Source organism: Canis lupus, chromosome 4 (assembly GCF_003254725.2).
Source record: "Canis lupus dingo isolate Sandy chromosome 4, ASM325472v2, whole genome shotgun sequence".
NCBI classification, from domain to species: Eukaryota; Metazoa; Chordata; class Mammalia; order Carnivora; family Canidae; genus Canis; species Canis lupus.
In genome coordinates, this window is record NC_064246.1 from 59,537,296 (window position 1) to 59,792,105 (window position 254,810).

The following is a 254,810-nucleotide window of genomic DNA, read 5'->3' on the forward strand; positions in this document are numbered from 1 at the left end:
GGAAGTAACCATTCTCAGGCTCAAGAAGAGATCCCCTCCCTCTTTGGACCTTTGAGGGAAATTGTGCTGAACTGTCCCAGACAAGGAAAGAATGGAGAGCCAAGTCATTGGGGGAAAGGAGATTTTTGAAAGCCTCCCTAAGGTTGATGTGGGCTTGGCCTTGTAGGACACTTGAGTGGCAAGGATCTAGACCTTTCTCTACCCTGGGCAGGCAGGAAATCCTCCCACATGGGTTGCCCTGGAAGGCTGGAGGACCTTTGAGCCCCTGGGAAGAGGAGAATTGTGGGCCTTTCAGGGGCCATACCAAACTGAAAGAGGGGCACATTTATGGTATCAGGGTGAACGGAAGGCCAGAGGGCTGTTCCCTGGCTGCCCTGAGTTAGACTGACAGACTTTCACATGAACCTGGGGTGGGCAGCAATCATAATAATTATCCAGATTAATATCTTGCCAGCACTGTGGGATGGGGGCTTGGAACAGAGAACATTTAATCTGGAGAAAGAAAAGACATGTGACTCTTAACCAGGGTAAAAAAGCATAATTCACTTTTCCTACAAATATTTAGGTACAGAAAGTAATCTGTTATTTGACTTGTCCCAGCAATCACAAGCCCCAGAGTTCCAGATTTGTTCCTTCACAGGTATGTGCCAGGTGCTATGGGAGACGGTCATTCAAAATAGAACATGATCTTTGCATTAAAATATTGACTTTCCCACTACTTCTTTACTTAAACTTTTACTTAAACTTTCGTATTTTGGGATAGCCAAGGAAAATCTTCAAAGATTAGTAATGAAGTTGTTCTGTCTTTCAGGTCAAGTTTTTTAATAACAAGGTAAGAAGATAACCAGGCAAGTATGCAAAGGTTTCACCACAAAAGTATTCATTGAGAATACCAAAAAATTCGAAAGAGCCTAAATAACCAACAGCTAGAAATACATTAGACAAGTTATGATTCAGCCACCCAACAGAAGTCTATGAGGCCATTAAAGAAGAATATTTAATGGCACAGAAAGATGTTTGCATATGTTATTAAACAAATAAAATACAAGATTACATAGTCACAGTTACATTATGAACATATTTATATGATTAGAAAAGAAGGATGTACATCAAAATGTTTCTCTGGGTGGTAACCATTCTGTTCTTTTTATTTGCCTGTATTTCCTCAATTTTCTACAACAAGATGTATAACTTTATAAAGAGAAAAATAACAAGAATTTTTGCTTAGAAAAGAATAGGAAAATAGATATATTTGCATTACTTCTGTTTTCTACAAATACCACTGCCTCATATTCCACTATATTATCATTATTAAAGGTTACATTTATTGAGAACTGGCCATCAACCAAGTTCAATAGATACACTGTCTCCAATCCTCACAACAGCGCTATAAGTATTGTTATCCACAATCTGCACATGAGAAAACTGGGACTAGAGATTAAGTAATCTGCCAAATGTCAAAGTTTGTGAATGATATAGGAAGAGGATTCAAACTCAAACCACTCTGGATCCAAAGCCCAGGTATACTCTCCTATTTGTTGCCTTTCTACTGCTATGGTCACAGGGCAGGTATTTAGGACCTAATTTTACTTGTCTTTTCAGGATTCCCTAGAGTTCCTAACTATTTTTGAGTTACAGATTCCTTTCAGAATCTGACCTTTGAGAAAATGAACAGAAGGTTAAAATGCACTTAGGACAAACTTCTACTAGACGCATCCACTGACCCATATAAGACCCTGAAAGTCAAACAAGGAGAACATCATGGACTAGCCGAGTAGCAAGGATCGACCAACAGGTAACCCAAGGAGTTGAATAAAGTTACTAAGTCAACAGATGACTGGACAATTAGGAAATGATAACAACTGTAGGTCAAGGGTATGAACACGTGAAACATGGAAGTGAGCCAAGCTAAGTATAAACGAGGGTGGAGACCAACCAAACTATTTCTTTCAGCAGTTCTAAGGATGTAGCCAGAGAATGGCCTTCTCTTTTGTGGCCTCACAAGGACATGGGGTTTGGCAAGCCTGGAGAGGAAAGGCCTTCAACCAAGAAATGGAGACCAAGTCAACATTGGACACCAGTGAAATGTTCTGAAGGGGGCCACACAGTGCCAAGTTTCCTATAGGGATCCAATAACACACAAATTACCCAGGCCTACCCCATTCTTTCTTATGTTTCTCTTTCCCAGTCAGCCAGGATGTCTTCAACAGCCTTCCTCTTGCTTCTATGCCCACTCACTTCTCTTCACTCTCTCAACCTTCATCCTAGACCTGTTCTTTTCCTCTGGGAAGATTGAGACAGCTTCCTTACTGACTTCCTAGCCCCAGACTCATCTTTCTAATGCTGGTGTTTGAAACCTCTTTGCCAAGTCCTCAGCTTGTATACCTTCAAAGACAGGGAGCACACTATCTTCAAGTTAATCCAGCTCGTCTTTGAAAGTTGTGATAACTAATGACAATAGGATAACTACTTTTAAATTGAACCATATATAAATTGTTGTTTGTGTAGGACAAAAATAGTCAAATGGGATGATTTCATAGAGTTCACCTTAATATGCACTGGGTAATACATCGCTGGGCATTATACTATAAATTATCTCAATCTCCACTACAGTCATGGAAAAGCATTCTAATTTTAGAGAAAAGCAAAATGAGGTCCAGGAGAAACTCAATAATTTACAGAAATAGTAAGTGACAGGCCCAGGGTCAGTCTCAGATCTGACTCCTGAGCTCTACCTCTTACACACTCTGGGTATTGCCTTCTTATAATAACCTATTCCTCTGTCCTCCTCCCTGGATCCTCTCTGAACAAACTGGCACACTCTCCATCCCCAACATCCTTTCAGAGCTTCCTCCCAACTGAATATCTCTGGTTCCTTCACTATTGCTATTTATAAGAGGGATAAATGGTGGGGAGCCCATGGAGACCTTTCACCCAGCACTAGAATTTGTGGAACTAATATGCTGATCATTCCCATTCAAAATGATCCCAAATTTCAGAGTCCTATTCTTTCCAAAAAAAAGTGTCTCACAAAACACCTTTCCACAATGCATCTTCTTGACCCAGTTGGTTCCTTGCTATGTCCTATTTCTTTCCTTATACCCTCCTTTTACCTTCAAATTCAGAGTCATAAAATAACCCATGGACCCAGCAATTACACAGCCTGGGTATATACCCAATAAAACTGAAGGCTTATCTCCATATAAAGACTTGTGCGTGGATGTTCATAACAGCCACAAAGTGAAATAACCAAATGTCCATCAACAAATAAATGGATAAACAAAATGTGGTATATCTATACAGTGGAACATTATTCAGTCATAAAGAGGAATGGAGTTCTGATACATGTAACATGGTTGAACCTTGAAAACATTACGCTATATGAAAGTAGTCAGACACAAAGGGCCACATATTGAATAATTCCATTTCTATAAAATGTCCAGAAGAGGCAAACCATTAGAGAGAGAAAATAGATTAGTGGTAACCAGGGGATGAAAAAGTAGATCATTGGTGGCATATCATAACAAATATACTAAACAAAAAAACAAAAATGCTGAATTGTACAATTTAAAATGGTGGATTTTATGTTATGTGAATCAGTTCTCAATTTAAAAAATTTTTAAGTCACCTATGATTTGAGTCATCTAACTTTTCAAAACTTTTCACTTTTTTCACCCATGAAACATGGATCCTGGAATAGAGATCATTCTAAATAAATGGTTCTAGGTAGTCTTTCAAAAGAATCCTTTAGCAAGGCTTATGGTCAGGGATGGACAAGTCAGCTGTTTCAGGTCAGTCATCCTGAGCCCATCTGGAGTCATGGATCCAGATGTGTTTGAGACACATTATTAGATGTTTCTGTGAACTGGGAAATCAACAAAACCTTGAAGGAAGACAAGACTTTTTCAAAGTCACAGAATGAATCAGTGGCATTGCTGGGCCTACAGTCTTGTTTTCTTCTTTCTAGTAGCATTGTTTCTTTTTCAAGACTAGACTACAGAAAAAAATCTTTCCTAACCCTACTGCTAGTCCCTGCTCCCAATAAAAGAAGTTTCAGATTTCCTTCTGCTGATACCTGAAATCAGAACCATTTGGCAAGCAAGGTAGGAGGTCACCTGCTGCAAACATCTGCTTATATGTACCTACCCAACGATTAGAACTGAAGTTTTTCAACAGGCTCGATTTCCTCATTCTGGCATATTGAAAAATGAGGCGAAAGTAGATTTCTTACAAAACTCTTGCTTCCTTGATGGGCACTAAGGAGGGGACTTGATGGGATGAACACTGTGTATTACACTATATGTTGGCAAATTGAATTTAAATAAAATATTTTTAAAAAAACAGTTGCTTCCTAAGCCAGTTGCAACTAACCCAATATAACCCGTTGGTATATTATGATAAAATACTTGGGCTGGGCTTTTTTGGAGATTTTAAGAAAAAGTAAAGTTTTACTCCTATCTTCAAAGAGCTTGAGTTTGGTGAGAGGACAGATGAGCAGAAGTAATACAACCTAGAATGAAGAAACTCCTATTGGAATGGAAGGAAACCAATAGCTTAGGGGTTCCAAATAGAAAAAGAGTCTAATTGAGGCATCAAAGAATCCATGGAGGGAATGGCATTTGAACTGGACAAACAGCGGGCATGGCAGGTATGAAGGTGCAAAAACCAGAATGAAAAACAGTAGGGTGGAGCTTATAGTGTTTACAGAGAAATTGTGAAAAACAAAGCAGAAAGAGTTTTGGAGCCACATTCTGGATTTCTGTTAATGCTGAGATTAAGAAAAATTGCTGGGACACCTGGGTGGCTCAGTGGTTGGGTGCCTGCCTTTGGCTCAGGTCGTGATCCCAGGATCCGGGATTGAGTCCCACATTGGGCTCCCTGTGAGGAGACTGCTTCTCCCTCTGCCTATGTCTCTGCCACTCTCTCTCTCTCTCTCTCTCTCTCTCTCTCTGTCTCTCATGAATAAATAAATATATCTTAAAAAAAAAAAAGAAAAATCGCTTACTTTCTGATGGGAGGGGTGGGGGTAAGAACAGTCTCATATACTCTGGTATAGCCTTGGAGAGCAAAAGTAGCATTCTTTATCTAAATGCTTAGAGAGCTATAAGCTGGATCTCCCTTCTAGGTTTTTCTTGTTTGTTTGCTTTTTGTTTTTTGTTTTTTACTAAAAAATATAATGATGTTCGTTACAGCATTGTTTATAATACATGAAAATTATGAACAACCTAAATGTCTAACTGTAAAGTAGTGGTTCTCAACAGAGGTGATTATGACTCTAGAGAACATTCAGAAATGTCTGGATTTATTTTTGGTTGCTGTCACAATTTGAAGAATTCTAGTCTAGTAGATGGAGGTCAGGTGACTAGTAGGTGTCTAGTAGGTGGAGGCCAGGGATGCTGCTAAACATCCTACAATATGTAAGACAGTCTCTAGAGCAAAGAGTTACTAGGCCCAAAATGTTGAAAGTGTCAAGATTGATACTATGTATATATTTTTTACTTTTATGCCTAAATCTTTAAAATACATATTTTAATATCTTCCAAAAGAATATATATATTCCATATATTTAAAAATATCCAAAAAATATTGCAATGGTAATATCTGGAATTATGTTTAATTTCAGTATTTTTCCTTTGTGTCTTCTTGTCTTTTCCAAATCATACTCAAGAATATATAGGAATTTTTATTTTGTATGAGTCAGGTTTCTCTAGAGAATTGGCTCACGTGGTTATGGAGAAGTCCCACAATCTGCTATCTGCAAACTGGAGAACCAGGAAAGCCATTGGTATAATTCAGTCTGTGTCCAAAGGCCTGAGAACCAAGGATCAAAGGTGGAAGTCCTAGTCTGAATCTGAGAACCAGGGGTGCCAATATCCATGGGCAGTAGAAGATAGATGTCCCAGTTCAGGCAGAGGGCACATTCTCCCTTCCTCCACCTTCTGTTCTAGTCAGGCCTTCTACTGATTGGGTGATGCCCACCTGTACTGGTGAGAGAGATCTACTTAGCTTACTGATTCAAGTGCCAATCTCTTGTAAAAGCATCCTCCTAGACACACTGAGAATTATGTTTTACCAGCTATCTGGATAGCCCTTACCCCGTCAAGTTGGCATCTAAAATTAACCATTCCAGACTTACAATTAAAACAATTTTGGGGGACAGCCCTGGTGGCTCAGCGGTTTAGCACTGCCCTGGGCCTACAGAGTGATCCTGGAGACCTGGGATCGAGTCCCACGTTGGGCTCCCTGCATGGAGCCTGCTTCTCCCTCTGCCTGTGTCTCTGCCTCTCTCTCTCACTCTCTCTCTCTCTGTCTCTCAAGAATAAATAAATAAAATCTTTAAAAAAAAAAACAATTTTGGGGGCAGCCCGGGTGACTCAGCAGCTTAGCACTGCCTGCAGCCCCAGGCATGATCCTAGAGACCTGGGGAGTCCCAAGTCAGGCTCCCTGCATGGAGCCTGCTTCTCTCTCTGCCTGTGTCTCTGCCTCTCTCTCTCTTTTTGTGTCTCTCATGAATAAAAAATTAAATCTTTTTAAAAAATAAAATAAAAATAAAACAGTTTTTTACTGAGCATCAAGAATGTGCCAGGCAGCATTGCAAGGCCTAGGGAATCAGCCCTGGCAGGTCCCCACCTCATAGAACTCACAGTATAGATGTGAAGACAATCAATTGACAAAGAAATGAAACACAAACAAGATAATTTCTAACAGTAATAAATTAAATAGAAGAGATAAATAGTATGATGTAACAGAAAGAACCTGAGGAGGGCTGTACTTGGAATAAGATCACTAGAAATGACTAACTTGAGCAGAGACCTGGAGGTTGAGAAGGAGCTTGTATGCAGAGCTGTGGAAGAGCATTGCAGGCAGAGGGCTCAGGTTATTTATGGTGGGAATGTTTGCAGAAATTCAGGTTGCTGAGTGGCCTGCCAGACTGAGCGGTCACCTGTGTACACAGGGCTAAATGGGCACAATACTCTAAGAATTTACTACACACTACAATAAAGGAAGTAATCTACTCTCCATTAAAGTTCATTTGCAAAGTTCAGAGTGCCAGCAAGAGTCCATTGGTCTTGCGATGCCTGAGGTGAGTGGCTCAGCAGTTGAGTGTCTCTGCCTTTGGCCCAGGGTGTGATCTGGGACCGAGTCCCACATCGGGCTCCCTGCATGGAGCCTGCTTCTCCCTCTGCCTGTGTCTCTGCCTCTCTCTCTCTCTCTCTCTCTCTCTCGCTGTCATAAATAAATAAATAAATAAATAAATAAATACATAAATAAATAAATAAATATCTTTTTTTAAAAAAGTCTATTAGCCTGCATTCCACAGTGTTTACAAGACAGAGACACCAGGCTCTCACATGTATATTCACGGAAACAAAAGTACAGAAAGAAAATGTTCTCCTCCTCCCCTATTGTCCTGGAGGGTACTTCAATGAAGATTCTGGTGTTTTCAAGATTCAAAAAGAGCCGATAGCATTTAGACTCTCGTGTGCATTTCTGACTGACAATCCCAAAAGGTACAGATCGTATCCAGAAAAACCACATTAAAGTATCAAGAGAAAGATAGGGGGTGGGGGTGGGGGTGGGGGGGAGATGCAGTCAAGGGAAATAGATTTTAAAGGTAAGTCTCTACAGAAAGGACAGAAACAAAAATGCTCACTAGAGGTTACCTCTGAGTAGCAAGATTATGGGGGACTTTAATGATCTTCTTTGCGTATTTTCTGCAGTGAACATGTGTTTTGTAATGAAAGAAAAAGTATGAATGGCGTTATTTTTATGAGGGCACCTCGAATTCTACAGTTAAAGGGTCGTTGAAATCTAAAGCTGGGAAAGGCTTTGATGCAGATTCTGAAATCGGGGCCCATTAAGTGCCAGAGCCGCACCGAACACAGGGAAGCAGGCGGATTGGCGAGCCGGCGCAGTGAAGCTGGACTGCGGGGGCCCTGGGAAAGGGGGCACAGAAGGGTAGGGGTGACAGCCAGGGGGGCTGGGGGCTGGGTGGGCAGTTGCTCTCGGCTCTGGCCATTCCAGTAGAAAGCAGGCCCAGGGTCGTTAGGTCTTCCAATTCTCCAGGAGAAGCTGAACGAATCTCAACAGCATAGGTAGGCTTCTGTGTCAAACACTGAAGAAAAACACCCTGCAGGGCAGAGAAAACACACCTCCGTTAGTAGCAGTTGGTCCTGTGCTGCCCTCTGCCTTGGGGTGGTTTTTGTTTTTTTTGGTTTTTGTTTTAAGATTTTATTTACTTATTCATGAGAGACACACAAAGAGAGAGAGAGAGAAGCAGAGACACAAGCAGAGGGAGAAGCAGGCCCCATGCAGGGAGCCTAATGGGGGACTCGATCCCAGGTCCCCAGGATCAGGCCCTGGGCTGAAGGCGGCACTAAACCACTGAGCCACCCGGGCTGCCCCTGGTTTTTGTTTTGCCCACCTCCTGCTCTGTCTAGAAATCCCTTCTCAGCTGTTAGGCCAAGGTGAAAAGGAAATGCTCACCTTCTCCCGTCTGGGGCCTGGCAGCATCTGGAACCCTCTTGATCCTCATAATCCTTGTTCTCAGGAAATATTAATAATTTAATCTCCTGAGCCCGAGCTCTGTGCCTCACCTCTACAGCCGTAGTGGCCACATCCCACAGAAGCCCAGGTGGGAACAAAACACCTCCTGACTCTGTCTTGCCCCCAGCTATAGACCTTCCCTGGGCAGGCCAGCTTTAGGCTCTCCTGGGAAGTAGCCAGCGGGATTCCAGTCATGGGTGAGGTGACAGCAGAGCAGGTGGAGAAGTTCCTGGACTCGAATATTATCTTTGCCAAACAGTACTACAACCTCCGCTACCGGGCCAAGGTCATCTCAGACATGCTGGGGGCCAAGGAGGCAGCGGTGGACTTCAGCAACTACCACTCGCTGAGCAGTGTGGAGGAGAGTGAAATCATCTTTGACCTCCTGCGAGACTTCCAGGAGAATTTGCAGGCCGAGAGATGCATCTTCAATGTCATGAAGAAGCTGTGCTTCCTCCTTCAGGCAGATCGCATGAGCCTGTTCATGTACAGGGTCCGAAATGGCATCGCAGAGCTAGCCACCCGGCTCTTCAATGTCCACAAGGATGCTGTCCTTGAGGAATGCCTGGTGGCGCCCGACTCAGAGATTGTGTTCCCCCTGGACATGGGTGTGGTGGGTCACGTTGCCCACTCTAAAAAGATCGCCAACGTCGTCAACACAGAAGAGGTACCCTCTTCCCCAATGAGAAGGGGCGCAGGGAGGCATTATTTCCTGGGGTCCTGGGCGGGTTCAAGTGAGGAGAGAGAGCTGCTGGCCATCAATGCTGGGATGGTGAAAGTTTGGTGCTTCTCTTAATTTATTTATTTATACAATTTTATTTGGAAAAAAATCCAAACCTAACAGAAGAGCTTAAAAATAGTACAGACAACTATATGTCTTTCATCCAAGTTCATTCCTTGCCACATTTGCTTTATTGCTCCATTTTTCTGACCCATTTGGGAGTCCATAGCAGACAACATGCTGCGTATTTCCAAAACAAGGACATTTTTTTTACCGTCTCTGCAGTGCAGTGATCAAATTCAGGAAATGTAGCATTGATGCGCTACTATTTTCAAATAAATAGTCCCGATTCAGTTTTTGCCAGTTGCCTCAATTACCCCCAGATAGCACTATCTCTTTGGTCCTCTCAAATCTGAAACAGTTCCTTGGTCTGTCTTGTTTTCCACAATGCTGATGTTTTTGAAGGGTACAGGCCAAATACTTTGTGGAAATGTCCTTCCATTTGGGCTTTGTGTCTTCATGATTAGATTCAGGTTGCATGTTTCTCTCAGGAGTATTGTAGAGGTGATATTGTGGTTATCTTTGTGCATTTCGTTAGGAGACGTATGATGGATGTCTGTCTCATCACTGGAAATGTTAACAGTGCCACTTGGTTAAGCACTTGACTTTTGTTTCTGAGTCTAGTGTTCTGTGGGATTCTGCTGGCAGCTCTGATAAAGACCTCTTTGATCACCAGGACAAAGCACTTCATACAGCTCTCCACATGGCTCTCTACCCCTGGCCCAACTCCTACTTATCCTCTGGATCTCAACTTAAAGGTCACTTCTTCCAGGAGGCCCTCCCAGACCCCTCTGTTACAGTTTCCTTCCTAAAATCATATATCATAATAAGCCTGGGGGCCAGGGACCATGCCTGTCTTATTCTCCACTTTATCCCAGCAAATGTCTGGCACAAAGCAGAGGCTCGGTAAACACTTGGCATTAAAAAATGTACCATCAAGTAATTATACTTAATTCCTTTAACTCCTGTTGTGCCCAAAATGTTTGCTCTATGAAAGCAGGGCCCAAACCTGGTGAGCAGCACTGACCAAACCAGGAGCCTGTGTTCAGGAATTTCCAAGATGCAGCCTGGACATTTTGTGACTTTGCTCACCTTACCTCTGGCCTTATTTCATATTAGCGGTCATAAGGTTAAGAGGGGAGAGAGGAAGCTTCAGAGATTATCTCATCCAACTGCCTTATTTAATGGTTGAGGAGTCTAGAGTCAGGAGAGCTTGAGAAGGGACTTGTCCAAAGTGACCAACGAGTTAGGGCAGAGCCAGGACTTCACATCCACAAATCCAGGAATTCAAACAAGTTATTTTTTGGACTTGGGTTCCTTGGCAAGATAAAAAGCACAGACTTCAACCTCCATGGGAGATAGTTTTCTTTGAAATACACTGGGCTGGATCTTCCATGGGGTTCATCTGTCCCTTGTTTCCCCTTGGACATCCAAGAGCGGGGGGAGGAGGGAGGATGGTTCTGCCTCCAGGAGGCTTTCAATGGGACTGGAATCTGTTGTCCCTTCAACTCTCTCTGGACTTGAATTGTAGCCAACATGGACCACCAGTCTTATGACATAACTGATTATCCCTGTTTCACAGATGGTGAAGCAAAAACCCAGAAAGGTTAATAACTTGCCCAGAGCCTCTCTGACAGAAAGTGGTGGAGCAGGTATTTGAACCCAGGCACTCTGGCCTTGTGCCCACATTTTCCACTGCTCTGCTATTCTATCCTTCTTCCTTATCTGTAAAATGAGGGCATTGAACTAGGTGCTGTTTACCAGTGGTCATTTCAATTCATATGGCAGAGAATTAAGAGGTTAAGCCTTGAGGTCACATCTGGGTGTGAATCATGACTCTGTAACTTTCTTAGACCAGTGCCTTGGCATATTGTTGAGCCGTCTAGGCTCACTTCCTAATTTATAAAATGGGGTGAGAATACCTACTGTACAGTGTTGTTGTAGGATCAAAGGAGAGAAAGATTTCTCATCTAGCAAAGTTCTTGGCACATTGTAGTGGCTCCTATTGGCAGCTCCTGCTCCTTGTTGTTATTATTATTATTATTTTGTTGTTGCTAAGGATCTATTCTAAGGGATGGACTGTACTGGGTCTGTGGTGGGATTTGGAGAAGAATCCAGTCCCGCCCTTCTGGAGCTTTCAGTGGGAAAAACAGAAGAGAGGTGCTGACAGTTTCTGTAGATTCTGGTGTTGAAGGACTGAGCATTTAGGCTGGTGCTCTGATGCTAACGTACTCTAGTGCAAGAGTTTGCTGAGCCCCTGTGCTAAGGGATCACCCAATATTTCCTGCTCAAGACCAAAGTTCACTCTGGAAGTAATGTCTGCACTTACCTGGAAGCTTTCAAGCCTGGGTCAGTCTCCCTGGTTGGTGACTCAGGCCTGAGGGTGAAGTTCATCCAGGATAGTAAGCCTTGGTACCTACTATTTGCCTGTGTTTGTTCCCTTCTAGAGAAATCTTGCTCTGTTCGGGACTCTGGAGAGTGACTGGAGGCTGGGTGGAGGAGAAGGAAGATGGTATAGACTCAGGTCTGGGTTGATCCTGCAACATAAAAAAGTGATAGCCTTCAGCACCCTCAAAAAACTTGGGGCATGGTTACAATCACTGGATTTTTGAAATGTGAAACGATGAATGAAGAATCTCCCCAGGGTTGTAATATAACTCCCCATGTCCTAGCAAATTCCTGCTTAAACTTGGGATCTCTTCAGGAAGACTTGCCATTAGGGTTGCCAGATGAAATATGGGATTCTCAGTAAAATTTGAATTTTAGATAAACAAAGAACAATATTTCAGTATAAATATGTCCCATGCAATATTTAGGATATACTTGCAGTTTAAAAAGTATTTACTTGAAATTCAAATTTAACTAGACATCTTGTGTTTATTTGTTAAATCTGGCAACCCCGCTAGCCCTTCAATATTTGTGTGTTTTATTCTTCAACATTTCTCCTTAGGAAAGCCCACAAGGCCTGCCTATTCCTGTCTGGTTTATTCACCACTGGTCCCCAGATTCTAGTCCAGGGCCTGGAACAGAGTGGGTACTCATTACAGATTATTGTGTAAATTAATAAATGATGGTCCTTACCCAGTTGGCTATGATATTGAGATTTATAAAAAGAAGTATTTATTTGGTCTTTGTCCTGGTTCCTGACACAGAGCTCCTGAGACTCTTATCATTTCCTGAGTAATAGGAGCATCTGACACAGAGCTTCTAAATTCCTTAGAATTTCCAATATATTAGATGGTTTTTTTGTTCTAATGAGGTGACTTTTGGGCTCCTGGATGAAGCCAGTCACCAGAAAGATCAAGTCATGATTAGAAACTTGGAACCCTCAGCCCACCTCCCCATTCTCTGACAACAAGGGGATGGGCTGGAAATGGAGCTAATAATCAATCATGCAGGTGTGATAAAGCCTCCATAAAAATCTGAAACATCAGAGAGTTTCTGGGTTGGTGAACACATGCATGTGCCAGGAGGGTGGCACACCTCAACTCTAGGGGACAGAAGTGCCTGCTCTCAAGGGCCTTCTGGATCTCACCTTATATATCTCTTCATATGAAAGCTTGTCTATATCTTTTATTCTGTCCTTTATCATACAATAAACCTGTAAACATAAGTATTTCCCTGCATTCCATGAGCTGTTCTGGCAAATTATCAAACCCAAGGAGGGGGTCTTGGGACACTGCTATACCCAGCCAGTCAGAAGCATAGGTGACAAACTGGGACTTATAATTGGGATGTGAAATGCCAATGGGGGCAGTCTTGTGGGATTGAACTCAACCTGTGGGGTGAGATGCTGACTCCAGATAGATGGGGTCAAAACTGAACTGAATTGTTGGACAGTCAGCTGGGGTCAGATAACTGGTCGGTGTGGGAGAGACACCTACATATCTGGTGTTAGAGTGGCATGAGTGTGTTACTCGTGTGAGACGAAAGGAGAATAGGGAGTTTTTCCAACACACGACCATTCCCATTTCTCAAGACTGAACCTGAGAGCACATTTCCAGAGACTCTCACAGCTATTGTCCTTCCTTGCATGGGGGACCCAGAACCCAGCATTCTAGACTAGGAGAAAACCTCAAGGAGGACCCACTCCAACACTCTGATTTTACCAAAGGGCAAACCAAGGCTCAGAGAATCTTCAAACTACTGATAATGTACAAATTGACCCCCCGAAGCCCAAGAGAACAAGTCCCTCTCTCCCCGTCACCCATCCTGTGGGGACATCCTTCATGTTATGGTTTGAACTGTGGGTTCAAGTTTTGCATGATGTTCCCAGTATCCTGGAAGAACCCAGTGAGGACAACCCCTTCTTTCTTATTGGTCTTGGCATATCCAATACTTCTCACAGAGCCTATGCTCAGCAAATATGAATGAATGAATGAATGAATGAATGAATGAATGAGTCAGTGTATCAGTATATAAACCAGTGAATGAATGGCTGTCCCGCTTACCAGCAAGGGAGCTGTCTATGTGATGGTTCTATGTGACAGCGCTGATGTGTGAGTTAATGAGATAATAGATTAAGTCGTCAGGCTTGGGGCTGCATACATCACTATTGCTCCATAAAAAGATCTCACATGGGACACAATGGAGCTTGGCCCCATGAAGGTTTGAAAAGAGGAATTGGGGTTTTCAGGAATGAGAAGCCATCTTCTCATTGGAAGATGCTGCATTGGAATAGAATTTAAACTCTTTACAGTGGCCTCCAAGGCTCAGCCGCATGGGGCCCCTGACCACCTGTCAGACTTCCTAGCCCTCCACTCTGCCTCTCCCTCGCTGTGCTTCAGCTATGCTGGTCTTTCTGTTTCTCAGATGGGTCAACTCACTGCCCTCTCCTGGCCTTTGCATTCTCTGTGCTCCCTGCTTGGAATGCGTTTCATCCACCTGGCTCCCCTGAAACATCAGCCCTCAGCGTGGTTCACTCCCTTGTTTGCTGCTGTAACCTCAGAGTCTAGATCAGTGTCCAGCATAAACGTACTCCACGAATGCTAACTAACTGAATGAGTGAATGACTCTGGGTTTTCCCTAAGCTGGGCATCTGATTCCCAGACCTTAAAATAAACAGTTTGAGCTAAATGGCTGCTAAGGCCCCCTCTGCTTCTGATAATCTGAGGTTCTGTGACATGATCGTGTAGAGCACTTTCTATGCTGAAAATACAAGGATGGCAATGATTGTGCAAACACCAGTCAGTCGGCAGCTGTGTTATTTGTGAGAGAGTTCTGGAATTCTCAGTGGGAAAGAGGGTTCTGGTGGCTTAGTAACATCTGTTTCAGATGTAGGTAAGGCTCAAGTGTTGCTTTCCTTGATAGAAGTGAATATTGCAGACTGAGCTGACTTCGTGAAATGAATCTGCGCATGCCCCACCCAGGCCTGTGTTTAGGGATTTATCAGTGTCCTTAGAGAAAGACATGGAAAACCCTTCATGGCTAATGCCTCTTTAGAGATTTTGCTTAATCTTCTGATGCTAATTCAAGCAGAGCCCTACAGGTGTCTCTTAATTACTGTACTCTTAACCTGGTTTGAGACATCTTCACTGACAACACGGCTGTTGCCTGTCTAATCCCACTCCAACTGGAAGAAAGCCAAAGATGCAGAGCATTACGCTCTGAATTTCTCAATTGTGGGAAAGGTTCTGCACACCCAATCCTAGAAAAGCTATGTGAATCAGCTCTGTGAAATACACGTCCTTTCTCAGAACAGCATGAACTGTGCATATCTGGGCTGGCTTGTGTACCAAGCAAGGCCTATGGTCGGGAAAATTCATAGTGCTACCAAGAAACTGAAAGGTGGATTCTTTTGGATTTAAGACAATTCATGCTCTGTCTCTTCTTTCTGACCACTGCCCTGTGCTGGCCTCCCAGGCTGCTTTAGGGGTGGGGGGAGTCGGGATGTGTACTTCTCTGTACTCTCACAGCTTTGAGCCAAGCCCTGTGTCCTGTATTACTATTATTGATTTGACTGTGAGCTGGCCTGAACCTTAGTATCCCCAGCACTCAGCACAAGGCCTGCCATACAATGGGGCTTCCATGAAGATCTGCAGAATAGGGATACCCATTGGACAGACCATGCTGTGCTAGAATTGCTCAACAAGCTGGAAGTGCCAAATTCTTTTTTTTTAAAGATTTTATTTATTTATTTGACAGAGAGAGAGAGAAAGAGGGAGAAAGAGCACAAGCAGGGGAAGGAGCAGAGTAAGCTGCAGAGGGAGAGGGAGAAGCAGGCTCCTGGCTGAGCAGGAAGCCTGATGCAGGGCTGATCCCAGGACCCTGGGATTATGACTTGAGCCGAAGCAGAACTTAAGTGACTGGGCCACCCAGATGCCCCAGTACCAAATTCTTTTGTTCGATGACCAAAATGCAGGTCTAACCTCACAGAGGCTTCCCTTAAAGACAGCAGAGCTGAGGGCAGGTTCTGGAGTCACACACACACACACACACACACACACACACACACAGAGTATGTCATGTTAACCTGCTTGAGTCTCAGTTTCCCTTTGTAGAGAATGGGCTACTAGCAGCCCCCATCTCATAGGATTAAAGTGAGTTGATGCACATAAAGCACCACACGTGATACCTGCTAGCAGTGGTGATTATTATACTCACTAAAGTCTTTTTCTCACTCAAGTTTCTATTTTGGCTAACTGCCATACACTCAAGAGAACCTCCTCTAGCCCTCACTCCCCAGGCAAAATCAGTCTCCCCATCCTCAGGTTTCCACAGGGCTTTGATCGTATCCCCTTCACAGTCCTTAGTAAGTTGTATCTCAGACTTTCTCCTACTGGAAATTGGAGGCTTCCAGGGCAGAAATCACCCCTGATGGCTTTACTCTTGCTGAAAGAAGTATATGGAAATATCTTAACTCTCTTGTCAACAAGATAATAGTGATACCCTTCCTCCCACCTCCTACCATGGGCACATGGGGCTCTGGGCTGGTTTACTATCTTTGCTCTTCCTCCAGCCACCCATGCCTGTCTCTGTCTTCCTTCAGGATGAGCATTTCTGTGACTTTGTGGACACCCTCACTGAGTACCAGACCAAGAACATCTTGGCTTCCCCCATAATGAATGGGAAGGACGTAGTGGCAGTAATCATGGCTGTGAATAAAGTGGACGAGCCCCACTTCACCAAGAGAGATGAAGAGGTAAGAATGCTTCAGAAACTGCTGGGGTGGCCACGCTAGCACATTCTCCCAACTTGTGAAGTTCTCCGAGCCTTGTTACTTGACCTGGCCTTGGTTTCCCCATCTGTAAGATAAGGGGGTTAATCTGATGCTTTCTGAGGGAGGCAGGACAGGGTAATGGTTAGGATGTTGGGGTCCGGAGCTAGGAGTAGAGATAATTGTCCTGGCTCTGCAAATACCTAGCTGTTTGATTTGGGCAAGTTACTTAATTTCTTTAAACCTCAGGGGGTTTTTGTTTGTTTTTGTTTTTGTTTTTCCTTTAAGTAGGTTCCACTCCCAACATGGGGCTTGAACTCAGGATCCTGAGCTCAAGAGTCAGGTGCTCTACCAACTGAGCCAGCCAGGCACCCCTAAACCTCAGTTTTCTTATCTGTAAAATGGCCCTAGTTTTACATCCATCTCTTGGGGTACTTGTGATGATCAGATAAGATAACATACCTAAGTGACTTATCACAGGAACTGCAAACTCAATAAATAATACTGATTTTTTATTAATACATCCTGTGAACATTGACATTCTACATTCTATGAGTTTTACATTCTAACAATGCAACATTTTATGAGTCAGCATTCCACGATCCATCTGTGAAAATTGCCTCTGATGCTTTTAAAGTATTCAAATATTTGCTGAAGGTAGAAGTGGCCAGAGGAGGAATTTCTTCTTCTCACCTATTACCCCTCGTGCTGTTTGATTTCCAGATTCTTCTCAAGTACCTCAATTTTGCAAACCTAATCATGAAGGTATACCACCTGAGTTACCTACACAATTGCGAGACTCGGCGTGGCCAGGTAAGGGGCTTGGTTCAAGGGAATGGACTGACCATGTCTTTTTACTGAAGCATTGATGTGGTCAGGCTGGAAAGGCTGTGGTGATAAAAGTGCCTGGGAACCATCCTAGAGTGTCTGCCCAACATCCCTAGTGTTAGTAAGGTGGACACTAAAGCTGTATCCCAGAATTATTATATGCACAGTTTTCAAGTCAGGCAACTTAGATTAAGTTATTAAACCATTTACAAGCCCTAAGACCCTACCACTTCCCCTGTCTAAGCTTCAGTCTCTCCCATTTGAAAAATGAGGCTTATTATTATTATTATTATTATCAATAGTAAATGAGATAATGCATGTAGAACACTTATGTTCAATCAATATTTGTTATTATTATTCTTATCAAACAATCTGTGAAACAAAAGAAATGGAAAGAGTTGGATCCAATATTTCAGCTCTCTGGACTTCAGTTTCTCCATCTGTAAAATGGGGATAATTATCCTGTCTCTGTCTTGGAGTTATTGTGAACCACTGCTTTGTGTCTCAAAAACTTTGACTATGTTTTTGTACTTTGTTAAGATACTGCTGTGGTCTGGGAGCAAAGTCTTTGAAGAGCTTACGGACATCGAGAGGCAGTTCCACAAGGCCCTGTACACAGTCCGGGCCTTCCTCAACTGTGACAGATATTCTGTGGGACTCTTAGACATGACCAAGCAGAAGGTGAGAGGGCTTTAGAAACAGACATCTCCAAGAACAGGTTAAATATACAGTGGAGCCTAGACTTGTGTTGCACATTCAGTTCATAGGGAAGAGGCAGGGAGGATGTGGCTAGTTGCAAAAAGGTCTTCACATTGAAGTCTTTTATACTGAAGAGTGATGCACCAAACTTTAAAGAGGAAAAGTTGACCAGGGCATGAGTGAGTGAAAACAACCTGGTCTTCCCTGGTCCGTGGCAAAAGAAAGCTTGAGGAGATGGTGACGGGGAGTGATAAAGAGGTTCTACATAGGGTGAAAACCAGAAAGAAGAAAGTTGCCAACTTCACGAATTAGAATTGTACCCAAACCTTCTCCATGGTTTGTCAAGCCTCCAGCTCACCCGGGCAGTTGAAGTGGAGGCAAATGATTGGAACTGGCCCTCTGGACACTCAGGGGGCAGATCTGTAGAAGCTAAGGATTCAGAGACTTATACAGCCCCTGCAATATTTTTCAGCCAGGTTTTCAACCCAATCAGTTTCCCCATTTTCCTTTCTCTACCTGTCTCTGCTTCCTGCAGCTAATCATTTTCTGCCTTGAAATAGAGTTCCAGAGTTATCTAGATTTGTGATCTCTAGTTATCCTAAAGAGCCATGATCCACGATTCCTGTCAGTTTCATTTTTGTAGGGCTGTGTGCTGAGTGTGGTGCACAGACCAATGCAGACCCTCCAAATATTTAGTTTGATGATTCAATGAATTGCAGAATCTGGAGTTGGAAAAGACTTTGGGTCTAGTCCAGAGGTTCCCAGACTTGATTCAGATTCTTCTGAGGAAATGTTTGATAAATGCTGGATCACATTTCCTGATAGTTTGCTTTTTTTTTCTTAAACTTAATGCTTGTGAACATCTTACCACATTAGTACATGTGGATTCTTTTTAATAAGCCTTTATGTTGAAATATAACATATATACTGAGACGAGCACTAATTATAGGTGAATAGGTCAATGAATTGTACAGAGAGTCTCCTCATGTAACAACAAGATTAAGAGATAGAACATTACTAATACCTCAGAAGCCCCTTGCCTACCCGTTTCCATTAACTTCCATACCCTCCTCCCTAAAAGTGACCACTATGGCCTTTAATGACTTCATTAAAGAAGTCTCAGGTAGGCCGTGAGCTCAACAAACCATGGGGAAGGTTTATACCCACCTTCGAGGGCATTTTCTGAGAATTCCTGAAGTTGGCAACTTCTTTCTGGCTTTCACCCTGCATAGAACTTCCTTATCACTCACCTTTAATGCCATGTTAGTTTTGCCTGTTTTTCAACCTCCTGTATACAGAATCATACAAATACATATTCTTTTGTATCTAGCTCCTTTTGCTCAACATTTTGGTTGTAAGATCCATCTTTATTGTTCCACATAGAATTATTTCATTCATTTTCATTCTTATGGGATGTTGCATTATAGGAATAATCCTCAAAGTATTTATTCATTCTACTCTTGATGGGCATTTGAGTTTTCAGGTTTGGGCTATTATGAATATTGCTATATTTTTTTAATTTTATAAATTTATTTTTTATTGGTGTTCAATTTGCCAACATATAGAATAACACCCAGTGCTCATCCCACCAAGTGCTATTATGAACATTGTAGTACATATCTTTTGCTACACAGTTGTACCCATTTCTGTTAGATGTTTACCTAGGAGTAGAATTTCTGGGTATTAGTTTTAACAGATACTGCCCATCTGATTTTCAAAATTATTTTACACTCTCCCTAGCAATGTATGAGGGTTTCCTCCCAACATGTCGTTATCTCCAGTCTTATTAATCTTAGCCATATTGGTGGGCATGTGGGTATTATCTCATTGGGTATTAACATGAACCCCCCTAATGACTGATGAGGTTGAACACTTTTTCTTGTTTATTGACCACATGGATATCTTCAAAAGAAGTACCTATTCCAGTCTCTCTCCATTTTGAAAATTCTTTTGTCCTTTTTAATCTTAGGCTTTGTAGGCATTCTTTATACATTCTAGAAATGGGTTTTCTGTGGAATACACACATTCTAAATATCTTCTCCCACTCTGTGTTTTCATTCTCTTAATAGTATGTTTTGATGAATGTAAATTCTGAATTATAATGTAGTTCAATTTATCAATCTTTTTTTTTTTAATGGTTATTGACTTTTGTGGCCTATTTAAGAAATCTTTTCTGGCCCCAAGGGAATAAAGATACTCATCTATGTTAACTCTAAAATTTCATTGTTTTAACTTTCACATGTAGCTCTATGATCTACCTGGAATTTTTTAAATGTACAGTGTGCAGTAGGGTCAATATTAACTTTTTTCCAAATGGAGATCCAATTGACCCAGCACCACTTACTGAAAAGACCATTCTTTCTCCACTGTCCTCTTGAAAATATCATCTTTCTCTAATGTACCTCTGTCATCAATCAAGTAACCATATATATGGGACACTTGAGTTTTGGATTCTGTTAAGAAGGACTTCCCCAACATTAATATTATAAAGATAATCTGAAATAATCTGGTATGCTTTGATTAATATATTTTAATCTTTCATTCATCTTGAAATTATGAATGTGTATGGTTTGAGGTAGGGGTAAACGTTGTCCCTCACTCATTTTTCTCCAGTTAGAGAATAGTCTACCCTTTCTCCACTGTTTTAAAATGCTACCATTTTGATATGCCATGTTATCATATACCACATTTCCATATACTCATGGGTCTATTATTCTGATTTTTAAAATAGTTCTGTATGTGATTTTTGGTGCAGGTGGGCTATCTACTGATTTTAGGGAACCTCTGATTCTAGTGTAGATATCCATTTGACTTCTGCATACTTATGAACCAAATACTTTGCTAAATATTGCCTAGTCCAGCAATAAGTCCTTTGACACACCTTCAGGAAGTAGCAAATGAATAAATTAATACAAATGAATTGTTCTTTCTTAATCAAAAGAATTTCTGAATAGTTGAACTCAAAAGGTGCTCACACCCTAAAGGATCTGGCTCCAGGTGTGGGCTACTGTGTGTGGTTGTATTCTGTTTCTCCTGAACTCTCTCTCAAAAAGGAAAGTCACATTTAAACAAGAATATTCTGACTTAGTCATCCCCCAAATATGGAACAATCTAGCAATTAGAAGTGGGCTGGCCTGCACATAATCATTCTAACGACTTGCCCCCTCAGGTAGCTAAGCTCTTATCTGAGCTATTGACATTATGAAAGAAGTCAATAAAACCACTGACTTGTATATTTCAACTGGGTGAATTATATGGCATGTGAATTACATGTCAATAAAGCTGTTTAGAAATAAAAGAAAGGAGAGAGATTGAGAATGAGGAAGACAAGCCTGAATACGCCCCACTCTCTGCCCAACCCCTCTGCTTCTCTCTGGGGCAATCTTCAAACCCACTCAGTGTTTGACACAAAGGCTGTCAGCCTGATGTATTTGCCTTTCTTCTGGGCTCCTCTAACATTTTTGTTCTTTTTCCATTCCTGTTTTGGTTTTTACCCTGTCTACCTGATATATTTACTTGAGTACTTGATTGTCTCCTCCAAGAGATAGCAGGTTCCCCCAGGGCATGAACTCTGCCTTATTTGTCTCTGTGCATCTAGCAGCAAACATGTTGTGGGGCTTACGTAGACTCCCTCCTCACATTTTCACCCAGAATTTAATTTCTTCCTGTTGTGTAGTCAAGACAAAGAGTCCAACTGGGCAGAAGGTTGAGGACAAGGAGTTTGAATTTCATGATGACTTTCTTCTGCTTGTGCTCTGGATGATATTAGAATAGTAACCCACTGTGTTCAAATGAGAAAGAGGCCAAAAGCAGAAGGGCTTAGCATCCTATCTATGATGACCCAACACTAACAGATCACTGTACCTAAGCAGGAACAGATGAATGAACAGAGAGGGCAGTGAAGCATGGAGGTCTCCTGTGCCAGGCCCAGGAAAACCAGCAGACAAGTGGCAAGGAAGAGCTTGTGCAGTGTCCCAGTTTTTTCTGAGGCTGTGTGTCCATGCGGTGCCTTAGCTGGACCTTTCTCTCTTCCCTATCTGTTCCTTTGCCAGTTGTTTTATGGGTGTCATTTTTCTTGTTGGAGCACAGCTACAGGTCTGTCCATTTTTGGCACCATTGTTTTTTCTTATTTATTTATTTATTTATTTATTTATTTATTTATTTATTTTAATTTTTATTTATTTATGATAGGCACACAGTGAGAGAGAGAGAGAGGCAGAGACATAGGCAGAGGGAGAAGCAGGCTCCATGCACCGGGAGCCTGACGTGGGATTCGATCCCGGATCTCCAGGATCACGCCTTGGGCCAAAGGCAGGCGCTAAACCGCTGCGCCACCCAGGGATTCTTTCTTATTTAGGCAAGATATTTTTTTTCCTGATTTCAAAAGCAATTAATTTTATTACAGAAAAATTGCTAAATAGAGTCTCACTGCGACTACCCAGAGAAAACTAGTTATGATGCTTTGTTGTGAATTCTTTGAGAGGATTTTCTATGTGTAATTAAGCATTGAAGTTACATGATCTATATTTTTTGTTACCTCACATTATTCACTCATCAATGCAGCAAGGACACCTTTTTAATCAACATATAGACATCTGTAGCATTAGTTAATAGAGGTGCCATAATTGTTTCATAAGTCCCCTCTTACTGGACACTTAGGTTGTTCTTAACTTTCCACAACTATAAATGATCCTGCAGAGGACATCATTTTAACTAAACCTTTGGTCACATGCTTAGCATGCTTAGCAACTTTTTAGACATAGAGAGCCCAATTTCTTTCTCATGTTGACTTCCACAGCATGGAGAGCATTAAGGTGCTCCAACTCAGCTCTTACTTATTGCTTAATGATTAGACATGCTTAGTTCAACAATATCTTGAAGCACAAACATGACCAACATCCTCTGACACTAATGAACTTTGCATCCCTTCCAAGCTTAGTTTTCAATGAACTTTTCCCACCTTCCAAATTTCAGTGATAGGTGACTCATATAGGTGGGTCTTCTTTTCTTAATCTTTTTTCCCTGACCTATTTTCAAGACTGTAATTATTGTCTTTCTCATTCCTAGGAATTTTTTGATGTGTGGCCAGTCCTGATGGGGGAGGCTCCACCCTATTCTGGTCCCAGGACTCCGGATGGAAGGGTAGGTCTCTCTCTGGCCTGCTCAGTATGATCTAATGTTTATTGAAATACAAATGTAAGGCACTGTAGACCTTGCTGACATTTCCTTTTTCACTTATTTATCTTCTCTGGGTTGGGTCATTTCCCTTGAAGTTTTAATAATTGTTCATAATTGCCACGCCTTATAATTTGCAAGGTATTTTTAATATCTTGCTAGAGTTTCATAATAACTTGGTGGGATAGACTAAGGAATAATTAATATCCTCATTCCACAGATAAGAAAATAGCCCCAGAGAGGTCAAGCTATCTGCTCAAAAATTCACCCAGCAAATGTTTAGAATTGCAGACAATTAGAGCTGGAAATAACCTTAATATCTAATTGAGACTGTATAAATTGATAGCTAGAACATCAATTCCAGCCAATAGATAAACCTATTTGGCTGCATACATTTAAAATGCTTTCTTTGGGATGCCTGGGTGGCTCAGCAGTTGAGCATCTGCTTTTGGCTCAGAATGTGATCCTGGAGTTCCGGAATCGAGTCCCACATTGGGCTCTTTGCATGGAGTCTGCTTCTCCCTCTGCCTATGTCTCTGCCTCTCTCTTTCTGTGTCTCTCTGAATAAGTAAATAAAATCTTTTTTAAAAATTTTAAAAATACTTTCTTTTTACTTTAATTTTTTTGAATTTGTAGCTTAACATTAAAAAAAAAAAAAAAAAAACACCAAGATTTATTTCCTCGGACCCACAGTCCCACAGGGTAAATTTTTTTTTAATTTTATTTTTAAGTACTCTCTACACCCAACATGAGGCTTAAACTTACAACCCCAAGATTAAGAGTCACATGGTTTGCTGACTGAGCTAGCCAGGTTCTCCCACAGGGTAAATTTGATGGGAGCCGAGTGACAGCTACCTCCTTGGAACCTGGCCTGAGCTCTCTAGCTTGTCAAAGCCCCCACCACTCCCCTTGTGTACCCCTGCCCCCCAGGCCCCACTCTCATTTATGTTCCTATCAGACCTCTCCAGGCACTGGAGTTTGTGACCTCTGCTTTTATAGCATTGCTATTTTATTTTATTTTATTTTATTTTATTTTATTTTATTTAAGGTTTATTCATTTATTTGAGAGAGAGAGAGGCACTTAATCAACTGAGCCACCCAGGTGCACCCCAGTGCTTTATTTTAAAAGATGAGGCATAAACAAACACCTTAGAGAAGCTGAAATGGTATCTGTGGAGAGGAGATGAGGCAAGGTAACCGGATGTGTCACTCAAATAGCCTAGGGCACCTGTGGAATAACTGGTTGACCTTAGTTGAGACCATATAGTACAAGTAAGCAGCAGAGTCACCCCCAGAATTGAGTTTGAGTCTGGTGCTTGTCCCAAAAGATCTTTTAGCCTATCTGAAATTGTGTAGCGATTTTCTGGTAGGAGGCCTGATTCCCCCAGCCAACGGTAACCCTGCCCCAAATTAAAATGTGCATGGGTGTGCAAGTATGTGTGTGTATAATGGACTTTATCTTAATTCAAACTCAAAGGCATTGAAATTAACACCCTTGCCTGTGAGCTTCATGTACTCACCAGGAAAGATTTCACTCTGGAAATCCATATCATCTGCTGTGCTTCATCCAAAGTATCTTTTTTAACCTGCTCTTGTTCTGCTTCAAACCACTGTTCCACCCACACAATTCCATGATTTCATAACTGGGAAGACTGAGTCTTCAAGTACTGCATCATGTGCTGCTGCTGGAAAGCAACTTGGGGACACTTTTCTTTTTAAGCACAGCCTTTTCTGTCAGTATAGTTGACATGTTACCACTGAGCTTTCTAATTCATATAAGAGCTGGGTTTGTATCTTCTGGAAATTTAGATGTTGAGGACTGGAATAGAGTTCACCATTGCTTTCAGACACCACCAACTTCAGTTAACTTCAATTTCCTAGGCTGTTTTTAATATTCAGCTCTCTGAGCTGAGTCCTGAGGTCAGAGGTCATCTCCAACTCCATGATGGCCAGAGCCATGCTGGGCTCTGAATTATCTGGCTCTTCATCCTCCAGCACCCCAATCTTCAAGATGGAGCCGAACAGAACATATTCTCACAGCACTAGTCCAAGAAATGCTGCCAATCGTTTGATCAGTTCAAGAAGTTTGGCATTCCCCAAGGTGACTAGCACATTTATGGTTAAGACTTTCCTTTCCAGAAACTCTTCCACACCTCAGGTAGCAAGGGCTCAGTCCTTGCAAGCGTATGATGCATTAGGTTGTGATGGAAAAGGCCAGGAGGCAAAGGACTGTGGTTTTGGTTGGTTGCTGACCTGTAGGGTGAACTTGGTCAAATAATCCTTTTGGTCCTCGATGTACCCAACTATGAGGTACTGTCACCAAACTTGTCTCCAAAGTCAGTTGTAGGTCCAAGACACAGCTAGGGAGGACACACACATAGGCCTGAGCTGGGGCCCAAATCCAGTAGAAAAGGACTGACCCAAAGTAGATCTTTTAGAAAGACTGGGCTTGGAAAGAACCAGCCTCAGTTCCAGAGATCCCTGCTCCATCAGCCAGTTGTGTGGCCTTGGGCAACCTCTCTAAACCTCACCTTCCTCATCTGTAACGCCTGGGTAGTCGAGATGGCCTGGCAGGACCATGGTAGCTAAAGCACACCACACACAGACACATAATAGGCAAACAATCATCATGGCTACTGGGGTTGAATCTCATTATCTGCTGGCACTTTACCCGGATTATATTATTTACTCTCCTCAACAAGTTCATAAAGGAAGTATCCTCATGATCTCCATTTCACAGTTGAAGAGATTGAGGTTATGAGGGGTCAGTTTATTTGCACAAATTCAAAGGCAAGCTGCTTTTCTTTCTGCTAAATCATTACAGTTGTGCTTTTTAGCACTCCCTCTGGCCTTCTAATGGCCTCATGCTTTACCTGCCACATTCATGTGAGAAATATAGCTTTTGTCTGGACTATGACCAATTAACCTCCCCAAATCTTGAGTCTAAAGATCTCCAACGGCAGCTACACCTCACTTCATCTCCTTTTAAAAATAAAACATTATACATGTGTGTGTTTTATTATTAAAAAGTTATACAAGCTAATGATGCTTTGTGGAAAACAAACAAACAAACAAAACACCAAAACAGCACTCGTTTAAAAACTGGTATATTTTCATGCAGGATAATTTCGCTCTGGCTATATTTTAAGCTCTTTCAAAGCCTCTTGTGTTATAGCCTTAGCTGCTCAGGTGGAAGGTAACAAAGGTGCCCATTGATGGCTCAGTTTTGACTTTCCAAAGGCTGGTGAATTCTTAACACGAATATGGCTTTAAAGGCAACTTGGCTGAGCTGCAGTGTGTGGAAAAAGCCCTATTTACCTCAAGCACACTGATCTTTTTGTTGCTTTCTGTGAAAGCAAATTTATTCTCCTGTGGGCTTCAGAAAAAAAAAATCAATTTCTAACCTTTCTAAAGGAGTCTCGTACAGACCCCTGGAGAGGGCAGCCTGGGGGAGGGGGGCCAGGGAGCCAGCAGCCCACTTCAAGGAGCACCCCAAGTTCAAGGACAGATGGCCTGAAACAACGACCTGAAGGTCGAGAAGGTTCTAGAAATCAGCCTCCTTTTCCCCACAGGGGGCACTTAGCTATACCCAAGTCTCAGCAGATAACGTTGCCATTTTTGTTTTCAGGAACTGCCTATAGGGTAGAACCTCACTTTAAAAACTGTCCTTAGTGCAATCCGTTTACATCTATTGAAAAAGTGATTCATGAGCAAGTGAAAAGCTCATACTATACAAAATGACGCACCACAGAAATCCAGCCTCCCCGAAGGCAGCCAGTGTGAGCAGTCTATCCTTCCAGAAATGTCCACAGATGCCCAGATAATCCTAGAATTCTACCCCCAGCCCAACCCTCAATAAATGGGATGCTTCTGTTTTGTGCCTCATTTCCTAGCCTGACGATATTTTGGCATCTTCCCTTATCAGCCCAGATACAGCTACCTTGTTCTGGAGACATGCACGGCACGCAGCCAGTTGGCCACTCTCCTAATGGCAACATTACATTGTCTCCAGACTTCGGAAAGCAGTCTGGCTGAGACGCTGGATGGGGCAAACGATGCTTTGACCCACATTTAGAAGGGTGTCTCTAGGGTTCATTACCAATTATGGAATGGCTGGGTCAAAGGAGATACGCATTTTAATCTACGAGGGATTTGACTAACCATCCAACCACAATCTTAGAAGCATAGCTGGGAAGAACTTTGGGGATTATCTAGTTTAAGTTTTAAAATGTTCTGACTGGGGACCCCTGGGTGGCTCAGTGGTTGAGCACCTGTCTTCGGCTCAGGGCTTGACCCTGGAGTCTCAGGATCCAGTCCCATGTCGGGCTCCCTGCATGGAGCCTGCTTCTCCCTCTGCTTGTCTCTCTCTCTCTCTCTCTCTCATGAATAAATAAATAAAATCTTTAAAAAATAATAAAATAAAATGTTCTGAGTGTCTTTAGACCCTTCCACTTCTACAGCGGTTGCCTTGGCCAGCAGCGACTAATGAGGAAGGTAGGACAGGAAAGGCAGTGAGAGGAAGCAAAGAGAAATGCTGGATCGACTTGTGCCCAGCTCTGCCTCCACTGTGGCAGCTGGAACAAACACACACCGCTGGTTTTCCGACTGGGGAAACTGAGCCCCCAAGAGTGCACATAGTAGAACCAAGACTAGAGCATGGGTCTTTTCAGTGGCTGCTAGTCAGGAGAAGCAGAGCTTCTCCCTCTGAAGCCTGAAGAAGGTCATGATCACCTGTCTACCAAATGGGCTTTCAGACACCTTTGGCTGGATCAGGAATTTCTTTTTGTTGAGGTCTCTGAGGAGACCAGGATGGAGCTCAAGTATCTACATTTAAATCTCTAGAGCAGGGCACCTGGGTGGCTCAGTGGCTCAGGTCATGATCTCGGGGTCCTGGGATCAAGTCCCATATTGGGCTCCCTGAAAGGCATCTGCTTCTCCCTCTGCCTATGTCTCTGCCTCACTGAGTGTGTCTCTCATGAATAAATAAAAAATAAATAAATAAATCTCTAGAGCAATACTTCTCAAAATACTGCCCTCAAGGAACAGTTTTGTTTTAATTTCCAATCCATTTTGGACTGATACTTTTTAAAATGTGGTAATATATAACTAGAAAAATAAAAAATTTCAAAGACATACAAAATGTAAATCCCTTACCCCTTTTTTTTATTAGTTTCAGCAGGCCTAAGCTAACTCAGTCAGACTGCTATACAAGTTTCTAAACACCGACTCTCAGTTTCTGTTTTTATGTCAGCATGGAATGACACCTGATAGTTTGCCGGCAGTCTCAGTCTGGGGCCCATCTTTCAAATAACTTTCTTCTGGGTGAGAGTGGATGCAGAGAGTAAAACACTATCTTTGATTAACATAAGATTAACCTTCAGTAGCGTCACAGAAAGAACCCTGAGTATAGGACTCAGGGGCTTTGCTTTTGGCTCACTGTCTACTATAAATGAGTCTCTTCCTCTCTCTGGGTTTCATTTTTCCCATTTGTAAGATGGTTTCTAACCTGCCCATCATAGCTGGGTGTTCAGAGGATCTAATAAGGCAATAGACTTTTCCCTGGAGGGTTAGGGGAAAGGAGCCACCTGCCAATATCGTACTACATGTTAGGAAGTCATGTAACTGAACAGATCTACTTTAAAGGATGGGAGTTTTCATGGTGCAAGGAGGTAGGAGAGATGGAAAGTGGGTTGGGAGGCATGAAGTAAGATGGGGAAGACAGGTCTGGAAGAACTGACAGAGCAGAGAGTAGCTGAGTGATGGGAGACAAGGAGAAAAGGGGGTGGTGACCATGAAGCTGAGCCCTGCTGGGATGGCTGAGTTGACCACAACTCTGAATGGGACAGGAGTCTCCTTTCCACCTCCCTCTCTCCCTCAACTCCAGAAAGCAGTCTTTCTCTCTGTCTCCTTGTACTCACCCCCCAGCTCCCCTTGGAACACTTCCTACCCCTCTTTCCCAGATCCTAGCTCCTGCCTGGCCCCCGTGAGCTGCTTTGAAGGTTAAGCACGCTGAATTGTGAGTCAGCTGAGGACAGTGAGCTCCAGAGGCAGCCGGGATACGCCCTGAGAGGGCCAGGCTGGTGTTTCTGGAAAACCACAGGGTACACGGTAGAGAACAAGCCTTGTCTCATGAACACACTCATGCTGAAGTTCTGGGATCTGGGAAAGAGGGATCTGGCTCTCGAGTTATGTATTTTTTATCTCTTTTGCCAGGAAATCAACTTTTACAAGGTCATTGACTATATCCTACACGGCAAAGAAGACATCAAAGTAATCCCGTAAGTTTCTTCTCAAAACCTGTAGAATTGTAAGCATGTTATCAATGTCCACAAATACTCATTCCAAGATCAACACCCAAGAAGGCCACACATTTAGTTAGAGGCAGGGAGAGCAGTAAGGAGACAGTGTGGAAGAAAGACCATACAGGTTGGGAAAAGAGGCTGGATTTTGAGTCAGCTGCTGGGAGTTCTGGCCCCAGGCCTCAATTCTCCATCTACAGAAAGAGACCGTGGGATCTGATCAGGGTTTTCCAATGGTTTTCTGTGGAGGCAGATCTGGAGCCTGGTCAGGGAGGTGAGGCAAAGGCAAGAAGCTGGCACAGGGAAAGCTCATTCTCTGTTGTCCTCTTCCTACTGACCATGGAGGATAATGAAAGGAAAGAACTTCCTAGAGAGTGAGGCTTCTACCTCCCTGTACATGGTAAGAACTCAAGGCCATTTTAAGAATCTAACAGTTAAGAACCTTCTTTAGTATAAGCTTATCCATTTTTGGTCAGTAGATCACTGGCAGAAACCTAGCTGCCTTATTATTTATTTGAATCCTCTCTGCGTGCTAAGAGGCACACCCACAGTTCTGTCTTGAAATTGGCTCACTTTCTTAACTGAATCGTAGACACCTCCAGGCCAAAGTCAGACTCTGGGATTTACTGTTGGTCACCTTGCTCCTCAAACAGTGAGTATGAGAGGCCACAATGGGAGTTAATCTTGGTCATCACCAGACTGAATGATAATAATCCATCGCACAGACAACGCAGTTCACAAATTTATCTGTAACTGGTTGGGGTTGAGAAGTTGCTTCAAGGGCCTGAGTTTCTGGGTTCTCTCTGTTCATTCCTGTTTGTATGAAAACTGATTTTCTAAGCTTACCCCTTCCTTCCTTCCTCTTTCTTCCTCTTTCTTTCTTTCTTTCTTTCTTTCTTTCTTTCTTTCTTTCTTTCTTTCTTCCTTCCTTTCTTTCTTTTTTTCTTCTTTCTTTCTTTCTTTTCTTCTTTCTTCCTCTTTCTTTCTTTCTTTCTTTCTTTCTTTCTTTCTTTCTTTCTTTCTTTTTCTTTTCTTTCTTTTCTTTCTTTCTCTTTCTTTTCTTTACTTTTTGCATAGGCTCCAGAGCCAGCGTGGAACCCAATGCAGCACTTTAACTCACAATCCTGAGATCAAGACCTGAGCTGAGATCAAGAGTCAGATGCTTAACTGAGCCACTGAAGCACCCCATGTTTTTTTTTTTTTAACCTTTAACCTTGTCAAAGGCATACCCTTTAACCATTCTAACTTCTTTTCTAGGGATAAAAGTTTATTAAACTCATTATCTGTTACCACAGATCACAGTTTCCCCCAGTGTTTTACCACCTGTGCTCAAACATTGTGTCCTCCTAACTTCTGCTAACACTCACTTTGCTACCTTCCACACAGACCATCCTAAGTGGTGTCACCTATTTTAGATTCTTTGTTATGGTGGCACCCTGTCACTGATAGTAATTTTTGTGTCAGCCAAAGCAGGCCAGGCTGTATTATGGCAACAAACCCTTAAGACCTTAGTGGTATGGGCAGCCCGGGTGGCTCAGCAGTTTAGCGCTGCCTTCAGCCCCAGGGCGTGATCCTGGAGACCTGGGATTGAGTCCCACATCAGGCTCCCTGCATAGAGCCTGCTTCTCCCTCTGCCTGTGTCTCTGCCCCTCTCTCTCTCTCTCTCTGTGTGTGTGTGTGTGTGTCTCATGAATAAATAAATAAAATCTTTAAAAAAAGAAAAAAGACCTTAGTGGTATGAACAGTAGAAATTTATCTATCCTCCCTCTCCATGTTAATTGCGGGTTGGGGTGTGGCTGGAGTATCTTGTATGGACTGTAGGCAGGTAGGGATCACAGCTGATAGAGCAACCACCTTTCGAGGTTAACTAACCTTTCGAGGTTAACTAACTTGCCAAAGGGAAGCAAGAACACAACAAAACACACACTGGCTCTTAAACATCCCTCTGGAGGTGGTGCTCTTCACTTCCTCTCATGTTTCATTGACCAGAGTTAGTATAGGGCTGCACCTAACCTCAAGTAGATAGAGAATGCAACCATCCCACAGGCCAAGAGTGAGAGCCAGAATATTCACAACTATCCTAAATGACTGCTAAAGTATATGCCATCTGAACTCAGAGAGGGGAAAACAGAACAGTAAATAAATGGTTAACCAAACCAAGAGAAGACAAAATAGGTTTAGAGAGAACATAGAACAGATGAAAAAAATAAAAAGTACACATTAAGGTGGTATTTAAACCAAAATATATCAATAATTACTTTAAATGTCAATCAACTAAATGTTCTAGTTAAATGATAAAGATTGCCAGACTGGAAAAGAAAGAAGTCTTTCACATTTCATTGATTTTAAGATGCATACTCTTCTACTTTTTGACATTTCTGGAATAGAATCAATGACACTATATAATTTCTGTCAGCCAGATGGCAGTCATGATGTAGGTGTTGCTGCCTGTCTATGCGTGAACTTGGCAATGACAGTTCATATTGCTAGGACTTCAGTTGAGTTATGTGCACTGTTGTTTGTACCCATGTTTAATTTAGTTACCATATAAAGTAATTTAAAGAGGGGTGCCTGGGTGGCACAGTCAGTTAAGTGTTCAACTCTTGGTTTTAGCTCAGGTCGTGATCTCAGGATCATGAGATTGACCCCCACATGGGGCTTTGTGCTCAGCTCAGAGTCTACTTAAAACTCTCTCTCTCTTTCTGCCCCTCCCCTCTGTGCTTTCTCTCTCTCTCTAAAGTAAATAAATAACTCTTTTTCTAAAAAATAAATAACTTGAAATTATATTCTATAATGTAGCACTGAAACAAAAAGTTGCTTTGAAAAGCACAAAAAGATAGGAAAAGGTGTGAAATATAAAAATCTATTTCTAAACTCTAAAAGAGTTCTATTGATATTAATAAAGTAATAATACAAGTTCAAAAAAAACATTGTGTTACTGATTAACTGCAGCATTCTATCTTTCTAGTTGCATGTATGAAATGGTCTGTCAAGGAACAGTTGGCTTTCTAGGTATAAAAAAATATTGTACATCCTGTTTATTAGAAACCCATCTAAAAGAAAAGAATACAGAAAGGTTAACAGTAAAAGAATGAAACAAATATATACTATACAAATGCTAATAGAAAAAATTAATATAACTATATTAATATCAGATAAAATAGACAATATGACAAAGAGAACAAGTAGAGATGTAGTCACTTCTTAATGATAAAGGGGTTAATTCACCTGGCTATTACAGGAAGATATTATAATTCTAAATTTGTATACACTTATTAACATGGCCTCAAAAAGAGAAAAAGCAAAAGCTGATAGTAATATAAGAAGATAAAAGCAAATCCATATTTGCTAATTGATAGGAGGGACAGACTAAAACAGAATATAGGATATTTTAATAACACAAACTTAATCTAATCGGTATGGAGAGAACATCACACCACATTCTCCAAGCTAGAGGACACTCGGTCTTTTCAAGCATATATGTGACACTTAACAAGAACTGGTGATAAAATGGGCCATATATTTATATATTTCAAAAGATTGAAATAATACATGGAATGTCTCTTGGTCACAATGAAAATATTCTGGAAACCAATAACAAAAAAACTGATTAGAGTAATCTTCATATGCAACCATGAAGCTAGAAAATACCTTTAAAAAAGATTTATTATTTATTCATGAGAGACACAGAGAAAGAGGCAGAGACATAGGCAGAGAAAGAAGCAGGCTCCATGCAAAGAGCCCGATGTGGGACTCCATCTCAGAACTCCAGGATCACGCCCTGAGCTGAAGGCAGACGATCAACCGCTGAGCCACTCAGTGGTCCCAAAAATATGCTTCTGAAAGAACAAAAAAGGAGTCACTTCCCAAAAAACTCATGCGTAAAAGAATAAATCAGTGGAAATTAGTAATATTCTGAACTGAAAAATAACAAAAAGATACTATATATCAAAACCTATGTGATGCAGTGAAATCATGCTTAAGGTGAGACTTACAGCCTCAAATATACATATCAGAGGTTGTCAAGGTGCCAACAGATGGTAGGTGTTCAAACTAGGATAATTTGAGGAGGGTTTATATACAAAGGGAAAATTACAGAGGTGTGGGTGGATGAAGGAAGAAAACCACAAGAGAAGGTACTAGTAGTGATGCTGTTATAACCACTCCTGGACCCGAAGAGAGATTTCTAAAACTTGAAGAAAGAAGGGGTCATGCAGAACAGGCCACCTTGAGAGAAGCATTGCCTTTTAGTCAGGGAACAGAGTGAGCCCAAAGTGACCTTGCCAGGGGGGACCCAGGGAAATAAATAACCTCAGCTCGCTGTTCTGTCTTCCTCTAGTCTTTGGCCAGGTCCCCCCACTGGGCCAAACCCAACTAGAACCTAGAAGGCCAAAAGCTCTGTTGATGTAGTCCCTCCTGGCACAGGAAGGAACAGGTTTGAGAGTGGATCTGGAGGGGCAGACAGATGCTATCTACAACATCATCTTAAGAAATCAACAACAAACTAGCAGAAAAATAAACCCAAAGGAAAAGATAAGCAGAAAAGAAGCAAGCCCAGAAATTAATAACATAGAAAAATACAAATGATGGACAAATGCCAAAAGTTGGTTCCTTTTTTTTTTTTTTTTTCAAAAGTTGGTTCCTTGAACAGACTAACGCAATTCACAAATTTCTGACAAGACTAAGCAAGAAAAATAGAAAATCAAATGAGTTATATCAGAAATGAAAATGGGGGTAGGGATCCCTGGGTGGCGCAGCGGTTTGGCGCCTGCCTTTGGCACAGGGCACGATCCTGGAGACCCGGGATGGAATCCCACGTCAGGCTCCCTGCATGGAGCCTGCTTCTCCCTCTACCTGTGTCTCTGCCTCTCTCTCTCTCTCTCTGTCTCTCTCTGTGTGTGACTATCATAAATAAATAAATTTTATAAAAAAGAAAATGGGGGTAGCTTCAATGGCACAAACAGTAAAAAGATAAGAGGATATTTTGTGAAAAATAATTTAAATCTAGATGAGCTAGGCAAATCCCTGGAAAAATAAAACTTACTAAACACAAATTGAGAAGAAATAGAAAACTGTAATAGTCTTACAGCAATAAAATAAATCAAAACCTTCCCACAAGGACTGTAGGCTCAGATGTCTCCAGGGGTGAGTTCTAGGAAATATTAAAGGAAGAAATAATGCAATTCTCATGCAAATTATCCAAGAGGACAGAAAAAGAAATGCTTGGTATAAACTTGGTAACAAAATCCAACAAGGGTTGTATAAAAAAGGAATATTCCGATCACTTGTGAACATAGATGCAAATATTCTAAATAAATTTTAGCAAATTAGAAATGAATAAATTGGGATCTCTGGGTGGCACTGCGGTTTGGCGCCTGCCTTTGGCCCAGGGCGCGATCCTGGAGACCCGGAATCGAATCCCACGTCGGGCTCCTGGTGCATGGAGCCTGCTTCTCCCTCTGCCTGTGTCTCTGCCTCTGTCTCTCTCTCTGTGATTATCATGAATAAATAAAAAATTAAAAATTAAGAAAAAAAGAAATGAATAAATCACAGGGATAAAAGGTACAGCATAAGAAATACAGTTAAGGGTATCGTAATAGTATTGTATGGTGACAGATGGTAGCAACTCTTGTGGTGAGCATAGGATAATGTATAGGGTTGTCAAATCACTATGCTGTACACCTGAAACTAATGTGTGTAACTGTACTTCAATTAAAAATTCATTGAATAAAAAATTCATTATTTTTTTAAATTTTAGCAAGTAATAACTAGAAAGGATTATATGTGGTGACTCAGTTGGGTTTATTCCAATAATGCAGGGCTGGTTTAACATAAGAAACATCAGTCAGAAAAAAAAAAAGAAAAAGAAAAAGAAACATCAGTCAGTACAGTTTACTACATTTAGAGAAACATGAAATACTTATCTCCATAGAGAGTTTTCTTAACTTTCTAAAAAGAATGTCTGTAAATAACCAAGTATCAGCAGAGACATGGAGCAAAAGAAAACTCAAATATACTATTGTATACTCTAGAGTAGGCTCTACTATACTAGAAACAACCACTTCTGAAAATAGTTTGGTTTTACCTAGTAAAGTTGAAAATATGTACATCTTAGAAGATGTACATCTCAATATTTCTACTCCTGAGTACGTATCACATAGAATGGAGAGCAGATATACCAGACTGTGCGTAACATCATTGGTTATATTAGCCTTAAACTGGGGGAGATGCCATCAATAATTGAATGGATATGTTGTGATATAGTTTTACAAGGAAAAAATGTAAGTCAGTAAAACAAATGAATGACAGCAGCATGAAAAAGAGACCAAATGAAATCACATACACTGTATGATTCCACCCAAATGAAATGGAAAAACATAAAATTAAACTAGAGGGTACTGGAAAGGATACTTAAGTAGTCAAACAAGACTGTAACTTATCATCATGTCAGAACACTGGTTACCTTTGGAGTTAGGGAGAGGACTGCCATTGGCAGGGACAGGTCAGGAGTCTCCAAGGTGCTGACAAGGCTGTTCTCAACCTGGGTGTAGTTTAATAGATGTTCACTTTCGAACGATTCATGAAGATCTTGATGCATTTTTCCACATTTATATCTTTTCTCACAGCAAACAAGTATAATCTTACCGTAAAAGAAAGATAATAATACCGAAAATGGTTATATTGTTGTGGGAGGTAAATAGATATGTAAAGCACCCAGCTTAGTGCTCGGTACATGGTAGGAGTTCACCACAGATGAGTTTCCTCACTCTCTCTATGGAATTAAGCTACCTTGCTCTGTGTAAGTACTATTGGAGGGAAACGATGGTGCCTGTTTTTGCCCAATAGTCAAGACAATCTGCTGAATGAATGTTGTACCTTTTCTTGGGTAATCAAACTCAGTGTGCTGCCATAAAATATTGTATTCATCGTGTCTTTTTTCCATGTCTAAATTTGAGACAGTAAGCTGCTTAAACAAGATCTGGGGCTTATTAAGGCCCCGTGGATGTAAGCAGGAGCTGAGAGCCACAAGAGAGTAGAGGGGGGCAAAGACCCAGATTCAAGATTTTAGTCCAACTGTCCCTACAGCAAAAGTGACCAGTTGTCTTTGGCCTTTACAGGAATCCACCTCCTGATCATTGGGCTTTAGTAAGTGGTCTGCCCACTTATGTTGCCCAGAATGGCCTGGTAAGTAATACAACTTTGAAGCTTGAATCCAGTAGAAGAGTGAAAGGATTTCAGATCGAGAGAATGGGAAACACGATGGGAAGCATGGGTCTCTAAAAACTTGATTCTCTCTCATTTCTCAACTTGCTTGACCCTTGGTCCAAGGACATGAACAGAGAATTGACATTTGAGGAAATCTGAAATACACAGAGATGTTAATCCTTAGATGGGAAGGTGCTTAGTCTCACTGACAACTAAAGATACCTACTCATATGTCGGGGACAAAAGCATGGCAGACTGGTCTTCCAGGCTCATCACACACCAAGTCCCAGCCTCTCATTCTAGAGACCTAGTTGCCACTCCCTAGCCCTCATCCCTGCCACATTTCCAACTATACCACCTACAGCAGAGTTTAAATGCCCTACCTCCCACTATGCCCCACTCACTCAGGGTAAAAAATGAAGTAAACAAGACCCTAGAGAGAAGGGTCTTGTCTGTTAGCTGCACATCACCCCCATATTTGAGTCTGATTACCCTTTTATCCTTTTTCAGGCACACACTACTCAATCCTGCTCACATAACAAGAAGTTTATTTATTGAACATTTTCTATGTACCAAGCACTGTAATTGGCTCTGGGGATAGAAAGATAGATGCATCAGATACGGTTTCTGTTCTGAAGTTCATGATCACATGGGGAGATGTTTTAAACAGATTCTTATACTCCAATGTGCTAAGGACATAATAGAGATATACACGGTATATTCTAGGAACACAGAGTAGGAGGCATCTAAACCAGGCTTCACTTCCTAGAGTGTTTGTTTGAGTTGAGTTTTAAAATAAATAGGCACTAGGCAGGTGGGAGCAGGAAAGGGGATCTCAGGTAGAGGCGACAATATGCACAAACACAGGCCTGGAGGTTTGAACGGCATGATATGTGCGGTCCAGTGTTGTTGGAATATTAGGTTTGAGACAGGAAGATGTCAAGAGATGAGGCTTGAGGGGGAGGGGAGTGCCAGATAGCAGTGGCCTTGGATGCCAGGTCATGGGGGTAGGACTTTATTCTATAGGCAGTGAGTTTTTAAGCAAGAGATTGGCATAGCCAATTTTCATTTTAAAAAGATAACTGAGAGATCTGAAGGGATTAAGAGGCAGAGCAAAAAGTACATCCTTACAAGCAGGAGAAGATGAGCATCTCATCAAAGGCATAGGCAGTGACTAGTACTATCCATGGTTAACAGCCATTGAGTACCTATGAGGCATGCAGTAAATACATTTGCTCATTTGACACTCACACAAGTCTGACAGAGACAAGATGGAGAGAGGGAGATTGGGGATCAGATTTAATATCAGGAGGGTAAAACTGGCAGGACTTTGTGATTTTGAGCAGAGAGGGAGGGAGAGAAGAGTCAGAGCCAGTTTCAGGCTTCTGGTTGGATAAGTAGTGCTGACATCAAATTTGGATGTGAGATGAGGAGGTCAGCTTCAGACAAGGTGACACTGAGACATTTTTTCAGCAGCAAATGTCCAGTAGGCAGCCAAAGAGATGACTCTGAAGTTGTGGAAAGAGAGGAGGGACAGAGATGGGGTTTTGGAAGACATCAGGATAGATGTTACTTGAAACTATGTGTGTGGATGAAGTCACCAGGGAAGGTGAGAGGGACCTGGGGTGGGATACTGTTGGATGTCAGCATTTAAAGATTGGATGGAGAAAATGGAGTGTGTGAGAAAGGAACAGAAGGAGGGTTCAGAGGTCTTAGGAGTCCCAGGAGGGAGTAGTGTCACGGAAACCAAGGAAATAGATAGTAAAAATGATCTAGCGAGATAAGAACTGAAAACACTATTGAGTTTGGCAATTAGATCATCGGTGGCCCCAATGAAAGCAGATTTGGTGGTAAGGTGGAGGTAGAAACCTGTGTGTGGTCTGTGAGGTATGGATGGGTAATGAGGAGGAAGAGAATCACAAAAGAAAAAAAGAGGAGAAAGCCTGGACGGTTCCTATGGGACCATGTTTGGTTCAAGGGAGGATTTCATTTTCAAGGATGGGAGACACTCTAGCAAGCTCACGGCTGAGGGGAAAGAGCCCTTGGAGAGGTCGGAGATCAGGAGGGAATAGTGGCAACTAATGGAATTGGTCTAAACAGAGGCCAGAGAGATGTACAAGGGGTAAGCAGTTTTGGAACAGGAGCAAAAACAGCTGACCCCCTGAGACCACAGTATGGTCAGGGCCAATGGGACAGGCAGGGTTACTTCAAGCCCAGATGGTGCCTTTTTGAGAGCTAGAAAAAAGTACCCCTTCTCAGCGGGCAAAAAGAGAAAGACTAGGTGCATGGCCTTGCAAGTCAAGAGCAGGCTGGATTTCAACTCCCAGTCAGCCCTTCAGTGAAACGCTTTTGTGCAGTACACATGCTATGCAACTGTATACCATAACCCCATGCAGGGCTCTGGAGGGATCAGGTTAAGTCTCATATGTATGGTAGGGTAAATTGGTTCAATGCTTAGAAGAGGAATCTGGCAATATAAAACCAAAGCTACAATTTTTTTTCTCATCCTACTTTGGTGTTTATACCCCAAGAAAAAACTCCTTCCTTACAAACAAACAATACCAAACCTAAATGTAATTGCCTTAAAGATGCTTAAAGTAGCCTTACTTGCACTAATAATACCAAAATTGGATACAACTCAAATATTCAACAAGAGAGACATCAAAAATGAGATACTATAATACAGCTATTAAAAATGACAAATTGGGGATCCCTGGGTGGCGCAGCGGTTTGGCGCCTGCCTTTGGCCCAGGGCGCGATCCTGGAGACCCGGGATCGAATCCCACATCAGGCTCCTGGTGCATGGAGCCTGCTTCTCCCTCTGCCTATGTCTCTGCCTCTCTCTCTCTGTGACTATCATAAATAAATAAAAAAAAAATTTTAAAAAAAATGACAAATTGTCGCCTTCATTTTTTCAAAGCTTGGAGCCAAGCAAATGGCAAGAAACACTGTTTATAAGGTAGCTTTTCTGTCCAGCAGCCTCAGTTAATCATTGAAAACCATCTCGAGCATGTCTACCTGATGAAAGAATGTGAACGCCTTGGGCAAGGACGTAGCATTTCTGAAGATAGCACGCAGGGCTTACTGGGTATGCTATAGAATCTAATCATGGCTCCATTATTCCTCTTCACGGCTTTCAGATTTGCAACATCATGAATGCACCTGCAGAGGACTTTTTTGCATTCCAGGTAAGTCATAATTTGTTTGTTCTCTTAGTCATCTGATGTTTTTCCCCCCAAAGAGGGTTAGAATACATTAAAATCCATCTATTTATTGGGAAACAGTTTCAACAAACTGAAAACATGGATGGAAAAAAGTCATGTGCCTATGAAAGTGGGGAGGGAGTTACTTTGGTAAATTCCAAGGTCCTATTTGGTTTTAATATTCACACACTTTGCTTTCTGGACTCAGGACCTTTAGCTATGCTGTTCCCCCACCCCCAAACCATCACATCCTGCCCAAATACTCTCTGCCCTTCCATATAACCTCAAATTGCTATGAAACTTTGATGAAGCTTTATTGTTTCCTCTGGCTAAAATAATTTCTGTCTCCTTGGGAATTTCACGGAATATTGTTTAACACTCCATTTGATTTTGTGCATCTTTTTAACAAATATTTATGGAGGGCATCTTCTGGGCCAGGAATTGACACAGTGCTACATTGGCTGCAATGGTGGACCAGACAGACATCATCTCTGTCTCTAGGGGGCTCATGATTGTATGGGGAGAAAGCCCTGGTGTGCAGGTCAGAGAAGGACAGAGGGAGAGAAGAGGAATCTCTCTGGGAACTTAACTTAATGTGGAAGAAATCAAAGAATGTATCCCTGAGAAATTATATTTGGGCAGCAAAGAAAGGAGAGAAGATTGTAGGAAAGAGAGAGTTTGTTGGTAAGACCTAGATTAGACCAATTACTCTGAGTGAGAGACATAGTGGAGAGTGTCAGGAGGGGATTCCAGAGAAGTAAACCAAGGCCAGATGACACATGGCCTAGAGGGCCTTGCCAGGGAATTAGTTCCTCCTACTATAGTCTCTTTACTTTATCTTTTATTACCCTTCCTTGCTCTCAGATTAATTCCTCTCAGCAAAATATCAGCTTCTTTTGGTCAACGGTTGGGCCTTATCTTTGTTAACATTTTCAGCTCCAGGTGCCCTATCAATATTTGTTGAGTTTAGCATGCTAAATGGAAGAAAAATAAATCATTATTAGTAATCAGGAAATAATTAAAAAGAAAATAAAAATGACTCCTAGAAAAATTAGTGAGTTACTTTTTCACCCCTTGAAGAACGTGATGAGAGAGTTAAGTGAGAATATCCTTCCAAAGTTAAAGCTGTAGGTCTTGTGTTGGGATTTTGATCCTAGCGAGGTGACAAGCCCAAATCGTTGCTGAGAGCTGCTAACCGGATTATCACCATACAGAACCTGGTCTCTAGCCAATTAATTCAGTTTACCCACATTAAGATAACAAATCGGATCTCGTTTTTAGATTCTAGACTTCTTCCTCCAACTCATCCTCTACCAAGTAGCCTGCATAATTTTTCAAAACTCAGGCTGCATCAAGTAACTTTTCTGCTTAAAAATCTTTAATGCTTTCTCGTTTCACTTTCAATAAAACCTGTTTCCTTATCATGGCCTTCAGAAGGAAGGGATTCCCTGAAGGTTAGGTAGAGAGTTGGGGGGAAGGCAGACCTGGAACTCCTGTTCCCTGACCAACAGCCCTTTGCTCTTTAGACTGTAATCTGTATCCTACTAGAGTCACTTTCCCACCAGCTGCTGACTTCCAGTTTTCCCGAAACCATCATCATCATTTCACCGCCTTAAAAATCTTAGAACTTTTGAATTGGAAGACTCTCCGAGTACAGGAAGGCTTCCTTGATTTCCTTCCCTCCTCTGGCTCCCCAAGAACCCTAACAAACTCCCCACAGGCAATGTCATTGCTCGCTTACCTTCTAGATTATGAGCAACCTGAGGACAACCTTTGTGCCTTATTTTGCCTGGGTTTTTTCAGTTTCTAGCTTAGTTCTTTGCACATTGAAAAATGTTTAATATTTTACGAGTTCATGGGAAAAGAGTCTAGAAGTGACCTAGTCGGGTCATCTCCATGTTATAAATTATAAAAGTGAGAAGCTCAAACAGACAGGAAATGACTCACCAAGGGGCACTTTACCACTGATGGAGAAATTTCACCTCCCTTGTCTCATTTGTTCCATGAGGGACACCTTCTTGCTCCCATCCCCATCTGTGGATGAGACAATTGAGGGCAACAGAAAAAAATAACATGCCAAAAGTAGCACAGGAAGTCATATCAAGAGACAAACAAACAAACAAGAACTATAATGATGGCTTGCTTAAGCACATCCATAAGTGATTGTGAGAGACACTGTGAACGATCAGAAGCAGGTGAAACAGTCCAGATTCCTTTTACCTGTTGCCAGAACAGACAGGTGAAAAACAAAGCAGGGAGCCGGTCATAAAGCCAAAGGTTTTGTTGACATAGCTACAATTGGATTTCATAGCCTTGTTTACCACCTACCCACAGAAGCCCTAGTTATTTTGCAGGTCTCATTTTGTAGATATTACCTGGAAAGCATAGGCACTTTTTAAAGAGACCTAAATAGCTGGTGTGGCAGAAAGTCTGAAAGCTTTGACGCACAGAGGCCCGTGAACTATATGCTATTTAAACTCATCGGAACCCCTCTGGACTGTGATTATCTTTACTTTCCTCTGTTGTTGCTCATGTTGTTGATAACGAGCAGATGGAATTATCCTTCCCTTGTCCTTCCCTGACTGCTATTTCTAGGGCCAGTTCTATCCAGACTTCTGAATGAAAGGTCCTCCTGAACAATATCAGATTTGTAACCTACTCTGGCTTCTCTTGTAGAAAGAGCCTCTGGATGAGTCTGGATGGATGATTAAGAATGTCCTTTCTATGCCAATTGTGAACAAGAAGGAGGAAATTGTTGGGGTGGCCACGTTTTACAATCGCAAAGATGGAAAACCCTTTGATGAAATGGATGAGACCCTCATGGAGGTATGGTTTGGGAGGAGGCCTTTGCCACTGGGTTGTGGAGTCGGCTTGTTGCAAGTGTGCTGGGGGCATTCACTTGTGGAGGGGAGGGGAGCTCACCTTGTAGACACTACCCTAACTCAGCCTCAATGGCTTTCTTTGCTTGCACTTCTGCACTCCATGTGTTGTCAGAAAAATCCACCTTCCCTTTACAACAAATTTTAATTAATAAACTTTACCTTTGCAAAAATGAGCAGAAAGTATAAAGTTCCCATATGCCTCCTGTCCACACATGGACACAACACATTCCCCTTGAGTGGAGTTACTACACATAAGAACGATGCTTTATGTGTGTTGGCACTTTATTTTAAAGTACATTCGCATCCATTGTTTTCTGTTCATCCTCACAACATCTCTTGGAAGAGGGCAGCACCTAGCTGATCAAACCTGTCTTATAGCTGAGGAAATGGAATCCTAGAGTCTTGCCCTGAGTCGCAGAGGCATGATAAAGCCTGGATGTTCTGCTTCTGATTATTCTTCTCCTTCCTTTCAGTCTTTGGCTCAATTCCTGGGCTGGTCCGTCTTAAATCCTGATACTTACGAGTCAATGAACAGACTTGAAAACAGGAAGGATATTTTCCAGGACATGGTAAAATACCACGTGAAGTGTGACAATGAAGAGATCCAGAAAATCCTGGTGGGTAAAATTGTATTGTTTCTGCTCTAGCAGGGACTGCACCCTGGAGATGTGGCCAGAGCAATACAGAAGCTCCATGAGGGCAGAGACAGGTGGACTAGACTTGCATAGGGATGCCCGGGCCCCTCACATCGAACAAATGGATGGATGGATGGGTGTACCAGAGAGTCCTACATAATGGCTGATCTGTACAAGTACCAGAGAGTCCTACATAATGGCTGATCTGTGTGGCTTGGCGACAGCCGTATCTAGCAAGCCACCTCAGTGGGGGCCAAATTTTGGCTTAATATCTCTAGAAACTCCATTTTCCACTGTGCTGAGTGAGGGCTGACTTAGGTAGTAGAGATGGAGTCATCCAACCACAGCACCTACTCTGAGAGGAAGCTCTATCTGACAGCCCAGTGGACAATGGTCGGTTTCTCAGAGTCTCCCTCCATGAGGTCAGCTTACTTAGAAACCCAATCAGATCAGAGGAGTTTGGTGAACAAAGAAGTATGACAGAAGGAATTAGATGTTAGTAGGGAGTCCTCACATAATTTCATCACTTTACAGTTTATAGAGCTTACAGTTTATTTCATACTTAGGATATTGTTTGATGCTCGCAACAGTGCACTAGGGTGGGTAGGGTGAGGATTTCTATTCCCATTGTAGATATGAATAAACTGAGGTCCAGAAAGGGGAAGTAACTTGACCCCTAATCACCCAGCTCATTAAATAGGTCTCACTTAAGCTTTATCAGGATAATGTGCAAATTCTCTACCACTTTTATGAATGGGCTGCCTCATGAGGGAGTGAGCACCCTGTCAAGAGAGGTATCCAAGTAGAGGCTGGATGATCATTTGTCAGGAATGCTATAAAGAAGAGTCCTACCTAGGGTAGGTTACTGGATGAGGTACTTTCAAAGATATGTGGCAGTTAGGGACTCATCATTCCTGGGATTTTGTTCTAAAAGAGACCATAATCTTAACAGTAAATTGAGTTAGCCAAATGGCATTGGTTAAGACGCCCAGCTGAGCTCCCCAGACCTTGCTTATAGACCTCACAAGTCGAGACAATACAGGCCAGTGTTTTCACAAGTGATTTCTTAAGCTGGGAAGCTATCACAACAATTTTTATCATTTCATCCCAATAACTGATAAATTCAAAGGACAAATCATCGAGTTTGGATGAATTGACTCACGATTTGCTTGTGCCAGTCTGTGATTTCAGCCAAATGAGGGATATGGGGACCTTATGGAAGGATAGCCCCAGTGAACCCCTGAAAAGTGAGTAGACTATACTCTGGGTCAAGAAATCAGAAACAAGTAACTGGCTCCATGTCCCCCCCTCCGCTGGCTCATGCATGGTGCCGGAGGCCCAGGGAAGGAAGAAACTTGCCCCAAGTCACACAGTAAGTAAGAGGAAGAACCAGGACCATGAGCAAGACCTTCTGACTCCTGGTCAGTAATAATAACAATATCAGCAACAACATTATTTAATTCTAGTACTTACTAGTGTTATGTGCCAAGCACCGCACTAAGGGCCTTACGTGCTTTATTTCATTTAGCTGTACACATGTGTTTTCAAAATGAATTGGCGTAAATCTAACCTGAATTCACCAGTTAAGTATTTATTATCCCCATTTTACAGATGAGGAAATGGAGGATCGAAGGCATTCAGTAGCACTGAGAATAAGTGGCAGAGCTCGAACTTGGACGCAGGTCCCCACAACCCCAAAGCCCAGGGCTTTGAATTTGCCGGTCAACAAATGGTGAAGGGCAGCCTCTCTGAGCTCGTGGCCCCGCTGCAAGTGCTTAGGAGGGAGGAAGAGAATGGAAATGGAAAAGTGGAGGTATCTCTAGACCTCAGATAGAGTAACCAATTTTTTTCTTCTCTCTGTCTGCTACCTTGGGCCCTGACAGAAAACCAGAGAGGTGTATGGGAAGGAGCCGTGGGAGTGCGAGGAAGAGGAACTCGCTGAGATCCTGGTGAGCAGGGCAGAAGGGCCCTGGCCCTGGCCCGGAATAGGGCAGGGTGGCCCCGAGCGTGTGCGGGGCGGAGGGCTGCCCCTGCAAAATCCGACCCTTGCCACCCTGCTCTGATCCTCCCAGCCGGCCTGGGATGGGGACAGGGCTGGGGGCTGCGGGGGAGAGACCCACAAACACTTCGTGCGCTCCGACCACTGGGCTCCCTTCCTTACACAGCAAGGAGAGCTGCCAGATGCAGAGAAATATGAAATCAATAAATTCCACTTCAGCGACTTGCCCCTGACCGAACTGGAGCTGGTGAAATGTGGGATACAGATGTACTATGAGCTCAAAGTGGTGGATAAATTTCACATTCCTCAGGAGGTAAGGTCGAAATAAGCCTCTTCGATTTCCCTTTTTCTTTTTCTTGCCTTTTTTTTTTTTTTTAAACTCCATCTGCAAACAGCGCGCCCTCAGCTTTGAGGATACAAAGCATTAGTCATGTTGCACAGATGAGTCATTTATCAGAAAAGAGACACACAGTTCCTCTGAATGGTGGCATTTGGGGTGCATTGGCTTCTCGAGGTGGGTTGTGAGACGCGGAGTTCTGAAGGCTGGGTATATATAGGAACCTATAGTCAAACAAGGGTGGGAAACGTGGGTGACATCAGTTTAAACAGGACGTTTCCTCTGCAGGACTCCTTCAGTGTGCCTGGAGGGACAGGAAGGTAGGGCTGGTTGGGGGGAGTGTTAAGCTCAGAATTTCCCAGACTTGTTTGATTAAAGCAGCAGTTCTCAAAGTGCTAGCTGAGAATGTATCAGAAGCACAAATTTGGGGCGCCTGGGTGGCACAGTCATAATCTCAGGGTCCTGGGATTGAGCCCCACATGGGGGCTCCCTGCTCAGCGGGGATCTGTGAACCTCTCCCTCTGACCCTCCTCCTTGCCTGTGTTCTGTTTCAAATAAAATCTTTTTTCCAGAAAAAGAAAAGAAGCACAGATTCTCCCTTGTGAACGCATTCTCCTGGCTCTAATGAATTAGAAATTGTGTGTTTTATCCAACCCGTTGGGTGCTTCTGATGGGCACTCAAGTTTGAGAACCACGGATTTCAAGACCCCCTTTGTTTTCCTCCCCTGTAGCTCTCTGGGGCAGTTAGGAAGCTCCATTAGTGGGTTGAGTGGAGTGACTCACACCCACCACGTTTCATAACAAGGCCCATTTTGCTGGTACTTAGCAGTTTGCAAAGTACACTCACAGCGTTAGGGTTACCGCAGCTGTTGCTCCCCACCCCTCGGGCCCAGTGGGGCGGCGGGAGGGCCTCCCCTGGACACAAGGCCCCAGGCCTCACTCCCCTGCCTGTGTTCGCAGGCCCTGGTGCGCTTCATGTACTCGCTGAGCAAGGGCTACCGCAGGATCACCTACCACAACTGGCGGCACGGCTTCAACGTGGGGCAGACCATGTTCTCCTTGCTGGTGGTATGGTGGGAGCGCGGGGGGCTGGGGCTCCTGCCACACCACAGGCCTCTGCACCTCCTCCGGGCAGCAGCAGCTTTGAAGAACATGATGCAAGAGGAGTACATGCTTAGCATACATGGATCCCAAGCACAGAGAATTGTATACAATAAAAAGTGATAAAAGGCCACAGGCTACCCCCCACCCCAGTGCAGTTATTTAGATAACATGGCACAACTCCTTCCAAGTTATCTTCTGGAAGCATCAAGACCTATTTTTACATACGCACACAGAGTTTATTTTGTTTATAACCTACTGAATAATAATATTCTAGAACATGCTTTCTTCGTTTGAAAAACTATATCAGTCACATTCTTCGTTTCATTTTTTATTGTGGTAAAATATACATCACAGAAGACTTACCATTTTAACCGTTCTTAGGTGTACAGTTCAGTCGATGGTATTAAGGACATTCCCAATGTTATGCAGCCATTTCTACTATCCTCCCCTGGAACGTTCTCATCTTTCCAAATAGAAACTCTGTCCCATTAAACAACGATTCCCCACTTCCCTCTCCCCAGCCCTGGGGACCACTTTTCCCTTTTTGTCTCTGTGAATTTGACTATTGTAAGGACCTGATATAAGTAGTCTCCTACGGGATTAGCCTTCTGTGTCTGATTTATTTCACTCAATGTGATGGTTTTCAAGGCTTATCCATGGTATCATTTCATGGCCACATAGTATTCGGTATTGTTCGAATACACCATAATTTCTTTGCCCAGCCCCCTATTATTATTAGACACAGGGGTTGTTGTTGATCTTTCACTGTTGGGAACACTACCATGATGTCCTTGGGTGGACATGTGTATTTGTGTCAGTCTTTTCAGCTCCGAGGGTTCAGAGATTCATATTTCTTTAAAAGTGTTTCCTATCCAGATCATGATGCAAATCTCTGGCCTTGTCCAGTGCGCCTCATCCTCATTTCTTCCCCCATGTCTGGAATGGTTGGGTGGGATAGGCACTAGGACATCAAGGCAGGAATATTGGCCAGGCCACCACAGAAGACGACAGTGACAGCACTGAGACTTGATTTCTTTGACTCACAGAATCAGCATCACCTCTTCAGAGCTCTTCCCCACCCTGTTCTCTAACACTCAGCATAAACAAGAAGTATTTGAAAGAGACTTAGGGAAAGATTCTTCTGGGCTGTGCTTAAACCAATAGACCAGTTTGGAGAGATTGCTTTGCCACTCTGGGCATATTCAAAAACCCTCCAGATCCTAAAACCTGGCAGCTACAATTTCTCAACAGTCATTTAGTCCAGTGCCTACTACCTCCAGGGTGCAGACTGGGATACTGAGGCCCAGAGGGAGACGGGACCAGTTAAGGTCACTCAGGAGTAGGGTGACCAACCATCTCCATTTGCCTGGAACTGTTCCAGTTCTAGTACGGAAAATCCCATATCCCTGAAAAACCCCAAGTCTCAGGTAAACATCTGGCCATGCTATTTATTGTGCCAGGGATAGAGCCAAGGTCAGACCTGTGTTTCCAAGTGCCAGGCCCTCCCCCTCACACCTGTTTGCTTCCAACCCTTCAAGAAAGGAGTGAGTGGCACCTCTGATTGCTCTTCCAGACCGGAAAGCTGAAGCGATACTTCACAGACCTAGAGGCCTTGGCCATGGTCACCGCTGCCTTCTGCCATGACATTGACCACAGAGGCACCAACAATCTCTACCAGATGAAGTGAGTCAGCCCTCATGGTCCCCTCTCTCTACCTCCTGCTCCCATGATTCATTACCCAGATCTAAAGACTCTCAGACAGAGAGTCACTGGCCAAGGGGAAGTCCCACTGTCCATAGCTTCCTACTTCCTCCTGCTCTGTGGCTCTTAGTAAACTCCTGTGATAGACAGAATAATGACTTCCAAATATATCCAAATATATCGATGCCCCCATTCCTGGGGCCTGGGAATATGTTGCCTTCTATTCAAAGGGACTTTGCAGATGTGATTAAAGATCTTGAAATATCCTGGATTATCCATGTAGTTAGAAAGGTCCTTATAAGAGGGAGATGGGAGGTCAGAGACAAGAGAGGATGCTATACCATTGGGTTTGAAGATGAAGGATGGGCCACAAGCCAAGGAATATAGATGGCCTCTAGAAGCTAAGAGCAAAGGGAACGGATTGTCCCTTAGTGCCTCCAGAAGGAAAGCAGCTCTGTAGACCCATTTTAGACTCTGAACTCCAGAGCTATAAGATAATAAATCTTTACTACTTTAAGCCATTAACTTTGTGGTAATTTGCTATAACAGCAATATATGGAGTAGGGTCCCTCCCACTCTCCCTTTCTACCTGCTGAATGAAATTAAGCCAAATGTTAGTAACTGATACTGGCTCATTCATTCACCTCATATTTGTAATGTTTTCTATAAGTGTTGTAGGCCCTATGCTAGGCAAAGGAGGTACCATGGTAGCAAAACAGACACAGTCCCTGTCCTCACATAGCTTATATTCCAGACAGCCTCTGAAACATGGTCCTTGAATTTAGTGGACCTTATGACCACATTGTAGGCTGGGTAGAGCAGGGACTAGTGTTACATTATGGAGGAAGAAACTGAGGCTCTGCCCAGGGCCCACAGTCTATAGGTCATAAACAAGCCCTAGTACATGCTGCTGAGGCTAGAGGTCATGCTTATCTTGTGGGAAGCTAAGTATTGAGCTCAGTGCTTGGCACATAGTAAGCATTCCACAATATTTATTGAATAAAGACATGGATAAACACATGGCTTGTGGGAATTCAGCGGCTTCTCCTGAGATTCAAATATCATATCTAGGGCTTGGTCTTTAAAGTATGACCCAGGGCCAATGTCCAATGGATGACTACGGGGAACCCATAAATCTCTAAAATTGCATGTGGCATTGTGTGCGTTTGTGCCTTTTGGGTACACATTATTCAACAGCCTCTCTAAGGAGTCCATGAGCCTAGAGAGGCTCGGAATCAGCTGTGGAGAAAACTAAAGCCTGAGAGTCAAGAGGCCTGACATCTAGTCTTATTTCCCACTCTCACCATGTGACAAACTCCTTATTTCTGGCCTTCAGCCTTTCTGCCTACAGAACTAGAAGGGGGCAGGACTGGGTGAGGATGATATTTTTAACTTCTATCTTGGTCATTCCATGCCGACTCGTGTGTGTGTGTGTGTGTGTGCGTGTGCGTGTGTGTGTGTGTGTGTGTGTGTTTCCCATTCAGGTCCCAGAACCCACTGGCCAAGCTCCATGGGTCCTCCATCTTGGAAAGACACCACTTGGAGTTCGGCAAAACGTTGCTGCGAGATGAGGTAGGATGGGTGGGGGCTTCTCACAAGAAGCTTGAGTGTGGCCCCACAGGGCTCTTCCCGCTGGCCCTGGCAGCCTCTCCCATCATGATGACCATCAGAGGTCAGAGGTCATCATCAGTAGCTGCATGGCTATCCTACCAGCATCACTTCTCACATCTCTTCTACGGTTTTCTCTTTAGAGCCTGAATATCTTTCAAAACCTCAATCGCAGGCAGCACGAGCACGCCATCCACATGATGGACATAGCAATCATTGCCACAGACCTCGCCCTGTATTTCAAGTTGGTATTTCTTTTCATTTTAAGAACAACAATAACAATAACAATAACAATAACAATGACTGTAATAATAACAAACGCCATAGATCCAATTGACTTAATATGTTCTGGCACAACACTTGTACCACAGAACAGTAACTCTCAGTAAGATCCTGGAAGTTAGACAGTCTCACCCCCATTGTATCCATGAGACGCTGGAATGCAGGGGAAGAGATTTGCTCAGTAATAGCAGGTAACACAGTGGTGACAGAGTCTGGGTTAGAACCTAGGTCTTCACTCCCAGGCCTTGGTTCTTTCCACCTTGTTTTGTTAATTATGTTGTTTTCAGAAACCTCTGTCTGAAACAGGCAAAGTTAGAAGCCCGGGTGTTGCCTTACTCTAAGATGAGCTTCTTTAATAACCTGGTATGTTTTGCAGGAAGAGGACAATGTTCCAAAAGATCGTGGATCAGTCTAAAACATATGAAACTCAGCAGGAGTGGACACAGTACATGATGCTGGAGCAGACACGGAAGGAAATTGTTATGTGAGTAAGACAGGGCTTTAACCCTGATTTTCCTAAGCCCAGGGTCCTGAGGTGAGATGCTGCACACAGGCCTTAGTGCCCTCAAGAGAGCTCTGGGACACTTGCCGTTTTGGAGTCCTCCAATATCTGAAAACAATAAAGTTATGCCCAAATGGAGTTGCAGAAATTATGGTATATGTTTAATTTTGAATTTAACACTAAAATACAAGATAATATATTACTGTTTTATTTCTCTGTAACGAAAAGGACAATACTTGAAGTGTTGCTATCATAAGATTCAGAATTTTGGTGGTAAAGTAATGTAACTTTAAACGTGTTGATAAAACACAAAGCATATGCCAATTATGATTTGAGTGATATCTGTGTATCACTCAAAATATGTAGGCTTAATTTTTTTAGCATACCTTTATATATGGCAATGTCCTACTATATAGCTCTTCTAGTCACAAATCAGGTACATGATTTATATTAAATTTATAGTCCCTTGTTGGCAGGAGGCCTGATAATGGGAGTCACAGTTAAGTGTTTTGGGGTTTTTAAAATGATTTTATTTATTTATTTGACAGAGAGAGAGAGAGCACAAGCAGGGGGAGTTGGAGAGGGAGAAGCAGGCTCCTTGCTGAGCAGGGAGCCCAACATGGGGCTGGATTCCCAGGACCCTGAGACCATGACCTGAGCCAAAGACAGACACTTTATCAACTGAGCTACCCAGGCGCCTCCCCATTTCAGTTTTTAATGACTATCTTCTTTTGGTTCCCTCATGTGCCCCATGATTCACCTCAAATGATGATGGGGTGAGAAGTGTAAATCTGAGGCCTTTTCTGACTATATGGCCCAAGCCAAATGGTCCCCTGGTTCCCCTGTGATGAGTCCTAGGTATTGATGGTAAGGGAAGATAAAGCTTGACCCAGTTCCCAAGGAAGTTATCAGGTTTTATCTCCAGATGCTTCTGTGGAGATGAGGCTTGATTAAATCACAAATGTTGCGAGTTCCTGCAACAGAGAAGGGGTGGCTGCTGGGATGGGCTCAGGGGAGAGGGACCAATGGCAGGCTTTCCTTCCCTGGGCCTTGCAGTTGTCCAGCCAGGCAGATCCCCTGATCTTGAGGAGCTGTGTGACCTGTCACCACTGAATACGGGGGCACGCTGAGGCTGTGGCTGCTCCCAGCTAGCTGCCTGATTTCAAACTGTGCAGCAGAAAAATTGATCAAGCGGGAAGCACATCTTATTCTTGGATAGAGGCACTTAATATTAAATGTTGTTTATTCTCCCTAATTAATTATTCATTTAAGGTGATTCCAAGGAAAATATTGACATTCTTTTTGGGATCATCAGGAAGCAATGCTAAAATTCTTATAAGAAATAAGTAAGCAAGAAGAGTCAGAAAATCCTGAAATACAAGAGTAATGATAGGAAAAAACAGAACTAAAGGCAGTTCAGTCCTAGACATTAGTAGGACAGGTCAGTGGGGCAGACTGGAAAGACTATGCCTGTGTTAAGAGTGGATTTTTTTTTAAGATTTTATTTATTTATTCATGATAGACATAGAGAGAGACAGAGAGGCAGAGACACAGGCAGAGGGAGAAGCAGGCTCCATGCAGGGAGCCTGACACGGGACTCGATCCCGGGACTCCAGGATCACAGCTTGGGCCAAAGGTAGGTGCTAAACCACTGAGCCACCCAGGGATCCCCCAAGAGTGGATTTTATAAGTGCCTGGCTGATTCAGTCAGAACAGCATGAGACTCTTGATCTCAGGGTTATGTGTTTGAGCCCCACATGGGGTGTAGAGATTACCTAAATAAATAAAACTTTTAAAAAGTGGATTATATAGTAGTGAAGAAGGGGATAAGTTCATAAATGATGTTGGGATGCTAAGGTAGTCTAGTGGGTTTTTTTTTTTTCTCCATTTCTTGGTGGACCCAGACTGGGTGTTCTACAGATTAACTCAATTCTGACACTGTCTAAATGGAGGTAGCATTAGAACCCACAGGTTAAGGGCTAGTCCCACAAGACTGCCCCACCGCAGACATCAATTGCAAGTCAAGGTTACCACTTCTGCTTCTGACCCCCTGGCTACAAATTGCAGGTTCCCATGACCCCATCCTTTGGTTTCTATTCATTTGCTAGAGCAACTCACAGAACTCAGAGAAACATTTATTTACTAATATTTACCAGTTGATTATAGAGGATAGTAATTATAAAGGCTGCAGAAGAATAGCCAGATGAAGAGATACATAGAGTGAGGTTCAGAAGGGGATGGCTGGCACAAGAGCTTGCATCCCTATGGTACTAGAGTGCTCCACCCTCCTTGCAAGTGGACACTTCACCAACCTGGAAGCTCATCAAATTGCCATTGTTTGAGTTTTACAGAGCTTAAGCTGCAGGCCCCCTCCTTTCACAAAGGTTGATAGGTGGAGCTGAAAGTTCCTCTATTTGCTTGGACTTTCTGGTGTCCAGTCCCACCTTGAGCCTATTTAGGGACCTCGCACTAAATCATGGCCATTAACATAAACCCATAGTGGGCTTTCCATGAAGGGCATTCCTATCACTCAGGAAACTCCAAGGGTTTGAGAAGCTTTGTTCCAGGAACCAAAAACAAAGACCAATTATATAGAGCATGAGACTGTAGGTGATCGCAAAGCTGGATCGCTATCTCACTCCTGTAGCAAAATAAGTTCCAGATGAACCAAGGATTTTAAAATGATGAGAAAACAAGCTAAAAAAAAAAAAAAAGGGAAGAGAGGCAAAGGGGCATGGTAGAATTAAAAAGAATAATTTCAGAGTGAGCATTTCTAAGTGTGACATAAAATTCAAAAGTCGTAAATAGATTGATAAATTTAACGACATAAAAATTAGGGATTTCTGCCCAACACGTGTAAAAACACATAGCTGAAGTCAGAATGCAGGGGGGAAGCTGGGGCAATATATCCAACAGAACTTTTGGCAGAAAAAGAGCCCATTTCCTTAGTAAATAAAGTGTTAATACAATTCAAGAAAAAGACTAATCCAATAGAAAAGTCGGCCAAACACTCATTTCCCCCAGACATTTCCCAGAAAAGGAATTACAGAGGAAAGTAAACATATGAAAACAGGATGGCCTTACTCAAAATCAGAGAAATGCAAAATAAAACTAGAACAAGATATGTTTTTGTCCTTCGTGTCAGCCAAGATGAAGACGTTTGCAAGCACACTGTGCTGCAGGCAATCCCGTCCATGGCCGTGGGCAGGTAAATAGATGCAGCCTCTGTGGAGGGCCACTCCTGTCCAACTGTAACCACCCACACCCTGACCCAGCAGTTCCCCGTGCAGGATTCCCCCCCGCCGGGTACTGTCCCCCTTGCGTGCCAACTGTGTGCACCTTTGAACACAGCTCTTCAATGCAGCAGTATTCGTAATCATCAAAAAGATGAAAACACATATCCATGGATTGGAGAACGGGTTAACTACATGCCAGTATTTTCATACAACGGGATGTTATACAGACTCTACAGAGAATGATAGGATTTCCAAAATACAATGTTTAATTTAAAAAAAAAAAAAAAGGCCACAGGCAGGACTTCAATCACTGCAAAAGCCAAGGTAGTTTTAATTGGAAGTCTTCAAACTGAGGTACACGTACCCTACCTCTCCTACTCCCACTCCCAGCCCAAAGCCTTCCAAGAAATACATGGGCATCGATGGCCTCAAGGGAGTCAGTGTTCTCTTTCTAAATATTATCTTTCTGAGATAGCACACGAGTGAAGCATTGTAAGTTAGTTCCCTTACTCTTCTTCCTCCTTACAAAATAAAGTCAAACTCAGGCCTTCCCTGTCTGTCTCTGTCTCTGTCTCTCTCTCAGTCTCTCTCTCTATATTTATAATGCAAAACAAGGCATTAGAGAAGGAGAATTCTGTTCTGAATTGTACAGTGGGGCAGCAGGAGCTAAGGCAGCTTTTATTTAACAATATTACTTCCTTCAGAGAATGTACCACTGTCCAGGGATGTCCTGCAGATATCAGGGCAAAGGGGGCATCAAAATAAGTTCTGATGACAGCAGCACTGATTTAATCTGTGCCACTTTCTCTTATCTATCTATTTATCATTTATCTTCTATCAATCATCTATCATTATCTCTCTATCTCTATCTATCTATCTATCTATCTATCTATCTATCTATCTATCTATCTATCATCATGTATCTGTTCTACCTACATAACTAATCGATTTACCTACCTCTATCTTTCTTAGAATTGAAAAGAAAAAGTAAGATGGATGACACTGGGATGCATTCTAACATGCTTATTTAAGTTGGCAAATAAAATCAGAATCTTTCTGACAAAAATATGTCTGATCTGCTTGCTCTAGTGGACAGTAACAGACAGGCATGTCCAATGATATTATATAGCAAACATTTCTGTAGATGAAATGAGTCAAGTCTGCAGCTTCAAAGTTTTGATGAAAACAGTTAAAACTTGTTCTAGGATAAAAGCACTTTGTAAAAAATATAACGCTGGAAAATATATTAAATTAATAATGTTTTAATTGATCTCACCCATTCTGAGTATCTTGGCTTAACCAGAATGCTGCAGAGAAAGTGTCAGGGGTGTAATTAATGGGAAAATCTTTATGGCATGCTTCCCAGAGATTGAGGAAGTGAGTGATTTCTAAGGTTTGCTTTAAACAAAATTGAAGGAGAACCTAATTGAATTGTCAGCTGATAGATCATTCAGACTAATGATCAGAGTATACTTTTTAACAGCTAATTTGGAAGAATTGAAAGAATTGAGTGACATTGCTGTAACAAAACTTCCATTCCCAAGGCTTCTAATTACTTGCATCTAAAAAAGAAGAGTCAGATTTTTAAATGGATGAATGGCTGATGGTTGGCATGAAACTGCTATGCCATTTAGATTTCTGTGTATATGAAGAATGATGTAACAATTTCATTTTAAAAATGCCAGTATCAATTGGATGCCTGGGTGGCTCAGTTGATTAAACATTGCCTTTGGCTCAGCTCATGATCCCAGGGTCCTGGGATCAAGTCCTGCATTGGGGTTCCCTGCTCAGCGGGGAGTCTGCTTCTCCCTCTACTCCTCCCCGCTGCTTGTGCGCATTCTCTCTCTCTCTCTCTCTCTCTCTCTGTCAAATAAATAAAATAAAAATAAAAAATCTTTAAATAATAAATAAAATAAAATGCCAATATTTACAATATGCTTTGCATTAGCTCCTTTGCAAATATTTAAGCTTATGATGAAATTGTCAAGATGTCAACTTAAAAACACATAAAAGAGTAAGCGTTTCTCATCTGAAAACCTGTAAAGCAGAGTTTCTCAACCTCAAGGTTAGTGTTAATGCTGTTGACATCTGGGGACAACTCTGTGTTGTCGAGAGCTGTCCTGTGCATTGTAGGATGTTTAACAGCATCTCTGGTCTCTCCCTACAAGATGCCAGTAGCAGCCTCCTCTTTAGCTGTGACAATCAAAAATATCTCTGGGGGGAAATATTGCCAAATATCCCCTAGGGGCAAAAGATAGTCCCTGCATGAACACCACTGCCATCAAGCAGTCTTGAGATCCATCGGTGACATAAAATTAGAGCTTCCCGCGTGGCTCCTCCTGTTACACAATGAAGGGCTTCCACACCAGACAGCCTGGGTTCAAGTCCCAGCTCTCTCTCACTTACTGCTTGGTGTGACCTTGAGCAGGTTATTTCCCTCTCTGTGCCTCGGTTTCCTCATCTGCTCAAAGAACATGAAGGATCCTACCTCCTAACTCTACCTGATGGATTATCGTGGGGGCTGAGCAGGCTTCTTCACAGTATGTAGTGGTGTCGGGAGCTTCCTGGACTTTCATAAGATGTATGTGTTAGGTCTTTGTACAGTTCCCAGACCCGGAGCTCTAAACTCTTTTGGAATGTTCTGAGCTGTAGGAGTGATAGGAGTGTCTTTTGTTCTAATGAGGTGACTCTGGAGGACTGCAGGATGGGGGCTGATCCCCAGGAAGACTAAGCCATGACTAGAAGCTTGGCAGTTTCAGCCCCACACCCAATCTCTGGGCAGAACAGAGTGGCTGGAAACTGAGTTGGTCACCAATGGCCAATGATTTAATCAATCATGCTTACATGATAAAAAAAAAAAAAAAAAAAAAAAAACTCTGCAGAAACCTCTAAACAACAGAATGCGAAGGGCTGCCGCGTTGGGGAACACAAGGAGGTGCTGGGAGGGTGACATGTCCAAAGAGGGTGTAGAAACTCTGTATGCACCCCACCTCCACCCCATACCTTCTCCCATACCTCTTGTCCATTGGCTATTCCTGAAGCATATCCTCTATAATAAACTGGTAAATGTTAGTAAAGAGTTCCCCTGAGTTGTGTGAGCTGTCCCTGCAAAATTTTGAATCCAAAGGTGGTGTTTGTGGGAATCCTTGACTTTGTGGCCACGTTGGGCAAAAGTGTGGGTAACCCAAGGACCTGATATTTGTGACTGCCCTCTGATGTGAGGGTTTTGCTTGTGGAGACTGAGCTCTTATACCCGTGGAGTCTGACAGGTTGTGTCAGAATTGAATCGCAGGACATGAAGTTGATGTCAGAATTGGTTGTTGTGAGGGAGAAAACACCGCCCCCCCCAACCCCTCCCCCCCGCTGCCACCCCAGTGCTTCGATTAACTTGGAGGGCTCCTGTCAGTGAACCCCCTCTAGTCTAAGGTCACACCTAAACCCCTGACACATCCTAAACCCACTGATTTTCACTGGCTGCACAGCTAGTTTCTAGGTCACCCTACATTGTATATTTATATTGGGCTGAGGTGTGAAAGTAACTCTAGATTGAGGGTGTGACTGCCCGTTCTTCCTGAAATCCCTCATGTCTCCACTTAATTTCCAGTTTCATTCCTCACAGTCTGACCAGACCATGAATTGGAAGGGCTCTGGGACCCTCTAGCTCTGGGGTGTAAGGCCTGCCACCTGTTTTTGTACCTCTCATGAGCTAAAATGCCTATTACAGTTTTAAATGTTTGTAGGGGGAGAATCAAAAGAGGAATATTTCCTGACAAATAAAAAGTTTAAGAAGTTTGAATTTCAGTACCCATAAGTAACATTTTATTTTTCTACACAGGGCCACATTATGACTTCGGTGGGTCCTAGGCACTTTGGCCTCTGTGGCTTCTTCCTCTAATAAAATAAATTTTTAAAAAATGGTATTTTATGACTGTGCTGGTATAAAGACAAATATAATGTGGGCTGAATTCACTCTTACATCTTTGTCATTATTATATGATTGTTTTCTTCTGACCTGAAAAGAAATTAAAATTCAAACATTTTCATGGGCCCCTAAAAGTATCCTGGGTGCTCTGCCTTTACTTGCCTCTGGCTGCTTTCACACCACGATGCCAGAGTTGAGTAGTTGAAATAGAACCCACGTGGTCTGTAGAACCGAAGCTATTTACCATCTGTCCCTTTATAGAGAAAGTTTTCCAGCTCCTGGTCTAGTGTTTTATAAACGAGAGACTGAGGACCAGAGAGACAATGTGACTTACCTGGTGTCACACATGCATTACGGGAGCATCAGTGACTGGAGTCACCCTCCCCCTCTCCTGCACGCCTCCAGCTTTCTCAGGCTTCTGTAGGCCCTCCCCCGCAGGCCGCACCCTCCAGGCCAGGTGCAATTCCAGAAGTGTCTGAATGCCAGGCCGGGTTGGCTGGGGTGCTTGCAGGGCCAGCCAGGGGGCAGAGAGAAGTGCCACTGAGCCGCACATCCTTTCGAGACATTTGCCTTGAGGATGGGCCAGGTGAGCAGGAGCCCTGCTTGCTGCCAGCGGCCCAGCCCTGTGCACCTGGGCAACCCTGCTTAATGTGATGAAGGTGATGATAATGAAGATGAGGACAATGTGTGCACTCACAGGGCCGTTGTATGTGACAGTCACAGTAGCCCAGGGGACGGCATGTATTACATCAAACTTGTGTGAAATTGCTGACTTTGTGTTGGTTTTGACCCACAAAGTCAGAATTTCGTGATCCAAGCTAATATGATGATCTCCTTTTACAAAGGAACAGAGGCTCAAAGACACTAAGTCACTTGTCCTGGACACAGGAAGTAAGGAGAACAGCAGACCCCTAGTTGCTCTGATTCCAAAGCCCTGCATGTCCTCCCACTCAGCTCCGTGCCCTCCTCCCCTGGATGCCCCTTGCTCACCCAGAGCAGCTAAGATTCACATGTCTCCACATCTAAAGTCTTCATGACTTGTGCTCTTGTCTGCCTGGTAACCCTATTGTCTTTTGCCCTCCCCCATCCTGACACCTCCCTCTTCCTGACTTTGCATGTCTCATCTGTCCCCACGCCCTGTTGAGTTTACTCCTTCAATGCCTTGTTTATCTGGATACTTGTCCTGGTCCTGCAATGGCTTCCTGGCTGGGCTCCCTGCTGGTGTTCCCGTCCCCTCCACACTAAAGCCACAGTGACCCTGGAAAACACAAATCTGATGGTTTCACCCTTCTGTTCCAACTCTTCTTCAGTGGCTTTTCCTGTTGTTCTTGGTATGAATACGTTCCCCCGCCATGGTCCAGGCTCTGTGGGCCTGCCTTTGTGTCTCTTGGGCCTCATCTTACCCCCTTTCCTGCTGCTTCTTGAGCTCCTCTCACCTTCTAGCTCTTTGAATGTGCCAGGCTTCCTTCCACCAGGGCCTTTGCAATAGATGTTGTCTCTGCCAGGATTGTGTCTCCCCATCCACTTCTTTACAAAATTTACAGCTACACTGCCTGCAGACATCAGCTCACAGGTCACTTGCAGGAGGGAGTTCTCCCTGACATTTCAGACCTATTCTCCTAGAATCGAATTCCTTTCCTTCAGAGCAGTTGTTTACATGCTTACACTCATCTGTGTGGTAAATATGTGACCCCCCCACCATGTATGTGTAAGCTGTCTGAGAGCAGGAACACTGATGGGTGCAGGGTAGATAGATGAAGGCTCCCCACAGTCACCTCCTGGATGACCCTCTGCCCTATGGCAATCCTGCGCAACTCCACTGCATCTCTGCTTACTGTATCCTCTCTTGGAGAACTCCTATGCAGCCCTGTCATCTCTTGCATATCCCCGAGCTACATAATTGTTTTTCTCTTACACCTTGTACTTCTTTCTGCCATCTCACTGAGCATATTGTGAAAACAGCTTTTTGCTCTCTGTTCTCTGAGTGACTGTGAGCTCTCTGCCAGCCTCTCTGAATGCCCGATACCTAGCATAGCACCTTTGCCCCACAGCACTTAAGGAGGTGGTGCTGACATGAATGCAATGCCTTGTCTTTAGGGCATGAGGCTTTGGATTTGCTTTCCTGGCACCCTGAAGTCCTCACTTCCCTGCTCCCCCATTCCCAGGCACACAATCTCTGTCTATAAAACACCTGGGTGTGTTTCCCCTACAGTGGGAATGATTTTCACATGAACTCTCCAGCCAAAGAAAGTAAACATCCAGTGTTCTCCTGAAGCCACGCCTAGTTGTGGACTGAAAATGTGGACACTGATGGGTAATAAGGAACCAGGGACTCTTGTGTGCACAGCCAGACATTCACTTGCTTAGTGTATTTGATGGTAACGTGTCTATGACACTTGATATTAAGCATAGGGCACATGTTTTGAAGCTATTACAAAGCTATAGTTGTTTCAAAGGAAATGTATGCATTTCTGAAAGCTTATTTACTTAAAGAATCCTACGAATTTTTGAGGGTTTACTTAATGAAAGATCACCAAACCTGTTAGAATTTCATGAATAACTCTTTATTGAAGTACTGTTGACACACAGTGTTACATTGGTTTCAGGTGTACAACATAGTGATTGGACAAGTCTGGAGGTTATGCATCACTCCCCACAAGTGTAGCTCCCATCTGCCACCACACGACACTGTGACAAATTACTGACTGTATTCCCTAGGCTATGCCTTTCATCCTCTTGACTTACTCATCTCATAACTGGAAACCTGTCTCTCCCACTCCTCTTCCCCCATTTTGCCCAGCCCCCCAGCCCCCTCTCCTCTGGCAACTGCCCATTTGTTCCATGAGTTATTCTGAAGGCTTCCCAGACCAGCTGATATGAATTATGCCAGATACACCTGGTTAATTGTAAAATTGTCCAAATAGCAAGACCCCCAGCCTTCTCCAACTCTCCCATTTCCCCAGCCCCTGCCCACCTGCCTCACCAAGTTTCACCAAATCCCGCAGACCCCAGCAAGGTGGCCTGACCAGCAGACACTGCGGCAGGTCAGGCCCTCCTGCCCTCCTGCCTGAATCACTGCAGCAATCCCCTCCTTCCTTCCCACCCTCTCCTTTCTGCTCGATCCTCCAGGTGCTGCCAACCTGCTGGCCTGCAGCACAGCTCTAAAGAGGTCATGACCAGGCCTTCAACCTTCAGTAGCTCTCCATGGCTTATCAGATACAGTTTCCATTTCCCAGCTTGGAATGTCATGTCCCCACCACATGCTCCTGCGTTCCCATCCTGGATGTGGATGCCACGGCACCCCCATCTCTGAAACGCCTTCTCAGATTCCACCCCCCCCCCAATTATTTGTCCACGTCCCTTCTTGTCTGTCTTATATTGTACGGATCTAGGTAATAATACCTGTCTTACCTTCTTCCTGTTGTTGCAAAACTGCTTTCAGAGTTCATGTCTTAATCCCTTCTATTCCTAATTCTTCCTTCTACTTCTTAATGCAAGGCTTCCTAAAATGACTAACGGGGTACTTCTTATATGGTGCATTTTCAATGGAGGCGATATCAGCCACCACCCCAGGCAAAAAGTAGTTCTTGGAGGAGAGGCAAAAAACTTTATGTATTACAGTGACCTGTGGCCCTCCAGACAGATATACAGCATGGCTATGGTCTTAAGGTTTCCTGGTGGAGTGATTACAGAAAAAAATGTGCATAGAGGCTGTTTGACGTGGAAGGTGGAGGATGATGAGATAAAGCCTGAGAAACATTGGTCTCCACTAGACAAGAGAGCAAAAACTCCAGAGAGGTGCTGAGACTGAAATGAAATCGATGTTTCAAAGTGCCTAGAGCAGTGCGTGTCCCCATAATAAAAACCCGATGGAAAAAAAAAAAAACCCGATGTATGTTAATGATTATCACCAGTATTTATTGGGCACATACTATGTCCAGACCCTGTGCTATGATTTTTACACACATGATCTCACTTAAACTAGCACCCGTCTGATGAGGAAAGTACCACTATTATTACAGATAAGGAAACTGAGGCTTACAGAGGTTGGTTTAATTGCCCCATGCCAAACTGCTAGTCATTGGCAGAGGCAGGATTTTAACCACTGACTTCAAAGCCTGCGCTCCAAAGGCAATGCAGCAGTGGCCTCCTCCTCGCAATGCGGTGCGGAGACAGGAGAGACGGTTGGAGTTAACCAGCACTTGCGGCCTTAATTAGCTCCAGGCTGATGGATGTCCTTGTGTGCAGGGCCATGATGATGACCGCCTGTGATCTCTCAGCCATCACCAAGCCCTGGGAGGTGCAGAGTAAGGTATGGAGCCCTCCTGACCTGAGAGGAGGGGAGTCCTGGCATCATGACAGCAGCTAATGCGGCTTGGACTCCCAGCTCCAGAGGCAGCCCACCTTCGTCTCATCTGCCAAGACATGGAAAGCACTTTAGTGCCTCTCCAGTGATGACAACAAAGGGGGTGGCGAGGCAGGGGTGGGGTTTAAGTTTTCACTGAGCTGGAAACCCAGGAAGGGTGGGAGCAGGGGTTGGAGGACCGGCGCTGGGGCTTGACTCTTTGGGGCGTGTTGGGGGGGGGTCTGCCTATTGCAGGTAGCTCTACTGGTTGCTGCCGAATTCTGGGAACAAGGTGACCTGGAGCGCACAGTGCTGCAGCAGAATCCCATTGTGAGTAGGGGGGGGATGTCAGCCTGATGTTGAGCTTGTGCGATCATGACCCCTGACATAGGTGCATGTGATCTTACCATAGAGACAACCTTTTCCTGTTGCACTGATTCTCAAAGTATCGTCCCCAGGCTACCATCAACCTCATTACTTGGGGACATATTAGAGATGCAAATTCACAGGCCCTACCCTAGACTTTCCTAAGCAGAAACTCTGGAGGTAGGCTCAGCAAATGTGTGCCCTCCTATATAATAAGCCCTCCTAAAGTTTGGGTACGTATCCTTGGCTCACTCAGCTAGGTAGAGGTTGACAAGAGGACACAAAAACAGATTTCCTCTCAGTTCCAACAGGCTAGGGGGCCACCTCTCCAGGCCCTGCTGTGACAGTAGAGTGTACAGGGGAAGACCTTGGCAAGCTGAACACCCATCAACATTGAAGAAGCTTGGCTGGGAGAGTCAGTCGGCTCCCCACCCAAGCTGGGGAGCCCAGGAAGCGAGATTCACTAAGGTCCTGAGCCAGGGCAGGGCTAGGAAGCAGAGGTGGGATAAGAGGGAGAGACATCCTGGGGACAGAGCCACTGATGGAGATAGGGACTATAGGGACGGTGAAGCCTGTGGCAGTGCCGAGGAGGCGGGGCCCCCTGTGTGGGGCTTGGGCAGGGGCTGAGAGGGACAGGCAGTGAGCGGTGTGCCAGTCTGAATGCAAGCATGCAGGGAGCATCCCAACTTGAGTAGCAGGGGGCCACGGATTGGGATCTCTTGTCTTTCTTTTCCACGTTTTAACAGTAGAGGGACGAGTGAACAAACTCTAGAGACCCATCAGCCAGGTTCAACCACAATCCCTAGTGACGGTCAGCCATTCTTGTTTTATCTATCCCTCCACCCCCAGGCATTTTCCTATCTTTTGGTTGAAGTATTTTAAAGAAAATTCCAGATGTTATCATTTTTTCCATAAATACTTCAGTTGTATGGGTCTCTAAGAGATAAGAAAAACACGAGGCATGTGTGCGTACCCCCTCCCAGTACCACTGTGATGCTCACAAAATTAGTAATTCTTTAAAATCATATAACCGTCAACCTCTGTTCATTTTCCCTCATCAAATGAGAGAAATAATTAGGGAGATATGCTCAAATCAGGATCCAGTCAAGCATCACACTCCCTCTGGTTGTTAGGTCTCTTGAGCCTCTTTTAACACATAGCAGTTTTCTGGTTGTTGTTGTTGTTGTTGTTGTTTTTAATATGCCATGTATTTTATTTGTTGAAGACTGTGGGTCTTCAACCCGCAACTGTTGTATAGTTTCCCACATTCTGGATTCAGTTGATGGCACCTACATGGTGTTATTTAATATGTTCCTTTATTTGCTGATTGTTTCCAGCAAACCACTAGTCAGATCTGGAAACTTGAGGAGTTCAGGTTTAGTTGGGTGTTTTGTTTTGTTCTGTTTTGTTTTGTTCTGTTTTGTTTTGTTTTGGTTTGTTTTATTTAACAAGAATGCTTCATAGGTAGGGTGGGTCCCTTTTAATGCATCATGCCAGGAGGAGCCCAGTACAGCTAACTCTTTCTCTGCCATGACAGCCCATGATGGACAGGAACAAGGCAGATGAACTCCCCAAGCTTCAAGTCGGCTTCATTGACTTTGTTTGCACCTTTGTCTACAAGGTAGGTCCTTTGCTTCCTCAGGCCCGATGAGATAGCTTTGAGAAACCGGAAATTCCCGAACACCATCAGGAATAATAAACCCTGACTAGTGACCAGTGGGTGATAGTTTACAAAGAGCTTCTCCTCTGCAAAGGCATTTGGTCCTCAGGACAAAACAATGGGGTCTTGAGTGACTATCTGCCTAGGCCAGAGCCTGGAGCTTCACACACTCTAGTTGCTCAACACCATAGGGACAGATGACTAAGCATGGTTCCAGACAGGAAAGGGGGAGCTCTATCAGACATACACTCTCCTAACCTCCCTAGCTGGTGGAAATGTGATAGGTCAAGGTACCCAATTGTCAAAAGATAATGTGGAATATTTTTGAGCTCTTGCTCAGAGAAAACCCACTGCTCCCAACTCCATGTGATTTGTGCTACCATCTGCCTCCCATTTGTTATTTTTATTTTGGTCATGTGTAACACGAGGAGGCAGAGGCCAGACGTGAGAAATGACAGGGCCAGCATCACAGGAGTCAGCCATGCACCAGGACTAGAGCCAGGGCACCTGATCCCTAGTCCGGGGCTCTTTCTGCTGTGCTAGGGACAAGTGCCTCTCCAATATACTGTGGCTAATGGGGGTCCTCTGAGTAACCGTGATCCCCACTATCATCAGCAAGGTTATTAAACCAGGTAGGCGAGGCTGAGTGCCCTAAGTGCGCTCTCACAGCCCTGTGAGGTAGGTGTTACCCTGTGCTGACTTTATGGCTGGGGCTGAGCTCTGTAGGTCACACGGCTTGTGGCAGAGCTGGATCCAAACCCAGGCAGCTCAGAGCACCACCGGCTCCGGCTGGAACTCGGCAGCGGGCCCTGGATTTGCCCTTCTCACCGTGAGCCAATCTATCCCAGCAGCCTGCCTGCTGGATTTTCTCCCCTGCGAAAGTAGGAGGGGTGCATCCTGTTTTCCCACCTCCCAGGAGTTTCTGGGGATCAAAGGAGATGAAGCGCTTTATCAATTATGTGCTGTGCTCAAAGGCATTATTTTTATTCCTGGAGTTAAGAGACCTCAAGAATCCCCTTCATGAATCCCAGTCTCACTCAGCAAATGCTTCCCGGTATCTTTATGCCCCAGACACTGTGCTGAGCCGGGGCCACCCCAGTGAGCAAGGCGCCCCTGTCCCTGCCCTCTCCAAGGTCACAGCCCCTGGGGGAGACCAGCAAAGGGAGTCCTTAGGATGGAGTGAGATGTGGAAGAGGCTTTGGGAGCTTCTCACTGGGGACTCTACTTACCCAGAGGGTTCAAAATGGTGCAAGGGCGAGGGGAGCGACTCAGGAGGGGTTCAGAAGCCGAGTGAAGGCCTCACTCCCTTCATCCTGAAGGCCAGGCTGCCACAGGAGGGTCAACACACAGGGACCACTGGGTGATGGGACACCCGCCGCCCCAGGCCGTTCACTGCTGTGTCTCCCTGGCCCCGGACCCTGGCGCGTGGCCCCTGCCCCAGAGGCTCGCTCTCTTCCAGGAATTCTCCCGTTTCCACGAGGAGATCACTCCCATGCTGGATGGGATCACCAACAACCGCAAGGAGTGGAAGGCGCTCGCCGATGAGTACGACACCAAGATGAAGGCCCTGGAGGAGGAGAAGCAGAAGCAGCAGACAGCCAAGCAAGGTCTGTGGGTCGTGGGCAGGGGCGACACGCAGCCCGTCCCCACACATGACACTCACAGCGTGCCTGGCCTGGTCTCAGAGCCTCATGCGTGTGGTCCCATCCGGGCTTCCCTCGTTCTGCATATGAGGGCACTGAGGTCGCCGAGATGAAGCACCATGGCCAGGTGACACAGTCCGTGGCAAGGCCTCGTTCCCAAGATTGAATCTCCCAGCCAGGACCTCCGACTGTCCCCCAACCAGTGTAGGCCGGATTCCAATTCCAAGGCTGTGCAGAGGGCCCTCCCCAGGGGCAAAGGAGAAAAGCTAGAATTGTTCTTTGAAGGAATTTGAGGGGTCGTATTTCTGGCCTTTCATTTGATGTTTGAATGCCCTCTATACCATCGTGAGCCTTTGCTTGCACACTACCAGTGATGGAGCGCTCACTACCACACGTGACATCCTCATTCAGTACCACTATTAGAAAGCTCTTCCGTGACCTGCAATCCTCCTGGTTGAAACCTCCACCTAGTGGCCGTAGTCCTGCCTCCAGGAATCAAATGGGATTTGCTTGCTCCAGCTCTTCCCAACTGACACACGCTTTCCCTCCCTCAGGTCATTTCTTTGACTGGTTGAGTGAGTCCAGTTCTCTCATAGGACATGACTTGTGGTCCAGGCCTCACTCTCAGGGCCCTCCTCTGCACACCTGCCCCTCCGCCGTGCTCTTAACACGGACGCTGTCATGACTCTAGTGACGCCCTGGCCATCATGGGGTGATTCTAAACGGGTGGCTGCAAATGTGGAGCTACCGTTTACATTTTGCAAGTTGTGCTTTTTGCACAGCTCCAGGAGGTGTCCTGTACATTACAGTCATCATAGGTTTGGGCTATCTTAGAGATTTATTTATTGTATTTTAAAGAGAGGGGGGAAAGAGAGAGCATGAGTGGGGAGGAGAGGCCAAGGGAGAGGGAGTGAAAGATTCTCAAACAGACTCAGCACTGAGCCTGCCGTGGGGCTTGAGCTCATGACTCTGAGATCACAACCTGAGCTGAAACCAAGAGTTGGAGGCTTAACCTACTGAGCCAACCAGGAACCCCCTTTATCATAGATTTGTATGGTTATTACAATTTTCCAGAAATGGCAGTAAAGTGTCCTAAGGAAGATGCATCTTTTTCTAATTTGCAAATTATCTTTTGGGCTTGTGGCAGGTCTTGTAGCCTGCAGATATCTTTTGTTTGGACTGTATTCTTTTAAGGTGAATTTGCTGTCCATGTTTTAAAATTGGGATATTTCAGGGGCACCTGGGTGGCTCAGTCAGTTAAGCATCTACCTTTGGCTCAGGTCATAAGCCCAGGGTCCTAGGATCAAACCCAGCATCAGGCTCCCTGCTTAGTGGGGGGCCTGCTTCTCCCTCTCCTTCTCCCTCTGCCCTTTTCCCCCTCCCCGGCTTGTACACACACACATTCTCTCTCTCAAATAAATTTACCTTTAAGAAATAAAGTAAAATAAAATTGGGATATTTCAGATTTTTTGAAAAATCCAGATTTGCAGTATTTCTTTTTTAAAAGATCACTATTTGGCCATACCAGTCTGCATTTCTGCAGAACAGTTAGCTGGAGCTGAGTGGCAACTGCCCCCTTTAGATAAGACAGAGGATCTCTCCAGTTTGCCACAGTCTCCACCACTCCCTGTTGCATCCCAGAAGTACCAAGTGCCAGTTGCCATTTATCGTCATGATTTTGCTGCTCTTATTCTACTTCTCATTCTTGATTTCTCTGATTCTCCTTACAGTTGGCTTGCCTTCTGCATGTGTGATTATCTGTGAGCCTCAGAAAGCCCCTTAGTTTGCAACTTGGTCTAAACCTGGGCAAAGGGGAAGCGCATGGTAGTTTCCTCTCACCTAGTGGGGTCTCTTTCCTATCTGATTGCAGGGGCGGCAGGAGATCAGCCGGGGGGCAACCCCAGCCCGGCCGGGGGCGCACCTGCATCCAAGTCCTGCTGCATCCAGTAACGCTGCCTGGCATCAGCTGCACCGAATGGTACCACCCTTCCTGGAAAGAGACCACCCAAGCCAGCAGAAAACCAAAACCCTGCTTGTGAAGTAAAATAGTAATCGGATTTGAAAGCTGGGAGAGAATTTAGCTTACTTTCATCTAGTGGTTTTTGAACATTTTTTCAGTTTTGAATACTTTTTACTGAGCTAAAACCAACATTCTAGCTTTAATAGACATCAATTAAACATTTAATTAAGGCCAAGTTCATCTGCTTGCTTAGAATCATTTTCACTCTTATACTTCCATTTTATGTTTTCTTATAACAATTGTCTAGCATCCTCAAAAGTAGAGAATTGTTCAGTGAATCCCTCCTCCTCATCACCCAGATTCCAATATCAGGGTTTTGCCCCATTTGCTTCATCCATTCTTTTACATTTCTTTCGCATTTTTTTCTTAGCTGAAGTGAAGTATTTTCTTTATTAAATTGATGGTCTTTTTTCTTTTTTTAAGTGTATTTATTGATTGAAGTAACCTCTACACACAACATGGGGCTTGAACTCATAACCCCAAGATCAAGAGTCACATGCTCTTCCCCAAAGGAACCAGCCAGGTGCCCTTTAGCTGATGTATGTACAAGCACATTCCAGACATACCATTTCACTGCTTCATGACACATCTTTAAAAACATCTGGGTGTTTTCTCATAGAACCACATCATTATCACATGCAGGCAATGAACACCAAATCCAGTTGTGGTAGATGCGGTGATGAGCTGGACAGACATTTCTTAAAGAGTAAAGGACCTGTGGTCCCTGCAGCACCCAGTGGTGTCCCACAGCCCTCAGAGATGACCTCAGCTGTGGGGAGACACTTTGCCCACGGCCATGCCCTTTCCCGGGATGTCCTACACACAATGACAGACCCATGCCAAGGGGTTAAGGCCTGGCCACCTTGGCTCCCTGCACAAGACAACTCCAAAGGGCCCTTCTCACTCAAGGATTCCTCATGGGGTCACCACGGCTGTCACCGGAGCTCCATCACAGCTCAGCTTCTTCCTCTGCCCATTTCTACTGCCTTCCCTTCCCCAGGAGTTGGTCCCATGGGCATGCCTTAATAAACAGCCTGCAGACCAAGACTCCTGCAGAGGCTGCTTTCTGGGGAGGTCAGCTGGGGATACCTGTCCTTCGTGGTCTCACCCCCTATGTCGCCAAAGTGTCCTAATTAGTTGGTTTGCTTGAATCTGACCCAAAGGTCACACTTTAATTGCTATGTCTCTTAAGCCTCTTTCAATCTACAAAAGCGCTCCCTCCTCTTTTTCCTTTGCCAGTGATTTGTTGCAGAAACAGTGTCTGTTGCCCCATATTCTGGATTTACCCATTTGGCTCCTTGTGGTGGTGTCTTTCTCCTCTGTCCCCGGTGGCCGGTAGCTCTAGAACTTTCCTTCCTCCCAGAGAGACTGTCTTAAAGCAGATGCTAATGTATTAGAGCATTTGCTTGGAGGAGGGGACCAGAGGGTTTCTCCAAACTATAAACCAGGATCTCCTCTAACCTTCCTTTTTACATAAATGAGGAAATTGAAGGCCCATAAGAGGACAAGCTGGGCCAAGTTCATGGCACAGTTCCCTGGCTGCCCCCAAGAATCAGATCCCTGAAGTCCCAGAGAACGCAGCATACTTTGCACATGTCCCTAGGACTTCCACAGCAGATCAATCCCAGCTCCTGACGCATGAGCCTGCCCAGGTTTGCAGGTCATGATGTCATTAGAGAGCTGGGTCTCGAACCCTCCTCTTTTAACTCTTAGGTTAGATTCTTCAGCCCTCCCCAAACTGACAATCTCAGAGCAGTAGTCTTTAAACAGAGACATGTCCCTAAGCACGCCACATGTAGTGGTTAAGTGGCAGGGTAAAGAGGAGAGGTATGTGTCACTCAGGAACATACAGATGCTGGTCCTGGCTCCATTCCTTGGGCAAGTTCCCCCTGCTTTCCCCAGCCCTCAGCCTTCCCCATCTGTCAAATGAGAGTCACAATCCTCACCATGCCTCGCACAGCGCTGTGGTTAGCACCCACAAGACGGTGCATGAGGATAGCAGCTTATGTCGATTGTCTCCCATGATGTCCGGGGTACTGTTCACGATCTTAAATTTCATCTTCACAGCCCTACGAGGTAGAAACTATCACTAGCCTCATTTATCACATGATGAGGAGACTCAGAGAAGGTAAGAAACCTGCCCTTGGACACCCAGCTGGTAAGTGGTGGAGTCAAGACTCAAAGCCAAACAGCCTGACACCAGGCTCCTGGCTTGTCACCATTTCCCCTGCACCATACTGCTTCTGAGAATCAGCTGTTTTAGAACGGAAGGGACCTCTGAGTTCATCTAAGCAGATCATCTGGCATACTCGGGGAAACCAGGGGCCAAAGAGGTGGCTTGTGCAAGTTTGCACAATATCCAAGTGGCAGAGTTGGGTCTCAAACACAGGTCTTGAGCCTCTAAAGCTCTCACACCATTGAATGTATTTTTGAAGGGATTATTTCTGTGACTCTGTGGCTTGGCTGCCTCCCTCGCCGTGTACAGTCATCAGGCCACGGATAGGATCCACTCACTCATCCATTCAGGAATTCCCGAGCAATAGGGCCGGGCATCCTGCCATGAATGGAGAAGCAGCCCTGCTTTCCTGGACTTTACCATCGAGTAAGAGGGCGACAGATACTGAGCAATCAGTCACCTGGATAACCTCTGAAAGAGTAACTTGTACCCTGCTGCCCAGCGGAAACATCCTCACTCATCTGAACGGAAAATATCATGGTGTGCGCCTTTCCAACTGCAAAGTCTAGACCATTTCCAGATTGAGAAAATAAATCACCTGAAAATGAGAGCTAGTTTCCGTAGGAAATCAACAACTTACAAACAGTGTGCACAGAACATAAAGTGGAACGGCTTAGTGCACTTGTTCTTGTGTATCTAGGATTTCTTCCCCAATGTTTCAACCCTTCGGGGGCACATGGCGATCCGTGGGTCTCTTGCACTCCAACTGCACTTAGAAAATAAAGCAAAAGCAGCTTTAAGGCAAAACAAAGGCTAAACCCAAGAGAGCTTGAAACCAAGGAAACAACACATACATCATCCAGGCTGGAGAGTCATGTCTTGACCGCTCTTGCTGGGAGCAAGTGAGCAAAGGAAAACACTGCGAAGTCACCCAAATGCAGCACACAATTCAAGCCTGTTCTGCACATCCCCTGGCCAGAAATGAGTTTTTTGTGTGATTTCTTTTTTCTTTTTCTTCTCTCTCTTTTTTTTCCACCCGAAAGTGTTTTGTAGTTGTCAGTTGGTGAGGGTTTTTGCTTTGAAAACATGTCAAAATATCGCTTCTGGCATGTTTATTTAGTGTGCTCGTGTGAAAAAGGAGTCATAGTCAAACAAGGAAGTCCTTGTGCAGAAAGTGGGAGAGCTTTTCTAAAAGTCATGGCCAAAAGCTGGTCATGGAATGGCTGTCGTGAGAGGCTATGGCTCACAATCACCGTGAAATGTGCTGTCACAGAAGGCAATGTGAGCTCAGAGCGTTTGGCAGGCTGCGGGGCACACCCTGACCAGGGTCTTCTCTGGGAAAGTGACCCCGAAACCAGAATCCTTTTCCCATTTAGTGGGCAGGGTGTCCCCTCCAGGAGCGCAAATAAAGACACGTCTAAACGGGGCTGTGGGTGGTATTTTCTTTTTAATCTCCATAGTGTATTTGTTAAGTTTATTTATAAGCAGATCACTTCACTATTTACAGTACATGAGCATAGAGATTCTACAGTTTTTGTGATGTAAACAATAACCCCACAGTGGGAGTCTGAGAAAAGAAGCCAGTTTTGAAGTATTTACAGACATTAAAATAGAACTTTATACTCACGGAATAATAATACATAGAGCAATTTGGTTAAATTATCTATGAAACTATAGAATCTGACAATGTACAAATACAGGAAAACGGTTTCTCATTTAGAAGGTAAGACAGATAAATCACACCAGAAATAAAATAGGGACGATGACAACCACAATAATTAAAAGCAAAGAAGGTCTCTTCCTTGCCTCTTACAGATAAAGTATTTATATAAATAAGGACACAACCCAACAAAATGGAAAAAATATATAAAAATCCTCTACCAATTAAAAAAAATAGCAAAACTAAAAACTCGATTCTCAATCATTAGCAGTGTCCTTTAAAAAATTAAAATTTAGCTTTCTATTATAAATAACAAAGCAGATGTGTCCCTCTGTGTAGGTGAAATTCTTGCACCTTTCTCAAGAAATGCATCAATGTAATTCCACACATACACACACAGGCGTGCACATGAGCGGACAAATACACACACACACAGGCACACACGCACACACACGCACGCACGCACACACATACACAGCCTTGCGCTCACGCACCCCAGGCTGTAGTTACCTTGTTGAGCTTCCCAATCAATAATGCCCCCTACAGTAGTACCCCTGGGGATGCCCAAACCTAACAAGTTTAGCCATTCCCTGGTTTGACCCTGTCACAGAGCCGGGGAAAGCCCTGGCTCCCTATTGCTCAGAATTCTCTAGGCTGCACGGTCACACCAAGAGAAAAAGATTTGAGTCCAAGATTTGGAAATGCTGGAAGGGACCATAGGGACCACCTCGCCCAGTCGATTAAGGCTAGCTACAGACACCGTCTCTTTAAAACCTGGGGTTGGGGAGAGGGATCTTGTGTCGGTTTCAACCTTAGCACCTGCCTCTGGAGGAAGCTGTGCTCAAAGCTCAAAGCCAATGCTAATACCGTGGCACAAGGGGGTGGGCGTGAATTTCCCAGCAGGCTGCACTGAGCCAGCCTTCCGGATGGTCACCTTCCCCCCAGGAACCATCTGGAAATTCAAGTGGTCCGCCTCCCCGTTCCACTGACCACACACCCCTTGAGATTTCCAACCTGTTTCCATCGGAATCAGAACACCCCTCAAGAAACGAAGTTGGGAAGAGTTTATGACTTTTTATTCCTAACACAAAAACACTTGACAACATTTTTAAAATACAAAATACAAAAAAACAAACCAAAAAACCTGTTTGGCTCTTCAGTGGACCGTATCAAAGGCCATGGCCAGGCCCCCTGCCCCCAAGCACCCCCACCCCGCCCCCAGAATCCTCACACCCAGCCTCTTTGCCTGCCCCAAGGGTACAGTGCGGGCCCCCCAGCAGAGGTTCACTTAACAAGATCAGCAGCTGAGCTGCTAGTATTGCAGTTAGAGTAACCCCCACCCCCTCCCCGGGGCCCACTCCTGTCTCCTCTGCCCACAGGATAACTAGTGTGCTTCTCAAGTCTGTGCAAGAGTCTACTTAGTGGTTGCTTCTGGAGTCTTCTGACTGGTGTTACATTGGGCTCTACACACAGAAGACGGTTCACTCAAGCCATGACATGTAATTCCCCGAATGGGTGTTGGGGCAGCAAGGTGGCCGAAAGGATGTCTTTGCCTTCCTTCTGGGTAGCTGGTGGAGACAGTCCTTGGCCACTAGAGGGCGACCAGACGTCGATAAGGCAAAGTGCTGAGGCGGAAGCTGACCAATCCCTTCCCAAGCCCCCCGGGCGCCAGGCGGCCCCGCGCAAGAGGCGGCTCCGCTAGGCTTCCTTGCAGGATCCTTTGACAAGACAGCACAGAGGGGGTTCAGCTATAGAAACAAGGCTTTGAGGTGTTGCTCTGCCCCGGGACGGACCACCTAACAAAACCGGATTTTCCAATTGGCCCAGTCCGGGGAGTCGGATGTCTATGCTGCTTCCAAATGTGCAAGGTGTTCTGAGGACACGGAATACCTGCAAACCTGTCCTCCGGGATCTCAAAGCCTCAGCCACCGCTGCTGTATTATTACAGAAACAAAAAGCAAAAAGCTGCCCTAGATATATGCGGTGTGATCAATGCCTCCCTGTTGCCCCAGAGGTGTTACAATCATTTGGAGGAAATGTATGGAAAAGTGCCTAAGTTAAGCTGTTTTGGGGGGGCGGGGGGGAGAGAGTGTATTGCTAGTATCGTCTGAGAGCAAGAGACAAACAGCCAAGCGGTCATCACAACATTCGGATTAAAAGCTGTTCGGTGGGGACGATGATGAGGCTAATGTGAGATTCGAAACCGCCACCTGGCCAAGCTGGGGTCGAACTTCTCACCATCCCCATGAGAAACTATGGCTTAGATCTGTCCTGGGGAGCTGGCCTGCACACAAGGTAGCTCGGCCAGGACCGGGTGGGCTTGAATCTGCTGCTGGTTGGTTACCTTGCGGAGAACCCTCTCACCCAGGCCTCGAGCTGGGCGCAGCCAGAGGATGGGATCGGTTTCACAGGTTAGTGACCCACGCCCGGGGCTCCAGGGTGGGAACCTGAGCCTATTGGGCTCGAAAGGGACCCTGGTGCTCATTCTGCCCAATGTTCTCCTTCATTAGTGGAGGGAACAGAGGTCCCAGATCACACAGCAAGTGAGAAACATCGGGTCTCTCACTGAGATGGCTTATATAGTTACGTGACTTGCTCTGGAAACCCGTTTCCGTCGGCTGGGCTGCTTTGACTGTTTAATCCATCCACGAACAATCGGTACCAAGATCTAAACTGGGGCCTCCGACAAGAAGGCGGGCCGAGGGCTCACTCTAGGCCTGGCTCTGCCCTCTCCCACCAGCCCCGCTCCCGACCCCCGCCCAGGGCCTAGGAGAGTCCCTCACACAGCCCAGGGAGACCCGAATCTGCCGGGTAGAAACATGGAGCCGGGCTGCAGTGTGGTTTTCTCAAAGTGCTTTTATTGCTTCAATGCAAAGTCAGCCTCTGCCTGCCTCCTGGACGTCCTGCAGCCGCCTCCCACGGGTCCTCCCCGCACCCCGCCATCTGTTTCAGGCCAAGAACATTTCTGTGGGTTTCCCAGCTCCCGAGCTCTCCCTCCATTTACCCTGTACCTCCGGACTCAGCAGACAGCCCCGGAGCCCACCTATGTGGGCATATGCCCCCCCGGGACTCGGGGGCCAGCTCCAACATATTGCACACAAGCACTAACTGCTCTCCTTCTGCCCTAGTGGGAAGGGGTGAGGGGGTCCCTCTTCTTTGGCCAACAAAACCATGAGGTTCACTTTATTTGCTACCGTACATCCAATTTCTTCCCTTCGTCCTATTGGAGGGGAATTGCTAGATCCCAAACGCTAAGAAAACACTGCGGTTTTGACGTCAGGGAGTTAGATCAACCGAGTGTCTAGGGTTGGTTCTGCTTCACAGCTGGGACAGCCCCTCCCTCAAGCTGGAGGCTCAGCTGTGATTTCAACAGAAGCCCAGGCCTGGCAGGAGATCCTCCCCAGCCCACGCAGGAGGACGACGTGTCAGTGCCCTCCCTGCCGCCCCCTCACCGCTTGCACGGGGGCCTCGGCACGCGTGCCGCATCTGCCCGGAAGAGACCACGCTCAAAACCTCTAAGAGCATAGGCTTTATGCATCTCTTCCTGCATCAGGACTTGGGTACTGAGTGTTTGCAGCTCCGAGCGCTCCTCCCTTCCTCCCCCTGCCCCCCGAAGCCCCCGAAGCCCTGCCTCTCCCCTGAGCACGGTCAACATGCCAACACTGCAAGGCCTCACAGCAGATGCAGACACCTGACTTGTGGCTCTTTGACTCAAAACAGTTTCCTGGCTTGGGAGCAAGATGTGGTGGGCTAATGGGGGGCGGGGCGGGGGGGTGGTCGGCTTTCTCTGCACTCCATCCACTCATATTCTTTACCTCTTTGATGCATTTTCCTTAGGCAACCAGAACCCCCAAGAATGAGGATTCTGATTCAGCCTGGTACCGACTGAGGAAGGAGATGAATTCCACTTAGCGGTTGGATCGGACATTTCTGGAAACACCAGCACGGCACAGAGACGGACAGTACAACCCGCCCCACACGGGCGGCTGTCAACACAGTCTACAGTAAGCTTTTATGGCAATCACATGTAAACATCATCCAGAGCAAATACTAGGACAGAGCTACAATGAGATGGTTGCCAGTGGCCGCTGCTCCCTCTGGGTTTACTCCTTAATATGGTGGGCAAGAGACCAAGGTGGACAAGTTTTCCTGGAGAGACCTTGGAGTCTCCTTGGTTAATAATACACAGCACCGAATGAGTCTTCCAGATAGAGGTTGTCTGCAGGCTTGGTCAATTTTAGAACTTGTAGCCTTTTATGGATGGGATGGCAAGCAGAAACTGCTTGGCGGTCTTGGCAGGCTTCCTCTCCCACCACAGCCAGCCCTGACCTTAGGCACGTTACCTCCCAGTGCCATGCTCAGATCTCTGCTCTGCTCAAGGGGCAGTATATAAGTGACTTCAAGTGCCCTAGTATTAATCCGAAGTGGATGGGCAGCCTCAGCTGACCCAGAAGAGGGGAGGGAGAGACTGGTCTTCCACTACAACCTGGTATTTCTTTACCCTCTGGTACCACCTGCCCAGGGTAGAAGCTCTGGCCTAGGGTGAGCAAAGAAGAAGCAAGTAGCAGGGGCTTAGAGAACCTCTAGTCCAACTCCTTCTGGTGCGGAGGGGAGGGCGAGGATTTAGCAAGGTCACAAAGTCCTTGGTGGAGCCAAGACTCAACCCAGCTCTCCAGACTCTGGAGTTCCTTCCCATTGGCTTCCACAGGATGAAACCTCAGTGTACTCCTTGGTCAAATCAGGACTTAGGGGAGGCAGCAGACAGATTTAAATTCTATTCTATTGCATTCCATAACCATTTATTATGTGCCTACTGTATGCTAGGCAGTGAAGAGCTATAAAAGGAATTTACAACGTTCAGGTCTGTGCTGTGGAAAGTCCTTTTCTTGGGTTTATCCTCATAAACCCCACCTCCCTCAAACATTTCACATCTGCTATTCCACTTGCTCCACCCGCCACCCAAGTGGGGGTTGTGTGTCACAGTATTATTGGGAGTCCTGTGCCAATGAATCGCTTTCGGGGAATTTTCTCTCTTAGATCAGGACATGAGAGACAGGGATGAGCCAGCATGAAACCCAGTCACCATTTGGTTCTGTAGAATTGGGAGCCTTTCAAAGATCAGACCAGGATGTCAAATAGGTTAAACTCTGATGTTAGTAATGGCTGCCCAGAGCACTGTGTTGAGAGTTCTAAAAGTATGACCAAGCTCAAAGAACGTGAGTACTGTGGTCGATTAGTTATGTCTGCCACTGGCCAAGGATGTGGGACTAGTGGCACATGTGCCATGTATTTGCCATCTTGAGCTAGATACCACTTTTGCAGAAGGCAGAAGGTTAGATTCAGAGAGGGCTGGGACCTTAGGGATCGACTTGCCTACGTCTCCCTCTCAGTCCTTTCAGAAAAGGAAGTTGGGGCCCAGGGAGGTCAAGTGACTTGATACACAGGAGCTCAAATTCACTATTCCTTCTAAAGCCCGTTTCCTCCAGCCTTCTCCGCAGGCTTGGAGTATGTTCACCTCTCAGGACAAGCTCATTGGCTCAGCATACCTACTAAGGCATTTGATGATCAATTAAAATAATCATTTTATCAAATGATTAATCTGATAAAAATAATGATAATCAACTACCAAGTCTCAAATTTCTAAGCCTGGCAATCGCAATAGATTAAATTAGCTTCTTTTAGTTTTAATGGGTTAATTTCAAACATTTTGAAAGCAAGCAGGACTCTTTCTCTTTTCTTTTTAATACAAACATTTCCCAAGGAACCCTGACATATGAACCAGATTAAGGTGGAGCCGCTCTGTCTGAAGCAGAAGTAACAAGCTCATACCCTGCCTGGCCATGCTTTCCCTCACGAATGGCCCCGAAGGCACCTGCAGAACATCCAAGGTGGACACGGTTTGACATCACTCAAGAACAGAAATTTTAAAGTAAAGCCCAATTAGAATGTTGTCAAAGTTGGCAAGGACCTTGGAGACTGTCTTATCCACCCCTGGCCCTCACATGCCCCTCCTGCTCCCCTCGCCCCATGCCACCAAAACGGCTTTACAAGTGAAGACAAGGGAAAGACAAGCTAGTAGGAGTAGGATGGGTTGATGGCTGGCCCCAAAGGGATGATTGCTCCCAGATCACCTGCCTGTGCCTCTCCAGGTGTGTCACTGAAGCTCTGATGGCATGTCCACAGGTGTAGATATCCACAGAACCCTCTGGATTAAGACACATGCCTGAGCCTAAACTTGCCTAATGCTGGTGAGTCAGCGGTTGACTTACCCCTCAGAGTAACCCCACAGGCTTCTTGCCTGTGGCCCAGCGTAGCTGCCCTCACCTCTACCAGTCCCTGGAGCTGTGTACCTTTACCCCAGCTACTGCACAAGCAGGGGCCCAGGAATCAGGAGACCTCAGCTGGGTCACTGCTCTGCCCTTTCACTGGCCGTGGGACTTCGAGCAAGTCATCTCACCTCTTGGGACCACTGCCCGCCTCCCCTGGAAAAACAAGAGCAATGCAGCTTGCCCCACCTTCCATACAAGGCTGGCCAGGATAGGATATGAGCACTCCAGGCCAGGCACAAGCCCTGAGCACAAGCTGGCACCAGATGGGGGCTCCAACCATAACTGGACCCGCACGTGCTCAGTGAGCAATGGGGCAGAGCTAGGCAGGAAGGTCCCAGAACCTCTCTCCACTGCTCCCAGGTGTGGCTGCAGGCCACACTTCCCTGGGGACCAACCCACCAGCTGCCCAGCACCTCGAGGGCATTCTGGCAGAGGGAGCAGAGCAGCTCAGTGGCAAACACCTCACGACAGTGCATAGTTAAAAAATCAAGGAAGCGATACAATAATCCCAGGCACAGTACATCTGAGCCATAAATACATTATTTTAAGGATATACTTTTTTTTCTTCAATTAAAAATGAGTTTATAATCCTGATTCTATTCACGAGTAACAATTTCATCATCACATACTATAGACAAGAAATGTTATGGTGAACACGGCTGCACGTCTACGAGGGGAAGTTCTCGGGAAGAAAGGGGAGATGGGTGACTGACCCAGCACTTGGAGGCGCACCCGGGGCCACCCGCCGGAAGCGAGGACACTAATGTGGCAGTGGAACATTAACACCATGGAAACTCACAGACAGAAGCAGCTTTGTTCAATGTAAACATTGATTTTTTTTTTTTAAAAGGACAGCAGTTTCAAGTCTCTCTCTCTCTCACGTGTGTTCTCTCACGCGCTCGCTCTCTCTCCTTCTCATAGACTTAATTTCTTTGAAAACGTAAACATATTGGAAGGGCCTTGTCTGAGGTATTGAGGTATTCCTCGAAGGTTAAGGCTGTTATCAATGCAGGCTCTGCTGGGCCTCCTTCAGTAAGCTGTCAAAATCCATGGCTTCGTACTTGGTTTTCACTGATGCAGGAAGGGCCTCTTCTGAATTGGAATCTGGGCAGGGGGTGGGGGAGTCAAGGAGAGGGGGAAGGCAGTGAGCAACTCAGAAAGGCTCGACCATCAGAAAATCTGCCACCAGGGCCAGGCCCACGGAGGGCATGTGGCCCACGGCCTCACAGCACTAGACAGCACGCGTGACCTCCGCCGGCCTACCGTGACACCTCAGCCCTGTCATCAACGTCTCAGGGTGGCCTTGTTTCTAGAACATGGTGGCCCCAACTAGAGCACCCCAGAGATCTCTTCTGGTTCTGATTATCCTGTAAATCTATTTCCCTAAGAGCTTCTTGCCCACTAGTAAACCACTGCAGAAGTCGCATAAGGTGGCCAACAAAGCTAGGATGCCCTCCCTATGTAGATATGGAACCAGACCTCATGCGTGGACAGAAAGTCAGGTGGAACAGTGTCTGGCCCGGAGCCGTCCTGTGTCTCCTCGCACTCAGCCCAGTACTTCGGGAGGCTGTGTCGGACTCTCCTCCACAGATAATTCTCTCCTAAATTGTCCTTCTTCACCAACTCGTCCCCAAATGGGGAGGGCATGGTGACAATATTATGTCCCATGTGGCCCATTAATGGACAAGGCTGTCTGCTAGCTGTTGGGGCCACCACAGAATGCCCCGGAGGGCAGCAGGGCAGCCACTGGCCCTGTGAGGTCAGAGGCAGTAATCATGGTTCTGCCAACTGGCTGTGAACACAAGACTGGACCTTCCAAGGGGCCCCGGGGGGCCCGAATCTCTCTCTTGGTATCAGTCTTGAGACAGGACAAGATGGGCCAGAGACCAGAAGGAAAACCAGATGGCGGCCTCCCAGCTGCAAGGTTGTACCAATGGCACATTAGAGCGTTAGAGTGGAAGCTGGGTCCAGAGGGGGTTTAGGCCTCGCTGGAATGTGCCGGGGCCTTATGTACTTACCATAGTCAGTGTGTCTGGGCCAGCAGAAGTGCTGGAGCCCTCCGTAGCTCAGCTGGAAGGAGGGCTCGTGGCGTTTCCGCAGGGCAGCGCCGTTCCTCAGAGACAGGGCAGCGTGCTCAGAACACCGGTAGGTGATGAAGCCATACTTCTCACCTCTGTGGGGAGAGGCCAGGGGGAGCGTGTTACTGAGCCAGCTTGGTCTACACTCTCAGGCCACCCATTAGTCGGCGACGAGCAGAGAACCACACTGCTCAGTGGTTAGAACCACTAACCATGTCCATGGCCCCCCAAATACAGATGATGGCAACTGCTAGGCTGACCTCTACTGTGCAGTAACAGTAAGAGCAGGTGATTCACAGAATGTTTGCCAGAGTGCCTCACTCTTCAGACCGCTGGGTGAGTGGCTTCTGGCATTTTCTCCCCCTCAGGGATAAGGAAATAGGCTCTGTGGAGTTCAGAATTTGCCCAAAGGCAAGGGGCAGGGCAAGTTTTCGAATTCAGACCTCCCCCCAAGAAAGCCTGTTTGCCATACCTATGCCCCCACCCTACCCCTCCTGCCTCCTTCAAAGCCAGCCTCAGCCACCACTTCCTTGGCTGCTAATGCGGCCTTCCCCCTTCCCTAACGCAGCTGGTATTCGCTACGCATCTCGTCCTTGATGGTAGACATCTCTGAGCTTGCCCTGCTCAGCATCCATTCCCCCTCCTCTGACAACGGTGCCAAGTGTTCACAATGACTCGTTCAAGGATGAGCCTTTGGCCCACAGCAGAACCTCAAAGAATTCATCCAGCTCGTGGCTGGAACTGTGAGGAACACTCCCCCCTTTCCCCAGTAGGAGGAAACTTAGAGCTGGGGGCAGCCTGTTTGAGAAGGATGCTGAGGCGAGAGGGTCCGAAGGTCAGCTCTTCCCTCAGCTCTTCAGCTCCACAAACAGCAAGAAAGAGACTCCTGGCTGCTCCGTCCCTCTGCTACCTATACTCCTCAGCACAGAGACAAGCTGGAGTCCCCCGACTGCTCAGGACGGGCTCACCAACACTGGGCCACACTGCTGTGAACGGATCTCCTCCCTGTCGGCCTGCTGTTTCCAGGAATTAGACTACTCCAGATACCCCATGTAAGTGGAGGCGTTCAACATTTCTCTTTCTGTGGCTACTGATTTCATGTAGCATAATCATTAGGTTATCCATGATTATCAAGGTTCATCCATGCTTGTAGCATGTGACAGGATTTCCTTCCTTTCTAAGGCTGAATAATACATTCCATTGTATGTGTATATACATTTTGCTTATCCGTTCATGAGTCGATGGAATACTTGGGTTGTTTCCACTTCTTGGGTTATCGTGAATAAAGCTCCTATACACATGGGCGTGCAAAGATCTCTTTGAGATCTTGCTTTCAATTCTTTTAAGTTTATACCCAGCAGTCGGATTGCTGGATCACCTAGTAATTCTATATTTAATTTTTGGAAGAACCTCCACACCACTTTCCATGGTGGCTGCACCAGTTTGCATTCCCATCAAAGTGCAAGAGGGTTCTAATTTCTCTATACCCTTGCCAATGCTTGTGATATTCGGTAGCCACCTTAATGGATACGAAGCATGTAATGATTCCTATATAGAAACTATTTTGTCATTGAAGCTCTTTAAAATTATTAAATTAGAATTTAAAAGCCTTAATAATTTAGTTGGCAAATATAATGGGAGATACTTCAGAATGACCTCAAAACTGACAAAGTTTTGACATCTAAGTTGTGCATTTATATGCAACCTATTCTTCTTGCAGATACCCTGACTTCTGAATGCTGCTTCCCCAAGTAAGTGAGGAAAAAAATCAAGAATCAGCACAGCAGAATCAGTGGTGTGAAACTGGCTGCTCCAGAGGAATGGAGGGATGTGAAGCAGGGGCTCTTGCAGGGCAGTGAGGTTCTAGCACAACTGTGTCCTTAAGCCCCAGGGGCTGTCTGCCGCCCTGGGCCAGTTCCAGGGTAGAAAACCTGAAGCAGACATGTAGGCTATAGATTTGGCTCTGCTACTAACTAGCTGCTTACTTAACTTGCCTCAACTTCCACGAAAGGGAGAGCAATAGAATGAGTGCATAGGTCACAGGTATGTTAGAAAGTTTAAGAGAGAGGGGCACCTGGATTGTTCAGTTGGTTAAGTGTCTGCATTCAGTTCAGGTCTCGATCCCAGTGTCCTGGGATTGAGCCCCACATTGGAATCTCTGCTTAGTGGGGAGCCTGCTTCCCCCTCTACCTGCCACTCTGTCTACTTGTGCTCTCTGTCAAATAAATAAAATCTTTAAAAAACAAAAATCAAACAAATTTAAGAGAATGCACAGGAATTTGCACTTAGCAAACCATTAGCAGCTGTTTGCTGCTTATTGCTGGGCCACACAATTGTTACTGGACCTTCTCTGGGGCCTAGCTCTTCAGGTCCAGGCTGTGGATTTCCTCAGATATGTGTTCTACAAATCTTCTCTGGCATCTTCTGTGTAGCCAGCCCTGGATCGGGACTTCTGCCCCCCCTCCCTGCCCTCCTCTGCAAATAGCTCGACTCGACTCACCTCTTGCTTCTTGTCAGCACCTGGCACTCCACGATCTCACCAAATACTTCAAAGCGCCTCTTCAGCTCTCGGGAGCTCATGTCACTGGAGAGATTTCGAACGTACACCACACGGCCTTCGCCCTGCTCCAGAAGGGAGACATGGAGAGACCCAGTCACTGCCTGGCTTCCTGGGACCTCTTTGATGGTGGGCTCCTACGGAGTCCTCATCCTCAGCCCGTGCTGCCTGGCTGAGCAGGTGACACCACCTGCGGCTGGAGTCAGAGAGAGGACGAGGACAATCCCTCTCCCAAAAGACTTGCCTTGGAGGAGGGGGCCGCCGAATGTCGGGTTGGGATGTGGCTCCCAAAGGAAGCCACTGCTCACTTAAGGAAATGAGCAGAGAAGGGACGAGACAAGAGGGTTCATCAGTATTAATATAACTGTGTACCGTATTTGTGTTCTGAGTCTGGGGCTTTTTTTTGGTAGTTGGGGGAGGCTGTGATACAAAGGCAAGTTGCCAAGATGGTAATGGGCAAGGATGGGGAACCGGGTCATTGTGAGGGTCACAGTGGGCTGGGAGGAAGGCAGTAGGACCCCGGGCAGAGGGCTCGGAATCACCATCACCTTCAGCTTTGCCAGGGCAGCGTGCGGACACGAGGACTAAGAGGTCACTTCTGGTGAGCTGGGTGCTGTGTTGTGGGCCCCCAGAATTGCCCAGCAGAGGGAGGGGTGGGGAGAAACCCAGGCTGAAATGTCCCCTCCTCTTCCTCTACCATCCGTGACTGGATCCAGTTAAAGCCACTGCTAGTGGAAGAGTTGCTTTGACCCGCTAGGTAAACTCCAGCTGCGTTCCTGGAAACCTGCACTCTTGTGGGTAATACAGACAGCTCTGGTTTGGACAGGCTTAGGGTAAGGCCAGGGACTCTGGAGCCATCCCATTCTCCTCTCACAGAGGGGCAGGGAGGAAACCAAGGCCCAGGGACCCAGCAGGGCTCCGCCCTAGGTTCTGGATTCTGCTCAGTGAAGAAACACCCTCCTCCCAGGCTCCTGGCAGCTCCTTAACCCGATAAGGTTCTTTCCTGCCTCTGTTCCACATCCTCCTGAAACTTCATGGTGGCTCCTTTCATCCATCAGCATCTAGCTCTTTGCAGATGCCCTTCCCAGACTACCCTATAAATACATCCTCGCCAACCATCAAAACACAACTATTTCTCTCAGAGACTCGAGCCTGACGTGATTAATTCCACCGCGCCTCTCCCCATCTCTGATTATAGTGTTTATTCCTTGTTTATAAGTCTGTTGTACGTCTCCCTTCTGCCCCAGCCATGAAAACAGGGGCCTGGTCCGTCTCGTCCACGCCAGGCACATCACAACCGCTGCATGGTCACATGTGGATTCCAAGAAGACGCTCCAGGCACAGCCCGTGGTTCTAAGCACCTGCTTGCAGACAGCTGTGGACCTCTGGGGTACACACACCTCATGTGTCCGTCCACGTCTCTGCCCTGAAGCACCCTCATGGTGGAAAAGCAATCAAGTGCAAGTCTGTCTTTCTGTGCCTCTGTCTGAATACTTTCCCTTCCCTTCTTTCTAGTGACATGGAGCGGCTGGCTCTGGCTCTCCTCTGCAGCCTCCTAGCACAGCCGAGGCCCAGAGACTAACTCTGGAGGAGGGTCAACAAGGTCAGTGGGAAGCAAGGAGCAGGCTCTCCTGGTCCCTTAGCCCTGATCGAGCCAGGGGACCCTTAGGAAGGACAGGCCCAACTCCCTGGTGTATGGATGAGTAAACTGAGGCTCAGGGAAGCTGGGAGACCTGCCCAAGGTCACACAGGAGGTAGTAGCAGGGCTGCTTTGTGGCCTGGTTGGCCTAGCTCTGCTCCCTGCCCCCCCACCCCCCGCCCCACGGCCTGTGCTCTCAGCTCTATCGAGCCTGTGATGCTCAGCACTAAAATCACTACCGACTACACGCCTCACAGCCAGTCCCTCAGCCGCACTTTGCACGATGCCACCTCTGATGCCCTTTGGTGACCCTTGTGCCTTTTTAAGTCAAAGAAACGTAATTATCTTCTGCAGGCCACAGCCAGCCACAAAGGGCTTCGGGCCTCTGAAGCCTTGGCATGTCCTGCTGCCCCTGTTCTTCCCCATTCACTCCGGGCTCCGGGGCCCCAGGTCACTTACAATGGCCTTTTCCCGCCGCTTCCTGGCGTGCCGGACGCTTGGCGTTCTGTCTGAACACGGCCCTCTGCTCTCACATCTGTCAGTGAACAAGCAAAGCAGAGGCACTCACTCTCAGGAGGGACCACAGCAGGGTGGGTGGGCGGGTGGAGTTGCTCTAGGAAGCAAGGGACGCTTCTTTCAAAATTGCTCATGAGGGCAGAAGTAGCAGGACTGGCGCCCACGGAAAGCCAGCGTCCCCCTTAGCAGCAACAGCCCAGGGTTGTGTGCGGCTCTGCACCATCCAACACGTGCCTTTGCCAGCTTCCTTGACTGGATCCCTGGAAACCACCATGTCCCTAATCAGCACCCTTCTGCCTCTTTATGCCATGAGGGGTGGAAAGGTCCTTTTGCTTCATTACTGCATGTGATCTGATGGGGGGGAAAGCAACCCACGAGGCCTTATGCTTCCCCATTTTCCAAAGGAAAACCCTGAAGCTCAGATTCAGTATGGGATTTGCCTAAAGCCAGAACGCGGGGGAGGCACAGCTAGCAGGAGGGGTGCTGATCCTAGACCCACCACTCTCTAGTGGCTGATGCCCAGCCAAGAGGCAATCCCGGCCATCACAGCCCCCATGTCCCGTCCGGCTATTGGGCTCATCAGCTCAGGTGCACAGTCTGAGGACACTCGTGGGTGCCCCACGCTCATGTCCTCTTGCCTGTCTGCATGCTGCCTCTTCCTCCTCCAGAGAGCCAGGCTGCTGGAGTGGAAGGAGCATGGCATGTGCGGTCTGCAGGGCATCCTGGCTCTGCACAGACTGTCTGCATCCCTGGGAAATTCAGTACAGATGACAAAACATCGGCTCTCCGGTCAGACGGCCTGCATTCGATGCCCTGCTGGGTGACCTTGGGCTAGTTACTGATATCCCCTTAGCTTCAATTCTTTGACTGGAAGACAGGGAAAACTGACTGTACCACCTCCTTGGCCATTTGTGAGGTACAGAACACAAAATGCTGAGCTCAAGACCTGCTCAGTTAATTGCTTGCTTGCTTTTCAATTGAACCTCTTACAGCCTCTGCTCCCTCATCTCTAAAATGGGGACAAAAAGCAAATATGCCCTCAGTGCACCTGGGTGGCTTAGTGGTTGAACATCTGCCTTTGGCTCAGGTCATAATCCCAGGGTCCTGGGATCAAGTCCTGCATCAGGCTCCCTGCAGGGAGCCTGCTTCTCCCTCTGCCTATGTCTCTGCCTCTCTCTCTCATGAATAAATAAATAAAATCTTAAAAAAAAAAAAAAAAGCAGATTGTCCTCTAAGTGCATCTGGGAAGCTAAATACAGTAATAGAAGGGGATGTGACTTGCAAACGTTAAAGCACTATAAATAACAGGGGGCATCTGGGTGGTTCAGTTGGTTAAGCAGCATCCAACTCTTGATTTTCGCTCAGGTTATGATCCCAGGGTCATGAAATAGAGCTCTGCATCGGCTCCACACTGGGCATGGAGCCTGCTTGGGATTTTCTTTCTCTTCCTCTTCCTCTCCTCCACCCTCTCTCCAATAATAAACAACAAACAAATAAACAAATAAGTAAAGTGCTATAAATAACAGTATCATCATCCATTTGCAAAGCATTGGCAGTTTCCCCACCTGCAGAGCTGAGGGTGACTGGTTTGTGTTGTTAAACCCCCTCAAAACACTTCTGTTGACCAATGTTTGGTACGGGAAGGACAGGTGAAAAGATGTGGGTCTGGAGAAGACTGATGACAAGTTCACCAGGTTTACCAAGCACTGAACTTTGCCAGCTGAGCAAGAACCAAGTTAACCAGTTACTTTTCTCTAGTGAGAAGAAAAAGCCAGCCCTGAACTTGGCCCAAAACCAAGAAGAGGGAAAGGAGAATCCATGGGAGTTTCTAAAGAGGCTCCTAACTTTCTGCAGGCAAGTTGGGCCTACCCTGACAGCCCTGAGCTGGTCAGGAGGGAAAGGAGGCCAGAAAACCTCAGCTCCAGCCTTAGAGGGAGGGAGGGAGGGAGGGAGGGAGGGAGGGAGGGAGGTGTTTCAAAAAGAAGAGAACCTTAGTACCTTCTGAAATACTAAACATTGTAGAGGAAACTGCCTAATATGGATGCCAAGTCACTTAGCTCAGTGACCCCCGAGGAATAGAGAATGGAGCCCTCATCCTGGCTTATTACATAGAAGGGCTTTACGAGAAATCGCTAGGGAACTCTTTTGAGTAACAGGTAGCCCAGGGCTTCTTAACATTAGTATCTGGAGAGTCTACAAACCTCCTAAAACCTAACGCCAGTTGGAGGTCTATGTACTTTTTAAAGGGAAGAGGAGTGTTTGCTTTCATTAGATTGTCAAACAGTTAAGAGTTACTTGTGTAGATAAGAGAAAGCCTAGTTTTTCTAAGATTTTTTTAATTACCTGAATTCTGCGTCTGAGAGTATGGCTCTCTGGTGATATCATCATCACCTGGGAACTAGTCAGAAATGCAGATTCTCCACCACCACCCCCAGATGTAAAGAATCAGACACTGGGTGGGTGAGGTCCAGTGGTCCACAGGTAACCAGCGGCCGCCACTCACTGCTCAGGACCCCAGAGCACCATCTAGTGGTCGCTCAGGTGCATCTCAGGTGGAGGGTTTGCGACCTGCACCAGCTGACCCGCCTCAGGCCTCCCTCAGGTGAAGACTCACTGGGGTCCTGCTATGAATCAGGGAGAGAAGCAACGGGTCTCCACCAAAACACGCCAAACCCCTACTCTTTCTGCCTAACTCCCCACTGACTTTTGAACCAGCTCCTTCTTTCAGACTAGTTCAGTGGGCCAAGATGCTATGAGCCAACAGGCTCAGATGCATCATCGCAGCGGGAAGGTAAAGCAGCTTCTCAACTGCTAGAAGTCCTGCACAGCTCGCCAGGCCCAAGAGATGGGAGTAAACCTTATCACTGCTTTAAGTCCAGGTGTTCTTTTTTTTTAGAATACAGATCAGAATTCTGCTCAATTTCCTTTCACATGCAAATGTCACAAATGTCCCAATATATTAAACTGAGTCCAATTTACAAATGTAAAAGCAGAAAACACAGATGAGAAAGGGACAAGTTCATTTAGACATAAGGCTGCGAATGGCCAGGAAGTGGGTTTTCTTCCTCTCCCGGGGCCAAGAGACTGGCGTCACTCCTGACCATTTCACTGCAGGCTTTACCTGCCTCCAACCGGCCCACAGCTCCCCCAGGGAGATCACCTCCAGGGCCTCTGACCAGGACGCAGGCCACACACAGAGACGCAGCCCCAGGGCTCCTCCCTCCCTTGGCACCCCAGGAACTGGGGTCCTCAGCTGCCCACTGTCCCTCTCGAGGCTGCCCATCTATACCTGAAGGTCCTTCGGGTGGCTGGTGACCGGGAGCGGCAGGAAGAGGAGCCAGAGCTGGAACGGCTGCGGGAACAGAGCTGCCGACTGGCCTTGCTTGGTGGGCTCTGGTAGGGGCAGTGGTCAGAGCGAGGGGGGCTGACCCCTGAGTCCTCTTCTTCATCCTCCTCTTCCTCCTCCTCCTCCAGGAGGAAGCTGCTCTCACCACTGCTGCTGCTGCTGTCCTCAAAGACCGTGTCATATTCAGGACTCTTACAGGAGGCCAGGTCTTCATCCTCCAGGGCAGTCTCCAGAAGCCCAAAGTGCTTGGTGAGGCTGGCACGGATCTCATGGTCTCTCAGGGGCACGCTGTCCTTGGCGGGACCCCCACTGTCACAGCTTCTGTCTTCCTCCCTGGCAGAGGCCTGCACCTCAGCCCGTGGGGCACCTTGTTGGTGGCAGTCCTCAAGGTGGACTCCAGACGGCTCCCAGGACCTCAGCACCTTCCTCTGCAGGGCGCCTTCTGGCTTAAGCACCTGGCAGTAATCGTGGTCTCCAAAGGAACAGGAGAAGGGGCGCTTCTGACCCGTCTGGGAGGCTGGCTGGGCTGTAGCATGCCGCAGGTGTGACAGGAGCTCGCTCCGTTCTGGGTGCTTCTTTGGCAGCTTGGGGGCAGCCGCTGTGGTGGGCCCAAGCTGGAGGCCCTCCAAGCTGGGGAGACTGAGAGCTCTGTCTTTGCCTGGGCTGTGTTTGATGTCTGGCTTGAAGGGGTCCTCCTCTGTGGGTTTGTAGGGAGGTGTGGTGGGTGGGGTGAGTCCTAGCCAAGCAAGAGGAGAACCAGAGGTGAGGGGGACAGAGACTCTAGTTTGGGATGCCACATAAGCAGCACAAGTACCTCTACTTCCCCAACCCAATGAATGGCAGGCATCACTAATCAATCACTGCACTGCCAGCCGAGCCTGAATGTGGCCTGGGACTCCTCACACAGTCTGCGGTCAATTCTTTTTTCCAATTTGAATTCAATTAATTAACATATAATGTATTATTAGTAGTTTCAGAGGTAGAGGTCAGTGATTCACCAATCTTATATAACACCAAGTGCTCACTACATCACGTGCCCTTCTTAATGGACAGTTACCCATCCTCCCACCCCCCCTCCACAGTCAATTCTTGAGCTGGCATGTGATGAAATCCACTTGCCATCCCTCTATAGCCCAGTGATGGTAGCCAAAACCTTCAGGTCATTTGAGATATCTCCTCCTGCTCTACACCCTGTCACTCAACAGCCTCTGATGTCCCCAGAGCTGAGAGGTGCCACAGGTCAACTGCCCTCGTGGACTGGGCCATCACAGTGCCATTGGTGCTTCCTGCATCCACCCTTGGCCTCCCTCCTCCCCCCCAGTGCACCAAAGGGAACTTGCTAAGTGCCTGAGGTCTCTTCCTTTCTGGGGCTCCTGAAGCCTACAGGATCAGGATCACAGCCTCAGCCTGGCATTCCTCTGGGCCCTCTGTGATTGCTCCTTCCTGCCCGCCCTGCCTTTGCTATGCAGCAACGGCAGGTGGTCAATCTCAGACGCACCTGTGCTTTCACCCCACGTGCCTCTGCTCCTGCAGATTCTGCTGCCAGGGATCTCTTTCCCGCCTCTTCGTCTCTATCTCCCCAACTTCTGCTCCTTCCTCCCGCAAGCTCAGATCATATGCGCCCTGCTCTGGATGCCTTGCAAAGCTTCCCAGGCCATGCTCCTGCACTGCCCCACCCCGCCCCTTCCAGTACCAATGCTCCCAGAGCTCTTGCGTATCCTTTGACTAGTACGAGTCATAGTGTGAGTCTGTCTCCTCCATAAGATGGCAGGCTCCTTTGGGGGAAGACAGTGTCTCTTTCTTTCCTAACCTTGCCCTCAGCTTATGTGCGGATTGTTTGCAGATGAAAGGCTGACTCTCCCCCTTATGACACCCTCACTATGTATCCTAAGACCCCATGCAACCCGTGCAGCAGTGGCAGGATCAGTGGGGTACACCCCCAACTGCCCAAGGGGCTGCTCAGGGTAGGGGACTTGCTGCCAGGAGTCACGTCTGCTCCCCCAAGGGCACCCTACCAGCTGAGCCCCTGGCTCACCTGCGGTGCCACAGAGCTCCACCGTCAACGTCTGCTCAAAGCTCTTCCTGCCAAAAGGAGTGTCACTGGTGGGGGTGGGGAGGACAGAGAAGAAAGAGGCCAATCAGCAGCAGGCTCCACTTCCCCCAGCATGCAAGGAGGGCAAGGGGACACTGCGACGGACCCTGGTTCTGCTGCCCATAGAGGTAGGTCCTGGGGAGAATTTCTGGGAAACCCTCATCCTGGCTTAGAGGAATTCAAAGCAGCATATACCTCTTGCAGGAGACACAAGAGGAATTTGCTGGAGGAGGGGGACAGGGCAAGCATCACTACCCTTCTTATTTTACAGATGGAGCACCCAAGTCTCAGGGTGGGGAGGAGACTTGCCCAAAGCCACACAGCATTTGCAGCTCTCCCCTGTGGAGAAAAGAATTCTTTCCCCTGTCCTGGAAAGTACAGTTTATGAAATGGCCTGAAACCTTAATTCCCCCATTTTCCCTGGGCCTGCAGAGACCTCCCTTCTAAAGGAGCCCACCTATGGCGGGCCCCACATGGCAGAGCGAGAGCAGGTGCAGGGGGACAGGGGCAGGCTTAGAGGCTGAGGAACCACCCATCCCCCCACCCCCGAGACACATATCCAACAGGATAAAGACTCATGGAATAATTAACCGGTGATTTCCAAAAATCTACCTTTGTGACAAGGCCAGCATGAGGCACCTAGGAGAGTCTGAAAAGAAGATGAAAAAGAAAAAAAATAAGATTCCCCAACATGGCATCATTAGCATATGTTTCCCTCAGGAGGAAACCCTGAACCCCCACTGGAACCCAAGCAGTACTCCCTTCAGGCATGTGACCCAAAAGTCTCTGTCATTTTCAGGAAAGGGCAGGAACAACTCAAAGCACCTTCATTCCCAGGGTCTCAGCAACATTGGCAGTGGGCAGACTACTGGAGGTTTCCGAAAAAGCAAGTGGCTATGAGGGTGATCCCTTCTGGCCAAAGAGTGCAGTAGAGTGGGGAGGAGCCCCAGGGAAGGCCAGGGCCTAGGGTACTCCCCCAACAGGTGGACGCAGGACTCCCTAGCTCAATGGGTCACTCGATACCTCTGTGCCTCAGTTTCTCTGTCTGACAATGGAGATTATGCTAGCATCTACTACACAGGCCCCCTGTGAAGAATCACCGGGGTCAAGTGGTGTCAAGTTTTAGACCAGCACCTGGCACAGCGAGTACACAACAGATCACCCGGTATGATCACCACCACTACTGTTACCATTTAAAATTCAACATCATTATGGAGCTGGATTTAAGACTCACTCCTTTTGTCACATCATCACCCAGGACGTCTTCTTTAGAGCACTTAGCACAATTTGTAATTATCTTCCTTTTTTATTTACTTTGTGATTGCCTGTCTGCCCCACTGACACAAAAGCCCCAAGAGGGCAGGCATCTCGCTCCGTGTTCATTAAGTGGTGCCTGGCCCACGCATGATGAAAAACTCAGAGATGTGTGGGTGATTTCTGAAGAGCCGCCCAACTAGCCCATTGCACAGAAAGGGAAGTCGGGAGCCGGAGAGGGGAAGGGACTTGCCCAGCACAGGGCTCCTGGCTCCCAGCGCAGTGGGGAATGCCACGCCCCATCCCTGCCCCCTCTCTTGCAGACCATCGACTCCGACTACCTCTGGAAGGGAGCCGTGGGCAGCTGGGGTCCTCATCCGTGTCCCCACACCCACTCTCACAGGGGCTCTCCAGAGCCGGGATCTGGGGTCCCCGTGGGAGCTGCTGGTCCTGGCCACTGTCCTCATCTGTGGGGCTGCCCAGTGCCCCCTCCACGTCGTAGGCCTCGGGAGCCAGGCGCAGTGAGGGCAGAGTTCCCTGGGGCTCCACAGGGACCAGAGACTCATCAGAGAATGCCAGCCAGGGGCCCAGCTCTGGGTTCAGTCTCCTGGAACGCCGCACGGGGCACACAGAGCTCTCCAGCTTCCTCCCCAGCTTGGTCCATGGCAGGCCTCGACCTGGTCTTTTCCGGCCCCACTCCTCCTCCTCCTCTTCCTCATCTTTTTCGTCCTCTTCCTCCTCTTCATCCTCCTCCTCCTCTTCCTCCTCCCGCTGCAGCCTGGCTGTCCGGCCAGTGTGTCCTTTCACGTCAAGCCGCAGTGGGCGCAGGCTGGGTCTGGGCCCGGTGCTCCGGGGTGAAGCTGTGATCCTCACCTCCTCCACAGGGGATGGGTGGCCAGGGGAGGCCTGGCTGTCTTTGGGGGGCCTGGGCCTGGGGCGGGGCGTGAGGGAGGCGTAGACAGGTGTGGCCAGGCGGTAAGGTTTGCTGACATCGCAGAGGACATCCTGAGCCAGAAGTTCCCTCAGGATGGAGAACTCGGCCCAGGAGCCTTTGGAAGGGTGTTGGGACCGGGGCCGGGGTTTGACCTGCTTGGAGGGGCTGCTGCAGGGCTGGGGGGCTGGCTCAGAGGCCTGGGGGGGCAGCTTCCTCTGGGGGAGGCAGTAAGTGTGCATGTAGCGAATGAGCTGCACCATCGCCTGCATGTCTTCCCGGGACACCTGGGTGCCAGGGCCTGCCCTGCCCGGTGTTGGGGAGTCCTGGGGCAAGGCTGGAGCTGGCTGGGGGCTCGGGCAGTCCTCACTAGCTTCCTCATCCTCCTTGGCTGGGAGCGGGGGACTCAGGGCCGGTGGTGGCTGCAAGCCCCTGTCTGGGGAGCGGGCTTTAGTCTGGGGGCAGGATGGCACTGACGTGAGGTGCTTATGCAGTTCTGTACAACTCCGGCCCTGAGACTGCACTGTGGGGGCCTTCTTGTCTTGGGTGCTGTCCATCTAGAGAGAGAAGGAGGACATGGTAAGGAATGAGGCCCACATTGCCCCCTTCACTCTGCCCCATGCCTACAGCCACTGGCTGGGGGCAGCGTGGCACCAGGCAGTGCTCAGGTGACAAGGAACAAAGGAGTGACCAGCCTCCTAACAGGCCTCCCAGGCACGGATTTTACCCCTTCCTGGTTCACTCCCCAAGCCCTGCTCTGACCACCCCGCTCTCCTGCACTACACACTTCAGTTGTGTCACCAGGATCTACATTAGTGGTGGTCGGCTTGGGCATGGGAACAAGGAAGAAGTGTATGTGGGAGTGCTGGGGAGATTTCTGGGATGATGGGAATGTTCTAAACTCAATTGTAGTCATGGCTTCACAACTCTGTAAATTTACTACAATCATCGAATTATACTTTTATTTTTTAAAGATTTTATTTACTTATTCATGAGAGACAGAGAGACAGAGACAGAGAGAAAGAGAGAGGCAGAGACATAGGCAGAGAGAGAAGTAGGCTCCATGCAGGGAGCCCGATGCAGAACCCGATCCTAGGACTCCGGGATCATACTCTGAGCCAAAGACAAGACACTGAACCACTGAACCACCCAGGCATCCCCGAATTATACTTTAATAAATGCCTTTATGATATTTAAGTGACACCTCCATAAAACTGTGTAAAAAAAAAAAAAAAACATCCTGATTCTGCCCTGAGGGCATGGGATTGCGTGCAACAGTCCCCTGCAGAAGTGTCTAGGGACCAAAGAAAAGGACTGAGCGTGGGCTTTGAGTAACGGGAATGCTAGGAAATCACCTGCGAAACCTCTCTGAAAGTCTTAGAAGATGGAGCCCAAGGAGGAAAAGGGATTTGCTTCATTCCCTGGTGTTCACGACAGAGCTTTGGTTGCTCCAATGGCTTCTTTCCCCAGAAGAAATCCAAACTCCTTATTGAGGTCCCCACAACCAGTGAGGAGCTTATGTTTCAGTGTGTCACCCACTAGAATAAGCCCACTGAGAGCAGGCCACATCTTTCTCATCCCTGTTCTAACCCATCCTCTAACACGGTGCCTGCAATACTGAGGTGGAAGAGAAAGCCCAGTGCTCTCCCTAGAACCCCAAACTAGCCTGGGTCTCAAGAAACACCAAGCACACCAGCTACAGGGGTAATGGAGGGAAACCAGATGCTGATTGAACTTGACACCCTCTAATAAGAGTGGAAGGTTGCACCCCCTTAGAGGCCACCTGGGAGCCCAGGTGGATTTTGGGATGTGCACACAAATACCTTGACACAAGGCCGCTGATTCCTGGACCTGAGGCCTGCCTGGCGCCAGGTGGTGCCTTCCTTCTGGGTGTCGGAGCTTGAGGCTGGGTAGGATGTGGCGAGAAGGAGTTTCTGCAGCTGTGGGAGAAGCAGAGAGGAGGGGAGCTGGGGCTGTGCTCCGCTGGGGGACATGGAGAAGTGTGTGGCGGGGAGAAGCCTAAGCCCAGAGCTAGCTTCTAGGGACCGAGCACGCCCTGACTCTGGGTCATCACAGGACCATGGGAAGAACACAGGGAGGGCATTTAATGACCTAGAATGTTTCCCATTACATTAAGCACAGAAAGCAGATTGTCTAACAATGTAAGACACACACAAGTATCCCAATAAAATATAAATCCTTTTCAGAGTTACTAACCCGAGAGGAGTATCTGTGACTTTGAGAAATTCCAAACAGATCTGGTGTCATGTCTTCCCATTAAAATATGCCACGTACACCTTACTGGGACACTCTGCATATGCTTGCGATACACATGCGCATGCATACACACAATCTGGAAAGTCAGGTACCACAAGGATTCTTTGGTATGGGATTCCAACTGACTTTCCTTTTGTTCTTTTTGCTTATTCATACTGCTTTGTGTAAAGTTAATTTCTTTAATTTAAAAAGAAATGCTTGTAAGTAGTGAAAAAAATATACACTATAGACACTAAGGGGTGGACAAGTCCCCCTCCTGCCCGAGGTCCCTTCCTCCTTCCCAGAGATAACTACTATTAACCACCTTCTGGCAACCCCATTCTGAGGTGGGATTCAATCACATAGGAATGTATGTACATATCACCCCCAACACACCTGGTTGTTTGTACACAAGTGGAAGCATACTATACTAAAGCTTGTCTGGCTTTTCTAATTTTTCCATAAAAATTGCTGAGTCTCTTACACTTCTGCACCCAGAGGACAGGTGCATAGTGTATCCCAGAAGAGAGCGGGGGAACTGAGTACACCTGCAAGTCCCACCAAGGATCCTGTGACAGCAAGACTGAGAATAAGCCAGGAAGCAGGATGGCTTTTTGCTACAGCACCAAGTATTTCCTCAAGTGATATGCCCTCCAGGTCACCCCAGCAAGGAGTGCTGGGGTGAGCCAGAGAGAAGGCCAATCCTCACTCCCCTAGGAGCTAGAGGATTCCCACCACCCCACCTAGACCCCAAACCAACACACGCAGGTCCGTGATTCTCTGACATGGATAGAACGAGATTCTTGGGCTGGCGGGAAGGGATCTGGTTCTGGCCCAGCTCAGCCCCACTCACTACGAGCCCTTGAATGAGTCCTTTCCCTCTTCAGGCCTTGGCTTTTCCATCGGCATATTGGTGGCAAGCACATTAAATGATTGGTTCTGAACCTTTTTTGATTCAGGAGTCCCTCGAAAGATATGATAGAAGCTGCTGAGCTCAGAAGGATGCACAGATATGTAGAGGCCAGCCCACCAACGGGCTCTCTGGGATCCGTGACTCCAGGTTAAGAACAGGGCATCTGGATCACTCGTCAGGGCCTTTCTGAACTCTGCCGGTGTGCTGGAAGTCTAGCTGGTGAGTCTGTTACCTGCGTGCCTAGCACACTTCCTGAAATGCTCAACAGGTGTGGGAGGAATGAAGGCAGTCGGAGGCATGGGAGGGAAACACCCTGTGGCCAGCAGGGGTCGCTCTCTGCCTCTCCAGAACCCCCACAGAGAATTCCTCATTACTACTGCCACCAGGACTATTACTTAGATAGCATTTATTGAGCAACTTCTATGTGCCAGGCACTGCTCTAAGCGCTCTCCATGCATTATCTGCTGTACTCCTCCTAACAGCCTTTGAGATAAACCCTATTATTAACCCCACCTTATGGACCAGGAAGCGGAGTCAGAGAGATTAGGGGCCTCAAGGACACACAAGCACTAACTGGTGGGGCTGGGATTCAAACCCAGTCTGAGTCCTGTCAGCAGAAGCCACCACGTACGACTGAACATATTCTCACGCCCAGCACACACTAGGTCCTTACTAAATGTTTCACACCACTCTCGGGAACTTGCAGGCCGTGGGAGAGAAGAAAAAGGATCCTGGAAAAGGAGTCAGAATACCTACTTGCTGTGTGACCACAGGAGAATCCCTCCTTGCTCTGGGCTTCAGTTTCCCCAGAGCTGCACTTGAGAGTTACCAAGGGCCTTTCCACTCAAACCTTCCATGACCTAAGACCCTCGCCAGCTCAATAAGCCCTGATTTTCCAGCTGAGTCTTATCAGCACCTAGGTTCTCCAGTGCCAAGGCAGGGAGCCCAAGATACATGAGTGAGGTGGGACTTCACACGCCCCATGACATCTCAGCTTCCAGCTTCCAGCTTCCCTCTGCCTGAGTCAGCAACTGCTTTCAGTAACTTTTTGAGGTCTGGACTCTTCTGAGAATCTGATAAACACGGAGACCTTCTCCCCAGAAAAATACAACGCCATGTGCCCATTCTTCCCCATCCCACAGATACTCAGACATTTAACTTCTGCTGGGGGGGAGGAGGGTATTAACCAGTCTGACCTCTGTGGAGGGCAACCTGGAAATATCTGTCTAAACTGAAATACCGGGTCTCGGTAGACCCAGGAATCCCACTGTTAGCAACTCATCCACTTAGATGTGCAAAGGCCTCTACCAAAGCACTGACCGCAGCAGTGTCACAGGGAGAGGTGGAAAGACCTAAATCTCCACCAAGAGGGGACTAGTCAAATAAGTTATGGTCCATCCTTACAAAAGAACACAATGCAGCTAACAAAAAGGATGGAGCCGAGCTACCTGTGCTCATCTGAGTTTTCAAGGCACACAGTTCATTGAGAAAAGGTGCAGAGCCATTTATGAGGTCAACTCCCTTTTGCAGTGTTAAAAAAAAAAAAAAAAAAAGTAGAAGAGGAAAGTCACACAACAGATTGGTAATCATGGTTACCTCCAGCCAAGGAACTCAACTGTGGGATGGGCAAAGAGGTGTTTTTTTTTGCTTCTAACTACCCACGTTTTCTGCTTGAATTTTTACTGCCATTGTGTCTGTATAACCTTTAGAAAGAGGTTTACATGTAATTTCGAGGTTTTACCACACAAGGAAGGTCAATCCATGAAATCCCAAAGGACCTACAGAGTGCAGGTGGAGCCTCCAAGGTGAGCCCCGCAGTACCACAAGGAAAGGGGAGGCCCGGAAGGGACTTCCATGCCCTGTCCAGGCTGCCCGCCATGTGTCAGTGATACGTAGACATCCCCCCCACAGGGGCTGGAGCTGGCTCCCCTACACCTGCTACCCCTACAAGCAGACACCACAGCCCCAGCCACTACCATCCCCGCAGCTAGAAATAGGTTCTTACCAGTGAGAGGTCGTCCACCTCAGGTGCCGGGGGCTGGGGTCTCTCCAGTGAGGGGCTGGGACTGGGGGGTGAGGATGAGGGGGCAGGCGAAGCTGAAGTGCAGGATGGTGCATCTCCACCATCCAGGGCCGGGAAGGCAGCCAGACCCACGTCATCTTCAGGGATGTCGTCCAGGGTCTTGGTGAGCGCTGCCAGGAGGGCCTCATTCTCGCTGTCAGTTATCTGAAACGAGGAGCGCGGGTGGAGCAGAGAGGGACATAGTTAGTCAGTACCCGGGCTCAGCCGTCTTCACGTCTTCGTGGTAGAAATCTGCTCTGCACATGCAGCTGCACCACATCACTCTCTTGCCAAATCCTCTCCCATCCTTCCCCCGCCCTCAGATCTCTCGGTATCACTGGGATGGCAGATGCCTGAGAAATATGTTATCGACTCCAGGAATCACAGAGTCTGTGAGCAGGCAGCAGGTGAAACTGGAAGTAGCCTTGCCCTAGGAGCCCCAATCCTGGCTCTGCTGCTCATCGGGGTGGGCACAGGGCTATCTACCTGAAAGACACCTGCTGTCCCCTGTAGCAAGGACAGCAGCTCCACACTATAACCTCCTGTTCTAACTCCTGGGACAAGCCCTTGGTCCCCAAAGCTGGCCTCTGCCTCTGGGAACAGCATGCCATTGCAGCCCCCCACTCCCAAGGACACTGGGTGCCAGGCAGGCAGTGTACAGGCTGGCAGCTTCGGGGTTGACCATGACAATGAGAACGATGGCAATAATAAAACCGCTACTGTTCCCCAGTGGGCTCCTTGGCCATGCTCACCACTCAGGAGGGGTCAGGAGCTTGGGCTCTGGCTGCGGTTGCATCTCAGATCCCACACTTCTCAGGTATGGGTCCTTGGTCAAGTTTTAGTCTCTTCATCTGTCTCATGCAACGACAGTACCTACTTCTTGAGCTTAATGTTGAGGACCTAACCTCATCTCAGCTAACGTACATACAATAAGCTGCTTAGCAAACCAAAGGAGCCTGCTGCATGATAAGTGCTCGGTCCTGCCACTACCATTGCCACTATGATGGCGGTGGTGGAGGCAACGGCAGGCTCTCCTCCCGCCTCCTCCCTCCCTTCCCCTGACATGCATGTACTAAATGGCTACTCTGCACCTGGCACCGTCTGGGCACTCGTCCTACCGCATTGCCAAGACAGGTGTGGCCCCTGCCCTCATGAAGCTTCCTCTCCAGCAGAGAACAGACTTATGAAAGGGAACAAACGAGATCATTTCAGAGAATGAAAATCTAGGAAGAAAGTAAAAGGAAGTTGCCATGGAGAAGAACGTGGTGAAGATTTACAAGCAAGTTAGGGTGGTCACAGACAACTGCTCTGAGCAGCTGGCATTTCAACTGAGGCCCAAAAGGCATGCGGGCACCAGGCGGAGGGTGGAGAACCAAAGACCCCAGGCAGAGAAAAAAATATAGAGCCAAAGTCTGGGATAAACACTGGGGGCCAAGGAGAGGAGCATCCAGGCCTCATGAATACCGTCTTGGGTAAACCTCACAACAACCTCTAGGAGAGGAGTTCTACTCTAATCTCTGTTTTGCAGTTGGAGAAACTGAGGCTCCTGGAGGTTGAACCAGGTGTCTGGGGTCATATAACAAATCCGGGACAGAGGCAGGACCTCCACCATGGCCCACATCAGCCAAGAGTTGAGCCTTTCCGATGTCTAAGACCTATAATGACGGGGGTCAGCACATAGATTGCCAGCCCACCCCCAGACACCAGCCCAGTGGCCCCCATGCCCAGAGGCCCTGGAGCATGGCAATCACGTAGCTTCCAGGTGAGGCGCCAAGCACCTCGTTCAGTAAGCCCTGGCTGCCAGGCCTGTTCTGGCAGGAGGCGCCTTTTGTCACATGATGCCTCCGCCAGCACTCTTTCCCAGGTCAGGCTGTTTATCCTTCCTTCAGGAAGTGCATCTGAAATACGCATCTCGTGACAGCCTTTTTGGCTGCACTGAATCTGTTCCGGGCCTTGCAACCAGTGAGGCAGCTGAGTAACTCAAAGAGGGGGAACATGGAGTGAAGAGAACAAATGTGCTTGTAGCTTTTGGATTAGAGCTAAAATAAAAGAAGGGTCAAAAGAAGGTTCTGGTCGGGCCTGACCCAGGCCCCGGGGAGTATGTGTGTGGAAGAGGTGGGGGGTGGGGTGGGAATGACACACAAGGGCAGATCCTGGCCTGTGGACTCTGGCTTAAGAATGTGATGGGCTCATTTGACTGCTTGCTCCTCTCACCCCATACCACCCCCCGCCCCCCCACCCCACCCACACACACACACAACCACCACCCTCAAGCCAGAGTCCCCTATATTCCCAGAGTGGTCTGTTTAGCCTGACAGGGAGTTAACTAAGACCTTGGAACCAGGGACCCAATGACCACTCTGGGGGCTGACAACATGGGGCTCCACCACCACAGGGTGGTTGCCAGCAAATCGGTTCCCTCTTCTAAGCCTTGCCGCTTTTTCTGTAAAATGGGAAAACATGACTCCCCCACCCCACCACCACTGTCTGCTTAGGAAGGCCAGATCTGGACTGAAGGGTGCTCCCAAGCCCAGCCCAGCCCAGTGCCTGGGGCAGGTGGCACCTGGGCAGATTTGTTAAATACAAGGAAAAATGTACCAAACAATGCATTCTGGCCACTGGAACAGATTAGCTAGCGCCTCAAGGGAGAGATTCTAGAGGGAAGTTATTCAGAAATGATGTCACCAGCACTGGATCAAATAAGAGCCCCCTTTCTCACAGGGACAAGAGCCAGTGGTCCAGTGGTAATACTATGAATTATCACACACATCAGAGCTGGATCCCTCAGGGATCACAAAGTAACCAATGATGTTAAGCATGGGGTCCTGTGTGCCACTGCCCCCCTATATCACTACCCAATTGTGGCTCTTGTTCTTTCCACACCAGTATCTATCGTTCTATATTTCTTTCTTTGTGTTTTTTTTTTAAGAGGGAGCTGCAGAGGCAGAGAGAGAATCCCAATCAGCTCCATGCCCAGCGCAGAGCCCAATGCAGGGCTTGATCTCACAACTCTTGAGATCATGACCTGAGCTGAAATCAAGAGTTGGATGCTTAACTGACTGCATCACCAAGGCGCCTCCCATACCAGCACCTGTAACAGAGCCCTCCAAGCAATAACTGCCATTCCTCATTTCCTCATGAGGAAATCTATTTGTCACTGGTGATGGTGGGAGGGGGGGTATAGGGGTGGGGTTGTGGAGGCGGAGAAATGAAAGTCCAGGAAACAAACTTGTCAAGGTCACACAGCAAGTCAGGGTGGTGGTCAAGGATGTACTGTGTACCAGGCACCATGTGAAAATGAATACAAAATGGCAAAGACCTCAGGAAGCACCCAACAGGCTGAGCCAAAACAAAATGAGTAACAAAAGGCCTCCTCCCTCTCCTCAGCCCACCCTGGGCTGCTCCAGCTCGGGAACAGCCAGACAGACAGGGTTGGAAGCGCTGACCCTGCCAGGAAGGAAGGCCCCTCTGCCCACAGCGTCCACGGCGTCCGTCAGCACCTAGGATGATACATCACGGGGGGCCGCGCCATCCTCTCCTCTTCCTGGGCCCATTGGCCAGGCTCTCCTGCTCTGCTTGGAAGCGGAGTGCAAATTAATGGAGAGTTAATCAGGGAAGGAAGAGATATTAATAGACTCAACCCCACCCCAGCCTTCCTGAGCTGCACTCAAGCCGGAGGAAAAAGGAGGAAAAAGACTTGAAGAAATCCGAGGGAGGGATCCCTGGGTGGCGCAGCGGTTTGGCGCCTGCCTTTGGCCCAGGGCACGATCCTGGAGACCCGGAATCGAATCCCACGTCGGGCTCCCGGTGCATGGAGCCTGCTTCTCCCTCTGCCTGTGTCTCTGCGCCTCTCTCTCTCTCTCTGTGACTATCATAAATAAATTAAAAAAAAAAAAAAAGAAAGAAATCCGAGGGAAAATGCTTCACTTTGAAGGCCTAGGAGGGGCCTGAAGGAATGACAGAGAACAGGATTTCTGCTTCGAGGGCCAGAAGAACACTCAGAAATCCCCACCCCCACCCTCCAGCCAGGGGGCTCAACTGGGCTCCAGAAAACCCAGGAAATCAGTTTTTTCCTCCCTTTTTTTCTGGCAGTGGGCCCACAGATTCCATCAGAAAACTGCGACGGGGACCCTCCCCTCAACAGACCAAGAACCACTGACTGAATCCACCACGTTCCTTCCCCAGGGAGCTACTTGCCCACGACCACACAGCAAGCTGACAACCAGGTGCCTGCTTCCTCCAAAAATACTTGGTGATGGTTGTGGCCCTGGCCTGAGGACTCTGGGAAGACAGAAAATCGAGGCCACCATCCCTCCCTGCCCTCGAGGACTTGTTCACCCTGTCACGCTGCCTCGAGGTCTGTTTCCATAGCAATGGTGCCATCTGCCTGGGGGAACACAGCTCGGACCCAGGCGGTGGCTCCAGGGTTCCCGCCGCTCAAATGAGAAAGCTGAGCTTGTGGCCGCGGGAGAAGCCACGACGCCAGCTTGAGGCCGGTGGAACGGGCCACGACGTCTGGTCCTTGACAGGAAAGAAAGCTTCACAATCAGCTTCTTCATTCAACGCACGAGAGCGAGAGCGAGTCCTCACCACGTACGACGCCCCCAGAGCCTAACCAGACGCAGTTTGCCCTCCCCGGGGCTCACCGTCCAAGGGGCACAGGGAGACGGGCACGCCACACAGATGGCGCCTGGGAGAGGAAGTAACTCACCGACTGCCTAAGGAGGCGACACGACAGCTTGAAGGGGATTATCCACTTGGTGGCTATTCATGAAGCCCTGGGAGAGTGCGGGGCTCTGCGCAGAGCCCGGGAATATAATAGCGCATGGTGCCATCGTGACCCCAGGTCAGGGGGTTTAGGATGTGTGTGTGGCAGGGGGACAGCCACTGACCACACCATCACACGCCCAGGGGCGCATCTGTGGGGAATGGGTGGCACTGGCCTGGGCTTAGGAGGGCAGGTGGGGTGTGCCGACCACGACCGGGGCGGGGCTGGGTGGGCAGAGGTCGGCCAAGGTCCTCTCCGTCTGTGGGGCTGGGAACCCGGGGGCCACACAGGCTCACTTGGCGTCCAAGGCCATTTCAGGCGCACAGTGGGATCTCGGCAGGGGCTGGCTTCCTTTCTGAGGAAGCAGGGAGCCCGTACAGCTCGGGTGGGGTTCTCCATGCACCATCTCAACCTCTCTTGCTCATCAGCCCTCCCTGCCTGAAGGTATTTTCTGGAAGTGAGCCACACACACCCCCGGGGGGGAGGGGGGTAAAGCAGCGTAGTGTAGGTCTCACCTCTATTGTTCAAATAAAGAATGGAGGTCCCTGGACCTAGCCCAAACCAGAGCCCAGCCCTGCTGCTCTGCATACGGTTGGCAGAGAAGCTGTACAGCAGCGAGGGGCAGGGCTTCCTCAGATCTTCACTGACCCTTGCTCGCTGTGTGACCTGGCGTAGGTTACTTAGCCTCTCTGAATTTCACTTTCCTCACCTATAAAATGGTTATTAATAGTCCTTTCTTTATAGGTTAGGATAGTCTCAGGAAAAATCTAGACCCCTTACCATGGCCCCCGAGACCCTGCATGCATGATCTGGCCCCTGCCTACCTTTCCGACTACCCTCTGGCACAATCCCTTTAGCTGCTACCTGCCAGCTCTTCTGTTCTCCAACATAGCCAGCTTTCCTGTTCCCGGACTTTGCGCTTACTGCTTCCTCTGCCTGGAAAGCTCGGTCTCTGCTCTCTGAGCTTCACAGGGCTCCTCCAACCATCCTCTAACTGAAGCAGGGCCTCCTCAGAGAGGTCTTTCCTGACCACCCAGTCTTTAGATCCCCTTCTCACACCTGGTGCGTTTCTTTTGCGCACGTGTCACCATGACCACAGTTTCGGTGTTAACTGATCTAGGGTCACTTTTCTCTCTAGATTGTAGACAGCACAGTGTCTGACACACAGAGGGAGCTTCCATTTCTAGAAGGAATGCTACAATCTGTTGAGACTATCTGAGATGATGCTCACGGCATACGAGCACGGCACAATAGTAGGTTAAATTGTTGTTTATTAGTATTATATTGCCAGACAGGCACGGGGACTAAGGGTTCTCCCCCCAGTCTTTATAGGGGAGCATATTTCAAGGAAATAATAATAAATCCGATTGTACCCATCACTCAGTTTCAACACGGCCAATCTTATTTCCCATACACCCTCCCCTACACACCCACACCCACATACGCAAATGCAAGCAGAGCTTGCTGTATGTTGAAGCAAATCCCAGACTTATTATTCCATACTTGAGGGCTTCTTAAAGGAAATGTCACCCATCACATGCCCTGAGACTGGACGCAGAGCGCATAAGGTAAGAGGCCTTATGTTCACAGTTCTTGGCACTGCCTCTTTTTAAAGAATCTCTGGGCTCCAGTTGAAAAATGGAGACAACTGTATTTGCTCTAAGAGTTGTTAAGAAAATTAAATAAGTTAATAGACACAACAGGGACAGTCCTGCCACAGAGCAGTTGTTCAATACATGTGAGTCATCTCCAATATGGCGTAGCCGTGGTTACAAAGCCCTGGCTCAGGAGGGAGGCAGACTGGGTTTGCATCTAGCTCAGCTACTGACTAGGTAAATCGCCCCAGGCACATGACTTTTAACTTCTCCAAGCCTCAGTCTCCTCATATATGAAATGGGTTTATAATCATGCCTGCCTCACAGGGTAGGGATGAGAATTCAGTGAGGTAATAGAGGGTAGGAGGGTCTTGGGGTTTTAAGCCACCCGGGCCCACGGAGGGGCTCATTTCTGACTGGGGGGCATAGCAGGAGCAGCTCTTCCCCATCCTCGCTGTCCAGGGGTGGTAACGGGCCCAGCAAGGGGTAAGAACTCCCAAGATCAAGAGCAGATCCACGATAAGAGGCAGGGTCCCAAGAGCTTTGGTGGGTGATAAGACTTTTTTGCATGAGCAAATGCAAAAGAAGGTGGTACGGGGCAGAGCCAGGCTTTTAGGAGCAGAGAGCTACCTGGAGGCTCAGAGGACATACCTGGAAGAGCTCGGAGTCATCGGGGCTGTACTGGCTGGGTTCAGTCTCAGAGTTCTCTGGGCACCACTGCAGCTCCCCAAAGCAGGTGGCTGAGTCAAAGTCACTGGCGTCCAGCTGGGAGAGGTCAAGCTCAGGAAAGTCTGCGCAGAGTTGCTCCTCCCCAGACACCCCACTCTGAAGAGACAGGAAGAAGGAAGTTGAGTCAGAGCTGGGCTTGGCTGGACCCAGGCACAGACCCTCTTAACTCATGGTGCTGCCGGCCTGGATCTCTGGCAGCTCTCGGTCAAGGCCTGATTTTGCCACGTGACCAAGGAATGGCAAGGTAGGCCTCACCCTCCTGCAACGGTTGAATCTACCAGGAGCTAAGCCAGGCCCTGGCAATACAAATCCTGCCTGCTGCTCCATCCCCTCCTCCTTTGCACTCCTACACATCCCTCAAAGCCCTTTTCCCATAGCACCTCTTTCCTCTTATCAGAACTGTTGTGTTGAAAACTTCATTAGAAGCTGTAAATAGATACTCATGTACATTACTGTCCCCACCAGAAAGGGGATTTCTGGAATTCAATGTTAATAATGAAACAAAACCCAGTAATAATAATGGCCGACATTATTGAGGGATGACGATGTTCTGGAGAAATACTCATTTATGTTCTCAGGGATTTTATCGGACTATGTGTAAAGTCTAAAATGTGGAAGACCACCTGTCCGTGGACATAGGTAAATAAAACCATAATCACTGTAGCATGGAATACCACGGTGCATCTAAAAAGAATGAGGCAGAGGTATATGCCCAAGACATGTCAAGTGGAAATAAATTGTAGAATATAGCATGTAGAATATTATCCCACGCATGTAAAGAGAAAAATCCAACTATACAACTCTCTGTGTGTGATAATACGTAGCAAACATACAGGAAAAGGTCTACAAGGCTATAAATCCACCTGTCTGCAGTGGACGGGGTTGGGGGGAGGCCCAGAGGACTATGGTGGCAGCCCTGACTGACCCAGCCTATCTCAAAGTGTGGTCCCAAGACCGGCAGGGTCAACACCACCTGGGAACGTGTTAGAGACGATGCAGATTCTCAGGCCTAACTCCAAGCCAACTCATCAGAAGGCAACGGCTTTCTGACCCTGGTCTCGCACTTTGAACAACCACCCGTAGAAGGGCTGCCCTGCAGATTGACAAACAGCCCGAGCTGGGAGGCTGACCCAGAAACGGCATACACCACAGGCCTTGGGGGCTGGTAGACTTGAATCATAATCCCCATGTGCCAGCTATGAAACCTGGGGCACAGCTCTTCTCCTCTCCGAAGCTCAACTGCCTCATCTGTAGAATGGGACAAAACCTGCCTCACAGAGTTAAGATTAAACAAGGCAATGCTACAGCCTGGCTTGGGAGACGCTCCATGAATGGTAGTAACAGTACTAATAAAAGTAAGAAATAATAATAATTTTAAAAAAAAGTGTTTCATGGCAGTCAGAGAGCGTAGACCTGTCTTCGAGAACAAGAAAAGGCCTATGTAACGCTTAAAAGAAATAGGTTTTGCACAGGCCTTTTCCTTAATTGTTCCCACTTACTAAGCCTCATAAATTATGAACAAATGTATATTATTAGCTCAACTTGACACAGGAAAAAGGCTTTTATCCGAATTTGGGTCAAATGTCTTAATTGGTGTTTTGCGAGAACTCTGTATCCATGGGCACCACCAGCGCCAGGTTCTCTCAAGTGGCTGGTCCCCTGTTCTCAGACCAGACACCAGGGTGCTCTGCGAGCCTCTGTCTCCAGGGCCATCCCTGGGATCGCTGCAGGCCCCTCCCAACACCCTACTACTACTACTGGCCACCACCACTCAGTTGCCCTGGCTGCAGGAAACACTTGGGTGGATTCTCAGCCACCTCCGGGGGCTTCCTTCCCCTCTTTGTCCCATCAGACTGTGGGGATGCAGCTAGATGGTCTATTTCCAGTTTTTGGCTATTGTGAACAAAGTCTGCAATATGTGTGTACACATCTTCGTGTGGACATGCACCTTTAGCCCCCTTGGGTAAATGGAGTGGCACTGCTGGGTCACAGAGTCAGCATATGTGACTTTTTAAAAACTACAAAACCATTCTCCAAAACTGTTGTGCCATAGTACATGCTCACCGGCTGTGCTGAGAATGCCAACTGTTCCACACCCTGCCCAGTGCTTAGTGGTGTCAGTCATTTTAATTTTAGCCGTGCTGGTGAGTGTGCTCCCGCATTTATTAAATGCTACAATGAGCCGGGCCCCGAGATATGTAAGACAGTTTATTCCTTCACGAGTTGGCATCTTAGGAGGGGAAAAACACATAAATACTTCCTTATGGGTGGTGGTGGTGCTCTGAAGGAAACAGGCCAGGTGTGCTGAGCGAGGGTAACAGAGGGAAGGGAAGTCTCGGATAGTGGGGGCTCAGGAAACGCTTCCTGGAAGAGCTGACTCTGAGTTGAGACTTGAAGGAGTCAGGCAGTGGAAGATGTGGGGAGGAATGTTCTAGGCAGAGGGCCCGGCAAGGCCAAGACCCAAGCGTGGGCCAAGGCTAGAGCATAAAGCACTGACCAGAGGTCAGTGAGGCTGCAGCTCGGGGAGCGAGGGGGAGATGGGGGAAGATGCCTCCAGAGAGGCAGGTGGAAGCCGGATCAGGGAGGGATTGCAAGGGATTTGGGTTTTACTCCAAGTGTGATGGGGGTGGGGCCAGCACAGAGGCGCAGGCAGATAGGTTAGGCAGGTCGAGCATCCAGGAGAGGGACAGGTGGCGGGCTATGAGATCCCACTCTGCTGCAGTGAGGGCCAGAGCAGACTCATGAGTACTGGGCAGCTGGGGTCCCCCCGGTCAGCAAAGCCTTTAGCAATGAGCTCTCTGGGAGCTCTTTCTATGTCCCCGATCCCTCTCATCCCAGGAACTCAGCAAAGCCACATTTGTAGGACCTGCTTCTTGAGGCTTAGAAACCACTTTAAAATCAGAGTCTCAGAATCCCAGACTGGCCAGGAATTGGCAGCCCTGAGAGGTTGTCCAGGAGAGTCACTGCAGACAATCTGGGAGTCAGAGGCCCCTTCGGGAACCAGACAAGAGCTGTGGATAGCCTTTATGTTGCCCATAAAACATGTCTGAGCAACGCATGCACATGCAAGAAATGTATATGTAACTTCCAGGCCTTCTCACAAAGCTTCAGAATTCCTGGCCTGCTTGGTCTCCCTCCTTCACTTCACAGGAAGGGAAACCGAGGCCCAGGGAGACTAATGGATTTGCTCGGGGTCATCCAGTGAGTGTCCTTCCCATCCAAACCATGCCGCCTCCTTTACCAAACACGCATTAAATGGCCGTGACTATTGCACTTATGGATTATCCACAGCAGCACAACATACTCAAAGTGTACCTAGGACATAAAAATAAAGAAACCTCAGCTTCGCGGCCTTGTCGATTAGGGCTGAGGCCACTCTCTGGCTAAAAACCATTAAGAACTGCATTAATAGTAATTTCTCTGGCCTTCTCCATATTTAGAGAGGCTTTTTGAAGGGGTGCCTTGGGTGACCCAGTTCTCTTTGAAAGGTCTGACTTGAGGCCTTGCTCCATCCCGGGCTCTTCTGCAGGCCCCCTAGCGGAGCTGGAGGGCACAACACAGGACTCACATCCATGGTCATCAACAAATGCTTGCTTACCAAAAGCCAGGGCCGCACTACATGCCTTAGAAGTGTCCTCGCATCTGATTCTTAAAGCAACCCTGCAGGGCAGGTATCATTGTCCCCATGTTATTCATCAGAGAACTTGGAGATCCAGGCCCTCAGATCAGCCTGCCAGGGCTGCCATCACAAAGCACCACAGGCCAGGAGCTTAAACAACAGGAATGTTTTATTTTCCAGGTCTGGAAGCTAGAAGCCTGAGCTCAAGCGGTTGGCAGGGGTGGCTCCTTCTGAGGCCACTCTTGTTGGCTTGTGGCCTTCTCCCTATATGCCTTCCCATCGTCTTGCCTCTGTGGGTGCCTATCTTTCCTCTTTTGATAAGGAGACCAGCCATACTGGATTAGGGTCCTTGCTAATGACCTCACTTAAACCTGCTGACCTCTGTAAAGACCCTATCTCCAAATCAGGTCATTTTCTGAGGTGCTGGGGGTTAGGTGCTGTGTGGTTAGGGCTCAAACCTATCTTCTTTCAGAAGACACAACTCAACCCACAGTACCCAGGGTCCCAGAACAGGGAAGCAGAGATTAAAAGCCAAGTCTTTTTGCTCCCTGCAAAGCTTATGCCATTGCCTGGCATCTGCTTCTGAAAGTGGACAGGAGCATTCAAGACCATTTATATTCCCATTTACAGGCGGGAAGGCGGGGGGTTTTCAGATAAGGGCTGAGAAAGATCCAAATCACATGGCAAGTTCAGGGACAGGTCTGGGGCCACAAACACTGTGCTGTATACTGGACTCATGCAGATGGCCAGCCATCTCTGGTCCCCACCAATGGTCTGCTTACACCCATGCCATGGGATGTCCCTCTGGTTGCTGAGCCTTCTGTACCCATTCCTCCAGCAGCATCATATCCCTGATCTGAAAAGGCTGCGGCTGCCCTAAGCCAGGGAGATAAATGGCCCTAGCAGTGGATTAATGGTGTTTTGTACAGATTCACATAAGTGGCTTCATTGGAAGCCTGTGTATCTTGTTGGAAATCGATTCTCTGCTTAAGAAAGAATGCATCTTCAGGAAAAACTGGTGGCTCCACTTTCCTGACTGCAATCAGCAAATTGTCAAGCTTAGTCCTTGGCCTAGAGCACACTGTCAGAGTCACTGAGTGGTAGGAAGCAGGAGGGGGAAGAAGGGAGGCTGCAGTGACAGAGCCTGGATTCTGGGGCTGTGCATACTCACTATGCATCCTTTACCACGTGTGCACTTCACAGTCACCTGTCCTCCCAGTTCTCACTGTCCCTCTCTAGAAAAGAGAACATCAAAGGGACAGACCCCTCTTGCTCAAGCATTCGATGCAATTCTGTACTAATCTAGTTTCTGAAATCCATATAGGCTTTCAGTAAATATCTAGGTAGAACCTGGCACTTAATAAATAAGTGAATGAATGAATGAATTTACCAAGGGGAAGACAAAGGTGGAGCGAGAAGGACTGTCATGAAATGGAAAGAGGCCTACACAAAGGTCTGGGCCCTGGCTTTGCTGTTTAATGCTAACCTTTTGAGGTCAGGACATAACTTTGGCCACCTGGTTGCTACTGACGAAATGGAGAAAATAAAAAGAATCCTACCTCATAGCGTTCTCACAAAGGTAAAGCAATATAGGGATGTGTGCCTAGCATGCATTGGACACCCCATGAATGGAATGATACAGAACCTACAGTTGACTTTCAAGAGACATTCACAGCTATGGTCTCATTGGTACCTTCCCAAGATGCAGGAAGAGGTCGATGGTCAGCATCTCCACTTGACTGATGGAAAAACGGGGTTCTCAGAGGGTCAACGCTTAAACATGTCTTCTGACCCATCCCCTTAGTACTAAACCTTACTGGCTCTTCCCTTCCAACCCTGTGTTCCTTCAACCTCCACCAGCCCCCAATCCCACTGTTATCATCACTCATGGTTTCTGTTGAAGACATAACCTTTCCCTGACAGCCAGACTACACTGGCTCTTTCCAGGCCTGCCTGGGATGGTGAGGAGCAGAGCCCCTACCCAGGCCTGACAGACCTCTTGACCACCATCTTGGTTACTCTATGCATAGGACGGTACTTAGGGTGGCACCCTACTGCCAGCTCAGAACCTCCTCCACTGACAAGAAGTTGCATTTGATGGTCTAAGGCACATTTCCCCTTTTAAATTGCAATCAGGAATGCCCAGACCAGCCACGCCATCTGCTAGGGTGGCAGGTACCTGGCAGTGGGGTCACCTTTCCCACCTTCCTAACCATGGTGGACACCACTAACTGAACACAACTATACTTCCTGCTGAGCCCCAAGCCTGCTCAACATGGAGCCTCAGGAGCCACTACTGATCAGATAGAACTAGCCTGGTCTAGACCTATGACTCTGTACCTGTACCTGCCTTCCAAGAAGGAAATAAGGTAAATGTTCGTAAAGTCCCTGCAAAGCATTTCATTTTACAGATGTTTTCTTCTCCTCCCACCTCTGTGATTTGGCTGGCCTCCCACCCATTCCTCCTCCTAACGGTGGCAGCCTGCTGATTTTTCTTGGGGAAGCTGCTTCTGCGTGCCAACCAGACGGTCCAGGTAAACACAGTCTGGCTAATTAGAAATGCCTCATCCAGCGACCACAAGTACTTCACCTGGTTCAGGGATGGCTCAGAGTGAACACCAAGACTTTGCTGAGGCACGTAGACAAAGGGGCTCAGCTGGTTGAATTTAATTCTGGAGAGGCTGGCAGCCATCTTTGCCACTGCCTGGGGAGAGAGCCTGCCTCAGAATGAAGTCGGCCCGCAGGATGCAGAGCCAAGAAGCAAAGAGAAAGAGAGAGAGAGAGAGACCTGATAAAATCATTTAAACACTTGGGTCCAGCTGTGCCTGAAGTCAGTCTGTTCTTTTTACTTCACAGTTACATGAGTGAATAAGTTCTCTTTCCAGATTACATGCCAGTTGGAGTTTGTCACCTATCAATGAGAAAGTTGTGACTAACTCATCTCTCTTATATCAAAAAAAAAAAAAAAAAAAAAAGAAAGAAAGAAAAGAAAAGAAAAATCTAATCTTCCCACTGTCTTCCAAATGAGTACAAAACTCCTAAAGAGGCTTCTAGGAGTACAGTGAGAAGAGTAACTGAGCTTAGTCCATACAGAAATACTTATAGCATCCCCTGAAACAGGACTTAGGAACCACAGACACAAAGTTAAATTCCAGGAAAGATAAGTAGATAATTGAGGGGTTCTGAGCCCAGCCTAAAAGAACAAACACCCAGAGCTTAGATAAACCAGGCCATTGAAAGGCTCTCCCACCAAAACACTCAAAGCTAAAGCACCTCAGCTCCTCAACATGAGGCCCTTTCCACGTGGAAGCATCAGGCCCCAGGCCTGTCGAGCAAAACTCAGTGATGCTCAGCCCTTTTCGGCAGCACCCAAGGCCCCAGCCACACAACTGCCCATTCAGGGCTTTAGTGTCAAGGCAACCCAACAGAAGGTCATCAGGTCTGGTGAGTGAGTCCCCCAGCTCAAAGAGCAAAACGGTTTCCAGTACTCCAAACTGGGCTACTCCAAGCTGGCCAGACTCCGCTAACCAGGAAGGATGACCAGTTACCAGCGACCTTGTGAAGGCAGCTCTGCACGGTAGGCAGGGCAATAGGATGGAGCTCCCCTAACCAGCTGCCCACGTTCACCAACACTGTCCATCTCCTCCTGTGACAACAGTGTTCGCTGATGCCTACAGTGCTCCGGAGCTGCAGGGAGGACTCCCTAAGGCCACTCCCACTGGCTGGATTGCTTGTTTATACTGGGGGTCAGCTGTGCTTCTTCCCAAACCCACTTGTTACTATAAATTCTTGATCTAGTGGAATGAATCCCCAATCTGGAAACGGGAGCCCTGGTGCAGTTGTGGGTGTGGCCTATGCAGGAGATGAGCTGGGATTTCGGCGCTGGCACCACAGACAGCTCTAGAGCAAAAGACTGGAAATAATGTACATGTCACATGGCTTCATTATTATGTTTCACGATTTTGCGCTTTCACTGACTTTTCTTAAGAATTGCCCTCTCCAGCCCCTACCATGCCCTGCCACCCCCAGCTACTGTTCCCCACTCCCATCAGATAAGATGCCTATTGTACATGGTCTGTGGCCTGCACAGCACAGGAAATAAATCCTTACGATGGACTACAAACACAGCACAGTATGGGGCGGGTGGTGCTGGAAGACTGTAGAGAGACTTCTAGAGACTCATCTCTTATTTTGAAGATAAGGAAACTGAGGCAGAAAGTCTCCTGAGGTGGGTGTTATCTTACACAGCCATCTCCTTTCTTCCTCCATGTTGCCTTCAAGCAGCCCCTTATCCAACAGAGATCTGCAAAGTCTTTTGGAGCTGTGCCCAGGCAGGGTTACCTGGGGTGGAGCAGCTCTCGGATGCCCTGGCAGGTGGCTATGCGGGGCCCAGGTGCCCCTCCCTTGGCAGCTAAGCCCTGGCCCCACGGTGTCCCCACTGGCATCTGTCAGAGCGGCCTTTCAGAAGGCACAGGCTGCCCCCGGCCCAGGAAGGTGGTGTGTATTGCATTTTTTACTTTAAAACAGGAAAAGGCTGGAGTATGTCCTGCCACTTGAGTGAGCGAGGCAGCGAGCGAAGGTGTTTTGGGGACAGTGTGATCCACGCATTGTGCCTGCCTGCAATTGCAGTCCATTTTATACACTTGAGTTCAAGGGCTCTTGAATTCAAAGAGTGGCAGGAAAAGTGCTTGGTAAATTGCAAAGCGTGTACACGTATCTGTTGTTAAGATTTGCAGGGGCAGAGCTGGCCCTGACTCGTCACTTGCTAGTTGCAGGGCATCACCTAGCCTCTTGGCATCTCCTGAGACCAGCCTCCCCCAGGGAACTGTCATACGGCTTGAGTTTCCAGCCTGGGGCCTCTGTGCTGACGCTCCCTCCACCCGGAGGGCCTCCTCCTCCTCCTCCTCCTCCCTCTTGCATCTCCAAGGGGCTGGTCGCTTCTTAGCATCCCTGTGGCAGATGCAGGGCTTCTCCCAGATGGGCCTTCCTGACCACTGCACCCCGCAGCAGCTGCCCATCTCCCCTCTTATTGTAAGGTCACCCTGCTGCCATGCCCTCCATTACCACTTTCTGATCCCTGACATCCCTTCCTCTCCTTTTCTTTTTCCAGAACTAAAAAAAAAAAAAAAAAAAAAAAAAATCATGGTAAAATACACATAACATAAAATTTACCATTTTAGCCATTTTTAAGTGTACAGTTCAGAGGCACTGAGTCTATTCACCCTGTTGTGAATAGACAGCCGCCACCAGCTCCCTCTAGAGCTCATCCCCAGTTTCCATGTACCCACCTCGGCGCTGTCACCTCCCCTAACTAGTAGCTCTGCACCAGCAGGACCTATGCTCCCCTAGTACTAAGCAGATACTCAGCACCTAGTAGGTGCTCAATAAGCAAAATCAGATAAATGTGGACATGCCTCATAAATTGTGCATGAAAGTAAAAAGACAGCATGGAGATTTTCCCCATATAGCCCCAAAATGAGGCTGACGTGCCTGGTAGCCTCTGTGACCAGATCACGATTTCAAGTTTAATCCATCTCTGTGGAGGCAAAACCACCAAGAGCTCCTTTGCTTTCCTGGTTCCAGGCCCCTCTGCGAGGTCAAGAATGAAGATATCCGATCACACAAACCACCTGACATGAACACTCACCATTTCAACACATCAGCTGTACCCAGAGCAACATTTTATCAGTCGCTGAAGGGCAAGCACAAAAATAGACTGCAGAGAGCCAATGCCACTCTCAGCAGTGGTTGAGAGGCTTTGGCATATGGTGACCTGAGGCCTGGGGACCTGGGAGGTGGGTCCTCTGTGACACTAGGACACCGAAATTGGAAGGGGGAATCGGAGCCAGGGTTGGGATGAAGTGAGGGAGGCACCTCCCCTTTGGGCACCCAAAAACTTCATTAATCAAGACAGATTGTTCCTAATGCAACACTCCGAAAAAAAAACATTAGTGCAAAACCCCCACATTGAGCAAAATATCAAAATTCTATATAAAGACAGGCCAGTAGTACTGATTTTTCATTTTGCTTCAGGCACCTCTGTGACTCCTCTGTATGGCACTCTTACTGCTCCTGCCTTTATTTAAAGATTTGGTTTTTGTTCTGCATGGCTATGTAGGTGCCAACTAATTATTTTTAAACATTGCATTAAAATAGGATTTCTCTTGATTACTGACTTTTTGGCATCTCCTCTAGTTTTGTGCCTGAACCATGTGTCTCCTTGGCCTCACCCTAATGCCAGTCTGGACGAGATGGTGAGTTACTGTATGTACAGAAGACTGGAGGGAGCCCAATCATGTCCAAGATCATGTCACTCTGGTCTCCATTTCCACATCTCTCCAAAGGGATCCGTAACCCTCTGGTGGCTGTGGGATTATCCCAGGCCTGTCCAGTGTGGTGTTTTAGATGGAAACGTGTTTTGGGAAAACTGAAGTGCTGTCTGCGTGCAAGGAACTGTTATGAAACTTTTATCAAAGGTAGTGAATGGTCCAACCGAGTGGGAAGCAGCATTCAGCACCATGGTGAGCTGCAAAACATTTGCCCTATTTAAAAGGAGTGAAGTTTGCTAAATGAGTACATCTTGCTTAAAGAAGAGAAAGAGATTAGGGGCACCTGGGTGGTACAGTCAGTTAAGCATTGGACTCTTGATTTCAGCTCAGGTCATGATCTCAGGGGTGTGAGATTGAGCCCCAAGTAGGGCATGGAGTCTGCTTGGGACGCTCCCTCTTCCTCTGCCCCTCTCCCTACTCATGCCCTCTTTTTCTCTGTCTCTCTCAAATAATTTTTAAAACTTTAAAAAAAACAAAGGAAAGAAAGCGATTAGAGCAGATCGAGGTTCTCCCTGCAACCAGGACATCCCCTCCTGTCTTGATCCCTTTCCTGAATGGGAAGAAAGACAGAGGGTTTCAGCGGGCCCTGGGAAATCTGCCCACTCCACGCTGCGGAAAGGGGCGACTGCCGACATTCTAATCAAGTTGTGGGAATCCTGAACTGGCTGGGCCTCTCTCTCATCATCTCTCAGTTTGTGCGGTTTCCTCAAAATCTGAATTTCCTTGGGGTGATGGAAGGTCCTAAGCATGTGCCAGCCGTCTTCATATGTGAGATGGCTTTGGGATGACAGGAAATTTCTGGAAATAGGTGACAGTGATATTTGTTTGACATTGTAAATGGGCCAAACGCCACTGAATTGGACCCTTTAAAAAATGCTCAGTTTTATGTTATGTATACTTTACTACAACAAAATAAAAATAAATATTAAAAGTGCCAGAGACCTTAAAAAAAAGAAAAAGTAGCCAGCACACTCTGTCTAGAGGTATCCTCTGGGGTCCTACAGTGTCCGTGTTCTTTGGTTCTATTTATGTGTCTCTTGCCCCAGCTGCCAGGAACCTGAGAGAGCTGCTCTCTCTCAGAGAGCTGGGCCAGGGCTCAGCCGAGAAGCCCTTTTGCCTGTTAGCACCGTTATAAATAACCCAGAAGGAGGCAGAAAGGGGGTCCTGGCAGGGGGGTGAAGGTCAGGCAGCCCCTCTGTGGCATTTGAGGAAATGTCACACTCCACAGGCCAGCAAGGTGCCAGCTCACATCTCCAGACCGGTGTTGCCCAGCGCTGACTGCAACTCTGCCCTCATGCCAGGGAGCCTCTGGGCAGCACTCCCACCAGGAAGGGCAGCGGTGCTAAGGAGCTGGGCCGGGACGCTGGGTGGGTGGAGGGGTAGTGGGTAGCTGAGGATCCTCCCCCCGCCCCCCGTCCCAGCCTCGCAGGAAGAAGCCGAACTCAGCTCCCTCAAGAACCCAGGCCAGGTCTCAGCCACCAGCACACCAGCCTCAGCTTGTCAGCCAACACACACGGCCGCGGAGGGAGAGATGACTCAGCAACGCTCACGCCACAACTGCCCCTGCTGCGCTGCTGCACAGCGTGGGAGCAGGGAGGGGCCTCGCAGCCCATCTGGCCCTGTGGTTCCCACGCTGGGCTCCCTGGGGAACCCCCAGCATCATCTCTCCCACAGCCCACCAGGGCCCCGGGCTTTGAAGTGGGAGAGATTAGGAGGGAGTTAATTAATTAGTTTTTTCCATTTTTATTAACTAAAAACCATACAGCGGCAACCCAGCATACTCCTATTGAACCTAAGTGAATTCAACATTATGAGCTTGGCAAAACACATGCACATAAGAAGCCAAATTCCTATTTCTTTCTTAGAGATTAGAAATATGGTGACATTATACTCTGCACATGAATTCTAGATTTCCCCATACCCACACACTCGTACATACTTATTATACACACACACACTATTTCACAGGCAACTGAAGGGTTTTCGGAGGTTAATTTGTACCCTTAGACTAAAAGCCGCTTCCCAGGTAGGTGGTATCCATCAGTAAGAGCACCTGAGTGGTAGGTGAGAGCCCTGCAAAGGCCGTACTTCCCCATTCTGCAGATGACAAAGTAAGGCTTGGGGAAGTAACAGGACTTTGCTAAGCAGAAATAAGAATCCAGACTCAGGTACCAAACTCTTGGCTGCTACACCCTCTTGCCCCTACTCAGGTCGACTACAGCTGTCAATAACACTATTGGGGCAGGGGAGGGGGCTCTTCTCCTTGCTCTGTGCAAGTTGATCTACTAGACCTTGAAATAATGGGGAGGGGGAAACATTCTCAAAGCCCTGCTAGTACCTTTGAGATTCTTTATGGGTTCAGGAAGTCTAGGTCCCAGGCTGCTGGTATAGACCAGCAGAGGAGGGATCCAAGGCCCCATCCGAGAGAGCAGGGGCTCTCCTACCATCAACCAGGGAGCAGGGAGCAGGGAGCAGAGCTAAGACTAGGGCTAGTCACTCACTTCCCTATTTAAAAACCTTCCCTGACTCCTCACTGCCATGGACAAAAACCCAAAGTCCTCAACAGGTTATGAGGCTCAGTATGGCCTGGCCTGCGCCCCCCACCCCCCCAACCATCTCCTGGACCTTCCCACATGCCCCACGCCACAGCCATAGTGGCCGCCTTCTCCCTGGAACAAAGCCCTCTTAGCTTGGGCTTTCCACCTGGGACACTTCCCCAGGTCACTGGCCACGTTGCCAACATTCAGTCTCAGTGAGAGAGGACTTTCCTGACACCCAACCCACTGGGCCACAGGGAATGTTATCCACAGCACAAATCCAGGGGGGCATCTGTCTCTCCTCTAGAATGGACGCTACATAAAGGCGAAGGACTGGGCTTGGCCCTCTATTGAATCCCAGTGCCTGGAACAGTGTCTGACACAGAGTAGGTACTCACTAAAACTCGGCGGGACGGGGGGAGGGGGTGGTAATAGGGACAGAACCCCCATTTCCCAGGGCAGTTTTGGTATCTAAGCTTCATATTACTGTGATCCCTGCAAAGTCTCGCTCACACTCATCCCTGCCTTTACTGGGGGTGGGGAGGGGGTGGTTTCCTTCCATATCCATTTATTCCCTTATGGAAATTCCTGCCTTTTCTTTTCCAGTGGGTCAGATGATGAGAAACCCAGACCCATGGACTCCCAGATAAAGCTGGTGGGAAACAGATTCTCTTTGGCCCCAGCAGGCCCTCCCTGGTCATGTGGTCAGTGAGGGCCAGAGGAGGAAGGAGGCCAAGAAGGCCTACTTAGCAGGCCCCCTGTCACCCATGTCCCCCATGCCTGAGGCACTGGCTCCTTCCAGTCACAGGTGGACCTGCCTTGTGTAGAAATGTGTTAACTAGGAACAGAAAATGGATTTGCATCCAGACAAATCCCACATTTCCATTCCCTTCTTCTGCATCCCATGAGAGGGTGCCACGGGCTTCCGGGCCAGGGCAGAGCTTCCTTAGTAAACACTAACAGTGGAGTTAACAGGTGCCTAAACTATGAAAGGGAAACCACCTCACAGTGTTTGATTATCACCAAAGCCTTATGGGAAATAGGCAAGAAGTGGGAAGCTTTCAAATACAGGACAGTGAGACCTCTCGGGGAACAGAGTTCCTGCCATCCCCGCATGTAAGCGCCATCTGAAGCACCTGCTTTTCTCTGCCATGTGAAGTCTCCCTCACCCAGCTGGGACCGGAGGGCTCAGGGCTCATATGAATTCTTCAGGCTGTAAACTAGACATTCTCCCATCTGATTGTCACAACAAAGCAAAGGTGAAGCCATGTTTCCCTGGGGGAAGCTAAAATTCAGAGAGAACTAATTTGCCTTCAATCACATAGAAAGCTAAAGAAAGGAGCAGGATTCACAACCCCAAGACGGCAGACTCCTAGTTGAAGCAGTAACAGACAACACTGATTGGGGGTCAGAACCCTGAATTCTCTGCACTACTGGTGTCCAATCTTGAATGAGTCCCTCTACTTCTCTGAGCCTCAGTTTCTCTATATTCCAACACAAGCCAGCACTGGAGACCATACATAGTCAACTGGGGCTTTGGGATGTGCAGGCTCACCCCATGATGTGCCAGGCATGGTGGGAAAGCCCCTGATGCCCCTTCCGTATTGCACGGAGTGGTGGCCACTGAGGGATGGAGCTCGCGGTGGCCTGGGTCTGCACGGGAGTCATGGGAGGGCATGTGGGAAGATCTGCAAGCTCCTCACTATGCTATTCAAAGTGTGGCCCACAGGCCTAGAGCATCGGCTTCATCTGGAGCCTACGAAATTCTGCAGGCTCTCATGCTGAATCCCAGACCTCCTGAATCAGAATCTGCATTTAAACAAGAACCCCAGATGATTCATATGCACTTTTAAGTTTGGGATGCAAACATTTTAAAATGAGGCCTCAGGTTGTAGCATGTGATCCTGGGTTCGGCACTTCAGGCCTTGGAGCCCCAGCATCCCCTGTCTGCAGAGGACAGATAATGACGCACACCCCTCCAGGGACGGCTGTGAGGGTTACGTAAGACGGTGCCTGCCAGAGCCTTGCCCGGTGCCCCGCAGGTAACAGCAGCCCAAACCGCTGCTTCCTCTCCTTCCTGGAAGGCCTCTCCTTCCATTCCGAGTCCTGCCTGCGCATGTGGGAGGCAAAGCAAAGACCCCCACAGGGCAGTAACAGATGGGGACAGGGTGGGAGCAGAGGGAAAGGAAGACAGAAGAGGAAATAAAGAAGCAAACAAAAAACAAGCAGCAGAGACATCTGAATCCCCAAGAGGCAGGCGACATGTGAAACCCAGAGATGCAGCCGCTTCAGCTCACGTCCTGCACCAGGCTTGTCAAAAGCACTGCCAGAAGCTACCGGGCTGGGAGGGATAGAGGAGCAAGAGCCACACATACTGTGTCCCCTCGGCCAACATGTGACAATGCCTTTCCAGGCCAGCTCTGAACGGGTCCTGTGGCCAGGGGGACCCAACGCCGAAGGTCACTGGAGCAAGCAGACGGAAGCCAGGGGGCTTGGGCCGAGCCCTGAGAAGGGTCAGGCTTGACTGCAGGACACTGACCCAGGGACCGTGCTGGACAGTGGGGGGCTGAGCTATGTGATCTTAGCAGGGTGATTTAACCCCTCTGGGCCTCAGTAAACCAGAGGATAATATTCTTAAGAGGGTTTAAGAAGAAGGGCTTTGTAGAGCGTCTGGGGGCAGAGTAAGTGCTCAAAAGACAATGGCCATTTGTGAGACTATTACACAAGTCCTGAAGCAACTGCTGGCACTGCTGCAGCCTCTCTGGGCTGCTGGAGCTTCCTCACCACCCAGTCAGAGTTAGTCCTTCACGGATCCAGTTCACACTGCCATCAGCTCACACCTGAATGGCAGCCACAGGCTCCTGCTTCCACTTTAGACGCCCCCAAGCTTCTGGACAGGAACTACCACAGCCATCTGGTCAAGATGCAGATCTCATCCCCCTGGGCCCTGTTTCATACACAGCCTGCCCGATTCCTCCCAGATAAAGACCAAAATCCTTCCTGAGGCCTGGAAGGTCCTGCCTACCTGTCCCAGTACTAACCTACCCCTACCTCCACTTTTGGTCCCCCGGGCCTTCTTTTCACTCCAGCACTTGCCAGGGTCTTTTCCTACATAGAGTCCCTACATGTGCTGTTTTCTCTGCCTGGGATGCCATCCCCACCCATAGACCAGCTGTGCCTAGTTCTCTCTTCCATCTGTCCCTCACTCTTTACTTCTCAGGGGAAGCCTTCCTTGAGCCCCGAAGACCACGTGAGGAGCCCTACTGCACCCTCTCTCGGCCTTCGGGAGGTCCTGAGCCTTCTAGGGCTTACCACAGTTAGTAATCAAACATTTTTTTTGAATGGGCATTTTAATAATGCTCACTGTTATATCCCTGGCACCTGGCACCTAGTAAGTGCTCAATGAACAGTTGGGTAGTGAATGAATAACCCCATTCTTGGGCAACCGCCTCACCCCCTCATCCCTCTTACCTCATCCCCTCAGCCTTAACTTTCCACACACATGGAACCAACCCCAACACTGCTTGATCTTCAACCTGCATCCATGACCCGCTGGCCCAGTGCCAGAGATCCAAACTTTTCTAGATCTGATTTTCTTGAAAGCAGCTTTGGGACACGGCCAGGGGAGGCGTGTGCCGCCGGCCTCAGCAGTAAACGCTGATGAAGCTGTCTGGACCAGCTGAGCTGAGATCAGGAAATGCCAAGATTTAAAAGCATCCGGAACCCATTTATTTATTGTTGTTCTTGCACTTCCAGGCTATTTTAAGCTTCGGATCGATCTGTTGGCCCTCCTCTCTCCAAATGTCGCTCAGAAACACCCAACATGCACCTAGCCCTACCTGACAGGGCTCGGCTGCCCCTGCCCCATATGATGCGTGACAGCAACAGCTACAAAAATGGGTGGCTGTTCTCGTTTGCCAGGTGCCTCTGTGAGTGGTAAGTGCTTTCACTCAAAGTCTCTAACACTCTCAGAGAGAAGCATTATTAGCTCCACTAGAAAGATGGGGAAATCGAAACTCAGAGAGGTAAAGAAACTCGCCCAGAGCCACACAGCCGGAAAGTGCCACAACTGGGATTCAACCCCAGATCTTCCAAATCCGAAGGTCAGGCTCGGTTTCTGACCACTTGGCAATACTGCTTTCCGCACACCTCTGCCAAAGCTCCTTGCACACACTGAGTTTTCTCATCTCGCTGTACCTTCCAGGCCACCCGCAAGGACCACACAACCAGCTGAAGTAAACTGCCCCCATGTGCACTGCCATGAGAAGATTGCCAAGATGGGTCGCTAAGTGAAATGGGGAAGTTAACACTATAGGATCTTGTTTGTGCTTTTAATAAAAAATGGATGGATGTAAAAAATAAAAATAAAAATAAATAAAAATTTAAAAAAATGGATGGATGGATGGATGGATGGATGGATGGAAAAATAGATACATAGTTCACATATTCATAGACTGTTGCTAGAAGGACACAAGAAAATACTAACAGTTTAGAAACAGGAACAAGGAGTTGGCTGGGGAGACAGGGAGGTCAGAGAACATTTACCTTCTGTTTTAAGTCCTTCTTCACTCTTCAAAGGTTTCATTTTTATTTGGTCATATACATGTTTCAACCCATCCTCCAAGGAAGGTCCAATGCATAATGCTTCCTCCCCTGTGAAGCCTGCCCTGATTGCCCCAGCTTGTCCCTCCTCTCAATCCCTATCATATTCTGCTTGCATCTCTCAGGCACATAGGCCACTGAGCCCACATCCTCTAGTGGATACAGATACAGGAGCACCCCACCAGGCAGGAGCCCCAGGGCCTGAGTCAGGGCCTTGGGCCTCCACAGTCTCCCCCACACTGAGCCTGGGGCCTCTGCTGAGGCAGGGGCATGGACAGCCTCTGCAAACAAGTAACTGTTTCACTTTCTATCTTGGTCCATGGCCTCCCAAAGCCAAGGAAGTTGGAAACTCTAAAATGGAGCTTGGGGGCAGGGAGGCAAAGAGGAAAGCAGAGAATCGGAGGGTAAATTCAGCTCCTGGAAACCTGCCCAGCGCTCATCCCTGGGAAATGACTCAAGCACCGCTTATGCCAGCAGACAGTCCATTTGGGCCCTGAGGTCACCGAATCTCGTCATGGTCCTGCTTATTAAATATAGAGGAGCGTGAAATAAAGCCACCACGTCTGGTGCTGAGGCTCTGAGGAAGGGACAGAGAGACAAAGATGAGAGGCAGGGTGTCTGTCCCCTGTCAACCAGTCCTGATTGCTCACCTAGGAAGCTCTGAGCTGCAGCTGAGACTGGACCCACATGTCAGACTTGGCTCCCAGCCTTGGTGGGAGCTTGGTGATGAGCCCATCTCACCTCTTAGGCAGCAAGGGAGTCCCTGCCCTCCTCAGTAGCCAGCCCCTGCCTGAGGACCTCTGCGAACACACTTTACAGACATCTCATTTGATACTGTCCAACAACCAGCCAGCCCATTTTACAGATGAGAAAACAGAGTCATAGGAATCGTAAATAAGGTGCTTGAGATCACGCAGCTAAGTCAGTGCTATTGAAACTGGACCAAGGTTGCAGCAGCAGCAAGAAAAGCAAGAACTAGGACTTCAATGGTTGGAGCTCTGGGATTATAAGCAGACCACCCAATGGCCGAGGCCTCACTTTTCTCATTTGTTCAGTGAGCTAGGCAGCAACCCACAGGGCAGCATGAGAGTCTACAGAGCTTCTCTGTCTCTGATCACACATCCATTGGGGATGCAGTGGTAGGCTGAGAAATACTCAAATGCATGGGACAGGCATGGTGCCCCTTCTCAGATCTCTACTCCCACCCCCTAAGATCTGGCACAATGGAAAGCTAACTCATTTCACCGCCAAAGAAAACTTTCTTCTATTATAAAAAAAACAAGGGTACACTAGCAACTGGAATGCAAAAGCTGCATTCATCTTTTCGGATAAAATAGGAATGGTTTTTATGCTGTGGATTCTGTTTAAATCAGTCATAGTTTTAACAGAGGGGCTACTTTGGAGGTGGCAATGGGCCTCTCAAGAACACTGACCTTGGAATCAGAAAGGTCTGCCTTCATCTAAGCTCCCTCACTCAACCAGCTGTATGACCCTGGCCAAGATCCTCACCCTCTCTGAGACTTAGCATCTTTATCTATAAAATGAGAGTGATAAGATCGTGCTTGTAAAGCAGGAGTCAGTCTCTTTTGAGTCACTGGGTCCCACTGGCAATCTCGTGAGGCCTATAAACTTCTCAGAATGTTATAAATGCATAAAATAAGTAAAATGTTTTAAAATGCATATAACAGCATTATAAAAAAGCAATAATATCAAGATACATTTATAAAATATTAAAAAGAATAAATTTGTGCTACGGTAATAGAACATACTTCCTTATTACGATGTTAAATAGTAAGACCTAGGGCAGCCCTGGTGGTGCAGTGGTTTGGCGCCGCTTGGCCTGCAGCCCAGGGTGTGATCCTGGAGACCCGGGATCGAGTCCCACATCGGGCTTCTTGCATGGAGCCTGCTTCTCCCTCTGCCTGTGTGTCTCTCATGAATAAATAAATAAAATCTTTAAAAATAAACAAATAAATAGTAAGACCTAATAGCAAGTATAATAATTACCCATAATTTCTTTTTTTTTTTTTTTTAGAGAGGGAGGGAGAGAAGGGCAGAAGGAGAGGGAGAGGGAGAGAGAGGAATCCTAAGCAGGCTCCACACCCAGCAGGAAGCCCAACACAGGGCTCAATCCCACAGCCCTGAGATCATGACAGGAGCCGAAATCAAAAGTCAGATGCTCAACCAACTGAGCCACCTAGGTGCCCCAATAACTACCCCTAGTTTCAAACTAGCAATGAGCATAAATATTTCCAGGTAACTGAAATAACTGTAATGTGATATGAAAACATCCGTGACTTCCACTGGTGACAAAGTCACAGGTACCACTAATATTTTCAGTTTGTCATCTAAGTTCCTAATGAATAGAAATTCTAAATTTCACTTACAGGTTGGCAAAAAAAAAAAAAAAAAAAAAAACCTTTCACCCGGAGGTCAGAGATAATTTTTTTTTCTATCCAAATCCACAGATCACCCACTCCCCCATATTCTAACCCCTTGGGGTTCATGGGCGTGAAGGTTAAGCAGCTCAGTTATAAACCATTTCCCACAGGGCCTGGCTGGCTCAGGCTGGCTCAGGCTCTGTCCCCACATACGACAGGGCCCAAGGTTCCACCTGCATGCCATCAGGAGTCCTCTCAGGGAGTGGCTGGAGCAGCCTTGAGCCCATGAGGGGCCCGGGGAGCGATGTGGGTCATGCAAAGCTATCGAATGAGTAAGGGAGGCCCTTAAAGCTAATCCAGAAGCTTAGGGCTGGAAGAGGGTTAAGCTCCAGTTAGATATGCACTTGGGCTGTCTCAGCTCAAAACAAGCAGTTCCTTCTCTACATTAGCTGTGTCCTCAGCTACTCTTGCAAAGGAGCCCTTTCAGATCTTGTCCCCTTGACATCTCCCCTTGGCTGGTTTACTGGCACCTCAACCTTATGTTCAAATGGAGTTCTATTTCCATCCAAGCCAGTTGCTCTTTCAAGTCTTCCCCATGTCAGTAAATGGCAAAACTCTCACCCAACTGCTCAGGAGCAACACCCTGGCACACCTCTCTCTCTCATACTCAATCCATCGGCTGGTCTTGTCCACTCTCTCTCTGTCTCCGCTGTCTCCATACTAGCCCGTGCTACCAACATCTCTAGACACTTACAAGGCTGCCTGGCATTACCTTCCACTTCCATACTTGCCCACCCCACCCCAAGCTGGTCTCTTCCACCAGTAGCCAAAATCATCTTTAGAAAATATCAGACCGTGCTGCCCCACTGCCCCCTCAAAACTCTCTGAAGACTTTCCTATTGCACTTAGGATGGAATTCAAACACTCATGGCTACCCCACCTACCTTGCCAGCATCCCCTCTGGCCACTTTCTGGCTCACTCACCATACCCCCCACAACCTGGCATTCTTCTATACATTAGAACTCAAAAGTTGGTTACTGCCCCAGGGCCTCTGCACAAGCCATTTTTGCATGGCTGGCTCCTTCCTGACACTGAGACCAAATGTCACCTCTTCGAAGAAGCCTTCTCTGACCGCTCACTCTATAAGATGGCTACTCTTCCCCCACTTCGTCATGCTGTCCATTACATGGCTCTGTCTTCTCTTCCTCGTGATCCACGTCACTGTCCGAGATGATCTTGTCCGTTCTGGTCATGTGTTTGTTATCTGTCCACCCTCACCAGAAGGGAAGCTCCTGATTCCTAGAAACGAGTCTGGCTTTGTTTCCCACTATATCTTGGCACACAGTAGGCACTCTTCAGATTTTACTGATTGGGCTTATTTTGTGCAGGAAAACGGGCTCAGCTGACATACCTTCTGTCATTTTATCCTCACAGTTGCTATTATTTCTATTTTCCAGGAGAGCTGAGAAGGCCCAGTGAGGTTCCTTAGCTGGCTGAGGGCCATCTGACTCCAAAGCCAAGTTCTTAATCACTGTATTATACTGCTCAAAATGGGAAGAAAAAAAAAAAAAGATTCCTTCCTTCTTCCGTATCCCCCTCCAAAAATCATCCCCCAAACAGAAGACAAGGGAAGGATGATTCTGCAGAAAAGTGCACAGGGATGGGGCGGAAGTGATGGTATCCCAGGCCTCACAATGCTGCGACCTCATCCTGCTCAAGAAGCCGTGGCCCTCCTGGCGCTCTCCCCCCTCCGGGGGAGCTGGCTGGCAGGGATGTGGCACCCACACCTGGACCCACATTTGCCTGCAGGGCCCGGGAAACTCCCTACAGCTCCTTTCTCCTCAATTGCTTTTCCGGGCCTCTAATCCCCCGATCAGGTTTCCAGAGCTGCGGAGTATCCTCTGCTTGGAAATTCCCCAGTCGACAATAGGAAAGTGAGGACACCTGCCAGAGGCTAGAGAGCTGGAATTAGAACCACAGAACCCCAGGTAGGAAGAGACCTTGTTGACACCATTAGTCCAATCCCCCTCCTATGCCTTCACCAAAAAATAGCTGCAGGGACCTCATGGGGGAGGCTCCCTCTTACCCCCATTTTACCGATGAGGAAAGCTGAGGCCCAGAGAGGTTTGCTGACTTCCCTTGCAGACACCCAGCTAAGTAAGTCACTGAGCCAGGATGAGAACCCAGAAACGTGGCCCCCTAAGCCATGGTATCTTACCTCTCAGCTAGAATAAGAACAAAGCCCTTTTTGTTTCGGAGCCTCTCCACTGGAGGCACAGGTGCCAGAGTCGCAGAACAACAGACTAAAAAGAATCTGTGGACAGAACTGGGGGAAACTGAGGCTCAGATGCCCAGCCTGCATCAAGCTGCCTCTGGTGAACTCCCCACGGCCCTGGACACAAGGCAGGGCACACAGGTGGCACGCAGCTGGGGGTCCCAACTCCACAAAGGACCCCCTTGAGGCCTGCAGCCCCCAGAGCCAACATTCCAATCTGGTTCCAACGGGAAGGACAGGTGCCGGCAGACAATGCTCCGTCCGCAGCAGGCAGGAGGCAGCTGTGGTGCAGAAGCTGCCCTTAAACAGAGCTCCCTGTTTCCATTTTAGCCCTGTTGCCATGGGATGGGGCTGGCTGGGACAACAACCTCCTTATATAGGGCAAGGCAGGAATCCTTGCCCCGCTTCTCCAAATGCTCAGGCAATGGACACAGAAGAGACAAAATAAGCAACTGCCCTTTAGAGGCAAACACATCTCTGCCATTTTGCTGCTTAGAGATTTTTGCTTGTGCGTATGCATGCACATGCATGTGCCATAAAACAGCAAATCAGAACAAAGTGCTCTGGCCTCCATCTGAGAGCAAGAGCGGCCACTATATGCTCACCTCCCTGGGCCTCAGTTTCTCTGTATGGATGTGAAAGAGTCAAACGAGACACCAGGCAACAGCCATCTCAGCCTTAATGGTAATTCTGTGAAATCCAGATGATCTGAATGACCAAAATGGCTCTTTCCCATTCATTAAAGCACCAACACGCGAGTGACACCACCATCAGCCAGTCTGGAAGTCCTTTTCCAAGAAACTTCACACCTCCTGGTATTGCTCTAACAGAGGCTGAATTTTAACTCTTCCCCTCATAGCTCAAATCATCAGCAAGCGCTTACTGTAAAAGGCCAGATAATAAATATTTGAGCTCAAAAGTCAACCACTCAGCTCTGTGGCTGGAGTGTAAAAGCAGCCACAGGCAACGCATAAACCAGTAGGTGTGGCTGGCTTCCAATAAAACTTTATTTGCAAAAACAGAGCTGACTGGGTTTGGCCCTCAGGGCCTTAGTTTGCTGAGCCCAGGAGCCATCATCTTCACCACTAGCCCCCTCAGAGGGGCCCTTTGCTCCAACACATCTCTGCCCTCCACCGGCAGCTCCTCTGGCCAGTAGGAGTCTGGGCTTCCCCGGCTTCCCCTGTGAGCCTGCCAGCCTTCACCAAATTCCACTCCTCTGCTTCGGCGCCATTTCTGATCTGCAGCGAACTGGTCAACCGGATCTCCAAGCTGAAGGCTGTATCTAAAAGCAGAACGAGTAGGCTCTGAAGGAGAATCATTTGGGGAGCTACAGTCCCTGGCCTCTGTCATAACGGTTTTGGCTTCCACAAGCTCTGCACGAGATTCCAGAAGGCAGAGACTGCTGGATGATGTGGGTCTGAGGCATGAGGAAACCAGGGTGTGACCTGTCCTCCCCAGAAACATATGTAGCACAGACACCAAATGAGACAGGGCAAGAGCATCCTAAACAGGGGTCCACTTACACTATTTTTAAGAGCACACTGGGATTTTGGGATGACAGAGGATGCTCTGATGAACCAGCTTCCTTCTGTCTTTCCCCTGGGAGTTGTGATATAACCACTTCTCCCTTCTGACAGGAAAACATCTCCTATGAGTCAGGGGCTCCTCCTGGCAGGCAGAAACCACTCCCCTGCCAACGAAGAGCTTGCCCATTGCCTCCACCCAGTTCTCAGGAAGGCGAAGGGGAAAGAGCAAGCAACAGCAGCAGCTCTGCCCACCAGACTAGCGACCCTGAGGGCAGGGAGGTCCAGAGGGCTGGAGGGCACACCTACCACCAAACCCAGGGACCTAACTCCTCAGTGCCCCTGACTGGGTCAAGTAGTGGAGGATGTCAGGTCCCAAGGCTGTGGCCAGCCACTGTCATTGGACATCTCTGAAGGTGTTCCAGGAAAAGATACACTGACCTCTCCTGTGGGGCCCCAAGGGCAGATCCCAGGACCAATGGGTGGAAGTCACATTTTTTCCCATACAAGGAAGAATGTCCTAATAAAGACAGCAATTTCCTCTGTGCTGGGATTTATGCAGAGGCTGTCAGTGTGCACTGCACAGGGGACTCCTGCCCCCAAGAACGGGGACAGCTTTAAGGAGTCAAGGACTATGCGACTAGGCTGTGTTCTCTTCCGCTTCATCGGCATAGTCTTCAGACTTCACAACAATCCTCAAGGTAAAAAAAAACTACTATCCTCCTGCTTTGCAGAAGGCAACTCTCATGCTCAGAAAGGTTGAAACAGAGAGGCAAAAGCCATGCAGCCAGCCAGGAAGAGAGAGCCCAGCTTCTTAATGCCAGGGTCTCCAAAAATCGCATTCCCGCAATGACACGTAGAATCCGAGTGCCATCCCCAAAGTGGAATGAATCCACTTCAGGACAGTGTCATGGCCTTTGAGGTCTCCCACCTCTGGGGAGCTGCTGTGATGAGTGAGGGCCCCACATCTGAAAGAGGCCCCAAGGAGGAAGACTTCTGCCTCCCTCTTCCCTAGGGATCAGAAGTCTCCGTCAGGAAACCTGAAAGAGCCCTGCTGGCTCCGGGACGGGCTGTCCATGCAGAGCCCACTTGCTCAGTGCCCTGTTACAGCCTCCTGCCCTGCCCCTCCCCACCCCGTTTTCCAAACACCCTGAATGGTCCCTCCTCTGTACATACTGTTCCTCCTTCCACCACCCCACCCTGCTCCCAGCCTGCCCTGCTAGGGCAATTTTGTTCCCTGCACCATGTCTTCAGGGTGCTGCCCTTCCAAGTTTTGCTTGAGAACACCCTGTGCTCAGTTCACACCCTTCTATGGCTTTAGCATCACTCCCCCTTGGGAAGGCCCCAAACCCAAGACCAGGGGATTATGGGGTGCATCCTAGGGTCCCACAGGTGCTCCTACATCCCACCTTTGTTGAATGAAACTCTTACGGATGTACCCTTTTATATTTCCACAGGAAAACAACAAGCAGTGAGACCCAGGCTCTCAGTACAGTCATCTGGAGAAGCCTGCTGACCAGGGAAGGGGGGCTGCTGGCCGCTGGTCCCATCAGAGCAACTCCACTCGTATCCTCCACTCAGCCCACTGTGGGTTAGGTTCTGTCTGCAGAGGGCAGAAAAGGACCCCTCGGGCGAAGAGCTACCTTCCGGTTCTGAGATTCTCTCCTCACCCCCCAATCCACAGAAACTGACTTCTGCTATAACAGAGGAGCCTCTCCAGGCAATGAAACCATAGACTTGGGCAGCTCCGGTGGCTCAGTGGTTTAGAGTCGCCTTTAGTCCAGGGTGTGATCCTGGAGACCCGGGATCGAGTCCCAAGTCGGGCTCCCTGCATGGAGCCTGCTTCTCCCTCTGCCTGTGTCTCTCATGAAGAAAGGAAAGGAAAGGAAAGGAAAGGAAAGGAAAGGAAAGGAAAGGAAAGGAAAGGAAAAAGGAAAGGAAAAAGGAAAGGAAAAAGGAAAGGAAAAAGGAAAGGAAAAAGGAAAGGAAAAAGGAAAGGAAAAAGGAAAGGAAAAAGGAAAGGAAAAAGGAAAGGAAAAAGGAAAGGAAAAAGGAAAGGAAAAAGGAAAGGAAAAAGGAAAGGAAAAAGGAAAGGAAAAAGGAAAGGAAAAAGGAAAGGAAAAGGAAAGGAAAAGGAAAGGAAAGGAAAGGAAAGGAAAGGAAAGGAAAGGAAAGGAAAGGAAAGGAAAGGAAAGGAAAGGAAACCACAGACTCCCACCACCAAAGGAGGTTCTGTGCTTGGTTGGCTCAGTAGCCCAGATCCAAAGCAAGCATGCTCAGGAGCTCCTTGCACACTTCCAGAGATGAGGAGCTCACATACAAGCAGAGGTTCATCTCTAGAAACTCTAAAAGTAGGAGCTCTGGGCAGCTGGCAGGGCCTTAAGCTGCCCCGAGTTGGAGGTGGGGTAGCTAGGAGGGGACAGCCTAGGAGAAGCTGAAGAGAATCAAAGGATATACTTATAAGAAGAGACAGTATTTGCAAGGTTTGGTTCAGTTAACCAGCTGCTACTGAATCTCCTGGAGAAGCCAGTAAAAATGCAATTTCCTGGGTCCTACCCCCCAAAGGTCCTGAATCCACCTCTGGGGAAGACCCAGGAATGTACATTTTAAACAAGCCCCCAAGTGATGAAGGAACCATGACTGTCCATTGTCTGGAACCCTCCTCCAGTGTAGGAATCTATACACTTCACACATCCCCCCATAGATTGCCAGGCCCCATTTCACAGTGGGGTTCCTGAGACCCACTCCCAACAGAAGGAAGTGTACCCAGACTGAATTACAGGAAAGCAAATCATCCATGAGCACTGTCAGTTATGTCTTTGCTTATTTCATCTGGTCCAAAAACAAGGGCACTTGTATACTCTCAGACGCCTCACCCTAGTATCAGAATCGCTTCAGACGGTGCTCCTTATGTTACATTGTTTAAGCCTCAAAGGTCCCCAGGAAGTGCAGGCTGCAGACTAGCTCGCTCTGGATTTGGCTGGTTTAGGGCTGCCGCAACATGGACCAAGGGTGCGACAACTATCTGCAGTGGGAGAGCCAGTGAGAGCAGAGGCTCACTCCACAGTGGTTAGCAAGCCCCATGTCTGGGGGCTGAGGGTGGAGGGTACTAGCTTCCCTCTAGGGGGGCAGTGATCTGCTCAGGGCTGTCCAGGGCAGCATCATAAATACTGCTGCAGAAAGCCCCTGGTCCTTGGCCCAGTCCTGAGAGGGGCAGCTCAGGCCCACCATTTCCGGTCCCTTCAGCCTCTGTACCCACATTCCCACCCCTACCTCCATGACCCATACTGAGTATTTAATGTTCCCAGGTACATCTCTGATGTTATCCTATTTACTCCTCACAATAGTCTCACATGACAGATCTGATTATCATCTCCTTTTACAGATGAGAAAACCAAGGCTCAGAGAGGTTAGATTACTTGCCCAAGGTCGCCCAGCTAGGGAGTGCTAGATCCAGGAGGTAAACCCAGGCAGTCTGACTGGGGATCAGGGATCCACTCCTCGGTTTACACCACTTTCCCTTCCTTACTGCCTATGAAGTCTTGGGAAAGTGTCATTGAGCCCTGAAACGTTGACACACACACCAAAGCAGACCATTTTCACCTCCGTGAGTGTTAATGAGGGAGTGGATTAGTGGGACATTTCCTGAGCAAGGAAGGAATTAGAGGTGCTGCTTCAGGTAATCCCTTGCAGGTGCAGTTCTCTCTACAGTTTTACGTGAGAAGCACCGTAATGAAGGGATTCAGCGCAGTGCCGCCAGAACCAGGCTGCCTGGGTTCGAAGCCAGCTGTGTGGATATGTGACTCAATGTCTGAGCCTAAGCGCTGTCTTCTTTAAAAGGAGGATTAACAATAGCAACTATCTCATAGGGTTGTTTTGGGGACAAAATGCGGATAAAGTAAAACTGTGCCTGGAACATAAAAAGTGTTATTTAACACTTGCTGTTATAATTGTAAGCAAGACGGAATGATTTCACATTTATCAGTTCATCTGATCCTCGTAACAATCCCTCTAGGTTCACAGGACTGGATCATTTGTCCTGTTTGCAGACGAGAAAAGTGAACATCAACAGGGAAGAAGGACTTCCACGAGGAAACACAGCCAACGGTATAGGTCTCTGAATTCTCTAGTCACTTCCCAGGCAAGTCCACGTTTACATTTGTTTCTCCTTTGAGCCTTGATGTTGACCTCATTTGTTCTGTTGGTTCGTGCCTACAATGAGAGCTTAAAAAAAAAAAAAAAAAAAACACCATACAGCAGTGGCATCACCACTTCAACGCCTTTACCCGTGGCAGACACTGCTAATCAATCACAGGCCTCCTTCCTGCTGAGCCAGAGCACAGCTTTGGACTCTCCTACACAGCACTCTTGACAGTCATTACCAATGGATCACAGATGGTAGATAATCAAACCCAACTCTTCCATTGTATGGACAGACTCTTCTAGCCAAAGTTGGGTGATTTCCAAGCCTAGTTATGACTGGGAGACAAGGGTGCCCACAGCCATCACATCACTACACATGTCAACCTCCCTGCAGGCAGATCCTTTTCATAGATTATAGTGTCCCTGTGGATAGAATGTGGTCACAGCAGCATCCATCTTTCCCCACATCCAAGAAGCTGCTCAACATGGATGGCTTGCTTAGAGTCGGGCCCACAGCCTTGCCTTTGTGATTGGCAGTCATGTCAGGTCATGGGGGAAGCAGATGCTCTTAGCCTTCCACGTCAGCAGGTCTCCTCTGTGTGGCTAAGGGCACTGGTGAAAGGTGCGGTAGATAATTCGTTATTATCACATTTAAAAATCCCAATCTGGAGGCAACCCGGGTGGCTCGGCGGTTTAGAGCCGCCTTCAGCCCAGGGCCTGATCCTGGGGACCCAGGATCAAGTACCACGTCGAGCTCCCTGCATGGAGCCTGCTTCTCTCCCTCTGCCTGTGTCTCTGCCTCTCTCTCTCTCTCCTTCTCTCTCTCTCTCTCTCTCATAAATAAAATCTTTAAAAACTTTTAAAAATTAAAAAATAAAAATCCCAATCTGGAGATGCCTGGGTGACTCAGTGGTTGAGCATCTATCTGCCTTTGGCTCAGGACATGATCCTGGAGTCCCAGGATCGAGTCCCACATTGGGCTCCCTGCTGAAACCTGCTTCTCCCTCTGCCTCTTTCTCTGTGTCTCTCATGAATAAATAAATAAAATCTTAAAAAAAAGAAAAGGTTAAATAAATAAATATCCCAATCTGGAGGATGATTTGGTTTTTAATGTAAAGAGGAGCTGTTCAGTGGGCACAAGGAGTTTTTATCACTCTACCATCTATCTGGAGAATAGTCCCTTCCCATTCTAGGTCTCACAGGTCAGTGACGCTGAACCCATATACACACTCTTGCTCCAGAAGTGCCATGCCTTAGTCCTGGGCAATCCACGACCCTTGTTTCCCAGCCATCACAATGGCTCAGAGCTGAGCATGTGCCCCCAATCCAGACAACAAGAGTCAGTCCCACAATTAGCTGATGCTTTTGGAAAAGAAATGCTCCTCTCCTATTGTGGCTGCTATGTTGATCCATGAGAAGCCTTGGAGCCATTCTTCCCGTTGACTGGGAAGAACCTGTATGAAAGCGGTACCCACCCACAAAGGAAAGTAGAGTTGAGAGATGGAGCTCTTAGGTCCGACTGAACCTGAACCCCACATTTTCACTTATGGGACCAAATAAATTCCTGTATTAGAGGGTGACTCTGAGTCAGTGCTCTGTCCCTATAACCAAAACAATCCTGATAGTTAAATACTCAGTATGGGTAAGAAAGAAATCTGGGAAGTGCATGGCCACTGTGGCTTCTAGCCATGCCAGAACTGGTACCTACCCTGGGCATGCGTGGGGAGCAAGCCTGGGCTCTCCAACATGCATGCTGGATAGGATGTAAAAGTCTGAAAAATCACTGAGCTTAACCCTGTGGCTTCCTTCTGACTTTTTCTCTCTACTCTAGACACCTAATAAAATTGATAAGGCTTGAGCCAAGCAGGTTAAGGCTATGCTTCTGAGGCCTAGCAGAAGATTCTGCTTCTAAAGGCAGGGAGATAATACTCTTATTCATTCACTTGTTCACTTGTGCATCTATTCATTTTGCCGACATTCACTGCTGTTTGGTGATCTCCATTCTGACCCTCTGAATTCTCCTTCACCTTTTCTATTACCTAAGACCTTCCTCCCCGGCTGCCTCCACATCCAGTTTCTGCAGTCTGCAGCAGACACGCAACTGTGGTTGCACATAGGCCACCCCTGTGGCAGGGTGTCTGGAAAGCACCTGCACGGATACCTGCCTCTTTCTCTGGGTCTTGGCTCTTGCCGCTGGGGCATCGTCTCATTAAGAATGGGCAGCGTGGGCAGCCCGGGTGGCTCAGAAGTTTAGCACTGCCTTCAGCCCAGGGCCTGATCCTGGAGACCCGGGATCGAGTCCCACGTCAGGCTTCCTGCATGGAGCCTGCTTCTCCCTCTGCCTGTGTCTCTGCCTCTCTCTTTGTGTCTATCATGAATAAATAAATAAAATATTTTCTTAAATAAATAAATAAAAATAAGAATGGGTGGCTCAATCGGTTAAGCATCTGCTTTTGGCTCAGGTCATGATTCCAGGGACCAGGGATTGAGCCCCAGGTTGGGCTCCCTGCTCAGCAGGGAGCCTGCTTCTCCCTCTCCCTCTGACCCTCACTCTCACTTGTGCTTTCTCTCTCTCTCTCTCTCTCTCTCAAAAATAGGTTAGAAAAAAAAAAAAAAAAAAAGAATGGGTGTCAGGCTCAGCCCTCCCTTGGCTTGCCTTCACTCTGAGCCAAGCCTGGCCCAGACCCTTGGGCAGCTAATTTGTAGATGTGGGCAGAGGGTTACCAAATGATTCTGTTCTCTGGTCCTCATTTAGTACCCGCCTGGGTTGGGGTGGCATCAGCTCCCGAGTCACAACACTAACCTCCACAGACACACCTGGACCACTCAGGTGGTACCACCCGGAGACTAAAATGTCCTTGCCCTGTGTACAGAGCAGGGGGGTGCGATCTCAGAGGTGAGACCATCTTGGTGAGTAGAGGCAGGACCAGATGCCCAGCAACCTCTCTAAAATAGCACAAGGTAAGGGGGGGGAGGAGAATTTTTCTTAATGAATCATTTGAACTGCCACGTTCCATTGTCAGATTGTAAACTAAAAAGAAAGGGGCCCCCACTTACTGCATATGTACTAAGTGTCAGGCACTGACATTTGAGACTGCAGAAATAATTATCTCCATCTCCTTCACAGATGGAGAAACCAAGGGTCAAGGAAGCCCGAGATCACCAGGCCAACATTTGATAAAAGTCAAGATTTGAACCTGGGTCTGTCTGGCTGCAACGTCCGAGACACTAGGCTCTGCCTTTTTTCCGTCCTATCATGAGAACTAAAAGGGCCCTTTGATGAGGGGTCTGGTTCAATCCTTTGTCAAGGAGACTGATGCCTCAGAGGAAGAGGCCCACATGGGACCCAGCTCCCTGTGGTCCTGGGTGGGGCTTCTCTCCAGACCTCCCGACCTGGATATCAGGCTGGAGAACTCCTTGTCGCCCCGTGAGTACATAAGCACCTTTCCTTCTTCCTAAACAGTTATTTCGATGCTAACCTGTGCCATGTATCTGGGGACACAGTGGCAATAGAAAGATGGGGTCCCCACTGTCTAGTAAGATGGAGAAGCTCCCAGAACTGGGCCCAGGTGATCCAAACACAAGGAGAGGGAACTGACAGATGTTCAGCTGGCTGGAGTGAGGGTCCGGGGAGACCAGGAGGGATGAGAGGGAAGTATCAGGGCCAGACCCTGCCAGACTTCTAACCATGTGTTAAGGCTGGTCTCTACCTGAAATCATGGGGCTCCACGGAGGGGGATTTCTGCAGGACAGCATGACATGACGGATTTGTGTTCTGGCTGACATGTGGAGATAGGTACAAAGTGGCAGGAGGAGGCCCAGTGAGTGGCTGTCCCATAGACTAATGTGACACAGTGGCGTCTGGGCAGAAGGAAATAAAATGAAGAGGAGCAAATGAATTAGACCTATTGTGATCTGTGTTCTGGTGACCAGACTTGGTGAGAGCCAGGCTCTCCTTAAGAAGGGAAAGTTAAGGAGGGCTGGGAGAGCAGGGAGTGAACCGTAAAAGGAGCTCTACTTCGGACCTGCTGAGTTTGGGACAAGCAGGGGAGCAGTACAGGCAGCCTCAGGCAGGCAAAGGCAGGGGGTCTCTCATACCCACCTTGCCCAGGTAGGCCAGTACCGCCCAGAGCAGGCCAGTGGCCATGTGCACAGGTGCGCAGGAGCGGCAGGTAGGAATACTGCTACCGTACCCCTGTCTGTGTGATGCTACAGAGCAGATCCATGCACTCTCTTATGTGGTACTTAGAGCATCCTGGTGAGTTCTCCCCATTTCGCAGATGAGGAGCCTACAACCCCAAAAGGTTGGATGAGTTCCCGTAGGTCACTCTGTCTCCCAAGCCCCATGCAGTCATTGTTGAGGTCACTAATCCTCTTTACCCTGACATGCTACTCTCTCTCTCATTTTTTTTTAAGATTTAATTTATTTATTCATGAGAGACAGAGACAGAGAGAGAGGCAGAGACACAGGCAGAGGGAGAAGCAGGCTCCATTCCACGCAGGGAGCCTGACGTGGGACTCGATCCCAGGTCTCCAGGACCACACCCTGGGCTGAAGGCGGCGCTGAACCACTGAGCCACCCGGGCTGCCCGACATGCTACTCTCTTTACAAAAAAACTCTACACGGCTTTAATGGAGTTTCCAACAGGGCACAATGGGGGCAGGTGTGCTGATCAGTCAAGACAAGTTCCCCAATCCTGGTGGTGGCTGTTTGTCTCAGGGAAAATTAACTAACTGGCCTCTGAGGTGCCGAGTATTGTAGGAGGGCAAAAGATATGTCTAAGGTTGAGGAAGGCCTGAGTAGGCCAATGGTCTCTCAGTCTCCTCTCTCTCATTCCCGTGTGACACTGACACTGGGACCCAGGCATTCTAGTACCCATTCTGGGACCTCTGCCCTTAGCACCCTGACTTTCCGTCAACCCTACAAGCTCAGAACCATTGGCCAGGACAGCCCCACCAGCTGCCTTCACACAAGCCCTTTCTTCCCTTCTGTTCTGCCCCGCTCCCACCTCTATCCCAGCCGGCACTTGGCAGCCCCCCAGAGGCCTGCTGGGAGTCAGGAGGGAATGTTGAGCATCTGGCCAGAGCCCAGGCCAGCCTTGTGGGTTCACATTAGGGCACCTGCTAATGTGCAGGACCCTGGGGCCAGCCGCCCTGTGACTGGCTGGCAAAGCCAGGCATCAGGCCATCCCAGTACCCAGGACCGCGTGACCCCAAATCCCAGCTATAAATAGATGAGAACCTGTCAGCCCCCCTGCCCATACCCAGCCTCCCCTCTCTCTTGGCCAAGAATGAAAGGGCGCCTTGAAATGATGCCGAGGCCCAGATACCCAGCTCAGCTGCTCTGGACCCAAACCTGGTGCTGACCTCAGGGAAAATACTCCAGCCGCTGGGAATCCAGGGTGATCTGTAGAGCCCAAGCCACACTCAGCCCACATCCTGCTTCTTCCCCCAGTAACTATCCTGGTGTACTTACTGTTTCCAGCCCCCAGATTTCTGAGTCATTTGGATCACACTTTAATATGCTGCCACCAACAAGGCATTCATTAGGAACCCACCGCCTGGGGAGAGGGGTGCCTCTGTGTGTGTGTGTGTGTGTGTGTGTGTGTATGCATGTGTATGCGTTTGTGTGTGTGTGTGTCAGAGATGCTGGTCTTTATAGAAATGTTTTTTAGAGCTTCTCAACAGCTTGAAGGATATTAGATGAACGTGTGCTCCTTACATTACACAAAGGGAATGGGCCTTTGCCAGTGCCACAAATTGAAAGGTGGGTTTCTGCTGACATTGCCAATGGCCTGGAATGCCCTTGCTGCTTCTCCCTTCTTCTCTTATTCTCACCGTTCTTGGACTTAGCCCACTACCACCTCCACCAAGAAGCCATCCCAGCCTAATTTAATTTAGCTCAATGCTGCCCCAGTCCCCACTCCCTGCCAGCACATACACTCCCCTTAATGCATTTACTGAGTCACTTGCTTGGCACTGACCAAAAATGGCATTAATAATTATTTTCCTTTATTTAGAAGTAGCAAATAGGGTTTATCTCACAGGCTAAATCCTAACAGTACTAGCTGTCATCATGTGTGTAAGGATTATGAGACCATAACCAAAATCAGAAGGATGAATGTGGTGATTGATTGGTGATGTCTGTCTCGGCCAGAGCCCATGTCAGCACTCACACCAGGTTTCATTATCCCTGCTTCACTGTTGACCCTTCACGCTGTCGCCCCCAAAGACTAGACTCCTAAAGGCAAAATTTCAGCTATTATAGATCAGTCAGCTTGAGCTGTGAGAAGAGGGGTTCCTCTCTCCCACGCCCCTACCCAAAGTGTCAGCACAGTGGAAGCAGATGATGCAGAGGGAAAAAAAAAAATGACAATCATCTCCTTCTCCCAACTGTGGGGGCCCCACACAAAGGACTCCACAGCCATCACTGCAAATGATCTGGACAAAAAGTCTGAGAGGCACACAGATATTCTCCCTCTTGTCAGGAAGTAAACTGAGGCACGTGGAGGTTGAATGACTATCTCCGGGTCATGCTACAGGAGTGAGCAGGCTCGGACCTGAACCTGGTTCACAGAATGGCAGCCGTCCAGAACCAGCAGGAATTATCCAGTCCGATCCTCCAAAGAACAAAGGACAGCCAGCCTGCCAGGTGACCGTCCCACCTGCTCTTTCCTATCTCCCATGGCAGGAAACACCCTACCGTCCAAGGCAGGCCAGCTCATTCCATCTGGAGGCAGTTCTAGACTTTTGGGAAGCTCCTCCTTAGCCTGAGCTGGAACCTCTCCTTATGACCTCCATTCACCAGCACCACCCTCTCCAACGTCAAATATTCACAGATAAATCTCAGGCCCTCCTTAGAATCTTGTTTCCTCTGGGTTGCACACTGCTGCAGCCCCTACCCTTTGGAAGAATACATGGTTTAAAGTCATCTTGCTTTTCGTTCCTTTCTCTGAGGGCATATCTGTTTGCCTATGGTGGTGACAGAACCATCTCCTCCCTAGTTCTAGACCCCAGACTTCTATTAATACATTCAAATTCTCAGAACTATCAATGAGCTTTTGAGATTCTTTGTGCTTCATACTATACACCCCTCTCCCCAAAACACCCTCCTCTGCCAACATCCTGCAAAACTAGAATAAACCAGAATTACAAGCTGTCAGAGCAAGACGGGGCTTAGGGACCCCTAGTTTAATAAGCCTCTCATGTACAGATGAGGGACAGGGGTCCTATCAGCTTCGGTGGCAAGATGGTAGAGAGCCAGACTGGAACCCAGATATCTTCCTCCGAGTCCTGGACTCTGCCCACCAAACACTAGGTAATGTTTGACTTGAAATCCTGCACCCAATTCAAGGTCAGGCGAATGAACCTGGGTCATACTGAGAACTGTTGACGGGTCAGGATGAGAATCTGAACCCTGCAGGCCTGGGGCCAGGCCTCTGGCCACACTTGGCTCCAGCTGCACTCCACACAGGGCTCATCCGTGTACCAGAATCTGTGCTTGGGGCTTCACCCTCCTGGGTGCCAATGTTCCAACCTCACACGGCTCTGCTCCCCACTCTGCTTACCCAATCCCAAACTCCGTAGTAGGCACGGGCTTTCCACCTGCCGGCTCAGGCACTCACTGCAGGGCCCTCCCTTTCACTCCACCCAGGATACAAGGCCCTTCACCCAGATCTCCTCTCAGCTTGGGGACAGGGAAATGGTCACTCCCTTGCTGCCAGCCAGAGGGTGTTAGTAATGCCAACGGAAACAGGAGAGCTCCAACGTGGAGGGGCTGGGCGCGGGTTCTATCTACAGTTTATCAAACATCACAGAGCACCAAACTACCAGGACACAGCAACAAAGGCGGACTCGGTGCATGCCCTGACCACCCACTTGCCCCCATTCTGTCTCCTGATTTGTTTCCTCATTTCTGTGCCTCTAGAACACTCAAGAATGCAGGAGCCTGTCTTTCCATCACCGTACCCTCAGTTTCCAGTATACAGCACGAATGACGCATGGTGCCTGAGATGATCCAGTGACACTCTGGGGAAAAGGGGTACCAATATTTGACCTTGAGGGCACAGATGGCAGCTCCTCTCCCAGACCAGATGCTTTCCGGTATCTGGGCCCTTAAGGCGCACCAGGTACTTGCATTCATCCCATGGGATCTGAGCAACCCTGACACCTTCCTAAAAGATGGGGAGAGTCAACCACTGAGGTCAGAGACGCTTGCTGATCTGTCTGTGCTGTGCACCCAAAAGGCAGCTGAGATGGGACTAAAAACTCAGGACTCTCTCACAGCTGTACTCAGAGCCTGGCAAGCCATGATCAGATCATGATGAGCCTTCAGTGTTGTGAGAAGGAAGCCGAAACTATCCAGTAGTCAACAGAAATCTAGGGAAGACCCTTCTGAGGAGGGGCCTGGCGGGGGGGCCTTCAATCTGTGACACTCAAACACATGTCCTGTTGGGAGCAGTTCTCAAAAAACTGGTCTGTGAACAGACTTGCTGTCAAACACAGATACGGGACACAGGTCATCTCCCTATGTCATGTTTCTAGAATCTTCTGGATAATTGCTTTCCATGGAATCCTAGAAAAATGGGACGAGGACATCCTGAGATCATATAGTCACGCTTCCCTTTTATTCAAACAAGGAAACGGAGGTCACAGATGCCAGGTTTTGTATGAGATGAGCCAGCCACAGCCAGACAGACTGTTACAGATCCAGGATGTCTGGCCTTGTGTGTCAGTGTGTGGGGACTGGGAGGAAGGGGATAAAGTAAAGGGCTGTGACTTGTAGTAGGAGGGATAAGCTTCACTCTCTGAGGTCCCATGAAGCTGAGCCAGCGCCCAGGGTGGGAGCAGAGGCTGCAGCTCACTGATCCTAAGAGAGCCCTGGGACAGCCAGAGCTGGATTGGTCCCAGGCAGCCTTGGAGGTGGCGAGGGCTCTGTGACTGGGCATGTGCAAATAAATACAGCCTGCTTGGTAAGATGGCAGGAGGCACGAGCGACAGACAGTGGTGGTCTCGATGAGACAGGCTTGAAAATCCCCTTGACCTAGAGAGCCCACAGCCCTGCTCTGTGCCTCCCCCCAGCTGCTGTCAGGGTTCTCTCTGGCCCCTGGAGGTCCAGGTGGAGTCAGGAAGCCTCACAAACCTCTTTGCCTCCCGCCAAGTTGTAGGCTGGGTTGAGAGAGGCGGAAATCTTCCTGCCAGGAACACAGGCCTCCTCCCTGCTCTGGGCTCAGGGGCGGCCTCCCTCATGCCATCCCCGATGGGTACAGGGCATGCGCCGAGAGCCCATGGATGCCAGTCAGTGCATGTGGACAGCTGGACACTGTGCGTGTGCTTTCAGAAGAGTCTGTAAGCCCTACTTCCAAGTGCTCCCCTCTTGGGAAGCTGGAGCTCTGGGAGGGGGTGGGGCAGTGCAGCCTCCTAGGGAGAGAGGACCAAAGAAGGCAAAAAGTTAGGATGGAGGGGGAGGGGGTGGGCCACAGGCAGTTTCCTGAGGAGACCCAGGCTGTAAAAGGAGTGAAGAGGCCTCCGTGATCCATAAGGGACGAGGCAGCCATTTAACTCTTCCCTTCCCCCGTGGGAGGGTAGCGTGGGACGGCAGTGGAATTTCCCAACACGTTCCTGGGCACAGAGCCCAGCACGCCCCCTCCCATCCCTGGGTGTCAGCACAGCTCGGGCCAGGCCTTACTCCTGAGCGTGGTGGCCTGGCAATGGCCCCGGGGGTGGGGGGCTTTGGGCAGTTGGTAGGAAGAGTATGCGTGGGTAGAGGAGACAGAGGAAGTGACCTCGGATGCTGGCTGTGCCAATCCCGGGCGGCCTTGGCATGCATTCTGGGACTTTCATATCTGTAAAGTGGCCTGAATGTATGCGTGCGTGCGTGCGTGTGTGTGTTTGAGGTGATGGGGGAAATTACTCTAAAGCCCTGGGCACACACTAAGTGCTCGATAACTAGGAGATGAAACAAACCACAAACTGCCTTGGCAATAATGACAGCAACAAAAATGAATTCAGACCGAGTCCTGGCCCTGACCTTGCTGCTTCATTAAGACAAGTCACATCACTTTTGTGAGCCTTAGGTCCCACACCTGCACATGGGATTAACAGCCTCCCTCTTGGCCAACTAAGAAGTGCAACACGCCGGAAATGGTTGTTCCTGTGGCAGAAGAGCAGGGTGGCACGTGGGTTAGGAGTCAGGGGCAGGAGCCGGGCAGGAGCATGCAGGTGTGCGCACATGCATGCATGCAGAGCACAGGCATGCATGCAGAGCACAGGCAGCCCAGGATGCCTCACCCTACCTGCTGCCAAAGGGAAAAGGTTACTGGGTTATTTCCATCCTCACCTGAGAACCAGTCTTGTTCAAACTTGTTAGGGCTTGTAAGGGGCCGAGCGCAGACATAAATGCAGGTCCAAATGCTGAGACCACCATCCCACTGTGACTCTCCAGTCTGGCCTCCGTGTGGACCATTCCCAGGGCCACTGGGTGAATTCACTGCACCTAGGCTGCAGCAGCCATCTCAACATGATCTCAAGAACCTCAGGTCTAAAGACACCAGTCATGGGTGGTACCACTGCTAGGGAGTATTTGGGAGTTTCAGGTTGGCACGATGATCTGGGGCCCGGGGAAGCTACATGTCCTGAATGCACGGGCAATCCTGTGCAGTGAAAAACTGTCCAACCTAAAAAGCTTTTGGCACCTCTTTTGGGGAACGCTGAACATAAGTAAACTTTTTTATAGTGCAGATAGGGAAACTAAGGCCCAGAAAAGGGCAGGAATTTGCCGTGGTCACAAAGTAAGCTAGAGTGGGAATGAGGCTACAGTCAGCTCCTCTTGTTCCCAGTCCAGTGCCCCTTCATAGCCTTCATCACCTCTGCTCTACTGTCTTTTCTATGATACATGGCAGAGTTAGAGAAGTGGAGAAGGGAGCCAACAACACAGATGGAGGTGAAGTGGTGGGGTCCTGGCTTGGCAGGGGAAGGAAAGGGAGCAGTGGAGATAGGGTGGTGCAGTGAGCACGCTCTCACTGCTGACCACGAGGGGGCAATGTTGGTCTCAGGCAGCTTGGTTGTGTTGAAAGACCAATAAGAGGAGGTTAAGAAGGGGAAGAAAGAAGTCTCTATTTATGGATGGATTTATTTTTAAGATTTATTTATTCATTTATTAGAGAGAGAGAGAGCATGAGCGGTGGGAAAGGGCAGAGGGAGAGGGAGAAGCAGACGCCCTTGCTGAGCAGGGAGCCCAACATGGGGCTCGATCCCAGGACCCTGAGATCACAACCTGAGCGGAAGACAGACATTTAACGGACTCAGCCATGCAGGCACCCCTATTAACTGATTTCTATCTCACTTGACTTACTTTCCTTATAGACCACCTCGTGCACCTAGCACCACAACTCCCCTCAGTGCCAACTATGGAGAGAGGTACCAGTGGGGGATATGGGGGGGGGGGGAGAAAGGGGTCCAAAGGCAGATGTAGACCAGAAAGCCACAGCAACCCAGCCCTGAGTACTTCCTGGCTCCCATCCTAGGACAGGAAGAGAAGTAGGCATCATTAGCCGAAGCCTTCAACACAAGATAGGCCCAGCTGCAGACTCAGCATCCCTTTCTAGATCTCTTAGAAAATGTTGTCTCAAGCGCCAGCTCCAATTGATTGGGAAGACTGCCTGAAGCCCTGTTTTGGCAAAGGAATCTGGCCAGCTTCAGAGGACAGACAGTGGTGATTGATTAGTTCTGTCTGCCCTGGGTGCTGCAAGGGGAGTTCCCCCTTGTGTGACATCTCAGACCGATTTTCTCCCTTCCAGGAAGCCTCTTCCGACTGCACTCTACTGTCTTCCCCCAAGCAACCCGGGCAGTGGGCAGGACAAGAATGATTAAGCCCCTTCAAAGAAAAGGAATTGAAGGCAGGGAAACCATCTGAGGTTACAGAACAAGTCAGAGAATGATAACAGAGGTGAGAAATTGAGACTCCATCTGTCCCCCATTTGCTGTTTTGCCCCTGCCCCACAGAAGTGCATTCTCAGATGCCTCTGCCCCTTCCCCCTGACCATGGTTTATGGCTTCTGCAATAAAACCTCAAGGAAGGGTGAGAGTTCACCCACGTGAGGTTGTCAAGAGGCCTCTACAGCAGGGAACTACCCCTACACACCCCTGCACACCCTTACACACCCCTCACACACCCCTCGCTGTGCATGAACACACCCCACCGAAGGAGGAAAGGGAGGCCAATCCAGGTGAAGCTGTGTAACCAGTCCCATTACTGGTGCCCACCCCATAGCTGCCACTACCCGCAGCAGCTCACCCTGCTCTCTGACTGGGGGACATATCACTCAGCTGGGCCACAGCCCTGAGCCTCACACCAGCTAAGATTGAGGAACCACCCCCAAAAGGCTATGCTGGACAGTGAGAAGCACTGGATTTGGAGTCAAGTCTTGGACTGGGGTTTCCACTCTGCCAATCGCAGACTCTAGGGCCCTGGCCAAGGCCCTACTTCCCACCTTAGGCCTCAGTTTCCTATCTGTTCAATGTGGATTCATGGCCTCCAACACCAGTCTGTGGACCAGCAGCTTTATCAGAGCAACTCACACAAGAGACTTATGAATACACATAGGCCAATCCCAGTGGCAGACCAAGCAAATAGCTGGGACAGGACCTGGAATCCACACTTGAACCTGTGTCCCAAAGGACTCTGAGACCTAGGCATAGAACCCCACCCCTGGGTGAAAAGCCCTCAGCTCTCAAACCTGCAACTTCATCCTTTGAGCAGATCCTGGAGGATTGCAGCCATTTTCTGAGCAATCCAACAGGGCCTAGCTACAGAGGAGAGTATGCAATGCGGGGCAAAGACAGAGGGGAGAGGGGGTAAGGTTCAGACCCAGCCAAGCAGTCAGGTCACACGTGGGGCAGGTGCTCAGTCATGCGTATCCCTGAACACCTGTCACCCTGAAAGGCCTGGTTTATATGGGATGCAGCCTGTGAGCCAAATGAACAAATAAATGTCAATGCTGGGAGTCAAGGATCATCCCAAGTCCCCCCTTAATGCCCAGCTACGATAACTATGGTCAGGCAGGCCATCCTGGGACCAGACCCCAGAGAAGGCTAGTAGTAGCAAAATCTACTTATTCAGGGCCACGCCCACTGCTGAGTGCTTTACTGGTGTCATCCCACTTAAACTTCATAAGAAGTATGTACCCCCCACAAGTATGTAATATTTTTAGCCCCATTTTGGAGGTGGGGAAATTGAGGCTCAGTGCCCACAGCCAGTTAGCAGCAAGGCTATGGCGCCATCTCAACAGAGTAAGGCAGGGGGCTTCACCAGGCTCTCTGCATCGTGGCTGCTACAAGATACCAACCCCTGGACTTCCCACTGAGTGGTGGAGGATGCCCCTGACCTCTACACAAAGGGCAATAGGTCAGAGCTGTGAGGGGAATCCAGGACAAAGGCCTCGGTTGCTCTGTTGCTAAAATGGCCAAAACAGGCAGGGCTCGGGATAGAGACCTGAGGCACACCTGCAGACACCCCCTTTCACACCAGCTGCCATGGGGCCCCATGCAGGGCTGGGTGGGATCCTAGGGACAGAGCTCCAACATCCTAGAGAAACACCAGGAAGGGGAAGGAGGACCTGGCATACCAGGCCCTGGCCACAGGCACCCCATCTCAGGGCCTCTCCATCAAGTCAGGCCATCAGGTCTCCTCCTTCAGAAGTTCACAGCCAGCTCCCTCCCTGGAAGGCAGATCCCCACTGCTCCACCTGCTTCCACCTCACCAAGAGTCTCCAACGAGGCTAAAAGCCACCCTGCCCTGGCTACTTCAGTGGACCTCCCTGGCTGCTCAGCCTCCCACCACCACGTGTGTAAGCTTCAGAGCACTGGCTCAATGTGTAACTACATACTGATTAGGATACTTGATTATTGTCAGTCTTCCCCCACACCTCATCCCCTTCCACCCAGACAGGATGCCATCTTGTTCACTTGCCCAGTGCTGGCAAATGCTGGGTACTCAATACGTGCTTATTCAAGCAAGGAGTTAAGTCCAGCAGGGAAGAAACATGCAAAGTTGGGAATGGTCCCAACAGCAAGGGCCAACAGAAATCCAAAAGGGCAGAGATCACTCCAGGGTGTGGAGAGAAAGTCAATCAGGGAAGTTTCCTGGAAGAGGAGTTAGGCTTTGATGAGTGAGGAGGAGTTCAACAGTCACTTGGAGAGAATGGTGCCTCGTCCCACCCCTGCCCATGAGCCAGAGAAGGAGCCATCACCACAGCAACCTCCATTCTCAACCCCACTAAAGTCTGTGTGGTTGGGACGCCTGGGTGGCTCGGTGGTTGAGCATCTGCGTTCGGCTCAGGGCGTGATCCTGGGGTCCTGGGATGGAGTCCCGCATTGGGCTCCCCGCAGGGAGCCTGCTTCTTCCTCTGCCTATGTCTCTGCCTCTCTCTGTGTCTCTCATGAATAAATAAATAAAATCTTTAAAAAAATGAAATAAAGTCTGCATGGTTACCCCAAACACCAAGAAGCTACAGAGAGAAAGCACCAGTCCAGCCAGCATTGGTCCCCAAAACCACCAAGCACCACAGCCTAGTAGGAAACACCATCCTGTGAGAGCACCCCAGCCAGTGCCTCTACCTGAAAAGCCAGATGCCTCCATGGTGTGACTGTCGACATGGGACACTGCCACAACACCTTCGCAAGGTCACAGTCAGTCCCACCGACGACCCCCTCCACCCTCCACTTCTCCACCTCTACCACTCAGTGACTGGGAACACAACAAAAGCCCCGGCCGGCTGTACATCCTCCACAGCCGGATCCAGTTTACCAAACACTGTGACATCGTTAGCACAAACCTCAACAGCCGGTGTGACGCAGACCCACCACACCTAACCCACCACCGACACATCACAGCAATGTCCCTGCCAAACACCCTTCTCGCGACCTATCATACTTGCCAGCCCAACAAGCTCACGGCACAGGCCTTCACCACTGAAGCTGCTAAAACACACTCTGACCCAACATCGAGTCTTACTGCTGTGCCTGCTTATCACGGGTCTGGTAGCAACCTCAGGCCAGAGCAGATGAGAGAGGCCCCTCCAAGGGCTCTCCACCCACATTCATTGTGGGGCTGGCGTGCACCCGCTCTGGTCCTTGACTGTGCTGGCTCCTGGCTCCCAGTGCACAGTGTCCACCCTGACCATGCTCCACGGCCACGGGTCAGAGGCTACGCACCCTGGACTCCTCTTGGCCCCTTTGGGACCTGCCTTCTCCCTTCCTCCCCATTCCCACCCCCACCCCAATTCTTGGTCACATTCTCCAGATACACAGGGCCATCAGTCACCCTGGATGAACTCGCAGAGTCACTAGTAGACCAGAAGGGTAGACTTTTTTTTTTTTTTTAAGATTTTATTTATTTATTCATGAGAGAGAGAGGCAGAGACATAGGCAGAGAGAGAAGCAGTCTCCATGCCCAATGTGGGACTTGATCCCGGGACTCCAGGATCACACCTGAGCAGATGCTCAACCTCTGAGCCACCCAAGCGTCCCAGAAGGGTAGACTTTTTAAAAAGCTCCCAGGGGCTCTGACACTGAATCGCAACCCCTGAGAATCCCTGTGGTAGACTGGGAGAGAGAAATGCCCCAGCAACCCTCTGTGCCTCTGGGGCGCTATGTAGCTGCTGTTGACCTTGATGGGCTAGGATAGGGAAGCCCTGTCTGCCCTGACGTCTGGCAGAGGCAGCACCACTTACCAGGAAAGAGACCCGAGGGATGACCTCAGTTTCCCTATCTGTAGAATGGGGACAGCCATCCTGTCTTGCCAACCCCAGTGGGTCCCTGCTGCATAGATATTCCGTAGCACCTCTCATAGGGCCAAGCCGCCTGCAAAAAAAGCTGGCAGGATGAGTCAGTGGATGATAACAGGCTATGGTCCTGGGGCCTCAGGGCCGTACTATTAGAACAGATTCGTTTGCTAGGGCTGCCATAACAAAATGCCGCAGACGGCATGGGGCAGAGGGAGACCCTAAACAACAGACATTTCTTTTCTCACAATTCTAGAAGCCAGAAGTCCAAGACCACAGAGCCAATAGGCTGGTTTACAGACAGCTGCCTTCCTGCTGTATATATGCGTGGCTCTTCTCTGGCATCTCCTCCTGTTCTTATCAGGATACCAGCCCTATCAGAGAGCCCACCGTTATGACCTCACTAAAGGCCTGTCCCCAAATACAGTCATATTGGGGCTTACAGCTTCAGTATAATTACGGGGGGCAGGGAGGGGGAATAGAATGAAGTCCATAACGGGAAAAGGCTCAGTATAGCATCCATACAGGTTAGGAGTCTCACAGGCCTGGGCTGGAAATCTTCGCCTGAGTCCATCGCCTGTCTGCAAATCTAGGATGATGGCACCTGTCCACAGGATTGTTGAAAGATTAAAACAAAATGTAAAGCAGATGAAAGCTGGAGCCAGCTTGGAGAAATAGTCAGTGGCATCACATCAGTAGTATGAAATTGGCCACAGGAGGGAAATTTTACATCATGGAAACTGGTAAATCCTAAAATCCAGGGCTCCCCAGTCTACCCCAGAGCCGGGTGTCCCTCTTTCTCTGGCACACCAGGGACTGTAAGGTAGAGTAAGCACAGGGCTGTCCACATGGCACTACCAAATAGGCAAACAGAAAGAACAAGGAAAAAGAAATACAGCTCACTATGTCTTTCTATGCAAAATTGGCAGAGGAGAAAGAAAACACTTTTCTTACTATAATTTATGTAGTACACAGTGCAACATAATAATAGGTGGTTACTCCATGCCTTTGTCTCGGTTCGTCCCCACCCCCAAAATCTGACCTCTCGGGGCCCAAAACCACACCCAGCTAGTTCCTGCCTCCACGCCTTGGCCCACAACCCTGCCCCCTAAATAGCTCTTCAGACCAGAGCTATCAGGGCCCTCGCTCTGGGCTTTGCTTCTTAGAGGGCATCGCTCTGGCCCAACTCCAGACCCCAAATGCCCTGCCTAAATAGTGCTGAGCCTGCTTCCCGGCTCCATGCAAACATCTCCCCCAGGTCCACCAACCATAGTACAACTCACAGCATGAGTGGTGGGCAAACCCCTCAGCCCCAAGGGTGACTAAGCAGTGGTCAGCTGCAGGGGAAAAGGCAGACAGAGCTTGGACGCACAGCTGGGGCCACCACACTGAGTGCAGGCCCAGGACCTCTGTTTGTCCTCTTGCCTTCACCTCAATAAACCAGTCATCCAATTTCTTCAAGGTTCTAGAACACAAAATTTGGTAATGATGATGATCTTTCAAAGCCCAGGGTCCTCATGTCTTCCAGAGCAGACCTCATCCTCCCCAACCATAGCCAGCCTTCTCCTACAATAATTATGTGTCACATTTACCCACTAAGTCCTTATCATGACTGTTTTGCTATCATTCAAAGATCTCATGCCATTCCAATAAACCCTTGTATTTCCATAGTATCTTCTGATGTTTATCCTAACCCAGCCCTTGGGGGAAAAGGAAGATGCTACTGTTCCCAGGTCATAGATGGAGAAACTGAGACTCAGAGATAGTAGGTTCCTTGCCAAAGTCACACTGCTTCGTAAAGGCCTTGACTTTGTGTGGGGGCCTACATCTCCTCCTAACTGGATGATCAGCTTTTTTGGACTGCAGAGATAATGTCATATTTCTTTGTACCTCGAGGGGCCACCAGACAACGGAAATAGCCTTCCTGGAAGGTAAGAAGCCAGTCTTTTTTTTTTTCACTCGAGTCATAAGAAACTGGATGGAATCAGACAGCTGGTGAAGGCACCTTCTGGACTTCAGCATTTCTCCCCGTTAGGAAGCCAGACTCTGCAAAAGGGGGTTCCCACAACCCTGATGGAGGAAGGCAGCAAAGGTGCAGCGGTGGCGGGGTGGGGGGGGGCGGGGGGTGGTAACGCTGAGCTGTCGCAGAGCTGAGGGGGCTCTGGAGAGGATGGAGTCCATCCCAAGGGCAAGCAACATCCCCCTCAAAGTCATCCACATCCTCATTCCTGAAACTGTGAGTGTGTTACCTTACATGGTAAAAGGGATTTTGCAGAGAGAATTAAGGTAAGGATCTTGAGATGGGAGATCATCCCAGATTATCTGGTGGGTCCGATGTAATCACAGGGTCTTTATAAGAGGGAGATGAGAGGGGTCAGAGCCACAGAAGGGAGGTGTGATGATGCAAGTGGAGCAGTGTGACCACAAGCCAAGGAACTCAGACAGCCTTTAGAAGCTAATATATTGTGTCCTCGAACCTCCAGGAAGGAATATAGCCTTGCCAACAGCCAGATTTTAGCCCAGTGAGACCCCATCTGGACTTGACCCCCAGACCTGGAAAACTGAAAATCTGTATTGCATTAAGCCATTAGGTTTGTGAGAAATTGTTAGAGCAGCAATAGAACACTAATAAGTGCCCCAATCAGTGTGCAAGTACAGAAACTGAAGCCCAGGAGAAGAAGGAAGTGGCCGGGGGGGGGGGGGGGTCCCTCAGCTGTGAGAAGCAAGGTGAACTCCTCTATCCTCGATGGGCTTCCTGTTCCAGTGAGAACTTACCTCTCCTGTAGTTTCTTTTAGCCACTCAGATTATCATTTGTAAGGGGGAAATGTAAGCTGTTATGTAGGAGAATGTGAACAAATGCTAGAAAGTTCCAGGGAGCAGAGTTCAGCTCAGTGAAAGGAACAGTTAAGCTGTCAGATGTCCAAAAGGAATGGGATACCCCCCACAGGAATGAATGTCCTATCCCTGGAGATGCACAGAGGAGCGGGTACAGCATTTTCCAGGGATGCTAAGAGAAGCTTTCTTACTTTGGGAAGGAATGTTAGGCCAAAGGATATCCATCAACTCATGATTTAAGATGGTTCTAGATTTCCAGATGTTTTACCTTGAAAACAAGGTTCTAGATGCTCCTGAAGTTGTAAAATCTGACTCTCTCCTCGATAAAGTCTGAGACCCCATACCATCTCTCCACACATCCTCAAAGCTTTCTGGTGTCCACGGACTCAGAGGGAAAAGCAGGAAGAAGACTCTTCCCCTGGGAGTCCTGAGTAAACCATCATTTCTAAACAATTATTTTATTATCAGGGAATCTTTCCAGCCAGCCTCACCCAGACACATCTCCCGAAGCAGGGGGAAAGGCTGGAGGTACAAGATTGCATCCCTGGGCTTTTGAACCTCTAAGCACAAACACCCCCTCAGGTCCCAGCCCACTGCCATGAACTTTACACCCCAGCCCACACCCTGCCCTGCCAGCCAAGCCAGCGTGGGAAACAGGCAGAAGCATCCAACTTTACAGAAAGAAGCCTGTTGTTTCCTAGTGTGGGGCAGACTTCCTCCCCTGGCCCAGGAGGATATCCTTGCTGGGGGCCAGGGTGTTGCCAGGACAGCTCTCCACCCACTCAATGCGGGGACCAGTCCCCATCTTCACATCAGCTATGCCAGGCCTGTACCACCAGCAAAACGGACTTGGAAAGAAACACACCAGTTCTGTTTCCTCCTTACACTCCTGCCACCTCCACACTGATTGTGGGTGGGTTCTACACTCAGGTTCTCAAAGTACAAGCAGAAGACCTGCTTCTCTCTCAGAGGCACTCAGAGAAAATCCACCTTCCCAAAGAGACCAGCCACCTGATTGGGGGGTAGGGGTAGCCAAACAGGGAATTCCATCATCTACATTCAGTGGGATACAATGAACTCATGATGGGTGCTCTGTAAAGCAAACAGGCAGGACTACAGGGCATACACCCAGGTGCTGGGGTTATACAGTGTTTCTTTAGGTCAGCTGCAGGCAGAAACCAAGAACACAACCCACTGACCTCTCCAGGGTCCAGGAGCACGACAGGTATTTGGCCTGGCCTTGGTTGAGAGACGGTAAAAAGGTTGAGATCACACACAGGCTTTGGAATCAAACTGCCTGGTTCAAACACCAGCTCTGCTATATATGGGCTATGTGCCGTCAAGCAAGATACTCGGTTACTTCTGAGCCTCAGTTTCCCCTTTTGAAATATGGTACTGCTATGGATCTTGCCATGTAGAACAGACTACAAAGGATGTGTGCAAAGTGTTAATCAAATTGCCTGGCCTATTAAGGAAAGAACTTAAGGGCAGCCTGGGTGGCTCAGCGGTTTAGTGCCGCCTTCAGCCCAGGGTGTGATCCTGGAGACTCGGGATCGAGTCCCACGTCAGGTTCTCTGCATGGAGCCTGCTTCTCCCTCTGCCTGTGTTTGTGCCTCTCTCTCGCTCTGTCTCTCATGAATAAATAAATAAAATCTTTAAAAAAAAAAAAAAAAGGAAACAGCCTGATAAGTGGTACCTTTATGTATATAGATTAATAGATCATTAAGTCACTGCCCAGTCGGGTAGTCTATAGACAAATATACCCTAGCCCATCCTTTTTGGTTACTCTGAAACCCTATGAAAGTACATTTTCCAGCTGATCTCCTTCTTTCAGCCAACCCCTTTCAGGCCAAAAACAAAATACAATCATAACAATAATAATAAATATTTTTAAATTAAAAAAAAAAAAAAGAAACGCTGAACCTGCAATTTGGGCAAGTGGCCACAAGGTGGCAGATCTCTCATGGAAAGGTCTGATTCAGAGGTAAAGTTCTGCTCTTCTCTCTCAGATCAGTAATCATTAAATTTCTTCATGCATTAACTAAAAGTCTTTATTAAAAAAACAGCCTAAAATATATACAGTAATTTCTTGGCAGATACTGCCAGGTGCTTAATCTTGTTTAATCCTAAAAAAAAAAAAAAAAAAAAAAAAAAAAAAATCTTGTTTAATCCTAAAAATAATCCCATAGAGGCTGGCATTACTATTGCCACTTTTGCAAATAAAGAACTAAAGGCTGAGAGGGGTCCAGTGACAAGCCACATAGCCTGTATCTCCTAAAGAAAGGACTTCAGGTAGGAAAGAGCACCTCTTTCCTGAAGGTTTGCCCTCAGTTCTGGGTGGCTCCAGGCTGTGATGCCAGGCAAGCAGCTCCACCAGCCTGCAGTTTGGTTTACTATTTACCAAAGATGCCAGCGGGCTGCCTCAGTGCCTTCCAGAAAGGAAGCGACACAGGCTGATGTGAGGCCTCCCTGAGTGCCTGTCTTTCCCTAGTCTAAGGGAGCTCTTCTCTTATTTAATAAATAGAAGTGAAAAAGAGGGCTTGTCCCTCCTTTCTGTTCATAGGATTTATTTGCCTTAAAAATAAATTTCTGGATTATCTCAGGGCACACCCATAATACCTCCCTACCTCTTGAATCAAGAGGTGACTCGGTTTCCTTCTATCAGATCCTAGAGGCAAACTCCCTCGCCTGCATTCTGGCTATCAGTAGCTGTGATTCCACCATTCAGCACTCCCACCTCCTCCCCCCGCCCCGCACTTTCTCATGCCCCCTCCCCCAGCACCCCCTGAAGCTGCTGTTCTGGGGGGGGGAGAGATAATAAGCAGTGAATGCATCAGTGAGTCAGACATCATCCCAAAGCAGAGCAGATCAGCAGGGTGATGTGTCTGAGTCAGGGGTGCCTGGGACGGCCCAGGAAGGCCTCTCTGAGGGGGCGTTAGAGCCACGTCTGAAGGAAACTGAAATCAAATTGCCTGGCCTATTAAGAAGGAGCTTAATAAGTGGCACCTTTAAGTGCACAGATTAGTGGATCATTCATTAAGTCTCTGCCAGGTTCGGTATTCTGTAGTTAACCGGGTGAAGGTACCTTAGCCCATCCTTCTTGGTTCCTCTGTAACCCTACGGATTTAGAGTTTCCAGCTGATCTCCTTCTTTCAACCAACCCCTTTCAAGCCAAAAACAAAAAATAATAGTAATAAATGTATCTTTTTAATTTAAAAAAAAAAAAAAAAAAAAAAACCTGGGACAGGCACCTGGGTGGCTCAGTCGGTGAAGCGTCTGCCTTCCACTCAGGTCATGATCTCAGGGTCCTGGGATGGAGCCCAGTATCGGGCTCTCTGCTGGGGGTGGGGGTAGGGGGAAGGTCTGCTTCTCCCTCTTCCTCCATATGTGCATGCTCAGGCTCACAATCTCTCGCTCTCATTCTCTCTCAAATAAATAAAATCTTTAAAATAAGTAAGTAAGTAAGTAAGTAAGTAAGGGCACCTAGGTGGCTCAGTCAGTTGGGCAACTGCCTTCGGCTCATGTCATGATCCCAGGGTCCTGAGATCAAACCCCACATTGGGCTCCCTGCTCGGCTGGGAGCCTGCTTCTTCCTCTCCTTCTGCCTACTGCTCCCCCTGCTTGTGTGCTCTCTTTCTCTCTGTCCAATAAATAAATGAAATCTTTAAAAAATAAAATAAAATACCCCCCCCCCCCCCCCCCCCGGGAACCAACTGGACCTCCCAGGGCAGAGCAGCTCCACCTTCTCCTATTTCTCCAGTGGCAGCCACAGGTGCCTCCGCCACCAGGAGGGCAGCCTGTGCCTTCCACGCCCAGAGAGCAGAGACTGACCTGAGTCCATCACTGGACAGGCCCTAGGCAGCTCTTCCAGCCACCATATGGCACAGATTGGCAGGAGGTGTGTCACTCTCCTTCCCATCTTCTTAGTCGCAGAGCTAAGGACAACCTAGACAAGACCCACATCTTTGGTCAGAACCCATTGTGCACCATCAGGCTGGAAGTGGCCTAAGCTCAAGTTCTGGAGAAAAGTCCCTAAGTAGCTCCAACCTGCCTGGTCCCTCCTTCTCTTTTGTTTCAGTCACTAAAAATACAAAAACCACCCCAAAAAAAAAAAAAAAAAAAAGGCCGGGGGCGGGGGGGCTGGCGGGTGCTTGGGTGTCCCAGTTGGTTAGGCATCTGCCTTTGGCTCAGGTCATGATCTCAGGGTTCTGGGATCGAGCCCCACATCCAGCTCCCTGCTTAGCGGGGGAGCCTGCTTCTCCCTCTCTTTCTCTTCTTGGGAAGCAGCCCACCTAGAAGGGACGGAGGGGGCATGAGAGCTTAGATGGGCTCCCCTTCTGTCCAAAGGGGCGCCCATCCTCAGGCCTCAAGGGTCAGCCTGGATCAAATCTGTCTGTCATTAGTGTAGTGGGGACTAGAGAGCTAGGTTCCCATGCCAGCTGCCTGAGTTGCACCTCTCTACTACTTCTTACCGGGTATATCTTTAAATCCACTCATTTTTTTTCCTCCTTAGATTTACCCTTAGCAATAAGTTATATGTACTAGCTATATTTTCTCAAATGTGCACTTATGTACTTAGCTATTAAAATGAAATAACTTAAAAAATAATAATAAAATAAAATGAAATGAAATAACTTGATGCACTTGCCACTCCAAATCACCCAGCAGACCACCCATGCCACACTTTGCGACTCTGGAGTTCACCTGTTTCACATGTACTTCCCACCCTCCTGCTCTTGCTGGCCTCACTTCCTCCCCTGGAAAATTCTAAACAGTAGCATCTGAGGCCTTTCCAACCCAACGCCTGGGTCTCCCTGAGTCTGGCACCTCCACTGGCTAAGGATCATGTCATCCTTGTACTGGAGCCCGTCTTGATTCCACCACGAATTCAAAGGTTGCACATCTCTAGCCAATTCCCACCCGACCTCCCTCTGGCTGCCATGTTTGTCCCAGCCTCCTCTGCAGAGCCTCCATCCCTCTGGGTCCTCCTCCTGGCTCCTCTCCATCCCAACCCTGCTCTGTGTGCACCCACCCCACAGGCCCTACCTCTGGCTGAGCTCCTGATCCCATGGCTGATCCACCACGGCTATGCTCCTGATCCCCAGTCTCCTGGCCCCTGGTGCTTCCTCCCACCCTTCCTCCCTCCCCTCTTCCAGCCCACCAGTAAATGGAAGTATAGGGGTGCTCCTCTGGACCTCAGATTCCCTGTCTGTACAATGAAGGTGAAAGGACTCAAATATTAGTTCTTATTTCAGGTCTGTATGTGGCATTGAGGATTCATGAAATCACATGTAAACCTTTTCATGTTCTGACTTTCTGATGTGAAGAATGAAGGGGGACCTCTGGCCAAAGCCCCAGGAATCGACAGTCTCTGAAAGCCTTCTGGTTCCCACTCACATGCTCAGAATCCTCACACTCAGGACCCAGAGCACAATGGGCCCCAATAAGACACTTAAACTCCACCCCTCATGACCAACAACATCCCCTGCAACGAGAAAAGAAAATCACACCAAGTGTTTGACACCTTCTGTTCTACACGAGAGCCAAAGCGAGTTATCTTTAATAGAAGAAAAAAAGTAAAGTTCAAGAGTCACCCCAGGACCTGGGGCATGGTGAGCTCTCGACTCTACTCCACTGTGGCTCCCCCCAGAACCCAGAGTGGGAACTGTAGGACCAGGGCCAAGCACCAGAGGGATTGAGGCTACAGAGCCAGGGAGATGGAGGGACCCCAGGGGCATCGGAAAGAGTCCATGGGGAGCGAAAGCAGACAGAAGAAACACATTTGGCTTAGCACCCACCCACACATCACCAACAGTGTCCCCCAAACAAAAAAGGGGCCTCCAGAGACAGTTAGCACCTACCTTGTCCTTGTATGTGTACGAGCAGCAGCTAGAAGATCCAAAAACCCTGCCTGGGAAGATGTGGGGTGAGATGCCTCTAACATCACCATCTAATATTCCTTTGAACCTTGGATTCTTCCTCAGGACAAAAGTGAAGACCGGGGCCCAAGAGGCAGGGAAGCCACTCAGAGGGGCCTCCATGTCTGAGTCAGGCCAGGATCAGAAGGGAGGCATGTAGAGGCCACCACAGGGGACTCCACTGCCTCCTGCTTGTCACTCCCCTGCCTTTTATCCTGGCCCCCTCACAGGAACCCAGGGAAGCCAAGGGTCTTGCCAGAGAAGAGGATGGGGGAGCGGGGCAGTCCAAGCTAGGGAGGGAACAGCAGAGGAGAGGAAGAAAGCCCTAGTTGTGAGAGCAGACATGAGTGCTCATGGGGGAAGGTGCTATGCTCTGTTCTTTATGCATATGTTATCTCTGATGAGGATGGCACCACTGTCATGTGTCCACCGATGTCCCCGGGGACAACAAGCATTGCCCTGGTTATGCATGAGGAGACAGGACAGTGGGGACCCACAGCCCAGTGAGCTGATAAGCCACAGAAGCAAGACTGGACCCCAGGCAGCCCCTCTGAGACCTGCAAGACCAGAGCAGAGCTGTGAAGTGTGAGAAAGGGCCGGATGCCCAGCCAGCATCTGTCCCTGAACAAATTCACCCAGACACCTCTTGCTGCTTTAATAACCAGAGCAGCAGGAAGCACGCTGACTCCAGAAGCTTTCCTGCTTCTCCCTACCTACCCCGCCCCCAACCCCTCCCCACTTCAGGGTAGGAGCCTTTTCTTTCACCTTTACTTTCAGGATGGGCAGGCTCTCCTGGAATGCTCAGGGTGCTTGGTGGGACCAGGTCAAATGGAATCCTGTTATACCTTGGGGCTAATTCCAGAAATGACTCCACTCCTGCTCATAGCAAGGAGCAGCCAAGCAGAGCAGGCCTCGGTCCCGCTCTTATTAATACAGCAGGTACATGAGATCATTAGTAGGATACCATCTATCATGTTTGCATAGTATTTGGGCTCTACTTAGATTTTACTCCGCAGTGTACAAGCAGTGGCAGTCCCGGGTGTGTCCCAGATTCTGCACACCTGCTGCCACGGCCATGAAGGACAGCGGCCAAGAAGCTGGTGATGATGATCATGGCTGCTGCAGATACAGGAGGTCCACTGATTATCATTGCATTCTTGCACCCTTTTTATTAAGGGTTTCATTCATTTGAGAGAGAGAGAGCACAAGTGTGTGGAGAGGCAGAGGCAGACAGAAAAGCAGACACCCCACTGAGCCAGAGCCCAATGCGGGCCCAATCCCAGGACCTGGAGATCATGACCTGAGCCAAACACAGATACTTAACCATCTGAGCCACCCAGGTGCCCACCTGCACCCTTTTTAAAACAGGATAGAAGGTTCAGAAAAGCCAAGCAACTTGCCTAAAGTCACACAGCATGTCAATCAGCAGAACCTTCAGACCTAGCTAGCTACTACAGACTACCATTCAATGCCAAGGCCCTACCCTGGCTGCTGGGGCACCTCCATTAGGGCACCCCAAGCTTAAGTCCCACCTCCAGCAATTCTTCCCATGGACTGGAGCCCAGAGCCTTCTGCCAACTACACAGTGCTCTTTCCAACACTGGGCTCATCAGCCTCAACCTGCCAACAGTTTGCTGTTTGCCGGTCGATGCCATCCGCTGGCTCACAGCTACGTCCATGGAGCTGAGCACAGGGCCTGGCCCAGCTTAAGCTGAAGGGATGAACCAGTGGACATCCCTACTGGGTCCTTGACCATCACAGTATCTCCAGCATGGTCTGTGCACTATTTCGGCAAGGACTGCACCCATTCTTTGTCCCCTGACCGTTCCTTGCATGTAACAGATGTGCCATCCCAGTGGGTGAAGGAGTCAAAAATGGAAGATATGGTAGGAAAATCCTGGGTTCAAATCCCAGCTCTGCCACTAACACACTGCTTAATTTGGATAGCTTGGTCTCTCTGAGCCTCAATGGGCAGAGCAGGTGTGGGAGGTCCGAGGTTTGGGGGGCTCTGGGAGGCTAGGTCCTTCACCAATTCCCAAGGAGCAGCCTAGCAGCTGCCCCACACTGAGGCTGGAAGCATGGCTGGAAGCATGCCTGGTGGCGGATGTGGGTTATTCTTAACCAAATGCACTTCCTCCCGGTCTGGTTTGTGAGGACAAAGGGGGGGAGGAGGAAGAGTTCCATCCTTACACTAAACTTCCCTTTATATGCTGCTCAAGTTCAACCCAGCTCAGCCGCCTAGGGCAGGTGACCTCATGCTCAGTGTCCAGCTCCTGGCCACCTGGCCCTCCTCCCTCCTTACCCGCTCCCCAGTAGCAGCTGTGGTTCTGGCATATTCCAGGCACCGGAGCATGCACTCCAATGGGGAGAGACGGTGGTTTCTCCTTTTAACAAAGAAATAACGAGGCAAACAGAACTCAATTCCTTGCCTGAAGTTGTGAGTAAAATCTAACTGGCTATGAGAGAACAAACCACAAAACAGAATCTCAAGCTCCATCCATGAGGAACATTACCTTGCTCGCTGTCATCAAAACGGTGAGTTTAAAAGTGTAAGGCCATGGAAAACACCTTCTATAAAACCTTCATAAAGATTAATAAGACCTTAATAAAAATACATTATCCAATATACCACCAAGTGAAAAAGTCACAAAGATAATAGGATCTGATTTTTTTTTAAAGGAAAAATGTATCAGAGAAGAAAGAAAAAAGAAAGGTTCATGGTGGTCCCTTCTAAATAGTGAAATATGGTATGGTTTCTATTTCCTTTTGGAGGGTGTGTCTACTTATTTAATTTTCTTTAATAAAGATTGTATTATCTTGTAATAAAAAATGTTTACATCCATTTTTGGTTTATATTTTAAAAACAAAGCAGGAAGGGCGCCTGGGTGGTACAGTTAGTTAAGCATCCGCCTTCGGCTCAGGTTATGATGCTGGGGCCCTGGTATGGAGCCCTGCTTCAAGCCCAGCATCCATTCCTTGCTCAGTGGGGAGTCTGCTTGTCCCTCTCCCTCTGCCCCTCCCCCAACTCATGCTCATGTGTGCTCTCTCCCTCTCTAATAAATAAATAAATAAATAATAAAATTAAAATTGATTTTAAAAAGCCGAAGTTACCCTTATGTAAATGAAAGGAATTATGAATGCGTAAAATTAATGGCCAATTCCTTATTTATACCTGCTTTAAAACAAAAACTGGAAGTCAAGTGCAAAAAAATGTGTAATCCTTAAATATCTGGTGAATTTTTTTTAAAAGCAGGATATAAACTCATAGTAGAAACACAAGACACCGTTAAACCGGGAAGGAAGGCCCGAGTACACGGGCAGAACTGGCCTGCGGTCATCTTTGAATCCTGTGGCAATGAGCTCCCAAAGGCAGCACCTACCCTGGCACATGACCACAAGGAGATCCCACATGGATTCGGATCCCTTGGCCAGGTGCTTATCTTTTGAGGTATATTTCACAACAGTAACTGACACGCAGCTTCAGTGACAAGTGTAACCATGATGATGATGATGTGTGCAATGCACAGGTCTGCTTCCTTCTTCTTATCCCTGTGGACTCTAAACTCTAAGACAGTGGAGAGCTTTCCTGTTGAGACTGTGTCCCTAGCACCCAACACAGAGCCTGCCATGGACTATGGCTCCATAAGGAATAAATAAACAAAAGAAACAAAAGTATGGCTGATTAGATGGATAAGCGAATGGATGAATGAATGGATGAATAAGTGAATTCTAACCCAGAACAAGGGCAGGATTACCTGGCCAGAGTCCACTCCACAGAGATATAGATAGGAATTGGCCAAGTAATCTTCAGTCTTACGAGCTACACCCTCACATGGCCATCATGCAGTAGCTCTGTGCCCAACAGCAGCTGGTGATGACCACAGACAGTACATGTGTGGGATGCAGGACGGGGTCATGGTCTCAGGGCGCGAGAAGAAGAGGAGGTCCCCACTGCCCAGGCTGTTGCTAGGAAAGATTAATCCAGCACAGAAAATACCCCAGGCTGCCCACATGGCCTTTTTTCTAGAACATAAACCCCAGAGGAGTGCCGTCCCTGGGCATCCAGACCCTCCATGCTAATTAATCCCTGTCACTTCAGCTCTGTTACCAGTGGCTCCAGCCAGCCCAGCCCCCCCCCAGTCCAGCCTTGCTGGTTTCTCTGCATTGTGACCCTGCCCCAGGCCCAGATATTCCAATCCTAAGAACCTCCCTCTTATGAAGCAACCCAATTAGCTCCCTGACCTCAGCTCTCTGCAGCTCTCTGCGCAGCCGGGCGTTAAATCGCAGATCCAAGAGTGGAAATTGACTTTGCCGACGGTGACTGTGGGTGCTGACACCATTAGGTGGTGAGCCGGCAAGGAAGTCCTCATCTGTTAGGAGGGCCTGCCAGGGCTGCTCGGAATCCAGGAATGCCTTGATTCTGCCCCTGCCGAAGGCCTGGTGGATTCTATTCATTCCAAACAAATACTGAAGCTCAAGCCACGGTGGAAAATGCATTTGCTCACTCAAGCACCCAGCACCCAACCAGACGCAGTGATCCCCTCAGGCAGGGCCCACTCTGATTGATAACAAATTCACCGCCTGCTCTGAAAAGATGCTCCAACACACCAGTTGTGCTTATAGGGCCTCCCCTTGGATGCTGTTTGCACCGGCAGTCGGCGCATTCTGTGAGTGACAAGCCCTGCCACACAAGGCCCTGCTCTTGCTGTTCCCACTGCCTAGAACACCTTTTCCCAGAAACCTGCTCTCTTTCTGATTTCTCAGCCTCAGCATGAATGTCATTCCAGACAGGCTTCCAGACCACCCTTTCTACCGTAGCTCACACACCACCATTGGATGTTCTTGTCTTTCTTACTGATTCTCTTCTCAGGGCTCATCACTAGCAGAAATCATCTTGTTTCCTGCCGCCCTATGCCAGCTCCCAGTGGGCAGGACTGGACTCACTGCTGTGTCCCCAGGCCCAAATCCAGTGTTTGGCACAAAGGAAATGGACTTAAATATGGGCTGGATGAGAGGGAAGCTTCCCATGGCCAATGAATGAAGCAAAGAGACCCAGGCTGAGGGGTCAGGAAGCCAGGTCTAGTCTTGGTCAAACAAGCCACTAGACCAAAAGGCTTCAGCCCCCAGCCCTTGTGAGGGGATGAGGGTGGCAGGCTGGGTCAAGTTCCCTATAATTATGGAAAAAGAGCATCTCATAGGAAGTAAGTCATCTGCAGAGTCTACAGGAACAGGGAAAACCCCCCAAGTCCCTTCAGAGTGTGTGCCCTAGAGCTTCTAGACAGAGGCCAAGCAGAGTCTAGGGACACCAACCAGACCACGCTGCCGTTACTATGATGAGAACAACAATTAACATAAATAAGAATCTAGGACATAAGCTCCCCGAAGCCAGGAACCCTTCTTCTTTTCTGCTAAACCCCAACATCTGGGCCACTGCCACCACATCCAGGCACTTCAGCAAAGTACTTTTTTCGTTACTTATTTATAAACGCCTCCTACGTGATAAGCACTTTGTATTCAAAGTCCACTGATTCCTCAAACCAAAGCGTTGCAGCTGGGACTCCTATGATTACCTCAGAGAGGTGAAGTAAGATGCCCAACCAGCAAGGCAGGGCAAAGCAAGGCCTTGAACCCCAGGTGTCTGGCATCAGAGCCTGGCTCCCTGATTCCCCGGCGGCCACACCTCCTGCGAAGCCAAACAACAATAATGACACCATTTACCAAGTCCCATCAGGCGCTAGACGGGCAGGGCCCCACCACTGTGGTCTCGGCAATCCCTCCACACACAGCCCTCTGCCCTCCACAGAGAAGGCTATTGTGGTCCCAAAAGGTGAAGTCACCTGGTGCAGGGGCAGTAACTCCCAGCTGGCAGGAATGGGAGCCAATCTAGAGATTTTTCAGTTCTGAAGTATGGCCTCCTGGGGTTCGGCCACACTGCATTTCCACGTGGAAGTTGGAATAATTTAATATAAAAATCAGAATGCTCTTGAGGAAACCGCATGACAACCCAGGACCCCGCTGCCTTATGACTCTGGCAGGTCCATTCTCTCTGTGCCTCCCTTACCGCACCGGTTTAACCAGGTGACTCAACTGGCCTCTAAAGTTGTAGGAATCTAAACTCTAGCACTCACTTGCAACTAAGTCACTATTAATGCAAGATTGTGTTTTTAAAGCTTTCCACGGTTTATAGAACACTTTTACATTGATTATCTCATCCATCCAACAACATCCTGCTGTTGAACTAACATCCTCACTTACGAGGTGGGAAGCAGTGACTCAGAGTTTAAGTGACTCAGTCAAGGTCACACAGCAGGAAGGCAGCAGCACCAGGATCTGGATTGTGACTCTAGCCCTGTGGGCTTTCTCCTCCAAACAGTCTGCCTGAGGGAGGTTGGAGCCCAAGACAACGCCGGGGGTATTGTGAGGTAAGTAAGGGAAAACAAGCACACCCATGTAAATCAAGGAGGAAAAAATTAACAACACAATAGGCAGTTCTTTGGAGGGGAAACACGAGTGACTCTTAACCAGGAGAGAAAGTCTGCAATTAAAACTCCAAAGACACACCAGATTAACAAAGATCAAAAAAGTTTAAAGCCAAGCTGTGTTGGAGAAGGTGTGGGGGAAACAAGTATGTCTTATTCATCTCTGTAGGAATCTAAAACTGATAAAATTTCATGAAAGGGAATGTGGCAACTGCCATCAAAATTTTAAACGCACACACCCTTTAACTGAGCAACTGCCCCTGGGAGTTATTTTTCCCATACATCCATCACACAAGTGTGCAAAATGACGCTCACACAAAGATAGATGTTCACTGCAGACTAGCAGCAGCGCTAAATTAGGAACAATTTAAACGCTCAACAGAGAACTGGTTAAACCACTTCAATCAAGCCAAAAAAATGAAGTAGATTTTTTTTTATGTACTAATATGAAATGACCATCAGGATACATTACGAAGTGAAATAAAGCAAAGGGCACGGCAGTGTTCTTAGCTTGTTACCATCGGTGCAAAAAATGAAGGTAGGAAGCAAGACCCTGTATATGCTGGTGTCTGCATGGTTTATCTCTGGGAAGAACATGTTAGAAATTGGTAGTGGGGTTCCTCGGGGGATAGGGACACAAAAATGGGAGAGATGACTTCCATTTGTAACTTTGACAATTTCCTCAAGGAGGCTCCCGTATTACCTCTTCAAAAGAAATGCAAAAGTAGGTCTATTGTCTGTTTCCCGTTGAACAGGGCTGTATGTTGAAACGAAAATGAAACTTGTCAAGTACAAAATGAACCTGTCAAGCAGCTGCATCTTCCTGGGGCCCTGCTCCCAGGGACCCCCACCCATCTCCTCCCCTTGCGTGGGCTCCAAGTGTAGCTTGAATCACAAGAGGGATCAGTGAACCCTTCAAACAGCCCAGCTGAGTAATAGATTCTAAATCAGGAAGGCTGTGCTGGAATACCTTTCCTACCGGCAAGGGTGTTAATCGTGCTCTGTTCATGTTAACAAATGTATATATAGACAGATGCCGCACACATTGTGTGAACGAGGAGCCAAGCCTCAGAGTGATCAAATCTTGGAGTATAATAGCACTTGGTCACATGAAATATTTGGAGGTAATCAAAGATTGTCCAAACCTGATACTGTCTGGAGTTAAAACAATAGCAGTCGCTGTGGTGGCCTTGTATCTGTTTATGACTCTATGACTTGCAATTAGCTTTGAAATCCATGATATGTGCATTTTCACAGCAATGCACAGATTGTTCCCATTTATGAAAGGCTGAAAGAGGTCACATGGTGGGCGGCAGTTTTACACCAGGCCTGGAGCTGAGGCTCTCTCCCTCTCAAGGTCACAGGCAGAAATCAGCTCACAAATGCCAGCTGAAAGGCAGGGAAAGTGTGCCCAAGGAGGGCAGCTTGGCTGCAGGTGGAACCTACAATGTTACTTTAAAGGGAAAAAAAAAAAAAAAAAGGCACTGCTTTTGACTGGTTATTTCTGGGTGCTGGGATAACTTTTTCTTTTTCTTTTTCTTTTTCTTTTTTTTTTTTTTTTTTTTTTTGCCTATTTCTATTCTCTCAAATTTCAATAAATTAATACCTGCCACCTATTCATAACGAGAAAATACAACTTATATGAAAATAAAACAGATAATCTCGTATTCAGTTGAAAGGCATTTAAACACACCAAACTGCTAAGATTGGTTGTTTCTTATGGATAAGAGATTACAAGATGGGAGTGACCTCGTTTTTTTCTGACGAGTTAATTCCAAACATTGGAAATTTTTTAAATATTACTTTAAAAAAAATTCTTGGTGAAGAAATTTTAATTTTCATTTAAAATATACAAAATATCTGTTGAACCAACAAACAAAATATAAAATGAAAAAAGGAATTTAAGGCAGGAAGGTATCTTTCCAAAATCTTTTGGGGTTAACAGCAAATTATGGAGCAATTAAACAAATGTCCGAGTTACAGTAAATCGTTTTAAATCTCATCACTTTTTGTTTCCTTTATTATTTAAAAAAAAGGGGGGGGTTTAAATTAACTTGCTTTGTGAGGCTCAGAACAGAGCTTCCCCTGGATATAGGCAGATCCAGTCTCCCGGGCTGACGCAGAGCCAGGCCGCCTGTGCGGGCACCCACCCTGTGCACATGGACCTGCCTGTCAGGCAGGCAGTCACCTAATCCACGGGGCTGCAAAATCCAGCAGCTGGTGAGGGCCTGAGGGGGTTGGGTAGCTCTGGTGTTGAATTGCCTATTGGCCACATGGTTCGGGTAGTGTGGTCCGCTCTTTTTCCACTTGATGCGAGCTTTCCTTAAATAATTGCAGACTTTGTGGTTGAGCCGGCAGGAGCTCTACGTCTAAGACACCAGGGCCCAGGGCCCAGGGCCCAAGGATGGCCATCTGAGCCTCAAAGAGCACCCACGGCCCCCACAATATCTCAAAACTCACTGGCACCTTCCCTCTCCCCAGCTAAAATCTTTCTTAACTGAAACCGAGAGAGCTCAAAGATAGTTTTATAGATCACAAAAGCATTCAAGATGGATAAAACAGCACTGTGGAGAGAAAAAAAAAGGGAAGAAATCAATTTTAGATATAATCTATTGGTAGAGGATTTTGAATAATTTGCTCCTTTGAAAAAACCTGGCCCAAAGTTCCTAATTTTCGCCCAATCTTTCCACCCCCGTGAGTGACTTATCCCAGTGTTCCGTGATTCACTGGGGAGGTTGGAAATCGGGGATTCTCTTGCCTAAAGTTCCTCCTCCTCCTCTGCCTTCTCCTCCTTCCAAACCCACACATTTAAGACACATGATCCCATGATAAATTTCTTCCAACTTGCAGTTCAAAGAGAAGTCAGCACCTGTCACCAGAAAAAGGGACACAACCGGGGAAGTTAAGAACCTGCGACAGGCTCTGCTCACTGGATGTAGGGAAATCATGTTGCCCACCTAAGATGTGACAGGTTGCCTAGCTCCATCTGTCTCCAGGAACAAACCTTCTCCCTCTCTCTCCAGTACCTGGCAGTTCCGCCCCAAGCAGAATTGGTAAGACAGCCCCCACAGTAGGAAAATGAGTCACGGCATGGCAGAGATAGGGAAACTCAGAGCCCAGAAGGGGGCCAGACTTGTCCCCAAGTCACAGAGCAAAGAGGGACAGGTAGGGATGGAACCCAGACCTTCTTCCCAGAGTTCCAAGTACAATGCCATCATCACGGCACTGATCTCCAGTACAGTTACAAACTTCTCTCTCTCTCTCTCTCTCTCTCTCTCTCTCTCTCTCTCTCTCTCTCTCTCTCCCCCAAGTAGGCTCCACACTCAGAGTAGAGCCCAACCTGGGGCTTGAACTTGCAACCCTGAGATCAAGACCTGAGCGGAGATCAAGAGTCAGACCCTCAACCGACTGAGCCACCCAGGCGCCTGTACGAGCTTCTCTATAAACAAACCTCTTCCCTAACTCTAACTTAGAGGAATCAATGGAAATTAGACTTTTCTGAGGGGGAGTTGCAACTATTGCAAAATCCTAACACGGAAGGATGTTGCAACTCCCAGAAGACTGGGGATCACCGCTCCAAGGAGAATTCAAAATAATCCTGGGAACTCAGTCTAAGACAAGGCACAGACAGGAAGCGCTGAGAGGCCCTTTCCAAAACCATCCTTTCCTGACCAGGTGGGTCTTGTGGCCCCCTCCAAATCCACTTTCCCCTCAGGGTGGAGGGGGGCACAAGTCCCACATTCCTGCTAAGTGCCTGCAACGGTGACCTTATTGGGCAAGACATTTCAACATCCCTGGCCGCAGGTTCTTAATCTGTAAAATGGACAAGAAAATCCTCCTGAGGACATGGATTATGGATGTGAAATACCCTGAGAATTTCACAGTAGTATGCTAAAAGGGATAACAGTAAGTTGTAAAAAGAGTAACAGTAATTATTACTATGGCAATACCTATCATTATCATCATTAAATCTATTCAAGGTCTACTCTGTAAAGTTACCAACCTTCTCTCTGCCCCGCAAGTACCTGGTGGGTGTGTGGGGCCTGGCCCCACCACAACAGGGATAGCTGCTTTATCAGGCAAAGGCCTCTGGTCAGGACTGCAGGTGAGAAGCTATGCCCCAGCCTTGTGTCTCTGCTCCATGCCTAGGGCCTGCATGCCTGCACAGACCACAGGGTGATACCACTAGTCCACCTGCCTGTGAGGCCCAGAGAAAACCTAGCCACCTTTCTTCAGGCCTCCCCATGCCCCCCAGCAGCCTCCCGCTAGTTTTCCAGGCTGGAAATATCCTACTTGTGTGTCTTCCTACTTGCTCCTATTGGGTGTCTTCCAGACACTTGGACCATCCCTTACGTTCTTTGTCCTCATCAAGAGTCCTCTGGCCAGCTCAAATCTTCCAACGGTAGGAAGGGAGCTCCTGTCTCCCCCGAGTCACTCACTGATCATTCACCAGCCACAGGATATCCAGGGCCTTATGACAGGCTGGTCTCTCCCTGGGATGCCCCTCCCCACCATGTCAGTCAGCTCCAGCTCACCCCTCCACACTCCGTCTGCTACACAGACTGTCTGGACACTCCCTCTGCACTGGCCACCCTCCATGACCATCTGCAGCTTGGTTCTCCCCAGGCCAGGGAGCAGGACTTATGCAAATCTGTGATCCTAGCTTCCCACACAGAGGGAGTGATTGCTGCATGGAGAGAAAAAGAGGCATCGAATGATAACCTGCAGTCTGTAATTCATAGGGTCGTCCAGTATCCTCCACCAATCTGTCATCAAACCAAGCAGTCGCGCTGTCATTGCTATTATTAATAATACCACCCAGGCACAGCACTCTCTTCAAACACTATTACCTTCTCATTTCAACCACCCACTGAGATACTTACTTTCATCCCATTTTGCAGATAAGGAAACTGAGGCCCAGGCAGTTTAAATAACATGCTCTAAATCACTCAGCTGCTAAAGATCCTAGACCCAGACTGACTCAAATTTCTCATCTTAACTAACGTCTGTTCAAGTCTGCCTTCTGCTGACCCTCAAAATCCAAACCCCAGGCTGAGTCTACCACCTGGAAGCAGCTGATACTGCTCCTCTCTTATTGTCCTGCAGGTAGATCGCTGAAAATTTACTGTGAGGCCATCTGAGCAAAGGAGGCCTTCCTCCTCATTCTGGGGTGGATTCTAAATCTCCCTCCTCCCTCTCTCATGCTTTTCATCTCATCCTTGAGCCTACTCTGCTCTCCCCCATGACTTGGTCCATTAATCTGGGCCAACTGGGGCTCTAGGGAGAAAAGCCTCTGGCAAGATCCCACCACTGTCCTCTAGGTCCACGGGCTACACTGCACAGCCTGCAGACCACCCCACGCCCACACCCACACCCAGAAGCAGGAGACCCCCACACTCCTGCTGGTGGCTGATCCACAAAGTTCAAGTCAAGCAGCTGCTCCCTCAGCCACTAGGACAAAGAGCAAGTGCTGGAGAAGGTGGAGGCCCGGGGTGCTGCTGAGCAGGTACTCTCAACTGTACCCACGGGACAAAGAAGGGCTGTTGCCCAACCCTAGGGAGAAAGTGGTAGGAGGTCACTGGGACACTGGGGTAGGACTCCTAGGGGACAGGGGGCTGGTCACACCCATCTGTGGGGCCCCAGATGGAGAGGCCTGATCAGCAAAGGAGCTATATCCTGGGGATCCCTGAGTGGCTCAGCGGTTTAGCGCCTGCCTTCAGCCTAGAGAATGATCCTGGAATCCCAGGATCGAGTCCCCCATCAGGCTTCCTGCATGGAGCCTGCTTCTCCCTCTGCCTATGTCTTTGCCTCTGTGTGTGTGTGTGTGTGTCTCTTATGAATAAATAAATAATATCTTTTAAAAAAAAAAGGAGCTATATCCCCTAGCCCCACCACTCACCCTCTGAGCCTCAGGTCCCTCACCTGAAGAATGAGGCTTCATCTCCAGGGGTTGTTGGGAGAATCAAAGTGAGCTTACCACAGGGGCTGGTACAGATTAAGGGCTTAATGCAAATTCATTCATTCATTCATTTATTCATTCATTCAAGACACATTCAGTGAGTACCAATCATGTGCTGGGCCCTGGGCTAAGTCCTGGGGATACAGTGGGAACTAGACAGGCGATGTCCAGCCTTATGGAGCCTTCCATTCCCACAGGACAACAGGCAACCAACGAGTACAAAATCATAAATACAAAAGTAGCTGGGAGTGGTGCATATCTTAAAGAAGAGAGAACATGTGCTAGGATAGATAGAAATCAGGGCTGGAGGATCAGGGAAGGCCTTTCTGAGGACATGATGTCTCAGCAGATCTGGAGAGGAGAGGGAACAGCAAGCCATGATGCCTGGGAAGAGGATTCCTGGCAGAGCGAACAATACTTGCAAAGGCCTCACTACACTACCTCAAAGATTACTTTTATTATCACTCGAACTACACTCTGTCTACTCTATAGAAGAAGCTCATAGAGCTGGGAGGACAGTGAACTGGGCATCAGAAGTAGGTTCAAATCCCATTGCTTCTCCTAAACTACCATAAGGCCTGGGACCATGACCAACATTCTCTGATCTTTAAGCATCCTGATAAATCAAAAGTTTCCTGATCTGAGGGTCTGTAGGTAGCTCCCATTCCCTCAAGCTCTTTCCTTTCCCCCTCTTTCAACCTACCCACATCTTGAAGTAATCATGATTTCTTCCCACTCCCCAACTCCCCACCCCGTGAGTGGCCCAGGAGTGAGTAGGTTACTGAGGATCAAGGAAGACAGATATGGGGATGAAGGCAATATTTGAAAACTGATTTGCTGCAGTATCCTATTGAACCACTGAGGCTCCCCGATCTGTAAAATGGGAATACTCCCCTCCTCCTGCCTCCAACCCAGAATTGATGTGAAGATAAGTGGAAATGCAAGATAAGGAAGCCACCCAGCTTTATACAGCCATTAGAAAGGGGTTTCTATCTGCTTTTGGGTCATTTGTATCCTAAGGGCTACCCTGTGGCCTGGGCCTAATGGCAGAAAGGACAGAGAGGGGAGGGAAGGACAGAGTGGATGCCAGACACTCTACAAACAGTATCTGATTGTTTAGGACCAAAGAAGGGGTGTCGTGAGAGGGAGCCTTCTAAAAACATAGAAACTTAAGGGCTTGCTCTCAAAGATTCTCATTCACTAAGTCTGGGACAGCCCCAGACGTATAATTATTATTTTTTTTAATTACACAGTTGATTCTGATACACACTCATGGTTGAGAACCACTGATTAGTTCTACCAACCCTGGAAGGCAGGATGCATTCATATTCCCATCTGGGAGCTGGCTAACGAGAGCACAGAGAGGCTACGTAACTCCTGGATCACACAGCTAAGATCTGAACCAGGCAGTTTGCTCTCATTAATTACGAGGCCACACAATCTGTTTTCTAAGATTTTATTTTTAAGTAATCTCTACACCCAATGTGGGGCTCGAACTCACGACCCTGAGATCAAAAGTTGCACACCCCACCGACTGAACCAGCAAGGCGCCCCAAGGCCATACAATTTCTTGAGGCCAAACATACTCCTAATTCTCCGTGCAGCCCTGAAAATATGAAAAACATCTCATAATAAGAGACAGCATTAACTTTCAAAGAAAGTTTTATGGCGGGACACCTGGATGGCTCAGTGGTGGAGTGTCTGCCTTCGGCTCAGGGCGTGATCCTGGAATCCAAGATCGAGTCCCACATCAGGCTCCCTGCATGGAGCCTGCTTCTCCCTCTGCCTATGTCTGTGCCTCTCTGTGTGTGTGTGTGTGTGTGTGTGTGTGTGTGTGTGTCTGTGTCTCTCATGAATAAATAAATAAATAAAATCTTTTTTAAAAACTAAAGAAACTTTTATGGCTAGACTCACTCCTTACTCACCTGGTGTTACTGAGCAATAACGGATGCTCACAGTCAGTTAAGTCTGTAGGTAACTTTGGAACTTTTCCTGCTTTTGATAGACTTCCTGTTTTAGGTGGTAACACCAAAGTGTATTTCCCTCTTCCTTGCTTCCTCCAACAGAGAACGCTGAGCAGAAATGTACCTTTCCTTGGGGACGGCACAGTCTGTATGACTCATTAGCTCTGTAACTTGCATATAGTATATTCAGCAACAAGGAGCCTCCTTGGCCCCTGACGAAAAGGACCCCGTGGCCTGCAAAGCTGTGGTCCAAGTGTTTCTGCCTCTGGTAGATTCTCACCACCCCACCCCCGCCCCGTCCCATGCCTGCATGGACATACACTAATAGAACTGGCTTACTGCTACTCAAGTCATGAGGTGTGGACAGGACAGGCCACACCTGTAAGAATTGTGTGTAAATGAAGAGTCAGTTGGCCCTAAGCAGGAAGGGTAAGGGGTGATCTTGTGTGGAACAGGGTCTTGAGTGGATTCTGAGCAAGGTAAGATTGATATGATACCGAGTTAATTCTCTTGGGCTACAGAGTGTGGTCACTGGTCCCCAGGTGCTCCGTCTGTCCTCTGTCCTTCACCTCCCTGCATTTCCTCCTTCCTTTAGAGTGAGGCTAGCCATCCCAGTCCCTCCAGAATAAACAGATGGGCAAAGGACATAAATCCTGGTGTGAGGTGCTGGTTTCAATCTCCCTGGAAGGTGTGAATTATTTGACCAGGCACCTCCCTGCAGACACTAGACCCTAAAAGCTCTGAGCCCCTTCCCAGTTGGGCCAGAGCAATGCCCTGTAACAGACTGGATTCCTAGCAGTAGTTTAACATTCTACAAAGACCTGTCCACTGGAGGCATGTTCTGATAGGGAGTTCTGGAGGCTCCAAAAAATGTTTGTCGTTGATTTCTTTGTGTGCAAGGCTTATCTTGGGGACGACGGCAATAGGCCCCTTGTGGGGACTGGTACAACCCTTCTCCCAATTCCCCTCACCTACATGTCCTAGCACAGTTCCAAGCAGGGAAAAGGCCTTTGGGGCCAAGCAAATGGTTGGTGAATTTCCTGAAAGATCAAACAGCACTTGTTCATTCAGACAGTGAGTGGACAAATATTTCCTGGGGGCCTATGGTGTACCTGCCACCCTTAAGGCACTGGGGGACCTGATGGTGAACCAGACCAATGAAGTCCTTCTCCTTAGGGACCTCTGGTCCTGAATTGGTAGGAGAACAGTAAAGAATAAAATGTAAGCAAAGGTTATCACAGGCTGGGACCAGAGTTTTACATTTAACAAGGCTCTGGGGAAAGCCAAGGGTAGGGACAAACCCGGCACACGGTGCGCCCGAATAAATGGATGTCTACTCACACAAATCCTCCCCCAAAGCAACTCCTCTTCTGCACCCCTTATCTCAGCTATAGGGATGCCACAGAGCCCCCTGCACTCTGTGGCTTCTCTCCCACATCCCATTCACTCCCACTCACCCCCCCTCCAGCTGAGGCCAATTGCAGAACCTAGGTTCAAGTCCCGCCCTTGCCACTACCTGCCTGAGGGATGAGGGGCAAGTCACTGACCTTGGGTTTGTTGTTGTCCCAACCTCACCGGATGGCAGAGGATCCAACTAGCTAATGTCCCAGCCTAGTGCCTGGTAAGTGGTCATCGAATGTTAGCTGTTTTCTACGATTACCAAGTGGTCATTGAATGTTAACTGTTAATGTAATTCTATGATTACTGTAATTAATAACAATATTCATGAAAACCTTTGCTGACTCCTCACTGCCTGCCAAGTGCAAAGTCCTGAACAGGGTGGTCAAAGCTCTGCCCTTTAGCCAGCTTCCCTGTCTGTTTTGTTTTGGGCCAGTTAGAGGTCTGGGTATAAATTCAGCAGGGTGACAAAATACACAGACAAGGAGGGCACACAAGAGGTCTCTAAAGGACTGTGGGGTCACAGGGCAGAAAGGGCCCACTTAGAAGAGGGGGAATAAGAAGAGGTGGCACTTGTGCTGGGCCTTTTGAAGGATGCAGCTGGGGAATGGGGAGAGGGCAGATCCGTCATGGCAGTTCTAGAGCCTCCCTGGTACAGGGAAGCAAGGACTGCAGAGTGGCACCAGCACAACAGACTCTGGAGCCAGCCTCAACCTACCCAACCGTAAAACGGAGAGAAGAGTAGGGACTACTCCATGGGATTCCTCAGAGATTAGATGTGACTGTGAATAATTTATGTGACTAACTTAGCACGGGGACTGACTCAGTCAATGGGGGCCAGATTGGGAACCCCTAGCACCAAGTCCATGTTCAAATTATTATATTGTTCTGTTCCTACAGCAAGGGATACAGTGTTGCATGGTCTCAGGCTATTTGAGGAACAAATTGATACAGACGGACAGATGGACAGGCATTTGAGGCCTCAAATGCCATACCCAGGAGCTCCCTTCAGCAGGCTGTGCAGGGTAGGCCTGCAGAGGTTTTCAGCTGTGGCTGCTGCAGCCTGAGATCCCCAAGAGCACGGAGACCGGGTCATCCTCGGTGTCAAGGAGCCAAGACAGGGCCCTCCCCAGTGTCCCGGGTACCACACTTCCTGTGAGGAGGTTGGGATCAGAAATAAAGGCTCCAGCAGCCACGTTGCCAAGGCTGTTTGCCATGGCAACCTCAGGGAGCCACTCGTGGGCCGGCTGCTGCAACTGCTCAGGGCCTGGTTTCTCACGTCTCCTAGCTTTCCCTCTGCTAAATGGCTGTGCTCTGCCAGGCAAGCACAGGGGAAAAACACGGCTGCAGAGCTGCTGGGGAGCATCCATCTCAGACACGCAGGGCTCGCCCGGCTGAGTTCCCAGACAGTGGGTCCCAGACAGTGGAGTGTCTGCCATCCAGAGCCAGCCTTGCCCACGCAGACAGAGGCTAGGAGTCCTGTCCTGCCTCTGCTAGGTGGTGATCTGAAGCCAATGGCTGGTCTGCTAAAAACCAGCCTGTTTCCTCACTTCAAGGTAAGGGCATTGAGTCAGACGGTCTGCGTGGCACTCCCAACTCCCTGAAAACTCAGTCTTACGCTGGTGTTTACACCCTCGTCACTGTCATCATCATAGTGGCTACTATTTATTGAGTGCTCTGTGTCAGGCAATGCTCCAAGCATTATCCATCCTCTGTTACAGCCATCCGAAGGGCACAACACTGTCATGCCCAGTATTGGATGCGAGGCCCTGGATGCCATACCAGGAGCTTGCTTCTACAACTGAGGTCAGAGTGGTTAAGCCGCTTGCTCAAGGTCACACAACTGGTAAATGGTAGGCCCCTGGGTTTAAACCCTCTGCGGTGGAACTCTAAAGCTCTTAACCACTATCTGTTTCTTCTCTCTTCAAGCAGCGTCTATAACTGGATTTGGTTTTCTCAAAGTCAATACTGCGGTCCTTGCTAAGGCTGGATGGGATTCCTCTTCAGTTCCCCCAGAAGTACAGGGGAAAAGAAAACATAATGCTCTGAGAGAGAAACCACAGGCCCTCAACAGGATCAAGGACCCAGAGCTCAATGGGAAGGTAAGTGGCAGGCTCTACATGGTACGTGTCTGTTTTCTTACTAACAATGGTCCCCACGGACTGAACATTCCTAAGCACTTTACAGGCATCATTTCAACTTGTCCTACAACCCTCTATATCACAGGCTAGGACCAGAATCTTGTCAGTCCCATTTCCCATGGAGCTTATATTGTCAGTCCCATTTCCCAAATGCAACACCCCAGGTACAAAGAAGCCTCATGCCAAGGCCACAGGGCTGCCTCAAGCAGAGCCCAACCCCAGGGCTCAAAGCCCTCTCAGCCACCTAAACAAATAATTAGAGCAAATGTTTGTTTTCTTACCTAAAAGACTGAGCAGTAATTACAGGCCTTGGGGGATAATTAATCAATGACTTTACCCTCCCATTTATAAAAGTCTCTCTGGTCTACCCTACCCCTGGGCAGCAAATCAGTCTCTGCCCTGAAGAATGGGCAAGATGGGGAAATTTTTTTTCAAAGAAAGAAAGGGCAGGGTGGGAGCCCAGGAGTCTAGCTACCATCAAGGGCCTACAGACCCTGTGCCGGGCCCAGCTCTGCGCTTTAAGTCAGATGCCTCCTCTCAGCCATGTGAACCCAGGTTTCTGACCCTATGGTCCCCCTGACTTGCTTACTGGAAAACCCCAATGAAAGCACCGAAGGAAGAAACACACTCCCCTGCAAGGGGAGTGGGGGACCTTTGGGGTTTAGAAGCTGTGAGAGCAGGAAGCAAATGCAGCCTGCCCAGTGGTAGTGGTAGTGGACTGCACCCCAGCATCCCCACAGCCACCACAAAGCCCAGTCACCTGGGCAACATTGTCTCTCATCCCCCAAAGCAGAGATACCCCCACCCCAAGTCCTGATCCTGGAAAAGAAAGGGTCTGAGAGTCTGGCACCTGGGCTTCCTCCAGCTAGATGGCTTCTCCAACTCTGCCTCAGTGACCCTCTTCTGGAAAAGGGAGGGGGAGAGTGGATCTTCTCCAATGAGCCTCTCAAGCATGGTAGGAGAGGAAGCAGCTCAGGGGTTGTCATTCAAATCCCAGGTTAGACCCTCGCACGCTGCAAGACCCAACAGGACTAACCTAACCCTCTGCACTTACCAAATGGGGACAACAGAACCAACCTGACAGTTATTGGGAGAAACCATGTGCTAATACTAAAAAGTCTCTTCACAAATACACACTGAAATAGTCACGGATGACATGATGTGGTGTGTGGATGGATGAACAAGAGTGGCATGGGTCCGAAATGGCTGAAGCTGAGTGATGGGAGCTTGGGGATTCACGATACCATTCTATGACTGGCTCCTTCTGTAGGTGCTGGACATTTGCCACAGGAAAATGTTTAAAATACAAACCCCTCTTCAGAGACCCTGACACCTCATCACAGAAAACATTCTTTTGCTCAAAGATCTACTTAAATGGTAACCACAAAGCTAGTTCAGGATAACAATTCTCGCCCTCCCAGAATTGTCAACCTAGCGGTAGGGACAACAGCACGCAGACGTGGGGGGGGGGGGGGGGGGGCGGGGACAGTAGGTAGTACCCTCCACATGAGTGGCAGAGGCACAATAGCTGACTTGAAAGTCTTTCCCTGGAGGGCAGGTGTGGGGATGAGGTTGAGGGGCAGCCTGAAGTGCAGGGGGGCTGTGAATGCATTTAGGTGGTGGGGGTGGAGTTGTGGGAGCATATTCCAAGGCCATTTCACAAGCATGTATCACTCTGTCCCTTCTCAGGAACACACAGACTGCGGATAACAAAAGGAGGAGCAGTGTCTGCCCTGAAAAGGTTCACAGTCGAGCATACTCATCCACTCAGTGAGGATTTAGAGTGGCTGAGTTCTAGGCACTTGTCTATTCCCCGTGGGAAAAATGGAGAGTGAAACAGACCAAGATCCTTGCCCTCATGGAGCCTGAATTTTCAGGCTGTGATTTCTTAAGTGGTTAAACTTAATGGAACTTAAAATATCTTTTATTTGGTCCTTATTACCTAGCACACATTGTGCTAGGCATTTTATTAATTTTAAGATTTTTATTTATCTATTTATGAGAGACATGGAAAAAGAGGCAGAGACATAGGCAGAGGGAGAAGCAGGCTCCCTGCAAGGAGCCAGATGCGGGACTTGATCCCAGGACCCTGGGCCCACAATCTGAACTGAAGGCAGACGCCCAACAACTGAGCCACCCAGGTGCACCTATGCTAGGTGCTTTAAATCCATTTGTCAGGGGATCCCTGGGTGGCGCAGCGGTTTGGCGCCTGCCTTTGGCCCAGGGAGCGATCCTGGAGACCCGGGATCGAATCCCACATCGGGCTCCCTGCATGGAGCCTGCTTCTCCCTCTGCCTGTGTCTCTGCCTCTCTCTCTCTCTGTGTGACTATCATGAATAAATAAATAAAATCTTAAAAAAAAAAATAAATAAATCCATTTGTCATTAGGTGTTCGTGGACTTCTCACAACAGTTTTAAATGATCCAAGTGGAGAAGTTATGGGATCCACCAAAGGTCTCACAGCCAGCACGGCAAACGCGGACAGGCCCCCTTCAAAGTGAGTGCAGTGGCCCACGCAAGGGACGGAGCAGCTGTGCCCAGAGGGCAGGGAGAAGCCAGCATGACAACAGTGGCACGGCAGCTGGGTCAGGAAGGATGAGTGGTAGGAATGGAAGAAACAGGGGCAAAGGAGACAGACAACAGCAGGAGGAGCCTACCCTTCCAGGAAGAAGACTCATGACCTACACTGCAGCGGACATATCCCCAGGGGAAAGCAGACAAATCAGAAAAAAGTCAGGGGCCTACCTCTCTGACTTCAAGTACCTGAAGGTTCTTGAACATTGGGAATCAACTTTAGGCTCTAATGTGAAAGTACTGGGGAGCTATGGGTGATGTGTAAGCAAGGGAGTGACATCAGATACGGACATCTGCTAACTACAGGAATCCCGCGTTCACATCTGCTAACTACAGGAATCCCACGGTAGTGAAAGGACAAAGATCTAGACCAGAAGAGGAAATGCATAGAAAGGGCAATCCAATCCAATTGATTCTGCAACAACTGAGTGTCAGTTGAGTACCTAAGAGGAGAAATAGGAAATGGCCCTGCTCATTCTCTTCCAAATGACTTTATCTGGGTTTCCTTCACCTTCACATAAAGAATTATGCTTCCCCTTTTTACATAAAAAAGATTACATGGAATTATGCTTCCTTTTTTTTTTTTTTTTTGCATAAAAAAGACTGCACGAAGGGGAGTTTGCATTACACTTAATCCTGCCCTTCTGAAGTGCTTCCAAAGAGAATTCCAAGTTTCCTGAGCAGTAAGCTGCTACTCATTTTGCAGACATTTTATTATTTTACGCTCAATCCTGAGTCAGGGCTACAATCCCCATTTCAGAGACTGAGAAACTGAGGGCTTTAGGAGTTGTCTTCTCTCTATGCATCGTGCCTTCATTTGCTCAAGGTGCTAGAAAAACAATGAACAGAAGTAGAGAGTAGTCCCTGCCTTGCGAACTTGGAGTCATGTGGTCTGAGAACCTTGCCTCTGATCCTGGTTCTTCTACTCAGTCCAAGGCAGTGGAGTAGGGAGACTGTGTTTAGCAAGCCAGTGGGTTCTCTGAAACTGTGAAATCCTCATCTGTTAAATGGTAATAATCATGGCACCTACACATTGTAGACTATTTACAAGGATAAAATGTAACAATGCAAAAGAAGGCTTGGCAGAGTGCATGGCATCTAAAGGATGCTCTCACAAATGTCATGGGTGATGCAGGAGGAAGCTAGCTGTTAACACTGCAATGTTCATGTTATGACCTCACTTCTAAGCCCAAACCCCCATTTGCAAAGCTGCTTCTGACTCAAACCAGTATTCCTTCTATTATCCCAGAGAGAGAGGGAAAAGGGTGACTCATCCCCTGGCAATGGTGGAGCTTCTGGCTGGCCTGCACCAGCTGCAGAGAGGAGAGCCCCAAGGTGAAGGGGAAATACGAGCCCCTGGGGCCCCATTGCTAGGCCACTGCCTTTCCTGGTTCCGAGGGCATCCTGATCATTAGTACCAGCCAGGGAGCCCCCAGTGAAATCGGAGCCCCCGCCTCTGGTAGACGAAGCCAGCAAACCTGTCCCCTTCTGGGCTCAGGTGAATAAGTTATTCCCCCTATTCTCGCACGGGTGAAGGGTGGACAGAGGCACCCAGCCAAGGCTGTGCTACACCTGCCCCTCCAGATGCCTAGGACTTTGGCTTGGAGAAGAAGTTAGCCCTGGCTTCCCGGACTGTGGAAGCAGCACCACTGCAGACCTAGTAACCCATTAGATGTTCAACCCATTTCCTGATTCTCTGCGTGATGGGGCCCCCTCTATGTACTCAGACCCAGGTCTAGAACAATGAGGGGACAGGATACCAATGGAGAAATGGGCCAAATTCACAAGCATGAAATTTCACAAAACAGAACCCCAAATGGCCCATGATCATATTAGGGGGGGAGGGGCATCCCAAGTGATCAAAGAAATGCACATTAAAACAAAAGGGTAAAAGAATTTATTGATGAACAGACTGGTAAAAATGAAAAACAATTAAATACCAAGAGTTATCTGACTGTGGGGAACCAGGCATTCCCACACAATGTTGGTAAGTGTGTAAATTAGCACAATCCTCCTAGAAGGCACTCCAGAAATGTGTTTACCAACCGCCTGCATAGTTCCTTTGTCAGAGTAATTTCACTTCTAGGAATTTAAATGAACGAAAGAAGACATATGCAGAGACATTCATTTCAGCGTGGCTTACAAGAACAACAACAAAAATTATAAACAAATTAAATGACTAACAACAAAGGGCTGATTAAATACATTTTGGTTCAACCCACAATGAAATACTATATAACCATTCGGATATTAAGACATGAAGTAGAATATTTATTGATGTGGAAAGACAATCACAGCATATTGTTTGGAAGGGGGGGGAAAAGCAAATTACAACAGTATGATTCCAAGTTACAATGAATATATAATGAAAAACTCCATTTTTGTGTAACAGATATAATCCATAGGAATCGATAGGAAAGAAAAGCCTGGAAGTATACATAAAAATTAACAGTGGTTACCTTTGGGTAAGATTACATACTTTCCATTTTTTCTTTATGCCTGCCAGTATTTTTCTAACAACTCTACTACTAACTATGTTTCAATGATAAGAGATTGGACCACATGATCCGTAAAGTTCCTGCCAACTCTGACATTTGGGGCATCTATGATTGATGTCCCAAGTGACTTCAAACAACCCATATTTAGTGTGGGCTTACTGTGTGGCCTTTGGAGCTCAAGTCATGGCCCACAGCTGTAGCTTTCTTCATTCCTCTCTACCCATGCTTGCTGCCCAGCTGTCCTGGGGGCCAGCCTAGGAGGCTCCCCCCCTCCCATCCCCCCTGTAATTCACCTTCGGACCCCCAGACCAAGGGCTGAGCAAAGGAACTCAGTCAGCATGGTGGCAGGTGCCAAGGGGGCACAAAGATAAAAGGCACAACTCTAGTTCTAGAATCCTACTGGGCCACAGGACTCACACAGAAAAACTGCTTTTGCTTGGTTGTATAACACCGACTACAAAAACCAGAAGAGAGAGAGAGAAAGCAGGGCAAGCCAGGGAAGGAAGGCCTGCTAGAGAAGGCCATGCAGGAATGGTGGGTGAGGGCAATGGAGGCAAGGGGCACAGGCTGGGCAAAGGTGAAGCCAACCCAAAGTCCTCTGGAATACATGCCCCAAACCTTTCCAAGAAGCTTTCACAATCTTTGGTCTGCAGAATTTCTGAACTTTGGCCCGAATGGGTAAAAAGTTAATTCTCCCAAACAGAAGTCCTCCCTCTATCTGACTCTGGATTAGCCACCAAAGACAAGTCCTTGGGATAAAGACAATAAATTACCTTTTTATTCACTCTCCCCACCCCTTCCCTTCCAAAGGGGGAAATGGAGGGGAGGACCAGGGAGGGACTGGAGGAGGAGAGGTAGTCACAGGAACAAGCAGACATCTCGCATGCAAGCAGTGCTCACCCCCACCACCTCGACCCGGTCTCCTCTTGCGGCAGCACCAGCCCCATTTGACAGATGGAGGAAAGGAGGCTCGGAGAGTTAAAATGGCTTGCTCTGGGGTCACCCAGCCAGAGAGTGGGGAAGGCGACTCCACTCAGGCCTTCTGACTCCAAGTCCAGTGCTATTTCGAGGTAACACACAGGACCTGGAGTCAGGAGCCCTGGGTGGCTCTGTCACCCGCTGGCTGCGTGGTCCTGGACAAGCCGCTCACCCCTCGCAGCCTCTCTCCCCAGCTGTAAAATGAGGAGGCACGCGATGGCCCGCCCAGGTCCTCTTCCGGCGGGGCTCTGTGAACCTTCTAGGGGTGGCTGCAAAGCTTCCCTATCAATTACATTTCCCAAGTTGGGCCGGCGAAGATCACCAGAGGAGCCTCGGCCCGTCACGTGGTTAAATAAAAAAAGCAAACGTCCCAGATTAACTTTCACTGTGCTGCTTCTGCTGACACCTGATTACCCAATTTTCTAGTATCCCTGGGTGAAATATCCCTGCAGGGGAGGCCCGCTGGGCGGCTCGAAGGACAAATAATGAATTATCGGTGAGCCCAAGAACCCCCAGTGATGGAGTTAAGAACCGGGGTGCAGACTGACGGGTTCTCGCTACAGGGGGTCCCTGACCGAGTCTCCGGCAATCTCAGGCACCCCCAGACCAGGGCGAGGACAGAACTTTCCCAGGGGCACCTCGGTCCCGCCTGCACCCAGTCCCCCGGGTCCCGGGCTGCCCGCAGGCCCGGGTCGGGGGTGGGGATGGGGGTGGGGGTGGGGGTGCAGGGGGGAGGTGCGAGGAGGGCGCGCGGGGGGGATGGAGCCGGGCGGCCGTGGCACCGGGGCTGGGATCTGCCTTCCGAGCAGACGTGGGCGCGGGGCTGGCGACGGTGCCGGTGACCGCCGCGGGAGCTCCACCGCAGTTTCGTCAGAGGTAAAGGTACGCGCCCGGCGCGCGCGGCGTGTGCACACACTCACACACACCCGCGCGCGCAGCCCGCTCATCACACCCTCCCCGCCCCCGCCCCCGGCCCGAAGAACGCGCGGTCACACGCCGCCACCGGCCCTTCGGCCCCCGCCCCGAAGCCACCCCGGCACGCCCGCCACCGACCACGAGGCCCCGCGGCTCCCCGCGCAGGGCTGTCTGCGGCGAGCGGGGCCGGCCCTCCCCGGCGCGCGGCGGCCTCCTCTCCGCGGCACCCGCCACGCCGCGCCGTCCCGGCCGCCTGGGGAGCGGCCGCCCGGAGCCCAGCGTCTCGGCGGCGCGTCCCCTCCGAGTCGCGGTCTCACGGCTCGGAGTCAGCTTGCAAGCCTCTCCCCGCCCACCCGGTCCCATGACAGCTGCTGCCGCCCAAAGACAGGCAGATTAGAACGAGAAGCAAAGTTTCCCTCTCTCTCCTCCCACCGCCCGCCCCCCCGCCTCCCCCCTCCCTCCCAGTGTTATGCAAAGCGAGCCGGCACCGGCGCTCCGACTCCAGGTACCAAACCAGCCCTCGCGAGCCGCGCCCGGTTCCGCCCGGCGGCCCCTCTCCGCGCCCAGCCGTGCGCCCGCATCCGGGGGCTCCTCCTGGCCTCCGCCGCATCCCCAGCCTCCCGGCTGCCCGCAGCGCGGCGCCGGGAGGGAAAGCCCTAACTATGGGGCCAAACTTTACGCTTGCAACAGGCATGGGGTGGGGAAAGCCAGGGAAGGGTGGGGGGCGCGCACGCCTAGCGCAGGCATTTTCGGTGGCGGCTCGTCCCGGCAGCACCCCCCCCCCGCCCCGTCTCCAAGTCACCAGCTCCCTCGAGCCCCCCCCCCGCCCCGGCACACCAGAGCACCCTCTCCTGTCACGCGCGTGTCGCCGGTGGGGCTCCCAGGCGCAGCCAGAGCCCGGGACGCCGCCTCGCGTTCCCTTCCCCCAGCATCGCCGAGCGCGCACCGGGGCCGCGCGCCGCAGGGGGACCCAGGCGCCCCCAGACAGTCTTTCCACCCCCATCCTGCCGTGCTTTCCTCCCGAGGGGCTCCGCCGGTAGCGAAACCAGGAAGGTGCTGTCCCCGCCCGCATGCCCACGTGCCCCGCAGCCCCCTAAGCCCTCAGCCGGCAACTGGCAGGAAACTCCGCGCCGCCGGCGCCGCCGGGGAGCCGCGGGGGGCCAGCAGCAGCACGCGGGGCGCGGGAGACCCGAGGACCGGGGCGCTCCGGGGACGGGGGCAGGCGCCGGAGCCGGGGCCCTAAGTCCACGTGAAAGTACGGCAGCAAGTGCCGGGAGTCCGAGGGCGCGCCTCCGACTCCCAGGGCCAGCCTAGGGGTCCCCCACACCTTGGCGCCGCTCCACCTCCCCGAGGAAACGCGGTACCCCCACCTCTGCCGGCAGGGGGGTGCGGACTCCCAGCGACCGAGGCCAGACCCTCCCCGGCGGCCGTAGCGCCCCCACGCCCCGGCTTGCACGGGGGGCGCCTCGGGCCCCCTGCCTCCGTGGCAGGGCGCATCGCAGGGCGCAAGGAAGGGGGGCTCTGCAGCCGGAGCCCCCGTCCCCCCCGCTGCGCCCACCGCCGCCTCCCGGCCTCCGCGGCTGCGGCGGCAGCCCCCGCAGCTCAGCACCCCTGCCCCGGGCCCGCGGCCCCTGCCGGCCGTACCTGCGCGTCGGCGAGATAGTTGAGGAAGAAGGAGGAGAGCTCTTCGTCCAGCAGCGCGCCGCAGTCGTTCCCCGCCATCTTCCAGCCGCGGCTGCAGCGTGCGGCGGAGTCAGCGCCGAGCCGGCCGGGGGGAGGGAGCGAGCGAGCGAGCGAGGGAGGCGGGAGGAGGGAGCGAGGCCGGCGGGAGGCGGAGGGCGGAGCTCGGGCCCGGGCTGCCGCAGGGCCGCTGGCTGCGGGGGCGGGGCCGCGCGGGGCCCGCGCGAGCCGGGGGTCGCGCCCCCGCTCACTGCGCCACGTCTGGCTGCGCGGTGCTCCCCGGCAGCTCCCCGGCAGCCCCCCGGCCCGGAGGGAAGCGCCCGCGGCCGGGTGACGCTGCCCCAGCCCCGGGCCCGATGCCTGCGCAGCAATGCGGGCAGCCCCCCGCTCCTGCCCGAGCGAATCACGTTGCGTTAGCGCTGGGCGGGTCCTTTGAGAAAACCTGCTTCTGCACTGCTGGGGAAACTGAGGCCCGGGAAGGCGGAGGACTTGGTTTGAATTCGCGGTGCATTTCAGCAGCAGGAAGACAAAGCTCAGGCCTGACTGGCCCCGAGGTTCCGAGGTTCCGTACCTGAGCTCCAAGGCCAGAGAGAGGAATATCTTAGGGCAAAGGTGGAGAAATCCGGGCAGGCTCAAGGAGGGGGTGGCATGTTTTTCTTTTCTTTGAAGGATGCGTTGACCGATATTCTGTTAAGTTTGGCCATCACCCTCAAGCTTTCCTTCACTCCCCTACCACCACCGCCGCCGCCACCGCCGCTGCCCATAAACTTGAATGACTTCTCTTACCATGGCCCACAATGCTTAAGGTGGCCAGGCTCACGCAGGCTTCCCCAGGCCCCGTGGCTTCCCAGGTCCTTCCATGAACCATCTCACAAGGAGCTTCCACACACAGACTGGTGTCTCCTACCCAGTGGCCATTCATTCACCCAGTAACCACATCTTCAGCGCGTCCTTTCCCACTGCCCCTCAGACTGTCAGGGGGTTCCTTCTCCCGGCCTCGCCCCACTGTCATGGGCTCTCCTAGCTCTGCAGGCCTTTCCTTGAAAACACTGGCCACAGCTGCCATTTTACGTTTGTTCCAGGGAAGATTTGATCTTCGTGTGTCTTCTTAACTCTAAGACTCTAAGACCCAAGAGCTGAATCTTTTTTTTTTTTTTTTCATATTTGCCATGTCTCCGGTGCCTGGCACATAGTAGATGCTTAATAAATAATGTGCCAACCAGAGGATTTGGATTCCCCACCACCACCACACATTGCACACATAAGAAAACTTCCCAGGCTGCAGCCTTGAACTCTCACCATCATGCCCTGCTGTTTGTTTGCCAGACAGCAGATGAGGGCACCGCCTGAATAAAGGCGAAAAGGCGGGAAGATTTAGACCTGTTTCATTGGGCACGCCTGCCTCCTGCCCCCACCCCCCCCACCCCCTGGCACTCTGGAGGGCTGCCCCACCCTGCCCACCCTGCGTGGGCTCCCTCCCAGCCAGAGGAGGAAACAGGGAGAGTCCTCAGCTCACCTGCTCAGACTTGAACACCAGAGCAAGAGCTTCCTTCTCCAGTCTGAGGTTCCCAGAACCGCAGGGCGTGATTTCACTCTTTGGGCTGTAGGCCAGAGCGCTTTTAAGGAACAATGAATCCCAACAGAGAGCCTACATCTAGCCTTGGAGCACTAGCCTGGGAGTCAGGAGTCCTGGGTCCTGGTCCAGCCGTGCTACATCTTGTCTCAGTATTGGGCAACTCAAGAAGTCCAGAGGAAGGGCCCCCTGGTCGGACTGCCCAATTGTGAACCCCTGCATGTAGTGTCAGGCCTCAATTTCCTCATCTACATCATGGGGATCGTAGAATTACTTACTTCATAGAGATGTTATGATGATGGAAGAGGTAATATATGTAAAGTGCTTGGCACAGTGCCCGACCTCATGAGAAAAATAGCTAAACTCTGGTCCTCTGTTTCCTCATCTGTAAAAATGAGGATAACATACATGTTCCTTGAAGGACTTTCTTTTCCTTTCTTCCAGCACTCACAGGCTTCTGGCTGCCTTGGATTCCAGTAGATCTGGATTTGAATCTTGGTGCTCACAAATAATGTGCCCCTTGGTCCTTTATTTAATGTCTCTGAGCCACATTTCCTTCCCATAGGGTTTTTGTGAGGGTTGCATGAATCTGTGCACATAAAACAAATTGCTGGGCCCTGCACCTGGCAGATAGGAGGGTTCCTCCTCCCTCATCGTCATCACTATCAGCAAGGTCATCACCATTAGCACAAAGTGCTTTGCTCCTCCTGCCCATGGACCCCAGCAGGACAGTTTTCCAGAGATGTTCCTACCAGATCCAACATAGCCTGTGACTGGTGTTGAGGCCCTCATAGCTTAAAGGCCAGACCTGAAGAGTCCCCAAGGGCAGCCATCTCCCGGCTTTGGCCTTGCAGAGCTGCAGCACCAGGTAGGGCCTCTCAGGGAAGGCCTCAACAGTGCTCGCCCAAAGCAGCTTTAGTCCTTAAAACTCTAGTGTTGAAGGAATTGCTGCAAATTAACCGGCTTCAAGGACCTCCTCACCAATCACCACCGCTTCCTCAGAATAGGCTTCTGGCTGGCAAGCAACTCGGGAGAAGGTACCTCACCTGAGATAATGTCATTTTCTTTTCAAAAGCACATTTCAAAATGCTTTCATCACAGGCCACCTACAGAGCTCAGCCTCTTCACCCTCTCTGGTTTGAGGAGGAAGTTGAGGTACTTCATTGAGAATGGAAGCTCTCCAGAGACCTAAGGCACTAGGTGATCTTGTGCAATTCGCTTGCCCTCTGTCAGGTTGTTTCCCTACCTTTAAAACAAAAGAGCTAAAGGATCCTCTACTGAACCCTCCGGCCCAAATAGGATGGCAATTTATAGATATTAGCCAAAACTGAGCTTTTCCATACTGCACATGTGCCAGACACCTGAGTGTGTATCAGCTCAGATCATTTCCAACAGCCCTGAGGAGTTGACATTCTGATGTCCAGTTGACAACAGAGGAAACTGAAGCTTAGGAGAGATTGGAGTGATCAGCCCAAGAATAAGCAGTTAGAGACACAGCTGAGATTTGAACCCAAGCCTGCCTGGTCCGAGCTATAGACTCTTGGAAGGAATTTTTTTTTTTAATTTTTTATTTATTTATGATAGTCACACACACAGAGAGAGAGAGAGAGGCAGAGACACAGGCAGAGGGAGAAGCAGGCTCCATGCAGGGAGCCCGACGTGGGACCCGATCCCGGGTCTCCAGGATCGCGCCCTGGGCCAAAGGCAGGCGCCAAACCGCTGTGCCACCCAGGGATCCCATCTTGAAAGGAATTTTAAAAAAAACCTCACACCAGTCAACCACTCCCAAGAAGCTGGAACGGTGGCACATTTCTTATTTTATGACTTCTAAATGAAGGGCAATAATAATGCCAAACTTGGACTTCATGTGGCTCTCTCCTATCTGCTCTGCCTTTTTATTGGCCCTGCCTCTCCCGAGATTAGTGGAAGTTTGTCTTGTGCATACACCAGGCAAAGCCCTGACTCCTCCAGCCTCCACAGAAATGGCTACCGTAAAATGAACCTTTTTCATTTGAATATTAGTCACTACTGACAAACGCTCAAAATTAAAAACATGAGCATTTCCTCCCTTCTGATAATAGAAGAATGCTTTATTCAGATGCTATGACCATGTCTCAAATTCTGGAGAGCATGACAGTCACCTGGGCTCTGTTACCAGAGATTATAATTCAGTAGGTCTGCAATGGACCCAGGAATCTTCATTTAAGAGGCTCCCCTGGATGGCTCTCCTGCAAGAAACTGCCTATCATTCAACCAATGTTTACTGAGCACCTAATAGCCAGCCACCGCACTAGGTGCCTTGGATAAATCAGTGAACACAATAGCTGCCATCCCGGCTTATATTCTATTCATGATCAGTGCCTGGCGAACTTTTATTGAAAGAGTGAAGGCGCTAGGGCATAGGTCTTGATAATCACTGAGGTTTCCTGCCTGCCACCCACAACTCTGTGATTCTATAAGCCAGGCCAAGGAGTCAGAAACACACCTATTCCCCAGTTTCTGTCCAGGAGGCAGAAACTGGAGCCAAGAGGAACTAAAAAGGCACTTGCTTTGTATTGTTAATTCTGACAGCCATCTCCACCTTTCATTGAACGCAGAACTTTAGAACGGTGGCAGGGCAGTAGAGAGCATGTTATCTACCCGCCTCACTGTACAGGTAGGAGAATGCGGCCAAGGCCACCCAGCCCTTCAGTGGCAGAGCTGGGACTGGAAGCCAGGGCTTCCAGTGTGTGTCATGCTCAGGTGGCTTCTCCTCAGGGCTGAGCCTTTGGAAAGACCCCACCTAGATGGTGTCATCCTCAGGTCTCAGCGTTGGGGGTGAGGGGTCTTTGACACTCAAATATCCATCATAAGCAAGGCATTTCTGGTGTTGGTCAATGCCGTCTTCTTCCTGCAGGGTTAGCCTATGAACCCGCAGTACATTTTGGGGCTACATTTAGCAGACCTCTCTTTCATATGCTACAGTGATTAAAGAAAGGGCTTCTAGGTCAGCCGGTGAGGGACATTAAACAGCCAAGGTATTGTCAGCTACTGCTGTCTCTCCATATGCAAGGGCTACCTGCCTTTCTTTCTAAGACTTTTATTTATTGAGAGAGAGACAGAGAGCAAGAGTTGGGGTGGGGGGAGTAGAGGGAGAGGAAGAAGCAGGCTCCCCACTGAGCAGGGAGCCCAATACGAGGTTCCATCCCAGGATCTTGGAATCCCAGGACTCTGTAGAAGGCAGAAGAAGGCTATGTGGAAAACATATAGGGAAAATGTATATTAAGTGAAACAAGGCTATAAACATGTTTATGAAATGATTATAGCTCTATGCATAAATGCACATGTAATGTACATATGTTAGAGTGACATGAGAAATCCAAACACATGAAACTGGATGAGGATGGAATCATGACCTGAGCCAAAAGCAGGCGCTTAACCCACTGAGCAGCCCAGGCATCCCAAAGGCTGTCTTTCATTCACCCTCCTTAGTCTTGTAAATGACCATGCATAGATCATGGGAAAGATGGATCAGAGGAGGGATAGAAAAGTGCTTCCTCCTCATCTGCCCATAGAGCTAAAAGATCCTTGTGCCCATTTGATAGATGTTGAAACAAAGGCTCATAAATGTGAGGGTTATTTTGATTTGTTTTGTTTTTGCAGAGGTGTAAATTCCACCAGGTTGTTATGTGTGTACCAGAACAGCAGCATTTAAAGCAACAGTCACCCAACATTAAAGGGCACCATCTAAATTTAGGAACCCTATCAAATAAGGCAAGTAGATGGCAAGACCCAAGGACCTGTTCTTTACACTCTGTCACTTACTGGCTTTGGGACCTTGTGAAAATGACTCCTTGGCGAGGCTTGTCTTATCTTACCTGACCTAGAATTTTGTGTGGATCAAGTTCACTTACGAAGGACTTTGAGTGTTAGGTTCATTATCTTAAGTCATCAATAATAGTCCTTCTGGGAATTTATCCTAGGGATCTGATTCAAAAGATGGGAAAACTAGAGCACGATGTTTACATACTTTGATTTATCAAATATTTTTAGAAGCTGCCAGGTGCCAGGCACTGTGCTATGGCTGCACAAATGGAAACCATGATACAGTCTTTGCTCTTGTATAACTCACACCTCTGCTCTCCACAACATGCAGGGAAGAGATGTCAACATGCAATTCACTAGGGTTTAATAAGTTCTTTAACACACCGGGAGGCTGGAGACAGGATAGGCTGGGAGGAGACCCCAGGCAGAGCTGGGGGCCTGAGCCAAGACAATGAAAGTAACAAGAGGGATATGAAGGAGTGGATGGGCTAAAACCAGATTGTAGACTGAGAGTCAATAGGCTTTGGTCATAGGTAGGAAATGGTGGGGAAATTACAGGCCACCCAGTTTCTGACTTCAGTGGATGGTGGGTCTTAGAGGAGAAGCAACTCAGAGGGAAGTCTCCTAATGGGGGTATCGTAAGTCTGTGGGTCATCCAAGTGGAGACATGTAAAGGGGAACAGATTGATGCCAAGCAAAAAACTGGAAATAACCTCAACATGGAGTAAGCCAGAACATTCAATCCCACACCCCTCACCGAGAGTAGACAAAAGCTCACGCGTACACAAAGAACTAACTGTCCAAGGATGCTCACTGCAGCATTGGTAATTGTGGTAAAAAGAAGACTCTAAAATTAAAAAAAAAAAAAGAATGGTGGTGAGATCACATAGTGGAGTATTAGACGATAGTGAAAATCAAAAACACCTTCATGAATCCACACAGATTAATCACAAAAACAATAAGTGAGACAAGCAGCCTAGGGATGTAGTATGATGCCACTTAGATAATATATATTTTTTTAAAGATTTTATTTATCCATTCATGAGATACACACAGAGAGGAAGAGAGAGGCAGAGACACAGGCAGAGGGAGAAGCAGGCTCCATGCTGGGAGCCTGACGTGGGACTCGATCCCGGGACTCCAGGATCACGCCCTGGGCGGAAGGCAGCACTAAACCACTGAGCCACCCAGGGATCCCTAGATAATATTTTAAAATACAGAAAGTAATACTCCATAATGTCGGTCCATATATGTATACTAAGTAAAAGCATAAACATGGGACAGCAAAGACACAGATCACTTTTAGGAAAGTGAGAGGAGAGAAGGCATCGAGGCTGGCTTCAGGGTGTACGACACATGCAGTCACACTGGGCCACTCGCTTAGAAAGACCCTATGTTTGGTTGAATGCTCTGCTGTCGCTGTCTCAAAACTCATGATTTTTCAAGAAAAGTCCCTGAATTTTCACTTTGTCCTGGGCCTTGCAAGTTATGTAGCCTGTCCTGGGAGATTAGGGTCCATTGTACAGAAGAGCACTCCGACTGTACCTGAAATGGTTTATTTTCTTGAAAAAAGTCCCAAAAATATTTTTAAAGTGTCAATCTTTGTTAACTTGTGTAGTTTATTGTTCCTATGCTTTTCTGTGTGTTTGAAATATTTTATAAGAGCAATGAAGATGTCCTTATGTAAATACAGTTTATTTACGTGATGAAATACTCTGTAGAAGGCAGAAGAAGGCTATGTGGAAAACATAGGGAAAATGTATAATATTAAGTGACACAAGGCTATAAAAATGTTTATGAAATGATTATAGCTCTATGCATAAATGCACATGTAATGTACATATGTTAGAGTGACATAAGAAATCCAAACACATGAAACAGAATGAGGATGGCAGAAATAATTTATTTTAACATTTTCATTTGTGCTGTTACAATTTTGTTTTTTTTAATTTTTAAAATTTTATTTGTTTTAAGACTTTATTTATTTATTCATCAGAGACACACAGAGAGAGAAGCAGAGACACAGGCAGAGGGAGAAGCAGACTCCATACAGGGAGCCCAATGTGAGACTCAATCCCGGGACTCCAGGATGACGCCCTGGGTGGAAGGCAGGCGCTAAACCGCTGAGCCACCCAGGCGTCCCTACAATTTTGTTTTTATAATAAATAAAATGCAACTTGCTATCTGCTTTCTACGCTAAAAAACCAGCTCCTCTGGGAAACTAGGTTGCCGAGTGCTGAATGTGTTCTTTAAGTAACAAATGTGCATTGTGACAAGGACATTTTGGAGACAAGGTCTCTACCTAAAGGAGAGCCATGATGGTGGAACTTTTAGCACCCTCCCTAAAATGAGCTCTGCACTGAGAGCCAGGTCAGTCTCACTCTGGCACTAAACTCACATTTGGATGAATCTCTTCCCTACTCTAAGCCTCAGATTCCCATTCTGCACAATGGGCCATCTGCACTGCATTGGCCATCCCAAACATTTATTGGATGGGCATCTCCCCCGAGGCCTTTGCCCTGACTGTGAGATGCTCGGATTCCCTCTCCCATTTGCGGGAGAAATCATCTGGGCCATGTGTAGTTTGGCAGCAGAGGCAGTTGGAGTCAGGATACTGAGAAGAGAATCCAGGTCAGTAGGCCACCCCAGGAAGGTTTTATATGGGTGGAATCTCCTTGGCTCCTGGAGCAGCCAGAACCACAGAGTTCCAGGGAAAGGGCACGGCCTCACAGGCATGACAAGGTAGAGAGGGTACAGTGTGGCATCACGGGCACAGCATCATGGTCACTGCAGAGATCATGGGGACAGCGTCCTGGGCGCAGCAGAGCGTCATGGGTGGAGCAGAGCATCGCACAGCGTCCTGGGCGCAGCGGGGCTTCCTGGGCACGGTGTCATGGGCACAGCATCCTGGGCGCAGCCGGGTGTCCTGGGCACAGCATCCTGGGTGCAGCGGAGCGTCCTGGACACGGCGTCCTGGGCGCAGCTGAGCGCCCAGGGTACAGCATCCTGGGCACAGCAGGGCGTCACGGGCACAGCATCATGGGCACAGCATCATGGGCGCAGCAGGGCGTCCTGAGCGCGGTGTCATGGGCACAGCATCCTGGGAGCAGCAGAACGTCCTGGGCGCAGCGAGGAGTCATGGGCACAGCACCTGGGCGCAGCTGAGCGTCCTGGGTACAGCATCCTGGGCACAGCGGGGCATCCTGAGCACGGTGTCATGGGCACAGCAGCCTAGGCGCAGCAGAGCATCCTGGGCGCAGCGGGGCGTCACGGGCACAGCGTCCTGGGCTCAGCAGAACGTCCTGGGCACAGCGTCCTGGGCGAAGCGGGGCGTCATGGGCACAGCATCCTGGGCGCAGTGGGGCGTCATGGGCACAGCATATTGGGCTCTGCGGGGCATCCTGAGCGCAGCACAGCGTCCTGCCTGGGCGCAGCAGAACGTCCTGGGCACAGCATCCTGGGCGCAGCGGGGCGTCCTGGGCACAGCATCCTGGGCGCAGTGGAGCGTCATGGGCACAGCATATTGGGCTCAGCGGGGCATCCTGAGCGCAGCACAGCGTCCTGGGCACAGCGTCCTGGGCACAGCGTCCTGGGCGCAGCTGAGCATCCTGGGTACAGCATCCTGGGCACAGCGTCCTGGGCGCAGCTGAGCATCCTGGGTACAGCATCCTGGGCACAGCGGGGTGTCCTGGGCACAGCGTCCTGGGCGCAGCAGGGCGTCCTGAGCATGGTGTCATGGGCACAGCATCCTGGGCGCAGCAGAGCGTCCTGGGCACAGCGAGGCGTCCTGGGCACAGCATCCTGGGTGCAGCAAAGCGTCCTGGGCGCAGCAGAGCGTCCTGGGCGCAGCGGGGCGTCACCGGCACAGCGTCCTGGGCGCAGCGGGGCGTCCTGGGCACAGCAGAGTATCACGGGCACAGCCCTGCTATCTTCAGTTTCCCTCAGAATACTGACAGACATCTCGGGGTGGGGGTGGGGGACAGATTAAAAGGGAATATTCCAGGTTCTGTCAGAGTTGTTTTATTATTTTTTCACTACAACTTATTATTTTTTTACTTTTTATTTTTTTAGAGAAGGACGGGGAAGGGCAGAGGGAAAAGGAGAGAGAGAATCTTAAGCAGACTCCATGCTGGGAGCAGAGCCCAACAACGGGCTCCATCCCCCCACCCCCCACCCCCGTGAGATCATGACCTGAGCCAAAATCAAGAGTCAGAAGCCTAACCAACTGAGCTACCCGGGAGCCCCTATAAATTAAATTACACAAGTGACACACAATTATTATCCCTGTATAAAAAATGGAAACAACAGAAAGGACATTTCTATGACTATGACTACCCCCACGCAATACCACTCTCTCCCCAGAGGTGCCCACTGTTAGTGTTTCATGAGTGGCCTTCGAGACTTTTTTCTTTGATTTATACACTTACTATGTTCACAGAGAAACTCAAAGTTTTGCTTGGGAGATTTTGTTTTTAATGAAAATGGAATCTTCCTGTAATTACTGTTTTGTAATTTCCTTCTTAATGTGTCTAGAGCTGCTTCCATATCAGCATATGTAGATCTGCCTTATTCCTTTATATCACTGCATGGTATTCCCCAGGGTGAGTGGGGCACAGACTTGATTTGTCACTGTGGCCCATCATGACTGTAGATTTGTCTTCTCCAGGCGGTATATGGCCCTGGTTATGTCTCTGAAGAATATATAAAACTAAAAATAAAAAATAAATAAAAAATAAAAATAACTAAAAAAATAACTAAAAATAGGAAGTAACAGCAAAGGATGAGTTCTTTCATTCATTCAGCCAACTAAAGCCTGTAAGAATGCTTACTTTAAGTAGATCCCTCATCTTTTTTTTTTTCTTTAAAGATTTTATTTATTTATTCGTGAGAGACAGAGAGAGAGAGAGAGAGGCAGAGACAAAGGCAGAGGGGGAGGGAGGCTCCATGCAGGGAGGCTGACCTGGGACAGGACTCGATTCTGGGTCTCCAGGACCACTCCCTGGGCTGAAGGCGGCGCTAAACCGCTGAGCCACCTGGGCTGCCCAGATCCCTCATCTTTTAATACACAGATCTGTATAGATGAATTTAGTAAATAATATTAATCATGTTGCCACATTGTTTGAAATTCATTCATCATTCCTTCATGAGCCACCTACTTTGTGCCAGACACTCTGCTGAGCTTTATGGGACTGTATTAGTTATGACCGCTTTGATTTCAATGAACAGAAAACCCTACTCAAACCAGCTTTAACAGATAATGTATTGGCTTCCGTAATTAACACATTCATGGGAGGAATGTTGCCAGGAAGTTGTGAGTGTTCATTTCTCAGCTCTGCTTTTCTCTGTGTTGGCTTCATTCTAAAGCAGGATCTGCTCGATGAAGGCAAGGTGTGTTTGATCCAGGCCTGGACCCAATCTTCTTTAGCAAATCCAGCAGAAGAAACTGTCCCAGTCTTCCAGCAAAGGTCCAAGATTCACTCTGATTCAATTAGTTTGGCTTAAATGCCTATCGCTAAGCCAGTCTCTGTTCTGATTGGCCGGTACTGGGTTACATGCTTACATCTGAATCTGGGAGTCAAGCTGTTTCTAAACAAAGATTTCTTAACAAGGGACCATTAATTTGCATAGGAAAAAATTATATCTTTCGTTTTACTGACCTCTAACTGAAATTTAGTATTTCCTTCTGTTATGAATATAGCAAACAAATCACAGTAGCATTAAAAGTACCTGTAACTTTGTCACCAGTATGAATATTTCACACCACATCACAGTTGTCATTAGTATCTCAAACTTTCATTTATGTTCATCACTATTTCAAATATGATAGGTATCAGACCAACTAGATCTTGTTATTTAATGTGCTAATAAAGAAGGATATAGGGGTGTCTGGGTGGCTTAGTTGGTTAAGTTTCTACATTCGGCTCAGATCATAATCTCAGGGTGCTGGGACTGAGGCCTGCATGGGGTTCCTGCTCAGCCAAGGAGTCTGTTTCTCCTTCTGCCTCTGCCCCTTCCACCTCATGCTTGTGCTCTCCCTCTTTCTCAAATAAATAAGTATATATAAATAATACTATGCCAAATGTTTGTTTTTCTAATCATTTGAGAACTTTTTTTTTTTTTTTTGAGAACTATTTCAATATAATTGACTTCCTTTAGGGGTACTGGGTGGCTCCATCAATTGAACGTCCAACCCTTGATTTCAGCTCAGGTCTTGATCTCAGGGTCATGAGTTCAAGCCTCACATTGGATGCTGGGTGTGGCGCCTACTTAAAAAAATAATTTAAAATATATATAATTGACTTCTTTTAAATCATAAGCAGTCTACAGTATGCATTAAAAAAAATCCATCTGGGGGTGCCTATGTGGCTCAGCTGGTTAAGCATATGCCTTCGGCTCAGGTCATGATCCCGCAGTCCTGATACTCAGCCCCAGGTCATCCCAAGGTTGTTGGGCTCCCTGCTCAGCAGAGGGTCTGCTTCTCCCCTCCCTTTGCCCCTCCCCCCACTAATGTGCACTCTCTCTCTCTCTCTCTCACTCACTCAAATAAATAAATAAAACCTTTTTTAAAAAAAACCCAGCTGAAGAGGAGTCCATGGACTTCTTTCTGTAGACTGCCAGAAGGGTCCAGGGCACACACAAAAAGGTCTAAATATAATATGGGGCAGAGAGGTCTCCCTGAAGGAAAATGAGGTGCCTTTGTCAGAAGTAGACAGAAATGACAGATATCCACTCCAAAAAGTTGTAAAGATGTGCTAAATGTGAGCCTGCCCTCTAAACCATTTAGGCTAGAAGAGCCCTGCAGATGCTGTGGGTCCAGGATGAGAAAAACAGGGACTCCCAGCTGGCTCAGTCGGTAGACCATGCAACTCTTGATGTCAGGATTGTGACTTCAAGCCCCACGTTGGGTGTAGAGATTACTTAAAAAATAAAGTCTTTAAAACAACAGCAGCAAAGACCCAAGAGTAGCAAGGACTTGCCAAGATTACTTAGCAAGTGGCAGTATCTGGACCCAGCAAAGGTTTCCTAACTCTAGACCTCTCAGGGTCAATGGAGAAGGTGAGAGTGAACCTCAGACTCCTGAAGTTAAAAACAGCACATGAGAGAGAAGGAAATGTAAAGCACTAAATGCCTCTATCAGAAAAGAAGTTCTCAAATCCATAATCTAAGCCTCTGGGCTTAGATTTGTGACACTGGAAAAAGAAAATCAAACTAAGCTGAAAGCCAGCAGAAAAACAAAAATAATAAAGTTTAGAGCCAAAATTAACAAAATAAAAGAACAATAGAGAAAATCATCACAACCAATAGTTGGTTCTTTGAAAAGACCAACAAAATAGACAAACCTTCACCTAAATGGACCTAGAAAAAAAAAGGGAGAAGATTCAAATTATTAACATAAGATATGAAGGAAGGGACATTACTACCTTACAGACATAAAAGGGGTTATAGTGAATGCTATGAACAACTGTACGCCAAGGAATTCTATAACCCAGGTGAAATGATCAAATTCCAGGAAAGACACAAAGTATTAAAACTAATTTAAGAAGAAATAAAACATCTGAACAGATCTGAAACAAGTAAAGAGTTGGAATTAGTAATAAAAAAACTACCCACATAGAAAAGCCCAGGCCCAGATGGTTTCACTGGTGAATTCTGCCGAACATTTAAAGAAGAATCCATACCAAATCTTCACAAACTCTTCCAAAAAATAGAAAAGGAAGGAATACTTCTCAACTCATTCTATGAGGGCAGTATCACTCTGATACCAAGACCAGACAAAGACATCATAAGAAAGCTACTGAGCAATAACTCTTATGAATACAGATGCAAAAGCAGTACACATAAGGACTTAACCACAGAATTAAATATCATAATGGGAAGAGATTTATAAAGATGTCTCTAGTTCCCAGAAGATTCCCATCATCAAAAGTAATAAGACATAATGGTGATACATGAAATTAAATTTAAGCATAGAAGTATAGTGGGACCATTTTGGGAAAATATGCAAAGATAGTTCATGAGAATATTTTGTTCCGTAAAGCAGGATTAATAATACTTTTCTGCCCCACCTTACCGTTTTTGGAATCATTTTGAGGATCACTTAAGGATCATAATAATGTTGAGAATCTTTTAAAGCCCTCTTGTGTAAAATAATTACTATTGGAGCTCTTCACAGTTTGTAGAACATGACCCTACTTATGAGCTCCATTTTATTCCTTGTAATGTGTTATCTCCTGACTCTAGACCTTTGTATTTGCTGTTCCCTTGACCTAGAATGCTCTACCCTCACTTCCCCTTATGCTCTTGCTCCCATTCTTCACACCTTGACCCAAATATCACTTTCTTAGGGAGTCCTTCTCGCTGTGTGATTTAAATTCAGTCTCTGAAATTATATTGCCTGTCTACTTGTAAGTGTCCCCCAGAGCCTAGGACAGCACCTGGCACATGGAGGATGCTGTTAAATGAAGGATGATCCACATCTTTGAAATTGGTAGCTAGGCCTGTTGTATGGATAAGGAAGCTGAGGCTCAGGAGAGAATTTACTTACTCCAGTTTTTGTGGCACATAGGGTATGCATAAAATATAGCTATCAAGATGGCAGCCAGCAGTCCCCCCCTCCCCCCCAGCCCCCATTCTGCATGCATGGTGCTCCTCCAAGCAGGAGTGGGAGCTGTTTTCTTCTCCTTGATTCTGGACTGACATTGTGACTTGCCTTGACCAAAAGAATGCAGCAGAGAGAGGGTGTTGTGCCCATTCCCAGCCTAGCCATTAAGATGCCTTGGAGGGCAGCCTGGGTGGCTCAGCAGTTTAGTTTTGCTTTCGGCCCAGGGTGTGATCCTGGAGACTTGGGATCGAGGCCCATGTCAGGCTCCCTGTGTGGAGTCTGCTTCTCCCTCTGCCTGTGTCTGTGCTTCTCTTTCTCTCTCTCTGTGTCTCTCATGAATACATAAATAAAATCTTTAAAAAATAATAATAAAACATAAAAAAAGAAAAAGATGCCTTGGAGCTTCTGCTTTCAGCCTCTAAGAAGCCACACACCCATAAAGAAGTCCAGCCAACCTGCCAAACAAACCGCATGGAAACAAAGAGACCTGGGAGGACTAGTGACCACAAAGAGAGAAACCAGCTAGCTCCCCTCCATTTCCATCTCCCCTGAAGAGACACCAGGCATTTGAATAAACCCATCTTGGATCCTCCAGCTCCAGTAAAACTGCTTCAGTCAGTACCACATGGAGCAGAGATGAGCCAACCTCACCAAACCCTGGCCACATTGCAGAATCATGAACAAATAAGCTGATATGGTTGCCTTAGCCACTGCATTTGGGGACAATTTGTTACACAGTGACTGATTCCTGAAATGCTAGCTGTATGAATTTTGGTACATTATTAAAATTATATGAACCTCAGTTTCCTCATCTGTAAAGTGGGATAATTTTAATACTTAATCTAAGGGTTGTGATGATGCTCAAACATTACATAGTACACATTTAGTGATTTTGAGAAATATAAGATATGACAATATCATAAAATTTCCCACAGGGGTTGAGATAGGTTGATAGATGAACTCTACCGGGCAGGGTCTTATGGAACCATTAGAAAGCAGCAGCATAAATTTCACAAACCACTTTATTTATTAAGTAATTTGAAACAAAAATAAAGTAATAAAAAGAGCGACACAGAGCCATTCTGATTCCAACAAAGTAAACGTTTTCTGAATAAAAGTTGAAGGCAATGTGGAGAAATGAAAAGTGTTAGTGTTTGGAGTCATGGTTTTATATAAAAATGTACCTTTAAGGATTTCTTTTTTGCTGTTGTCAGGTTCTTCATAATAAATCACTTTAAATGCAAGTTCCAAAAGGGGATAAAGGTTTGAAGAAAACATGGAGAAATGAAACAGTGTATTTGAATTTTGATTTTAGTGAAAATGTTCTCTACTAAAATTTCCCTTAATTCAATCTTCATAAAAAATAATTTCAGTGCAATTATTAAATAGAAAAGCTGGCCATTGTGTAATTTATCCATTGCTGTTATGAGCTCAGCAGGGAGCTAAGTGCTTGTATTCCTTCATTTATTCAACAAATAGTAAAATCCATAGCTCTAAGGGAGGGCTTTCCATGCATGTGAAGTTTGAAGCCTCTCTGCAACTCTCTAATGTCAGTGCTATTATTATTATTCCCATTTCACAGATGAGGAAACTGAGCCTCAGAGGTTAGGTTCCTTGCCAGAGTCATTCAGCTTGGAAGTGGCAGAGTTGAGGTTAGAATCTAGGTTTCTCGAGGCTCTCTCCCCACCCTCCCTCACTCCTCTGCCCACAGCGGCACAGACTGCTTTAAATGTTTTTTTTTTTTTTTTTTTTTTTTGCTTTAAATGTTTATGGACTAAATAAACAGAGACTGGGACATCTGGGTGGCTCAGTCAGTTAAGCATCTGCCTTTGGCTCAGGTCATGATCTCGGGGTCCTGGGATTGGTCCTTTACTTATTTTTTCCATGTGATGGTTCTTTGTAAAATTTTAAATAAACGAATGTCTATACTTTTTATAAAGAAGAGTGAAAATATCATGACAGAAAAGACACTATCAGATGTTGTTGAGAAAGCATTTCTGCTTTCTGCTCAGTGGGAGCCTGCTTCTCCCTCTGCCCTTCCTTCTGCTGGGGAGGTCTCTCTCTTTTTTTCTCTCTCTCAAATAAGTAAATAAAATCTTTAAAAATAAGTAAATAAAATAAACAGAGACAGACCAAGCAAATAAGTGAGCCCAGAGAGGCAGCACTTACATAAAACAACAATACGGAGTCAGGAGACCTGGACTTAGATTCTGACTCACTCTGTGGCCGTTCCCTCTGGACCTCTGTGGCCTCACAGGCTAAATGAGGAATTCGAATAGATATTTAGAAAATTTTGGAAAATAACCCAGACCATAACCCTTTGGACCTTAATTTTAACTGATTATAGTTAGTATGTTAGTTCTAAAAGGATACTAAAAATACGTCAATGGTACTCAGATACTATTCAAAGCAGTATCAGGACTTTTTTTTTTCTTTTAAAGGTTTTATTTATTTATTCATGAGAGATACAGAGAGAGAAGCAGAGACGCAGGCAGAGGGAGAAGCAGGCTCCATGCAGGGAGTCTGACGTGGGACTCGATTCCAGGACTCCAGGATCACACCCTGGGCTGAAGGCGGTGCTAAACCGCCGAGCCACCCGGGCTGCCCAGTATTGGGACTTAAAAGTCCCAAGATTTGAGTTCAAAGATTGGCTCTACTTTTGAGTGACTTTGGGCCAGTTTTCTAGTGCTCTGGCTCTCAGTTTCAAAGACAATAGCAATCCTAATGTCCCTTGATGAGCACTTGGAATTCCTCCAAGGTAACCCATGTGAAATAATCAAATATTTAATAAGTTCATATATCTTAATCGAAAGACAACTTAATGAGACATCAACATAAAATTCTATAACATATACAATTTGCATATATCTGTTTTGATGTTTCCTAATCACTCAGCAATTCTTTTACAGGTAGATACATATTTTTTATATAAGTTGCCACGAAGAAAGGAAGTGAATGTGTTGCCCTGACTCTGTAAGGTCCGTGAAACAAAGACCATGTCTGTCTGGTTCATGCCCATCCCCTGAGCCAGCACAGCATGTGGTCCACAGTAGGTGCTCAATAATTGTGTGATGGATGATTGACAACATGCCTGTATCTCTGTGAAGACAGTTCAGAGCTGAGATGGAAGTTCTCCTGAATTCCCTATCTCATCTACTTCCTTTTTTAAGACTTTATTTATTTATTCATGAGAGACACACAGAGAGAGAGAGAGAGAGAGGCAGAGACACAGGCAGAGGGAGAAGCAGGCCCCATGCAGAGAGCCTGACGCGGGACTCTATCCCGGGACCCCAGGATCACATCCTGGGCTGAAGGCAGCACTAAACCACTGAGCCACCCAGGCTGTCCAGTATTGGGACTTAAAGTCCCAAGATTTGAGTTCAAAGACTGGCTCTACTTTTGAGTGACTTTGGGCCAGTTTTCTAGCGTAGTTTTCCTACGTATGGCAAACAAGCACACGGAAAGATGCTCAGTATCACTAGTCATCAGGGTACCACAAGTGGCAATTACAATGCAATACCACTACACATTCCCTACCGTGACTACAATTTTATTTTTTTTTAAAGATTTTATTTATTTATTCATGAGAGACACAGAGAGAGAGAGAGGCAGAGACACAGGCAGAGGGAGAAGCAGACTCCATGCAGGGAGCCTGACGTGTGACTCGAGCCCTGGTCCCCAGGATCAGGCCCTGGGCTGAAGGCAGCGCTAAACTGCTGAGCCACCAGGGCTGGCCCCATGACTACAATTTTAAAAACTGACCAAGTGTTTGCCACAATGTGGAGCAACTGGAACCCCTGTACAATATTGACAGGAGTGCAAAATGATACAGATGCAAGACACTACTTTGGAAAATAGCTCGGCAGTTTTTTTTTAAAGTTAAACATAGGGCAACCCGGGTGGCTCAGTGGTTTAGCGCCGCCTTCAGCCCAGGGCCTGATTCTGGAGACCCTGGATTGAGTCCCACATCGGGCTCCTTGCATGGAGCCTGCTTCTCCCTCTGTCTCTGCCTCTCTCTCTGCCTCTCTCTCTCTGTGTGTGTGTGTGTGTCTCTCATGAATAAATAAATAAAATCTTAAAAAAAAAAGTTAAACACACACCTCCTGCGTGACCCAGAAATCACATTCTAAGTATTTATGCAAGAGAAACTTTTCAAAATATGTGCACATAAGGATTCACATGTGAATTATCATAGAACCTTTGTTAACAACAACCAAAGGCTGGAAACAACCCAAGTGGTGGGTTGAGTAAACCGATTGAATGAATAAACAAATGATGGTGACATCCATTCAATGGAATAGTATTCAGCGAAAGAAAGGAACAAACTACTGATGCATGCAACAACATAGATGAATCTCAAATACATTGTACTAAGTGAGATATGCCAGGCTCAACGATTCAACAGTGTGCACAGCTGTTGCTTGAACAATGCAAAAGTTAAGGACACCGATTCTTTGTGTAGTTGAAAATCGGCATATGACTTTGGACTTTCCCAAAACTTAACTACTAACAACTTTTTGTTGATCAGAAGCCTTACTGATAACGTGAAGAGTCAACTAACACATTTTTTATATGTTACGTGTATTGTATACCATATTCTTACACAAAGTAAGCTAGAGAAAAGAAAGTGTTAAGAAAATCATACAAAAAAAAAAGAAAATCATACGAAAGAGAAAATATGTTTACGGTGCTGTGCTGTATTTATTGAAAAAAAATCTGCAAAAAAAGTGAACCCTCACGCTTTAAATCCATGTTGTTCAAGGGTCAACTGTAATTCCACTTAAATGAAATTCTAGAAAAGGCAAAAATATAATGACAGGAAGCTGAAACCAGGGGTGGCAGTGGGAGCGGAATGGCTACAAAAGAAAACAAGCAAACTTTTTGGCATGATAGATATATTCTTCATGAATCTGCATGTCATCCTTGTGCAGGGGCCATGCTAATCTTCTCTGCATTATTCCAATTTTAGTATATGTGCTGCCGAAGCGAGCACACATGATAGAAATATTCTAAAAGGCATTGTGGTGGTGGTTACATAACTATATGTTTGTCAAACTCATTAAATTATATACTTAAGTTGGTGCATTTTATTTTACATCAATTAAATTCAATATAGCTGAGTTTTAAACTACTGTTTGGGTGGTTGCTTGTTAATATGGATTGCTTTTTGAAGCAGCGAGTACTCTATCCCTGGAGAATTCCAAAGATAGGCCAAATGGATATCTGTCAGGCATGCTGTAGAGGGGATTCCTGAGTTGGGTGCAAGCCCGGAAGAGATGGCCTTGGAGTACTTAGGGTTATAGAATTTAGGTTTATGGTCAGGATCGCCTGATGCACAGTAGAAAGAACAATAATCCAGGAGTTAAGAGCCATTCATTCCTTCATTCATTCACTCATCATTTACTGAACACCTGCCATGTGCCTGACACTTTAGTCTCCCGACTAAAGATCCTTCTGTGCTGTCTCATTGAACCAGATTAACGTGCAAATCCCCCAGCATGGTTCATAGGGCCCCCAGTGACATAGCTGTAGGTGGAAGGAAGATCAGCGAGGGAGGAGTTGTGGCATCCCTGTGCACTGGGGTGAGGAGCAGGGACAGCAAAGGATGGCATGTTCAGGAAACAAAGCCAGCTACTTCTGGCCCTGGCCCTACTGCTGGCTTGTGTGATGCAAGTCTCAATTTCCAGGTCATGCAATGAGACAGGTGATCTGGAAGGGTCCCTTCAATCCCAGGGTTATAAGTCTAGGCATGTAGCCCTGCTGCCCCTCTGTCTCTGTCTCTCTGTGTGTCCCTCTCACTCAACAGACACCTTTATAGAAAATTGTTATCTGCAGATATGAGTCACAGATTATTACTGGCTCAATCTGCAGGAGGCTTCACAGCCCATCCTGCTGACATGATTCTCTGCCCAGAAGAGCTTGAGGGTCATGTTACTGACCTGAAGTGCAGAAGAAAACCTGGTGAGCATACTTTGAAATGGGAGAAAGAATGTACTTATAGCCACTGACACTCTCCAGACAATGATCTTTCCCTGGAATCCAGTAAAAGGGAGTGAGTGGGAGAGAGAATAGTCCAGTCTATCAGATCTTTCAGATGCTGTGTGTCCAAAGCACTCAAGGCACTACTGGGGTGATGTTTCCTTCCAGTCAAATGGAAAGGTCACAGAACTGGCCATGAATCAATGGGCCACTCAGTCTTGGCTTGACCTTGACAATGTTACTTCACTTCTAGCGTTTCTTTACCAACCAAACACAGTAAGAACAGCTCATATTATCAAACATTTCACATTTTCAACATTACAACTAATACATGTTTATTAGAGAAAATATGAAACATGAATAATTAGGGATGCCTAGGTGGCTCAGTGGTTGAGCATCTGCCTTTGGCTCAGTGCGTGATCCTGGGATCCGGATCAAGTCCCACATCGGCCTCCTCCTGGGGAGCCTGCTTCTCCCTCTGCCTATGTCTCTGCCTCTCTCTCTCTCTGTCTCTCATGAATGAATGAATGAATGAATAAATAAATAAATATTTTTAAAAGCATGAATAATTAAACATATATATGTATAAATAAATATTCTTTAATCTCACATTTTGACAAAACAGATGTTTCTCTATTTTGACCAAAATGGGATTGCAATTGCACATTTCCTTCTGCACCCAATAATTTTCTTTAACAACATATTGCAAACATTTTTCTATGTCGTTAAATTTTCTTCTGGGGCACCTTGGTGGCTCAGTGGTTGAGCATCTTCCTTCTACTTAGCGCATGATCCCAAGTCTGAGGATTGAGTTCTGCATTGAGCTCCCCGCAGGGAGCCTGCTTCTTCCTCTGCCTATGTCTCTGCCTCTCTCTGTGTGTCTCTCATGAATAAATAAATAAAATCTTTAAAAAATTTTTTTTTGTTTCTCCTATCTTATGACATTCAGATGTGGCTGGATACTCATGGGTATAGATCAAAGCTAGTTTCTATATTCCATTTCACCCTTCAAAAACACACTTGATCCCAAAAGCACTGCCAGGCCCTGTATATTTTACTGAAGACTTTGTGGGCCATGGAGAGGAGAATTACATTGTTCACCACGATCAAAAGTCCCGTGTGATAGCTCTTTTCTCCTCTAGTCTGGCTTCCCAGCTGTGCCTACACACAGCTGATTCCGTCATTCTGCAGAATGGTGGGTGACTGGATGGTATTGGAAGGAGGAACAAATGTGGCTTTGACCAGTCCCCTCATATCAGGGCTGAGCCTCATCTCATCCTAAGTCTTCTGTCTACTGTATATCAAACCGACCTCCTTCAGTTGTGTCAGAGGTGGGTGGTAGACTGACAAAGCATGGAGATATTTCCTGTGGTGTGATGTGTGGGAGGATCAATGGGGAAGCGTCTCCTAACCCTGATGACCCCTACCCCAATGAACCTGGCCCAGCTCTCATGGGACTGCATTCCTTCCTCACTCACCCCAGCCTTGTGGGTGCTGGAGGGAGACAGTCTGACCAACTGGCATGAACTTTGGCCTAGTGTTATCACTTTTCCTGAGAAACTCAAAAGTGGCCAAGCAAATCAAAGGTCTTTTATGACCAGGAGGACAAAAGTCCAGTCCAGCCATCAGCCATTGATTATTCCTCACCACACCTTGGGCAAGATCCTTGCCCCAGTTTTTCAAAGAGTACAACTGAGGGTTATCTTCCCAGGTCCCTGTATGATGCCAAGATGTCTTATCAGACTTGCAGGCAGGTTTGTTCAGAGAGAGAAGGCTTCTAAACTCACGCCCACTAAAGCTGTGTGTGCTGGGGTAGAGGATGGGGGCTCTATGGCCTCTCCTGCAGAGGAGAGATGCACACCTAAAACCAGGATTCTCCATAACAACAACAAAATGGTAATTAAGTGAGGTAGATGATGTGTTAACTAACCATATTGCGGGAAATATTTTGCAATATATAAGTGTATCAAAGCATCGCATTGTAAACTTTACACTTATGGGTCGATTGTATCTCAAGAAAGCTGGAAATAAACAAACAAATAAATAATTGAAGAGTAAATCAAACCAGGATTCTTTCTCTTCCAGCAGGAGTGTCAATAACAATCTGTATAGGAACTTTAAGAATGTCTTCACCCTTTGATCTAACAATTCCGTTTCTAGGAATCTTTCCTAAGGAATTAATCCTCAATGTGGACATGGCTCCAGACACAGAGGTGTTCATCATAGCATTATTCATGATCGTTGAAAAGTGAAATCAACCATCTACACTAGCAATAGATGAATTGCTAACATTTATTGCATTTCCCTGTTAGCAGAGATTTTTAACCTGCATTGTCTCATTGAATCCTTGCAGGAGCCCTGCAAGGTAAATATTGGTATCATCCCCATTTTGCAGGTAAAGAAATTGGGGCACAGACAGATTAATAATATGTCCAAAATTATATTTCCAATAGCACTGTAGAGCCAGGATTTATAGCAACATGAAAAAAAATGCTTCCGTTGAAATGGTTTGTGTTAAAAAGAATCAAAGTTATATATGGAATGATCACAACTATATAAAGCAATAATAATAATAATAATTGTGACTCAGAGGTTTATTTTTAAAGGCTTCAAAGAAGTACTCCAAAATACTACAGTGGTTCTCTTTAGGTACTGGGTGTGTGGCTATTTTGTGACTTTTGGTGGGGAAGGTTCTACCTTTTTCTATTTTACACAATTACATATTTTTATAATTCAGAGGAAAAATGAACCTTCTGTTTGTTCTTAAATAGGTATTTAGAATTGAGAATGCCTGAAGGTGGTTCTCAAATGGAAGGATTTTAGGCAATAGAGGAGTTATCCAGGGTAAAAAAGACCTTGCAAGAGCTGCCACCAGAGAAGCCTGGAAGTTTCTGACTGGCCCACTTTGGTCTGACCTAGCATTACCTCAGAAGTGTGCAGGGAACAGTAGGTCAGAGAAGCCAAGCAGGGGTAAGGCTCAGAAAACAAGTCCCAGGAGAAAGCTTTGAAACCTTTGGTCCAGACCATGGGGCAGCCCAGGAAGATTTTTCAATGACATATCTGGGGACAAGGAGGCTGGGGGCTATTTGCTTTCCTCTGTCTTTTGCAAGGTGGGAATGGGCAGGCAGACATCAAGTTTTCCCCATCATGGCCATAGCACTGGGGGTGGGGGGGCAGAGAGGATGGTCCCAGGGCCCGCCCACTTCTCCGTCTCCATCAGTTCTCCCCCCAACATATGCACACCCACTGACCCACTGTTAAAAAATGGACAATTTTTGCTCAACCTATCATAAGGAAGAATAAAAAATTCTTTTGAAAACTCTAACATACTATCAAAGTGAAAACACTGTGCTTGGTGGACAAAACACTTTCAAAACAGCCCCCATGCCCCGCCCCCCCCCCCCCCCCCCACCCAGAGAATAATCCAGAAGCACCCTGCCCTCTGCCATGCCCTGGTTCCACCAGGAAGTCCGGAGAGCTAAGGAAGATGAAGATGAGGGACAGAGTGAACGGCTTGGCAGCCAGGACAGGCCATCTGAGGGCAGCAGGAGAGGCAGGGCCCAGAGTTTGGGCCAAGGAAACTGCAGAGAGCAGGGCCAAAGGGAAGGGTCTGGGGCTGCCAGGAGGTCAAGGTCAGGCCAGCTCTGCTTTACTGGCTGCCTAAAGCCCATGGCTTTATGTTCAAGAACTTGGTTAATTACAGATCTGTTCCAAAATAAAATAATAGATGTCATTATAGAAAATCTGGACAAAAAGAAAAAGAGAAGTAAAAAAAAAAAAAAAAGAAAAGAAAGAAAATGACTATTTTTCTGATACATCTATTTTAAAATACATTTTATTTTTAAATATACTTTCCCTTTGTAAGTAAGCTAGGAGTGTTCTGCTTAAACCTTCCTGTGTTGTTTGAATGTTTAGGAATACCTGCCTTACTTATGTTAAGTAAATTTAATTGTTACTTTGATAAATACAAAATAAGGCAGAAACAACCTTTTCTTACCTGAATATCTTTTTATGTCAGAAACTTTATTTTATTTTTTATTTTATTTATTTTTTTTAAAGATGTATTTATTTTAGAGAGAGGGAAAGACCAAATGGGGGCAGGGGCAGAGGGAGAAGGAGAGAGCCTTTTTTTTACTGTTTTCTTTTTTGTTTAATTTTATTTAAATTCAATTAATTAATGTACAGTGTATTATTGGTTTCAGAGTAGAGGTCAGTAATTCATCAGTCTTATATAATACCCAGTGCTCATTACATCACATGTCCTCCTTAATGCCCGTCAGCCAGTTACCCCACCCTCCCCACCCTCCCCTCTAGCAACCCTCAGTTTGTTTCCTATGATTAAGAGTCTTATGGTTTGTCTCCCTCTCTGATTTCATCTTGTTTTATTTTTTCCTATCTTCCCCTATGCTCCTCTGTTTTGTTTCTTAAATTCCACATATGAATGAGATCATATGGTGATTATCTTTCTCTGATTGACTTATTTCCCTTAGTATAATACCCTCTAGTTCCATCCACATCATGGCAAATGGCAAGATTTCAGGGTTTTTTTTGATGGCTGAGTAGTATTCCATTGTAGATATACACCACATCTTCTTTATCCATTCATCTGTCGATGGACATCTGGGCTAAGGAGAGTCTTTTTTTTTTTTTTTTTTTTTTTTTAGGAGAGAGAAACTTAAGCAGACTCCACACTGAGCCCAGAGCCAGACGTGGGACTTGATCTCCTGGCCCTGAGATCACTACCTGCACTGAAACCAAGAGTCCAGGGCTTAACCAACTGTGCTATCCAGGTGCCCCAGAAACTGTTTTTATGATGCAAAGCAAGTATTCAAGAAATAATAAGTATATATCTTTTAAAGTACATGCCACCAAATTCAAAAGGTACAGCAATGGAAAGGTACACATAGTGAAAAAGTCAGCCCCCATCCCCTTCCCCTCTTTTTTATAGTATTTTATTTATTTCTAGAGAGAGCTCTCACAAGCTGGGGGGGGAGGGAGAGCGAGGGGCAGAGGGAGAGAACTCAAGTAGAGTCCCTGCTGAGCACAGAGCCCAATGTAGGGCTTGATCTCACCCGCAGGGCTGGATTTCACCACGCTTGAGATCATGACCTGAGCCGAAATCAAGAGTCAGATGCTTCAGTGACTGAGCCACCTATATGCCCCACCCAGTCCCCCTCTCTGAGAAAAACTGGTTTTTACTGTTTTGTTTTGTTTTGTTTTGTTTTAATTCATCTTGGCAGGGAGTATCTTTGCATTTGCAAATATATGTGTTTACATTCTTTAGTGATTGTGTGTGTGTGTGTGTGTGTTTACAGTAATTGGAGTACTATGTTCTAAACCTTGCTTCTTACACAATATATCTTGGGGATTCTTTCTTTCTTTCTTTCTTTCTTTCTTTCTTTCTTTCTTTCTTTCTTTCTTTCTTTCTTTCTTCTTTCTTTCTTTCTTTCTTCTTTCTTTCTTTCTTTTTAAAGATTTTGTTTATTTATTCGTGAGAGACACAGAGAGAGAGGCAGAGACACAGGCAGAGGGAGAAGCAGGCTCTCCATCAGGAGGCTGATGCGGGCCAGGGTCCCAGGATCACGACCTGAACCAAAGGCAGATAGATGCTCAACCAGTGAGCCACCCAATTGCTCCTCTGGGGGAATCTTTCTATAGCACACGTAAAGAGTTCTACTAGCTGTTACCTCACCCCTATTGACCTGAAGTGTCCTTCTGGGTGTCTAACCAGAAAGCCTGACAACTCCCAACACCTTTAGCAAGGCCTGCAGCCCCAGGTAGATGGGAGAGACAAGGAGGGAGGTGGTTCAAGGGCTCCTGCCTTCTTTCTCTCCTCCCCCTTCTTTCTTCCTTCCTTCTTTGTTCTCTCCCTCCTTCCTTCTCTCCCTCTCCTCTGTCCTTCTCTTCCACTCCTCCTTTTTTCCTTCCTTGTCTTCTTGCTTTCTAAAATGAAACAATTCATTGTGGCTTTTATTCACTCTGATTACTAACACAAAACATGCTTAATTGTAAAATGATCAGTAAGTTTAAAAAGAGAGAGAGAGAGAGAGAGAAAAGTCACTCTTAACTATTACCCGGAAATCATCATTGCGAACATTTTAGTGTCTGTTCTTCCAGTTATTTTTCAGGAAGGCACACCTTTTTTTGTTTTTTTTCTTTTTTCCTTTTTTTTTTTTTTTTTTTTTTTTACCATTTTAACCATTTTCAAGTGTACAATTCAGTGGCACCTAGTACATTCACAGCATTGTATAGCCATGAGCACTACCTATTTCCAGAACATTTTCATTGCCCCAAAAGGAAACTCTGTACCCATCAAGGAGTCACCCCTTATTCCCCTCTCCTGGCCTCTAATAACTGTTAATCTGCTTTCTATCTTTATGGATTTGCTTATTCTAGGTATTTCATATAAATGAAATTATATAATAGGTGGTCTTTTTTAAAGATTTTATATATTTATTCATGAGAGACACAGAAAAAGAGAGAGGCCGGGACACAGGCAGAGGGAGAAGCAGGCTCCCTGCAGGGAGCCCGATGTGGGACTCAATCCCAGGACCACGGGATCACACCCTGAGCCAAAGGCAGACGCTCAACTGCTAAGCCACCCAGGCATCCCAATAGGTAGTCTTTTGTGTCTGGCTTCTTTCATTTAGCATAATATTTCCAAGGTTCATCCATGTTGCAGCTTCTATCAGTACCTTCATTCCCTTTTATGGCCAAATAATATTCCATTGAATGGATATACCATACTTTGTTTATCCAGTGATCAGTTGAGGGACATTTAGGTTATATCTTCCTTTGGCTATTGTGAATAGTGCTGCTATGAACACACATGTGTACATTTTTGTTTGAACATCTATTTTCGATTTTTTGTAGGTTTACACTTAAAAGTAGAATTGCTGGGTCGAATGGTCATTCTATGTTTAATTTATTGAGAAAATACAGAACTACTTTCTACAGTGGCTGCATTGTTTTACATTCCTACCAGCAATGTATAAAAAATCCAATTTCCCCACATCTTTCTTAAGATTTGTTATTTTCCACTTGTTTGTTTCCTTGTTTGTTTTCTAGCCATCCTAGTGTATATGAAGTGGCATCTCATTTTGGTTTTGATTTACATTTTCTTAATGACTAATGACACTGAGCATTTTCCATGTGTTTGTTGGCCATTTGCATATATTCTTTGGAGAAATATCTATTCAAGTCCTTTGCCAATTTAAAAAATTGTGTTGTTTGCTTTTCTGTTGTTCACTTGTACAACTTCTTTATATAGTCTGGATACAAGACCTTCATCACATATATGATTTGCATATGTTTTCTGCCATTCTGTGGGTTTCTTTTCACTTTCTTGGTTGTCTCCTTTGATGCATAAAAGATTTTTATTTTGATGAAGTCCAATTTATCTGTGTTGTTTTTCTTTTGTCACTTGTGCTCGAGGTCATAGACTTACACCTATGTTTCCTTTTTTTTTTTTTAATGTGTTTTCTTCTTATAGTTTTACCTCTTATATTCAGGACTTATATGTTTTGAGTTTATTTTTCATGTGGTGTGAGGTAAGGGTCTAACTTCATTCTTTACATGGAAGATATCCAGTTGGCCCAGCACCACTTATTAAAGAGATTATTCTTTTCCTATTGAATGGCTTTAGCATCTTTATTGAAAACCCATTGTCAAAGATACGTAGGTTTATTTCTGGGCTCTCTACTCTATTCCACTGATCTATATGTAAGACCATCCTTATGCAATACCACACTATTTTGATTACTGTGGTTGTATGGCAAGCCTTGAAATCAGAAAGTGTGAGAATTCACACTTAGTTTTCTTTTTCAAGATTGTTTTGGCAATTTGGGATTTCTTGCAATTCCACATAAATTTCAGAATTGGTTTTCCTATTTCTGAAAAGTGGAATTTGTGGGGTTTTGAGATTTTTGTGGGGATTGCATTAAATATGCAATTGCTTCGGGAATTATTGTCATCTTAACATTTTTTTTTAGATTTTATTTTATTATGTATTTATCTTAGAGAGATTGAGCATTTGCACGTGATCTGTGGGAAGGACAGAGGGAGAGGGAGAGGGAGAGGGAATCTCAGGCAGACTCCAAGTTGAGTATGGAGCTGACCCTGAGATCAGGGACTCAATCTCAATGACCCTAAGATCATGACCTCAGCCAAAATCAAGAGTTGTACAGGTTTGTTTGTTTGTTTTTAGGAGTTGTACAGTTAACTGACTGAGCCACCCAGGCGTCCCTTACCTTAACAGTATTAAGTCTCAAGCCCATGAACGTGTGTGTCTGCAATTTTAGATCTTCTTTAATTTCTTTCAGTAATGTTTTGTAGTTTTAGTATATTGCATCTCCGCGGTTAAATTTATTCCTAAGTATTTTATTCTTTTTCAGTGCTATTGTACCCATTTGTTTCTAACTTTTTATTATGGTAAAATAATGTAAAATTTACCATGTTAACCATTTTTAAGTGTACAGCTCAGTGGCCTTAAATACATTCATAATGTGCTACCACCACTGCAATTTATCTCCAGAACTCTTTTCATCTTGTTAAATTGGAGCTCTAGGTCCATTAAACAGTAACTCCTCATTCTCCCCTCCCCACAGCCCCTGGCAACCACCATTCTATTTTCTATCTTTATGATTTGACTATTCTAAGTGACTCGCATAAGTGGAATCACACAGTACTTGTCTTTTTGTAACTGACTTATTTCTTTTAGTGTAATGTCCTCAAGGTTCATCCATGTTGTAACACATGTCACAATTTCCTTCCTTTTTAAGGCCAGATAATGTTCTATTCTGTATACACACCACATTTGCTTATCCACTCACCTGTCAACAGATACATGTTGTTTCCATGTTTCATCTATTAAAAATAATGCTGCTATAAACTGGAGGATACAAATATCTCTTTGAGAACTTGGTCGTATTTCTTTTGGGTATACACCTAGAAGTGAGATTGTTGGATCACATGGCAATTCTATTTTTTATATTTTAAGGATATGCCACACTGTCTTCCACAGGGGCTGTACCATTTCCTATTCTCTCCAACAGTGCACAAGGGTCTGATTTCTTTGCACCCAACTTTTTAAACTTCACATATGGCCATATTTCCATGTCTGTGGCATAGAGGGCCACCGACTCATTTTACCACATTTTACAGCTATACTACAATTTGTTCCAATAATCCCTTAATATTGACTATCATAGTTTTTCCAAATTTTTAACTATCATAAATAAGGAGGTTGTGAGCTTCATTATAATGTACATCTTTGTGCACTTACTCAATTATTTCCTTTGGATAAGTTCCCAGAAGTGGACTTATTAAGTGGAAGGAGAGCCATACCTCTAAATGTGTGATTACTGTTGCCAAATCGTCCTCCAAAAAGTATCAGACCAACACCTACTGTGCATAGCAGTGGAAGAGGTGCCTCTACCTCAAGCGTGCGCCCTGGTGTCACTTCCAGGGGAGAGTACGGGGGTCCTGGCATGCTCCTTCATTGGAAGAACCCTGAAAGAAGATAGAACAGTCCCATTCATTCAACAGAGGGGTCCTCCTCTTAGATCTGGAAGGGCTCTTATCTGGAAGGACAATCTTTCTCAGAATTGTCATAAAGATACTTTGCGTTTTATTGTTGTTGTTTTGTCTGTTATTTGTCTGTTTATTCCTCTAGACCATGAGCAACCTGCAGCCAGGCACTGTGTTCATGGGAAGGGCAATGCCTTGAGTAGCACCCGGCACAGGGAAGCTCTCAGAAAATACTAGTTCTCAGTAGGATGGGGGACAAGACGATTTAACCGCAAACTGAAGCTCCATGGGAGTAGGAACGACCCCGGTCCTTGCTTCTGTGTCTCCACTGCCAGCACCGTCTCTGGCACATAGGGACTGCTCAGTAACTGTTTGTTGAATGAATAAACAAAAATGCCTCTAGGGTGCTGGTGGTCGTAGCAGATCTGAAGACTCTTAGTTCACTGCTCTTCTATCTACTGTACCTACTGTACTCTCTTACTCAAATTACTCTAATGTTTGCACTGAATTTCTGTGTGGTCCCTTGGTTTCTGTGCTTCAGCAAAACAGCCACATGGCTGCTGCCAGACAGACAAGCGTGGGGCATCACCCATCAGAGCTCTGAGGTTCCATCTGACGCTCTCCAACGATTTTCCAGTGGTAAGGATCAGGAAGGGACTTTCCCTGTGCTCACCCAGCTCTGGCCCATCTGTACCCCCTTCACTTGGATGCTGTTCTGTAGGCTGGAGTCAGCATGAGAGCTATTTTTGACTAAGTGGCTACCTAATCTTACATAACCCTCAGCGATTCAGGCCAAGGTCATTCGGCTTAGTGCATGAAAGACACTTCAGAGACAGTGATCCCCCTTTCCCAGAGCCCCTCCAGAGACCCAAAGCTGGGAGAGTAGTGCCATGGTGGTGACTCTAGGCCTCTACCACAAAGCCCAGCCAGGACCTTCTGAACACAGCTCAGCTTCTGTAACATTTTCTGGGAGAATTCCCCAAATGTTGTGTTCCAACATCCCTGGCACTTGGATGTAATTACAAATCCAGGAAGCAGGGTGTGGGGAAACCCTCACCACATCACCCCCAACATGTGGAGGTGCATTGTTCCTCTCCTAATGTGGAGATGCACAAGCTAAAGATACTCAAGAGGGCCCAGGGTGTGTGAGATCTTTGTCCTTCCTGGGAGATAAGTGACAAGCCCACATTTTTAAGATTTTTATTTAGTTGAGAGAGAAAGAGAGAGTGCACACAAATGGGGAGAGGGGAGCAGGAGAGGGAAAGGGACCAGCAGGCTTGGAGTTCGATACCACATGGGGTTCAATCCCAGGATCCCCAGGATCACAACTTGAGCTGAAGTCAGATGCTTAATAAACTGAGTCACCCAGGCGCCCCAATAAGCCCACATTTTATTTTTTATTTGTATTATTTTTAAAAGATTTTATTTATTTATTCATGAGAGACACAGAGAGAGGCAGAGACACAGGCAGAGGGAGAAGCAGGCTCCATGCAGGGAGCCCGACGTGGGACTCGATCCCAGGACCCCAGGATCATGCCCTGGGCTGAAGGCGGCGCTAAACCTCTGAGCCACCCGAGCTGCCCAAACCCACATTTTAATTTCAGTTTTGTTTTATAGGAAAAAAGTTAGAATTCAAGGTCCTCTGGAATTGAATTCCAAATGCTTTTCCTATTTGATCAGTAAGCCCTTAGGCAAAAGCCGGGCACATGATAGATGCTCACTAAATGCTTTGAGAATGGAGTTCTTGCCTGTCCCCTCAGACTCCCTGCCACACCCGGCTACCTGCCAACTGCTGGTGAACCTTGTACCTTTGCATACACCCCAAGACCTCAGTGCCTCAAACCACCTTTCAAGATCCCCATAATCAGAAGGTGTTGCTCTTTGGTCTATATTTTCCTGGCATGCTGTTCACACTTCTGTTTTGAGCTTCTTTAAAACATAACTGATATGCATTCTTCTGTTTCTTCCTCCAGACTGGGAGCTCCTCCAGGGCAGAGTCTGGCCCTTACTTGTCACTGAATCTCCAGGATGCACTGCTGCCTGGCACTTACTGGGGGCCTCAGTCAATACCCATTAGTTGGATGGATGGGTGACTGGAGAACAAGTGAGGTCTGCAGGTCACAGACCTGTTTGTGTTTCAAATCCAACATGGGCTGGCTGAAGGGGAAACGAAGGGAAGATTGAGTCAACATTCTGAATACTCATGGAGTCAATATGGCTTTTATCTCTTAAAAAAATTGTTTTTCCTCTCTTAAAATTTTTAATCTTAGGGGCACCTGGGTGGCTCAGTCAGTTAAGCATCTGCCTTCACCTCGGGTCATGATCTCAGGGTCCTGGGATCTAGCCCCAGATTGGGGAGTCTGATGCTCCCTCTCCCTCTATGCTCTCTGTCTCTCACTCTCACTCAAATAAATAAATAAAAACTCTTAAAAATATTTTAATCTAATTAAATTTAAATTGAAAAAAAGTTTTTTAATCTCACAAATCATTGAGTCTGTTGTAGAAAACAGCACAGCTGCAAGAAAATCACTTCCAATACTTTAGAATACCTTTCAGGATTTTTCTCCTATTGCCTCCCCCCATCATTTTTACAGAAATGAGGCCTCACTGTGCTTCCAGTCTGTATACTCATTTCCTTGAACACTAGGTAGAGGATAACTGAGATTATTGGCCAGTTGTCTTTCCTAGGAACCACTCCTAGCCCCTGTTTAATTCTGGAGCTCTCCTGTTAAATCAAGGAGCCCCCTTCCCTGGTCTTAGTTGATTGATCCAGAGGCAGGTCTTGACCCCAGCTGGGTCAACCACAGTGCCAAGGTACCCTGCCCACAGTTGGCTGGTTCTGGTTTGGATCCTCGACCTATAAGGTGGCCAATATACTTCTTGCTTAAGATTTTTTTGGGTTTGGCTCAGGTCTTGATCTCAGGGCCATGAATTTGGGTCCCCTGTTGGGGTCCACAGTGGACATGGAACTACTTAAAAAGAAAAAAAACAGTTATGGGGCACCTGGGTGGCTCAGTTGGTTAAGTGTCTGCCTTCAGCTCGGGTCATGATCTCAGGGTCCTGGGTTCAAGCCCTGTGTCGGGCTCTCTGGTCAGCAAGGAGTCTGTCTCTCCTTTTCCCTCTACCTGCTGTTCCCCCTAATCTCTCTCTCTCTCTCTCTCTCAAATAAATAAATAAAATCTTTTAAAAATACTTTCTTTGTGGAGGGGCACCTGGGTGGCTCAGTGGTTGAGCGTCTGCCTTTGGCTCAGGTCACGATCCCAGGGTCCTGGGATCCAGTCCCACATCGGGCTCCCTAAAGGGAGCCTGTTTCTCCCTCTGCCTGTGTCTGTATCTCTCATGAATAAATAAATAAACTCTTTTTAAAATTAAAAAAAATATATTAATTTGGGGCTAAGACAGCTTCCAGCAGCCTCTTTCCTGTGCTGCAAACTTATTTCCCCCTCTGGTCTGCAGTGAGAAAGTGAGTCTGGAGATGGGGAGAGGCAAACATAGCAGACAGAGGGGGAATCCTGGAGCTGTCTCAGTCCTACATTCCAGTTTTTTTTTTTTTTTTTTCCCAGTTGTTTTTAAGGTTTGGTCACACCATGGTCCTTTCTGAACCTCGATGGTCCAACTCTCCATTGGATTCCATAAACCAATAAATCCTCCCTTTGTTTTTTTCTATTTTGAGATAGAGTCTGTCACTTGTCACTGAAGAGCTCTTGACACACACATGTGTCATAGACATAATTCCATGTCAGTAACGTAACAGGTACAACATCATTTTTAATGGTGGCAGGGAACTGTCTGAATTTTTGCTTTTAACAAATCTCCTGTTGTTGGCTATCTAGATTATTTCCATTTTCCACTATGATAAGCAACACTGTAGTAGATATCTCATAAATTCATCTCTGTTCCATGCAGCATTTTATTATAATAAACCCCTAGAGGTGCAATTGCTAAAACAAAGGGTACTCATACCCTTAAGGCTTTGTGACACAGTGTTTTACTGCCTTCATGCTCTATGACCATTGCCTCTTCCAGAGTCATTATCCAACTTGTTGTTGGATGCCTTCATGGTTTTACATTATTTCAGCTTGAGCTGGCCCCAGGGGGTTTGACCTTCAAATGTTTCTTGCAAGGGGTTGGGTCCAGGTTGGGGCTTTAATCTGCTTATAAACTATGTCCAAGCATTCTGTTGACAAAAGTAGGTGTGGGTCAGTCATGGTCATGAGCATTTTCAGAGGATTTTGTAAGCACAAGGATAAGTCCCTGAGTGCACAGTGGACACTGGGTTTGGGGGTATGAATGAAGGATGCCCAGTTTCGCAGTCATTGGCTGGGTCTCGAGTTTATCCCAGAAGGCAAGGGAAGAACATGGCTGTGAGGACATGTCTGACATCTGCTGCCAGGGAGCAGGGCACAGTCCTCGGTCTGGGAGGGCGTGGGATAAGTCCTTCAACTGTCCCTGTGCTGAGCACGGAACTCAGTTCCTGGAGCTCACAGCCTGGTGGCTAAGGCAAGACACTGAATGAGACCTACCACGAGGGGCAGCGAAGGTCGCATCCGGCAGTGCTGGATTGCCTAAGGTGAACAGTTCAGGGTTCATCCTGTTCAGACAATGGGGAAGCCTTCCTGAAAACAGTCGATGAAGCTGATACGTGAAGGATGTGTAGTGCTCAGCCTGATGAAGAGTGAACGAGAGGGACCAAGTTTCCCAGGCAGAGGAAACAGATGGCACTAAAACCTGGAAATAGGAGAGAACGTAGAGCATTCAGCAGGAGGAAAGAGAGCCCCTTGTGTCTGGAACATGGAGAATCTGATTTAAAAAAAAAGTGAAAGATGAGGCTGCAGAAATGGTAAGGGCTTCTGCCTGGCTAGCCCAAGAACTCCAGCCTGAGCGTAATGGGGAGTTTTGGAAGGTACAGGAGGGGCAAGATGTGATCCATGTTCTTCAGGGGGAGGCAGGGACAGATGGAATCAAATGGTATCAGGGCCCATGTTTCTGCACTGTGGCCTGTCCCAGGGGCCAAAGGCTCTCTGAAAGCTTCTCTCTACACACACTTGGGTCCTAGACCTCTTAGCTCAGTTCCCCTGCACTGAGAGCCAAATCCAGAACCTCAACCAGCCATTCCAACACAGCGGATGCCCTCTGCGGGTCAGCCAGCCTCATAGTCCAGGGCCCACTCTTATAATATATAAACATAGCACGTTCATGTAGCAGCATACACGTGAATATATCTCTGCTTTCTACACAAAGAAACATTCTGCCCACCCAGCCCCCCGCCATGCCTCATATACAGATAAGGCTTTAGGGGGAATAAAAGGCACAGCATTGGGAATACAGTCAATGATATTGTAACAGCGTCCTGTGGTGACAGATGGTAGCTACACTTGTGGTGAGCGTAGCATAACATATAGAGAAGTTAAATCACTGTGTTGTACATCTGCAACTAATGTAACATTATGTGTCAACTATACTCAAATAAAAAATTTTTTTTGAAGAATTTTTGTCATGAAGTTAAGTGGAATGAGATAAGGAAACTGAATGTGCTTTGTAAAAAAGACATTCTCCTAAGCAGCAGAAGATCTTTTCTTTGTCCAAATGAAATCGTACTGTAGGGCGGCCCGGGTGGCTCAGCGGTTTAGCGCCGCCTTCAGCCCAGGGCCTGATCCTGGGGACCCAGGATAGAGTCCCGTGTTGGGCTCCCTGCATGGGGCCTGCTTCTCCCTCTGCCTGTGTCTCTGCCTCTCTCTCTCATGAATAAATAAATAAAATCTTTAAAAAGAAAGAAAGAAATCGTACTGTACATCCATATATCTCTAGTATCACCAGTGCCGTGGCTTCCTCTCCAGTGTGTGTCTCCAACCCATTCTCAAATCTCCATTGCCACCACCACCCCTCCAGACCAATTGTCACTCACCTGGATCCTGCTGCAATAGGCCTACCTCATCTCCCCCAGACCGCACCTGCCTCTTTCCAAGTTCAACACCCACAGACTGGCCAGAGTGGAACATATGTGCAGAGTCGCGCACAAATCCTAAGTGTTAAGCTTGATGAACTGAACACACCTGTGTAACCGGTACCCGGCTCGAAAGCAGAACACAAGCAGCACCCTGGAAACCCCTGTTTCCTCTCCAGGATAACCACTCCTCTGACTTCTAACCCCAGATTAGTTTTGCCTGCTTCTGAGCTCTATATACATGGGTTAATACCACGTGTACTATTTTATAGCTGCCTCAATTCCTGTATCACTGCTTTTGTCAGACACATCCACAGCATTCATTACGTACCGTTCTAATGTGTTCCTTTTCGTTGCCATATAATATTCCATCGTCTAACTACATCAATATTTATTCAGTCAAGTATGGGAGGCATTTCAGTGGTTTATAATTTGCAGCTATGATGAAGAGTGCACTTGTCCATATTTTTGTCTCCGGTGCCTATAAGCATGCACTTCTGTTGGGTACCTACCTACCTAGGAGTAGACCTACTTTATCACAGAGTGCACACATGTCTGCAGAACGGTGTTTTAAAGCACAGTCACATTGTAGCATTTCCTCTCTTAGAACTTCCATGACTTTCCAATGCCTTCAGAATAAACTCCAAGCTTTTCATCTCAACCCACAGAGGCCTCACATGCTCTGGCATGCCCTGACCTCTCCCTCTTTCTACCCCAGACCTGGCACAGATTGCTTTCCCACCATATTGACCTTCTACTCATGCTTGGAGCCTGCCAAGGAGCCCACCCAATTGATGGGGTGCAGTTTGCAACTGGCCAGCTCTTACTCATTCTTTATGTCTTAGGGCAAGTAGAGTTCTCTCAGAAAGGCCTCTTCTGATCCCTCAGTCAAGAAGAGCCACCACCATATTGTCTCTCACCGCAAAGCTCATAAGTGCAGGGACCCACAATTTGAAGTTGTCTAGTTGTTCACAACTACCTCACCCAGTAGACTGCCAGCAACAAGAGAATGATACTGTCATATTCACTGCTGGACTCCCCAATGCCCAGCACTGGGCAGGAACAGAGTAGGTAACATCTATGTGGTAGAGAGTAGGTAAGAGAAGACTCAGGACCTTGAAGTCTCCTAGAAACCAAGGTGCAAATCTTGGCTCAATTACTTGCTACTCTTGTGCCTTTAGGCAAGTAACTTGAGTTCCTGGGCCTCAGTTTTCTCCTCTGCAAGACCAAGATAATCCTGCTGGCCTCTCAGATGGCTCATAAGGATGGGGTGACAACATAGGTATGTACATTGCCTAGCACACTCGTGGGCACATGGTAAGTGCTAGTTAAGCAGTGGCTTTCCATGGGTCAGTTCACTGGAGTCTCAACACCACTGTGGGGGCAGGCACTGTTTAAATCCTCAGGATATTAGGATGCCTGGGTGGCTCAGTGGCTGAGCGTCTGTCTTTGTCTCGGGTCATGATCCGTGGTCCTGGGAAAGTCCCACATAGGCTCCCCACAGAGTCTGCTTCTCCCTCTCCCTATGTCTCTACTTCTTTCTCTGTGTCTCTCATGAATAAATAAATTTTTTTTTAAATCCTCAGGATATTAAACTCAGGCCCAGGGAAGTTCAATATTTTGCCCAATACCTCCAGCCCTTCTCTACTGCAGTATTGGTGGTAGCATGTGAACGATCAATGACAACAGGGGAAGGAACAGTGGCAAGCGCCTCAAGGCCAGCAGCCCTGCTCACCCCACCCCCTGACATCCGTTCATCCCCACGGACCCCGAAGGTCAGGAGTACGGTACGAAAACCACTGGGTTATGGAAACATCTGTGGTTATTAATAACTGGGAAGGAAAAAATAGAAAGATCTGATCACAGGAAAAAATGTTAACTTCTGTATAACAAAAGCCATCACAAATGAGGCCAAAAGATAAATGAGAGTGTGGGAGAAAATATTTTAACTTCATATAACAAAGACTTACCATCCCTAGCGTGAACATGCTCCAACAAATAAACTGGAAAAATACAGATGACCCAATGGGAAAATGGGCAAAGATCACAAACAGTGCACAGAAGAAGAAATTAAGATGGTCAACACACATATGTCTAAGCAGGGAAATGAAAATTCAATAATCAGCCCCCATAGATCTCCTAATCCTGGCAAACAGGAAAAATATTGGTAACATTCATGGCTGATGAAGGCAGAGGAAAACCAACACTACCATACCCATTGTAAAAAAATTACACCTTTTAGGAAAAAATTTGAAAAATTTTATGACAATAAATAAACATGTGGGGTGCCTGGCTGGCTCAGTTGGTAGAGCATGCAACTCTTGATCTCAGGGTTGTGAGTTCAAGCCCCACATTGGGTATGGAGCCTACCCTCCCCCCCAAAAAAAGCGACAATTTTCAGAAATGAAAACAATAATACATAGTGAAATACACAAGAATAGACACCACAACATTCTTGTATAACAAGAACTTAGAAACACCCTGATTGCACCAATATAGTTGCATATTATGTAGCTATTAAAATCAATGAAGTAGGTTCATGTGTGCCAAATTACAATTCTCTCTAAACCGTGGGAAGCCAAAAAAGGATGTGAATGAATAATGCCTAATTTCATGGAAAACAGAATAAGCATCTCCAAATCACCTTGAATACTTGTTTAAGCAAAGAAAAGTAGGAAAATCAAACTTCTAATTACAGTGTGTCAAAGAAGTTGGACTGGGGGGTGTTAGTTTTGCTTCAGATATGTTTTTAAATTTGAGTTGTCTCAATGACCACACATTTTTTTTTCTTATAAGTAGGGTCCATGCCCAGCAGGGCTCAAACTCACAACCATGAGATCAAGACCTAAGCTGGAAAAAAAAAAAAAAAAAAAAAGACCTAAGCTGAGCTCAAGAGTCAGATGGCTAACTGACTGAGCTGCCCAGCACCCCATGATAAGTACATATTTTATAAAAAAAAAACAAACTAATTAATAAGCCTTGCTCATTGATAATGACTCAATAAATGTTGCCTGCCTGTCTACTCTCATGAAATCTTTTCTGCTTTAACACTTACCTTGCTTCAGCTCCTACAATTAAGCTTCTGGTTGGAGAAAAGGTGTTAATTGTCTTCGGAACAACCTCCTCTGATTAACCTCTTGACTTGCTCTGCTGCCCGAACTTCCAGGGGAAAGAAATCTGATTGTGTGATTATTCTAAAATGAGACATATGTTCTGGATATGGAATACATGCACATGGTAAAAAAATAAAATAAAAACAGAGTATATTAGTGAAAAGTGAACCTCGTTCTGTCTCTGGTGTCCTGACCACCCAGCCCTATGCCAGTTTCTTTTGTATCTTTCCGGAGATAATCTAGGTATGTACTAGCATGTACACATACATATTCTATTTTTTTTAAAGCAAATGCTCTACATATTGTCTATACACACAAACAAGTGTGTTCATACGGAAGATGCCTTTCGATTTCTTCTAGTCAGAACCTGATTTGTTCCAAGGTTGCATTTCTCTCCTTGAGAAACCAAATTCCCCCACTGAGATAGTCCATCCATCCATCCATCTATCTATCCATCCATCCATCCATCCATTTATCTATCCACTAACATCCTCTAGCAAGTATTTGGTGAGCACTCACTCTGTGCCAGACTCTAGGCTAAAAGTTGGAGATATAACAGAGAAAAGATAAGGTCCTTGCTCTCACCTAGCTGACCTTCTATTGAGAAAGAAACAAATTATGTAGAGGAAAACACATAATTGAAGAAAATTAACACATTAGAGATAATGGGATGTGCCTTGAAGATACTCATTCTCAGTTAAGAGAGAGAGTGAGGGAGAAGAGGGCACGTGGGGAGAGAGCCTATTTTAGATGGAGTGGCCAAGGAAGATCTCCCTCAGGAGGTGACATTTAAGCTAAGAACTGAATGACAAGTAGGAGCAAATGTTACTGGTTTCCTTGCTCTGATGATGTTCCAATGAGACATTCCACAGGCAGAATTTCAATCTGATCCAAGTGGTGAGCAGGGTGGGTTCTGAAGTCCTGGAAACCTTCGTCGGAATCCCAGTTCTGCTGGTGACCCTTAGGCAAATTATTTAAGCTCTCTGTTGCCTCAGTTTCTTCATCTGTAATATAAGGTTATATAAAAATAGTGCCAACCTCATAGGATCACAGTGAGGATTAAGTGGGTTAAGCAATGTGGGCTTCTCAGGCCGGCATAAAGAAAGTGAGTGATCCCAAAAATGAGAATGTTAAGAAAATATGATAATGTTAGGCGAAAAGTCGAACATACAATCGATAAAAGACAAAATTGGTCAAATTTTCATCAAAATTAGAAAGGAAATTAAGAGGTACAAACTTTTTTTTTATGATACAAACAAGGCAGTCCGGGTGGCTCAGCGGTTTAGCACCGCCTTCACCCCAGGGCATGATCCTAGAGACCCAGGATCGAGTCCCACATCGGGCTCCCTGCATGGAGCCTGCTTCTCCCTCTGTCTCTCTCTCTCTGTTTTTCATGAATAAATAAATATCTTTAAAAAATAATATAAACAAGCCACAAGGATAAAAAGTACAGCACAGGGAATATAGCCAATAATATTGAAATAATGCCGTATGGTGGCAATGGTGAGCACTGAGTATTGTATAGAGTTGTTGAAACACGATGTTGTACACCTGAAGTTAATATCGCACTGTATGTTAACCCTACTCCAAGAAGAATTTGTTTTTAATTGGAAAAGTTTGTTCTGTGAGAAACACTGTTAAGAGAATGAACAGACAAGTTACAGTCTGGAAGAAAATATTTGCAAATCACGTATCTGACAGAAGGCTTATATTCCGAATATAAAGAGAACTCTCAAAACTCAACAGTAAGAAAATAACAACCCAGTTAGGAAATGGACCAAAGACTCGACCAGATATTTCACCAAAGAGGATATACAATGGCAATTAAGCACGTAAGAAGATATTCACCAGCATTAGCTATCAGAGAAATGGAAAACAAAACCATGCTGAGACACCACTGCACATTTATTAGAGTGGCTTAAAAAAAACCTGACAGTACCAAGTGTTAGCAAGATTTGGAGAAACCATAATCCTCACGCATGGCTGGAGGGAATGTGAAGTGATACAGGCACTCTGGAAAACAGTTTGGCAGTTTTTTACAAAGCTAAGCATATAAAAAAAAAAAAAAAAAAAAAAAAAAAAGCTAACCCTACACTCACTATATGACTCAGCAACCCCAGCAACCCCATTCCTAGGCGGTTACCCTAGAGAAATGAAAACTTAGGTTCATATGAAACCTGCACACAAATGTGTGTAGCAGCTCTATTTATAATCACCCCCCAACTAGAAGCAACGCAGATGTCCTTTAAGGGGTGAACGGGTAAACAAACTGTGGTTAGTCCATTCTCTTAGAAAGCTACTCAGAAGAAAGGAAAAAGGTGCAAACGATCAATGCACACAACAACTGAATGAATGGGAAATTAGCCCGTCTCAGCAGGTTCCATGCTACGGGATCCCATTTCCCATTCTTGAAAAGACAAAGCCAGAGCAATGGAGAACAGATCAGTGTATGTGTGTGTGTGTGCGTGTGTGTGTGTGTAGGGGGCGGGAGTTGTAGGTCTACAGAGGGGCACCTCCAGGTGGGTTTTGGGCTCATGGACCTGATTTGTATCCTGATTGACTTGGTGGTTACACCAATCTACACATAGGCTAAAATTCATAGAAATGTACCTGAAAGTCAATTTTACTTAAGGTGAATTTTAAAAATGAGAAAAAAATAGTGATCAATGATACTGTCATTCTAACCCAGCCACTCACTGCCAGTCCCTCCTCCCTCCTTTTTCCTCATTCTCTGCAACCAAAAACTTCTTAAAGAGGAGCCACCTTCCACCCCCTAAATATTTGAAAGCATCCTAAGTAACCTGGCTTTGTTGCTCTGCACACAAAGCTAACACATTTCTGTTGGAAAGGAAGGAAGGAAGGGGGGGCGGAGGGAGGAAGAATTCAATCATTACAGAAATGTGTGTAGAAGCAAAAGCCCTCAGGAATCCCACCTTCCAGAATTAACCACTGACAGAAGCTTCCACCAGAACCATTTCAAAGCAATTTTATACAGTTGTTTCCTCACAAGGTTCAGAACCCATATGGTGGGATGTACTCTGATTGATTGTTCAAGGAAACAAGGAGGGCCTCGGGGAGAATGACCTTGAAAGGTTAACATCCAGGACTCCAGCCCATCCTCACATCAAGTCAAAGCATTTCACAACTGGACAGAGTCTTCCAGTGATCTGGTTCATTAAGGATCCTCCAGGCCCACCCTGTCCTTCTCTGACACCACCCCCAACGAAGCTCTGTGTCTCGTGGCAGCCTGTTGCCCACAGCTCACCCTCCCACCGTGTGTGCGTGTGTGTGTGTGTGTGTGTGTGTGTGTGTGTGTGTGTGTGTGTCTGGGCTGCCATTATTTCCAGCTCAGCTAGCTCCATTTGCAATCACTGTTTGGGGTCATTTAGTCAACACTCAATAAATCATTCATTGGCCTGTTCCTTGCTTCCTCATTCCAAAATACCTCCTGAGCAACTCACCTAAGCCAGGGTCTGTGCTGAGTCATAGAAATACCTTGGTGAACAAGACCCACACAGTTCCTGCCCTCCTGGAGCTTCCATTCTAGTCAGAGAGAGCAACTAGCCGCAAATGACTCCATTGCGTGCGTATTCCTCAGCATCTGTGCTGAAGCCTAATAAACAGAGGTACATGGTGTGGTGAGAACACAGCTGGCCAGTCCAGCTTCCCTGAGAACAGGGATGAAGCTGAGACCTGCAGGTGAGCAGGAGCCCGGCCAGAGTCAGTGGGGAGGGAAGTGCATTTGAGGCAGAGGGAATGGCATCCCCAATCGCGTGTATTGTGGGGACTGGTGGTGCTGGGGTCACCACAGTGGACAGGACATGATGGCAGCTCTCCAAAATGTTTTGGGGACTTTTGCCACTGGCTTTGTGGCCTCCTTTTCCATCTCCCTGCATGTGAAACAGAACTCTCTGAAGTCAGAGTGATGTAGACTCACCAGACCTGGGCTCCTAGGAGCTCATGATGTGTGCGAAAATGGGAAAACAACTTAATCTCTCCATGTCTCATTTTTCCCACTTGCCGAATGGGTGTGAAACAGCAACATACAAGGGTTTAACAAGGTAATCCACGTAAAGCTGTGATCACAATACGTGGCACTGCAGCAGTGTTTGGTTCACGGTAGCTTGTGCTGTTATTAATATCATTAGAGACTCCAGGGTGCCTGACCCTGGAGCTGTAGTCTCTTTATAGTCACATATAAAATTAACACAGAGCCAGGGAGGGTCTTCCAGCCTCTGGATTCCTGTTCACAAAAATCCAGGCAATGACTTGGTTGGAATGACATTCCTTGAATACATCAAGTATATTTTGGGAGTGGCCTTAACATTTGTTAGTAACACAGGCTGGAGGGTAAAGGACAGCTAAGACCCACCAAGGCTCCTTAGATGACAGATTGGTGTTGCTGGTTGACATCAGCCCACTCCCATCTCTGCGGTCTGCCCTAAAGCCAGACTCCCATCCAAAGGATTCCAACTATGCCGTCAGTAATGAGAACCCCACGGAGTCCTCTCTGGGCTGAGGAGTCACGGGGTTTGCCTTCCCAGAAAAGCACCTTTGCTTCAGTGGGAGTGTGCCTTTGGACTGATAAAGACTCACCCTGTCCCGTTATGGGTAGGAATATTGCAAGGGGGTGAAGCTATTTTTTGCCTCATGTTCTATCTCTCTCCGGCAGGCACAGTGACATTGCTTGGGATCAAATAGCCCCAGCCATAGAAGGTCACGGAGCTGAAGGGTAAAAGGCCTGGCTCCCAAAGGGCCAGCTTGGGGGTGGGCGGGATTATTCGCATCACCAGATGGGGGTCTCAGGACCTGTAGCTGTCCTCCCTTCCATCTGCTGGACCAGCCCCAACCTGCTGTCCACAGGACTCCTGTTGAACCTTTTCCCTGGACCCAGAGTCTGGTGGTGACTTTATTTTTAGCCTATGATTCCCCAAGAATGCGGGTGGGCCTCTCTGAAGCAGGGGGAGGGAGGAGGGAGGAGGAAGAGGAACTCCAGGGCCTGGAGGGCCAGGGAGGACACAGCCCAGCCCAGGCCCTGAACTCAGCGCTGTGACCGCCTCCTGTAGGGACAGGGCCAAGTCCTCTCCTTTCTTGCTCCAATCCATCTCAGGACCAGCTCAGCCCCATGTCCCTGTGTTCCCCTTTTCTTCTTTCCTGATGACCCTAGAGACTTTTTGTTGTTCCAGCTACCCCTGCGTTCTTGGTCCGTTGGGCTTCTCGTCCTCAACCACAGTTGGTATGGAACAGGACTCGTCAACAGCACCCCTTTCTTCCTGCCTCTAAAGAGATGTCCCTGGCCCGTCTCCTGGGCCTGCCTGGCACCAGAGTAGGTGCTTAATAAATATGAATAGACCGAAGGATACATCTCATTGCTCTTTCCCATAGGCAAAAGGCCTGAATAATGTAAGAACTAATAAGGGGAAGTCATAGTGGTTTAGAAACTTAAAAAACCCTTAAGTCATTGTCCCTGGTTGCTAGTTCCTGTCTCTTTTCTGAGAACTTCCCTGGAGCCCCTGGGCCTCAGCTTTGTCTGTGTGATCCACGGGGAAATGCACCTACCTCTTCTTTCTCTATTCAACCTTTGGTCTTCCGTTGACCCTTCTTTCCTGGATACCCAGGCCCTGCCCCATGGAGGGTCTGGCAAAAGGGAAACCATCTGGTTGAGCTGGCTCCAGCCTGACTCCGCCACATACTTGCCTATGACCTAGGGCAAGGTGCGCTGCCCCTGTAGGAAGTTGTTCAGCTGCCAGTGGGGTTGTTGGGATGACTGGGTGGTCTTGAAGTAAAACGGCTGGCACATAGTGGGTGCTGCAAAATTGGTGGTGGTTGTTTTATTATCATGAAGGAAATAGTGCAGAAAACCGAGCCTCCTTCTTTCATGCTATACCTGGTCATTCTTGTATTTATAGGAGGCTTTAATATTTTATAAAGCACTTTCACATCCATTAGCTCCTCTAATCCCCATACAACCCCCTCAGAAGGGCCGAGTCATTATTACATGATTGTTATTCCCATTATACAGATAAGGATGCCCATGCTCCAGAAAAACACAGATGGGTCTTGCTTGCCATTATGTTGTCAGTGCCTGGCATGGAGCAGGTGCTGAGAACAAAAGAAAGTAAAATGCTTTTGAAGGAATGGCCTCTACAGTGTAATCCCATGCAGGATGCCACTTACTGTTTCCTCCGCTATAGAGTAGAGATTGATGTTGTAGGATATACACAGGAAATTCAAATTCTAGAACTCATTTTCACAGTAAGCCTTGGTCTTTTAGACAGGCAGAAAGGGAGGGAGGCATGTGTACCAAGCCCTTTCCCCTTCTCCTAGAGAGACCAGTTGGTAGGTTCAGGAGAATAACTAGTGCCTCTAACAGGGACATAGTTAGAGCTCATTCCTAGAAGATCCCCAAACTAGATCCTCAATGTCCTCACATACTGGGACTTTGGTTTCTCCTGGTTTCCCCAGCCAGAAGCTGAGTTTTAGACGGGAGACAGGCCTATGTGTGGGTGGTCGTGGGGAACAAATCTCAGGGGAAATGGGAAGTCTTCTAGTGTAGAAATTACAATTTCCTCTAATACTGACACTGTGGGGAAAGCATTCTGCTGCGTTTGTAAGAGATGGGGTGGGATGGATGAAAATGAAAGGGGAAACCAAAATATGTACCATCCCTTTTTAGGTCAAAAATCATTTTATTAATTTAGGGACATAAAAATGTATGGTGTATAAGCTGATTTCACTGCAAATGGTCACAATCAGCATATTACATTTCAAAGTATAATCCTTGGGGATCCCTGAGTGGCTCAGCGGTTTAGCCCCTTGCCTTTGGCCCAGGGCGCGATCCTGGAGTCCCGGGATCGAGTCCCGGGATCGAGTCCCGTGTCGGGGTCCCTGCATGGAGCTTGCTTCTCCCTCTGCCTGTGTTTCTGCCTCTCTCTCTCTCTCTCTCGTTCTCTCTCTCTCTCTCTCTATCATAAATAAATAAATAAATAAATAAATAAATAAATAAATAAATAAATCCTTTTTAAAAAAGTATGATCCTTGCTGTCAGGCAATAATTATAAATCGGTGATTTACTTCTAATTCATCGACTTTTTTTTAAAAAAACAGAGCTATAGCTACTAAGTTTCTGGAAACCTCTTCAGCTTGCCTGCTGAGGAGAAGCAGAAGTCACCTGCACTTGACGTCAAGAAAGCCTCGAATGTTATGGAGCTTGGGGCTGATGAAGAGACACCATGCATCTTTTACAAAGGTTGCCAAGACTGTGTAGGAGGAAAGACTCCAACTCACTGATGACAACATTTGTCCCTTGAAAATTTTCTCATCATTGTGTGTGTTTTGTTTCCTAGTGAATGTAGTTCATGGGGGGGTGGGGGGGATGGCGTTCCTCAGAATAATTTACAGGGCTTTTAGGTTCTTGGAACTGAGCTCACTCTATCACAGAAAGGGAAAACCGGGGAACTGATTATTAAAGCTGACATGTATTGAGCACCTACTATGTGGGAGCTGGCCACTGTTCTAATGGCTTCACACTCATTCATTCATTTAATCCCAGTAACAGCCCCATAATATAGGTACTATCATTATCCCCATTTCACAGATGAGAAAACCAAAGTTTAAGGAAGCAAAATGACTCGTCTAAGGTCCCATGGCCACCAAGTGGCAGAACCAGGATTTGAACATAGGTCGAGAGCAAAGCGGTGGGTGGTTTGGTATGAAAATCAGTCAGGCTCCAGTCAGCCAGCATTTAGTCAAGTTACCTCCTCCAAGTGAAAGAGGGCAAACTCCCCCTCTCCAGCCCCATCGTCCCATGGAACCACTCAAAACCCTCCTCTTCCCAGATTCCACTACAACAGGAACACTTCTGTGACTTAGGTGGTTCATAAAAGCACACCAGTGCTCCTAAAATATGGCTTTAGATTCTGAACTCAGAACAAGTGTCAATTCTTTACATTTTCACTTTATTTATTTTGACTTTTTTTTTAGTCTAGTTATTTTTTAGCCATCTCTACACCCACTGTGGGGCTCAAACCCACAGCCCCGAGATCAAGAATTGCATGCTCTTCCAACTGAGCCAGTCAGGGGCCCCTGAATTTTCATTTCATTTTTTTATTTTTAAAGACTGTATTTATTGATTCAATATATAGAGAGAGAGCCAGAGAGCACAAGCAGGGGGAACAGCACAGGGAGGGGGAGAAGCAGATTCCCCACTGAGCAGGGAGCCTGAAGTGGGGCTCCATCCCAGGACCCGGGGATCATGGCCAGAGCTAAAAGTAGATGCTTAATCCACTGTGCCACTCAGGTGCCCCTAAGTTTTCATTTTATTTATTTATTTTTTTAAGTTTTCATTTTAAACGAATTCTTTCTTCCACCCCTTTTATAAATGATGAGGTCACTGGAGCAAGAAAAGACCAATTCCTAATCTGCTCCCAGCTCTGTATTACTCAGGATGCTCTAACTAGTCTTTGTGGGACCTAGTGAGGAAGCACACATTTCTGACCCTTCCCATTTACTCTGACACTTACTTAGGCAGTGCTGGGCCCTGAAAGGCACTGGGAACTCAGGTGAGAACAAGGCTCTGTCCTCTTCCAGCTGACCTCCTAGTGAGTGACGCTACTCAACCAGGAAACACCGAGAATTAAATTATGGAGACTAAGTGCTCGGAGGGAAATCCCATTTTTGGATCTGGCGACGCCCAGTGCCCAGTCCAGCTCCTGGCCACCAGGGCTTGGGGGGTGGGCAGGAGAACACCCACAAACCACCCACTGCCACCAAGACCGAAAGTGTGTAAGAGGAAGCCCCCAAGCCAGGGGGCACGGAGTGCTGAGTCTTGCAACAACGGCGATTCCCCAGCCGCAGAGGGACCGCTTCCCCTTGCTGACCCATGCCCAGGTCACCCTGCCCTCGGTGCCCGGGAGCTGTGCGGAGTTGACACTGGCGACCGCTTCACGTCCAAAACCTCCCTATGGCTTGGCTTGATTTTTGACATGACTTCGGGAGTGCAAAGTCTACCTTGGTAGTGTTTGGGCAACTTATCTTAAATATTTTATCTTCGGAGAGATTTGTTTTTCAAGAGCAAAATTTCTTCGAAGAACCAAAGAAGTCCCTGGAATAAAATGACACTAGTCTCCCCAGGGCTGGGCTTCTAATCCCACCTGTACCTGCACAGCCGTGACCCAGCAGGAGGATGGGGACGGGGACCGCCTTCGTCCCTCACTGGCTGTACCTCAAGAGTCCCGAAGCTGCTTTCTCGTCCACGATGCCAACCAGTCCTGACGACGACCGGCAGGAGGGCAGAGGCTGTTCCCCCCACTCTGGGGAGCAGAGCCGGTCATTTGCTGGGCAGCACTCGGGCACAGCTGAAGGACTCCAACCCTAGTGCTCTCTTGCCCATCACAGTTTCCCGACCTCCCGCCTGCCGAGTCCTGCCAGATGCCTATACCACCCAGACCATTAGCAGGATACTTTATAGGTGGCCCATCTTTTCCCTTTAGCTTAAATGCTTCTGCTTGAAAGCGAAACTTGGTTTCACTGCCCTAATTGGAAATCTGGTTTCACTTACCATAAATGGAAAGCAGCCATGAAAATAAAGGCAAGGAAATGCTCTCAAACCCCGGCTAGACGCGTCTCCCGCTGAAGGCTCTGCGCCTGAGGCCTGATCTCTCTTTGTAAAAAGGGAGAGTGGCAGCGGCAGAGGTGGTAAAGGCAGCCTAGTTCCCAGCGAGGCTTTCTCCTGGAAGGACTGAAGCAGAACTGAGAAAGTGAACTTTCTGGCTGTGAGAATCATGCCCCACCTCTCTTGGAGGCAGCAGCCCCTCAGGAGGGCTTATTTTGCTCTTGGGGAAGAAAACAAACAAACCTGTGGGTGCAGAGCAGAGGCCTCACCCTGGGCCACCCACAGGTCGGTTCCCCAGAGCCCCACCCCCGCAGCCCCCCATGTGTCTCAGAGGCCCTCCTTTGCAGGGCCTCTTGTCTCGGCCTCCTCAGCATGAGGTCCTGAGCTCCATTGCTGCCCACTTGGACCCTAGCACAGGGTCCCTCCTCTCACCCACCGGCTGCCTTCACAGGCGCCTACCCTTAGCTCCATGCAGTGCAGCAGCCCCTCCTGAGCACTCCCCCCGCTTCCCACTTGGCCCCCCTCTATCTAGCCTCCACACCCAGGTGCCTTCCAGAGCCCAGATCCAATCTGGATCCTGCCACTTCCGGGCTGTCCCCACACAGCCCTCAGGCTCCCGGCCCCCCGCCCCCCCAGACTCACTCCTCACTCCTTCCAGCTCCAGCCCTAGGGTCTCACCATGTTGGGCTGCCTCACTTTCTTACCAGGCTCTCCCTTGACTGCAGCAGCGTAAACAGTGTACGTGAAGCCGCTGCAGCCGCTCACTGTCACCCACTCATTCTTCCTGTCTCCGGGTAAATGCTACTGTCCCTGGGCAGTCTCTCCTCCTCTCCCTTGAGGTAGCACCCTGACCCCCACCCCGACCCCAGGCCTTGACAGCCCTGTGTTTCTCCCATCCCTCACACTGGGTTGGAATCGTCCGTGTCTGTTGCTGCAGGGCCCAGCGCGGGACCAGAACCGCGCGGAGCCTCAGAAGCGCCTGTGGATTGCGTGGAGGCTTATTGATTCCCTGCACACCAGTCCCCGCTCCCACTTTCCACCTGTCCCGCCCTCTGTCCTCCTCTAACTAAATTCTGTCTCTCCCTGCCTTGAGGTTCCAGATCGGTTCCCGCCTCTTCCGTGAAGTCATCCCTGATTGCTCCAGCCCAGCAGAGCTCCCTCCAGTTGAACCCCTACAACATCTGTGTCATGGTTGAATGAATGAATGGGACATGTTATAAATGGAACTGAGTGAGAAAACAATTTAAGACTCAAGCTCACTGTAATGGCTTCTGTGTTTCTAAGGGGGAAGCGTGGCCCCCAACAGTGGAAAAATAAATCTTTAAACTGTTTACTTCGGGCAGCCCGGGTGGCTCAGTGGTTTAGCACTGCCTTCAGCCCAGGGTGTGATCCTGGAGACCCAGGATTGAGTCCCACGTCGGGCTCCCTGCATGGAGCCTGCTTCTCCCTCTGCCTGTGTCTCTGCCTCCCTTTCTTTCTCTCTCTCTCTGTGTCTCTCATAAATAAATAAAATAAAAAAAAAATAAACTGATTACTTCTTTGGAGAGGCTGGTGGGAGAAGAAACAATAGGCTGAAATCGCACAGCTTTTCTTCTGTTTTTTCTTTGAAATAAAGGTGAGATCCTAAGAAAGACTCTTTCAAAAAAGTACTTGGCTTGGAGAGAATAAATACTAGCTGTACATGGTATAGAATCCAAAAGGCAGATGGTGTGTCCTTGGCACACCACGTTAATGAACCTTTGAATGTGCAAGGAGGTAGGTACAAGTGAGAGTGGGGAATCCCCTTGCCTCAAGTGATACGGTGAGGAAAACTGCACTCCTGGGGGAGCCCACAGGGGCAGAAAAGTGGACTCCAAGAGCAAAGGGGCAGAGCACTCAAATGGAGTTCCAAGGTCCTGAAGGTGGTGTCCGGAGAGGAGGTCTTAGGGCTTTGTGGTCCAAAGGCCTCCAGGCCCAGAGCTGGCCAGCATCTACATTACTGTTGCTTGCCTTACTGACCACACACACCAAGGCATCGGTATATGGGGCTGCGCTCAAACCTCTGGAGGGAGAGTTCTGGGGGCAAAACAAGGAAAGACAGCTTTAATTGCCTGGAACCAAAACAGCTGCAGAGGGGTACCTGGGTGGCTCAGTCGGTTAAGCATCTGCCTTCAGCTCAGGTCATGATCTCAGGGTCCTGGAATGGAGCCTCACATAGGCTCCCTGCTCAGTGGGGAGCCTGCTTCTCCTCTCCCTCTGCCCCTCTGCCCTTCCCCGCTGCTCTGGCTGGCTCTCTCTCAAACTTTCTCTATCTCTCAATAAATAATTTTTTTTTAAATATCTAAATAAATAAATAAATAAATAAAAAAGGCCAGCCTCAGAAAGAGCAGGAACCCAGGGCATGGGGACATAGGGAGAATAGAGGTCCCTGGGAGCTTGTGGAAACTCAGAGAGGGCATCACACTTCCCATAGAGGAGGGCTAGAACTCCAGCTAATTTGATTTAATCTCAAAAGACACAGGAAAGGGATGTCTGGTGGCTCAGTGGTTTGGTGCCTGCCTTCGGCCCAGAGCGTGATCCTGGGGTCCTGGGATCGAGTCCCACATCGGGCTCCCTGCATGGGGCCTGCCTCTCCCTCTGCCTGTGTCTCTGCCTCTCTCTCTCTCTGTATCTCTCATGAATAAATAAATAAAATATTTTTAAAAAAAGACACAGGAACTTAGTTAACATTAGGATTACAAGAAACCTTGCTTTATATTACCATCTTTTGTTTGTTTACCAACATTCTGCATTCTCGACTATAGGCTGTCTGAGGCCAGGGACTGGCTCTCATTTGTTCTGTTCCATCCCCCTCTCCCCACCAGCACTGAATCCATTTTTGTGGCAGCTTATGACAACATCACTCAGCAAGGATTGTGACTGCATAATTCATATCTACCCCCAGTACACACACACTCACACACTCACACACACACACACACACACACACACACAGACACATACACACTACGTGGAAACAGCCAGGAGAGGGCAGAGGCATCATCTGGGTTCCCAGGAGTCCCGGGCCCTCACCTGGCCCCCACTAACCCTATGTTGCTTGCAGCAACCTTGGGGGAAAGCCCTTGACTAACTCAGCTTTTGTTTCCCACACCCTTCAATCAACAACTCAAGGAACCAGAAAGCAATCTTTATGGCTGTCATTCTAGCTGGATTGTAGAAAGTACAAATAAGGCCGTTTCCAAATAATTCCCAAACTGTTCAGATATGAAGTTTGTAATGGGCAGAGACTGGCATTGGCCGGGGAGCAGGGCAAAGCAAGATTACAGGAGGCCTCTGTAACTGTTTACTGCAGCTATAGGCCTGGAACCAGCTCCAAGTCAAATACACATACAAAGAGGAGGCTCGAACTCCACCTCATGGGGCAGACCTGGCCGTCTTGCTGCCTCCACTGGAGAGATAAGGAAGCAAAGACAGAGAGGTTAATACAGTCATGTGAACATCAATAGGTTAGTCTGGAATTAACCCCATTATGCCAATACCTAATTCCTGACTTCTGCAAGTCTCCAAGTTAGCAAATTTCTGCCAACTTGAGGTTTTCATTACCTTATAGAAGAAAAAAATTCTCCAAAGGATGCCACCATTATTTGTTTTTTAAAGATTCTGTTTAGGGCGGCCCAGGTGGCTCAGCGGTTTAGTGCTGCTTGCAGCCTGGGGTGTGATCCTGGAGACAAGTCCCACATTGTGCTCCCTGCATGGAGCCTGCTTCTCCCTCTGCCTGTGTCTCTGCCTCTCTGTGTGTCTCTCATGAATAAATAAATAAATGAAAATTAAAAAAAGAATAAAGATTCTGTTTATTTGAGAGAGGGAGAGAGAAGAGCAGGGTGAGGGCAGAAAGAGGAGCAGGGTGAGAGCAGAGGGAGGAGCAGTCACCCCTCTGGACTCCCCAATGAGCAGGGAGCCCCAAGCCAGGCTCCATCCAGGGACTCTGGGATCATGACCTGAGCTGAAGGCACATACTCAACCAACTGAGCCACCCGGGCTCCCCTGATGCCACCATTATAACAGTGTGGGACTGTTGGGGCTTATGGTCAGACCAGGTACTCATCAGCTTGGTACTCTGGATTCTTGACATCATTCAGTTTAAATTCTTAGTTTTAATTATTTGAGTGAGCCAGAATGCTCATGGCAAGTACAGGTGCGGCATTTTGCTGAGCCCAAATTTAAATCTCAGCAACGGGGCCTGGTATCCTGGAAATATTAACAGCCAGTAAATGAGCCGAGCCTGCTGTCCAGCAGCTACATTTCAACATTGCTTTGTTGTTGTCACTTGCCAGGTATCCTGCAATTCTCAGGAGGTAATCCTCCCACCACCCAAAACAAACAAACAAACAAACAAACAAACAAACAAACAAACAAATCTTTGACTTTCTGTAAAATATGGTTCCTTGAAAAATAAGCCAATTTGTGCTGGTGATAGAAGGGAAGAGTAAGAGAAATATATAAGCTCATGCTGGTCCTTAAGCCAGGAAAGAGAAGTTGTGGATAAACTATTGAGTGGAAGATTGGATCAGGTGGGGCTCAGATCCTAACAGTGAGAAAGTTCACCTTCTTCTTTAAGTGGTAACTTTAAACAACAATTTACAAAACTATTTTAAGAAATCACCAGCAACCACACTGACAAGAAAAAACAACTCTTTGGTAAGCAAGAGAAGAAACTGGAGAGAATTGGAAAAGGCATTCGAAGCGTAACCCTTGATGGAATTGGGGAGTAATGCAAATACCTGAGCAAAGACCACCAAAGGTACAAAGGGCTTGCAAAGGTCTCCAGCTGTTAGTCTGCAGGAGATTGGAGGTCCCGCCGGGAGGTCTGGCCTCACCGGATCTACTGGCTCAGCCTTCACTCTTACCCCCGCTCCCAGCCCAGCTCAATGGAGATGTCATGGCGGCTTGCCATCTAGTGGCCAAGATGATTACTGCAGTAACTGCTTTGAGCTTTCTCTAGATTTCATTACACCTTCATTCTCTAAAGTTTTTTTTTAAGATTTTATTTATTCATGAGAGATACAGAGAGAGGCAGAGACACAGGCAAAGGGAGAAGCGGGCTCCACCAGGGAGCCTGAAGACTCCAGGATCACGCCCTGGGCCAAAGAGAGGCACTTAACTACTGAGCCACCCTGGAGTCCCAAGATTTTATGTTTTTAAGTATCTCTACACTCAACGTGGGGCTCGAACTCACAACGCTGAGATCAAGAGTTGCATGCTCTATCGACTGAGCCAGCTAGGAACCCACACCTTCATCCACTTATTTTTTCCTTTAATGCACCGTTGTGTGTCTGATGCTGAGGCCATGATAGACAACAATAGATATAGCCTTTCCTTCAGGAACCACATAGTCTAGTGGAGGGGAGATGACACATAAAATACAATATGAGGGTAAGATCATGAAATACCATAGGGAGCCAAGAGAACTGTCAAGGGGACATGTAAGCTAGATTTGGTGGTCAGAGAAGACTTCCCAGAGGAAATGCAACCAAATTTGGGACCTGAAGATGAGTAGAAGCTTGTTAAGCAAAGGAGAGGAAGGGAGAGACAGCCTTCCAGGAACAGGGAACAGTGTGCCTAAAGCTGGGTGTCAAGAGTACACGACCAGTTCATATAGGGCTTTAAGCTTTGTTAAGAACGTTGAATGTCACCACTAAGAGCAGTGAGAGCCATTTCTTTTGCGGGGGGAAATTAAGAAAGCCATAGAATTTGAATTTTCTCCAGGCTGTAGCTTATCTGTCTCTTTCTTAAAGCCCATAGCCTCACACCCACCCCTGAAGAGCAGCATGATGCTTTCTTTAATTTTTTGTTTTCCTCCGGAGCATGAGTTGCTCATCCCACACACCCTTGATCTTTCTCTTCCTTCTGTCAGCAAAGAAGTTGGTCTCACATTGTAATCATTCCTAAGCTAGGACAGAGCTTTAGCTCCAGCCAGAATAGGCCTGGCAATGCCAAACTTCTTTCTAGGGCCAAAGACCTTGATGGGGAGACGGTGGTTACTCTCAGGGTGAGGTCCTGGGTACCTCATGCATCAGCGTCCTCTGGGCCATTTGTTAAAGAGGTGCTCTCCAGATCCCATCCCAGGCCCGCACCGTCCTCTTTCAGGGTAGGGTGGCCCTGGGATGGGCACCGGTGTCCAGGTGACCCCACTGCCTCACTCAGATTAGAAGTACAGGTGCAGTGGTCAAGAGCGCAGCTCTGGGGTCAGTGCCCTCCATGGTTCAGTCCTGGTCTTGCCTCCACTTCATGTGGCTCAGCTGTTTGACCTTAGGTCACTTCCATCATCTCCCTAAGCCACTACTTCCTCTTCTTAAAGAGGAGAGTAACAGGATGCCTGGCTCGCTCAGTCAGAACAGCATGCAGCTCTGCATGCTCGATCTTGGGGTCATGAGTTTGAGCCCCATATTGAGTGTAGAAATTACTAAAAAAAAAAAAAACAAAAACTTAAAAAAAAAAGGAGAACAATAATCATAAAACCTACCCATTAGGGTTATCGAGAGGAGTAGTTGAGATTATGCGTGCAAGGCACTTGGCACAGAGTCTGGCATGCAGGAAATGCTTGAAGAACAAAAACCGTCCTGTCTTGGATCCCATTTCACTCACAAATGGGCGTGGGGGTGAAGGGCAGCAGGCCTGGGTAATCAGGGGCTGGGATCTAGCACTCAACACACCCCCAGGAGTGGGCTGGTGCCCAGGGAAAGTCAAGAGGCCTAGGCACACCAACCTGTTACCCAGAGAGGAGGGTGAGCCAGGGGCCAGAGGAGTCAACAACCTGGGGGCAGCTGGGGAAGCCTTGACAGAGGGTCCAAGCGCATGGCAGCCAGGGGGTAAGTGCAATTCTCCATTAAGTGTTCGGAGAACCTGGTAGGAATCTTGGCTCCGCCAACTTCAGGTAGCAGTCTCGATCCTTGCCACTACAAACCAGCCTAAGTGAAAAAAAGGATTTTTTGATTCATTCAACTGAAAAGCATGGAAGGTCAATGAATTCATTTTAAGTAATGTCATCAATCTGTCTCCAGTGCTCGGCTTGCCTCCTTTCTGTCTTAGCTTTGTTCTCAGGCACACATGCTCTGGTCATGGAGAAAAGTCAACCAGCAGCTCCCAGCGTCGCTGTGCAAGTGGCAACCCCAAGAGAGACACAGCATCTCTTCTATGGCAGCTCCAGCTCCGGCAAACATCCGGAGGCCTGCCTTGGATCACACGCACACCAGTGAACCAATCACTGTGACCAGAGCAATGGGATGTTCTGGTTGGCCAGGCCTGTATCATGTATCCAATCAGGTATCCAAACTACCTGGATTGAGCATAAGGAGTCCTCGGAGTAAAATAGGGGCCTTGGGCAGCCCCAGTGGCTCAGAGGTTTAGCGCACCCTTTAGCCCGGGCATGATCCTGGAGACCCAGGATCTAGTCCCACGTCGGGCTCCATGCATGGAGCTTGCTCCTCCCTCAGCCTGTGTTTCTGCCTCTCTCTCTCTCTCTCTCTCTCTCTGTGTCTCTCATGAATAAATGAAATCTTTAAAAAAAATAATAAAATAGGGGCCTTGATTCTGGAGGAAGGCATGAGGACAAGTACAAGAGTCCGTGTGAGACATCCCTGTCACCAGCTGTCCCTGGAGCCAAGCACCTGGGCACCTGAGCATCCTTGTCATGGTGCCACAGCCATCACAGGCTTGGTCCTTGGGCTGGGATTCTTGCAGCCCTGGAAGGCAGGTAGGAGGAGCCTCGCCTCTCAGAGTGGCTACACCACAGATGGTGCTTGCTGAAGACGCAATTCTAGGGAGCAGCAGGTGCAGCTGGTATGCACGAGTCCCCAGCTGGATTTCTCCAATGTCCTTCAAGAGAGGTGGTGAAGGACAACAATTGAGGGACCTTATCAGGAGGGGGAAGAGGAGAGATGCTAAAATGCCCCCAGCTCTCCAGAGGCTAGGACTCCTCAACCAGCATGCTAAAGACCCTGGGAAGCCACGGCCTTGGGCTAGGAGGGCATCAGGGATTATGCTCAGTTACTCTCCACTTTCCCCTCCCTTCTTCCTGGGCCACCTCCACCCCCACCCTAGAACCTTCTCAACTCTGCATTCCTCCTCTGAGCTTACGCCTTCACTCCAGATACACATCTCTGGGGCAATTGTATTCATTCGGTAACTAGATTATCACCTAGAATGGGCCCCACCCCATACCAGGAGCTATAGTGAATCCCCAGACAGGCCTAGCCCACAACCTCGCAGGGTGCACAGCTCTAAAAAGTGTGCATCCTTCATTTTTAATTGCACAAGTTATGCACGAAGTGATTCTCTTTGTAAAATGTTCCAACAATATATTTACTACTGAGGCCAATTGACTTTTCCCAGACAGGTCCTCCCTCAAAGTACCATCAGTTACTCATTTGGTGCATAGCTGTAAAATATGTCCTACATACGCACTTCCCAATATGTTCACATGCAGAAATGTATAGCTTTTGCTTGGTTGACAATTACAACAATAAATCCCAAAGAGTACACGGTGAAGACTCCCTTTTACTCCATCTCCCAGCTGCTCCATGCCCTCCCAGAACAGTCGCCGAAGTCACCAGCTTCCAGATAAGCTGGGAGAGAAGTCAGTAAAACTTGTCTGTGAAGGGCCGGATCATAAATACTTTAGGCTCTGTGGGCTTATGGTCTCTGTCACAACTAATCAACTCTGCCACTGTACCCGAGAATGCAGCCGTAGACAATACGTAAATGAATGAGTGTGGCTGTGTGCCAATAAAACTTTATTTAAAGCCGTGGAAATTGTGAATTTTATATCACCTTCACATGTGATGAAATACTTTTCTTCTTTTGGTTGCTTTTCAAACATTTAAGAATCTACATACCAGTCTTAGCTCGCTGGGGATGCTAAGACAGGAAGCAGGCTGGATTTGGCCCTTGGACTGTTGGATGCCAACCCTGGCCTCCTCACGTAAAAAACAAATATGCCCCAACATTCTTTGCCCTCTTTCTTATTTATGTGAGGAGACCACACTATACACATTGTCTTATACCTTAATGTTCTCATTTTGTGCTATGTCCTAGAGATCATGTCATACAGTGCTCCATGCAGAACTTATCCACTTTTGCCTTTGGCATATTACATTTTATTCCATGATAATGTATTTAGCACAGTTTCCTTAGCCAATCACTTGTTCATGTGTGTGTGAGAGTGTGTGTGTGTGTGCGTTTTGAGCTCTATTGAGATCTAATTCACATACCATACAACTTATCCATTTTTAAGTATACAATTAAATAGCCTTTAGGGACACCTGGGTGGCTCAGCCAGCTGAGCATCTGCCTTCAGCTCAGGTCATGATCCCCCAGTCCTGGGATCCAGCGCCAAGTCAGGCTCTCTGCTCAGTGGGGAGCCTGTTTCTCCCTCTCCCTTTACTTGTTGCTCTGCCTACTTCTGCTCACTCGTGTTCTCTGTGTGTGTGTGTGTGTGTGTGTGTCAAATAAATGAATAAAATCTTTTTTAAAAGGTGGGGGGGCAGCCCCGGTGTGCCGCCTTCAGCCTGGGGTGTGATCCTGGAGACCTGGGATTGAGTCCCATGTCAGGCTCCCTGCATGGAGCCTGCTTCTCCCTCTGCCTGTGTCTCTGCCTCTCTCTCTCTCTGTCTCTCATGAATAAATAAATAAAATCTTTAAAAATATATTAAAAAATAAAAAAAAATTTAAAAAGGGGTATCTGCAGAGCTGTGACATGGCAACACGGTCGATTTTAGAGCACTGCCATTACTTTGGGAGAAACCCCTCACTCCTTAGCGATCATCCCCATCCCTCATAACTCCCCTGAGCTATAGGCAACTACTAATCTATTCTCTGTCTCTCTGCCTATTTTGGATATTTATAGAGAACCATACAATCTGTGGTCTCTGTGAAAAGCCTGTTTCACTCAGCATGAAGTTTTCCAGGTTCATCTCTGCCCTAAGCAGGTGTCAGGACTTCATCGCTTCTTACTGCAGAGTGCCATTCTACTGTATGGCTCATGTATCCATCAGCTCATGGACATTTGGGTGGTTTCCACTTTTTTGACTATTGTGAATAATGCTGCTAAGAACATCTGTGCACGGGCTGTTGTGTGAACACATCGTTCCATTCCTCTTGGTTATATATCTAGGAGTGGAATCGCTGGGTCTTATGGCAACTCTATGTTTAACCATTGGAGGAAGTGTCAGTATGTTTTCCAAAGTGGTCGCGCCATTTATATTCCCAGGGTCAATGTATGAGGGTTCTAATTTCTCCATAGCCTTGCTAACATTTGTCATTATCTGTTTTTCCCCCCCCCATTATGGTTGTAAAGCAGGATCTCATTGTGGGGCATATGTGTTTTTAGCCAAATATATTGTTCTAAAAAATTCATTTCTAGATCTTGGACTTTTCCCCATGTGATTACATACAGATCCTTGTGCTTTTTAAATGCTACATAGTATTGCTAAGCACAGCTGGAGTCCTGTTCAGCCATTCCCTTTGATGGCTAACTGGGCTGTTTTTAACTTTTTACCATTACAAACAACAAAGCAATGAAGATTCTTGTTGTGCACAGAGGACACATTTCTTGAGGACAGTCTTAGAAGTAAAATTGTTGGGGCACCTCGGTGGCTTAGTCGATTGAGCGTCTGCCTTGGGCTTAGGTCATGATCCCAGGGTCCTGGGATTGAGATCTGCATACTGGGATCAAGCCTCATGTTGGGCTCCCTGTTCAGCAAGGAGTCTGCTTCTCTGTCTGCCCCTCCCCTTGCTCATGCTCTCTTTCTCTCTCTCAAATAAATAAATAAATGAATAAATAAATAAATAAATAAATAAAATCTTTTAAAGAAAAGAAGCCAAATTGCTGGATTAAGGGCTATACACATTTAAAATTCTTGAAGATTTTATGAATTACCCTCTGCAAAAGCTCCACCAATTTACACTCCACCAATGGTGTATGAGAATATTCATTTCACTACCGCATGCCAGCCCTGGATTTTAGCCCTTTCATTGGTGCCAAAAGCCTTTTCCTTACATTTGCAGTTCCTTCATCAGTGTCAAGTTGACTAGGCGCCTTATCCTAACACATGGCTGTTCTCTTTGGTGCTAGGGGCCACCCCTTTTGTCTCTGTGTCTTCCATGCTGCCCAGCATGGAGCTGAGAGCAGCAGCGGGTGATAAATGCGAGTTAGGCACTGTGGTTTTTACATGACTAAAGTGTGTTCTTTTTTTTTTTTTTTTTTTAAAGATTTTATTTATTTATTTGAGAGAGACAGAGATGGAGACAGAGATAGCAACAGAGAGCACGAGCAGGGGGTGGCAAAGTGAGAAGCGGGTTCCCCATTGAGCGGGTGGCCCAATGTAGGACTGGATCCCAGGACCCCGGGATCATGACCTGAGCTGAAGGCAGAAACTGTTTTTTTTTTTTAAGATTTATTTATTTGTTCATGAGAGACACACAGAGAGAGGCAGAGACACAGGCAGAGGAAGAAGCAGGGTCTCTGCAGGGAGCCCGATGCGGGACTCCATCCCAGATCCAGGAACGCAGTCTGAGCCGAAGGCAGATGCTTAACCTACTGAGTTACCCAGGGGCCCCTAAGGTGTGTTCTGAGATCCACAGAATTCACAGTGTCTCAGTTCTTCAAGATCTCACTGTGCATGCTGAGCTTCTCTCAGAGCTGTGTTGTCCTCCAGGCCTTAAAGAAATCAGAAGTCCTGGGCTGGTCTAGGGAGAAATTCTTTAGTAACCAGCAGAATGACTTGAACACCTGGCCAGCTTGGAGCACAGGAGTGTGTTTCAAAATAGGTCTTAGGATCCTGGGAAGCAGGTTCTTCTGCTGGATACTTTCCGATACCATCATCCAAACGGAACCAAAAAAAACAAAAAAACAAAAAAATCCAACCAACAAAAACCCCTCAGGGGTCAGCTAAAGCCATCCCACTGTACAGACTAGGAGATGGAGGGAAGTGGCTTGCTCCAGGTTCCACAGCTAATCAGTGGGGGAACTGTGAGTGCAACTCAGATTTTCATTCCAGCTCAGTGGTCTTTCTTCAAAACCTGTGGAATCTGAGGGTTCCCCTCTAAACCCTGTCCCAAGCTCCTCTATTCCTAACTGGACACCATGGCTTCTCCTAGAAGGCAGCAGAGTCGGGATTAGGGCCCTGGTTGTCAAACCAGACCGTCCTGAATTCAAATCCCAGCTCAGCCTCTCAGGTCTACTTACTCTACCCTTTGATCCTCGGTGTCTTCATCTCTGACAGTTAATATTACCTACCTCATAGGGTTATGTCAGATTTCGATGAGCCAAACTCATTGCTGGCATACAATAAGCTCTCAGTAAACTGTGCCTGTCATTTTTCCTTCCAGTTCTTTCCCTCTTGGGTGAATCAGTCCGCCTGGGGGAGGGGGAGATCTGGGTAAGAGGGGGACCATGGTAGAGATTAATTTATCACACACAGGGAAGCCACAGTTCAGACTCCATGCAATTGGTTGGGTCACATGTCTCCCGCACATTGTTGTTTCACTTGGTTTGGCTTGAGTTGTCACATGCCCGACTCACGGCTTTAATAAACTACCATTCATAGCAGAGGGACTGTCCACATCCTCTTTTATCACTGCTACAGAAGTTAGAAGGAGCTGAGAACAAGAGTTCCTTTGAGGGACGCAGTTGAGCACCTGCCTTAGGCTCAGGGCATGATCCCAGGATCTGGGATCGAGTCCCACATCCGGCTCTTTGCATGGAGCCTGCTTCTCCCTCTGCCTGTGTCTCTGCATCTCTGTGTGTGTGTCTCATGAATAAATAAATAAAATCTTAAAAAAATAAAACTCTCTAGGTAATTCTAATTGAAATCAGGTGCAAGATCTTCTGGTCTATATGAGGGATCTTCAAACTTCAGCATGCCTCCAAATCCCCTGGAGGGCTGGGTGCCATCTGTCCCATAGGTCTGGAGAATTTGCATCTCTAGCAGGTTTCCATGTGTTGTTGATGCTGCCAGTCTTGGAGGGAAGGGGCACACTTTGATAACAGCTGCTCTAGATGAGCCTGAGTGGGCCTCTGGAGGTCTTTTCCTTCCCAGCATTCTTTCCTCCCCTGACTTGTCTTTAGTGAATTACCCTCCCACTCTTCACCGCTTAGACCATAGATGTGAATGGTATTCACCTTGCTTGCTACCTAACATTTGGAGCAGGAACATGACCAAATCCAGCCAATCAACAGAATCTATGCCCTGGCTCCAGGGAATCGTGGTTCAGCTATGGGCATGTCACTTAATAGAGTCCAGTGACAGTTAGCCCTGTGACTTTTGCTGGAATGCTGGGGAAGAGGCACTAGGCTGGCAAGAGGTAAGCCTGGGGCTTTTGCATCTCGCTTTTGCAGGGGAAGAGACTGTCTGATGACAAAGCAGGAAACAGATAGCAGAAAAGACCGATAGAGGGGTGTCTGGGTGGCTCAGTCAATTGAGTGTCTGCCTTTGGCTCAGGTCAAGATCCCAGGGTTGTGGGATCAAGCCCCACGTTTGGCTCTATACTCAGCAGGGGTCTGCTTCCGACTCTCTCTCTCGCCCTCTCACTTAGGTGCTGGAGCTCTTTCTCTAAAACAAACAATTGAATAAAATCTTAAGGGACACCTGGGTGGCTCAGTGGTTGAGCATCTGCCTTTGGCTCAGGGCATGATTCCTGGTCCATGGATCGAGTCCTGCATTGGGCTCCTTGCAGGGAACCTGCTTCTTCCTCTGCCTATGTCTCTGCCTCTCCCTGTGTGTCTCTCATGAATAAATAAATAAAATCTTTAAAATAAATAGATACATACATACATAAATAAAATCCTTAAAAAAAATCTTTAAAAAAAAAAAAAGAAGAGACCAATAGAGACCAGTTGCCCTGATACCCTCTTCCCCTCTGGATCCAGCCAAGCCCAACTCTGGACCTAAATGCTTCAGCTACATGAACCAATCGATTCTTTTTCACTTAAGCTAGTTGGAGGTGGGTGTTTGCCAGCTCAAGGACAGGAGACAGGACATCTAAAGTGCCTTCTTGCCCAGAGTGGGATTCCAGTGGCTCTCCTGGGTGCTGCTTCCACCAGGCAATGACCTTTAAAAAGGCCCCAGAACTGAACAGCACAGCTAATCACTTAGTCCCAATCTCTCCTTGTTTATGTGGGGTGACCTGGAGGCCAAAGCGGACGAGGACCAGTCCTGAGTCATGTGTACAACAAGGGCAACGGAATATCAGTCCTGGGCTCTGTCCATAAATCCACCCATACCAGTGGGGTGATGAGAGGTGGCAGTGCCAAACAATGACCGTGTCCCCCACTCAAGGGCACCCATGCAGGGACAGGGCTCACTCCTTCAGCATGAGGAAGGGCTTCACTGCCCTTTGCTCAGTGTCTCGGGTTCTCTAATTGCAATCGAACAAACACACACGAGTATTGTTGTTATGATGAAAACCATAAATGTAAATAGGAAGCAATCTTTCAGGAGATGAGCTGAAAGGGGAGAATGAAGTCCTCCAGTCATCACCACCCTGTACTACTAGCGACAACATTTGGGGAGCATATTCTTTTGTGTTTGTTTACTTTTTCTACGAGGATAAATATGAGGCAAAGTGGGGGCCTGCCCTGGAGGACCCAGATTATCCTCTGAGGAAGGAATTGGGGCGAGTCTTGGAAGTGAGAGAGGGAAAGAGATAGTCCATCCTTGGGGGTTGTATCAAACGGGGTTCTCAGCATAAGCACCAGAATTTAGAGGACAAGAGCTCTTGGGGCTCAGGCCAATGGAAGCGTACACAGTTGAGAGACTAGAAGAGCAGGTTTGGGTTAGCAGAAATTCAGGGAACTCCGAAGGCCAAGAAGCAGCAAGTAGGAAAAGCAGCCATTGCCTTTCATCAGGACAGTGGATGCGACCAGTGACCTCAGCATCGCCACTGCCCTAAGAGAGTGACTAGAAACTATTCCCCTGCCCCCATCAGAGCCAAAGTCCATAGAAAGAGCAATTTATTTATTTATTTATTTATTTATTTATTTATTTATAGATTTAGTTTATATATTCATGAAAGACACACAGAAAGAGAGGCAGAGACACAGGCAGGGGGAGAAGCAGGCTCCACGCAGGAAGCCCGATGGGAGACTCGATCCTGAGACTCTGGGATCACGCCCTGAGCCAAAGGCAGATGCTCAACTGCTGAGCCACCCAGGCGTCCCAGAAAAAGCATTTTATTATTATTATTTTTTTAAGATTTTATTTATTCATGAGAGACACAGAGAGAGGCAGAGACATAGGCAGAGAGAGAAGCAGGCTCCATGCAGAGAGCCCGATGTGGGACTCGAGGATCACACCGTGAGCTAAAGGCAGATACTCAACCACTGAGCCACTCCAGCATCCCTGGAAAAAGCATTTTAGATGACATGTTCCCCACTGATTCGCCCAGGGGAGTGAACCCTTTGTCTTTAACTGGAGGAGGCCAAGGGTAGGAGGAGGAAGCCAAGAATCACACCTGCCCAAAACAGTCAGGGGGAGAGGCAACTTCCCTTAGTGAAACCGGGGAGGGAAAGGGTTTCCTAGTTTCCAGGCTCTGCTACAAACGAAGAGCTACCCTCCAGTGAGCCTAGAAAGGGCAAGAGCTTGGGGCTGCTGCCTCTAGGGACAGTGTGTAGCTGAGCCTGGAAATGGGCTCCAATCCAGCTACCCAAGCACACTATTGGTATACCTGGGGAAATAAACCAGTTGTATTTAAGTATCCCTGTATAAACAAAGAGTTCCAACACTGGATGTCCAGGCCTGTGTGTCACAGAGGGGCCATAGCCCTGTGAGAGATGTCTTTTCCCTTCCCCAAAGCCCCCTGAGAAACTGTTGCAGGATCAGCCAAATGGAATGTGCCTTGATCAAGCAAGTGCTTTCTTTTTTCTTTCTTTCTTTTTAAGATTTTATTTATTTATCCTTGAGAGACACACAGAGAGAGGCAGAGACACAGGCAGAGGGATAAGCAGGCTCCTTGCAGGGAGCCTGAGGTGGGACTCAATTCTAGGACCCCGGGATCACACCCTGAGCTGAAGGCAGACGCTCAAGCACTGAGACCCAGGTGTCCCAAGAAAGTACTTTCTTTAGGGAGTAGGGACCACATCTGGGGCTGAGGCTATAGTACTATTGACTGTGTTTCCAGGCTCCTGCAGATGGTCATAGAGCACTGGCACCCCACCTCACCAGGAGGGCAAGATTTTTGATTCATGGAGTCTTTTTTTTTTTTTTTTAAGATTTTTAAATGTTTTTGACAGAGAGAGATCACAAGCAGACAGAGTGGCAGGCAGGGGGAGAGGGAGAAGCAGACTCCTGCTGAGCAGAAAGCCTGGACATGGGGCTCGATCCCAAGACCCTGAGATCATGACCTGAGTCGAAGGCAGACGCTTAACTGACTGAGCCACCCAGGTGCCCCAATTCCTGGAGCTGAGGGTGGAGTTGTCCACAGGTGGGAGAGTTTGGAGGACTTGAGGTAACTGATGGGATATAACATAGTAGCAGCATATGATGTCCATTTAAATACAAAGCATAATGTGCTGTCACCAAAGTGAATACAATCTCAGGCTGAATTAATAGAAGTAGGTCTAGTAGAAAGAGGAAGGAGATGTCCTTTCCTCTACCCTGACCAGCCCATGTCTTATTCCAGGGAATTTAACAGAGATGTGGACACAATTGGGGGCATCCCCAGACCTTCTCATCAGTTGAACTGGTTTTCTCCTTACCCTCATCATCCCTGGCCCCCAGGAGCAGCTGATAATCCTCAGCAGTTCCTTTCTTCATGAGAAACACACAGAATTCTCCCAAGTGTCCCCTGGTGAAAGTGTGCCTGGAGGATGAGTCCTGCTGCGGATCAAGAATCCTACTTTAGGGCAGCCTGGGGGCGGGGATGGCGCAGTGGTTTAGCGCCGCCTGCAGCCCAGGTGCGATCCTGGAGACCCGGGATCGAGTCCTGCATTGGGCAACTTGAATGGAGCCTGCTTCTCCCTCTGCCTGTGTCTCTGCCTTTCTCTGTGTGTCTCTCATGAATAAATAAATAAAATATTTTTTAAAAAAGAATCCTACTTTATCAGCAGCTGCAGAAATATTAACCTAATCCCGAGGGCAAAGCTTAGTCTGGGTGATCCTGGGATCACCTAGCCTCAGGAGATCCTGCATCCCCCAGTAGTCACAGGGACTGGGTGGCCCATCACAGTGTCTTCAAGGCGCCGTCCCATGCACCTCTGGTCAAATTTCCCAACTTCATCTCCCATTACTCCCTTTTACACACACATGACTCAGCCAAAGATGAGCACAGTTCAACTTTTCAAAAACACATGCTATATTAGTTGTTTTTTTATTACAAGGGACAGAATGCCCACTGAGACCAGGTTGACCAAGAAAAGAAAGTGAGATGTGGAGGGTTGTCTGGCACCAGGCCCAGCTGGATCCAGCAGCTCAGGGTCTCTTGGCCTGGTGTTAGCTTCATTCTCAGATCAGCTTTTCCCTGGAAAGTTGCATAATGGTTGCTGAAAGCTTGCAGCTCAACAACCCTGGTAGAAATAAAATCTCTCTCCCCTCAAGAGTTGGAGCCCAAGGCCCAGGAGTTGACTCTCATGGGGCAGACTGGGGCTATTGTCCATCCTAAATCAAGTCCTGTGGCAGGAGGCATTGAACACAGTGATTGGACAGGCCTGAATCTCCTGCCCCGGGATGCAGGGAAGAGGCTTTCTAAGAGCTGGGGTTGACATGAGGATCAGTGTTGCCTATGCCCCATGGTTTGAGAGTGGGAGAGGGTGGGTCCCTAAGGAACAATATGCATGTAATGAGAAGCAGGGGAAATAAGGGATGGGCAGGCCAAAGCCCTTGCCCACCAGCATGCATGCCAAATCCGTGGTCCCAGCAACCGGGCCAACTGGTGGAAGTCAAGGGAAGTAAAGCCAGGTAGAGCAGCTCTGGATGTTGGAGGGAAAGTCCTGTGTTTCCTCAGGACATCTTATTGGCTGTGGGAAATGACTGGAAAATGGACCAGGAAACCACATGGAGGATTTTGAACTTTGAAAATGGATGTTCCTGCAAGATCACGCCTAATGAAAAGAGAGACGCTTCTGGAGGACCCTGGAGTATTCCAGGCTTAGAATCAGGGAGGGAGACTCAGGGAGCAGGAGAGGAATTGTGTGTGTTGGTGTGGCAGACAATGCCCAATACCCTTTGTCTTTTTCCGTCCTTCTTCAAGAGCCCCCTATTGTTCAGGGGTCCACTGGGCCCAGCCTCAGGTTGAATCGTGATTGGTCCACACCCATCATGATGCTCCTACCCCTTTTGCCACCCACTGGACTAGATATAAACATGTGATAGAATTCTGACCAATGATACAAGGGGTCTATGGGGAACCAGTTTTTTCACAGGTGAAAGGACCTACAACAGGAAGAAACAGACCATCTACCTATGCTGGGCATTGTCATATATATTTTTCTTTTTTTGACCACTTTATTTGTTTGAGAGAGAGAGAGAGAGAGAGAACAAGCTGGGAAGGGGCAGAGGGACAATCAGACTCCCTGCTGAGCAGGGAGCGGGAGGTGAGGCTGGATTCCAAGACTCTGAGATAATAACCTGAACCCAAGGCAGATGCTTAGCTGACTGAGCCACCCAGGTGCCCTGGGCATTGTCATGTCTTGAAGTGTAGCAGCTATCTCATAACCAAGAAGAAAGCCAGCCTGAAGGACAGCTGATATCCAAAGAGGACAGAGCAGAAAAATGCAAAGAACCGAGTTCTTAATTATGACACCGAGTCCCTGAATTAACCAACCCTGGATACATCCTACTTTGGGACATCTTAGAATGTAGTATAAATTTCTTTTACTGTTGGGCACCTGGGTGGCTCAGTGGTTGAGCGTCTGCCTCAGAGTGTGATCCCAGGGTCCTGGGATCGAGTCCCACGTCGGGCTCCCTGCACAGAGCCTGCTTCTCCCTCTGCCTATGTGTCTGCCTCTCTCTCTAAGTCTCTTATGAATAAATAAGTAAAATCTTTAAATAAATTTCCCTTACTGTTGAAGTCAGTCGCATTGGCGTCCTCTCTTATTGTAGCCATAGCACACTAAGTGACTCAAATAGGCTTTGCTTATTGAGAGAGTCTCTGAAGAGAGAGGACATTTTCAACATCAGCTATTGAGGCTCTAGGCAAGCTGAATAACTATTCAGTAGAATCCTGGAAAGAGGATGAACTTCAGAGACTCACACTCCCAGATCCATTACTGACCAGCTGTGTGCCCTTGGACACTTACACTTACCTCGCTTGGCCTCAGTGTTTTCATCTGTAAAATGGGAAGAATGACATGTTCGTCACAGAGCTGTGGTGAAGGTTGAGACCACATATACCATTCTGACATACAATGACAATGGCTACTTATGGAAGGATCACTTTTATCTGTGCATCACAGGACCAGGATCTCAATGATGTCCAAACAATGATTTATAAGGTGGTGACACTTTATCAGAATTCCCTTAGAAGTGTTTTGAAAAATCTGGATTCTGGGAATCCATCCATGGAGCTCATGATTCAGTATATCTGAGATGGGGACCTATGTAGCGGTCAGGACTCTCACTTGCAAGTAGCAGAAACTCCAACTCAAACTGGCTAAAGCAAAAAAAAATAAAAAAGGGCATTGGGGAACTCTGGGTAGCTCAGCAGTTGAGTGTCTGCCTTCAGCTCAGGGTGTGATCCTGGGGTCCCGGTATCGAGTCCCATATTAGGCTCCCTGCATGGAGCCTGCTTCTCCCTCTGCCTGTATCTCTGCCTCTGTGTGTGTGTGTGTGTGTGTGTGTGTGTGTGTGTGTGTCTCATGAATAAATAAATAAAATCTTAAAAAAAAGGGGGGGGGTATTGGCTCATGTATCTGAAGAGTCCAGGGAGATAAACTTCAGAGATGGCTGGATCCAGGTGCTCATAACGTGTCACAAGGAATGTGGATGTGTCTATGTCTCTCTGAACCCTTGTCATCATGGTCTGTCTCTGTGTTGGCTTTATTCTTAGCTAGCAGTTCCAAGCTGACAGCCACAGCCTAGGGCCTCTGAGAAAAGAGAGCATCTCTTCCCCTGCAGCTCTGCCAAAAGCCTGATGCTGCCCCTGCAGCCAAGCTTTGGCCCTGGGCTGACCACTGTCTGTGATTGGCCAAGCTTGGGGAACATGCTCACCCCTGGAGACCCAGGGGGGATCTCCACCTAAATGACACAGGATTGCATGTTGGGGCTGGGATGGCTCTCTAAGATGGCACATGGGCTTTCCTAGGGGGAAGACAGATGGATGCCGCATGAGCAAACACCCTACAAGGCTCAGAATCTGTATTTCTGACCAAGTCACCCACTTGATTTGGATTCACAGGCAGGTTTGCAAATGACGGCTGGATAGATTGTCGGTTTTAGGACTTATTAGAGCCATGGAACCCCTTTCTTCCTAGGAACTCTTAAACAGGAGCCAATAAACAAGATTGACCCGAAAATAGCCGGGTCCTAGCGGAAGGAGGGGGTTTAGAAGCCTCGGGTTATGCCCCCAAGCAGCCTCTAAGGCACCCAGGGGCTCCCCTGAGCTCCCCAATTTCATTGCTCTCTGAGGTCCCTTTGGCTGCGATTCTCCAGCCCTGCATTTGATGCAATGGGGGCAGGGGGGTTACGGGGAGCTCACCTAATGCAGTGTCCCCCCTCCAGCCCCCGCAGCTGCCTTAGAAGCCAGTGCCCGAGGAGCAAATCAGGACAGGAGAGGCCGGGGGCTGGCTTGGAAGGTGCGTCAGACGCGCCACATCGAATGCTTCTGGCTTTGAAAGCCTCCCCGGGCCCGGGGCCAAGCAGCCTCGGGCTCTGCAGAGCGCTGGGCCGTGGGGCGGCGTGGGCGGCGTGACCCGCCTGCCTGCCTGCCGGGGACGCAGGGGCCGGAGACAGCGCCGCATCCGCCGGAGCGCAGGGACATGCTGCGGGGACACGCTGGCTGGGGAGATGTGGTGCAGGATGAAGCCAATTTCACACTTTATTAGTCAGTTCAGGGCCAATTAAGGGCATCCAGAAACTGGGCTGAGGCCCCTTCTCTCCCTCCTCCCTTTGCCAAGAAAAGAGGCTTCGATGCCTGCAACTCTTCTTGTTGAAAGAGCACAATTTTTTTTTTTTCTCAAAACCTCATGGTATTCAAACCAGGAGTTGAGATCCCTTTTATTCTGCAAGAGACTGCAAAGCAGAGAGGTGAACAATCCAGTGTGCGTCTGGTAGGGGGGAGAAGGGGAGAGGAGTTGAGCTATGTTGTTTATTCCTTCATTCATTCATCCGGCATCCATTCAACAGCTATGTACTGGGGCCTACTGTGTGCCAGCAAATTGAGCTTGGCGCTTACTGTGATAAGACGTAACGTCCTGGGGGCACCCTCACTGACTCCCTGGCTTTTCACTGAGTCCCAGCCATGTAGGACACCCTGCAGGCTCTAGGGGTGCAGCGCAAATAGGCAGACACAGCCCCTGTCCTCATGGAGCTAACTCAGTGGAGGAGACCCCCAAGTGAAGATGCGACTTCAACAGAGTGGGGGAAGGACCCGAGCTGGAGGTACACAAGGGAGGAGCACCTGAACCAAGCAAGGAAGGCTTCATGGAGGAAGTGACGTGTCACTGGGACTTGAATGACTTAGGGGCAGCCCCGGTGTCGCAGCGGTTTGGCGCCGCCTGCGGCCTGGGGTGTGATCCTAGAGACCTGGGATTGAGTCCCGCGTCGGGCTCCCTGCATGGAGCCTGCTTCTCCCTGTGTCTCTGCCTCTCTCTCTGTGTCTATGAATAAATAAATAAAATCTTAAAAAAAAAAAAAAAAAAAGAAGAATGACTTAGCAGGGTGTAGGGGACTGGGGAAGGGTACATCACCTGATGAAAGAGCGAGTGCAAAGGAGGCCAGAGAGGCCCAGCAAGAATGCGGAGGTCAAGGAGGGGAAGGGATAAATGGGGCCACACCATGAAGCTGAGGTCAGGCATCCACCCAGGAAGGACTTCCCAAAGCCTGATATCAGATCTGTGTTTTTGAAAGCTGGCCCTGGCGGTGGCCTCATGAAGAAGAGAGGGAAGGAAGGGGGAACTGGAGGCAGGAGACACAGTCCAAGGCTGTTGCAAGATGGCAGGTGAGCGCTTCTGCAACCCCAAGTGACGGTGTTCACTGGCAGTGGGGATGGTGAAAAGCGGGTGACTTTGGGAGATCTGTGCTCTATGGGGATTCTCAGTAGGTCAGAGGGCGAGTACAGGGGACAGAGACTGGACTGGGAGTCAGGTGAAGCTACGTGTAGAACCTGCTCTGTTCCTAACATCTATGTGGCCCTCGGCAAATCCCTGTACATTCTCTCTCTCCCCTTCACCTGCCAGCTTCATTCTCATGGGACCATGTTCCCAAGATGTGGGACCATGGGGGTCAAGTTGGGTTACCAGCTAAAATACAGGGCACCTTGTTAAATTTGATTTGCATATTAACCCAAATAACTTTTTAGTATATAAATGTATCTCATTTGGGACATGCTAACACATTTTAATTTATGATTAAATAAGACAGATAAAATCCCTACCTTTGAGGAACTTTTTTTTTTTTTAAGATTTTAAAAAAATTTTAAGTAATCTGGATGCCTCGGTGGCTCAGTGGCTGAGCATTGCCTTCGGCTTAGGTCGTGATCCCCGGTCCTGGGATCAAGTCCCACATCGGGCTTCCTGCATGGAGCCTGCTTCTCCCTCTGCCTGTGTCTCTGCCTCTCTCTGTGTGTCTCTCATGAATAAATAAATAAAGTCTTAAAAAAATTTTTTTAAAGTGATCTCATGAGGCTCAAACTTACAACCCCGATCAAGAGTCACACACTCTACAGACTGAGCCAGCCAGGTACCCCAAGGAACTTACTTTTTTTTTTTTTTAAAGATTTTATTTATTTATTTATTCATGAGAGACACAGAGAGAGAGAGAGAGGCAGAGACGCAGGCAGAGGGAGAAGCAGGCTCCATGCAGGGAGCCCCATGCGGGACTCGATCCTGGGTCTCCAGGATTACACCCCAGGCTGCAGGCAGCGCTAAACCGCTGCGCCACTGGGGCTGCCCCAGGA

General features: G+C 47.6%; 2 protein-coding genes, 1 long non-coding RNA gene and 1 other non-coding gene across 17 annotated transcripts; 1 reads left to right on the forward strand and 3 right to left on the reverse strand.

Annotated features, from left to right (window-relative positions):
- The first annotated feature begins 8,725 nt into the window (after positions 1–8,725).
- On the forward strand, positions 8,726–68,553 carry PDE6A (phosphodiesterase 6A). Its single transcript, XM_025434914.2, has 22 exons — positions 8,726–9,214; positions 16,317–16,469; positions 17,208–17,297; positions 17,853–17,993; positions 23,079–23,153; positions 29,400–29,464; positions 36,604–36,670; positions 39,832–39,879; positions 42,571–42,720; positions 43,250–43,393; positions 45,295–45,360; positions 45,577–45,723; positions 46,708–46,815; positions 48,425–48,534; positions 50,037–50,124; positions 50,304–50,404; positions 50,819–50,926; positions 62,351–62,414; positions 62,703–62,777; positions 64,351–64,434; positions 65,933–66,080; positions 67,987–68,553. The coding sequence occupies exons 1-22, from the start codon at positions 8,741–8,743 to the stop codon at positions 68,064–68,066; spliced, it is 2,586 nt and encodes an 861-aa protein (XP_025290699.1). The 5' UTR covers positions 8,726–8,740; the 3' UTR covers positions 68,067–68,553.
- A 3,187-nt stretch (positions 68,554–71,740) lies between these two features.
- Positions 71,741–183,690, reverse strand: PPARGC1B (PPARG coactivator 1 beta). 4 transcript variants are annotated; one of them, XM_025434183.3, is made up of 12 exons: positions 183,534–183,690; positions 104,960–105,133; positions 97,889–98,110; positions 94,538–94,654; positions 92,125–93,271; positions 91,142–91,178; positions 90,473–90,537; positions 88,381–89,173; positions 85,035–85,110; positions 82,880–83,001; positions 80,320–80,474; positions 71,741–79,405 (listed from the first exon to the last, which is right to left on the reverse strand). In XM_025434183.3, the coding sequence occupies exons 1-12, from the start codon at positions 183,609–183,611 to the stop codon at positions 79,305–79,307; spliced, it is 3,087 nt and encodes a 1,028-aa protein (XP_025289968.1). In that variant the 5' UTR covers positions 183,612–183,690; the 3' UTR covers positions 71,741–79,304. The 4 variants fall into 4 exon arrangements, 3 of the variants coding, with proteins under 3 accessions (XP_025289968.1, XP_025289967.1, XP_048965209.1); XM_025434182.3 differs by having other exon boundaries at positions 82,880–83,004; XM_049109252.1 differs by lacking the exon at positions 183,534–183,690 and adding an exon at positions 126,725–127,197.
- Positions 183,691–190,829: 7,139 nt separating this feature from the next.
- Positions 190,830–236,590, reverse strand: LOC112651554 (uncharacterized). Of its 11 annotated transcripts, XR_007410321.1 has the most exons (7): positions 231,271–231,658; positions 227,672–227,920; positions 222,055–223,116; positions 217,579–217,783; positions 212,359–213,037; positions 193,374–193,654; positions 190,830–192,906 (listed from the first exon to the last, which is right to left on the reverse strand). It is a non-coding gene; the product is annotated as an uncharacterized LOC112651554 (long non-coding RNA). The 11 variants fall into 11 exon arrangements; XR_007410320.1 differs by lacking the exons at positions 190,830–192,906; positions 193,374–193,654; positions 212,359–213,037 and adding an exon at positions 214,637–215,212 and having other exon boundaries at positions 231,271–231,653; XR_004815474.2 differs by lacking the exons at positions 190,830–192,906; positions 193,374–193,654; positions 212,359–213,037 and adding an exon at positions 225,574–225,725 and having other exon boundaries at positions 216,804–217,783; positions 231,271–231,656.
- On the reverse strand, positions 202,435–202,541 carry LOC112652073 (U6 spliceosomal RNA). The gene has a single exon (XR_003131225.1). It is a non-coding gene; the product is annotated as a U6 spliceosomal RNA (small nuclear RNA).
- Positions 236,591–254,810: the final 18,220 nt, after the last annotated feature.

Excerpts from the sequence above, each read along its gene's own strand:
- PPARGC1B (XM_025434182.3), bottom strand. The coding sequence starts at position 183,611 with ATGGCGGGGAACGACTGCGGCGCGCTGCTGGACGAAGAGCTCTCCTCC. Across the intron at positions 90,538-91,141 it reads ATGCTGGCCTTGTCACAAAG|TGACACTCCTTTTGGCAGGA; the intron begins GTAGATTTTTGG and ends CACCCCCACCAG. Across the intron at positions 79,406-80,319 it reads GCCCAGACACACTGACTATG|ATTCCAATTCAGAAGAGGCC; the intron begins GTAAGTACATAA and ends CCCCCTGCCCAG.
- PDE6A (XM_025434914.2), top strand. The coding sequence starts at position 8,741 with ATGGGTGAGGTGACAGCAGAGCAGGTGGAGAAGTTCCTGGACTCGAAT. Across the intron at positions 16,470-17,207 it reads TCACCAAGAGAGATGAAGAG|ATTCTTCTCAAGTACCTCAA; the intron begins GTAAGAATGCTT and ends TTTGATTTCCAG. Across the intron at positions 45,724-46,707 it reads AATTTCACATTCCTCAGGAG|GCCCTGGTGCGCTTCATGTA; the intron begins GTAAGGTCGAAA and ends CTGTGTTCGCAG.